Here is a 288,358-nt window from a genome sequence, read left to right as displayed (position 1 = left end):
TTCAGCTATCTGTGAGCTGGCTGGAGGAAGTGCCTGTGTGGTAGCAGCTGAAGAAATACCAAGAACACAGCGTGGTGTTTAGTTGGGGCCAGAGACCATGGATCAGTGTGTGGTCGATCTGTATCCTATATCCTGATTAGTAGCTTCATGGTGTATCCAGACAACCATCAGAAATCTGAGCATCTTCCTGGATTCCTATTCCTCATGCCCCTGGTATTGATGGATGATATTGTGGCATTGGATTGGATGGATGGATAATTCCCATCCCGTCAGGTATCAAGCCCTGGTGCTCCCAAACTTCTGGAGAGCCCTTGAGGCAGCCTCATTCTCTTCACCTCCACTGCCTCTGTCCTTGTTGAGGTCTTCATGCCTTTTTAACTAGAATACTGTGCCTTGAAACTGGCCATCCTACCTCCCATCTCATATTGTTTTCATTAGTTATCTATTGTAAGGTAACAAATCATTTCAAAACGCAGCAGCTTAGAACAACAGGCATTTATGATCGCACAGTCTCTGAGGGTCCGTAATCTGGCTTTGGCTTAGTGGAGAAGAGTAATTTAGCTGGGTGACTCTGTTTCTCATGAGGTTGCAGTCAAGCAGCTGGCTGGAGCTGCAGCCTCTGAACTCTTGACTAGGGCTAAAGGATCTATTTTGATATTCATTCACGTGGCAAATAGCAAGAGGTTTCATTTCTTTGCCACTGGGCCTTTCCGTAGGGCTGGTTGTGACATGGCAGCCAGCTTTCTCTAGAGTGAGTAAGGCAGAGGGTGGGGGCTGAGGGACAAAGATTGACCAAGATGGAAGAGGCAGTCTTTAGAGCCTAGTCTTGGAGATGACATATCATCTCTTCTATTGGTCACACAGACCAATCCTGGCGCACAGTTGGAGGAGAACCAGAGAAGGCTGCGAAGGCCGGCGGTGGGGGGGCGGGGGCGGTGCATTTGGTACCATTTTGGAGGTCCCTTTAACCCATCTTTTTCATGATTTGCCCTTGCCCTTTGGATCCAGTCCAGACTCCTTATCACAGCACTTAGGGCTCTTCATGCCTGAGCCCTGGTGAAAATGTCCCCCTGAATTTATTCATTCAGAAACAACATGGCCGGGATTGCTGGCTCACGCCTGTAATCCCAGCACTTTCGGATGCCAAGGCAGGAGGATTGCTTGAGACCAGGAGTTTGAGACCAGCCTGGACAACACAGCGAGACCCTGTCTTTACAAAAGTTTAAAAAAGTAGCCAGGTGGCCCATGCCTGTAGTCCCAGCTACTCTGGAGACCACAGTGGGAGGATAGCAGGAGCCCAGGAGTTCAAGGCTGCAGTGAGCTATGATTGCGACATTGCCCTCCAGCCTGGCGACAGAGTGAGACTGTCTCTAAAAAAAAAAAAAAAAACAGAAACTCAACAAATGTTTTTTGAATATGACCATATTTTAGACACTGGAAACAAAATAGATTAAAATCTTCCTTCTTGGGGGTTTTGCAATCTCACGAGGGAACGCAGGAAACACAATAAACAAATACATACATGATATATTTATGAAACCCCTTCTCTACTAAAAAATACAAAAAACTAGCCGGGCGTGGTGGCGGGTGCCTGTAGTCCCAGCTACTCAGGAGGCTGAGGCAGGAGAATGGCGTAAACCTGGGAGGCGGAGCTTGCAGTGAGCTGAGATCCGGCAACTGCACTCCAGCCTGGGCGACAGAGCGAGACTCTGTCTCAAAAAAAAAAAAAAAAAAAAGTATATAATATAGTAGACATTAACATTCTTGGCCATCAGAAAATGATAATTACCATCTAGGGAAAAATAGATTGGGATAAGAAGGATCAGGGTGTTCTTGGGTAGAAGTCTTACTGGCAATATTTTTTTTTTAAGATAGAGTCTTGCTCTGTTGCTCAAGCTGGAGTACAGTGGCACAATCTTGGCTCACTGCAACCTCTGTCTCCTGGGTTCAAGCAATTCTCCTGCCTCAGCCTCCCGAGTAGCTGGGACTACAGGCATGTGCCACCACGCCTGGCTAATTTTTTGTATTTTTTTAGTAGAGACAGGGTTTCACCGTGTTTGCCAGGATAGTCTCGATCTCCTGACCTTGTGATCTGCCCGCCTTGGCCTTCCAAAGTCATGGGATTACAGGCGTGAGCCACTGCGCCCAGCTTGGTTTGCAATTTTTAAAGACAGGATAGGCCACTAAGTGGGAGACAGTTAAATACAAATTGGAAGTGGTGAGGGCATGTGCCATATGGATGTCTGGGAAAGAAGCTCTGCAAAGGCCCTGAGGTGGGTGTGTGTCTGGTGAGTTCACAGACCAGCCAGGAGGTCAGCGTGGCTGGAGTGAAGTGAATGATGGGCAGAGTAACAGGGTGTGAGGTCAGAGCAGTTGTGGTGAGGGGAATATCAGGTTCAGGGACCTTAAAGGTCATGGGGGAGTCTGAGTGAAGTGCAGAGAACAGTCATGATCTGACTTCACCTTTGTAGAGGCCCATTCTGATGCTATGCATCAGCTAAGGGGTCAGAGATTAAAGCAGAGTACCCTGTTAGGAGGTTATTGCAAGAATCCAGGTGAGACAGGGCAGTGGTTTGGATCAGATGGTTGGCCAAGGAGGCCTGAGAAAGGAAATGGTACCCTGGTACTGCAATTATTACCAAAAATCCTATTTCTTTTCAAAGTGGTGCTACTTTCTGATGGCATAGGGTGGCTCCGATGTTACTGAATATCACACCGTAAGAAGATCCATTTGGCTAGTACTGATTGATCAATAAAGGATTCTTTATACCTTAGGGTTAAATTGCTTGTTAGTTAAAACTTCTGTAGCTAAAGGCTCCTTCTTTGGAAAACATTAGTTATTTGAGGGCCTGAAATTGCACAATCAGTTTTTAACATCCCCTGTCCCTTCAAACGAGAGAGAAATAAAAAGGTAGTTACTTGTGTATGCAGTTGTGGTACCTGGTGTTAGAAGCTGCTTGGGGGAGGCCATGAGTGTTGATCATAACTCACTGGCTTTGTAATTAAACTCTCTTTTTATTAAAGCTGAAATTCTTAAAGGCCTCTGCCTGTGTGGGACTGGAAATTATTTATCATAGGAATTGTCTGCTTTGCTATAAAAATGTTGATATGTTATTCTGTTCATGAGATCTAGACACTGTTTTTAAAAAAATGTCTCTAGCTGTAGATGTGCAGACGTCATATGAACTTTCTTACTAATGTCAAATTTATTGAGCTCTGTGTGTGTGTGAGAGACTAATGTCTCAACCTTTCTTTTAAAATTTTTACTTGTTACAATGTTAGCTGTGGCCTTGTAAAAAATAAAATAAAATAAAATGTTTACGTATCTGAAGCACCCAGTGGGTGTTTCAAACTCACAAGAGTGGTTGGGGATCAAAAAAAAGTATACAAGATAACATATCCCTTTCCCAAGTCCAGTTCATTTCATTCTGTGTCCCTGGTACTCATGTGAAGGCAGCAGCCATCAGTTAAATAAACAAGCATTTCTACTGATGGTAGCAGCCTTAGTATGTTTACATCCACCATGTTACTCTCTATGAGGGACTTTTGCTGATGGAGCCTTAGTTGAGATTATCTAGAGAGATTTCTCTTCTGTGTGGAGCCAATTACCATGTAACACATACGAAACTGCAACAAACAGGCATTGAAATATATTAACAAAGATCTATTTTAAATAAAAGGATGGGAAATGGTGGACAATGTCCTTGTTACTGATGCCTTTCTCACAATTTTTTTTTTACCACCACTTTAATTAGAGTGTTTAATATGGATGGATGCAAGTCCATCACGTTTGTTTTGTATTTGTTCCAGCTTCTTTGTTTCTTTCTTCCTCATTTCTTGCCTTCTTTTGGGTAAATTGAACATTTCTTAATATTCCATTTTATCTCTTCTATTGAGTTTTTAGCTATAAACACTCACTGTGTGTGTGTTCAAATGGTTGCTCTAGACATTACAATATGCATCTTTAACTTATTACAGGCCACCTTCAAATAATAATATGTTACTTCTTTACCATTACTGTAGATAGTTAATTTTACACATGATCACAAGGGAAAAAAATCAATACTATACCTGTGATATTTATGTGAAGATTAGCTGTATTCAGATTTGCATTTTACAATCAATGTGGGTGCACAGCTCTCCTCTGCCTAATCACAGAATTGATTATGCAATTCACAGACATTTGTGTGGTTGTTGGTTGCCCGCTTACCTGAGTATTTCATTTCTTCAGAGATAATTACTCTTTTGTTTTTCTCTTTTGAAATAACTAGTGCAAATTACGAAGAAGAAAATGAGAAATGTTAAGGAGAAATCTTTTCTTTTTTTAAAGGGAAGTTGAATCAGGGCTGGTGAAGTAGCAGCCACGGTTCAATGGCCCTTTTTACAATGAAGGTGATGAGAGATTTTTACGTTTAAGTCACAGGTACCATTTTATTGAGATTTGAGTTGACTTAACTCATAGTCTGAGAATGTGAATGGATTTGAGAGGTTCAGCTTATGGGTTGACTTCCCTTGGCATAGATCTGTGTGTCTTCTGCAAATAAATCCCGTCTTGCCGTCCTACATGACACATGTGCTATGTCCTATTTAGTCCCTGTGTGTCTATCACAGAAGTCAATGTTGTATGGATCGGGGGCATAGGTGACTTCTGGCCCAGTGTCATGTAGCTAACTGATTAGTGCATATTAGTAATCAAAGGTGAATCTTAATGAATCCACTATTTTATTTGGATATATTGAATGCTCTCTTTGCAGACCGGTCCTCTATGGAAACCAGTTCTCTTGAGTACCAAAGGAACAAATTAAAAAAAACAACAAACATTTGGTACCTATACAAATACCATGGTGAAATACTGCCCTTGCTCATAAAAGGCTTGTTTGGAACCTCATGTTGAATCTTGTCAAATTCCATTTATTATCATTTTACAACGCACAGGAGTTCATGTTACATATCACAGTGTGTGCATTTCATTTTCAAAGTTGCATTTTAGTGGCCTGTCATATCTTATGGGAGGTTAGACATGAGTAGTTATTTTAGCTGATTAGCAGAATTAAAGGTAGGAAAAGCTGTAATTGGGATGACTAAGAAAGGAAAGAAGGGTATGCCGTATGATTCAGAACTGACTTTTAAAGCACTTTTGCCTGTTTAACACATGTACACATTCAGGGTCCTAATGTCATCTGATTACTGTTTTGCTTTTAACTGGCTACCTGGTATAGTTGCTTTCCAGGTTCTTATCAGGAAATACAATCTCACACTCACTGCCATTAATACCTTTCAAAAGCTCTGCAGAGAGAAACAATATTTATGGAGGATTGCCTGAAGTATTTGTTGTCCATCCATTTTTTAGATAAGTCATCATCAACCTGTTGTCTTATAGACCCCTGGGAGAATGTGGAGTTATTGCCAGGTCGTCTGCAAATTCTCTACTGAAGGTATTATTATTTCTGTCATAGTTATCTTTAAGGACACAACAGTGACATTGAATATTTTGTTTAAGGGAACAGAGTCTTTTCCAACACCCAGGTCTTTACTTAAAAGGAGAAAATCATGTGATAAATGCATCAATAATGGGATCTGGAACGGGAGTTGCCAGGCTTTGAATTTAACTACTTGTGCTTTGAGCCTCACTTTAGCATCATAGGACCATGGAACATTAAGTGCTGGAAAGGACCCCATGGGGTCTGTTAGGCCACTGATGGCACGTCTGCATTGTGAGTGCGGGCAGTGTGGTATTGCCTACTGGCGGTGGTGCATTTTCTGGGATGCTCAAAGCTGTTATTTGTAGTTGACAATAGTGATGGCAAAAACATTTGCTTTAAGCATCGATTTTTACAACATCAGTAAGGAAAGTAATTTTGTTATTTTATTTTGCTTTGTGTTTTGAGATGGGGCCTCACTCTGTCGCCCGTGCTGGGGCTCACTTCCTCCTGTTCAGTGTCACTCACATTGGGTCCTGATGATCATCATTGCCACCAGCTAATCTAGAATTCAAGATCTTAGAATCCAAGATTGGATTATTGTTCTGTCTTCCAGCTATTCATCCTGTCTCCAGATTCTTTCCTCACTAGTCCACTCTATACTCATCTTCCAGAATAATCTTCTTTCTGTTTTTCTTTCTTGCTTTTTTTTTTTTTTGAGACGTAATTTCACTCTTCTTGCCCAGGCTGGAGTACAATAGCATGATCTCGGCTCACCGCAACCTCCGCCTCCTGGGTTCAAGCAATTCCCCTGCCTCAGCCTCCCATGTAGCTGGGATTACAGGCATGCACCACCATGCCCAGCTAAGAATACTCTTCTCAAACACATCTTTGTATGTGTTCTTTCCCATCTTGCCATCCCCTATATGGGATAAATTCAATACCAAGATATCTGTTTTTTACCGTTTTCAAAATTGCACACTGACCTTTCCACTTTATCCCTACATGTGTGCCTTCCAACTCATTCCCCTGTTTTGAAGAACTCACCTTTTCGTTATTGGTTGTTGAATATGCCAATTGCATTTCAGATGCTTAGGCTTTGCAAACGCCATTGCCCTGACATAAATTTTTTACTCCACGTGACTGCTTACTTGCAACCTGTTCTTTCTGTATGAATCATGTCAAATTCTAAATACTCCAAAAACCATTGTTGAAATGAAACTTTCTCCTCTGAACACTTGTACCATTTTTAGGCATGTATCATCTTATAGTCTTATATATTTCCACTCTCACATCTAGGTCAGTATGTGCCATGGTGCCCTAATGAAAGCCTTAACTTCTCGGGGCCAGGGATCGTAGATATTTGGCAAATATTTCTTGCTGACGACCAGAGCGTGATGTACTTTAGAGTGGGGCACTCCCTGATGGAGTTGTGTTATTTGACCAATTAGTTTCAATACATTTCTTTCCCTTACTGTTTATTTCTTCATCCTTAGCTTCCCTTTGTAATGGATGGAAATATGAGGCTTCTTTGCACATTGCCCTTTGTATCAGTCTACTTGGGCTGCCCTAACAAGATACCATGGACTGGGTGGCTTAAACAACAGACATTTATTTTCTCACAGTTCCAGAGGCTGGAAGTCCAAGGTCAGGGTGTTGATGGAGTTGGTATCTGGTAAGGGCTCTCTTTCTGGCTTGCAGACAGCTGCCTTCTCACTCTGTCCTCACATGGCCTTTCTTCTGTATTTGTGAAGACAGAGAAGTCCCTGGTGTCTCTCCCTCAATTTTTGTTGTTGTTGTTCATTTTTTCCTGTTTTTTTTTTTTTCTCTCTCTCAGCAGAATCAACTTCCTCTTCTTATAAGGACACCCATCCTATCAACTTAGGCCCACTCTTTTGACCACATTTAAACCTAATTACCTCCTTAAAGTCCCTGTCTCCAAATACAGTCACACTGGAGGCTAGGGCTTCAACATACGAATTTTAGGGGGGTATAACTTAGTCCATAACACCTTTAAAATTGAGTTTGTATTTTTTCAAAATAGCATCTTATTTCCCTTTGATTATCAAATGATACTGTATCTTCCTCTCTTCTACCCTCGAAACATAAACGAAACAACTGAGTGAATTTATTATTAAAATCAAGAACAGAAAGGCCCTGGTTGTGGGGGCAGCTGCTGTGCACCAGTAGCAGCAGGGAGGCAGTCACATGGTGGTTTGGAGCACAGGTCTCCAAGCCGCACTGCTGTGGTTTCAACCTGACTCTGCCATTTGGCAGCTGTGTGACTTGGAGCATGTTACTTAACCTCTCTTTGTTTCTGTTTCCTTATGTCCAAAATGGGAATGATAACAATGGTTCTACCTCATAGGAAAGTGTTGAGTGTTGTAGGGGAGATTAAATGAGTTAATATGTGTAAAGCCCCTGCAACATTAGCTATTGTTATATTTACCTTAGGTCTCTCCTCATTTTAAATGCCTGTAGAAGTATGTGTGTGTCTCTATAGCACCCCAGTCAGGCAAGCAATAGTAAGGGAACACCAATGAATGCTTGCGTTGACTCAAGGGTATCATATAGCTTTCAAAAAAGAGCCAGTCTAAATCAATAGAAGCCCTATGAAGAGGATTCTGGCCAAGGTCACACAGGCTTTGCCTGCCACGTGTGCCCAATTCCCCTAAGTTCAACAACTGTTTATTTATAACTAACATGAAAGATTATGGCCAGTGCAAAAAAAAAAAAAAAAAAAAGGTACGTACAGTTATTGCTGTGAGCACAAAAGAGGGGCTCTTGGGCTTAGGTTGAAGGTGCTGGTGGCATCTGGAAGGACTTTCTGGAAGTGGTGGTGTCTGAGTTAAAGTTTGAAGAATGAGTAGAAACTGGGATTAAAGTATCCATTACCAATAATATGCTGAGTTGGTACTGTTTTCAGAAAAAAATTCAACAGTAAAAAATTCAACAGTATTTTTTTGCAGTGAAAATTCTTATATTAGAATTAGCAGCTGTTTAGAAGTAGGCAGCAGAAGATCCCAGCCAAAATAGCAGACACCATGACTTTAAAAATATTCCTAATTTTGGCCGGGCATGGTGGCTCACGCATGTAACCCCAGTACTTTGGGAGGCCGAGGTGGGCGGATCATGAGGTCAGGAGTTTGAGACCAGCCTGGCCAATATGGTGAAACCCTGTCTCTACTAAAAATACAAAAATTAGCCAGGCGTGGTGATGCGTGCCTGTAATCCCAGCTACTTGGGAGGCTGAGACAGAAGAATTGCTTGAACTCGGGAGGTGGAGATTGCAGTGAGCCGTGATCGTGCCACTGAACTCAACCCTGGGCAACAGAGCAAGACTCCATCTCAAAAAAAAAAAATCCTAATTTTAAAATTGATTTATTAAAAATGAGTCAAAATCCTATTTTTACAGGATAAACAGGAGAAAGTAATCCATTATTTAGTTGGTAATTTTAGATGTCATCCAACTATGAATTTCATTTATTCATTCCATGAATATTTTTGGCTACCTACTGTGTGCCAAGGGACTGAGGATAGAGTGGGGACTGCATCAGACTTGTGGTCTTTGCCTTCATGAGTGTACGGGAACTAGAGGAACACAGATTAAAAAAAAAAGTATGACAGGAGAAGCAGAGGACATAACAGGAGAAGGTCCTGGAAGCCTTCAAAACATAATAAAAATGACTCATAATTCTGTTGCTCTAACTGCACTTAATTTCTTCTCTATCTCTTCTTTTTTGCATTTTTTTCATCTTTGCATGCTCACTTTTTTTTTTTTTTTTTTTTTGAGACGGAGTCTCGCAGTCGCCCAGGCTGGAGTGCAGTGGCCGGATCTCAGCTCACTGCAAGCTCCGCCTCCCGGGTTTACGCCATTCTCCTGCCTCAGCCTCCCGAGTAGCTGGGACTACAGGCGCCTGCCAACTCGCCCGGCTAGTTTTTTGTATTTTTTAGTAGAGACGGGGTTTCGCCGTGTTAGCCAGGATGGTCTCGATCTCCTGACCTCGCGATCCACCCGTCTCGGCCCCCCAAAGTGCTGGGATTACAGGCTTGAGCCACCGCGCCCGGCCGCATGCTCACTTTTTACACTCTTCCAGTAATGGTGTAAGGCTTCCTTGGCATTCATTACCGTGGTTTCATTACCATGGCTAAATAAATCCCAGCTGTTACTCACCCTGGAGCATGTTACAGAATTGCCAGAGCGAGAAGCATCTCCATTGTACATCAATTTTCAGTGGTGGCTCTTATTTGTGACTTTGAATTTGGGGCTTACATTTGATACCATTGTTTGTTGCCTCTGTTCACAGCGACTACATAATTGCCACTTATCTCCCCAAGCTGGCAGTGGCCTTGGCATCTCATTTTGCCTCAGATTCAATTGCTTTGGAGCATGACCGTCTGTGATCATTTAAATTATTGTTCAGCAAATAATCCCTCCTATCCCCTCCCACCACAGGCAGTGTATACTTCTCTGTCTTGTTGACTTTGGACTTGGCCATGTGACTTGCCTTGGCCAAAAGACTGATAGCAGATGTACCATAAGCTGATGCCATAAATGTGCTTGCACATTGCTCTTGGATCTTGGGCTCTGGGGATCCAACCTGGGAAGCGATTGTCCCAGGTAGCCATTGGTCTAGGGAGGTTAAGAGACATATGGAACAGGTCTATACTCAACCTATACGCAAGTCCAGCTGATCTTATCCAGAGTGGAGTCACTTAGGGGACCTCAACTCAGTCAGTGTTTTGCTGTAGAACACTGAGTTTGGACAGTTTGTTCTGCAGCGCTGTGGTGGCAAGAGCTGACTAAATTCAGTATCTCTTTGATGTCCCTCTCCAGGGCACCTCTCAGTGAATTTTGTATATACCATAAGGTCTGCGTATTAACACTATATTTTAAATGAGTCTAACCATTTTTATATTATGTAGTACTATGAATTTATTCAACAATCATCATTTTAAACCTTCACTAGAGACAGGCACCATGGAAACAAGAGAGATGAAGAGTACAGCCCCTGATCTCTTGGACTTTAAAGTCCAGTAAGGGAGATGGGCGTATGTGACCACAAACATAAATACATAATTACAAAGTGAGATCAATCCCCTGAACACAGTTCTGTAAGTGCATTAACAAGGAAACCTGACCTAGACTAGGGAGTCTGAAAGTTTGCTATGGAAATCTATGGGACTAAGTTCCATATTTATCCATATGGATGAGGAATAATACTAATATTAGTAACAACAATTAAAAAATATCTTAGTTGTTGCTAGATGCTGCTCTAAGTGTTTTAAAAATATTGACTTGATTAGTCCTCAGAACTCCTTTGTTACTGGCAATTAGTCCAGCAAAGAGCAAGGGTGGTGTCTGAGGCTACATCCTGGGCCTGAAGAAACCACAAAAGGAAAGACCTTGGAATATGTGGGACCTCTGCACATTTGGGGCACTGAAAGATACTCAGTGTTGCTGAAGGCAGAGAGCCTGAGGGAGAAGATGAAATGGTGAGGATGGCAGGGTTAGCCTTGGAGAGCCTTTGTTTGCCTTAGCAAGGATTTTGATCTTCCTCAGAACAAGGAGAGACCACGGCAGGGTTTTAAGTAGGACTCGGAATAAGTGGTGTGATAAGATTAACATTTAGTACAGATAGTTTAGGCTGCTCATTGGAGAATGAATCAGAGAAACTCAAGGAGGGATGAAGGGAGATCAGTAAAGGGGATCTTGCAATAAACCAGCTGTGAAATAATGATACTTACATTAGGGTGATGGACATGGAAATGAAGACAAGACAAATTTGAGTGGTATTAGGAGATGACATTTGCAAATTTAATTATCATCATCACCATCATCATCATTATTCTCACTCTGTTGCCCAGGCTGGAGTGCAGTGATGTGATCATAGCTCACGTAGTCTAAAACTCCTGAGCTCAAGTGATCCTTCCACCTCAGCCTCCTGAGTAGTTCAGACTACAAGTGCATGCCACTGTACCCAGCTAATTTTTAGTTTATTCTATTTATTTATTTTTTGTAGAGACAGGGTCTCACTCTGTTGACCAGGCTGGTCTCAAACTCCTGGCTTCAAGTGATCCTATTGCCTTGGCCTCGCAATGTCCTGGGATTACAAGCGTGAGCCATTGTGCCCAGCCAGAGTTTAATTATTTACTAGAAAGTCTCAGTATTATTTGTTAGATTCTCTGTTGAATGTCAACATTTTACACATATCTGTGTAATCTCCATGTTAGACTTCCCATGGGAGGCATAGAGCTTGGAGAAAGAAGTGGTTTTCTGGTTGCTCTTCAGAGGATGGAGAGGAGACCTGCCTGCAGTGAAGGTTGATGCTGGTGGTGTTGAAGGTAGTGAATCTCTGACTGGAGAGAACATGTTCTGTGTTTGCCCCTAGTGGTCACCACTTGGAAATGATATAAACCAGACATACAGAAGTGCATAACATTTCCACAATTCAGTATTGAACGCTCCATCTGTGTTTTATTTTTTTGAGATAGAGTCTCGTGCTGTCACCCAGGCTGGAGTGCAAAGGCTCAATCTCGGCTCACTGTAACCTCTGCCTCCCGGGTTCATGCGATTCTCCTGCTTCAGCCTCCCAAGTAGCTGACATTATAGACGCCCGCCACCATGCTCAGCTAATTTTTGTATTTTTAGTAGAGATGGGGGTTTCATCATGTTGCCCAGGCTGGTCTCAAACTCCTGACCTCAAATGATCCACCTGCCTTGGCCTCTCAAAGTGCTGGGATTACAGGTGTGAGCCACCGTACCTAGTCTGTTCTTGAAATATTATCATTTTAGATTTTGGTGAAGGAATCAAAGGCTTAAGTGAAGAATACTGAATAATCTTGAAGGATGTTTTCAGTGCTGAGGCTTTCCACAGTGATTTAGGATGGACTTCATGTTGCTTTTCCAAGGTTTGGGAGGGTATTCAGCTTTTCTCTGGGAGCTAAGTGTTTGTCTACTTCATGTTCCCTAGTCTTAAAAGTGTTCTTACCTGAGTGTAAGCGCTAAACCTAAAATAAATGCAAATTTAAGGGCATTTAACTCCATTCTGTTTGCCTTCTCCATCTAAAAGGAAATCTGATTTTGGATTAAAAGGCATTTTGGAATATATTAGAATATTTTAGGTGATAAATAGGTTATGAATAGCTTGCTTCTGGTAGGTTTTTCCTGAGCATTTAAAAATTGAACTTCCAAGTAGAGTTATTTGATTATAATTCCGAGATACCAATACCATGTCATATAAAACCTTTAATACAAAGCTTTCTAAGAAAAAAATGGGAATATACCTAATATACTAGGCATTTTGTATCAAAAACATAGTTTTAATACTGAAATATGATATTTGTTCTATAAATATATGAGCATTATGTATGTATTAGTTTCCTGTTTCTATGACAACACATTCTTGCACGTTCGGTGGCTTAAAACTAATACACATTTGTTCTTTTACAGTTCTGGAGGTCGTAAGTCTGAAGTCAGTTTCCCTGGGCCCAGATCAAGGTGTCGGCAGGGCTGCACTGGCTCCGGAGGCTAAGGAGAAGCATCCATTTCTTACCTTTTCCAGCTTCTAGACCCACATTCCTTGCATTCCCTGGTGCTGTCCCCGTTCTCCATCGTCAAAGCCAGCAGCATGGCACCCATTCTCTCTGACTCCACTTCCGCTGACTGGCATCCCACAGCTTTCTTCTCTTCTGTGTCAAATCTCCTGCCACCTCTCTCTTATAAGGACACTTGGGTTGCAGTTAGGTCCCAGTGAGATTATCCTGGATCATCTTCCCACTTCAAGATCCCTAATCACATCTGCTAACTGTATTCCACGATGAATGGCAACACTCACACGTTCCAGGGATTGGGACAGGATGCTTTTGCAGGCCATTACACAGCCTGCCGCAAGGTCTGAAGGCAGTGCTGTCCGATTCCATTGGCTAGTTTATGACTCTGTGCACCGAGGCAGACTCGACAACTAGATAGCTTTTTATGAAAATATGGTAACATGCACATAAGATTTCCTATTTTTACTGTTTTTAGGTGTAAATTCAGTGGCATTAAGTGCTTTCACATTGTTGTGTAACCATCACCACCATCCACCTCCACAACTTTCTCACCATCTCAGACTGACACTCTGTACCGATTAAACAGCCATTCTCTGTTCTCCCCTCCCCCAGCCGCTGGCAACCACCATTCTACTTTCTGTTTCCATGAATTTGCCTATTCTAGGTACTACATATATGAGGAATCATACAGTATTTAGCCTCTTGTAGACACATTTTTAAAAGATTTTTTTGAACTTTGTTCCTTAGTCTTAGAAGTGTTCTTACCTGAGTGTAGGTGTTAAACCGAAAATCTATATGTAGATCTATACTACAAATATTCTCAAATCATTTCATCTGTGACATGCCTGTGGGTCAGGGCAACATCTAATGTAAAAGTTAGATGCAACTGAAAAGAGCCACCATTCCTGCCTATTGGAATTTCCAAGGATAGGCAGGGTGTGGTGGCTCATGTCTGTAATCCCAGCACTTTGGGAGGCCGAGGCAGGCAGATTACCTGAGGTCAGGAGTTCGAGACCAGCCTGGCCAACATGGTGAAACCCCCGTTTCTACTAAAAATACAAAAATTAGTCAAGTGTGGTGGCATGTGTCTGTAGTCCCAGCTACATGGGAGGCTGAGGCAAGAGAATCGCTTGAATCCAGGAGGTGGAGGTTGCAGTGAGCAGAGATCGTGCCACTGCATTCCAGCCTGGGTGACATAGCAAGACTCCGTCTAAAAAAAAAAAAAAGAATTTCCAAGGATAATTTCTAGAATCCACAGGAGGCCCTGACTTTTATTATACCAAAAAACAGAAGGAATGTCAAAATTTCCTTTCCTTTTATTTTATTGTTTGAGAGTCTCACTCTGTCACCCAGGCTGGAGTGCAGTGGTGTGATATTGGCTCACTGCTACCTCCACCTCCTGCGTTCAAGTGATTCTCCTGCCTCAGCCTACCAGTAGCTGGGATTACAGGCACTCACAGCCATTCCTAGCTAATTTTCATATTTCTAGTTAAAGCTAGGGTTTCGTCATGTTGGCCAGGCTGGTCTCGAACTCCTGACCTCAAATGATTCACCCACCTCGGCCTCCCAAAATGTTGGGATTACAGGCATGAGCCAACATGCCAGGCCCAAATTTCCTTTTAAAGACAGGATTGATGACAATGGCAAATACTATTTGTGAAAACATTCCCAGGTTTCCCGTAATCTACTTTTGCTTTCTCTGTTAAAAGAATTGGATGAGGATGGGATTGGCCTACAGCACAGGTGCAAAACAAGTAGCTCCAAAATAAACACAAACTATCTCAGTATTCCTCACACTCAGTAGAAGTGTGGAATAATGATGTAAGCATAGGTGATAATGAAAACTCTTGATGACTGTTTATCTGGTGAAAGGAGAGATAGGCAAAATTTCTTCACCTTTTGACTACACGATTTACACAATTAGAGAGAACACGTTCCATCTTCCCTCACCAATAAAAAGTTATTAGTGGTGAATTTGTTGAACTAGAATGTCACATTGTAGGTTATTTAAAAATAAAAAGTGGGTATCAATAGATTGATTGGCTGCTCATCCATTCATTGATTCTTTTATCACACATGTATTGAGAGTCCACTCTGCCAGGCTTTCTGTTCTAGCTCTGAGGATTCAGCAGTAGAGAGACAGGCAAGGTCATGGCCCTCATGGAGCTTACATCCTTTTAAGGTAGAGAAAGATAGGTAAATAAGTAGGCAATAATTGAACATATTATGCCAGACTGAGATAACAGTAGTGAAGGAAGTAGGGTAGAATACCAGGAACCGTGTGGGTTGAGAGGTGAGGGATTCTATTATAAAAAAAACAGTCCCACATCATCCAAAGGAACCAGCCAAACATGAGGAGAAACAGCAACCCCAATGGCCACGAAATGGGAGGAGCTTGGTGTGTTGGAAGAACCAGGCCAGTGTGTCTGGAGCAGTGAGAAAAGAGTGGAATAAGACAAGTTGGAGAGGTTGGCTGCAGTCAGATCCATCTATTCATCTGTCCATCTGCCTATATTTAGCCCCTGTCCATTTATTTATCTACTCCCCCCATCAAAAATCATTTGGGACAACTTATAAAAATACACAAGATAAAATAGACAAATGAGAGAAGGGGAGGCCAACTGGAAAAATAAAGTTCGGAGAAGATTAACATGTAAACACATGTCATGATACCTGCAGTTATGAAAAGTAGTCTGAAAAGTCAGTTCTGAGTTTCTCAGCGGTCAAAACCAACGAAAAATGCCATCAGATATGTGATTCATAGTGTTCATGAGATAAAAATAAATTATTTTCTTAGAAGAAACATTTCACCCCATCCTGAGAGTTGAGAGAAACTTCTTTATGGCATCCGTGGTGGTTCTGTATTGTGTCAGCTTGGCTCAGTGGAACCACTGTTCCCAGGACCCCCTTCCCTCTGTGGCTCTGGGCAGAATTGGCTGAAAGAGGAAATGGTGGAAGATTGAGAAGGCAGAAGTGAATCAACAGCAATTTTCTGCAGGTTAGCAGAGATAGATGTAGTTGAGGAAGAGACACAGAGATGCCAGTAGGTTCCAACTTATTTTTGCTCTCCTCTCTCTCTGCATCTGGCTCTTCGTGCCTGAAGACAAGAGCAAACCCACCTTACTACCAGGTGCAGCAGCAACAGCCTTCGGTAGTGTCTCCATGCCAGCCTCTAGCATCTAGATGTTCCCAGCTTTCTACAGGGCCCTGTAAGCTCCCACTCTCCCCCTCTGCCAGTGTCACAGGAGGGTCGGTTAGTGACACATCCCTGATCTTTCAACCTCCTGCCTCCCTCAACCGTGTCATGTCCAAATCCTATAATAGATCCCTCAATCTATGATGCTTATCATGGTTCTGCTTCCCATTTCAAACCCTGGCTGAGACGTGGTCTCATGAGGGGACATTGCGTGGTGTGGTGAAAGTCACCCCACAATGTCCCCACGGTAAACATAAAATAGCTGTGAATTTCTCTTAGAGAGCTGAGGACACGAGCAAAAGTGGATTGTCTGCCAGGCTGAAGAGACCCCAAGGTGAACAGAAAAGGATGGAAGCTGCTATCTGGCCTGCCAGCCTTTCTCATATTCCTTTAGGACTACCTACCATGACAGTTCCGAGCTCAGCCGCAGGCAGCCATCAGGTACTTATAAAGTAGCTGTCATGACTAGGGAACTGAATTTTAAATTTTAATTAAGTTTAAATGTAAAAACTGATAACTTGAGTCTGTTATTGAAAAACCTTTAGGTATGGTTCAGAACAACTTGGGTATATTTGCAACTTGCAATTTTATGAAACCTAAATCATCTGGGTGCGGTGGCTCATGCCTGTAATCCCAGCACTCGGGGAGGCCGAGGCAGATGGATCACTTGAGGTCGGGAGTTCAAGACCAGTCTAGGCAACATGGTGAAACCCCATCTCCACCAAAAAATAAAAAAAATAGAAAGGCATAGTGGTGTGTGCCTGTATTCTCAGCTACTCAGGAGGCTGAGGCAGGAGAATTGCTTGAACCCGGGAGGCAGAGGTTGCAGTGAGCTGAGATCATGCCATTGCACTCCAGCCTGGGCAACAGAGTAAGACTCTGTCTCAAAAAAGAAAAGAAAAGAAAAAGAAAGAAACTTAAATTGATATCAACTATTTCTGATGAAAAAGTTGAGATGGCCTGTGAGTGTAAAATAAATTCTGTATTTTGAAAACTTTGCATGAAAAAATATTATAAAATATCTAATTCATAATTTTGTATATACATATTTTTAATTAAATATATTGGTAAAAATTCAAGTTTCTTTTTACCTTTTTACAAGAAAACTTATATTATGTATGTGGCTGGCATTGTATTTCTACCAGACAGAGCTACTGAGGAACTCAAGGCACCCTGGGTGAGACGATTCGTTATTTGTACATCTTTCTGTCATCCGTGGGGACTGACTCACCTCCTGAAAATATGGCTGGAATGAGTCTGACACTGTAAAGAGGTACTGTAACTATGGGCTATCCAGTTTGGGTCAGACCTTATCTGCACACCATGGGTAATATTTTTGCTGAACCTGAGACATGAGTGAGAGACAAAAATACAAGCTAATAGACACATTCACAATGGAGGCAAAAAAAAAAAAAAAAGAAAAAAAAGAAAAAGAAAAAGAAAAAAGATATCTCACATTTTTTTTTCCTAGGAAAATTTTTTTGGGGAATTGAAATCTCTCTATTCATTGCTATTTGAGAGTGATCAGGCCTCTATGGGGACATCTCAAAATTCTGGTATAAAAAGCCCTTCTTTGTTGAAAAGGAGACAGAGGACATTTTTATAATTGCTGACGTTAAGTAAGCACAAATTATACGCAAATAGAATTCCTTCGGGTATGTAATATTGAGTCTAGAGTTGAAATAGCTTTGGTAATGTGGCTACATTAATTGGTGCTTGTGAGGGACAAACTGAGGTACTTTTGGATAAGAACACAGCTGATGTGACTTCTAAAACTTTCTGCATTCATCAACAGACTTTTCTGGTCCATTAGGCCCAGGTCCCGGCAGGGTGGTTGGAGGAGGGGCTTAGGGGAACCATCCTGATCATTGATTGCTCTGATTTTTTACCATACTTACCTGTGAGCTCTTTTTTTTTTTTCTTTTTGGGACGGACTCTTGCTCTGTGGCCCAGGCTGGAGTGCAGTAGCCTGATCTTGGCTCACTGCAATCTCTACTTTCCAGGTTCATGTGATTCTCCTGCCTCAGCCTCCCAAGTAGCTGGGATTACAGGTGCCCACCACCACGCCCGGCTAAGTTTTATATTTTTAGCGGAGATGGAGTTTCACCATGTTGGCTAGGCTGGTCTTGAATGCGTGACCTCATGATCTGCCCGCCTCGGCCTCCCAAAGTGCTGGGAGCCATCACACTTGACTTCTCCTCTTTCTTCTCAATTATCTGTGCGAGTGTACCTATAAAGGCATTGCACACTCCTAAGGAGTTAGGGGGTGGCAGGGCTGGCTTGGGTCTTGGCTCTTAACTGTAGATAATTTGTAATTTTGTGTTTTCTGTAAGAGGAGAGAAGGGTACTATGAAGTCTGGTTCTGTGTCTGACCCAAACCGGATGGCCCATAGTTACGGGATAGGAACGAGTGAGGAGGGGTGGGTGGTCAGGGGGTCTGTTCTGCCTGGGTTTCTAGCATTGTCACTGGGAGAGCAATCAATGATCAGAAAAGCACCACCCTTCTCTTCTATGTGAGCCAAAATTAATATAAGCCAAAGGAAAAATTTAGAGAAAAGGAAATTATAACACTTAGGAATAGTCTAGGTGTTCCCTGACATCATTAATCATTTATTTGGCTTCCTTACGGTTCTTCTCACTTTAAAAAAACAAGTGAGTGAGAGTGAACAAGGAATTGGCCATCGGGGTTGAAGGAAGAGCCACTTATGATGAATGGTGGCTCCTTGTGGAAAGTGCTTTATGTTACAATCTTAAACTTATTTCACTGAGGATTTCAAGCAAAAAATACACCCTTTATCGATGTTCTTCAGCCTCTTTTGCTTCTTTATTCACCTGGCTCCTTGGGGGTAACAGAGGTCACTCTGGGAAATAGATTATTGACTTGTACTAAAATGTTACTACCAGAAATGGTAAGGCTGGGTCAATTCTAGTGAATGCTGGTCACTTGGAAGAGTTTTAACAAACACAAAATGTAAACTTTGTGAGTGTAGTCCCCTAGGTGATTAATCAACAATCAGTTTGGCAAAGGAATTGTTTTCTTCAATTCATTGTATTTACCTGCAAGTCATGATATCCTCTTCTCTTTCTTCCCAATTATGGGTGTGAGTCTACTTATAAAGGGCATTACACACCCCTAAGGAGTTAGGGGGCTGGCAGGGCTGCCTTGGGTATTGGCTCTTAACTGTAGATAATTTGCAGTTTTGTGTTTTCTGTAAGAGGAGGAAGGGGAACTATGAAGTCTGGCTCTGTGGCACTGCCTCCTGAATGGCACTGCTCATTCTGCTCGGGGCAGATTTAAACTGTGCTTACACCTCTTGTAGCCTTGCTTAGAATTAGCGTGGAGTGGTTTCTGAAATACAGTGTGTGCACTGCGGGCATACAAGAGGAAAATGTTAGAATTTCCTTTTCTATTTTTATCTCATTCCCCTTTATCTATTTTTATTTTTTTTAAGCAAATGTTTTATGCTGTACCTAATCTAGTAGAGTACAGGTCCACAATCCCTTATCCACAATCCCAGTGTTTAAAAAGCTCTGAAAATCTGAAGTTATTTTGTAATTCATTTGGCCATTCAGCCTGAACTGACCTGAACTGAAGTGTGGCAATAGTCTTTATTTAATGCAATTGGTAGGAATAATTAGAATAATCATGCATTTCTTTGTAGAACTCTTAATGTGTTTCATTATGTGACGCTGCCCTGGATCCCCACTGGGGTGTTACATAATGTGTGGTATTTGCACCCTATTATCTTGCTAAAATTGGGAAAATCTGAAGCATATTTTGTTCTAAGGATTTTGGGTAATTATTGTGGACATGCAGTTGAATATAACTTATAGATGAAAAAATAGACATATGCTGTGGATGCAAGCTCAAGGGTTTTTTGTTTGTTTGTTTGTTTTTTACTAACATGGCATGTGAATCTTGGAGCTCACTGCACCAGACCACGGTGACTCTGACATTAACCTCATCAGGACCCAGGTCTCCTAACTCATCCAACAGGCCAGGCCAGGCAGTGACTCTTCCTGCGCGCTCTTTGCTTACCCACCTTGGTTAAAGACGGGTGGAAGAAGGACAGATGTGAGGTGCAAACCAAAGACAAAAAGAATAAAAGGTTCTATGTATCTTTGTCAGAAGAGTCTCATGGACTAGAGCCTGATAAGACATTTCTTAGGATGGGGAACTCATGGCTGAATTCTAGAAATTAAGATTTATTTTCTGCCCATGTAAAATATTGTGATACTTTTGGACAATTAATGGAAGCAATTGTTTATATTTTGAATGAGAGAGAGAAAGAGACAGAGAGTGAGAGAACAAGAATATAGGTTTGTAAATTATGAATTATAAATTAGAAATTTCCAGTATCTTAACTCTCATGATGTAATGATGAAATCATAGTAACAAGAGGAATCAAATGATTTAAAGCACTGTGAACAATTGGTACAGTATCTCAAAAATGTTTTTGTTTTTGTTTTTGTTTTTGTTTTGAGACAGAGTCTTGCTCTGTCACTCAGGCTGGAGTGCAGGGGCGCCATTTCGGCTCACTGCAAGCTCTGCCTCCCGGGTTCACACCATTCTCCTGCCTCAGCCTCCCAAGTAGCTGGGACTACAAGCGTCTGCCACCACGCCTGGCTAATTTTTTTTTTTTGTTTTGTTTTTAGTAGAGACGGGATTTCACCGTGTTAGCCAGGATGGTCTCGATCTCCTGACCTCATGATCTTACTGCGTTAGCCTCCCACAGTGCTGGGATTACAGGGGTGAGCCACCGTGCCCGGTCTCAAAAGTGTTTTTAAGGAGACTTCGTCAGTTTTTTCATAAGTCATCAGAATGTTTATTTTGTATTCAGTGCCTAACAAAAGAAACTTGGTACAATGCTGAAGGATTTTGCCTACAAACTTTTGCATTTGCCCTTGTGGCCAGGATGCAAAATCCTTTCTGCTTAGGGGCTTGGACATTTGTCATGGTATTTACTCCATAGTAGCAGAATGCCTAGTGTAGTGTTTGCTCCTGGAGTTTTTTGGTTGACTCTGGGGACACCGAGTGTCACTCTGACTCCAGTAAGTAATGCCAATGGCACAGGTAGATGGATCTGACAGGCCTGAGGACTAACAGAATCTCAGCCGCCCTTCTCCAATGAAGGCTATACATCAGCACTTGGAATCTGCTGGAGCTGAAGAGGGTGACAAGGGAATAACATCCCTTTCTCTTCTATCGACAGGGGTAATAACTCCTCACTCCCTAGGGACAGATTGTGAAAGCCAATAGCCAGGAGCTGTGAAGCAGGGAGGGTAGAAGAATTGAAAATTAAAGAGGGAGTGGAAATTTTGCGTAAGGCTTTAGTGAGATGGAATAAACCATCAAACGTCAATCTTTTAATTGCCTTGTTGTTGACACAGGGGTTTGCAAATGTTCCTTTTGATTGCTTATTTTAAACTGATTGTTAAAAGTCATGTATATTACATAAAGGTGGGTTTATGCTTTATTGTGTATGTTTTACTAGTGAATGTTATAATATCCTGATATTTAATATCTAAATTTCTTCAAGTCATCGTTTTAAAGTCCTTATTGACAATATATTTTAAAATATCTTTCTGAAGTAAGATGCACCAAATGCATTAGACTGCTTAATTATTTAATCTGATGTCTTTATTTCCTCTTGCATACCTGTGTGTTTATTACAGCTGAACATGAGGGTATTCGGTGTATGCATATTACATACAGTATTTCCTGAAGGTTAATAAGAATTTCTATTTTCAAGTAACCATCACAATGACTTAAGTGCCCTGTAGACATCAGTCTTCTGGTGGCAACCAATAGCAAACAGATAGTCCTTAAGGTCTGTAGTGCTAAGGAGAGTTTCACATTCATGGCACCACAAGAATAAGTGAGTTTCAGGACCCAAATGTTGCTTTGAATTAAGTGTGGTGCAAAGAAAAATTTGACTTTTTAGAATATCATACTGTTTGGAAACAGATGCCTTTGGATGCCGCCTGCTTTACAGGAAACACACTTATTTAGTTTTTAAACTAGGACTGGTGTTTAGTTAAATCTCCTGCGGACTCAGTTCACTGAAGGTGACAGAAGTACTCACTCGAGCTCAATGAGAAGTCGACGCGACTGTAAATTTTTCAGGCAGCGACAGGAGATCTTGTTATAGGAGTCAGAACGGGGGTCAGGGCAGAGCCTGTTGATGATTGAGGAAAAGAGAAGTAAATTCATTCTGCTTCAGGCACTTTGTCAAGTGCCAGTAGCTTACCATTGAGAGCTAGTCACCCGTTCTAGTCTTACAGCCCTAGAGGTCACTCATTTGATATAAATCATAGCACTGCATAGGTGCGGCAACCTATTGCCACTCGGGATGAAATAAAAAAGAGGAATGCTGCTTTCAGAATGGAAATGACTACGAATATCCCACCACATGTTGCTGTTTAATGCAATATGTGGTTAGATATTGATCTCCCGAATCAAGTCATTAAAATGTGCAGTTTTTGTTTATTGGAATGAAGAAATTAAATGGTTCAGTTATGCCAGACCTTACCTTTTCTGATGAAAACTATTGATTTCTTGCCACAGCTTTATAAGCGACAATGTTTTTGATTACTCTTGACAAACCTCCTTGGAGTGTTAATTAAAATCGTACCAGATGAGCAGGTGTGGGAGATCATTAGATCGCCCGGATCACACATCTCCACTTCATATTCTGCAGCCTTGCATAATGAATAGGGCACAAGAGGGGAAAAACAATATCTTCATCAGCAGAATTAGCATCTTCACTTTTTAAAAAACTAGGTGACATTCCATGTTATAGTACAGATGCTGTTGAATCGTTGGCCCATTCCTACCACTACATTTGATCAAAATTTCCTTTTTATGTTTTGCTTTAATTTTTTAAAGTATCTAATGAGTTGCTGTTGTTGGTTCTGAGGTAGAAAATATTTAAACACTTATTTATACAGATAATTGAGGAATCAAATAAAGCTCTTTCATTTCTTATGCAGATGAAGTCATGAATATTAATGTGGTTCATTTAACACTTAAAAAAATCCCCTCAGTAAGATAGCCTAGATGTGATTTTTAAAAATCTTTTACCACTTATTTTTGGGATCTGTATAAAATATGATTATATAGAAATATGCTCTCTTGAAGACTGCAGTCTGTTGATTTATAATAGAACTTTTTTTTGTGGCTATTAAAAGATTGTTACATTTGAAAAATCAAAAATACTTAAATGATAATTTATAAAATCAGAAGCAATTGATATTCAGTTTTTGAGAAATGAATAATCTTTACATTGATGCCATTTATTATGGAAGATGATTTAATTATTACTTCATTAATACGGGCATTGAAATGAACTTTTTTTTTGTTTTTGTATAATGCAAAGAATTTAGATAATTGGAATTAGATTTAAAATCCTCTCTGAACTGGTGTCTATAGATAGCAAGACAGCTTGTATTTCTCAGATTCATAGGACCTGAAGAGAACTTTAAGAGGTCATCTAATCCAATCCCCTGCTGCCAAAGTGGCTGTTTAAAAATGCACTATTTTTCATTAGTCTGGAATTTTTAAAAGGATTAATGAATTTATAAATGTATTATTTACAGTGTTCTGATCATGTACGTCTAACTGGAGCTGTTAGATGTTGAAATAATAAGTTGTATGTGTGTGTTTTAAAATATTGACTTCTAGCAGAATGATTTATGGTTTACAAAGTGTTTTTCCATTTATATTCTTTCATTTGATTAATAACCAAGTTTTACATCTCAGGAAATGTCTTATAATTTTTTAAATGAAACTCTGGCTCAGTTTACCCAACTGACTTAGAAATATTTATATAATCAAATTATTTGATGTTACATTGTTGTTTCATAGCTGCTGTTATGGATAGCTCTAGAAAGCATAAAGAAACCCTAAATTGTTATTTCTGTCTTATAGGTGAAGGTTATTTATGTTTTGTAGGTGAAATATAAAGTTCAGATAAAGCTTCAATCCAATTTTTTTTTTTTTTTTTTGAGACGGAGTCTTGCTCTGTCGCCCAGGCTGGAGTGCAGTGGCCGGATCTCAGCTCACTGCAAGCTTCGCCTCCCGGGTTTAGGCCATTCTCCTGCCTCAGCCTCCGGAGCAGCTGGCACTACAGGCACCCGCCACCTCGCCCGGCTAGTTTTTTGTATTTTTTAGTAGAGACGGGGTTTCACAGTGTTAGCCAGGATGGTCTCGATCTCCTGACCTCGTGATCCGCCCGCCTCGGCCTCCCAAAGTGCTGGGATTACAGGCTTGAGCCACCGCGCCTGGCCTCAATCCAATTTTTTAGTACTAAAATCTCATTTACTATTTCTAACAAGTCCCACAAATAGTAATTGTGCTCTACCAACCACTTAAGCAAAATATTACAAATAATATACATATAATTTTGTAGAATCTCAGAATTCTAATCTTAGAAACTATGTGTCCTTTGTATTTCTGCATAACAAGCCACCACAAAACATAGCAGTCTGTAAGAAAGAAATTGTTTATTTTGCTCATGAATCTTCAGCTTGGAGCTTATCTCTGCCCCATGTGGCATTGGTGGGTCAGCTGACTTGGGGCTAGAGAATTCGTTTTCAAGATGGCTCACTTTGATGGTTGGTGAGTTGGTGCTGAATGTCATCTAGGAACCAAACCAGAGCTGGGGCCAGGGACTTTCCATGTGGGCCTATCTCTGAGGCAGCTTACATCGCCTCCCAGCCTGATGGCCGGATTCCAACAGAACAAAGCAAAAGTACATGGCATTTAAAAAAATACAGCCTTAGAAGGTGCATAGCGTCATTCTCACTATATTGTTGGCTGAGGTCATCGTAAATGTCTTCTCAGGTTCAAAGAAAGGGGGCACAGACCCCAGCACTTGAAGAGAGGAGCACCAAGATCAGAGAGTCAGACAGAAGAGCTTCTGGAATGGGAGATGTTATGGCCGTGTTTTGAAGACACAATTTGCCACAGAAACTATTTGTTCACTCCTTTCATATTACATATATTATCTTGGATATGGCTTAATTTGAGAGAAGTAAAAGTAAATAAAAAAACATGATTCTAATAATTCAACTATAGTTATTCTTTAAAACTATATGCTTTAAGTTGTGTTTTATTTTCAGAGAAAAGGCATAAAGATAGGTCGTTTTAAATAAGTTTTGAGTATAAAAACACTTTGAAATCTACTATGTTAGCTACAATGGGCAATAAAGACTATGAATTTTTTAAAAAATCATAATAATTATTTAATCCACATCTACTTCACCATCCTTTGGAAAATCAGTTAAGTTCTAATGAAAATTTCTGTTTCAGAAAATTTTAACTATTTGGTCACTTGTGATTGTTGTTGTTGTTCATTGTTATATTAGAAACTCATCGTGTTTTTTTTGTTGTGACAATTGTGTTTGATGTTTGCTAAGACTCAAGATTGCTGCATCGTAGAATTACAGATGCAGAACCCTTATGGGTTTTTTCATTCATTCAGTGAACATTTATTGTGCTTCTATGATGTACTGTTCTAGGCACTTCAAAAGTTATCCTGAGAGTGGTGTACAATACATGCAATGATACACATATATATTTTATTTACCAGATGTAATAGAGAATACACTTCCAGTAATCCTCTCTGTTCTCTTTTTCTTTTGAACTATCGAATAGGGTTTTTTGCTTAATTTGTAATCATGAAAAAGTTAGCAGAGAAACGCAATCTTTAGAGACTCTTGGAAAACTTATCTTGCTCTTGATACGTAATTAATCCATAAATGGAACTAAGAATCTTTGGTATAATTTGTTCAATACAACATAGAGATCTCTCTCAAAAATAACTTATTTATCTGTTTATTAATGTATCTTAAAAATATATGGTCATAGATCCTTATTTGCCTATATAATGACTTTACATAATTAAATTTTCAGTAGATTTTTGTCTAGTGACCAATTTTGTTCAACAACCATTTGTTGAAACATTTCACTGTAGTAGGCATCTTTGCATGCACTATCTCGTTTAATCCTTAGATGAAACCTATGATGGAATATTAGTATCCCCATTTCATAGATTAGTCTATCTGGTTCTCAACATTTCCCCTTTTCCTACAGGCTTTTCCTTACCTGTTTTGTGCCACCTAAGATAAAGAAGGAAAGGGTGACGATTGTGGTACTTGTTAGAACCACATATTATCTATATCATGTGCCCAGAGTTAAATCATGTGCCCAGAGTTGTATCAATCATAGATTTCACCTATACATAAAATTTCTGCCCTTCATTTCGACTTTTCATTCAGATCTGGCAGGACACCAAACACAAGAGGTGTCGTTATGTTTCCAGCATGAACAAGAATCTGAGATCAAGTTGTTAAGATACAGATTGAGCATTCTGAATCTGAAAACCTGAAATTCAAAATCCTCCAAAATCCGAAACTTTTTGAGCACTGACCTGATTGTTGCAACTAGGAAATTTCACACCTGACCTCATGTGATAGGATGCAATCAAAACTTTGTTTTATGCACAAAAGTATTAAAAACATTGTATAAAATTGCCTTCAGGCTATCTGTATAAAGTGTATGTGAAACATAAATGAAGTGTGTGTTTAGACTTGGGTCCCATCCCCAAGATATCTCATTATGTATGTGAAATATTCCAAAATCCAAAAGAATCTGAAATCCTAAACACCTCTGGTCCCAAATATTTCACATAAGGGATACTCGAATTGGACATTACCTAGTTTCTATGTTTTCTGTAGCGAAGTAAAATGCATTTATTAAATCATTTTTAAATGATGTACTAAAGAAAAGAAGCCAGGAATATATTTGTTTCTCAAGTGATCCCAGCTCCATCATGCCTCATCTGTGTTTCACCAGGCAGCAGCAACAGCAGTGGATTCGAAGAGCTCCAGAAGTGCAAATTTAGCATTTCGCAGATGTTCTAATAAAGGCAAACTGGCTGGTAAGTGAGTCAGGGCAGATTTTTAAGCCCTTTCTTTGCTCTGCAGGGCACCAACTGTGCTTGTGTAATCTTTATACAAAGTAATGTTGATCTGTTTCGTTCTCTGTCTTTTTTGCAGTGGCATTTTTCACTTGAATGATTCTGCTTCATGCAACATCAGGATGAGCACGTGGAGGCTGCTTTGCGTTAGAAAGTAAACATACGTATGCACAATTGCACACCACACAGTGGTTTGTGTGGGTGGAGGAGAATGTGCTTTTAAGGAATAATCTCTCCTCTTCAGAAAACCAACCGCTTTATATGTTTATTGGCCAGATTTTCTTTGGTGGTGTTTTAATGGCTTGTTTGTCAGACATGTCGCATATTAAACTAGCAAAGCCTGGATTCTCTTAGGATCCAAGGTCCTCTTTATTCTCTCCTCCATATTGGAAATCATTCCTGTCAGCTCGTGCTCTCCAAGCTGCCTGGAAGAACTTTGGCATAGTTTTCCTAACCTTTCAAACAGTAAAAGCAAAACTCTCCTTTGATAAAAAAGCCGGAGGACTTTGGCATGTAGCCATAAAGGATGCAGGCGACTCGGCTGCGATCTGACAGAATAATCCACAAAACACTGAAAAGTTCTCGTTAAGGTCCCCAGAGTGGGCTGAGGCACTTTGCTTGTACTTAACATATATCAACTGTCACCCGGCGGCAGTCAGTGTTGAACTGAACACAATGGAACATCCAGATGGTCTAAACAAAGCGAACAAATGTTCACTGCTATTAAAAGCTGTTTACATCAACTTCCAGGATTTCATGTAGTGAAGTTTATATTGTGTCACTACTGAGGTGCTTAGCTCTGTCTGCATCGAAGACCGGCCTTTTGAAAACTCCTGTTGCTTGTATGCTCATGCTCTCAGCACCTAGTGGAAAGCAAAGTTGAATAATAAATCAGGAAATTGCATAATGTCAAATAGTCATGCAATTTCAGACATTTTAAATGATTTGCCCCCATTCTGTTATATTGGTTGTCTATTGCAGCCTCAGCTCCAGACCCAATAAACACAAAGCAGACCCTCTTCTCTGATGGGGGTGTGTCATGGATGGATGGATAGATGGGTGACCGCTATCTGCCTCTGCAGACAGGGCCTCCGAGTCTTGTTGGCTCCGCACTGGGGATGTTTATGCAGTAATGGTTTTGTTTTCTTCCTCCAAGATGCGGCGATATCAGGTCCTGTCTTATTGGGGATTAATATACATGAGTGATAAACCCACACTTGTTCTGTCTTCTTCCTTTGACCTCTTTATGGCATCTCTTTTACAAATTCCAGACACACTGCCTACATTGTTAAAGATTTGTTGTTGCCATTAATAACAATACTCATATAAAAGGTGTCCAGCTTATTTATTGTTAAAGAAAAATCTACAAAAACTGTCACTCTTTATTAATCACTACCAATTCCTCTTGGCATAACATAGCTAAACAAATAAGTAAATACTAAAAGAATACTATTTATTAATTTGCTCTACAATTCATAGTATAACAAAATAGAAAAGACCCTCATACATGCAAGTTCATTACTTAATTAAAATAATTATTTTCTATATAAACATCATTTTAACTCAATTTTATATTACATTTGTGTTAAATTTTACATACATGGCTGGACGCGGTGGCTCACGCCTGTAATCCCAGCACTTTGGGAGGCCGAGGTGGGCGGATCACAAGGTCAGGAGATCGAGACCATCCTGGTGAACACGGTGAAACCCCGTCTCTACTAAAAATACAAAATTTAGCTGGGCGTGGTGGCGCGTGCCTGTAGTCCCAGCTACTCGGGAGGCTGAGGCAGGAGAATGGCGTGAACCCGGGAGGCGGAGCTTGCAGTGAGCTGAGATGGCGCCACTGCACTCCAGCCTGGGCGACAGAGCGAGACTCCATCTCAAAAAAAAAAAAAAAATTTTACACACACACCCCAAAATAATTGTATATCATTTGTTGTGTCATTTTGGTTGCTACCATACTTTTTTGTTACCAAGAAGACTTTTTAAAGAGAGGAGATCTCGTAAATGATTAAACTCAAATGTTTAAGAAAATTTGATTTATCGGCCTTATTTTCTCCAAAAATGAACTTTTGTTTTAAGTTAAGATCAAGTTGGATATTGAATGATGTCATATGCCATGACACAGAGCTGAATTTTAGTGATGATATGTATGTCCTCAAAGAAAGATTGATGTGGGCCTTATGAGCCCAGTAAAAGTGGGTTGATCTCTACTGCATGGGGAAACTTCTGTCTTCACAGTTGTTTTGGGAAATGGGATCATTTCAATACATTTGGTAAGGAACAGGTTTGGATCTATATTTTTTATAGGGTTATAAGCCTTCTTCCTTGCATAATTACATGAGATTCAAAGTTACAGATCCTTTGCTTAAGTTTAGAGAAAAATACATTGTCTATAAAAAGCCAACCTAGTATAGTAGGCTGCATGTATACAATGATACTAATACACAAGGAACAGCACAGCCCTCTCTAAGAAGCTTTTAAGAGTTGGGAACTTTTTGCTGACAGTAATTTTGTTAAATACTGTGTCAAGAGGCAACATGAAAGCTACGAAAACATCATGTGCACCTCTATAATTTGGATTAGGGAGATACTTTTATTGGTTGTTGGTATGTGTGGTATTTTTCACAGATGTCTCAGAGCAATTGGATAGGATTTTGGAAATATGGACTGTACAGATGTGAAAATAAAATGCAACAAAACAAGAGCTTCAGCTTTTGCCAGGGGTCAAGCACTATGCCCACTTCAGACGAGCCATTCCAAGCCTGTCTGTCAGTCCCAACGCAAGCTGCTCCATTTCCTGTTTATGCCTGTGCAGAGTTCCATATCCGGGCGAGCTTGCCTTCAGCGGCAGGTTTTTCCGCACACCCCAGGAGAGCTCTTCCTTAAAATGGCTCATTATTTATCATCTAAGTAAGCCATTGGAATTTTGTTAATTCCTGTTTTACTTAGCACATGTAAAATGCTATCATTATCTAGGAGAAGATAATGTTAACTTAAAATTGTTACCCAGAGTACTAATTAAGTGACCTTTGCAAAACAAATCTGGTCAGGGAGTCTATGAAGTAGAGAAGATGGATGCCAAGTTTATTGCCTTCCAGGCTTTGGTTATATAACCTAGGGGTAACAGCAATTAAAACCTGGCTAGTTATTTGACGAAATGCTAACACTTTATCTTTAGTAAATTGCTTAAAATGTAGAAATCTCTTTGGCTTTGGCCAAATATTGAATTAGCTGAAATTTACCTGGCATCCTCCTCATTCATCTCCTCTCTTTCTAACTCATAGGTATCCAGGTTCTTCATTACTTCTGTCCCATCAACACGGGGGAGAGATTAAGATAAACTAGTTCACACCCCGGTGTAAACGACGCTTGGCTTAATAGCCCTTCCTAGAGATATTTGTATTTTAAAAGAAGACAAAAGTCTAAGCTAAGAAAATAAAATTCTCAAATTTTAGGCTTTAGCTGGCTTGGTAGGAGAGGTATTTCTGAGGGTAAGTAGAAACTTCCTAGCATCCCCTGTATATCAGTCCCCCTGTAGATCAGCCCCTGAAACGAATCCTTAAAGCCAGATCTATATTGTATTGCCTTCCATTCATTAGACGGTATGGCAAACTTAACCAAAAAATCAGATTTAGAATTTAGTACTTGTTTATGTAGTGAGAAGCTACACACTTGAGGTTTCTGCTTTTTCCTCCCCTGAAAATCTTCTGATAACCTAATTTCTTATTTATTTATTTATTGAATTTTTTTAGAGATGAGGTTTCCCTATGCTGCCCAGGTTAACTTGAACTCCTCGCCTCAAGCAGTCCTTCTGCGTAGCTGGAACTAGTAGAGGGCACCACCTCACCTGGCTTATTTCTTAATTCTGTCTCAACAGAAGGAATACCATGTTTGCCTGTTTTTTTTTTTTTGTTTTGTTTTTTTTTTTTTTTTTTAAAACCTTAACCATTTATTGAAATACAATTTTTAAAGGTCAAATTAAGTTATTGAATTGTCATTTTTTTGCCTGTTTTTTTCTTATTCTTTCTAAAACAGACTACTTCTTTTCAAACATTTTTTGAATTACGTAAAATCATTTTTATGATTTTATGTTACATTTTTAAAAAACTTTTATTGACTCTTTAAAAAAAGTACCACAAGAAGCTGAAGTATCACCCCAGTTTCTAACTTTTCTCTTTTCACTGACTCCTGTGAGCCAGCCATGGGTGTTTTGGGCAACATGTGCCATTCAAAATTTTGGGGAATGAAAAAGTATGAAGTGTGTAAAATATTTGCTGATAGGCTATTATTGAAAAGCAGACCAAAATGAACATTCTGATTGAAGATTATTGCTTATTAATGATTTTGATTCTATGACATTTGCAATATTTATTTATAGCTTCTGCCTTAATTATTACACTAAGAAACATTTCTGCTTTGTGGTAATTGATGGAGAAATCTTTCAACACGTTGCACTCTGATTTATAAAAGAGCACAAGATTAAAGTTGGGAAGATTGTATTAATCTGACACTAGGTCTCCCTGTAACATACCTGATATATGGTGCGATCACAGTAAACATGTAATAAAAAGTCAAGGGAGTATATCCCAATACAGTTGGAAAAAAAAAAAAAACACAAAGATTTAGTGGCTTTGCAAAGAATTAAAAATGCAATATTTATCTTTTTTCTCTTTCTTTCTTAATTTCTTGTTTGTTTGTTTTACTTTGCCTTTTTCCACACATTCTAACACTTATTTTATTAGGGCTGAAACACATCCAAGTCCAAATATAAGATTTGATGGAATTAAAAAGCTTGTAGCTAGAATATTATGGTACCTGTTTTTACTGGGCCTTGAGAATGTATTTAGTAATCAAAGGTCTGTAAGGGGTCTTCTAGTTCTAATACTGTATAATTTGGCCACTTCCCCCAAGTTACTTCCCCGCTCATCTGTAGACCTTTTTTCTGACAGTCCTTATTGTACCAACGTTGCCCCATTATCTACAGCTCAGAACTATTTACATTTAGAATACTGGGCAATATTGCTTACCTACTCTCTGTTTTTTTCAAAAAAAATTATTCATGAATTGTCATGATTCTGTGTTGTATGGCTAATTGATTAGAAGGCAGTAAAAATTCAGTATCTCAATGAGTACTCCACAATCAGCCATACTTACAGTTTCATAAAAATAGCGTACGAGACTCTGTTGGCCATGAATGACTAAACACTGAAATCTTTCGAGCATCACACTCATGTTGCGTGACGCATCAGCACACATGTTTTATCTATCATGAAAAGGGCATCCCATTTAAGGCTTTTCCCCATGGTAATCAAGGTTAAAGTCAGAGAAAAATTGTATTCCCTTCAGAGGGTACATCAAGATGAGCTGAATAGTTTCAGAAGACTGGCCTACTGGGCCAATTCCTTTTTATGATAATATCATTTTAACTAAATTTGACTTTCCCAACTCACTGCCAAGACGTTTGTTGACTCTTTTTTTTTTTTTTTTTTGAGAAAGCCTTTATTTCTAGTAACTTCAGCATGGAGGCAGGAGTATAATAAATATTTCTGTTATTATTACAATTTCCTTTTTCAATTGCTTGTTAAAAAGATTATTATAAGATTTATTTGGTTCATCGCTCACAGTTTCAACAGATTTTTAGTATTTTAAAACCATTGTAATCAATTCATTCTTTTAAATGTTAGAAACTGTAAAATAAGTTATAGTGTTCACAGGACAATTCATAGAAATGGCCGATTCTCCTAATTTTGCTTCTGACACTTCACACTTCTTGTCCTTTGGAAAGCCATGAACATTCGTTCAGTCCATGAATAGTTATTTAGACCTATTATGTGTCATTCACTGGGGACACAGTGCACAGTGGAGTAAGTCACAGTTTGGGAGCCTAATGTTTAATTAGGGGAGGCAACAACATCCACATTACAGTGTGAAGTGCAGAGTAGCAAGTAGGTGCTAGGTGCTGGCTTTTAGAGCAGGTTGAGTAGCCCTAATCAGAAAATCCCAAGTCTGAGACACTCCAGAACTATTTGATCTCCAACATGATCCTCAAAGGAAATGCTCATTGGAGTATAATGAAAACATTCCAGGGGCTGGGCGCGGTGGCTCACTCCTGTAATCCCAGCACTTTGGGTGGCCGAGGTGGGCAGGTCACCTGAGGTCAGGAGTTCGAGACCAGCCTGGCTAACCTGCCGAAACCCTGTCTCTTCTAAAAGTACAAAAATTAGCCAGGTGTGGTGGTGGGTGCCTGTAATCCCAGCTACTTGGGAGGATAAGGAAGGAGAATCGCTTGAACCCAGGAGGCGGAGTTTGTAGTGAACTGAGATGGCACCACTGCACGCCAACCTGGATGACAGAGTAAGACTCTGGTCTCAAAAAAAAAAAAAAAAAGATCCTGAAATCAGAATTCTGAAGCACTTCTGATCCCAGGCATTTCAGGTAAGGATTACTCAGCCTGTACCTGGAAGAATCGGGGAGGAAGTGAAACCTGATTGAGTCAGTAAAAATTAGTCATGTGAGTGTGCACAATATGGAATAAAATTTTCTGGCAGAAGGAGCAGCCTGTACAAAAGCAAGAAGGTAGAGTGCAATGTAAAGAACTAACTATGGTGCATGTGGGAGAAGAGGGAGAAAGGGCTTCAGTCAGCAAGTCAGGGCTTTAATTGTGAAGCCTCTTTCAGCAAAATAAGGAGCCCCTGAAGGATTTTAGGTGATCAAGTGATGTGATTAGAGAGAGGAAGGTTGGTAGTTAAGAATTAAACCATGTGGGTTCGAATCCTATCCCTGCCTATCACGCTAAATACTTTTGTTTTCCTACTTGTATACAGGGTATAACACTGACTCAAAGGGCTGGTGTGTGGATTAAATGACTTAATACATGTAAAATAGTTTAATAGTGCCTGACACACACGTTCAAGAATTCTGTTGTTATTGTTATAACTCTGGATTGGATGGCGAGAAGCTAGGGTGGGAAAATGGACTACCCTTTTGTATTAATCCAGGGGAGAAACGATGAGGATATTACTAAGGCAACGGCAGTGAGGATGGGAAGAGATGTTAACGATGGATTAGTGATGTAGAAGGCACAAGCAGCAGGATCTAGTGATCCACTGGACGTGGTGGGGGCTGGCAGGGAGAAGATCTACTGCAAGAGAGGAAGGGGTCGCAGCTGGCGCCTAGGATTCTGGCTAGGGTTTCTGGGTGGGTGGTGGTGTTAATCGACTGAGATCAAGAATGTAGGAGCGGGAGCAGGTTTTTGAAGAAAGATACTGAGCTCAGTTTCTCTTTGACGTGTTGGTGCTTTGTCACTTAGTATCTGGTATAAGGGATTGAAGCTTAGGAAAAAGGTTCTTGCTGGAGATGTAAATTTGAACTCATCAGCTGTAGGTGGCAATTGAAGCCCTGTGCATCAGTCAGAGTACTTTGGATCACAAGTAATTGCAGAAATACAACTCAAAAAACAGAAGAGATTTATCAACTCAGAAAAATTAAAGGGCCCAGAGGTAAGGTAGTGGACAGTCTTATTTCACTGGGGGCTCCAGCCTTGCTTTTCTAATGTCCTCTTGCCTCCGCATGCCTTCTCTGTGTTGCCTTCTCCTCTGGCTGGGGGCTGATCGTTCCATTAACTCTAAGCCTCATCCATGGGTGCATTCAACAACGCCCCACAGAAAAGAGACCATATTTTGCAATGTCTCTCTTAAAAGAACAAAGCATAGAAGGCTTTTCCAGGACACTGGCTACGGGTCCCATGCCTATTTCTGAATCAATTCCCTGGATCACCAGATCATTGCAGTTCCTGAATCCATCACTGGCAAAGAAGACAAATTAGCCTAACACCAGACCCACCTTCCAAGCTCTGGGTGGGCCCACTGTTCTAGGTACATGAGGGAGAGACAAATGGTTGAATGAGAACTGGCATTGTGTCAGGAAAAGGAACAAGATAGCTAACTCACAAGGCACACCACACTGTGGAAGTGGATGAGTTTCCCAAAGACACGGTGAAGCATGAGAAGAAAAGAAGGGCTAAGACTGAATCCATAAAAGAGTCAAGCTTCAGGGGTGTTTGGAGAAAGAATCTTGGGTCATTTGGAAAACACACCTTAACTTTTGTTTGACTCTGGTTATCAAGCAGGGTTATCTTGCATACTACAGAGTGGGTTGAGAAAATTCACACAGGGGCTGGGTGAGGTGGCTTATGTTCATAATCCTAGCACTTTGGGAGGCTGAAGCGGGAGGATTTCTTGAGCCCAGGAGTTGGAGACCAGCCTGGGCAACATAGGGAGTCCGCTTTTCTATGGAAAATTAAAAAAATTAGCTGGGTGTGGTGGCACATACCTGTGGTCCCATCTACATGGGAGGCTGAGGTGGGAGGATTCCTTGAGCCCAGGAGTTTGAGGCTCCAGTGAGCCACTGTACTCTAGCATGGGTGACAAAGCAAAATCCTGTCTCAGAAAAAAAAAAAAAAGAAGAAGAAGAAGAAAGAAAGAAAAGAAAAGTAACATAAGAAATAGGTCATTGAGAAGAAAGGGTATTATTGAGTACAGCGAATCATGATAACTGCTAGGAAATCTTGTTAGGTCGTGTGCTAGTATATGAGTAATAACTGCATTTATTGAACTTATGTGTTTATAATATTAGTAATACCTGCATTTATTGACCTCTCTTTGCTAGGTTTGATGTCAAGTCCTTATTTAGTCTTTCCAGTAACCTTTGTGAATTTTGAACTCTTAGGAACACCATCATTTACAAGTGACAAGACTAAGACTCACAGATTAAGTAGGTAGCTCAAGGCCTCATACTTGGTAGATGGCAGAGGAGGTCTTGAGCCCAGGTCTGACTGCCACCACCATGTGTTCCTAAGCACTGCTCTTCTGCATTTTTGTAGGAGGAAATTAGCTCGATATTTAGGATCTGCTGTGTCTTCCTAACTCTCTCATCTCCTTAGAGTCTTTGCCTTGGTCACCTGTAGGGTCTTTACGTTGATGCTTAGATGTTGGTGGAGTTTCTAGGCATTCTGCTTCTTCCTCTGATAGGTCACTACAGTTCTTAAAGTCAAAGGGGAGGCAGAGACTATTGGCAAAGGAAAGATCGTGTGTGGGTTTCAGAGTTCCTTGCCATTTGTTATATTTTCAATCTGTACTGAAACCAAACTGAAGTCTCCAAATCCCAGGATTCGAGAGGGAGGCATTTTTGCAAGGAGTGTGTGATTCCCTATGTTTGCCAAGAATTTTATGTGGAAAACCAAAAACCCATGGCCTGGTGTATACAGAGCTTTCAGGAAATGGCAGCTATAGGCCCATGACTGAGAAGTTTGGCTTCCCACAAAAGCTAGGCCTTGCCCTGAATGTGACTGATACTGATGGAGTTTCAGAAGGATTGCAGTGGAGAGGAGTGTATGGTCAGAATTACATTTTTTAGCCAGATCATCAGAGTTTATTATGCATTTATATGGCCAAGAAGGGGGGCAGAAAGAACAGTTGGGAAGCAATTTGTGATAGTGTAGGAGAGATTTTGGGGGCTATTGTGTTGATTGTCAAGATGGAATCGGTGATCAGGAGTAGGGTGGGGAGAGAGGGTACAGATTCATGCAACATTTGGAAGGTAAGAGGATTCTAGGCTGGCTTTCAGATTTCTGGCCCAAGTTACCAGGGGAATGGCGGTAATAACACTGAACTATCCGTAGAGAGATGCTGAGGAGACGACGCCGAGGTCAGGTTTGGACAAACTGAGTGTGAGGAACCCATAGGGCAGCCACATGTAGGGGTCCGGGCGGAGGTGGTCTCATGCACGGATCCTGGGCTCAGGGGAGCAGGTGAAAACCAGTGCTGTGCGGAGTATTTGCCATTCAGTGAATCTGGGCAGGATGAGAAGCTGGGCCTCTAAAACTAGTTCTTGACTCAGTTATTGAATTGACCTGAATTTTCTGTTTAAAAATTTCTGGAAGCCAATCCAGTACCATTCAGAGAGGAAGCAGAGGAAGAGAAGCGTTTACGTTGTTGACAGGCAAAGTGATAAGAGACAGCCTGCCATTTCTTCTTTAAAAATGCGAACGTTCAAAAAAGCCCTCCAGAGGAAGTGGTGGGTGAGGTGGGGAGGTATGTGTCTGAGCTCCTCAGCATGGCATGTCCCTTAGGCTCCAGGACAGTTTCTTTCTCTTCTTGAAGCAGATCAGCAGGTCTCTCTCTTTTTCTCAAGTGACTCAGCTGTCTCGGCATGTCGGCTTCCTGAGTTCTCTGTGGTTCAGAGAATAATGCGTTATGCTGGGGAGAGCCCAGGAGCACATTAAAGAAAGACAGAAGATTAAAAACTGGCTGTTTTTGTTTTCCCTTCAGGCCCATTTTTACAAGGTTGCGATTCTTTAAAATGCTATATTTTAGAAAAATAAAATAATTTCCTACGTACTGGAGCCTAGCTTGTAAATAAGTACCTCTTCTCCAGATTTGGGGATACATAGACTTTTCCACTCACACCGACAACTGTGTGAGGAAGAGCTTTGTGAGATGATGGAACTCCATTGATTTTTCATAAAAGTTTAATAAGATGAGACAGGTCAAAAGCTTTATAAAGTTTGCTATAAATTGTAGTGAGGAATTGAGCAAGATGTAATTGGATAAGAAAATGTAAATGAAACTTGTACAAGTGTGGCAGAGTTGATGGAGAATAATGAGAACAAGGCCCCTCTTGACCATCTCAGTCGTATTTTTCTAAGCAGGTATCTGACCCTTAAGTGCAGGAGCTTTGACTCCAGTCAGCCCGTTATCACTGATGGGTTAATATATTGTTACCCATGGGTTTTTTGAATGTCATTGAAATTCATCAGATACAGTTTATGGGTGCAGATCAGATAGGACAGTCAGTGTGCTTGTTTCTGACTCAATTTTCAGGTCGTGCTTGTGGTGATGCTGTCCAATGCCATGTTAAAGAATAGTGTAAATGCTCTTTTGTTAACCAGCGGCTGCTCAATTTCCAGTACCTGTAATTGATGTAGTATTGATTTCCTTTAGATTCTCTGAATAAATGCAAATATGTTTCATTTTTATATGTACTATTTCTTTTTTAAATGATTGCTATGCTTTTCACTTTCATAATGTATCTTTTTAAGATTTTAAAAAGTCTATTTTCTTGCAATGGCATTGAGAGTGACATCAATCCTAGCATTCCTTTTTTTCTTCTTATTAAAAAGTGATGCTGCTCTCTTTAAAGATTGTTGGATGGTGTCTGTCATTGATTTAAATTGTATTGCTCAACAGTGTACACTGTACCTAATCAATGTCTTTATAATCAATTTAACATGAATTGTCATGCACCAACTAATGATATTTCTTACACACACAAACTAATGATATTTCTTACAACTGTGTTTCTGAGGAGGTATGAAAAAGACTTGTTAGAGCCAATTCCATGTGAATTTGTTTGCCATACTCTTTCTTGATTGTTACATAAACTTTCTCTTTCCTTTGTTGGTGAAATTTAGGATATCGTAATATGGATGATTTCAGAATCTGTTCTCTGATCTGTAAAAAGCAGCTAGTTCATATTCTAGTTTAAGAGACCCAGACTTAAGTGAGACTGAGAGGGAAAAATGACTCAGGCAAAAACATTTTCAAATAGCAGCCTTATAATTTAGGCTACCAGTAAATTACTAGGAAGTTGTGCAACTGCTATTTAATGGACATGAACTAATTATAGCCCAAGAGTGGTGAGTCTCATCCTGCGGATATACAATATAATTCCTTTTAGAGAAGCAATAACATATTGTTCATAACATGCCATATTAGCTTATATACCCAAAATTTCAAAGAGATTTCTCCAAAAGGGGTATGGCAAAGAATTAGCATGTAGCAATCTGAGCTTTGGACTTTGAACTATTCGTCGGTAGCTCTTTTGTAAATGGGTTCACGTAACTAAAAGTTCCGAGCCACAGTTCTCTAGTCTCCAATATTTGTATCTCTATAACAACCACTTTTATTAATAAATGACAGCAATAATTACAATAGTCACCAATGATTAAGCCTTTTCCCTTTGCTAAGGGCCTGATACACCTTGGTTCACTTAGCCCTGCCAGTAACCATGAAAGAGTATTATTCCATTGTTTTATAACCCGATGGAAAAAATAGTAGCTCTGAGAGGTTAAGGAACTTGCCCAAGTTCACACAGTAAGTGGAGGAGTCTGGATTCAAACCCAGGTCAGTCCACGCAATATCACTCATTTCAGCCTGGGATGGGTAATTGTACCATTACCAGTTCGGGGGTGTGACAGTGACTTTTCCTGTGCCTTGTAACTTTCAAGGGTTTTGGATGATTTCGGAGGGATAGAGAAAGGTTTCCTCTGAAGCTCCAAAAGTAATGTGCTCTGTAATCTTGATAAAAGATTGTCCTCAGAGCAGGAGTTTCATGCCATTGTGTCTCCTGGGTGCTGCTCTAGGTCTTGAACCTGCGGACAGGTTCCAAGAGGAGAAAGGTTTCTAATGTCTCCCTAGTGGAAGGCGTATGTGTCCAGCTATTGCGTTTATGTCTCACAAAATCCAGAAAATACGTAGGAGTACAAATTTCTGAACCTGTTGGTTGATTTGAGATATTCTGGTAAAACTCAAGTCCTTTTGGCTCTTCTAAGAACTCAACTTCTCATCGTTCTTCTTGTTAAGAGACTTGTCCATTCTAGACATCAGTCCTTTGCAGGAATTGAGATTCTTTTTTGCTGCTTTGGGTAGACCCTCAGTTCTTTATGTGCTCAGGTACAGGTAGAAGATCCTTTCTCCAAGGAGTGCTCCCCTTCTACACCAGGTCAGCTCCTCAGCCATCACCTGGACAGCTGCTGAATGTCCCCTAGAGTTTATTCCTTCTTTTCAGGGTGTAACGGCCTTAGTATACACCAGGGTGACTTGGATGTAAAAGAATGCAAAGTGAATAATGTTATTATCAATAGCTATCATGTAAACCTAGTGGTTTTTCTAGCTGATTTTTAAGCATGTCCGGAATTTTTCATGACTTTATTTATTTATTATTTTTATTTTTGTAGAAATGGGGTCTTGCTTCACGGTCCTGGTTGGTCTCAAACTCCTGCACTGAAGTGATCCTCCTGCCTTGGCCTCTCAGACTGCTGGGATTATAGGCAAGAGCCACTACACCTGGTCTCATGATTTTTTTTTTTTTTTCTTTGAGACAGGATGTTACTCTGTCACCCAGACTGGAGTGCAGTGGCATAGTCAGAGCTTACTGCAGTCTTGAACTTGGGCTCAGGCAAATCTCCCACCTCAGCCTCCAAGTAGTTGGGACTATGGGCGCATGCCACCACACCTGGGGGATTTTTTTTTTTTTGTATTTTTAATAGAGATGAGGTTCCTCCATGTTGCCCCCAATGGTCTCAAACTCCTGAGCTCAAGTGATCCATCTGCCTCGGCCTCCCACAGTGCTGGGTCATGATTTTAATTGTTTACATTTTTAAATATTTTAATCCTTCATTCATTCATTCATCTGTTCAGCATCTACTATGTGCCAATGAAGGTTTAGGCTCTGCGGACATGGCTGTGAATAAGAGAAGCCTCCACCCTCATTGAGCCAACATTCTAATGATGGTGGAGTGACACAATAAATGTAGAAATAAAGATCAGGTAGTAATATGAGCCATGCAGAGAAGTGTGACAGGCGAAACAACACCCAATGCTTAGGAAGCGCATTTAGACTGAAAGGCCAGGCGAGGCCTCACTGACCTTTAAGCTGAGATGTGAATGGCAAGAAACATCCAGCCATATGAAGACCTGGAGGTTGAAATTTTAGGCAAGAAAGAGCCATGTCTCTCTTTTTCTTTTTTTTCCCTGAGATGGAGTCTTGCCCTGTCGCCCAGGCTGGAGTGCAGTGGCATGATCTTGGTTCACTGCAATCTCTGCCTCCCAGGTTCAAGAGATTCTTCTGCCTCAGCCTCCCGAGTAGCTGGGACTACAGGTGCGTGCGACCACGCCTGGCTAATTTTTGTATTTTTCTTAGGTACAGGGTTTTATCGTATTGTCCAGGCTGGTCTCGAACTCCTGATCTCAGGTGATCTGCCCGCCTTGGCCTCCCAAAGTGCTGGGATGACAGGCGTGAGCCTCTGCACCGGCCACCCATGTCTCTTTAAGGAATGGAGAGAAGATGGGGAAATGGAACATGCTGGATGACAGGGAGCAGAATTTAATAGAGGTTCAGCTATTTGTGTAGGAAAAATTCCCCACTCCTTTAATTGTATGTACCAAAAATGTAGTACATCATGGTCACTTATTCCACAAAAATGCAGTGAGTGTGTCTGCTATGTGCCAAGCACTGTTAAGTGCTGAGTGTATAATGGTAAGAAAGATAGAGTCCCTGTCCCCAAGAAACCTCAGTCTTGGAAGGGGGCTTGAGAAGGAAGCAGACATTTACAATGAAGGGTGACAGATGGTATGATAAGGAAAAGTGCAGAGGGCTGTAGGAAAAGCATCTACCCTCGTCAAGTGCTGGGCTATCGAGAGAGACTTCCTGGGGTAAGCAAAGCCTAATCTGAGACTTGAGGTACAAGTAATAATTGGCCAGGCAAAGGATGGAAAGAGAGTATTTTGGTGAGGAATCACCTAAGCCAGAGTCAGGATTCGAATGAGAACAGAACTTATTTTGGGGATTGCATAGTGCAGTGTGAATGGAGCAAAGTGGGTGGGTTTTACAAGATGTGTTAATTGCACTTAATAATGTAATACATGGATTTTTTTTTTAATCTTTTTGAGGCAGAGCCTCACTCAGTCAGCCAGCTGGAGTGCAGTGGCATCCTCTCAGCTCACTGCAACCTCCACCTCCTGGGTTCAAGCGACTCTGGTGCCTCAGCCTCTTGAGTAGCTGGGACTGCAGGCATGTGCCACCATGCCTTGTTAATTTTTGTATTTTTAGTAGAGACAAGGTTTCACCATGTTGGCCAGGCTGGTCTCAAACTCCTGACCTCAAGTGATCTTGGCCTCCCAAAGTCCCAGGATTATAGGCATGAGCCACCGTGCCCAGCCCATGAATCCATTTTTAAATTCCAGAAACAGTGTGACATCATAAGAGATTACAGAGCTTAAAAGGAGGAAAGAAATTTAAAATATTTGTAGTTTTCATAGCAAAACTTTTACTCTGGGGTAATTCTTGTATCCTAGTGACAGTTCTATAGGCTCAAATTTTCTTCATGATAGAAGTCAATGTTCAGAAAGGAGAGTCTTCTTCAGCTTCTTGCTCGATCCTGGCATTTACTTTTGTAATACATCCCAGGTAAATCATGTGTCACTTGTTTTCAGTAACTGATACAAGCACTTTTATAAACAAGTTATCTTGGTAACAAAGGATATAGCACCAGCAGGAAGGAAGGTCAAGAAGAGACGAGGGTAACTGGGGAAACATATAATGCCTGACCACGTTTTTTTTTTTCCTGGGGAGAAGTGTTTTGCCTCAGAAAAGTGTCACGTGAGCATCACTTTGTTTCATTTAATGTATGCGCTGATGCTGAGATTTCGGAAGTACAGAGGTCTATTGTTTGTATCTGCCTGACACACACAATCATTGGAAAGTGAAAAAGGAAAGGAATCTGTTCATTGTATGGGAAGCAAAAATGCAACATCCTGACCCTGACGGGAAACTCAATTTTCGTGTTGTTCTCTCAAGCATTTGAGTGTGTTGGAATACTCCAAGGGCTGAAGGCACACATTCGGTGTGGTGAATGGAATTAGGTTTAGTGAAACTGATTCATTGTGCAGTCTTGCTAGATTGAAAAACCATGGTATTTAGTCTTCTGTTAATATATGCAATACATTAAGAGAGTAGCTGGCAGATCCTTTTTGAAAATGTCGTCTCACAAGGACATGTTTTACAAATTTAAAGATGAATGCTTTGCAATGAATATGCCTTTTCTTATATCATGAAAATTCAGTTGACTCTGAGTGATTATCTGAATGGTTTGCAGGAAAAGTTGGAATTAAGGTAGAGTCCTCTGTTGATGAGTGTGAACTTGTGTTTACTAGAAGTAATTATTAGTTTATGTGTGTACAAAAGGACAAGTCTCCTTAGGAGACTGCATATAGAAATATCTGTTTTCTAATAAGAGTTCCAGGCCGGGCACGGTGGCTCATGCCTGTAATCCTAGCACTATGGGAGGCCGAGACGGGCGGATCATGAGGTCAGGAGATCGAGACCATCCTGGCTAACATGGTGAAACCCCATCTCTACTAAAAATACAGAAAAAATTAGCCAGGTGTGGTGGCGAGCTCCTGTAGTCCCAGCTACTCAGGAGGCTGAGGCAGGAGAATGGCGTGAACCCGGCAATCGGAGCTTGCAGTGAGCCGAGATCGCGCCACTGCACTCCAGCCTGGGCGACTAAGCGAGAGTCCGTCTCAAAAAAAAAAAAAAAAAAAAGAGTTCCAGAAAAATCTACTGGTTTCTAATTTTCTATGAAGAGTCCAGACAAACATTACCAAGTATTTTGTAGTCTTTATTTTAGTGTGTATTTTAAACTATTATTTATGGAAGATAAAACTACAGTTTTGTATATATCTCAATATATCTAACTATAACTACATATATCTGACTATATAAAAAAGTGGTATGGTACCAATTCAACTTAGAACTTTAGAAAGAAATGATCATAATAGAATGATGAAAAGAAGAGCCAGAAGTTCTGGGACACACACTTTTTCTTTTGCACTCTCTGATTTCAGGGACTTATGTCAAAGCTTCCTTCATTTGTACAGATAAACAACATAGTCAGATGGTCCATAAAGTCTGGACCCAGGCAAAAATACAGGACGGCATTAGGAACATCTTCAGTCCTTACTAAGAATTGTATTATATGATTTGTTTCCTGACTTTATGAACAGCCTGTATTAAACAGCTGCTTTGTGAAGGTGCTTTGCAAGGGAAGCACACAGCGTGCTGCAGGCCTGCTCCTCCAACCCAAAGGCTGTGCCTTCACCCGCTCCCGCCACTCTTCTCCCTGCCCGGGGCAGGTGCATGTGCCCTTTCCAAAGTTTCTGAAGTTGAAATTATCAGGCAAATACATCTTAGGAAGGGAAAATGATAATACAAAGTAACAGATGATGAAAACGAAGGGACAGTCAACTATAGGGGATCAGAGGCAGGGGGAAGTCATCACAGGCTTGGGGGAGTCAGGAAGGCTTCCTGGAGAAGGTGGGACTTAGACTGAGCATTTTGGGCCAAGTGCAGATGATGAGGCTGGGATCTACCCTTCTCTGCCTCTGCCTTTCTGGGCAGAGAAAAATGTACGCTCCTGTTTGATCGCCACTGAATGTAATTTGTGAACTTCTCTAAAGGTGCTCCAGGAATCGCAAGTGCTACCCAGCACTTCCTGTGCCTCATTTGTAAAATCAGGGATCGAGTCTAATCTCAGAGGCCCCTTGTAGCTCTGTGGTTAATTGTGATTTATAAGCAGCAAGGCTTCCTGCCTCTGGTTACCTTCAAGAACAAAAACCATTTGACACATTTTTTCTTCAGTCTCATCTTATTGCAAACCTCACATTTCTGATGTGAAGATCTTTGTCATTCTTCCCTTTTCCAGGGCGAATCTTCTTGTCCCTTCCCCGGGCCTTTTCTTTATCTGCTGATTGAGACTAAACTGATCATTTAGCACATGGCAGGAAGCCGTGGGTGCTGAATCATCATTTCTCGCCTAATCTATTCTCATGCAGCTGGCTCCCTTGCAGTCCTTCAGCCTAGATGAAGAGAGAAAAGAGGGTGAGAGAATTCAATTCCCAAGTCAGGCACTCGAAATGAGAAAAGGCTTTCCTGCCTGAGAGGTGTTCAGAGGAATCTGGGATGACAGATTTGAGCCAAAGCTGTGAAAAGAATGAACGACACTATGATAGAGAAATCGGGGTGTTGCAGAGTGGTTGATGGGGCGCTTCTAAATTTCACAACGTGAAAAACACTGACAGTATAAAGCTATGTCTTAGAAATTTCAGAAGTAGACTCTCACCTCTGTCTAGAACTGCATTACCCCTCCCTAAATAACACGAATTCTGAATTTTCTGAAGAATTAAACCTTTCTTTTTCTTTTTTTTCTTTTTGAGACAAGGTCTCACTCTGTCACCCAGGCTGGAGTGCAGTGGTGCAATCTTGGCTCACTGCAGCCTCGACCTCCTCAGGTGATTCTCCCACCTTAGGCTCCCAAGTAGCTGGGACTATAGGCAAGTGCCACCATGCCTGGCTAATTTTTGTATTTTTTGTAGAGATGAGGTTTTGCTATGGTGCCCAGACTGGAGAATTAAATTTTAAAAGTTGAATCCAAGGGAGTGTGAGTATTAGACTATTAGGGCCTTCTGAAGAAGGCTTGCTTTGGGGTCAGATCTCTGGCCCCAATGTCTTGTTCTCCCATTTTGTGTGTGTGTGTGTGTGTTTGTGTGTGCACGCGCGCACACAGGAAGCATGTGATTGCTCTTCAAACCATTTTCAAGTGAGTGGAACTCTTGTTAGACAGTCAGGATTTGTCATGAGAATATGGACTAAAACATTTTCCTGTTTTTATTGATACTGATACTGTTGCAATTGGTGCAACCCCACTAATCTAATTTCTTGGTCAATTTTCATTGTGCTAAAAATAGTGAATGCTCAAGGCTGTCAAACATGGAAGATTTGAGAATTTGAGATTTAGGTCTATCTCTAAATCCGTCTTACATATTGGAAATCTCTCAGAGAGGGCATACAATGTTACATACAACACACACACACACACACACACACACACACACACACACACTGATATGCCAACAAGGAGAAGTTAGAGATACAGGGGATTCAGACATCTTATTATACAAAAAATCAAACTCGCCCAAGAGTTTCTTGAAGGACATTTTGGCCTGGACAGTGTAGAATCCTTTGGAAAGGTGGGTAGAAAATGCTCAAGCTACCATTGGAAAAACAACTGCTTTATAAATGGGCAGCTGTAACATTCAATTGGAGATCCCTGGGACACTTATAGAATCATAAATTCAGTAGCAATATTACTTTTAGGAGATTTGGATAAAGTAGTTTAAAATGAACTTAGGAGCCAGGTACGTAGTAGACAGCGGGAGGAGGATGACCAAGGAAGCATCTCGATGCTTACTTATCAGGAGGCCTTGCATCCTCCTATTTCATTTGAACACATATTTTATTGTGGAAACTTTAAAAAAAATTATATTTACTGAGAATAAGTTTTAAAAATACAAAACTTATCTTGATCTTTCTAGCTGTTGCTATGGTTTTCAGTAATACATCATTAAAGCTGTGGCACTCCAATGATGTATTAAAGTAATATATCATAACAATGCCATGGCTTTGATGATATATTAATGTAATACATCGTTAAGGCGCCATTGGCCTCATGATGTATTACTCAAAACACTACCAATTGGTTAGATCAACACACAGAGACCTGTGTGTTAGGAACAGAAGAATGGTAAATGATTTTGGTCCAAAACACAATTGAACTTCTTAGAGATGTCTCACCCACAAAAGCAGTTCTGTTGAGATTGGATGGGCTTCAAAGGCTTGCTCAAGAATGGCGGAGTTGAATCGCAGTGAAGGGCAACAAAGACATCTGCTCTGACTATATTAGAAACCTGTGCCTGGGGCCAAGTTTTCACACGGGGGAAGAAGAACATGCCTATGTTTTACCTAGCAACAAACAATGTGGTTTACTTGCATGATTTCATTAAATCCCCACTGAAATACTATAAACCAACTCGATTTTAGAGATCAGGAAGCTGAGGTGCCGAGAAGTAAAGTGAGGTCTCATAGCTGATAAGTAGTGGAGCCAGGACTTGAGTCTGTGTCTGCCTAACTGTAGAGCTGGGTTGGATGAGGTCATTCTAATTTTGTGCCCTCAATTTAGAAAATTATTTTTTCTATCTTTAAAGAAAAACTTGGGAGTGAGCTGGCTTCCTGTCTTCCCCCATACCCTCCCTCATCCTCCATCCTCTTGTGTATACAATACGCAGAGAAGGTACTTAGAAAAGTAGATCTGGGAAAACATAGGCAATGCTAGACAGGTATTTGGCAGTGGTTTTTGTGTTTTTCTCAGGGTCCTACGAAATGCCTCAACTGTGGTTTAGGGAGGAGTGGCCTCTGGTAGGCGGGGCTCTGCTGGTGACCAAAAGCATACCTTTGCCCCAAGCTCCCCTATTGTTCAATAGAAAGGCCTCCTCCCTAGCTTCCTGGCTTCCACTCTTGCTCCCACTACAAATCCATCCTTTACACAGTAGCCAGAGTGATTACTTAAAAATGTAAAATGTCATGTCATCATTTTTTCCTAGTTCTTTTCAGAAACTTCCCACTGCACTTTGAATAAAATCCAAACTCGTTACCCTGGCCTCCGAAGCCTAGACTTTCTTGTGGGGCTTCACTGGTCTTTCTGCTCCTTGAACAGGCTCGTTGCTGTTGCACAAATCAACGGACTTTTGCACTAATCTGTTAAATTGGCCAGCTTTGTATGGTGCTTCTTTCTTGTCACTAAGGTGCCACTGAAATGCCACCTTTTCAGAGAGGCTGTCCCAGATAACTTGTTCACTCTTCACCACATTCCCTGTTGTTCCCATCTTCTCACTTCCTAATATTTGATAGTTTACTTATCTGTTTATTGTCTTTCTCCTGCAACCACCAGTGGAAAGCTTGGACCCTGCCCCTCTTGTTCCTGGCTGTATCCCCAGGGCCTACCGCAGCCTGCTACATAGGAAGGGCTCAACGAAGATGACTAAAACCAGAGACTCTATGTTTATTGTGTGATTGACCATAGTGGAGATAACCAGTGGGTGAGAAGATTCAAACATGAGGTGTTACAGAGCTAAACAAAAATGAGATAGAAAATAATACAAAAGGAGTCTGAAAAAGACATTTGACACATCTGTATAAAATAAGAAATGGGCCCCCTCCACAGGAATTAGAAGAGACTGAGAACTGAACTAGGATTTAGTGAATGCCGAAGCAGACTTTGCAGGGCTCCTTCCCTGCATGGCCCATTCTGAGCCTCCAGGGGAAGGGTGTGTATGTGTCACATGGTTGTATGTGATTACAGTGAGAAATTTGGTGAGAAATTTTACCCATACCACTCCACTCTCATACTTCTTCTCATGTTGGGTGATATTGGGATAGCTGTGGGTATTTTGTACCCATAACCATCACGGGCATTTTGTATTTGTACTTTTATACATTTTTCTTTTCTTTTTTTTTTTTTTGAGGCGGAGTCTCGCTCTGTCGCCCGGACTGGAGTGCAGTGGCCAGATCTCAGCTCACTGCAAGCTCCGCCTCCCGGGTTTATGCCATTCTCCTGCCTCAGCCTCCCGAGTAGCTGGGACTACAGGCGCCCGCCACCTCGCCCGGCTAGTTTTTGTATTTTTAGTAGAGACGGGGTTTCACCGTGTTAGCCAGGATGGTCTCGATCTCCTGACCTCGTGATCCGCCCGTCTCGGCCTCCCAAAGTGCTGGGATTACAGGCTTGAGCCACCGCGCCCGGCCCTGTACTTTTATACATTTTTCTTAAACAAGATCCCAGAATTATACTAGTTTCAGGGCCCCCCAATTTAGATCCATTCCTGGTTGAAAGTACGTTATGGAAAGTTTAGAATGGGAAAAAGGAATATGGTTGCTAACATTTTGATCAACCTATATGGTAGAAATTTAATTAATTTTAAGTAACCATTTCATTTTACAGTGAAAAGGAATTATAGCTTATGATTTATTATAACTATATCTTGCCAGAGAAAAAGCTCAAAGCCTGGAAAATATTGGGAGGTTTCTAGAACTTTCTTCCCCTTTATAACTCATATGTTCTTTGCCTTATTTTCTGGGGGGCTTGTAAAGCAATTGACTTTTTAATCTTGGATAAATTAACTCACATTAAGATGTTATTGATTTAGTGTTTCCCTTCCCAGAGGAATTTGTGGTTAGGGAATACTCGAGGGATGACAATGGAGTACGAGTAATTTAGGGCAACTTGGTACTTAGAGGCAAGAAACATTTAGACAGTCCTCAAATTAAGATAAGTCCTGACTGAACTGGCCCTTAATTACTAAATGAACTAATTAAGGCAATATATGGTGACTGTCTTCCCTATGCTAACTGTTGGGGATTCAATGGTGACCTAAATCAGAAGCCGCCCTGTTCTCATGGAGTATCCAGTATAAACTACCATCCCCACCCCCACACCTCCCCAAGACAAAAACCAAAAACTGTGTGACATAGACCTAGGCCGAGCTTGGGAGGCAGAGCCCAGGCAGGACTTTATTGGACAGTGATCTGGGCCAGGCACCTTTGTGCAGGGCACAAACCCAGTAGGGTTGGCTCTGCCTACAGCCAACTGTGGGAGACACAAAAATCAGATAATTGCTCATTCAGCCAAAGCTTGGAGGGAAAGGTATAGGGTCCCTACTAGTTTATGACCGAGATCCTTTCCTGGACAAGGGCATCAGCAAAGGGGTCCCTGAGAGGCTGCCTGTGGCACGGAGATTTGGGAGATCAGGATGAGAGTCTGAGGCGAGTTCAAGGGGAGGATGTGGTTTAGAGGTGATACCTGGGGGGTATACCAGACAGAGGGAATAGCATGTGCAAAGGCTCAGAGGTGGGAGGGAGCACGACAAACTTGGGGGACTTCCAGAAAGCCTGTAGAGCTGGAGGGCACAGAGAGAACACGGAGGCTGGGGGAGAAGGCAGGGCCACAGCGTGCAGTCCTGAGGCCCTACTCAAGACTTTGGGCTTCATCTGAGGAGCAAGGGAATATTTTTTGAAGGAATGGTGACATTCAGCAGACATCAAAAAGATATATCTGGGCCGGGCGCAGTGGCTCATGTCTGTAATCTCCGCACTTTGGGAGGCCGAGATGGAAGGATTGCTTGAGGCCAGGAGTTTGAGACCAGCCTGGTCAACGTAGCAAGAACCCGTTTCTAAAAAAATAAAAATAAAAAAAATTTAAAAAAGACGTTTCTGGCTTCAGTGTGGACATGTGGGGCAGAGGTTGTGGGGAGACTAGTGGGAGGCTCTTACTGTATCATGGTTTGGGTGAGAACACTGGCTTGGACCAGGGCAGTAACACAGGCAACCCCTTCAGCTTTTTGTGGTTACCTGTCACGGTCATTATGTGTATCCTGGACTCTTTTTGCAAACTAAACAAATCAATAAGACCTCAAATCATGAAGTCTTCAGTACTATTTTCTTTTTTTGCTTGAGTTTTAAAGTATTTCTTCATATTTCAGATATAAGTTCACTCAATCCATCTCACTACAAAAAACTCATTTTTTCCTGATCGTCTTTTCACAAGCCTCTTTGATCTATACTTACAGCATTCTAGTTTGTCATAGAAACTCTCTTTTTATTATTTACATTAAGTAAATATTTCTATCTTCAGATGTATTAGTCGTATAGTAAAATATAGCAAATTACTCCAAAACTTAGTACTTTAAAATAACAGTGAACATGCATGATATACAATTCTGTGGGTTAGGAACACAAATGGTTCTGGCTCCAGTTCTTTCAAAGTGATGTTGGTTGGGCGCTGTGACTCATGCCTGTAATCCCAGCACTTTGGGAGGCCAAGGCGGGCGGATCACCTGAGGTCAAGAGTTTGAGACCAGCCTGGTCAACATGGCAAAATCCCGTCTCTACTAAAATTACAAAAATGAGCTGGGTGTGGTGGCAGACGCCTGTAATCCCAGCCACTTGGGAGGCTGAGGCAGGAGAATCACTTGAACCCTGGAGGTGGAGGTTATAGTGAGCTGAGATCGCGCCACTGCACTCCAGCCTGGGAGACAGAGTGAGACTCCATCTCAAAAAAAAAAAAAAAAAAAGGTGATGTCAAGTACAGTTGAGGCCACTGACATCCACAGATGTGAGGGTCAGCTTCCAAGTAGCTCGCTCACATGTTTGGCCATTCAGTGCTGGCTGTTGGCAAGAGGCCTCAGCTTCCTGTCCTGTGGACCCCTTATTTGTGTGTCCTCATGACATGGCACCTAGCTCCCCAGAGTGAGTGGCCCAAGAGAGAGTAAGGGAGAAGCTGCAATGTCTTTTCTTTTATGATCTGGCCTTGGAAGTCACACTCCATCATGTGTACGATACCCTATTGGTGATGCAGGCCAGCCCTACACAATGTGGGAAGAGACTATGGACTACTTGGAACATGAGTACCCGGAGGCAAGAATCCCTGGGGGCCATCTTGAAGGCCAGCCACCATAAAAGGTGAGACACAAAATAATACATCTTCATATGCACATGGACAGATATCAAAGACCAATTAGACAGCGTATCTTTCCTAATCTTAGGAATTACATTTCAATTTCCGAATTGTATATAAGGTACTCAATTTAGAAATAAATTAGTATTACAATTAGCACCATTTATAGTACTACAATTAGTATTATAAATTTAGTACTATAAAGTACTAAGTTCAGTACCAAAAGGTCATGTTTCATGTGTCATTCACAATTGCTAAAAGATGTAAAGAAACAGCTTGACTTTCCAGTGTAAAACAATGTGAAGTTACAAAATTCTAGTGTGCAAAAATAAACCTATCTGGCTGTAATTAATAATGAATATCAATTACCTATAATTAAACAATATACATAATTAGAATTAATTTTGGCAAATCATAGTGGACGAATATTGTTTGTACTTTTTGTGAGACCTATTTAAGACTTTAGAGATTGAGGTAGGGAAAAAAAGTTGTACGGTCCCTGAAGAGATTAGCATAAACCCATAAAAAATAGAAATAACATACCCACAAACATTTTCCAAATTTGTTTTTAAATTTAAAAGGCACAATACAGTAGTAAAAGAATGATATCTCATGGTTTGTTGCTGAATGGATTGCACAGCCAATAGGTGCCAGTTCAAAAGAGGAAGGGATCCCTGCAGGCAGGTGGGCAATGAGCTCCTATGGAAGCGATAGACTCTGAGCTGTGTCTCACAAGGCTGAAGAGAAGTCATCAATCAGTCAATCCAAGAATTTATTTAATCACCTGTTATTCTCAAACATCAAGTTAGATGGGTATAAAATGATTCTTCCCTTCAAGGTGCTTTCAGTTCAGTAGTGACGTAAATAAAAAAGAGAAGGCTTTCTGGGCAAATGGAGTAGTATGAGCTGCAGCACAGCAGAATGGGGGCTTCATGAGTGATGAGGGAGAATCAGGTAGTGAATTGACAAGGGACTTCGAGATTTTTTCTGCAGATGCTGAGGAATCACTTACATAATATGATCAATATATACTCTTTTTATAATATATATACACACACACTCTTTATATATATATATGCATACACACATACTCTTTTAAGTGCTCTCACCAGGTGGTGACCTGCTGACCATGATGCTAACATATATTATGTGTTGAGGAGAGTAACATGAATAAATACAGGTCTGCTTGATTCCATGTATTCAGATGAGGGGCTGTTCAGGTAGAGGTGATGGTGTGCAGGGTGAACCTAAGTAAGGAAGAACTGACAGCACAGAGGGCAGGCGCAACACTGCAAGTGAGGGAAGGAGGAGTGGATTCAAGAAACTATATGCAGAGCAGAACTGAGAAAAGCATACCTTTGAGCTAAATAGCATTAACAAAATAATTCCCAAATCTTGATCCTGAAAACAGGATCAAGGCTCACTTGCCAGTGGCTTTGCCTTGTAGGCCACCATGGCCAACATTTCATCATTATTCTTGGGTTCAATGTTTTCTCCAGCCATCACTGAGAATACACAACTGGAATCCACTGGGCTGCCACCAAGGCCAGGCTTAGCCTTGTGTAAGTATCATGGAGAGTTATGGACTGAATGTTTGTGTCCCCACTCCAATTTCTTTTTTGAAATATTACCCCTAATGTGATAGTATTACGATGTGGGGCCTTTGGGAGGTAGTTTAAGTCATGAGGGTACAGCTTTCACGACTGGGATTAGTACCCTTATAAAAGAAATCCCAGAGAGCTCTCTAGCCGCTTACCACCATATGAGGATACAATGAGAAGATGGCTTTCTGCAACCTGGAAGATGGCCCTCCCAGAACCCTACCATGAGGGCACCCTGATCTCAAGTTTTCAGCCTCCAGAACTGTGAGAAATAAATTGTTGTTATTCATAAGTCACTCAATCTGTGGTACTTTGTTACAGCAGCCTGAATGGACTAAGGCGTGGAGCCATAGGAACAGCTGAGTGAAATGTACCAGTGGTATTTTCCTCTTGGGTTCTCCAATTCTCTTTTGTGTCTGCCTTTGATTTTATTGATACCGAAAGATGGAACACTGAAAAGCGAAGCCTACAGCCTTTTTGGTCCCCAGGAGTCCTGCAAGTCTTGACAGCCAGACACAGTCAAGGCTGCTGTTACATACTATATCTGCTGTGGGTCACCGCCAATCTGTCCTGCAGTGAAGGGATGAGAGGCATGTCCAGAACTAACAGATGCCTCTTTACCGTACACTGCGCACACTACACCCACTTGTAACGTGTCTTGTTGTAACTGTCACTTTCTGTTTCAGGTCTTGTTGGATAAATCTGAGTCTGTAGTAGATGTGGCAAGAAAGTGTGATGTCAACTTAGGGTGGGCCCCAGGTAGAGCCCCCAAATCTCCCAAGATTTATGGACAGTTTGAGGAGGCGGCTAGCAGTGAACTTTCACAGTGAGAGAGTGAGCGGGTGCAGGGTGCCCAGAGCCAGCACTGACCCTGGGCTTGATGAATTAACGTGATGAGCAGTGTGTCACTGAGCTCCTGGTCACTAAGTAGGGCGTGTGGTGGTGACATCTGTGAGGAGATAAATGGGAACATCTTTCAATGAGGGATGAGGGTTCCTCCTGCCAGTCATGTTTCTGGGATGGTTGTGTTTGCAAATGGGTTAGAAATTCACATTTGAGGCTGGGTGTAGTGGCTCACGCCTGTAATTCCAGCACCTCTGGGAGGCCAAGGTGAGTGGATTACTTGAGGCCAGGAGTTCAAGACTAGCCTGACCAACACGGTGAAACCCCATCTCTACTAAAAATACAAAAATTAGCCAGGTGGGCCGGGCGCGGTGGCTCAAGCCTGTAATCCCAGCACTTTGGGAGGCCGAGACGGGCGGATCACGAGGTCAGGAGATCGAGACCATCCTGGCTAACATGGTGAACCCCGTCTCTACTAAAAAATACAAAAAACTAGCCGGGCGACATGGCGGGCGCCTGTAGTCCCAGCTGCTTGGGAGGCTGAGGCAGGAGAATGGCGTAAACCCAGGAGGCGGAGCTTGCAGTGAGCTGAGACCCGCCACTGCACTCCAGCCTGGGCGGCAGAGCGAGACTCCGTCTCAAAAAAAAAAAAAAAAAAAAAAAAAAAAAAAAAAAAAATTAGCCAGGTGTGGTGGTGGTTGCCTGTAATCCCAGCTACTCAAAAGGCTGAGGTGGGAGGATCACTTGAACCCGGGAGGAGGAGGCTGCAGTGAGCTGAGATTGCACCACTGCACTCCAGCCTGAGTGACAGAGTGAGACTCCATCTCCAAAAAAGAAAAAAAATTCACATATGAGTGATAAGTAGTGAATATGCTGTTTCAGATGCAATGGACTGATGTGCACCTTGGTTACTGAATTTCCCTGTGACATACAGCAGTTTCTCAGGTAGTAAGAGACTATTTAGTGGGTGTTGATCACTGAAACAGGGTCAGGATTTGTACACCTGGCACTGCAGTTATCTTATGGCTACAAGAAGATGTTGAACAGCTATTACAATTATGAACCAGGAACTTTCAGAGAATAGGCCATTTTCAATTTTTTCTATTTCTAACATATTTTAAATTGCTAATGTTGTTTAAGAATTTGGTAACAAACTAGAAAGAAATCAAGAATGAGAGAAATAAAGAAAAAATAAATGGGGCTGCTCACTTAAAGGTTTCTTCTGTCCTTATAATTCTCGCCTTATTATAGTAATTTATAAATATACAGACATCAAGCATTAGAGTAGCAGGTTTGAGTAAGGCTTTGTGTGTTCTGCTGCAGAGGGCTGAGCTTGGTCCTTCAAGTTTTGCAAGAAGAGCTGAGGCTTAGGAATCTATGCTCTGCATTATCTATTCCAAAGTTTTAATATCTGCAAAGACCCAAAATGTAAGAAAAAAATGAGCACAAAAAGTATTCATGTCTTGCATATATTTAAGACATATTTGTGTCTTACGCAGAGACAATGTTAGGATATTGAAAATTAGAATGATTGCCCCATGCAACAAACATTTCAAGGAGTTTCTGCTCTCTGCTTGACCCTGTACTAGGACTGGGTGGGAGCATAAGGAAACCACAAGCAAAATGATGAAAAATATTTATGGTAAGTGCTGCTGCTTGGGAGTCCACACTGTTGGGCAAAGGCTTAAAAAGGCACCATGGGCACTGCTAGCTGTAGAAGAAATTACTAAGGTGTTTACATTTATAGAGACTCTTGGATGAAATTAATAGAATAATTCAAACTAGTTCAAGGAAAAATGAGAATTTAGCTCATGTAAAGTTTAAGATAACAGAAAAGCAATTAAGAAGGCTTCTTCATGGCTGGATCCAGGTGCTCTGTGTCCACAGGAATCTGTCTCTTATCACATAAGCTCTGCTTTCCTCTGTTTTGCTTTATTTTCAGGAAAATCTCCACCCAGTGGTGGCAACAATGGTCAAAGCATTTCCAGACATTTGTTCTAGTACTCCTGCACTTAGAGGAAAGGGGAAAGCCTTGGTCCAAGAGCACTAGCTGAAGTACTGGAGGATGTTCTTATTGGTCATGCTTGAGCCAATGCCCCTCCTTGAAGCCACTGTGATAGTACTTTGGTGCCCTGGCCAGCCCAAGGTCAAGGCCCACTTTTGGAACTGGAGGTCAAGGTCCAATTCCCAACCTGAAACATGGACTGAGGGGTGGAAGAAAAGCAGTTACAGAAAGGAAAATGGGTCTTGTTACCAAAAGAAAGGGAAAGGAATACTGGGAAGGGAAAACATAAAAGGTGTGCACCAGAAGGGAGGTCTTAGTGTGTTTTCTGTTGCTGTAACAGAATGCCTGAGACTAGGTAATTTATAAAGGAAAGTTTACTGAGCTCATAGTTCTAGAGGCTGTAAAGTCCAAGAGCACAGCATTAGCATACCACATGGCAGAAAGGAAGAAGTCAGAGCCAAAACATAGGGAGCACCTCACTGTATAACAACGTGCTCTTGAGATAACTAATCCAGTCCTGAAAGAGAGTGAGAGCTCACTTACTCTCATGAGAAATAATGCATTCCATGAAGAGTAGCAGTAATTCCTCTTAATGACCTAATCACCTCTTAAAGTCCCTACCTTTCCAACTGCCACACTGGGGACCACATTTCCAGCACATGAATTCTGAGGGACATGCTCAACTCACAGTGGTGCTTGTGTTCACAGAGTCCCATCATCTCCTGTATGCCACACTGGCAGCCAGGGTTCAGACTGGCCTTAGGGCCCACATCCCCCACCAAGGCATCAGAGTGCATGTGGTCATTCTGCAACACTTCCCCGCTACCATTTCTCAAGGCTGTTTCATGTTTTCAGTAGGTCTTTTAAAAATTACAAATGTAAATGATCATGGGAAAAAAATTCAAATAGAAAGTAAAATAATATAAAACGAGAAAGAAAAGATGTCTCCCCCATCCTCTAACCACCAGTCCCAAGTCTTTAACACGACCAAAATGGTATATAGTTCTAGAAAATTTCTCTTTGAAAATAATCATCCATCCATCCATCCATCCATCCATCGATCCTCCTGCTTCAGCCCCCTTAGTAGCTGGGATTACAGACACGTGCCACCATACTCCGCTAATTTTTGTGTTTTTAGTAGAGACAGGGTTTCACCATGTTGACTAGGCTGGTCTCAAACTCCTGACCTCTGGTAATCCACCAGCTTCCGGCTCCCAAAGTGCTGGGTTTGCAGGCATGAGCCACCACACCTGGCCCTTTTCTTTTTTTCTTTCTTTCTTTTTTTTTTTTTTTTTGACTTGCCTCACATTGTATTACACAAAATAGATTTCAGTCACGTTGCACATTCATTCTCGCTATAAATCTGGCTTAAAAAAATTCCTAGGGATTCAGTGTTGTCGATGTCATGATTTTCCTTTTATTGGCATCATGCCTCTATTGTATTCAGAGTCCTCTCAAAGGACAAAGGCAGATGTGGCTGCCTTGGGTCAGCTGCACCCAGTGTGCTCCCAGCCTGCCCGCTGGAGGCACAGCTCCCATTATCATCTGGACTGCGACTGCTATGGATGGTCAAAGCAGCAGCATGTCATCGCCTTCACCAGCCCTTCTCCAGCAGCACAACCAGTCCTCCTAGCTATTCCTCTGGGGACCAGCCATCATGGCGACGTGGTGGCAATGTCCCCAGGCAGCTGACCATCCTGGGCTTCTCTTTGGGCAGGCCTGGCCAGGGCCTTAGGGGAATCTCTGTGTCTATGGTATAAATTTGAATGAGATCAGACACAATATTATCAATGATTGGCTTGGTAAGGTCGTCACTAAATACCTGCCACCACGGCTTCTCAGCCTCGACCTCGGCGGGCACTTCACTCCATAGACCTGCAGGGCCAGGTAGAGCACCGCCAAGGCGATGTGCTGGGCCTGGAAGCCGAGGCACAGCCCCCGGTGGTAGCTGTCCCGCAGCAGGGCCCAGACAGTGATGGCAACGGGGGTCCGCTGCCAGCCTGTGGCGGTTCAGCCAGTTCCTGAGGGAAACCAGGTAGTGGAGCAGGTACCTGTGTGGATGTTGGAAGACCTGGAAGAGCATACTTCTCAGTATGAGAAGCTCACACTGCACAATGCTGTCCTGGAGCTCCCAGAAGCGGGAGTCCAATTCCAGGGGCTCACCGCTTGGGTTGAAGTACCTGTTGGACACATTGATGATGTCACGAGTCCGCAGGCGCTGCTCTTTCACTTTGCCGGCCAAGTAAATGGAAGACATGGCAATCAGGTAAGGGTCATAGGCGTCCAGGTTGGTCTCGCAGAAAAACTTACGGTAAATGGTGAAAGCAGTGGCAATGGGAATGGACCGCATCCCTAAGTTGACACCTGCCTCCACGATGAACCTCGCCACGCGGAAGTGCACCCTGGCTTCCGGCGCCGGCCGCGCCTCGGGGCCTTGCGCTGCGGCGCCCCCTTTGCAGTCCTCCCAGCCTTCCATGAGGCTCCGCGGCTGCGGCGGAAGGAGAGGCGGTCAGCTGCGCAGATTGGCCCTTTTCTTCCTTTCTTTCGTTCTTTTGTTTTTTTCTTTTTTTTTAACAAGTTGTATCATATTATGCATATTGCTCTCCAACATAAGTTTTCACTTAATAATATTCTTGACATCTTTTCCTATCAGCACACAAAATTTAAAAACAGGCAAACAAACAAAAAACAAACAGCTGCATAATATCCCATAAAATGGGCCAGGCACAGTGGCTCACCCCTGTAATCCCAGTACTTTGGGAGGCCAAGGCGGGCGGATCACGAGGTCAGGAGATCTAGACCATCCTGGCTAACATGGGGAAACCCCGTCTCTACTAAAAATACGAAAAATTAGCCGGGGATGGTGGCGGGAGCCTATAGTCCCAGCTACTCGGGTGGCTGAGGCGGGGGAATGGCGTGAACCCAGTAGGCACAGCTTGCAGTGAGCTGAGATCGCGCCACTGCACGACGTGGCGGTGCATGCTCTAATCCCAGCTACTCAGGAGGCTGAGACACAAAAATCCCTTGAATTTGGGAGGCAGAGGTTACAATGAGCCGAGATTGCGCCACTGCACTCCAGCCTGGGTAACAGAGCGAAACTCTGTCTCAAAAAAAAAAAAAAAAAATCATAAAATGGATGTACTATAATTTATTTAACCATTTTTCTGTTAATGAGCATTTATGTTATATTCATGGTTGTTTTTCAGACAATTCTGTCCTGTCAATTTAGTTTATGGATATACTTGCAAAAACACACTAAGCTATGTGTACAGGAATATAACCATCAGTCCCAAGTCTTTAACATGACCAAAATGATATAAAGTTGTAGACAATTTCTCTTTGAAAATGTACAGGAAGGTACACACAGCTTAGTGTGTCTTTGCAAGTATATCCATAAGCTAAATTCCCAGAAGTGAAATTGTGTGTTCAAGGATATGTTGCCGTCATGCGCTACATAACAATGTTTTGGTCAATGACAATCCTCATATACAACGGTGATCCCACAAGATGATAATGGAGCTAAAAATATTCCTATTGCTGGGTGAAGTCACAGCCTTCATAATGCCATAGCCCATGATAGACTCACACAAATCTAATATGAAAAAATAAACAAACTACCATGAGCATCTTTCTGAAAAGAGTGATTCCTCCTTAAGAACAGCCTCAGATTGGTCCTTCAGGAGGCATCCAGAAGAAGACATTGTTATCGTGGAAGACGACACAGCTCCGTGTGTGTTCCTGCCCGCTGAAATTCATCTAGAAGGATAAGATATCAAGGTGGAAGACGGTGATATTGATGATCCTCACTCTGTAGGAATAGGCTAATGTGTGTGTTGGTGTATTCATTTTTAAACAAAAAATTTGGCCAGGCATGGTGGCTCACGCCTGTAATCTCAGCACTTCTGGAGGCCGAGGCAGGAGGGTCGCTTGAGGACAGCAGCTCAAGACCAGCCTGGTCAACAAAGTGAGACTCTGTCTTTACAAATTTTTTTTTTTTTAAATCAAGCAGGCATGGTGGCTCATGACTGTAGTCCCAGCTACTTGGGAGGCTGAGGTGAGCGGACTGCTTGAGCCTTGGAGGTTGAGGTTACAGTGAGCCTTGATTGTGCCACTTGCATTCCAGCCTGGATGACAGAGCAGACCCTGTAGCTAAAACAAAACAAAAAAACAAAACAACAAAAAGTTTAAAAAGTAAAAAATAATTAAAATTTCTAAAAACAGAAAAAAGTATATAAGATAAAGATATAGTGAAAGAAAATATTTTTGTATAGCTGTATAATGTGTTTGTGTTTTAAGCTAAATGTCATTACAAAGTCAAATGTTTGAAAAAAGTAAAATTTATAAAGTAAAAAAGTGATAGTAAGCTAAGGTTAATTTATTATTAAAGAACATTTAAAAAATTTAGTGTAACCTAAGTATACAGTGTTTATAAAATGTACAGCAGTGTACAGTAATGTCCTAGGCCTTCACATTGACTCACCACTCACTCATTGACTCACCCAGAGCAACTTCCAGTCCTGCAAGCTCCACTCCTGGTAAGTGCCCTATACTATACAGATATACCATTTTTAATTTTTTTAATTTTTTAAATTTAGATGGAGTCTCACTCTGCCACCCAGGCTGGAGTGCAGTGGCACGACCTTGGCTCACTGCCACCTCCGCCTCCTGGATTCAAGCGATTCTTCTGCCTCAGCCTCCTGAGTAGCTGGGATTGCAGGCACCTGCCACCACACTCAGCTAATTTTTTTTTGTATTTTTGGTAGAGACAGGGTTTCACCATGTTGGCCAGACTAGTCTTGAACTCCTGACCTCAGGTGATCCACCCGTCTTGGCCTCCCAAAGTGCCGGTATTACAGGCGTGAGCCACCGCGCCCGCCTGGCCTCCATTTTTAATCTTTTACACTGTATTTTTTATTGTATGTTTTCTATTTTTAGATATACAAATAATTGCCTGCAATATTAGTACAGTAACATGCTGCACAGGTCTGTAGCCTAAGAGTAATAGGTTATACAATACAGCCTATATGTATATAATATATAGTAAGCTGTATCATTTAGGCTTAAGTACACTATGATGTTCACACAATGATGAAATCACACAAGGATGTATCTCTCAGACATATCTTAGTTGTTATGTGAGTGTGATTGTGTTTTAACTTTGGATACATATTAACAAGTTGACCTTTGAGAAGACCACCAATTTCCGTTCATATAAACAGCATTAAAAGTACCAATTTCCCCACACTCAGTCACCACTGGATATCTTTAAACTTTACATTGTTGCTAACCTGATAGGTGAAAATGGTATTTCATTGTTTTTATTTGCATTTTAAAGTTACAAATGAAGTTGAGCTCCTTTTAATACGTCTGGTCTGTTTTGATTTCATTTTTGGTGAACTTAAAATCTGTTCTTTCTCCACATTACAATATTAGCATTTGGATGACTAAATTATGCATTTTGCCCGTTAGAGTTCATTTAATCCTGGTCATGAAATATATTTGTAGATTTACCAGTGGTTGAATCCCAGAACAGTAGAGCTCTAGATACACTTGAGATGATCCCATGATACATTCTCATTTTCAGATGAAAAAACTGGGGTGTCTCGGGAAGCAAAATTAGCTGTCCAAGGTCACACAATTAGAGGCTGGGCCAATACCAGAATGTGCACTGCCTGAGGTATTATGTAAGTCTTTTACTCTGCTGTTTACTAAAGCGAGAGGTTTGTCTTGGAAATTTAAGCCACTCATCTTAATCTATTAGCATCCCAAGGAGCTACTTATAACTGTAACCGCGGACCCAATGAGCCAACTTCTCATCCAATGTTTCACTTAATGGTGTAGTTTATTACAGTTCAGCAGTCCCAGAGACTGGACGTCTGTGCCACGTGTTAAACTCCTCTTCAACGGCTGCAGTAAAACTTTCCGTTTTACTGGCAGTGCCCAGTTCAGGGAATGGGAGTTTCTTATGCTCAGTCAACAAGACCTCAGGACAAATCAAGCAAGAAAAATCAGTAGTCTCATCTCTGCCATTACTTACAGTTTTTATGGATTGTTTAATATAATGAAAGAGTCACAGGGAAGACATTCAGTACCTCCATATTACATTCTCATACTTTCAAAGAGCTTTTTCAAATTCCTCATGAACTGATACCCATTTAATTTCAGTCTTGGAATTAGGGTTTTATCTTTCTGACACTCCTTACGGGGCCCTTAAACAATTACTAAAATCCACATTAGTCATTAGGGAACTTTGAAGATGAGAATTGCTCTGTCACAGGCTTTAATCCAGGGAGCCCTAAGTGCAGGGGTCCCAGCCTTCACTGTCTCTACACTATCACCTTGGCTTTTTTTCCCTATGGGAACAGTAAGACTTTATTACGCTTATAATTTGGATACATCCATGTCTTCTCAAAATTTAGTTTTTAAGAAAATATTTAAGGAATATCTAACTGTTTTTTCTTGTTGTTGTTGTTGTTGCTGTTTTGAGACAGGGTCTCTCCCTCCCAGGTGGAGTACAGTGGTGCTGTCACAGCTCACTGCAACCTCGACCTTTCTGGGCTCAAGTGATCCTCCCACCTCAGCCCCCCAAATAGCTGGGACTACAGGCATGTGCCACCATGCCTGGCTAATTTTTGTATATTTTTTAGAGACAGGGTCTCACTGTGTTACTCAGACTGGTCTCAAACTCCAGGACTCAAGCAATCCTCCCACCTTGCCTCCCAATGTGTTGGGATTATAGGTGTAAGCCACCGCACCAGGCTCAACTATAAAGTTATAGTTTGATAGAACTTCCCAATTGATGGAAAAGACATAAGATTTTGAAGAGAAGAATCGAGATAAACAAAAATAACTGGCAATTTAAGAGTTAAGCTACATGTTGCCACATCATCCATGTTAGGAAACCAAAAAAAAAAAAAACCCAAATAGATTAATAAAAATGAAAAATAGGTTTAAATATTAAAATAGGGGATATGTATCTTCTAAGCACTGTAATTAATAGAAAATGCTTTAGTACATGGTCTTTATTTTTTTTCTTTTTCAACCAAGTATATGCAGCTAACTGCAGTTCAGTTGTGAATCTATTTTGAAGGACCTAAGCGCACTATTTCTGTTTTCCGAGAGAGTTTTAAGAAAATTTCCCCCGCTTTTTCATTTGCAGGTTATGTTCAGTGAATTATTAGAATGCTGAACATTCTGTCCTTACTACTCAAAAGTTCCTGACTTCTGGGTAGGCAAAGGGAAGCATAATGGATCCAAGGGAAATTCTTCCAGCCCTATTTTACTGGCCTTCTCTTCAAGTACATCATAAGAAATTGTGTTTAAATAAATTGGATTTGTACTTTCAATTTCAGCTAAATGCAGTTTGGAATTGGCTTATTAGATTACTCGTGAAAATGTTCTGGCTTTCGGAAGTTAACTTTCTGTGAAAATAATAGCAAAAAATGGGTTATGTTAACTATGTGTTTGGGGAGAACTGATTTCTAACACAGAGGCTCAGGGAGGATGGAGCAAGGGGGTGCACACCACTGTCCTAGGGTGCTGCTTTTGACTGGGGTAGAGCAGCACAGAGCCGACCTGGGAGTAGTGGGAATGCAGAATGTTTTGGCCTAAGACAATGCTTAGTCAAGGTGCTGACAGGGTTGGTTTCCTTCTGAGGCCTCTCTCTTTGGATTGCAGATGGCTGCCTTCTTGCTGCTGCTTCATATGGTCAGCCCTCTGTGCGTGCACATCCTTCATGTCTTTCGTGTGTTCAAATTTCATCTTATAGGAACACCAGTCAGCATGAACTAGGGCCTGCCAAATGACCTTATTTAACCTAAACTACCTCTGTAAAGCCCCTAGCTCCAAATAAAGTCATATTCTGAGGTTTTGGAGGTTAGGGCTTCAGCATGCGAGTCTTGGGGTGACATAATTCAGCCCTTAACAACAGTAAAAGTGATTTTACATGGTGTGTGTCTGACTTCAAAGCCTGTGGTCTTAACAACATTGTAGTCACTACTTGCATGTATGTAAAGCTACTAAGGAGGTTGAAGGAAAGGGAATTTAAGCACATCTTTAATCATCAAGAAAGTCTTAGGCTGGGCGCAGTGGCTCATGCCTGTAATCCCAGCACTTTGGGAGGCTGAGATGGGCAGATCACCTGAGGTCAGGAGTTTGAGACCAGCCTGGCCAACATGGCAAAACCCCGTCTCTATTAAAAATACAAAAACTAGGCGGGTGAGGTGGCACATGCTTGTAATCCCAGCTACTTGGGAGGCTAAGGCAGGAGAATCGCTTGAACGCGGGTGGTGGAGGTTGCAGTCATCCAAGACCATGCCATTGTACTCCAGCCTGGGCAACAAGAGTGAAACTCCATCTCAGAAAAACAGAAAGGTTTAGCAAAGGAGCTGTACATGTGAGTAGAGCTTTGAAGAGTGGACACGCTTTTTTTCCATTTAAATTGTAGTTGTTTAAAAACTTAATACAAATTTTTCTTTTTTTAAAAAACTTTTTAACACTTTTTCTTTTTACCACACTTTGTCTAAAACAAGGAAGAATTTTTCTTACTATAAATGTAAATGTGTTCTTTGTATAAAAATTAGAGAATTAGATAATAAAATGAAAAAAGACACTCAGAATTGTGCCACCAAGAGAAATCTCCTTTTAACAACTTGGTGTATATCTTTTAAAATCCAGTTTTCTTTATTTCAGATAGATTGATGGGTAGATAGATGAAAAAAGCAATAAAGAAGAAGCAGGATTCTACCATTGTACTCACATATTCATTTTTGTTTTTTGGGTTTTTTTACTCAATGTAACATGATGGAAATAGACCACGGATTTTGAGGGGTGGAGAGGGCAGAGATATTTTTGGCAGAGGATTAGTTTGCACAGGACCATGGACACAGAAAGATTGTAAGGTCTGACTCAGGAGGAGTGGTGCAATTTGGGCTGGCATTTAGGATGAAGGGCCATAAATTCTAGACCACTGACTTGGTTAGTTTAATGCCCTACAAAACATGAGCCACATTTGTAGGGTTTTAAACTGTCCGAGTTAGGGGTCTAGAATTTATTTGGTAGAAAAGATGAAACATAAAACTATTTTTGAACTTTCTAAAGCTCTGCTCTTTGTATAAAAATTAAAGAATTAGAAAATAATTTAGGGTTACTTTGTGGTAGAATGCCTAGTGGATAGGAATGTGACGAGATTCAAGGGTTAAGAGCTTGCTAGAGAACTATTGTTTAGGGGAGAGGAATCAGGAATAAAAACTAGGTAGAGACAGTAGGAAGACAAATGAGTCACAGACAAGGAAGAATTCACAGAGTAACTGGGTAACTGACTCATATGTATGATGGGGAAGGGCAAAATCCAAGATGGGCAAGGGCAACAAATGACAGGCCAGCAAACGCTGTGGGGAGGTTGGAGGAAGAGTTGACCCCTGGTGTAATAGGATAAGGTGTTGTCTTTGAGAGGTCAGTGACACATCCAGAGAAGAGGTGTCTGTCAGGCCATCACAAATATGAGTGTGTGGTAAAATGGCACATGTCTCTCAATTATCCATAAAAAGCCTCTCAAAGCCAATGGTGGACAATCTACCAAAACCTTCAGTCCAGATCTTTGATTTTTGTTTCACTTTCTAAGAGACTGCCTCTTACAGTGTGTCCATGCCACCCATCCAATTCACTTGACCCCAGCGAACCCAATAACTGGTCATGTTTAACTGAAATCTACATTCACACTTGGTTCTGGACTATAATTTCATTTTCAGATCCCTTTTTAGGAATAAATAGATCATTTTGTTCTTCTTGAAAGTAGTGAAGCAACTAAATCCCAATTACTTACCTAATGAGAAAGAAATATTATTTGAGCAAAAAGAGAGTGTGTTAACTTGCTGGCCTTGCGTTAAGCACCAGACGGTCCACTTTCTGGAATGATCATGTCTATCTCTTACTCTCTCTATCATAACACCCCTCAGCCAACTTTCTGCTTATAAAAATGGCATGAAATCTTATCTCAAGCCATTAAAAAGATTTCATACTATAAACCCAATGTTTAATGAACCATTGTGAGATTTGAGATTATACTGGTGTCAACCAGGAAGATGTCATTAACTCTTTAAAGCCTTAGGGTCTGAACTAGCAAATGACAAGCTGTAAAATGCTTCCACCATATCTCTGGAAAAAGATTCTCAAGGCCTTGTTTCCAGAAACACTGGCTGTGTGCAGCCAGTCCATTTACAGATTTGGCCACTGAATCTAAAGACTGAGTTATGCTTTCTGTGGATTCTTAAGACTCAACCTCATATACAAAAGTTTTCTTGAATCTGTTTTTATGTTTTCCAGTGATCACTGCTCTCTAGTTTAATTCAATCCTCTTAACTCTTCTTGACCTTGACTACTGCAATAGCAATAGCTTAACTGGCGTCTCTGCCTCTAGTCTCAGCCCACTTCATTCCATCCTCCATACTGCTGCCAGCATGATCTTTCTAAAACACAGCTCTCAACATGTCCCTTCCCTACTCAAAATCTTTAAAGACTCATGTTGCTTGTAGAGGAGAATGCACATTTGTTAGCATACCAAAGCAAAACTTTCCGTGTCTTTAGTTACCTTTCCAACCTCGCCTCCCCTACTCCCTTGTGGTTTTTCACACTTGTCATTCCTCCATGCCTTTGTGCACACTGATTTCTGGGTCGGTGATGCCTTCTGCTTGGTGAACTTTTCATTCTTCAAAGTCCAGCTTGCATGTCGTTTCTGTGAATCTTTTTGTTTCCTCTTCCTCTCCCTCTCTGTGTTGGCTGAATGAATTCCTCTTTCATCCATGTTCCATTAGCTCTTTATTTACCTTATAGTAATACACCTCATGTTGTGTTGTATGGTTAGCTATTTACATGTCTTTTTCTCTGGCTAAGCTCTGAGTTCCTCAGGGGCAGGAACTACATTATGTTTACCCCTTCACCTTTGATTTCACCTTTGATTTCATTTCCTGTTCGGAGACTTAAAGTAAGAGTTGTTAGAAAAGGCAGGAGGATCATATCTTACGTAAACCTCAATCTGTAGTTTGAAGTTTGTTAGTTACAAGGCAAACTGAATGAAAGGGTTAAGAGTTCTGCTTAACAGCAAGCACACATATTTATAATTATCATCTTTCTATAAAACTGAGATTTTTTAAAGAATATTTAGAAAATGGGATATAATCTGAATTTTTTTCTCAACTTAATTCCAAAATCCCCTCTCCAACAGTTCATTTAAAAATGTTATTATATTTTTAAAATGAAGATAAAATTTTATTGTGTACATTTAAGTTATACAATATAATGTTATAAGATACAGGAAGATAGTAAAATGGCTACTGTAGTGAAGCAAATTAGCATATCCCTCATCTCACGGTTACCTATTTTTTTGTGACAAGAGCAGATAAAATATAGTCATTTAGTAAACTTTTAATACAATATAATGTTATAAGATACAGGAAGATAGTAAAATGGCTACTGTAGTGAAGCAAATTAGCATATCCCTCATCTCACGGTTACCTATTTTTTTGTGACAAGAGCAGATAAAATATAGTCATTTAGTAAACTTTTAATACAATATAATGTTATCATCCATAGTCCTCATGTTGTACATTAGATTTCTAGACCTACATATCCTACACTGTACTGTTTTGTATCCTTTAACTTACATTTCCCCCATTTCCTCCTTCTCCCTCCCCATCACCCCAGTTAACCACTGTTTTATTATCTGTTTTTGTGTACTTAACATTTAAAAAATGATTTCACATATAAGTGAGATTATGCAGTATTTTTCCTTCTGTGTCTGGTTTATTTCACTTAGCATAATGTTTTCCAAGTTCACACACTTGGCAAATGGCAGGATCTCCTTTTTAAAGACTGAATAATATTCCATCATAGATATGTAATATATATATTACATAAATATACACACATATTACACATATACCCCACAGTTTCTTATTCATTCATCCATTGATGGACATTTCACCTGTTTCCATATTTTGGCCTCTGTGAATATAGTTGCAATGAACATGGGAGTGCAGGTACCTTGACATGGTGGTGATTTCATTTCCTTTGGGAATACACCCTGAAGTAGGATTGCTGGGTCATATGGCACTTTCTATTTGTACTTTCTTTAGGAATCCATACCATTTTCCACCATTTCCACCAATGACTACACTAGTCTACATTCCCACCAACCCCATGCAAGGGTCCCTTTTCTCCACACCCTTGCCAACACTTGTTACCTGTTGTCTTTTTGATAATAGCCATCCCAACACATGTGAGCCCACCCTTCCTTTTAACTGTCATTTTAAACGTAGCACAGTGGTTGGGTGCGGTGGTTCATGCCTATATTCCCAGCACTTTGGGAGGCCGAGGCGGGCAGATCACCTGAGGTTAAGAGTTCAAGATTAGCCTGGCCAATATGGTGAAACCTCATCTCTACTAAAAATACAAAAATTGGCTCAGTGTGGTGGCAGGTGCCTGTAGTACCAGCTACTTGGGGTGCTGAGGCAAGAGAATCTCTTGAACCTGGGAGATGGAGGTTGCAGTGAGCTAAGATCGTGTATCATTGCACTCCAGACTAGGCGACAGAACAAAGTAATTTAGTCTTTTGTCAAAGATTGAGAATTTTGATCATATATATTAAGAATCTTTAAAATGTTTCTACATTTTGGTGTAATCTAAGGAATCAACTTAAACATGGGAAAATATTTTTTTTCAAATACACAAAAAGTTTGAGCTTAGGTCTTGTGGCAGGCATGGAGGTGCCACATGAGAGAACCTGGTGAGGGAAGTGAGTTGGCCGGCAGCCTCCAGCTCCTGCACCTTTGGAATCCAGCACAACATTCACGCCAAGGCCACAAGGATGCTCATAGCCATCAACTTGGCTGAGACTTTCTCAGAGCAGTTTGCTGCTCTTTGTATCCAGCCGTCCTTCCTCCCTTCTTTCCTTTCCCAAGCATCAGACCTTCATCATGCTCAAAGGCTCTCTTGGTTTATGCCAGCTCCCTCTCCTTCATCCTTAACAGAAGTTTTCCCTGTTAATTCTCCTGTACTTCTAAATCCATCTTGGCCTCCACTTCCCAGAGGATGTGAACTAGCAGGCCTATAGGATGAATAGGATTTACAAAGGCGAAGAGGGGAGTCTGAGAAGTCCACGAAGAGTGGAGCACATGATAACCTCGAGGGACTGAGAGATGCCAGTGTGTTGAAGCGGAGTGAGTGGAGGGAGGGCAGGATGTGAATCAAGCTGGAAGGGGAGGCAGGGCCACACCCACAGGCAAGGATTTTTCACTTTATTCTGTCAGAAAAATCCATTAAGGATGTTCATTAGAGATGATCAGACTTGCATTTTGAAAAGATTATTTGGGCACCCATGTAACAAAGGCGCCAGTTTGAGAGGCCAATGCAGTAGTCTAAGTCAGAGTGAATGGTAGCCTAGACTAGGTTGTTGGTGGGGAGATGAAGCTATTTAGTTATATTTGAGAGATATTTATGAAATCAAATCCATGAGATTTGGCGATGAGTCAGAAATAAGGGGATGAGAGAGAGGAAGCTTAAAGGCTTCCATGTTTGGGCTTTCATAGCTTGATAGGTGGATGTGCCATACGCTGAACTTGGGAACCCTTGAAAAGAACTGGGAATAGAGGGAAGACTATGCCCATTGAATCTGAACAAACTGTATTTGAGGTGTTCAAAAGGTAACATTCAAGAAAGGAGTCAAGTAGGCATTTGGTGTTGGACCAGGACTGGTGAACAAAACATGCGCCTGCAAACATAATTGCAGTTTTTGCCATTGAAAGTAATGGCAAAAGCCACAATTATGTTTGCACCAACCTAATACACCTGTAGATCATTGGCGCTGCTGCAGAAGCTTGTGATCCAGGAGCCAGAGTCTTTTTTCCTGAGAGCTGGGGAGTGACTGAGAAGCTGGTAGAGGACAGCAGCTCCTCTGCAAGCAGGTGCATGGCAGGAGTGAAGAACTAGCCCTGGAGGAATAGGTGTTTGTCCTTGATGTCTTTTGTGGCTTGGCAAAAGGATGAATAAGTAAAGGTCTGAAAGTGACCATGAGGAACAGACACTCACACACACACATGCACACACGCACACACACCCCAAAAGATTTATTTTAAGGAATTGCTCATGCACTTGGAACTGGCAAATCCAAAATGTGTAGGGTAGGCCAACAAGCTCAGGCAGGAGTTGACATGACAGTCTTGAGGCAGAATTTCTTATTTTTCTGGGAAACCTCCATTTTTGCTGTTAAGGCCTTCCAGCTGATTTGATGAGGCCCACCCACATGATTGAGGGTAATTTCTTTACATGAAGTCAATTGATTGTAGATGTTTACCACATCTACAAAATACCTTCACAGAAACACTTAGATCAATGTTACTAAGTACCTGGACACTACAGCCTAGCCAAATTGACACATGAAACTAACCAACACAGGAACTGTGGTGGCTCTGGGGAAGTGGAACTCTTGACCTCAAGGTTCCAGTGAAGGCCAGTGGGAGGGGAGAACATTCTGCTAAGTTTGAGGACTCAGGGAGTGTGCCAGGTAAGGATTAACAGTTCCAGAAAGCCTAGTGCACTGTGAACTCAGTTCTCAGGATCTGTGAACTCACTGAAAACTGAAGTCTAGGGAAGGAAAAGGGGTCGCAGTGGAACCTCCATTCCAAGCCATCACAATGGCTATGGAGAGAAAAGTGTGTCCAGGCTCCCCACTTCATCTTCATGCCTGCAAGGCGGACTGAAGTCCAGCCTGCCTTATCTGAAGTCTGGCCTGTCTTCAGGGGATTCTTCTCTGGACATAGTGAAATGAAGAGTTCCCTGACCCCCCTTGAAGGACATGCAACAGGGGTGTGGCTCACTGTTCAGTTTCTCTGCGCGCTCTAACCCCTTAGAGGAGAGGGAGCATGCAGATGGGCAGGTGCAGGAACCGGGGAGAGCGCTTTTTGGACTCCGGCCCCACAGTAGTGTCTAGAAGTGGATCGCTGTGACTCCTGAAGCCCTAGTGGGCATGATCCAGTGCTCTTTTAGCTCTGCTGGCCACAGATGGCTTAAGTGGTAACCAACTCAGTGGCCTCTTGGTACCCAGGTTCTTGTCCAGCATCCAGAAAGAATCAGGTCACACATGGACTTGAAGGATGGTGAATGCAGGGGTTTTACTGAGTGGTGGAGGTGGCTTTCAGTGGGATGGATGGGGAGCTGGAAAGGAGATGGAATGGAAAGATACTCTTCCCCTGAAATTTGGCCGTCCAGCGGCTGATTTCCTCTCTGACTGTCCCCAGCAGAACTCCTCTCAACGTTCAGATGCTCCTTCCCTTCTCTCCTCTCAGTTGCACTGTCTTGCCACTCTTTTGCTCTTCTGGTCATCTGCCCGTCTGCTTGTCTGCCCATGGAGCCTGGGGTTTGGGATTTATATGGGTACAGGAAAGGGGGATGTGGCAGGAGAAAAGGCAACTTCTGGGTGCAAAACAGGAATGCCTGTTCCCATTTAGGGCCATGGGTTTCCACGTTTGAGGGTGTGGCCTTTGCTGAGGAACCGCCCTCTTCTACCCAGTATTTCCATGTCTCCTGTCTGTATCAACAGTGCCCCATGCCATGCCATCCCCCATCTACTACTGCCCTCATCATGTCTATTAGGCTGGACTCATAATTCTGCCATGCTGATTTTTTAGCACAGACGGCTGTGTTTTTATATGGCATTCTAAATTGTTTATTAACTATTGCCAACTATGCTATGATTCAGAAAGGAAATGGCTTTCAGGAGTGTGGAAGCCAATCAGTCTAGGCAGGAATTGCCACATGTGGGAATACAGAAGTAAAATTTGCCAATACTTTTGGTGGTAAAAATGTTTATACTTGAAAAGCACAAACTTGCTTAGAAGGAATGAAGGTTTGCTCTATAATTTCTCAAGAACTAAATGTCACACAGAGTGGGGAATAAAAAAAGTCTATTAACATGATGGATTTGGTGCAAATTTCTTGTCTTTAAACCCCAACTTTAAATTTTTATTATTTATTTATTTATTTGTTTATTTTTAGAGACAGGGTCCAAGCTGGTCTCGAACTCCTGAGCTCAAGTAATCCTCCTACCTCAGCCTCCTGAGTACCAGTTTTCTTCTCTGTAAAATGGGTGGGGAATCACTCCTGCCTGGATTATTCTAGATTATTCTCCAGAATAGATCAAATTAACTGATAAAATCAATCCATTAGAAGAGTTTAAAATACTAGGCAAATGGGAGCAATGGTTGTTATTACAACGGTTGTTGCTACTCTTATTATTATCCTCCTTATTTTCATAGAATCAAAATGCAATTTGGAATTTTAATGTGACCTCAACACATGGGAAAACAGAATGCGTGGAGCAGTGCTTGGATCTTTCCATATTAAAAATCGCTTATCATTGATTTAGACGTCTGATTTTTTAAATCAGTCTAACGTTTATTTAGATTTTTCTCTCTACAGTTTGATTTTCACCCTGTTGGATTAAAGCCCAGGGTGGCCAGGCTTTTTGACTCGAGGACCACACAGTGGTTTCTGATTGAGCCTCTGGGCCTCCCTGTCCCAAGGCTGCTCCTGTCTGCTGTGGACAAATTGCACTGCCTCAGGATATTGACCATTTGCCTGCCGATTCTTTTTTTTCTCTCTTGGTTCAGGAGGCAGAATTTGTCTATCGCTTCCAATTTGGAGGCAAATTTCAGTCTTGGAATTATTAACCCTCATCTAAATTCATTACACTGAAAGTTCACAGGAAGTCAAACAGTGACATAAGTGTTAATATGGTTTCACTGGCCCCACAGTTACCCGGGCTGCTTGCAATCTTTAGCTGATGCTGCAGGCTCTTAGTGCTTAGAGCAAACCATGCATCCACCCGCCCTAGCACCTGCTTATACACAATGTCTCAACATAGCAGTATGAAGAGCAGGCAGGAAGTTATCATTTGCATCATGCTTGATTTGATTTATCCATTGGAATTTGTGATGTTTTTAGGGCAGAGATTGTATTGAATTTTACTCTTAAAGCTTTACAAAGCAAATTAATTGTGTTGGGTTAAACATTTTTGTCTTTATAGAATAAACCTTTTCTCCTCAAGCACTAGTAGATGACTATTTGGAAATCACTGATATGTTAATTCCATACCAGGTACTGGATGTACTATTCATACAAGCAAGGTCATTTAAGCTGCTTACTTGTTTTAAAATGTGTATGTTTCATCTCGCGAGTTAGATACAAGCCTCTGGTGTTTCAATAGTTCTTAGAGTATCTGCCCCTCTCCTTTACCCCCTTATCCTAGATTGTGGCCAGAGTGGCCTTTCTAAGATACAAACCTGATTCTCTTCTGGAAGAAAATAGTTCAGGGTTGCTTCACCACCTTCAGGCGCCTCCAGCCTCTCAGTCCTCCTTGCTGCCCACCCTCTGCCTCATTTTCCACCCTCCCCCCAGGCACTTGCCTTCCAGTCTTGCTGAACAACCTGCAATTACAGAGGGATTTATGAGCTATCAGAGCTGCAGCTCTCTACATAGGAACACCTTTCCCTTCCGTGGCCTCTTCCTCCTGTGTTTCAAGGCACAACTCACATGCCAGTTTTTCAGGATGGTCTTTCTAGTTACGTGCCTCATCCTGCCCCACCCTTTCTTTGGTCCCCAAGAGCCTATCTATCCTGGCACCCATGGCTGCTATAATTGCTTTTTAATGACGTTTCTCCCCCAGAGGGAGAAAGTCCAGCATCTATCACACTTTGTGACTCTTAACAGGTACTCAATAAATATTCCTTGAATAAGTGATTCTTAACTATTTACTAAACTTTTTCATAAAAAAAAGTCTCTTCTTAGCCTTCACTTATACGTCTGCTTGTTAAAGCGTAGTTTGAGAACCAGCAGCATCAGCATCACCTGGGAGCTTGTGAAAAATGCAGAATATTGGCCCCACCCCAGACCTGCTCATCAGAATCTGCATCTTAATAAGGTCTGCAGGTGATCTATGCCCACCTTCAGGTTTGAAAAGCACCACTATAAGTAACTAAAAAGAATGCAATTTTATTTCACTTAAAATAATTTAACCAGGCACAGTGGCTCACGCCTGTAATCCCAGCGCTTTGGGAGGCCAAAGCTGGTAGATCACTTGAGGTCAGGAGTTCGAGACCAGCCTGGCTAACATGGTGAAATCCCATCTGTACTAAAAATACAAAAATTTGCCAGGCATGGTGGCGGGCACTTATAGTCCCAGCTACTCGGGACACTGAGGCAGGAGAATGGCTTGAACCTGGGAGGCAGATGTTGCAGTGAGCTGAGATCGCACCATTGCACTCCAGCCTGGGCGTCGCAGCAATACTCCATCTCAAAAATAATAATAATAATAAAAATAAAATAAATAAAATAAAATAATTTAGTCATTCTCTTTTTTTTTTTTAATATAGATTCTCATTCCATTGCCAATGCCCCATGCCATTGTAGAGTGGCACGGTCTCTGCTCACTGCAACTTGTGCCTCCCGAGTTGAAGCAGTTCTCCTGTCTCAGTCTCCCAGGTGGCTAGGATTACAGGTGCTCACCACCACGACCAACTAATTTTTGTATTTTTAGTAGAGATGGGGTTTAGGCCATGTTGGCCAGACTGGTCTCGAAGTCCTGGCCTCAAGTGATCTGCCTGCCTCGGCCTCCCAAAGTGCTGGGATTACAGGCATGAGCCACAGCGACCTACCTAGTCATTCAATTTTTAATGGCTTTTCTGAATATTAACGTATTCTAAGGCATTTTTAAAAGTTTATTAAAACTCTAGTATGCTAATTTTAGGAGTAATTTGTAATGAAAAATACAAATTGTCATTTACATTTGATACTACTGCAGATACAGGAAACCTTGCTCATAAGAGGGACATAAAGACCATGAGGATGAGTGAAGTATGCCTAATAACAAAATTCCCAGAATTTCCAGGATCTCCAGAATTTCCTCATAGAAGGAGGGGCGTAGGGAAGGCCACGGTTAGAAGAGCAGGCTGAACAATTGGCCTTGAAGTTATATCTATATGACAAGCATGCATTTTTGCTTAGATTATGTTACCAAGTTCATATACAATTTTTCTAAACATGAATTTATCCACATCTTATATAGAAACGAGCAAATGTCAATTGCCCATAACAAAGAATGAGTTAACTTCCTCACCTCTTTTACTGTGAAACTCTACATCCAATTCATTAGCAGATCCTCTAGGCATTACCTTTGGAATGTACTCAGAATGTGACTACTTTTTTCCGTTTTTCTCATGATCACTCTACCCCAAGCCACCTTTATCTCTTGCCTGAATTATTACACTAGCTTCCTCTTGTTTTCCTCCTTCCACCCGACTTCCCAACAGTCTCTTCCCCACTCAGTTGCCAGATCATGCCCTCCTCTGCCCAAAACCATCCAATGGCTTCCTCTCTTACACTGAGGACACTGAGGCCTTTGCTGAGGACTACAAAGTGTTCCATGGTCTGGCCTCCGACCCCCTCCAACTTTATCCTCTTCTTTCCCCTTGTTTTCCTTCTTTCCTTCCTTCCTTCCTTCCTTCCTTTTTTTGAGATGGAGTCTTTCTTTGTCACCCAGGCTGGAGTGCAGTGGTACGATCTCGGCTTACTGTAACTTTTGCCTCCTGGGTTCAAGTGATTCTCCTGCTTCAGCCTCCGGGAGTAGCTGGGATTACAGGCGCCCTCCACCACACCCAGCTAATTATTGTATTTTTAATAGAGACGGGGTTTCACCATGTTGGGCAGGCTGATCTTGAACTCCTGACCTCAGGTGATCTGCCCTCCTTGGCCTCCCAAAGTGCCGAGATTACAGGCATGAGCCACTGCGCCTGGCCTGCCTTGCTGTCTTTTACTTTTGTGCTTGCACACAGGCTTCCTGGACGTTTCTCAAGCCTGACCAGCAATGCTTCTGCCTCAAGGCCTTTGCATGGATTCATTCCACTGCCAGAAAGCGTTCCAGGTATCCTAATGGCCTATTCCCTCCTTCTTCAGGTTTCCCTAAAATGGCAGAGAGTCCTTCCCTGGTCTCCTGCCACCCCTTTCACCAACCCCTCCTCTGTCACTTTTTATCTCTTTATCCTGCTTTATGTTTTATCATGGCAGTTATCACCTGATACAGTACTTAGTTATTTTACCTATTTTTGTATCTCTCCACTAAAATTCAAACTCCGTAAAGTAGGGGATTTGTCTTATTCACTGTTTTATCCCCAGTGCCCAGAACAGCCTTGCATATAGTAATTGCTTAATAAATATTGGTTGTACAAAGCCATGAACGACAGCACAGAGGGTCGGTGTTGAGAGGGTGTCACTGATGAAGATTAGTGGAGGATGGCTCAAGTCCATTGTCACTACATCAGATGTTACCTACAAGTGTTCAATTCTTTCTTTGTAAACCTGAATACCGGAGTTGCTAATAAATTGCAATATTGTCAGGTTAACAGATCTTTCTCTCCTTATCAATGTCATATAATAGAAGACTATATGTTAGAGGCAAAGACAAAGAAAGAAAAGGTCTTCAATAATCCCTAGTGCTTAGTCTCTGTATGTCCTATAGTCCTTGTTTATTCTCTTTCCTGCCTAGTTTATCTTTTTATTTTATTTTGTTTTTATTTTATTTTATTTTTGAGATGGAGTCTCACTCTTGTCGCCTAGGCTGAAGTGCAGTGGCACGATCTTGGCTCACTGCAACCTCCGCCTCCCGAGTTCAAGCGATTCTCCTGCCTCAGCCTTCCCAGTAGCTGGGATTACAGGTGCCTGCCACCATGCCTGGCAAAGTTTTGTACTTTTAGTAGAGTTGGGGGTTTCACCATGTTGGCCAGGCTGGTCTCGAACTCCTGACCTCAGGTGATCCACCCGCCTTGGCCTCCCAAAGTGCTGGGATTACAGGTGTGAGCCACTGTGCCCAGCCCAGTTTATCTTCTTAAACAGTCTGTGCCACTTTGAATGGATAGGATATTTGTTTTTTTTTTTTTTTTTTTTTTGAGACGGAGTCTTGCTCTGCCACCCAGGCTGGAGTGCAGTGGCCGGATCTCAGCTCACTGCAAGCTCCGCCTCCCGGGTTTACGCCATTCTCCTGTCTCAGCCTCTGGAGTAGCTGGGACTACAGGCGCCCGCCACCTCGCCCGGCTAGTTTTTTGTATTTTTAGTAGAGACGGGGTTTCACTGTGTTAGCCAGGATGGTCTCGATCTCCTGACCTCGTGATCCGCCCGTCTCGGCCTCCCAAAGTGCTGGGATTACAGGCTTGAGCCACCGCGCCCGGCCAGGATATTTGTTTTAAATTGAAGGTTGTTAAAGTGACCCAACTATAGTCTCAAACTATTAGCCTACACCAAAGATCAGCAAACTTTTTCTATAAAAGGTCAGATTGAAAATATTTCAGGCTTTCCAGGCAACATGTAGTTTTTGTGGTGACAACACTGTCATTGCACTAGAAAAGGAGACATAGGCACTACTTAAGCATATAGGTGTGGTTTTGTTACAAAAGTTTACAAAAACAGGTCTGCTGGAGTTGGTACATGGGCCATGGTTTGCTGATCCCTGGCCTAAACCAAAGTCATACATTTCTAGACTGTGAACACTTGTGGGTATGACAGTGTCTAACATGTATGCTAGGTACAAAGAAATATCTGTCGAATAAGGAAATAAATAGACACAACCTAAGAAATCCATTGGTAATTTTAGATACTGTTAGTCATGGTTGGAATGGTTGGTGCCATGATCCTGCCATGGCCTGAGCATTCAGGCTTCCGGAACGTGGCTGTGAAGAACCCGTAGCCAGGGAAATAGTGCTTCATCTCACCACTCTTAAGACACATTTTTCACCATTTACCTTCCTTCAAGTCAGGATATATCGTGTATCTTTCAATGATACCAGAAGCACGTTTCCTTTTCAGTGGTGCAGAAGATAATGGTGTGTCTCACAATTGTTGGTATCTTAGATTTGAAGAAATAAGGTATTTCTGGTCACTTGGATTTTCAGATTAACAAGTGACCAAACAAAATGTCCAACTAAGAAAGAACTATGTTGCCTGTGATGTAATAATTGCCAGGGCTGATGAAGGTAATAGTGTCTGGATCCAGGTGCAAAGGCTCTTGCTTACTCTATCTTTCAAGCAATATAGACTTTCATGGTGAATGGATAGACAATGAAAAGGAGGTTTCCATGTTTTGGACCTTAGTGGTTTTCAGAGTTATTTTTCAAGTCATATCTTCTTTATCCTAGATAATCAAGAATTTACTGGCCCAGAAATTATCAGTGAAAGTATAATTTTAAATGATTGCGTTATCTTTTAAAGTAGTTATAAGAAAGATAAAGAGGAAGATTTCAATACAAATCAGATCTTTTCATGGTGACAGAGACCATTAATACTGCTTTTCAAATTGTTTGCTTTCAAATATACATTGAAACAGGATAAAGGGGGCGCGGCGCGGTGGCTCAAGACTATAATCCCAGCACTTTGGGAGGCCGAGACGGGCGGATCACGAGGTCAGGAGATTGAGACCATCCTGGCCAACACGGTGAAACCCCATCTCTACTAAAAACTACAAAAAAAACCCCAAAAAAACTAACAACCTTCAATTTAAAACAAATATCCTGGCCGGGCGCGGTGGCTCAAGCCTGTAATCCCAGCACTTTGGGAGGCCGAGACGGGCGGATCACGAGGTCAGGAGATTGAGACCATCCTGGCCAACACGGTGAAACCCCATCTCTACTAAAAACTACAAAAAAAACCCCAAAAAAACTAGCCGGGCGAGGTGGCGGCGCCTGTAGTCCCAGCTACCTGGGAGGCTGAGGCAGGAGAATGGTGTGAACCCGGGAGGCGGAGCTTGCAGTGAGCTGAGATCTGGCCACTGCACTCCAGCCTGGGTGACAGAGCGAGACTCCGTCTCAAAAAATAAAAATAAAAATAAAAAATAAAACAGGATAAAAGCAATTAACTATTTGATTTAATCTGAGAAATGTTTTTTGAGCACCTGTTATGAGTAAGTATCGAGTTAAAAGAAGCTAAAGTTGGGAGCAGGTTTCGGATCCCTGGTAGAGAGCCTGGCTCCCCAAAACTTCATGATGGAAGAAACAGGGGACGCTCAGTAGACTTCTAATGCCCTTTTAATTCTTCCCATGCGCTGACACATGATACTACTGAGATGTGCATCTTATTTATGCTAGATTTGTGACGTATTTTGTAAGCTTGGCTCTCTCTCTCTCTCTCTCTCTCTCTCTAAAAGCAAAGCAATTCTTAGAAAATAAGGAGGGAGAATGCAGGGGTGAGAGAGGGAAGGATTACTGCTTTTGGGCATCTGGGCCAGGTCTTAATTTCCTGGCCGTAGATGGGTAACTGCCTGTTTACTTTCCTCTGACTAAGAAGAGTAGATACCTGAAATTGTCTAAGCGAAGACATAGGGTAGGATTTGGTAACCTGGGATGGGCAGGGTGCTTGATTTGGGGGCATAATAACCTGATTTCAGGATGGCTGGCAACACAGTGGAGGGCAGGGGAAGAGGACAGCCTTACCTGTTGCCTCTCCTTCCTCTTACCCTCCATCCCTGGGAGCCTTATGGTTTCTCTGGGGTGTTCCCAGATATACAAGTGGCAGATACCCCTCCTCCGTGTTTACAAAGCCACTGCCACTCCCATCTGCCACACTCCCAACCAACGGCTGAAGGAGGCCTTGACCATCTGAGCTGCTGAGGTCACAACCCACATCCCACCCCCATGTAGGCACTGATGGGATGGATGACTAGAGCTGTTTTCCATTCCCAAACACCTGATGGATGGACAGAAGGAAGGGCACGTGGCTTTATTCTGTTTGGAGAACTCAAAAGCAAACAGATTACTAATAACAGGTATTTTACTAACCGATAACAAAATTAGTAGATTTTGACTTTCCCTATTCCTATGTAATCGCAATGAGTTGTGTTCAAACATATAAAAAACGTTTGTAGTCCCACGTTCCCCTGAAGTCTCTTTCTTTTTTTATTTTTATTTTTATTTATTTATTTTTTGAGACGGAGTTTTGCTCTTGTTGCCCAGGCTGGAGTGCAATGGCACGATCTCAGCTCACTGTAACCTCTGCCTCCCGGGTGCAAGTGATTCTCCTGCCTTAGCCTCCTGAGTAGCTGGGATTACAGGTGCCCACCACCACACCCAGCTCATTTTTGTATTTTTAGTAGAGGCAGGGTTTCATCATGTTGGCCAGGATGGTCTCAAACTCCTGAACTCAGGTGTTCTTCCCACCTTGGCCTCCCAAAGTGCTGGGATTAGCAGCCTCATCTTTTTTTTTTTTAAGCCCTATATGCTTTCAGCTCATCTTTTTACCCCTTCCAGGCCCTTGTCTTCTAGTATCTTCTTTTCCCTATCTGTGGATTGCCCTTGGGTTTCTGGTTCCCACTTCTCATCTCCCAGCAGTCACCTGTTACTCAGTCTTTTGTGCCTTTGTCAGCAGCGTCCACATTTAAATCTTGTACCTTCTGTAAAATTCTCTTTGCTAATAACACTTCAGGCACAAATATGGCTGGATAAAGAGGCTGCATGTTAGTGTTGAAGACAAATAAGCTCCTCATTTGAGTTTCTTTTATATTAAAATGAAACAAAGCAAAAAAAAAAAAAACAGAAAAAGAGCACTAAAAACAGAAACCACTGTCATGCTACTTTTACTTTTTGCTTAGTTATGCCAAGATGATTATTTTTAAAGACGTGAAATAAACCCATGATAATGGTGTGTTTTATTGCCTTTTCTTTTATTGAGGTTGAGAAAAGGGAGGTTCTTCCCAAAATTCAGATGATGAAACAAAAAGGGAGAGGTGGGGTTTAACAATCCATCTCTTGCATGGTTTGTTTCCTAGATTCTGCATTAATCCATCACATGCCTGCAATCCTCGCACTTTGGGAGGCTGAGGTGGGAGGATCTCTTGAGCACAGGAGTTTGAGACCAGCCTGGGCAACATAGGGAGACCCTGTCTCTACAGAAAACAAAACAAAACAAAACAAAACATTAGCTGTGCATGGTGGTGCACACCTGTGGTCTCATCTACTCAGGAGGCTAAGGTGGGAGAATTACTTGAGCCTGGGAGGTCAAGGCTGCAGTGAGCCATGATCCTGCTATTGCACTCCAGTCTGGGCAACAGAGCAAGACCTTGTCTCAATTACAAAAAAAGAGAGAGAGAGAGAGAGACAGATGAGAGGCCATCTCTCTCTCCCCAGGTGGTTGTGCCACTTTAAGACTTCTTTAAGGGAAGTAGAGAGGATGAGGGAGCACTGACCAGGCATTGCCCAAGGAGCTTGGCTGGAATCCAGGCCACACAATAGTTGCAGGAACATTTGACACTCAAATAACACAAGGCCACAAGGCAAGAGCAGAGGCGAAATAAAACCTGTTACAGCAACACTCAGGGGGAATGTAACACGTGTTTCCACACTTATTTATAGAAGCTTGTTCCACCTCTACGGCAGAGACCTTTTGGCAGTCTTAATTTATTTCTGGGGAAAATCTTTGGAACAAAATTGTTTTAAACAATCAGTACCTTACTAACTGCACTGATGGCAAAGGAATGTGAGCAGAAATGATCAACACAACATGTTTTCTCTTCATAACATGATTGCTTTGTATTTGCATAGTCTCTAATAATTAATGTAGAGATAATATGGCTCAAGTGATTTTGTGATAAAATAAACAGGGAAACCACTAATCAAACCAAGGTGTAAAAATTAGTATAGTTCTTATAGTTGCAGCATAGTCAGGGCTAATAAGTGGTGGTTATGCCAATGTTTCCCGTTGAGGTGGTATAGAAAATAAAGGTCACCACCTCAAAATTCTCATTTATGTAAGACTCAGAGAATGTCTGTGTTGTTGATACTCCCACGGCACTGAGCAGCTGACCCTTGTTTTAAATGTCTGTGGTTATAACTGCGCTTGTCTAGGCTCTTGTTAAGGTCAATAAAATTTCTAGTTATTTGGTGTCGCAGTTATTAGAAACGTATCTGTCACTATTGCTTCTTTTCTTTTTAATTTGTTATTATTATTTTTTCGAGACAGAGTCTCACTCTGTTGCCCAGGCTGGAGTGCTGTGATGTGATCTCGGCTCACTGCAACCTCCGTCTCCTGGGTTCAAGTGATTCTCCTGCCTCAGTCTCCCAAATATCTGGGATTACAGGCATGTGCCACCACACCCGGCTAATTTTTGTGTTTTTAGTAGAGACGGGGTTTTGCCATGTTGGCCAGGCTGGTCTCGAACTCCTGACCTCAGGTGATCTGCCCACCTCGGCCTCCCAAAGTTCTGGGATTACAGGTGTGAACCACCTTGCCCAGCCTGCTTCTTTTTGGTCCTAAAGAAAATGCTCAGTTGTTGGAGTGAATGTTGACCCTACAGGATACCTTGGTATGTGCTTTCAGGAAGACACTGTAGCTAAGTTGTTCAGGTTCCCAACTCCTGAGGTTTAGAATCAGAACGTTTTTGAACCGTCACTCTGTCACTTTCTAGCTGCAGAACTTTGAACAAGTTATGTACCTCTGGAAGTTTCAGTTTTCATAGTCACAAGAAGGGGTTGTTATGAGGATTAAATGAAATCATGTTTGCAGAGTAAGGTAAATGCTAAGCTTTGGAAATAAAAAGAAAGCCCAATATGTAGTGGCTTAAATAAGAGAGCAGTTTATTTGTCTCTCACCTGAGGCTGGCCTGTGGGCACTACCAGGCCATTCAGGGATCCAGGTTACACAGCCCTCTTGTTGTTCTTCAATCACTGGTCTTCTTGGATTGCTGTCTGCATCTCGGGTCCGGCCAGGGAAAGGGCTAGGAGCCAAAGACTAAGGAAAGTGACTCGTTTTTACCAATGGAGAAGACTAAGAAGGTATGCTTGTCACTTCAGCTCACATCCCATTGCTGCAGACCCATCTTACTCACTTGGTCATGCCTCGCTGTAAAGGAAGCTGGAAAACGTAGTCTTCAGCTGGGCTGCCGTGTGTCCGGGAAAAAAGAGAGGATACATTTTGGGGAGATAACTGTCTGTCATAGCATATAGCACTCAAAACTCAGCACATAGTGCTTGAACATAGATGCTATTATTTTCATGAATTCTCTCTAGTATGTGTTCTTTGGGTATATTTCCTCAATTAGATCATTGCCTGGAACAATTAATATTTCTTGGATATGGAATAAATTGTTTTTATTCTATTAATTAATAAAAGTAAAATTAATACAAATATTAAGTCATTTTTATGGATGTTCTGGGTTTCTCCAGTGCAACTTTTTCTTTTCTTTCTTTCTTTTTTTTTTTTTTTTTTTGAGACGGAGTCTCACTCTGTTGCCCAGGCTGGAGTGCAGTGGCTGGATCTCAGCTCACTGCAAGCTCTGCCTCCCCGGGTTTATGCCATTCTCCTGCCTCAGCCTCCCAAGTAGCTGGGACTACAGGCACCTGCCACCTCGCCCGGCTAGTTTTTTGTATTTTTTAGTAGAGACGGGGTTTCACCGTGTTAGCCAGGATGGTCTTGATCTCCTGACCTCGTGATCCGCCCATCTCGGCCTCCCAAAGTGCTAGGATTACAGGCTTGAACCACCGTGCCCGGCCTTCTTTCTTTCTTTCTTTCTTTTTTTAGAAGGAGTCTTGCACTGTTGCCTAGGCTGAAGTGCAGTGGTGCTGTCTCGGCTCCCTATAACCTCTGCCTGCTGGGTTCAAGCAATTCTCCTGTGTCAGCCTTCGCAGTAGCTGGGACTACAGGTGCATACCACCATGCCCGGCTAATTTTTGTATTTTTAGTATAGGCAAGGTTTCACCATATTGGTCAAGCTGGTCTCGAACTTCTGACCCTAGGTAATCCACCTGCCTCAGCCTCCCAAAGTGCTGGGATTACAGGCATAAGCCACTGCACCCAGCCCAGTACAACTTTTTCAACTGGTTCTCTTTCATCAGATGGTGGGGTGAGCTGTGAGGAAGGGCTGGGAGGACAAGTACAAGCAATGTTCCTAGGTGACATCGTCTAACCAGAGAATGTTTTTGATCCTCACACAGAGGAGGTATATGCATGTGGGAACCAGCACCTTGACCATGAGCTTCTTCCCACTACGTACCAGATGCTGGAGAAGCAGAGGCAAAGAGAGAAATGCAATTTTTCCAAAAGGTAGACACATTTTCGGAATGCTAACTCTTGCCTGTTTGTAAGCATGAATCGGTCTAACATGTTTGGCAGGCTGTGATTTTTCTCCTGCATCATAAATAAATACCAAAACAAGCTTCATAAATTTCTCTCTTATATACTTAGGTCTCTGGAGTTGGCTGGATTTCTCCTCTCAGTATCTCGCCATTCTAGCAGACTCTAACAGCACAAACAAATCTTCCCTGCAGGGAGAAGTGAGGAAAGAGGTCCTTCCTGAAGGTGTAGACCCGTCTGTTTGGTTGGCCCTGCTGGAATCTTGGACTGTAAGTTCTGGAGGGTCATTAAAGATTACCCAGCCAGCCATTCCATGTAGGAGTCACATCCCCAAAACTGTTGTCAGGTCCAGCCTTCGGTGGAGCAGTTCCTAGGAGGTCACCAGCCTGTAATATAGTTAGTTCCATTTTTGGACAGCTTTGACCATGAAGCTTTTTTTTTTTTCCCACATTGTGTCAAAATCTTCCTCTTTATAATGTTTACCTACCTTACTACTACGGGTTTCTACTCTCTGAGCCACAGAGCACAGTTCTAATCCCCTTTGCAGCTCTTTCTTCTGATGTTGTGTAATGATGCTAAACGCCTCATATGAATGGCGTGATGCCACTTTCACTGCCTAGTTCTTGGATGAACAACACACGTAGAGTGGGAGCTGACGTGTGTCACACATGTGAATCACCTCTGAAGCAAACATAAAGTACGTTTGTGTTACAGGGTGGCATAGAAGAGCGTATTGGATGGGTACTGGATTATCCCAGTCTGGGCCTGATGAAGATGCACGTGGTCAAGTCAAGGAGACCACTGCGGGGCAATGTGGTCCACAACTAGGGAAACTTTGATTCTTTTGTGGACATCATGTGCTGTGCCTGCTCTATGCCAGGCACTGGGCCAGTGGTTTATAAATGACCGAGTCACTGCCCTTGTCCTTTCGCTCACAGTTTAGAGGAGCCACCCTGGGAAACAAACACAATGAAACCAGAGCATAATGAGCATCAGAGGTCTGGGAGCCCCAGAGATAGGGGTGTGCTGGATGGGGAGGGGCAGCCTCCTTGCCTTGGCTTCTCTAAGCCTGGTTTTTGTTGGCTAGACCATTGGAGAACAGTGAACAGGAAGGAGCAGGCTGTGTTCATAGTGTGGTTGATGCATGAGTGGGCCTGGACAGGAGGCTGGAAAGGCAGGTGGAGGCTGGGAAGGAAGGCATAGGCTGTACCAGGAAAGATCTGGATGCCACGGTGAGAGTTGCCTTTTTCCTGAAGATACCAGGCATTGGAGGACTGTAAGCAAGAGAATGACATGATCAGCTCTGGGTTAGGGAGATGGGTCTGGGTGCTCTATGGAGTGAGGTTTGGAGTACGTTCAGATTGATAGCAGATCAGCCCGGAGTCTACTGCATAATTCCAGGCAAGAAATGCCAAAGGTCTGCTCTAAATCTGCAGGGAAGGAAGGGGGAGACTGACAGGGGAGAAAAATAGGAAAAGTAACTGGTGGGGCTTGGATACTGAGGCCACGTGGGAGGAAGGAGAGGTGAGGAAGAACAGCCTGTGATGGCTTCTACACAGGAGATGCCCATGGTGGTAGGGGAGCTGGAGGGACTTCAATTCCTGTCACGAAAGTACTGAGAGGCCCCAGCCCAGGCACAGCTCCCTGGGCTGGGCTTCTCCCTCTGAGGGGTAGGGTGCCCAAGCCCACTGAGGACAGGGGGATGCTGCTGGGTCCACTGAGACCAGAGAGTGGGCGTGCTCTGCAAAGTGAGAAGCACGAATCAGAGTCCACATGTTGTCTCCTTGGAAGGACGACTCCTGCCTCCCCTTGGCTCTAACATGATCCTAAGAATAGTCTGGGATCTGATCTAGTGTCTATGGAGCCTGGACCAGGATCCCCAGTGCCTCCTGGGGTCGACTCAGGTCTGATCTGTGCTCACATCAGCTCAGGAAGGGCATGGAGACTCCAGTGCTTTCAAGCCTCCTCCCTTCTTGATAGTTTAGTTTCAAACTCACTCAAGGGAATACTCAGCAATTAGTCTAATTTCATCCCCCTTTGCCCCTTTCTCTCTTTTCCAGCAACACACGTACAACGTTTCTTAGATTGGTTCTTAGCTTTTCTACAAACAAAACCACAATCACAGTCTGTTAGTCACCGAATTATTAATTCCTAACTTAACATAAAACAAATGCCTACGTGAAACAGTAATAAAGCATTGCAAGAATATTTATTTTGAGTGACTAAACTATACACTTCCTGTTCAGTGTTAAGGAAAATTGGTCTTTATTATTCCAGGGAAATGTCAAAATCACTAAGTATTGTAGCATTTTGACCTGTATTATGTTGAACAAACTTTCCACATGTTTCTCATAAAAATATACATCAGAGATGGCTTCAAACTGAACGTCAAACTTAGTTAAAAGTACAAACCTCTTCAAAGCTATTTTGAATATCACATATAACAATCAAATCCACATCAGCATAGGCCAGTTTTTCTTAGAGGCTGCCTCATGCTGATGGATTTAGCATCGCAGTGAGTGGAAGGGAGGCCTCTGCACTCATCAGAAAGAGCCCTGCCAATTGCCAGGTTGGGCTTTGGAGAAACGCTCTCTCCACCAATTTTTTTTTTTAAAGTATATAACTGCTTATAAAAACATTTAAAAAAATCCATATGCCTTATCTTGCTTGACACTGTGTGATGGTCACCTGGGTGTATACATATGTAAATATTTATCAAATTCTATACTCTCCTGTATGGTAATTATAGTTCATTTAAATATGAATATATATTTTCATATTTCATGGAATGTCAGCAAGAATCATTTAAAAAGTTCTTTCTAGTTAGAGGTTGAAAAGGGGGATGTATTTTGTAGGCTGCTATTTAGTTGCTTAAAAATCTTAGTTTTGGCCGGGGACAGTGGCTCAGGCATGTCATCCCAGCACTTTGGGAGGCCAAGGCGGAAGGATCACTTGAGCCCAGGAGTTCGAGACCAACCTGGGCAATATAAGAAGATCTCATCTCTACAAAAAAATAAAAAATTAGCTGAGTATGGTGGCGCATGCCTATGGTTCCAGCTACTTGGGAGGTGGAGGTAGGAGAATTGCTTGAGCTCTGGAGGCAGAGGTTGTTGAACTGAGATGGTGCCACTGCACTCCAGCCTGGGCGAAAATAAAAATAATAGTAAGTTTAAGTTTCATACTCACTAGACTCTAAGTGAAGTATTTTGGGTTGGACTCCATGGTATCTTTTTGTAGGATCCTAAGAAAAATTGGCATCTGCTTGGGAAAGAATGAGCACTTCCTGCTTATCTTGGCCAGGGTAGGGATGGGAAGGGTGGAGTGTGAAGTGGGAGGCTGGACCATAATGTTTCCTAAACATTGTTAAGTGTTTTGTGGCTCTTATGCTATTTTGTAATAGAGGTTTTATTAATTTTGAAAATGGATTTCGTAGTTATTTCGTTGCCTTAAACATCTGCAAAGCCACAATGGTACTGAAGGAGGCTAATTTCTAGAACATGGGCATCTTACTTTTTAGGATTAACATCCATAAAGTATAAACGCTTTTATGTTTGGGTTATTGATAGATATCTATATACTTTGAGGTGACCTAATGTCTGATTTTCTCCAATATCTTTGCCTCTTTTTTTTTTTTTTTGACGGAGTTTCGCTCTTACTGCCCAGGCTGGAGTGCAATGGCGCAATCTCAGCTCACCACAACCTCTGCGTTCCTGGTTCTAGCGATTCTCCTGCCTCAGCCTCCTGAATAACTGAAACTACAGGCATGTGCCACCACGCCCAGCTAATTTTGTATTTTGAGGAGAGACGGGATTTCTCCATGTTGGTCAGGCTGGTCTTGAACTCCTGACCTCAGGTGATCCGCCTGCCTCAGCCTCCCAAAGTGCTGGGATTGCTGACGTGAGCCATTGCGCCCGGCCTATCTTTGCCTTTTAAAGCAAATCTGAAGTGTCCTCCTGGTCTAGAGACAGAATGGTATAGTGTTTAAGAGTGTTGATTCTGGAGTCAAACTGCCTAGGTTCAAATTCTCCCTCCTCCTCTGACTAGTGTTTCGAATAGTTTTGTGCAGGGGGCTTTAAGATGAGAATAATACCTCCTGGATCTGTTCTGAAGACCCAGTGAATTAATAAAGCACTTGGGAAAGTTATCAGGGCACCATAAGCTCTACAAAAAAGTGAGAGGCTATTAAGATTTTTCTGCTCATTGATTATAACAATATAAAATACTTTGTTTCATGTGTAGAGATGATGTGCAGATTGAATTTAAAGCTTCAGGTATCCACGGAAGGACAGTCAACCACTCTAGAAGATATCTAGAGGGAAAAGTATCTATTCCTGTGGGATTCTTTTGATTTCACTCCCAGTCAAGTCTCTTACTTAGAAGCCTTAGTTGGCTGGGCGCGGTGGCTAACGCCTGTAATCCCAGCACTTTAGGAGGCTGAGGCGGGCGGATTACGAGGTCAGGAGATCGAGACCATTCTGGCTAACACAGTGAAACCCTGTCTCTACTAAAGAATACAAAAAATTAGCCAGGCGTAGTGGCGGGCGCCTATAGTCCCAGCTACTCGGGAGGCTGAGGCAGGAGAATGGCGTGAACCGGGGAGGGGGAGCTTGCAGTGAGCCGAGATTGCGACGATGCACTCCAGCCTGGGCAACAGAGCAAGACTCCGTCTCAAAAAAAAAGAAGCTTTAGTATCCAATAGAATGAGGACAACATAAAAACTTTAAAAAATTATCAGGCTGGGCATATCAATATTTATTGAAATACTGAAAAAAAATTCCATTTTGTTGAGAAATTCCTGGCAAGAACTGACATGACAATATGTATTTGATTGATACAGTAAGAAAACATCAACAAGTAACCGACTTCACACTCTAAACACTGCATGGATTCAAGTCCAAGGCAGCTGCAGATCTGTGATACAAATAATCAGACATTACGGATTGTCTGTTTACAAACATAGAGCAACTATAATAAACCAAGTTAAGCCAACAACCTTTATATTTGAGTCTGCTGTTACCGGTAAATCCTGTAATTGATAAGGCAGTTGCTAAGTAAATGTCAGGTTACAAATCGGCTAACAATCAACACTAGAGAAACTTCACTTGTCAACCTTGGGTGAACAGACGCTGGCTGTGATGCTTTCTTGCTTACCAGCTCCTGTCGTTGGTGTGATCAGCAGTGTGGATGTAACCCGCTGTGTTGCCCATCTTTCTAATCGTTCTCGTGATTTAATCTACCAGGTTAACAACATACCAATAAGTGACATTTTTTAGGTTTGATTTTCAGTGGGGAGTACTGTATCTTTAAAATAAGAGAACATAGACTTTAAGAGTCAATGTAGCCAGGCGTGCTGGCGTGCACCCCTAGTCCCAGCTACTGGGGAGGTTGAAAGTGGGAGGAATGCTTGAGTCCAGGAGTTCGAGGCCAGCCTGGCCAGCATATGAGATCAAGATCTTGCCTCTTAAAATACAAAATAAAATAAAATAAAAATCAACATATTTGGTTTTTTGGCAATGTTAAAGACCCTCCAAATAGTCAAATCTTATAATTGTCTCCACCCACAGTACATATGCATGATAGGACCGTTTCATTAACTGTTGACAACACCATTCCTCTCCATGTATCTTCTAGCCAACTTGTTTTTCAGCTGGAGAGGGCAATGATGCTGCTGTTCTCTGTAATGCTTTGGATATGCGCTCTGATCGGTGATTTTGCATTGTCCTTTGAGCCATGAAGATGACACGGGTGACTGAGACTATGCATGAGCCAATGCCCAGCTTACCTAATGTGTACCCTTCATGTGGATGAGTATTAGAGGTGATTAATAAAAGTAATAAAATAATCCTCTTTGTACGCACAGAAGTAATAACTAATATCCTTGGTATACAACTTACAATGCTTGGAAAGGAAAACCAGGTAAGACTCCACCTTGTTAAGTTTACTTGAAAACCAGAGGAAGCTACAAGTCATATAATTTACAATAGATATTAAATAAACTACAGTAGGAATGATGAAGATTTACAGACATTTAATGAAGTGAATGATTTTAATTCATTAAGACTCTTCTATGTCCCTGAACTAAGTTCCACTAACTTGAAGACATGCTACAGTAAACACATGTATTTGGTTTCTTCAGTCTTGGCTATATCTTATACAAAGTTGAAACCAAGGAACAATAAATTAGCATCATAATTGTCTACAGTTGAAACTATGATATACAATATAAATACACTATTCAAAAGCCAGAAACATTTATGAAAAAATTAAGGGACTAGGAGATACTTTTATTTTTTACAGTTTCTACAAGTGATTGTGCCGCCGATAATCTCAAAAAAATTAAAGTCTAAATGAGATTCCCGTTTTTGATTTTAGTGTCTCACGACATAGAATAATTAAGTACTGTTAAAAATAATTACCAATCAGAAAAATAACATTAAGGAAATAACTGCTTTTGCTATTTTGTTATATCACAGATCCCCCTGCCCCTCAGGACCTAAAGAATGTAAACACTGTATCTTATTTGACTTTAAAGTATTAATACTTTATTTTAAACAAATGTTGATCCACATCTGCACAGCTACCTTTTAAAATTGTGAAATAAGGCAAGACTTTCATACCTGTGGCATCGCATGTTAATAATACTGATAATAGTCATTTGAAGAATTTGCGATTCTTTGTCCTCTGATATTTGTTCTACAGCAGACTTTGGTCTATGACTTAGAAAGGTCAGTATCACTCTCTTCCTTTCCCCTTTGGAGAAGATTTGAATTACTTTAATATCTTTCCAGGCCACGTGTAAAAATCACCATTTCCATCCCAAGTTTTGAGGATGTTCAATTGCGGCAAGAATGAACCTTGAGTCAATACATCACCTCATCCTTTCCTTTCTCTGCATAGATTAACATGTGTCAATTTTGTTTCCAAAGACTTAGAACTGTGACTATTTGACATCCTAGCAAAATATGTTTAATGTTTTATTTTTAAATGAACTACAAACTTGGATGATGAAAAAGACTGACGTATCCTAACAAGACTTCCTGCCAGAAATTTTTTATGAAATCCAACAACGCCAAAGCCACATTTCAGCAACAGTAGCAGAAATAAGGTCTAAGTTACTTTAGCTATGGAGCATTTGCTTTGAAAGTTTGTAGTCATTTCCCTTAATATTAATTAACATTTATATAAGATAGAAGAGAGATACTGCCTGCATTTTCTTCACATCATGAACACGTGACAAAACAAACCTCAGAACATATTTAAAATGGCAAGCTAACATATTAATAGAATTTCCTATTAGCTGTTTGCAGGTCTAAGACACAGACACTCAAAATTAGACTGTTCATGATTTGGTGGAGCTACTACTGGGTGTGGCTGAACATAGGTCCTTAGTACAGATTCGGTGACCACAGGGCAGAGGTGCTGGGGCCATCAAAGGAAGAGGGAGGGGCTATTGTAGGTACAGTTGATGCATTCTTGAGAATTGTTTCAGTTCAGCTTTACCATGGAGGAATCCTGTAAGCTCAAATCCCCCGCTGTATCAGCCTAATTAATAAGATTAGTTCCTAAATTTCTTCACAGCGGAGGTCAGTTTAAATATACAAGAATTGTTCTGTCCGTTTTTATTCTGACGGTGTTGGTATCCATCTGTGAGTTCAATCCACTCCATTACAATGTCTTTTCTATGGAATCCTCTGGGGATGTGAAGCCTTTGATTCACAGTTTGCAATACAAATACCCTGATACATCATTTATTTGCTATTAAGTATTTGATTATTATGCCTTTTTAAATTCAATATCTTTAAAGCAAGTTTTTAATTAGTGTTGCTTGGAGCAGTTCAGAGTACTTTTTTTCTTCCTGTTCTTCTTCCCTCTCCCCACTCCCCCAATCTCTTTTTGTTTTGAAAGCAGAGCTCCTAGGGGTTGTAACTTATGCTCTTTTTGCATGCAACATTTCAATGAGAAGGTTATTATAGGGCACATCCCCGTTCAGGTGCTTGTAATAGAGGTATTCTTCAGCCTGCATGCTGATGGCCCGGATTTCGGGTAGTCGAAGAAGTAGCTGTCCAAATTTCTCTGTCTGCTGCGGGTAGTTACACATTGTGTAGTCCAGCAGGGCGGCATTGACTTGCTCCTGGACACCTTCTACCAGCTGGAAGTTTTCAAGGTTTTTGACATCTGCATTAAAAAAAAAAAAAAAAGCAACATTTCAATAGCATTTTAATTCCTGTTTACTAAAGTAGTGTCTTCAATTAATGGATGTATTTTCCTTTTGACATAAAGCATACTTTACGTGCTGCTGAATAACCCCACTCACCAAGCTTCCTGGGAAAAGGATCACAAAAGAGCTTTAGAAGAATGTCTTGTTGAAATTCTGCATATACCTCAAATCAATTAGACACCAATGGATTTTGAGCAAGGTCAACTCTTTTCATATCTTACAAAAGGAAAGGTTTGAGGATTCCTAAAGTAGAGGGATCTTAATATATTGCCAGCAAATGAGTCCCTGGAGAAAGACCTATCTTAACCCAGTATATTACACAATTCATATAATTCTGTATTAATTTTTCTGACCCAAGGTGAAATCTGTGTCCAGGGTATGATGTAGTTAATTCTAATAAAAAGTGACAGGATTCTTGTTTCTGTTTGACATTTTCTAAATGATTCTGAAAGTCTTTGACTTGTCTAGCCTATGCTAATGAACCATCTGGTACACTCCAGTGACTGCCAACGGAATATTCGCTACTGGGAACTCTCTAAAATATATATCTTGGTGACTAATGATCTTTATCAAATGAAAGCCTTGTCCTTTAGGCAGAACACAAGCCAGGATGGTCGGTGCCCTTTAACCTGCATGTGGTTTCTAAAGTCTGATACTTTGTGTTTCTTTTTTTCTTCTAGTCACTCATGTAGAGAAGATGAGCGAAGGCATTTCATTCTGCCTAACTCCTGATGACTATGCAGTTGTTTTTAGACATCTGCCCTAAAGGTCCTTATAAATACTGAATAAGAGAGAAAGCCAGAATAAAAAGACAGACTGACATACAAACACACACACAGACAATAGGCAAGGGAAAATGGTATGCTGGAATTTCTCTTCTGGGGTTGATTTATGTTAACAGTATGACTTTTATACGATGTGTACATAGAAGCCTCTGGAAAAAATAGACAAATACATGTGTGTGTTTACATACATCCATGCTCACTAAGTAAACAGATGCAGCCACCCTGTTATTAATTTTATTTTCTAATTGGATAAAAATAAGTAAGAAAGAGATTCAGAAGAAAACCACACAGTACTATGACTAAAAGGATAAAGGTATTAAACTCAGTTAAAGCAACTCATACCCACTATACTGTTTTTGGCATTATATGCTGTTGAACTTAACCTACATATGTGTACATGTCCATCTTGTTATTTCTAAATGGCTTTACACTAGGCTGTCATACATTCGCTGTTGAAGTGTGTTCAGGACGATTTCAGTGTTTACATTTGGGCCATAGCTTTGCTTTAAACATGCTTCCCCTTTCAATCCCCAAGTCTCTGACCCAAATTAAAAACAGTGAGGAATTAGTACTGAAATAGCTATGTCGAGAGTTGGTACCACATCTCTTTCAAAGCGAGATGGGAGACTCAAACATATTTGATTATTCATTAATGAGTTTTACAGACAGATAAATACTACAGATAAGGAGCTCTGTGTCTTCTGGTGGCTTTTAAATTGGCAACCACATTGGTGTGCTCTGGACATTTTACACATGTGGCACTTTACAGTTAGTAAAGCATTTTCCACCTGTCTTATTTAATATATTTTAAAAATGATTTTAAGTTACTTAAAAATATTTGTAAATACGACTGTGTATCCAGAGTCATACTTGGTTCAAAATTACATAATATAAACAATCAGAAATACCTTCAATATGTTGTACCTTGGTACATAAAAGAAAAATCTACATTTGTCTTGCATTATAGTGATTAAAACATGATTATTAAAACAATTTGAAATGGAATATTATTTTACGCTATAGTGAAAAATACTCTCACCAGCAAGCAAAGCCATTAGCAGTCACAGAGATTAATAGAGAGGATGTGGAAATTTGCATAGAATTAATATAAAATGTAAGAAAATGAAGAATAGCCTTTTTTTCGAAATTTGCATGAAACTTTCCTTTTTTGATAAAAGCATTTTTTGAGAAGTAGTTTTAATATTCTGTGATAAACTATGCTGCTCTGTTAAGGAAAAAAAAGGCAAGGAAACTACCAACAAACATAAAACAAAGACTAGATCATAAGTTTTGGTTTCTCCATTTACTATTAAAGAATGATAATTTAGAGTCTTCAGCTCAGCATTTGATGGTTAATTTCTTTCTTTTTTTCTTTCTTTTCTTTTTTTTTGTTGAGACAAAGTCTTGCTCTGTTGCCTAGGCTGTAGTACAGTGGTACATCTCAGCTCACTGTAACCTCCACCTCCTGGGTTCAAGCAATTCTCCTGCCTCAGCCTCCCGAGTAGCTGGGATTACAGACTTGTGCCACCATGCCCAGTTGATTTTTGTATTTTTAGTAGAGACCAGTTTCACCATGTTGACTAGGGTGGTCTCAAACTCCTGACTTCCAGTGATCCACCCACCTTGGCCTCCCAAAGTGCTGGGATTACAGGCGTGAGCTACTGCGTCCAGCCTTGATGGTTAATTTCTGTGAATACTGGTTCATACTAACACCCTTTTCCCTCAAAAGTTTGGAAATACATGCAATTTTCCTTCTGGCAGGAAAATATATAGGTTTCTCATACTTGGGCTAAATATACTATTTTTTGCTAAAGCTTATCAGAATTGAATCCACATGCCTGAATTAATTATCCCATTAAGCTATTTTGATGAATGTTATCATGAAATAATAAAATGTATGCTGCTAATTGTCCCAAAGATTCTTACTTGCTGAATGTCATTTTGTTTTTACATCTATGCACGTGGCAATGATCCTGAAGAAGTTCTGATTGAATTCCTCTCATTTACTGACCATGCTGTTCCAGGATCATTGCTCTGCTGCCTGCCTCGGTGCTGGCTTCTGTCTATTTAATCATCCATTTCCCTATGCAGACTGTAAGCTCCTGGGGATAAGGGATATGCTTTAGTCCAGCCATCCTCAGGGAATATACCAGTAACTCTTTGCTTCACATTCTTGTTGTATTTGTCCAAGATTGATACAATTGTGAATTTACCTGTTAAATTATTTCACAAGCCAATTTCCTTTATTTTTCTAACTAGAAACTAATTTTCAAAAATTTGGCGTATATGTAATGGATCTCTCCCTGAAATAAAATACCATACTTTACTTGTAATCGTGTTTTCTATTCAAAAAGTTCTCTGATGAATCCTTTTGTGATCTGAATAATCAAGTTCTAATTTACGTGTTTTGCAAATGAGGATTTTCACTGGTCAGTTTTGTGGTAAGGGAAACCTGCCTATGTTCTCATTTGGATTGGAATCGGTCCCTGCGACGCTGTGGACTGGACCTGACAGACAGGTAGACCCTGGATTTTCCACTATAATCGAGGTAGTTCACAGACAGTTCACAAGGACCTAAAAGCAATGGAAAATATTAAGTGCCAAAATACAAATGATACCACCTCCCAAAAGACCTAGAATTTTCACTCGTTTATGTGGTTCACTCATATTTACTTTTTAGGAAGAGTTTAGAAACTTAAGTGTGTTTCCTCAGTACTCATGGAATTAGTTTTGATGAAAATGCATGGCTTTTCATAAAAATTAAAACATGAATCCCATTAAAATAGAAATTTAAATTCTCAGGACTTGGGGATGGAAAGGGGAAGCATGTTTAATGCAAAGCTATGGCCCAGATGTAAACACTGAAATCGTCCTGATTTCCATTTTCTCTGTAACGTCCCTCCAATAAAAATCAAGCCCTATTCCATATTAAGTAATGAATAGTAGCTGCAGCTTGGGAATCTGAACTCATCAGGGGTCTCTAACAACAGAAATATACAAGTGAATTGATATTAAATTATATGAAAAAAACAAAATCTAGACAAATGATTACACGTTCTGGAGTTCCCAGAAATATATGTTTTTGAAATTTGCTGTTTGGTTCTCATATTAAATAGCATGTCCCGCATCTGGATTTTAGCAAAAGACCCCCAAGCTGGAGGAAAAGAGATTGATATGAGATCAAAATTCCCATCAGTTTTTCTGTGGCATTTTAGGCTGGATTGCAAAGGCTCCTGCATTTGGCACTCCGTGTGTTCCTTTGAAATTTATACAAGCTTCATTTTCATACAATTTAAAAACGCCAGTTAATAAACCCTATCATTACAAATTCTGAGTTGGAAATAGTATGTAAACAGATAGAGGCATCCCCAACCCTTTCTCTATAGCCTTTAAATTTTGATGACTGGCAAGAGCATTTTGTGCTTCTCCTCTTAGTATCAATCTCTTATCATCTATTCTACTTTATTCACTCAGGGACTAATTACCAACTTTTTATATGAAGCAGCATTACGATAAGCTCACAGTGGGGTGCTCAGATTTTTTTCCATCCTTATTGGAAAGTAAACCCTTAGGTCTTCTTGAATATATTACAGTGCTGACTTTTCAGTCATACACAACATTCAGGCTCTCTGAAGAGGACGATACTCATCTCTGCCTCCCTGGTAGCTGCCATAATGGTGCAGTCTATAAACCTTGTCATTCAACGCACTTTTTCAGAAATGGGTCCTCTGCTGAGCCAGGGGGCTGGGGGCTGTGAGGCTCACATGGAGTGTGTTGGCTTTTGCCAACAACACACTAATTATATTTGTTAATTTTTCACAAGTGGGAAAAAAATTCCTTAGTCTTTTTTGTCTTTGTAAAGATTTTAATTTTTTTTAATTACTAATATTATTGTCTGATTTTTTTTTTATAAATAGGGACAGAGTCTCGTTCTGCCACCCAGGCAGGAATGCAGTGGTGACATCATAACTCACTGTAGCCTTGAACTCCTGGGCTCGAGTGATCCTTCGGCCTCAGCTACTCCTGGTCCCAGTAACTGGGAATATCTTGGATTAATTACAGGTGCGAGCTGGCTTATCTAATCTTTTAAAGGACATAAAGGTGGAAAAAGAGGTACCATTTTGCACATAGAAAATACTTATTTTCTTTGAGGTCTTTAGAGAGATGACAATCTATAAACTGCTGCACGATTTGCCCTCAGAAGGGCCTTTCCTCTAGAAAAGGAGAAAGAAAATAGATTTTCTGTAAGGAGCTAACGTTCAAAATTATTTTTTAAAGGGCCAAATTTGGGTAATCTGTATAACTAATTTTGTAAGAACTTCTGGAAGTTGGAGAACATGTTAGTTCTTTTCATAAGAACAAAGTTCACGTTTAAAAAGAAATCAGGGCTGTTTAGGGATTGGGGAGGGGAGGGCAGGATAATTTTGGTGCTGACACCTAAACTTAGGTTCTATCTCCAGTTTCCAGCAAAATCCAAAACTCAAGGTTTTAAATTCATTCCCATAAGTCCCTTAGAATAATATAGGTGTGTACACACACACACACACACACACACACACACACACACTAACCCAAGAGTTATTTTTACCAACTAGAACATACAATTTTATGCTTTCATGGGCAAATTAATAAGAAAATGCAGCCCTTGGCAGGAGCTATCTACAAAAATGGAGGATCGCTTCAGCCCAGGAGTTCTAGACCAGCCTAGGCACCACAGCAAGACTCCTGTCTCCCCAAAAATTAGAAATAAAAAGTTGGCTGGACATGGTGGTGTTTGCCTGTAGTCTCAGCTACTTGAGAGGCTGAAGTAGGAGCATCACTTGAGCCAGGAGCTCAAGGTTGCAGTAGGCTATAACTGTGCCACTGCACTCCAGCCTGGGCAACAGAGTGAGACCCTGTCTCTTAAAAAAAAAAAAAGTGGATATAAAGTGTATATACTATGTATGTACACAGAAATAACAAGCCCTCACAACTGATTGGTGCTTTGTAGTTTACAAAACATTCTTAACATGCTTTATTTATTATTTTATATCTTCGTGTATACACAATGTATACACATTCATTCATTCATTCATTCAGTCTGTCAGTCAGTCTTACAGCTCTGGTCTGGGTGCTGGAGATATGGAAATAAAGGCATAGTCTCTGTATACAGTAGCTCAATTAATGTGATACAGATAGCAGTGCCCTCACAGGATGGGCGGCTAACACAGAGTTCAAGAGAAAAGAGGGGTCTCTGGGGGAGGTGACACCTGAGGAGTTTTGAAAGATGAGTTAGAATGAGCTGAGCAACACATGGAAGAGAACGCATATCCTAGCAGACAGTGGCCTATATCTCTCTTTCCTAGAGAAGGAAAGAACAGAGAGGTCTTTGGTACAGTTAAACAGCTCAGCCTTTGTGGCGAAGGACTAGGTGGGCCAGATGAAGATGGGCCATAAGGTTTAAGACTGTGAAGACCATTGCATGTCAGATGGTCTGGATTTTGTTGTGAAAGCAAGGCAAAAACGCTGAATGGTTTTAGGAAACAGGGAAATGGTCAGCTTTGTGATTTAAAAAAAAGCATTCTGCCAGAAGTGTGTAGAAGGGACTAGTGTGTGCAGGAGGGTGAGGGGAGAGCGGGCTCATGGAGGGAGACAGCCAGGAGGCTGCTGCAGGAACACAGAAGAGAGATATGGCAGCCAAGGAGGTGGGGAGGGACTTGAAAGGCATCAAGATAGTTGATGTAACAGGCTTTGTTGGCCTTGGGTTAATAAAAAGTAGGAGAGACAGAGAGAATGAGTGAGGGTCCTGGATGGCTTCCAGGTGTCTGTTAAGGGAGGAAGGTGGTGGCCATCACCAAGGCAAGAGGAGCAGCAAATTCGAGAAGCAATAGTTAAGGAGTCTTGGTATGGCCATGTTGAATTTAAGGAGCACATGGAATATTGGGTGAAGATGTCCAGGAAATGGCCAGACATAAAGGTCCAGACTTCAAGAGAAAGGCTGGAGTTGGGGTATAGATTTGGGACTTATCAGTGTACAACTGATGGGTGATGGGTGAAATCCCAGGAGTTAGTAAGAATGTGTAGAAAACAACTGGCCTAGGAGTGGGATTCAGGAGAAGCTAAATTGTGAAGGATTCTATCCTAGAAGGTGTTATAGGTATTAATGAAATTAAGAATCAGAGGGATTAAATGGCTTTCCCAAGATCTCAAAGTTAGTAAGAATGAGGGAGGAAATAACATTTACCAAACACCAATTAATGTGACAAGTGTCTTTAACATATTTAAGCCTCTTAAGAATCTTATGGGGAAGTTATTATTAATACAAATTTCCCGATGAAAAAACAGAGGCTTAGAGGGGTTGAGAAACTCATCTAGGATTTTAATGCTAGTAAGAAGATCTTGAATTTATGACCAGGCCCGTCTCACTCTAAAGTCCTTGTATCCTCTACCACAAGACTTCTCTCTGGCGGAGCAGGAATCTGAGCCCTGCAGGGCTCATTATTTTAAAGTCCTGGAGTTTTTTTTCCCCTTATTGTGTCAATGCCTGCAAGTTTCTGTCACTTGCTGGAGCTGGAGAATGGGACGTGCTGGTTAGTCAAATAGTTCCATTTCTAAAGGATCTCATGATATGCGAATGAATGGTTTTCAGATAATTTGAATGAAATAATGTACATTTGACATTTATATTGGCATGTAACACAACTTAATGTTTGAGATTTTGAAGGAAATTTAACATCTTAAATGCTACAAATCAATATTGTAAATAATAGTCTCACGATGGAGACTGAGCACAGTCTAGTGTCATGGGGCACCTTTGTGAGGACTTCTCTGGACAAGCCCCACCCCAACCCCTTCCAATTGTATTGTACAGGTGCCAAGGCTAAGAAATAAGAATTTCTCCACTTTTGCCTTTTTTTGTATACATGGTTTAGAAAAAAGGTCCCACGTGGTGGTGTACACCTGTAATCCCCGCTACTCGGGAGGCTGAGGCAGGAGAATCACTTGAATCCAGGAGGCAGAGGTTGCAGTGAGCCGAGATTGTGCCATTACACTCCAGCTTGGGTGACAAGAATGAGACTCTGTCTTTAAAAAAAAAAAAAAAAAATTGCTCTAAAAAAATAAAGTTTGCCAGGTGCAGTGGCTCACGCCCGTAATCCTAGCACTTTGAGAGGCTGAGGTGGGTGAATCACTTGAGGTCAGGTGTTTAAGACCAGCCTGGCCAACATGTGGAAACTCTATCTCTTCTAAAAATATAAAAATTAGCCGGGCATGGTGGCATGCACCTGTAATCCCAGCTACTCAGGAGGCTGAGGCAGGAGAATCACTTGAACACAGGAGGCGGAGGTTGCAGTGAGTTGAGATCGTGCTACTGTATACGTGCCATACAGATCATACTCAAGCCTCGGCAACAGAGTGAGACTCTGTCTCAAAAAAAAAAAAAAAAGTCTATTAAAATCTATGGAAAAGTGGTTAAGATGGTAAATTTTACATTTTGCAGATTTTACTATAATTAATTTTTTAAATGTAGTGTATATTTCAGTTTTTAAACATAGTGTAGTGAATACCTATGAATCCACTACTCATCAGGAAAACCAGACATGGTCAGCACTTTCAGGCTATCTGTGTGTTCCTCCCAAGAACGAATTCCTGATGCCCCAGAGGTGATCGTAATCCAGAATTCTGTATTTCCTCTAGGCTGTTCTTGCACTGCTATAAAGAAATACCTAAGACTGGGTAATTTATAAAGAACAGAGGTTTAATTCGTTCATGAACCTGCGGGTATTACAGGAAGCATGGTGTTGGCATCTGCTCAGCTTCTGGGGATGTCTCAAGAAGATTAAAATCATGGTGGAGGGGGACCACGGGGCAGGCATATCACATGGTGAAAGCAGGAGCCAGAGAGAGAGAGAATGTAGGGAGGTGATACACGTTTCTAAATTTACCAGATCTGGCAAGAACTCACCATCACTGCGACGACACCAGGCCCCGAGAGACCTGGTGTTTTGGGTCATGACCCCATGGTCCAAATGCATCCTACCAGGCCCCACCTCCAGCATCGGGGATTACACTTCAACATGAGATTTGGGCAGGGACAAAGATCCAAACAATATCACCTATTTTCTTATATCCCTAAATGATGTATTCTTATTTTTGCTTGTTCATGACTGACCTTACATTATGCATACATTTGTCTAATTTTATTTTATTTATTTTTATTTTTTTTTGAGATAGAGTCTCGTTCTGTCACCCTAGGCTGGAGTGCAGTAGTGCGATCTTGGCTCACTGCCAGCTCTGCCTCCTGGGTTCACGCCATTCTCCTGCCTCGGCCTCCCGAGTAGCTGGGACTAAAGGTGCCCGCCACCACACCCGGCTAATTTTTTGTATTTTTAGTAGAGACGGGGTTTCACCATGTTAGCCAGGATGGTCTCGATCTCCTGACTTCGTGATCTGCCCGCCTCGGCCTCCCAAAGTGCTAGGATTACAGGCGTGAGCCATGGGGCCCGGCCCATTTGTCTAATTTTAAAAACTGCCAAGCTGGGTGCAGTGGCTCATGCTTGTAATCCCAGCACTTTGGCAGGCCAAGGTTGGAGGACCTCTTGAACCCACGAGTTCAAGGCCAGCCTGGCCAACATGGCAAAACCCTGTCTCTACAAAAATTAGTGAGTGTGGTGGTCTGTGTCTACAGTTCAGCTACTTGGGACGCTGAGGTGGGAGAATCACTTGACCCCAGGAAGTTGTGACTGCAATGAAGCAAGATAGTGCCACTGCACTCCAGCCTGGGAAATAGAGTAAGATCTTGTCTCCAAAATGAAAACAAAACAAAACAAAACCAAAATTGCCCGTCACCCCCACTAGAATGAAAGCCGTGTACGCAGAAACTTGCTCTTATGTGCAGCTGTATTCCTAGTGCCTGGCCAGTGCTCAGCACAGAGGAGATCCTCAGGAAATACGAGAATAAACTTTCTATTTAAATTCTTGCCCTAAACTAAAATCTTTCCTTCCTTCCTTCCTTCCTTCCTTCCTTCCTTCCTTCATTCCTTCCTTCCCTCCCTCCCTCCCTCTTTCTTCCTTTCTTCCCTCCTTCCTTCCTTCCTTCCTTCTTCCTTCCTTTCTTTCTTTCTTTCTTTCTTTCTTTCTTCTTTCTTTCTTTCTTTCTTCTTTCTTTCTTTCTTCTTTCTTTCTTTCTTTCTTTCTTTCTTTCTTCTTTCTTTCTTTTCTCTCTCTCTCTTTCTTTGTTTCTTTTTTTGGCTTTGACATGCTGCTATTCTTCCATATCAAATTCATGGCTGACTTTATTTTTATTTTGTATAGAATTGTTTTATAACAGCAAGTGAAACGCACAAACTCCATTATAAATTGTGCTTTCTCAGGAAATGGATTCAAAGAGGACTTTTTGGCTGGGTCATTTGGCTTGCAGTGCCAAGCCTGCTGGTTTTTCTCAAATTATTTAGACTTTTCCATGTGTCGAACATTTTATTTCAGTGTGTTCAATGCTTTCACCAGCTCACTCAGTGACCCATGTGGAAGATTGCAGAATATAACTTTATTTGGTTCTATACATATGACTGTTTATTAGATATCTCTACCTGATAGCTAGGGGGCATCTCAAACTCACAGTGTCTAAAATGTAGCTCAGTCTGTCCGGTTTTCTAAACCTGCTCCTTCTGCTTTTCTTATACCAGTGATTGGACTAAGAATCCATCCTGTTACCCAATATCTACCTGGGATTTCAAGCCCGAGACCCAGATTCATTCATGACTCCTCCCTCTCCTCTTCGTTTCCAATCCATTCATCACCAAGTTGCTGCCTCTGCTTTCTAATTGCGTCTTGCATCTGTCCTTTATTCTCCATTGCTGCAACCGTAACTCACCTCTGTTACTTATAACTGATTCCTCCAATGTTGTCCCCTCCTCCAAATGCATTTTCCTCACAACAGCATGAATGATAACTTTAAATGTGAATCCAATTATGTCCTCCAGTACCCTCTGCTTAAAATCATTCAGTGGCCCCCCACTACCCTGGGTTAAAGATTAAAGACATTTATCTGGCCTGTTTATCCCATTTTATTTCACCCCACCCACCAACTTCTTTCAGTTTCTTGAATGTGCCTGGGCCACTGCCTTGAACTTTCTTCCCCTAACCTTTATTTGGATAATTTTGACTAATCTCCTGGGCCTCAGCACAGACATTATTACGTCCAGGAAGCCTCCCTGAAGTCCTCTCTGCTGTGATTCTACAGCACATTCTACTTGCCCATCATGCAGGGCCCTGGGTATTACATGGTTATTTTACTGTCAATTGTGAGGACAGGGATATGTCTGTCTTGTTAATTATAACCTTTCCCAGGCCTAGCATAACATTTGGACAAAGGAAGAGCTCAGTTCACATTTGTTGAATAAGAGAATCCTTTTTCTCACTTATTTCACACGCCAGTCTCCCCTGTTGTTTGTACGTGGAACATCTTCCACATATTTGCAATCGCATCTTCCTGGGCAAGCTTTTCTGGATTCTCTGGTCACTGGTTTATGCCTTGCCTCTCCTGCTAGATTGCATTCTCTCAGAAGGCAGAGATTCTGACTTATGTTTCTTATTTCCCACACCTCACAGGTACAGCACCACACACACAAAAGACAACCAATGCATTTATTATTGAACTGGCTCATTTGTATTCAGTGCCCATTGAATACAAAGCACAAGCAAATTAATTCAATAAAAATATATTGAGCACTTTCTATGTGTCAATACCCCCAGCTATTAGACTCTTCAGCAATTTTAAAGTTCTTCACTGTGTTAAATTCCTAACCAATTTCAAATATAACAAAACTCTTTTACTAAAATGTATGTCTAGAAAAGGTGTAATTTGATTCAAAATTGAAGTAATTGAGTTCAATGAGTAGAAGGAAAACATTTGATATGTTTGGTGCTGTGAAGTGGTATCTGAGCATTTTCGGGAAACCTGTATTTTGGGGCTGTGTGCTGTGTTAGGGACCACATCACGGTGTGGAGCACCTCCATTTTCCCTCTGTATACACATTTGCAATTTGCTTTCTAGAATTCTTAGGGATAAAAATGAAAACAGAATGCTATACTAAAGGAGTTTATGAAACAGACTGTATATTATATCAACTTCTGCATATCAGATGATAGTGAAAACTACATTAAAATACATGGAAAATCAAAGAAAAATGAGGACTCTGGGTGGAAATTGATGGGATATTCTGAGCCAGGAAACAGAATTTAAAGGGATATAGGATGAGGCAATTTCCTAGTTTGCCCCTAAATCTCAAATAAAGTTGTATTTAAAATAGATTTAACAATAAAGACAAATACATACAGTGTTTGATAAAATAGGTAGCACGCAGCATTCCAAGCCTGAGACACAATTGCAGCTGCCTTGGCTAGTCTTGGGGGTCTTAGTCCTTATCCTGCTATAAAGACCATCTGTTCCCAAAGTGTAGGAAATATCCACATTCATAAAGAGCAGCCCTCCCTCAGAGAAAAACTCTTTGCTACATTTTTTTTTTTTTGTACTCACGTCCTGAAACAGTTTTTGAGCCATAACTTTGTATTTGATTTCCATTCAGAAACTTTGGTGGTTTTTGCAAAGTTTTATTCTCTTAGAATAAGATATGAGGTTCAGTTTGTTCAGGTGGCAAGTCAAGACTATGAATAAACCAACGTTATATGAAAGAGAATTAAACAGGCAGATCCAAGTGGGGATATATTAAGCCAAATTTAAGCTCCAGTTGTTGAATTTAGCCCATACTAGATGCCTGGTTTGCCTCAGGATAAATTCAGCTTTCTAGCTAATCGAATGAGGAAAACTGCCTCAGGTATGATAAAATTTACAAGAGAGCGCTGTGGAACAGTTCTTGTTAAAAATATTAGCTTAAAGGCATTCTTATCGTCTTTGGGATGAAGACTGTATTTGCATTAATTATTTGATTTCAAACTTTTATGAACTTGGATCAAATATTAGCTTAGCCAATTAAAATATTATTTTGTGTGAGTGAGGCTAAGAGCCCGATTCAGCTCAACTTTCTCAGCTTTGGTAGTGCTTGACATGTTTCTTACTGACTTTTGGAGAGATTATTTCAAAGAGAATTTTTTAAAAGGTAAATCTGAGAATATAAGTGTGCATTTAGTGGGCAAGGTGCTATCTTCAGAATAAACTGTTGACTAGAAACACTTCTCCATGTTAGAGCATTAGTCTAGAAGACAAAAGACGTAGTCTTCTAGATATTTCTACTCACACAATCAATACTCCTTCATAATTCAGCATTTTAAAGAAATCCTCTTCGTGTAAACTATTCATGATACTCCATGGACACAGTGCAGATGGGATTGCCAGGAGCAGCTTCCTGTTTCTAGGTTTTGTTCCCTGCAGAAGGCAGGCTAGAGCCCGTTGTTTTCTATCCCCTAGATTTTAAGAGGGTAGTAAGGGATACCAGCTCACGCAGAAAAGGGACATGGATGATAGTGAGGAGGGTGCCATGGGGAAAATAAGTTTACATGAAACTAAAGAGCAGCAGAACACTCTTTTAAAAAAATCTTCTCAGACCGGGTGTGGTGGCTCACACCTGTAATCCCAGCACTTTGGGAGGCTGAGGTGGGAGAATCACCTGAGGTCAGGAATTTGAGACCAGCTTGGACAACATGGTGAAACCCTGTCTCTACTAAAAATACAAAAATTAGCCGGGTACTGGTGGCTCACACCTGTAATTCCAGCTACTTGGTAGGCTGGGGCATGAGAATTGCTTAAACCTGGGAGGCGGAGGTTGCAGTGAGCCGAGATCACACCACTGCACTCTAGCCTAGAGGACAGAGCGAGACTCTTTGTCTCAAAAATAATAATAGCAATAACAACAATAGCAAATAATTTAAAAAATCTTTTCAAAATGAAAATGTTGAATGAAAGCATTCAATAATCTCTACAAAATAACCAGTTTATTTGGTATAATGTGTATTACTCAGATCTCAATGCCAGCAGTTGACTGGGCAGGAAACTTTATAAAACATTTGCTTGAACTTAGTACTCAAGCACCAAGGCAAAGTTATGATAGGATTATCTGGTGCCAGAAAGACACAGGTGAGGTCTCTACTGTCACGTTGTGTGCTCACCAAACCCCAGTATCCCTGGGCGATGTGGCCCTGGGTGACATCTTTGCAATGAGTTGGCTTCATACCTCCTGTGGAGGGGTAGGATTAGATGTGAATGAAAGGAAACATCTGGAGAACCTCTGCTTCCCTGGGCCTCAATTCTCATCTTGTTAATTTAAATAGAAATTGGAAACCAAGACATGACTATAATATATTTGTTGTTTGAAAGAATAAGTATTCATGATTTTAAAAGCATCAAATACATGGCCAGATACAGTGAGTGGCTCACACCCGTAATCCCAGCACTTTGGAAAGCTGAGGCAGGAGGATTGCTTGAGGCCAGGAGCTGGAGACCAGTCTGATATAGTGAGATACCATTTTGACAAAAAATTTAAAAATTAAAAAAAAAAATTAGCTGGGTGTGGTGTCATGCAGCTTCTCAGGAGTCTGAGGCAGGGGGACTGCTTGAGCCCAGGAGTTTGAGGCTGCAATGAACTATGATCGGGCCATTCTAGCCTGGGTGGCAGATACCCTGTCCCTATTAGAAAAAAAAAAGAATCAAACATATTAAGGTCAGGTCAATACCAGAATGCAAAATAGGATAGGGAATTTTGCCTTCCTAACAGCAAGAAATATACTAGATGGCAGCACCATGATGTTCTACAGTGTTGGTTGATGGTTCACTAATTAAGACTTGGCAACTTGAACTCTATGCTACTTCAGAAACTGTATTTGGGTTTATTTTGGATAAGAAGTTTGAAGAATGCCTTTCTGTGGAGGTTGCAGCGAGCCGAGATCATGCCACTGCACCTTAACCTGGGTGACATAGTGAGACTCGGTCTCAAAAAAGAATGCCTTCCTGTTTCAGCCTTTGAGTACACAACTGATGAAAAATAAATTCTATCTAAAGTCAGCAACAGAAACAGAAATTCAAGGAATGAAGAGTATTATTAATGTAGCATCAATTTTAACATCCAATTTTTAAATGTTGAAGACATTTTAGAGGTATTTTATAAAATGTAAGCTTATTGTGGATTGTAATTTCTGAGAATAATACTTTATATTTATGTCATTCTTTGAGTTTTTATCAAACCGCTTGCATCTACTTTATCTCACTTCAACCAACAACTTTGGCAGGTCTGGTACTATCCTTTCTGAGACAGACACACAAAATAGATTAATCAGATTGGAAAAAAACTAGGTATTTTAATATCATATCTGACGCGCCCAACTCCTTTTTAATTGTGCCCCACTGTGTTAACCATGTTATTTTAGATAAAGCATTAGACTGAGGTTACTAAAATTGCATTTCTTTAAGTACATATAAAGTCAGCTTTTTGTTGCCAAGTTGAAATGTTCTGAATTAGTGAAGTTTATTGTACTTGGTACATTCTGTTTCTATTTGTGCTAAAAGTAATACATCACAATCAGTAAAATTCTTGCAATTTTATGCCCATATGAGAACTGTTACTATCTACATTCACTCGAAATATCCAAGTTTTTATTAGTTTGTAGAGTCAAATTAAAGCTACTCTTTAAGAGCTGACATACTTGTTACTTATTATTACATCATTTCCCTTAGCCTATTAAAATTCTGCTTAGTAAGATCGGAGGTTGAAATGAAGGGGGGAAAATCATGCAATGGATCAACATTGATTCTGAATTATTTGCTTGAAAAATGAAAAGAGAGGGTCTTTGGAGTTGAGAACTATAAGGGAAGGGAAACTAGTTACCTAACAAGATCATTAAAGCCAAATACTTATCCATTTTTGGACAAAACAAATTAATAATTCATTCAATTGCTCAGGGATATGTATTTGTATATGAAAGACAGAAAATCCATATTTCCAATTTGTTTTGTATTTGTGTAACCATGTGGCAGAGAAAATAACAAGAAAGATTATTCTAAGAACTTTTGAAGCTTGAAACATTTTGCAAAATAAGCTATCACATTTTTTTTTTTCAGTGTAATGATAGATTTTGCTAAGACAGTGATAGTAGTGATATTAAGGTATCTTATATCTGATGATATTGGTTTTGTAAGTGCTATGCTCAGTTCTAAGGCTTGCATAGAAGGAAACTAAGAATGTGTGGTCACCATTCCCTTTCACACCCATAAATCATTAATTCAAGTGTGGAAAATTGTTTGGTATTTTGCAGTTTAACTGTAGTCAACTCCTCATTATTTAGGGAAATTACTGATACTTGCATTTCCACAGCTCCGAAGAATAAAAAATAAAGTGATTTGAAATCTGTGAATACCGCACTGGCCATAAGACCTTGAAATTAGTAAATTACTCTAAGTCTCAGTTTCCTCATCTTTTAAATGTGTTCTAATAGGAATTACCACAAGGTAGAATAGTGCCTGGCTCATAAAGTACCATCTGTTTCATCTTCTTTCAATGATGACTTAGTTGAACAAGAAATATCTCTTCTACCTTCTAAGTCCACCCAATGCTATTCCAAAGGAAAGGTCAGATATGATTTATCCCAAGCCTAATGTATCAGTCAGCTTACACAGAAAGTGGCTCTGCTAAGACGTCGGCAATACAGGTGCTCCGACTTACGATGGGGTTATGTCCCAATAAGTCCATCATAAGTTGAAAATATTATCACAAATTCATTTAATACACCTAACCTTCTGAACATCATAGCTTAGCCTAGCCTGCCTTAAATGTGCTCAGAACACTTACATTAGCCCACAGATGGACAAAATCATCTAACAAAAGGCTTATTTTATAATAAAGTGTTGAGTATCTCATGTAATTTATTGAATACTGTACTGAAACTAAAAAACAGAACAGGCCAGGCGTGGTGGCTCATGCCTGTAATCCCAACACTTTGGGGAGGCCAAGGTGGGTGGATCATGAGGTCAGGAGTTCAGGACCAGCCTGGCCAAGATGGTGAAATCCCTGTCTTTACTAAAAATACAAAAATTAGCCGGGCGTGGTGGCGGGCACCTGTAATCCCAGATACTTGGGAGGCTGAGGCAGGAGAATTGGTTAAACCCGGGAGGGAGAGGTTGCAGTGAGCAGAGATCGCGCCACTGCATTCCAGCCTGGGTGACAGAGCGAGAATCTGTCTCAAAAAAAACCAGAATGGTTGTATGGGTACTTGAAGTATGGTTTCTACCGGATGTGGATTGCTTTGCTCCATTGTAAAGTCAAAAAGTCGTTTCGGTAGTCATAATATTCTGAGTTGCTCTGACCTCTCCCCTGAGGGAGGATGCAGGTTTGTGGATGTTCCTACAACTCTGGGTGCCACTCCTATGCCCCCTACAGAAGCCCTCTGGGGAGTTTACCCTGTAGAACTATTACTGTCTTATGGGGATTTTCAAAACTAAAGTGTTAAGGTTGTAAAACAAAACCCCAGACTCTTCACATGAGCCCTATGGTGGCTCAGTAAATATACCCTCAGCAAGTTCAGGGGCAGCCCAGGACCACTCTTAGTTCTCTAAGTTTCAGTTGGTAATAAAGCTTTCATCTTGGGAAGTAGTGGATTTAAATAACTGTTGAAAATTTGATCTTTGGGCTGGGCACGGTGGCTCACCTCTGTAATCCCAGCATTTGGGGAGACTGAGCAGGTGGATCACTTGAGGTCAGGAGTTTGAGACCAGCCTGGCCAACATGATGAAACTCCGTCTCTACTAAAAATACAAAAATTAGCTGGACGTGGTGGCTGGCACCTGTAATCCCAACTACTTGGGAGGCTGAGGCAGGAGAATCGCTTGAACCCAAAAGGTGGAGGTTGCAGTGAGCCAAGATCGCACCACTGTACTCCAGCCTGCGTGACAGAGTGAGACTGTCTCCAAAAAAAAATAAATTCATTTTTGTATTCTCTGTGGATTCAGCATTGTCCCCTTAATCCTCCATTAACAGAAGGAAATCGGGAATAGCTTTGTAAGTTCCAAAATAGTGAAATACATCACAAATAGCAAACTGGTAGTCGATCTGGCAGCAGCCAAAGCCAATGATGGTTTTACAACATCTCACTTCTACATGAGGCTTTTTCAAAATTTTAAAGCAAACACTTATTTAAGGCATTAGACACATCCCTAAAAACCGATTCTTGAAACGCCTGTCTTTCTCCAAGTCTACTGTATAATTATTAAGTGACAACTCTATCTTTTGAGCTTCACTTTAAACTTTATAAATGTGCCATTTGGATGTAGAAAGGTTTTTTAAAGAAAAAATGCATAAATCTTAGATTGTGTGAACAGAACAACTGTTTATCTGATGTGATTATTATGGGTTGCATCAAAACATTTAATGCTATCTCAGTATTATTAATCTTAATCCCTCTTCTGCATTAGTTGGTGGTGGACGTGGGATAAGAGCCTAGTACTTACTCTCACTGTCCAGATGACCTTAAGAAGTCCACTGGATTCTAAAGTTTTGCCCTCACAAGCTGCACTTCCACCCGCCTGAAGCTTTATTGAATCTTCGTCCCGGAGTTGTGAACATAGATATTCCTAAATCTCAGTTCCACCCCTCCCTGGAGGCTGGAATGTGTAGCAACTTTGATGGGTAGGTAAAATAAAAGGATCTTTTTAAGCTTCTGAGAGAGCTTCCAGTCACTAAGGCATGTGCCAGAAGAGGAGACATGTGGGTACGTAGCATTCAACATGAACTGGGCATTAGTGTGTGAACAAGCAGCTTGCTGACTTGTCCATCATCATCATCATCTCTTAGAAGACCCTTCCTAAATGTTTTGCTGAAACTCTCATAATGCCTTCTTTTTAAAAATTTACTTATTTATTTATTTTTAGAGATGGGGGAGGGTCTCACTATGTTGCCCAGGTCAGATTCAAACTCCTGGCCTCAGGTGTTCCTCCCACCTCAGCCTCTGTAGTAGCTGGGGCCACAGGCATGTGCCACTGCGTCTGGCTCTCCACAGCTCCTTTAATGACCAGTTTATCTACTTGCAAGGGGTGGACAGTGGTGGGACCACCAGAGACCACCACCATCTCTCTTGTACTTAAGTATCACCCCATTGCTCTCTGGTGACTCACAAGGGCTGGTGATTATTCTTATCAATTGAATCCAATGCACAGCCACAGGTTCCCTCCCACGCTGCAAGACTTTGCCTGTTTTTGGACTAGAGGCAGTTAAGAGAGGATGTCAAATGTGAGCCCAGCTATCAGTGAGTAGGAAGTCTAGCACAGGAAATAACACCATCTGTGAGGCTGGCAATAGCACACTGCCACATAAGTACTCTTAATCATGCTTACACACACACAACTTCAGGACTGCTGAAACAAACTTGAAAGGTATATATATTGAGGAGCTGGAGGAAGCAAGAGCAGACAAGGAACCCCTGTGGAAGGAAAGATACTTCTGGAAATAATGTGGTGAAAGTAAAAAATATATTTGTAAAACAAAAATATCCAAAATCATTTTTCTTACCATAATTTGCATAAATAACACAGCAATTTAAGAATGCAACTGGATCACAGAATAACATTTATGTCAGTACAATTCTAGAATCCTTTTTATGACAAATGAACTTATTTTGTTTTTTTCTTTATTAGAAAGAAAATTCAAATCTTACATGATTAGGGAAGGAAATAATTATAATCGTAATTGTCTTTGTTTTCATCTGTGTTTGATTTTCTATCTACTTCTCTTTCCTTTTCTTTTCCCTCCATCCCTCTATCTCCCTCTCCATCCCTTTCCTTCTTCCTTTCATTTTTTTCTTACTTAAAGTAAGAAACAAAGTAAGTACTTGCTCATACATTATTGTCTCATTCTTAGTACATTTTCAATTCTTGTTTAAAATGCAATCTTTCACTATACCTGTTTTAAAAAACGTATTAAACACCTACTGGATGTATAGATGTCTAACCAGCAACCTCTGGCAGGTAGCCATAAAGTTGATGGCATAATTACTGTCATTCTGGATTTCCCCATTATTTTGACCCTACAGGGCTTGGAACAGCTGGGTTGGAAAGCCCCTACTGTGCATAATATCCTGTTCTGGGTTTTCTGCCAGAGCTCGTACCCTCTGTTGACTGCACATCACAGCAGTGCAGGGATGCTGCGACATTCTCAGAGTGAACATTCTCCTATGTGGCTCAGGGGAAGCACCAGCTTATTTGGTATTAGGGTTCAGTATGTCATGGAAGGATTTTTTTTTTCACTATGTAAAAAAAAGCACGTGGAAAGAATATACTTTTAACAGGAGCATGAGTGCTACCTTGAGGAAGTGTTAGCTGAATTCACAGAGAATCTGTAATCATCCAAATGCTATTCCACTCTACTTAGACTTCCATTTATTGTAAGGACAACTACTCTAAAGTAGGCTTTAGATAAGTGCTACTGCATATAAGTAACATGCAAAACACCAGCCAGGAAAGCAGCAAAAGGAATAAATGAAAGCAAGAATGTAATTAAGATTGGCAATGCATGAATTATTTTCACTGTTTTAATTGTCAGAGACACTGGCAAATAGAAAGGCTAACCTTGCAGATGTCATTGCTACCTGGTTTACTGGGGAAAAGAGGATCTTCCTCTTGGGCTGTGGTGCAGGAGAGAGCCTGTTGCTAGTTTCTCAGCATCCTCTGATGAAACCAGCAAAGACTAATTAATCTTTTCACAGTCCTTGCAGAGAAAACCTTTTGGAGCATTAAACTCTCAATGTAGTGACCATAGCTGAATGGCAGTTCATTCTGTTGTTAGAATGTCAAAGGCAAACACAAAATTCTCACATAATTTTTGGGTGCATAGAAACACGAAATGGAAAAAAAAAAATCCACAAAAGTTGCGAAAACTATGAAAGAAAATGGGATATTTGAAAATTTTATCATTTAAATATTCCTCCCTCCCCCCTAAAACAAAACAGACCCCCAAAAATCAAAGTACTTGTTCAAATTCATCAGTATTTTAAAATGGTATTTTGGGGAAGCTGACCTGGTACTCAGGGTTTTAGTTTGTTTCCTGTTTGTTACTGTAATATTTCAAAACACATTTTTGTAGTTTCTTAACATTCTTATATGAACATAAAAATTATCAGGCACAAGTTTTTGCCTTCTTGCTAAATATATTATCTCTAAAGATAAAAAATAACTGGAATTTGGACTTGGATCATAATAGTAACATATGAAAATGCTTTATGTAGATCACGACTATCAGAAAGTAATGAACTAATTACTTAAATATATAGATCTGAATACATTCATTGCACATGTTAAGATTGGGAATTCCATGGGATTTATTATTGTACATGGTTCAGATTCAGGACTTGTTAGGATTTGCTTTGGAAATCTCCACTTTATGTTGCCCAAATTGATGCTGAAATACTAGAGAACTTCTGAGGCCTTGAGAGTTCCCCCCAGACTATCAGGGCACACATTCTCTTTTTCAACATTCTCAATTTACATGCACTAATTGGTAGCTAATGTGCTCCCAAAGGCAAATAAAGGTATTTGTTGCTTTAAAATCCTAAGTCTTTTCCTTTTTCCAACGTGTGCTTGGAAAGAGAATAAAACTTTACATATGTATGTCTGGGACTCTTGGATCTGATTAAGACTCTGGCGATATTACCCTATATTCACACAGTTCCTAGGGTCCTCATTGCTTGGCTGGGTGTTGAGCACATGACTATTGTAGCACACACTTTAGCCAGTGGTGACTTTCTGCTTACGGAGTCAATCTAGTAAATACTAATTTAGTACCTGCTCCCACTATCCTGATGACCTTAAGAAGACAAATGTAAAAGAAAACCAGAAACAAAAACCACGTGGGAATCACGTTAAATACCTTTATATTCATTCTGGAAATGCTGTGCTCATTTTGAAACATGATAATGCCTCCTGTCCATGCCCTTTGAGAGATTTTATAGGGTCTCTGTGCTTCCATGTAGAATATGACACTATTTAAAATTTTTTCTATAGTTGATTTTTCTAATGCAGTCTAGGAAAAAAACAGTTGAGTGTTGTGCACCTTCCTCGGTGAGCATCTAACAAGGTGTGCTCTTGCAGCAAGGGGCTCTTTGCTTGATGTACACAGTAATGAAAGCTCGCTATTGATTTTTCTGTAGCTGCTTGTAACTATTATAGTTGATACATCAATAGAAAAGGAAAGCACAATGTTTCACAGGTGGCAGAAAATCAGAGAATACATGATGCTCTGACAGTAAATCATGGCATAATCTTAAGAATTGATAGATGCTTCCTGCTAACTTGAAACCCATGGCTTTCTCTAAAAAGACAGTCCTATAATCGCCCGGTATGTCCTAACAGACTGACTGCCCAGAATGATGCTAAAGGACACAAGACAATGTTTCATCTTCTAAAGAAGGCTTTTTTTCTCCCTTCCAGTGGGATGAGTGGAGGTCATTTCAGCTAGATGGTTTGCAGTCAGGGGGACCATTTTCCTCCCTGCTCCACCTTTCTAGAATTGAAGTGCCTTACACTCCAAGAAAGCTCAGAGAGCAGGTTATTTCTGAGAACAGCAAACAACAGGGAGGAAAAACAAACAAATGAACCAATGAAAAAAATCAACTAGCTTTAATTCTTAACTCCCACGGGTCCTGGAATGAAACAGAGCACTCCTGTGGAACCTGGGCATTGCTAGTGAAGTGGTGACTAGGCTGAAAGGACTTGCATTCCAGCGGTTTCTGACTTCTAAGAGTACCCAGAGTCCTATGACTCACGAGTGATGTTCTTCTTATGTGATTAGAGACACGGTTGGAAAATGCCTGGGGCATTAGAAAGACCTGCATTCTGCCTTTCCAGAGACTTTTTAGAAATCTTAAATCAATAATGAAGACTTCTAAACTGGTGTGATATCTTATGATCTCTCTTTTCTCTCTCCCAAGCCTCTACTCATCTCCACTGAATATTTTTTTGACATTTAAATACACAGGGTTAGCTCTATAACAATTACACCTACACTGAACTTCTAGCGTTTAAGCCATTTTACAAGCACCTCATAATTAGCCCATTAATTACTGGAGCTTTGAGCATTGTTTGACGCTCTTCCCCATCAAATGTATGAATTATTTAACAAGAAGCTCTAATTCTAAGTGGTACTGATAATCATCCAGAGTCTTACTGTTACAGCATAGAGGCATTAAATATAGATAGTTACTAGAGTTCAAGATTATTTTTGTCTTTATACCAGGTTGATGCCATAAAAACAAGTTAGTGATGGATAAACTGGTTTACCTATTAACTCCTTGAATGAATAGTACAATTTCATATTTCCTCCACTAAGTGTCTACCAAGGATGACACAAGATTGTTTAGGTTCATCAGTTTTAATTTGATTTTGGTTTCCTTTTATGTGTCATTCTGAAGATTTTATGAATTGACATAACAAAACAAGAAGCATAGGAGAGAGTGCTTCTTCAAATTGCTCCACCTGGCTTTTAAGCAATTAATGTTTATCCATCCATCCATCTATCCATCCATCCATCCATCCATCCATCCATTGTATGCTACTTGAACGCCTATTGCAAAGCTTTGGAGTTATACACTTTATAAAAGTGATATAAACTCTGGTACGAATGACTTGGATATTATCATTACTGCATGGAGGTAACTACAAAATGCCATAGGGGAGTCAAGCAAATGTCTTCAAAGAAGCAACATTTAGTGAGACCCTAAGCGATGAATAGTAATCCATATATAGAAATATTGGTTAAATAATTATAGGCAGGGATACCTATTGTATGGTTAGTCTTGTGCTAAGTACAGTTGGGATATAAAAGCAATGCAGGATGAGTTCCCTGTTGATGAGGAGCCCACCATATGTGCACTCCCGGCATTGTGATGCACACACACTGCTGGCGTATGGTTTTCTGAGTGTGTGCTATTACCTCCTACAATTGGCCTCAGGTGCTACTGCTGACAGCTGTCAGGTTCCTTTATGCATGAGCCTTTCCTTGATCTTACCCTAATTTGCCGTGTGTTGAGGGGAACACGTGGATGTGACAACATAGCTGTGGGTTGCTTGCAAGTACTAGTGAGTCAGTGACCAACAGGCTAATGTAATGGGTCACAATCAGAATAAAAAAGAGGCTGTGAGCCTCAGTAGCAGTCAAGTAATCCCAGGACCCAGGAAGGGCAAGGCATAACTATACTGCAGCCAGTGCTGAAGATACACAGTGAATCAAAGCCAACTGTTGTGGGAAACACCTTTGGCCACACATCAGTTATTGCAACCCACACTCATCAGCCATGGTCACTCTTTTGAATTATGTGTGCCAATAAACAGCAACAAGAAGTGCAAAGTAGACCCTGTCTAAAAGTGTACTGCATGCGGCCGGGCGAGGTGGCTCATGTGTGTAATCCCAGCACTTTGGGAGGCCGAGGCAGATGGATCACCTGAGGTCAGGAGTTGGAGACCAGTCTGGCCAACGTGGTGAAACCCTGTCTCTACTAAAATACAAAAATTAGCTAGGCATGGTGGCAGGCGCCTGTAATCCCAGCTACTCTGGAGGCTGAGGCAGAGAATCGCTTGAACCCGAGTCGTTGGTTGTTGCGAGTCGAGATTGCGCCACTGCGCTCCATCGTGGAAACAGAGCGAGACTTGGTTTCAAAAAAAAAAAAGTGTACTGCATGCCAAAGACTGGGCTAGGAGCTGGAGACAAAAAGATGAAGAAGAAAAAACCTTCACCCTTATGAAGACAGAAAATGCTCATAGGATCCTTCATGTTTCCATTTGTCTGGAGGTCAGTTTTTAAATCTCATTTGTGTAGATTATTTAGCTACTAAAATATATTAAAAGAGAAAATCATCCACATAGAAATATTTTAGTGAATTTGAAGTTTACCAGGGAGATTTTTATTTAAAAGTTTTTTTTCCCCTCAAATTTGTGCTTCACTTAACTTCTTTATTTTTGACTAATTTTCCCCTACATATCCTTATATATGTATCCTCTCTGACTCCCTGGCCTGGGGAAAGCCTCCAGACTTAACTGCAAGTCTTATCTAGAGTTTGAGTTTGTGAGATTACTGGGGGAAAAGTGGGCGAGTTGCTGGCAGGCGACCTCCAGGAGGAGGCTGCCTGGGGCTGGTGTCTTCTCCTAGCTGCTGCTTCCAGTGGGCCTGGGCCCAGGACTGGACTCCTGCTGGTAGCCCCTGAGTGCCTCCCTGCCAGGCCATGGAGTAGACCCTAACTGCGTGTCTTCCTGGCCAAGAAAAGCCTATGCCCAAGAACAGGAGAGCCATGGCCACCCTCCAAGGGAATGCTGTGGCCAGCTTCCTTTGGATGCTGCTGCCCTGGAGTGGGGGCCACGGCTGCCAGGCCCAGTGGACAGGTTGCAAAAGTGTCCACTACAATCTGGTCTTCCTCTTGGACACCTCCTCTAGCGTGGGCAAGGAGGATTTTGAGAAGGTGCAGCAGTGGGTGGCCAACCAGGTGGATACCTTTGAGGTGGGCCCCGACTGCATGGGGGTAGTGCGTTCCTTTGACCTGCCCAACGTGGCCTTCGTACTGGGCATTTTGGGCTCGCGGGAGGAGGTCAAGGCGGCCACCTGGTGCATCGCCTACCACCGGCAACACCAACACCGGCGATGCGCTGCACCACATCACAGCCCGCAGCTTCTCCCTGCGCGCCAGCCACTGCCCCCGGGACTGTGCCTACAAGCAGGTGGCCATACTGCTCACGGATGGCCCCAGCCAGGACCTGGTGCTGGACGCCACAGGGCTGCCCACCACGCCGGCATCCGCATCTTCACCGTGGACATGGGAGAGGCGTTCAAGGAGGAGCTGGAGGAGATCGCTTCGGAGCCCAAGTCCACCCATGTCTTCCACGTGTCCGACTTAAACGCCATCGACAAGATACAGGGCAAGCTGTGGCGCTGCCTGTGTGAAAATGTGCTCTGTCGTAGCGTTCGTGTAGAGGAGATCGCTTTAAGCACACCAATGCAGGAGCCAAGGAAATCACAGGAACAGCAAAAGCAGCAGACATTTTAATAATGAAGAAACAGATCAAATCAGCCCTTGCCTCAAAGAGCTCTCCGTATACAGGAGGAGGCAACCCCGTAAACAGATAAGCTGCCTGCATCTCGCCCAGATCCATACAGACTCCTGAGAGGAACTAAGGTGGCCTGGGGGAGTCGGCAAACCTCCATGTAGGCCGACCTTTGCTGGGTTAGGAGAGGAGTGCACAGTAAGCGCCTGGCACAGCAGGTGCAGCCAATGAACCTGGGCCATTGCTAAGGTCTCCTGACACCACGTGGTCCAGCGGCCTCGCTGGCTTCAGCGAGGTGCCCCCTCTACTTTTTGCATGAAACAATTGCTTGTTTATCTCACAGTACCTTGCATCACAGCCCACTTTTTTCGGAAACATTTTTTATTTTCCTTCCCAGTCCTTATTTATTTTGGGCAATTTATCTTTTCTTTTGGTGCCCTTTGCTGCCACCCAGTTAATTCCTTGTTGTTCCAAGTTTTGTTGTGTTCAACTCTTTGTTTTTATTCACTGAAACCAATAAAAGTGGAACCAGAAAAAAAAAGGATACAAGGATAAGGATACAAACGTAAGGATACATTTTCCCTTCTGTATCCTTATGTGTCCTTACAAGGGAATATAAGTCATATTATGTAATTTTTTGATAAGTAAATTGTTATGTAAATTTTTGATAAGTAAAAACTTATTTAGCCTTTGCAACTTTATTGCAGACAAATGTGTAATTTCCAAATAAATTTTTGAAAGTACTAAAAATATTTGGGGTAATTTGTTTATTAATTTTGACTTCCAGTCCCAGTTTGAGAACCATAGGTCTGGAAACCATGATTCCCAGAGAGCTAGAGAAAGGGCCTAACCTAGTAATTTGCTATTTAATAATTATTTCTGGTTTAATTTTATTTAATGTTTAAAATGCACAAAGACCTTTTTTATCACTTGAAAAGATTTTAAATATGTCTTAAGTTGCTGTACAAAAGCTCCAGTACTTTCTAGGGCAGAGATAAAGAATTCCAGGTGGTTTCCATGGTACCTACTGATGGCTATTTATACAGCCTGTTAAAATCACAGCTGTATCTCGTTAAAAAAACCGACCATCCTGTGTTGGCCTCCACAGAAAATTTCTGACAGTGGTCACAGCTAAATAAGTAGAGCAACAGAATCCACTGAGTAGGGATATAGGAAGTGAAACTTCAACCATTGGCTTTGATTGACTGTGTATCGTCAGCACTGGCTACAGTATAGTTATGCCTTGCACTTCCTAGGTCCTGGGATTACTTGACTGCTGTCAAGGCTAACAGCCTCTTTTTCATTCTGATTGTGACCCATTACATTAGTCTGTTGGCCACTGACTCACTAGTACTTGGAAGCAACCCACAGCTATGTTGTCACATCCACGTGTTCCCCTCAACACACAGCAAACTGGGGTAAGATCAAGGAAAGGCCCATTATTTCTTCTTTATATTTGGAGTGCTGTAGACAGATCAGATTCACCTAGAATCTGAGGCCAATTGTAGCAGGTAGATGAATTTCTTTATCTACCAATGCAAAACTCACAGGTGAATTTCTGCAAGTGAATGGCAAATTAGGAACTCAAGAATCTCATGGTTGATATTTAGTAACCTTGTTAATACTTACTAATCTTGTATCTTGTACTTAGTAGTCTTTAATATTTAGGAATCCTATAATTTTATTTCATTCATATTTTATTTTACGCTTTATTAAAGGGAAGATATTATATATGAGGTATCTTCAACACATTTTTGATAAGTAAAATTTTTGAAGAGTAAAATTATATTTGGTAATGAATCTTTAGTAAAGCTTATATCCATTTGTCTGGTACCCTTCTCTCCTATCTGTGTACAGCATTCTTCTAATATATTAATTTTTCCTTATGTTCAGGCATAAACTGACTGCCCTTCTTGCAGTTACTTTCATTATTAGGGACATAAAAGTATCAAGGCACCTAGAAACCTGCAACATGATAGCCTACAGGTGTGGTGGCATGCACCTGTAGTCCCAGCTACTCAGGAGGCTGAGGCTGATTGCTTGAGCTCAGGGGTTCAGAGCTGCAGTGAGCTATGGCCATTGCCACTGTACTCCAGCCTGGACAACAGAGCAAGACCCTGCCTTTAAAAAATAATCAAACAAACCTGCAACATAAGAACCTAGTGTAACCAGACCTTCTAATTTTTCAGAAAGAACCTAGAATTCATATTTTATGTGGATCTCTTGATTTTAAATGTTGGGTCACCTTTAAAACACACACACACACACACACACACACACACACACAAATTTTATCAACAGACTACCAGTTTATGACATTTACCTAGGTATTTTTCACACAGGAATTGGTGAACCACCTGCTTCATACTCATCTGAGAAACTGTTAAAAAAAAATTGCCATTACTCTGGAAATCCCAGTTTGGTAGTTCTAATTTTTTTTTTTTTTTTTGAGACAAATTCTTGCTCCATCACCTAGGCTGGAGTGCAGTGGGTCGATCTCAGCTCACTGCAACCTCTGCCTCCCGGGTTCAGGCGATTCTCCTGCCTCAGCCTCCCGAATGGCTGGGACTACAGACACGCGCCACCATGCCTGGCTAATTTTTGTGTTTTTAGTAGAGACCGGGTTTCACCATGTTGATCGGGTTGGTCTTGAACTCCTGACCTTGTGATCCGCCTGCCTCAGCCTCCCAAAGTGCTGGGATTACAGGTGTGAGCCACCACACCCGGCCAGTTCTGAATGTTTTTAAGCCACTTCCTTCCACCCCTAGGTGATTCTGATGAGCAAAGAGGTTTAAAGACTAGGAGTGCTAGAGAATCATATAAAGAGGTGGTTAAAATGCAGATTGCTGGGCCCTGTCTTTAGCAATTCCTATTTAGTAGGTCTCAGAGAGGTCTTAGGAATCTGCTAGTTTCATAAGGACCTGGGTAAGACTCACTCACTCATGCTCAATTTCCTCATCTGTTAAAACAAGCAAATTTCACCTCATATCATAATTGGTGAAGGAATTAAATGAGATAACAATGTATCTAAAAAGGCCTTGGACAGCATCTAGTACATAAGAGTTTCTTAATAAACAGTATCTTCAATATAAGACTATGTTTAGTGTTTGAGACTGGGTAAGATGTTTTAAAATGGTATTTTAATCATGGCAAATGTAATAAAAATTGGAAGCAATGTAATGGGTTAATAGTAGAGGGAAATTCTTTCCCAAATGGCAGATTTGGTAGGGTCTTTCCATGGAGGAAGAGTTAGTCTGAGCTTGAAAGACTGGGGGTTGTTTCAAATGGCATTTCAAGAAGACAGGCAGAACACGAAGTAGCCCCAAGGTAGTAAGACATAGCATAGGCTCCAGGAAGATAAAATTGTTCAGTTTCCTGGGCAACAGTGTGCTGACATGGGCAAGGAGAACAGTGAGACATAAACTTGGAAAGGCAGACTGGAGACCCACGGCACAGGGCTTTAGGAAATCCTGGCCTTGAGTGTTGTTCTGTATACATGTGTGAGTGTGTGTGTGTGTGTGTGTGAGAGAGAGAGAGAACAGTGGTGGGATGGTGATGGCGGTGGTGGTTGTTGGTGGTGGGAGGATTGAAACATTTCAGGCTCTTTGGAAACAGAAGAGTTTTGCTGTGCTTCTAGTCAAAATATTGCAGTGAATTCTCATTTTGGTGCACCTTTTCTGTTACAAACATATCGATGATAGAAAAATACAAAGGGAGAGAAAATGACATAGCTGGGCTCAAACAATGTCAATATCTCTGTCAGAAACACAGTAGAAACACAGAGCAGTGGCCAGGACTTACATGGTGAACAGTAGCCGGGCCCGCACCTGTAATCCCACCTTGGGAGGCCGAGGTGGGTGGATCATGAGGTCAAGAGTTCAAGACTAGCCTGACCAACATGGTGAAACCCCGTCTCTACTAAAAATACAAAAATTAGCCAGGCCTCATGGTGTGTGCCTGTAATCCCAGCTACTCGGGAGGCTAAGACAGGAGAATTGCTTGAACCCAGGAGGTGGAGGTTGCAGGAGCCGAGATCACGCCATTGCACTCCAGCCTGGGCAACAGAGTGAGACTCTGTCTCAAAAACAAACAAACAAAATGGTGAACAACAGCTGGAGTCCAGTTAACAGTAGCTGCAGTCCAGATTCTGAAGGGTGTTGGGGCTTAAAGTGTGGCAACCATGCACGTGGCAACCAGAGCTGGGTCTTGCTTAAAGAAAAGCATGGCACAGGACTGGGTCAGGAGTTCCACACTTCCACTCCTCTTGTAAAAGGAGGCTAATAGGAGGAAAAAAAGAAGGAAAAAAAAAATAGTACTCCTAATTTACTGCCCAAGCTATAGATTTGGTAAGCTGTGGAACTAGGCAAGGTAGCAGGGCAAAAATATATCCCTAGACTGGGAGCTAAAGCAGGGTCCCTACTGCCTCTGTGACTGGATCTAAAGTATCTTCAATATGACCACAGTGCAGAAGCCTAAATATCGTATAGGACCTGCCTCTGGACTCAGGATCTCACAGAGTCAGACAGAAGCTAAGACAGAAGTGCTAAATACGGAGGAGTGAGCACAATGTGGGTAGCACAGCAAACATAAGACAAGAGAAAGAGACAGAAACAAGAGCAGCCACCAAAAGTCTTACTCAAAGTGAGTCTGCAACTAATAATGTGAAAAACCACACACGCACACACATACTTTTTACGTATAGCATATACAGCAAGATATATATTGCTAAGGAAAAAGTCAGCAAAAATAAAACATCAACTCATTCCAGAAGAAATTATTTCTATGGAAGAATCTGACAAAAACCTCAAAATCAGTTTGCTTGAGGTGTTTAAGAGAGAATAGAGGTATTATTCATTAAAAAGAAAGATATCAGCACCATAAGACAAGGCAAGAAGAAAAAAATTTTAATAAACAAATAAATTAATTAAAAAGGAAAAAGAAGAAAAATTTTAAAAGATACGTAATGAAACAACAGAGACCAAATTTAAACATTAATGGGAAAATGGGTCTATTAGAAATCTTTAAAGCAAGCCAGACATGGTGGCAGGCACTTGCAGTCCCAGCTATGTGGGAGGCTGAGGTGGGAGGATTGCTTGAGCCCAGAAGTTTGAGGCTGTAGTGAGCCATGATCGTGCCATAGCATTCTAGGCTGGGTGACAGAGTGAGACGCTGTCTCTAAAAATAATAATGATAATAATAATTATTTTTTAAAAAAAGAAGTCTTTGGGCTGGGCGCGGTGGCTCACACCTATAATCCCAGCACTTTGGGAGGCCAGGGCGGGTGGATCATGATGTCAGGGGTTCGAGACCAACCTGGTCAAGATGGTGAAACCCCATCTCTATAAAAATACAAAAATTAGCTGGGTGTGGTGGCAGGCACCTGTAATATCAGCTACTCAGGAGGCTGAGGCAGGAGAATCACTTGAACCCGGGAGGCAGAGGTTGCAGTGAGCCGAGATCATGTCACTGCACTCTAGCCTGGGTGACAGAGCAAGGCTCCGACTTAAAAAAAAAAAAAAAAAAGAAAGAAAGAAAAAAGAAGAAGCCTTTAAAACAAAAAACAAGTATTCAAATACAAACTAAGTTAATGGGATATGTGCTAAACTGGATATAGTTGAAGAGGGAATTATGCAAAACACAGCACAGTGAGATAAAAGGGGGAAAAAGGCTTAAAAACTAGAAGACATAGTAGACCATGAGGCTCCAACATATGCCTGACAGGAGTCAGCAGAGAGATTCGCATAGATGCAACATATGAAAAGAGAATAGCAGAATTCTTCAGTTCCCTCTAATTGGATGTGCACTTCCAGTATACTTAGACCCCTTGGAGTAAAATTATATAAGACATTGGCAATAAAGAAAAACCTTTAAAACTATCAAAAAGAAAAGACAGTAGACTTCCAAAAGACTTCCCAAGTGTTAAGAGAATATATTGTCAATTTCAAGTTTTATATTCACCTAAACTATCATCCAAGAAGTAGCCAAATTTAAAACATTTCATACATACAAAAACTATGATGGCTTATTAGTAAATGGATCAAACTCACCTCTTAAAAAGTAGATTATAGACATATGTTTGCCATATGACCCAACAAATGCATTCTTGGGCATTTATCCAAGAGAAATGAAAACGTATATTTACATAAAAAACCCATACATGATATTCATAGCAGCTTTATTTGTAGTACCCCCAAACTGAATGGACACAACTCAAATGTCTTTCAATAAGTGAAGGGTTAAGCAAACTGTGGTACATCCATACCAAAGAACACTACACAATCATAAAAATGAACAAACTACTGATACACTTATGGATGAATCTTAGGGGAATATTGCTGAGTGAAAGACGCCAATTCCAAAAGGTTACACACTATATACTTATATAACATTCTTGAAATATCAAAATTACAGAGATGGAGAAGAGATTAGTGATTGTCAGGTGTTAAGAATGGAGGGAGGGGTGGGTGCTATAAAAGGGCCAGCACGAAGGAACCTTGTGGTGATGAAAAATTCTGTATCTTGATTATGCTGGTAGTAACACAAACCTACATGTGATAAAACTGCCAGAACCCACCCCCTAACCCACACACACACACACAAATGAGTGCACATAAAACTGGTGAAATATGCAAACTGAATAACTAGGTAAACTCTACAGACTACACCAATGTCATTTCCTGGTTTTGTTTGTTTGTTTAGAGATGGCGTTATTTCTTGTTGCCCAGGCTGGAGTGCAATGGCACCATCTCAGCTCACTGCAACCTCCGCCTCCCCAGTTCAAGCAATTCTCCTGCCTCAGCCAAGTAGCTGGGATTACAAGCATGTGCCACCATGCCCAGCTAATTTTTGTATTTTTAGTAAAGACAGGGTGTCTCCATGTTGGTCAGGCTGGTCTCGAACTCCTGACCTCAGGTGATCCACGCACCTCGGCCTCTCAAAGGGCTGGGACTATAGGTGTGAGTCACTGTGCCCCGCCTTTCCTGGTTTTTATATTGAGGATAGTTATATGAGATGTTGCCACTGGAGAAATTGGATGAAGGGTACTTGGGACTCCCCTATATGTATTTTAACATCCAACTTCCTGTAGATCTAAAATGATCTCAAATTTAGAAGTTAAAAGGGATTGTAGGCTAGATTAAAGAAAAGCAAAATAAAATATAGTCATCTGCTGCTTACAGGAAAACCACCTGAAACACAAGAAACACAAGAAACCCCACTAAATCAACTGAACAGGAGAAAACAAGGAGAATGGGGAAAAAGATGTCAATCTTAATTTTAAAAAGCTGATAAAACATTCTTAATATCAGACAAAGCAGATTTAAAAGATCAAACCATTAAAGAAAAATAAGTGGCGAGGTGTGGTGGTGCTCGCCTGTGATCCCAGCACTTTGGGAGGCCAAGGTGGGAGGATCACTTGAGCTCAGGAGTTCGAGACCAGCCTGGGCAACAGAGTGAGACCTTGTCTCTATAAAAAAAGAAGAAAGAAAGAAAATAAGCACACGATAATAATAAAAGAAATAATCTACATAGACGATATAACAAATTTATCAATAATGATGTAAAGAAATAAATATTGATACCTAAAATAGAGACTGTGTCATATATGCCATATTTATAAAAATTAACTAAATATCACATCAAAAGAAAGTTTCAGTAATATGCATAACCTCATAGTGAAATTATCTTATAATCCAAAAATGAAAAGATAATCAAAACCTCCATTTGTTTGGAAATTTTAAAACCCATTGTGAAATAAATCTCGATTATAATCGAGATCACAAAATATTTAGCACTGGACATAGGGCTACCAGATAGGGCTACTGGTGTGTACCTCACAACTCTTAGGGATGCATTTGTATATACTATAGTGTGAGTGGTGCCCCCTAGAGTTCTGTAGAGTGACTTGCATAACCCCAAAGCAGCTTCGAATGTCAGTCTCCCACATCAAAACTTCCTCAGATACAACTATGGCTGTGCCAAGAGGCAACTTTCTAATACTAAATTCTTTCATTAAACGAGAAACAAAACAAAACAAAAAACGAAAGAACAACGAAAATGTATGACTGAAAATTAGGTGAACAAAATCTTCAATTGAAGAAGCTAGAACCAGAACAATAAAATAACAAAAGATAAAGAGGAGAATTTGTTGAAATAAAAGGCAAAGAAAAAAAAGCTGTTGGATCTCTCTCCAAGACCAACAGCTTCTTCTCTTTTTCTATAAGAAGGTTACTAAAATAGACAACACTTTTCATATCAAGCCATTAGACTTTAGAATGATTCACATAAAAGTCTGAAATAAGGCAAGAGTACCTGTTATCACACCTTCAAGTCAATATTGTCTAACCAACAAAATAAGATCAGAAATGGAATCCAGAAAAGCAAAAGATAAATCTGTATTTATTTTCAGACTATGAATGTCTACACAGAAGGTTGAAGATAAACTACAGAAAAGGCATTTCAAATAATAAGGGCATTTAGTAGGTTTGTTAAATAAAAATGTGATTTAAAAATATCCAGTCACATGGATATTAACTACAGAAAAGGTCTGCATTGTAAAAACCAACTCTATAAAACAGCTAGAATAAATTAGTAACAAATGATGTGCAATACCTCTGTGGAGAAAATTGTATGACTTTATTGAAGGGCATCAGAGTACACCTGACTAAAGGAAAGATAAACTATGTTCATGAATGGGAGAGTCTCAGTTCTCCCAAGAAAATTATTTTTCTTCAAATTAACCTCTAAATACAATGCAATTTTACTCAAGACCCCACTGGGTTCTTTGTGGAGCAACAGCAAGCCAAACCTAAAATTCATGCGGAAAAGCAAAAGCCTAAGACTAATTAAGACTATTTCGAAATAAAAAGTGGAGGGACTACTCAAGCAGATATCAAGATTTATTATAAAAATGCTTAAAATATGTGAGGTCAGCACTGAGATAATCAAATAGGCCAAAGGAACAAAGTAGAAAGTCCAGAAAGAGACCCACACAATATACAGATCTTGAATACCTCAGAGAGGTGGCATTAAAAACGGTGGGAAAGACAAGCGATTCAATAAGCAGTGTTTAGACAACTGACTACTCTTAAGAAAAATAAAATAAAATAAAAACTAGATCTCCCCCTCACACCAGACACAAAATTAAATTCTGGACATTAAAGATTCGTATAAGAAAAGCAATGCTTTAATATACTTGGAAAAAAACTAAAGGAGAATGTACTTTAACACCTCTAAAGTTGGGAAGGAGTTCTTAAAAAAATTTAAAAAGCAAAAGTTATATGGAAAAATATTCATAAACAGGTACTTCAAAGAAACAGATAGATGTTCAATATCACTGGTAATTAGAAATACAAATTAAAACAATAATGACACCAACTGTATTATGGTGCTGCTGATGATACGGAAAAATAGGAGCTCTCATTTACTACGCCTAGAAATGTAATTTGGCACAGTTTCTTTGGAGAACACTGACAATTTCCAGAGTTGCAAGTGATTGTCCAACAGTATAGTGATTGTCCAACAATATATTACAGGAAGACATGGAGAAAAATGTTCTTTTAACATTGTTTGTAATAAATATCCACCAATTGGAGAATGAATCAATAAACCATGGGGTACATTATATAATGAAATACCATGGATCAGTGAAAATCAAAATAGAATCTAAAATACATAAGTTGGAGGCAAAATGGCACATTAAGCTGTATTTAAATCCTAAAAACCCTATTCTTTTGTAAGATAAGAATAAGTTTCTTAGCTACCTCTTTGAGAAAGGAATTTCCTTGAAGTTATAATTAGAAATGATACTGTTACAGTATCATGGACCCCAATCCCTTTTGATATGGGCTGTCCTGGACAAATGCCAGCACATGTGGTTATCCAATTTGTCCCATAATTTCTTGTAGCAAGTAACAACAATAACCTTTTAAAAAAAATTTAGAAGAAATTGCTAATTACTAAACTCTATCCTGACTGTATCAGAAACATACTAAGAAACTCACGATGACACTTTTTATTCTTAAAATACTTAAAAACATACACAAATTGATGTTTTAGTCTTCATTCCTTCTTTTACTCTATTGAGTTTGACGCTGGCAATATTAGGAAAGGGAGAATCTGCTAATAATCTAGGCTAATAATCTGGTAATAATTTTCAATCAATTATCAAATTATGTTCCCAGTAAATATTTGTAAGAGGATAGGAATTAGACAGCAGATGTTTCTTTACATTAAAAATAAAACCTGGGCCACGTGTGGTGGCTCACGCCTGTAATCCCAGCACTTTGGGAGGCCAAGGTGGGCAGATCATTTCAGGTCAGGAGTTCGAGACCAGCTTGGCCAACATGGTGAAACCTCACCTCTACCAAAAACATTTAAAAAAAAATTAGCCAGGTGTGGTGGTGCACATCTGTAATATCAGCTATTTGGGAGGCTGAGGCAGGAGAATTGCCTGAACCTGGGAGACGGAGGTTGCAGTGAGCTGAGATCATGCCACTGTACTCCAGCCTGGGTAACAGAGCAAGACTGTGTCTCAAAAATAAACAAATAAATAAAACTAAAAATAAATAAATAAATAAATAAATAAAATCTGGCCAGGCACAGTGGCTCATGCCTGTAATCCCAGCACTTTGGGTGGCTGAGGCTGGAGGACTGCTTGAGCCAGGGAGGTTGAGACTGCAGTGAGCCATGATCGTGCCACTGCATTCCAGCCTGGGTAACAGAGTGAGGCTCTGTCTCAAAAAAAGAGGAAAGAAAATCTGCTTAGAGTCAGTAGGCCAGCATAAAGGATTAAATACCCTATAATTTCAGCATTGCTTCTGACCGTGGTGATAAAAGCCGTGATAATTCTTGAAACCGATCAATAGAAAGCAGCTCTGACTGAAACCATGGCATGTTGATGAGGGAGGGATTATTAAGCATTTAAGAAGGTAGGATTGTTACTCAGCCCTTGTACTTTCAAGTAAGATTAAGATCTAGAAGAATCAGATTTAGAATGGGTCATCTTCATCATAAATGACAAGCACTTGTATAGTGCCTTCTGGTCTACATACTTAATCAATGAACCAAAAAAGTAGCCGTGAATAGTGGAGAAAATCTAGACTTTGATGTCTGAAGTATGCAAATCTCAGTTCTACTACTTACTGTCTGAGTAATTTTGTATAGTTGTTTGACTTCTCTGATCTCAGGGAAAGACAATAAAACAGGAATGGCAAATGATACTTTCATCAAAGGCTTGCTTATGAAGATTAGAAACAACAGGTATAATGTACTCTGTTCATACAGGACAATAAGATGTAGCTATTATAATTGAACATACTAACTGAGTATTGTTTTTTAATATGAACTGTATTCCAGGCATGATGTGAAGTGAAATCCATATCTGTGCTCTTTGTTGTGTGTGTTCAAATTGCCTGAACCCAGGAAGCGGAGGTTGCGGTGAGCAGAGATTGCACCACTGCACTCCAGCCTGGGTGACAGAGTGAGATTCCGTCTCAAAAGAAAAAAAAAAAGTTTGCTAGCATAGGCATTCCCCAGAGGGCAGGTGTGAGCCCAGCCATTCCACTTTGTCATCATCTAGGGCCTGCACCAACCTAGAAAGAGGACTCATTGTTTATTATTAGACTTTGGCTTGATTTTGGGATTTATGATAGATCAATTAAAGTGAAGTGGCTTGAGTTTTCTAACTCTGACATATTTCAAAACATCAAGAATAATAATGATGCCTTTGGTTAGTGGATCAAAGATTTTAAACTATGGCTTGGTACTGAATTAATGTATCAGTTATTGCTGACATGAGAAAGATCTTTTTCATAGAATCTGTATACCAAAGATTGTATCTGAGAAGAGGCATTTCCCAATAAGCAGCCTTCATGTCTATGACTTTCACAGATGTTTTGAGTAATAATCACTTATTAGCACTATGTGCCAGGCATTATGGTAAATTCTTCCTAATAATTATTGCATGTAACCGTCACAATGATGCTTCAGGTAGATCATTATTATTTCAAGTTTACAGATGGAAGAAAGTGAGGTGATATACATTCCTAAGGATAGAACAGAACAAGAATCTGAATTCAAGTTTGCAGTCTTTACCACTAGGCCATATCACCTCAACAGTAAGAAACTTGTCATGAATGCCTCCCTTTTTCCTCATTCATGCATTCTCCTTCTCCTTTTCCTCCTCCTCCTCCTCCTCCTCCTCCTCCTCCTCCTTCTTCTTCCTTTTTTTTTGAGACAAAGTTTTGCTCTGTTGCTCAGGCTGGAGTGCAGGGGTGCAATCTTGGCTCACCACAACCTCCACCTCCCAGGTTCAAGTGATTCTCCTGTCTCAGCCTCCCGAGTAGCTGGGATTACAGGCACACGCCACCACACCCAGCTAATTTTTATATTTTTAGTACAGATAGGGTTTCACCACGTTGGCCAGGCTGGTCTCAAACTCCCGACCTCAGGTGATCCACCTGCCTTGGCCTCCCAAAGTGCTGGGATTACAGGCGTGAGCCGCCAAGCCTCATGCTTTATTATTTCAGGCCCAAGTCAAAAGACTTCCTTGCCTGTGAGTGACGACAACAGATCTGGAATCAGTGGCCCTGGCTTGGAGCATGTGCTCTCTCAGATGCCTAGCTGAGTGGTCATGAGCACGTTAGCCACGCTCTCTGAGTCCAGTCACATTTTGTATTATAAAATCACTAAACTGGCCGGGCGCGGTGGCTCACGCCTGTAATCCCAGCACTTTGGGAGGCTGAGGCGGGCGGATCACGAGGTCAGGAGATCGAGACCATCCTGGCTAACACGGTGAAACCCCGTCTCTACTAAAAAAAAAAAAAAAATAAATAAATAAATAAATCACTAAACTTTCAGTGTTGTGTTATATGTAAAGGATAATGTTTTTTTTTTTTTTTTTTTTTTTGAGGCGGAGTCTCGCTCTGTCGCCCGACTGGAGTGCAGTGGCCGATCTCAGCTCACTGCAAGCTCCGCCTCCCGGGTTTACGCCATTCTCCTGCCTCAGCCTCCCGAGTAGCTGGGACTACAGGCGCCCGCCACCTCACCCGCTATTTTTGTATTTTTAGTAAGACGGGGTTTCACCGTGTTAGCCAGGATGGTCTCGATCTCCTGACCTCGTGATCCGCCCGTCTCGGCCTCCCAAAGTGCTGGGATTACAGGCTTGAGCCAACGCGCCCGGCCAAGGATAATGTTATAAAGAGAGGGTACTTTGTAAATAAAATGTTCTCTACAGAAAACAGAATGGCGGCTGCAGAGGCTGAGCAGTGGGTGAATTGGGGATTTACTGTTTCATAAGCACAGTTTTAATCTTGGAAGACAGGAAGTTCTAGAGACAAATGGTGGTAACAGTTGCAATGTGTGTGGACTTAATGCCACTAAACTGCATACTTAAAAATTGTTAAAATGGTAAATTTTGTGTTATGTAGATTTTATCACAATTTTAAAAATTAAAAATTTAAAAAATCTGCACTTAAAAAAATTCCTACATAGATGTTAGTAATATTGATACTACTACAATAATTGTTTTCTCTTAGGATAAATAGTACAGAGAAAGGATTATTTCAGGTGTGCTATCAGTTCTTATATATACAGTCATGTGTTGCTTAATAACAAGGACACATTCTGCGAAGCGCACCGATAGGTGATTTCGTTGCGCGACCATCATAGAGTGTACTTACACAAACTTACTACACACCCAGGATATGTGGTAAAGCCTGTTGCTCCCAGGTTACAAACCTATATGGCATGTCACTGTACTGAATATCGAAGGCAGTTGTAACACAGTGAGTATTTGTGCATCTAAACATAGAAAAAAGATACAGTAAAAATACAGTCTACAAGATAAAAAATAGCACACCTGTATGGAACACTTATCATGTGTGGAGCCTGCAGGACTGGAAGTTGGTCTGGGTGAGTCAGTGAGTGAGTGAGTGGTAGGTGAGTGGGAAGGTAGAGGACATTCCTGTAGACGACTACAGACTTCATACACAGTGTACACACAGGCTACATTAAATTTCTTTCTTCAGTAATAAATTAACTATAGCTTACCGTACCTTTGTTACTTTATAAACTTTTCAATTTCTTTAAGTTTTTTGACTCTTTTGTAATAACACAGCTTAAAACACAAATACCTTGTACAGCTGTATGAAAATTTTCTTTGTGTGCTTATTCAATAAGCTTTTTTCTATTTTTAAGTTTATTTATTTACTTTTTGAACTTTTTTTGTTAAAGATGAAGACACAAACACACACATTAGCCTCTAAGCCTATACAAGGTCAGGATCATCAATATCACTGTCTTCTACCTCCATATCTTGTCCCATTGGAAGGTCTTCAGGGGCAATAACACACATAGAGCTGTCACCTCCTATAACAATGCCTTCTTCTGGATACCTCCAGAGGGACCTGCCTGAGACTACTTTATAGTAAGTTTTCTTTTATATACATAGGTACAAAGAATATGCTCTAAAATAACTTCAAAGTGTATAGTAGAGTAAATACTAGGCAACAGGAATTTTTCACCTCCATTATAGTCTTCTATCATATATATGACCATATATATATACAGTCCATCAGTGACCAAAACATCATTATGTAAAGCATGACTATATAACCAAGATAGGACAAAATGAATATGATCATTCCTGCTGAGGGATAAGGCAGAATTATCCAATTTGAGTGCAGCATAGCCACTCAGGACACACTGACCTTTATGGATGGCACAGAGCCCCATGTACCTAGAGTGAAGTGGAGAGAGCGTGAGTGACTGTAGGAGAGATTTTGCCCTCCAAAGTTCAGGGTAACCAGCATGCAGCATGCACAACTGAGTCCTAAGGTAGCAAAAGACAATGTACATTCCCCACGTTTCTGGGAAATCACTTTTATACTTCACAATGAAAATTTTAGATTTAGTTGAAAAGGATGGCCAAGAAATAGGAAGGTCTAATTTTGAAACAAATGTAAAAGCACTATTTCTGTAATATGGAAATCCATATCTGTGCTCTCTTCCTGTGTGTGGAGTTCAAAAATTTCAGTTGAAATCCTGACTCTACATGACTGTGTACAAGTCACTCAACCTCCATTAGCCTAAATTTTCTTACTCAGAAATAAGACATGTTTGTACTCAGCAACAACATAGGTTCTTTTCCATGTTGATGTTCTGGGACTCAGTTCCTCCAGGGCTGAGGCCACATTGGTGCTGTCCACAATGTGGGTAACTTGGGATGTGGGTGTTAGGGACAGTGCCCCTTGCTAAGGCTCCTGGAGGTGATCCCACGCCGTTTCCCAACTCCTTTCAGAGGAGTTGAACAGAGTGGTTGACATAGTTAAAGCAGCGAGAAGCATCAACCAAGAGTGCATGGCATTCTTACTTGATTTTTCTTGCTGGTTATTCGTAGCTTGCCTGGCCAATATGTCTCTGAAAAATCATCTCCTTTCAGAGGAGTTGGGAAACTGAAGAGGCATGAAGTCTCTGATTGCTGTGAGATTTATGTAACATGAGGGTTGACAAAGGCTTTCTGATTGATAAAATATAATCAAGGAGAATAATGTGTGTGTAACATGCGTTAGTTTAGTGAAAACAAGGAACAGAAAGAAAGACAAGAGATGCATGCAGCATTGCTGACAGCATGGCATGTTTTGGACTCTTTGCTTGGTGTACCACGCCTTATTCAGAACAGTGTCCTGGGGATCCAAAGTGCAGCTCTGTATCATAGGAGTTTCCTTCTCTTTGGAAAGACTATATATTGCCAGTTTTGGCTGGGCACATTGGCTCACGCCTGTAATTCCAGCACTTTGGGAGGCCGAGGCGGGCAGATCACTTGAGGTCAGGAGTTCAAGACCAGCCTGGCCAACATGGTGAAATCCTGTCTCTACTAAAAATACAAAAATTAGCCAGGGGTGGTGGCGGGCACCTGTAATCCTAGCTACTCAGAAGGCTTAGGCAGGAGAATTGCTCAAATCCAGGAGGTGGAGGTTGCGGTGAGCCAAAATCGCACCACTGTACTCCAGCCTGGGTGACAGAGTAAGACTCCGCCTCAAAAAAAAAAAAAAAAAAAAAAAAAAAGGACTCTAAGTTGTCATTTCATAGCTTGCCTAGTACAATGGTTCTGCATAGTGGCCACTCAATATAGTTTGTGTGATTTAATGTTTCAATACCGATGAGAGGCCTTTCACTTCTATTTGTTCTTGTCTCCTGGCTTTGGATTGGTCTGTTTGAAATTTAACCTTCTTAACCAAACACAGCCACAACTCGAGGTAAGACTCGTCAGATTTTTATCAGTAAACTAGAAAGAAGATCTAATGCAAGACTCAGATGTGAGTCACTGATTTGGTCCACTGTAGAACAGACCTGAGGCCCTGGGGTGTCCAGAGTCCACTAGAGTGCAGCATCTGGGCTGACCACATTAACCAACTACCCTCTTCTGAGCCAGTACTAAGATAGCCACTCTATTCTGAGATTTGAACAGAGTGGTTGACACAGTTAAAGCAGCGAGAAACATCAACCAAGAGCACATGGCATTCTTACTTGATTTTTCTTGCTCGTTCTAGCTTGCCTGGCCAATATGTCTCTGAAAAATCATCTTATTAAATAGCAGTAGTTAGCAAAATGACAATATTAGCATTAACAGCTAAACTATGACAAATATTTTTAGGCATAAGGTATTCAGAAATATGCTTAAATAAATGCTATTTAGGCAATTATAGTCTTGTGCCAGCAAATAACAAATGATAATCACTTCTTCCATGGCTGTAAGTACGTATTGATTAAGCTCAAACTTAGAACTCCAAAATGAATTATATCTGGTCATTGCTAAACTGCTTTGCTCACTGGAAGAAAAAAAAAATCCACAACACCTATTATACTGCATTTAATTAAGACAAGCATCAACTTTATGTGCCATTATTTGCTTCTGCCAAATCTCTATGGTGTAAATATTGAACAGTGGCATCTTTTGAATGCTAATCAATCCTTTCTGAATTTCAAATGATTACATAAATTTTAGGAAATGCTTATTTGCCAGCATTACCCTCAGCTGCATATATATCAGCAAGGCATTAGTATGAAGATATGCACAGTTATTTGACAAGTGTCTAGTGGGTGTTTTTCTAAATTACAATATCACATATGAAAAGGTAAAAACTGAGAGTGAATGCTAATTGTAAGAAGAACCTGGGATATTTCTTTTGCTTATCTGACTTCATAAAGAACAATTTAACCAATGCTCTTGGGTAAAGATGTGAGGTAAATGTTCTGCTTCACCAGGCTTTGCAGTTCAGCCAGTGGCAGTGTGTGTGTGGGTGAGTGTGTAATCATATTTAGAAGAAGCCAGCAATAAAGCAAATATTGTGACCAGCTTCAGGAAGAAGAATTGCCACATAACAGGAAGATTAGGTTTTGCTATTTCAAAACCAACTTTTATGCAGCTACCAAGTAAAAAGAATTTTACGACATTTAGACTATCATGCTTATTTCAGAATGAATAGGCATAAATTTTGATGCAAATTGGAAATTTTTTACTAGTTTTCCACCCTTCTGAAGCTCTTACAGCACTTCCAGCGATGAGGTAGTCAAATAAAGGATAAGAACAGGCACTCCTATTTCATTTTCTAGAATAGCTGTAGATTTGCCATATAGCAAATGGTACACTTGGTACTGTCACCTTCTGACTTATAGTGAATGAATCATTCCTCTTGCTTTAGGCGCTGCAAACACAATTTAAATCAGTAATCAAATTTCTCTGTTGGATTTTTTTTCTCTCCTTCTCCTTTTTCTTCCTAGTTAGTTCCTGCAAGCAGACCTCTGTTGGATTTGTAAGCTTCTTTTATTAACTGGATGTAATGTTGCAAAAAAGCAAAATAGGGATTCATTTTTCCCTTTGTTTCGGTTGCTTTACTTATTAATAGATTTGTGCTCTTTTTTTCATCTCCCACACAATAGGAACACCTAGTTTGGTGACAGAAAAACAACACAACACAACACAAACTCAACAAGTTGCTGTCCATCTTCTAGAGCTAGAAGTGGACAAAAAAGTACTCTCTTTTTGTAAGCCCTTTGAATTCTCTTCTCCAAAACTGTGTCTACAATATTTCCAGGCTTTTCCAGAAGTACTGAGGGAAGCGAGCACTCAAACTCCAATGGTTCCCCCATACACTTCCTTTCTGGGGGGTTCATCGCTTAGGAAAGGTGAAATGCAGGCATCCTGAGCACAGCACAGGTCAGAACAACTTTTCTTTTTCAAAAAGACAACCCCACAATGGCCAATCATCAGGTGATCCTGCAAAACTGTTTTCTCTCCACAGGAAGTGGCAGAAAAACCCCTTCATGATTTACACCACAATGTCACACTGACATCAGGACTCCGATTAGCTAATGGAACTGCAGTTAAAGCAACCCGTTTACACCCTCCACTGCACAATTAGAACATCCTTGCCAGGGGTAGCAAACAACTGAGCAGTTACGGTGAAGAGGCTATGCACGGTGAAGTCTCTTCCTTTTATAGGACAGCACACGCCAACCTTGCTGGTAGATTCAGAATAGTACTTCCTATCGAACCTCTTTTAATGAAAAATAGACAAGCAGAAAGAGGTTCTGATTGAAGTGCCGTGGTTTTTTGGGCTATGTTAACACAGGAGCCTTTTGTATGCCTCACTTAATGGCTGAATGTTTGCTATTCCTACAAATCTCTGTTGTCTGTTAAGTGAGATGTGAGATCAATAGTTGCTCTGCAATTCTTTGCTTACTTACAAAGCCTTCATTTTCAAATGAAGTGTGTGTGTATGTATGTGTGTGTGTGTGTGTGTATGTATATATACACAGAGAGAGAGAGAGAGTCTCAAAAGTGATGAGACAGAGTTCCCGTATATGATGGCTTGTGCTGGAGTTGTAAGCTCTGTGCAGAGGTCCTGACTGGGCTTGGGGATATGGGGCTAGTCTCCCTATTTGCATTTTGCCTTACCAACCACTCTATGGGGAGCTTTGACAGCAAACCTCTGCCAGGTTCTGATATTGAGTGCCAGAGGACAAATGGCATACACTTAAGGGAAAAGAAGCATTAGATCTTTCTTTAAATGTCAAAGCAGAAGAAATAACGGACAAAATTCAAATAAGAAAAAAATTCCTATTCCAGAAACTAAAGACAATCGGAAAACTAACCACTGCAAATAAATTTCCCTACCTAAAAAACTTTTACCACATCTTTCAGCTAATAAGCATTTTATTTACTATTAACAATGTCAGTGTCGGCCGGGCGCGGTGCCTCAAGCCTGTAATCCCAGCACTTTGGGAGGCCGAGACGGGCGGATCACGAGGTCAGGAGATCGAGAACATCCTGGCGAACACGGTGAAACCCCGTCTCTACTAAAAAAATACAAAAAACTAGCCGGGCCAGGTGGCGGGCGCCTGTAATCCCAGCTACTCAGGAGGCTGAGGCAGGAGAATGGCGTGAACCTGGGAGGCGGAGCTTGCAGTGAGCTGAGATCCGGCCACTGCACTCCAGCCTGGGCGACAGAGCGAGACTCCGTCTCAAAAAAAAAAAAACAATGTCAGTGTCATATCGCAAGAGCAGAGTTATGGTTGAACCCTTCAGGAAAGCAGATGGCTGTACTTGAAAACACAATGTACAGACTTACTACACTCCTCTCTGCCTGCCCACCACCCCCACTCCACCCTGCCCTGCCCCAAGGAGTTTGTCCACCTAAGCCTTAGAGATGCAATTGGCTACTTTAGGATTGTTAATGCCAGTGACTGCCAGAGGGGAAAAGAACGACTATTCGTTTTGTTACTATTTTTCCTTTTACCATCACAAGCAGTTAAAATACATCCTAAAATAGACATATATGTAATGAAAGCTATGATCATTTAGCTTTCCTAATGTCTAGTGAATGGTCCAAAGAAAATGTCACACCTAAGAGGTGATAATCAGCTACAAGGAGGAAGTCTTTAAGAAAGAGGTAACGAAGCTGTGAGGCAAATGTGTTCTGGGAGTTCGCTGGAACTCTGAAACCCAGAGTTCACGTAGCGAAAAACAAAACTTACAATATCCAGCTGATCCTTGCACAACACAGGTTTGAACTGTGTGGGTCCACATCGCATGCAGACTTTTTTCAGCCAAACACAGATGAGAACACAGTATTCACAGATACAAAACCTGCCTATACGGAGGACCAATGTTTTGTAAGCTCGGGTTCTGCAGGGCCCACTGCGGGACTTGAGTGTGTGCAGATTTTAGTATACACAGGGGTCCTGGAACTGATTCCCTGCGTATACTGAGGGATGATGGTATTTAGAAACTGAGTGAGTTAAGAGCTACATAATTACTTAGCATATTCAATAAAAACTGGAAATTCAGGTAAAGTATTTCCCTGCTTTTACCAATAGACATTGCTTTTCTTTTTGTCGACATTCTTCAGATGACTGTCTCAATTTCTTCTATCATTTTGCCTTAATAAATAAATAAATAGTGTCTTAGTAAGTACAGTCCTCCCTTGGTATACAAGAGGGGTCAGTTCCAGGGCACCTGCCTATACTTAAATCTGCAAATACTCAAGTCCTGCCATCTACCCCGTGAAACCTTCAGATCTGAAAAGTCAGCACTCTGTACATGTGGATTTTGCATCCCATGGATACTGTACTTTGTTTTGTCTTGTTTTTTTGAGACAGAGTCTGTCTCTGAAGCCCAGGCTGGAGTGCAATGGCACAATCTCAGCTCACTGCAAACTCCGCCTCCTGGGTTCAAACGATTCTCCTGCCTCAGCCTCCAAAATAGCTGGGATTACAGGCACCCGCCACCACGCCTGGCTAATTTTTGTATTTTTAGTAGAGACGAGGTTTCACCATGTTGGCCAGGCTGGTTTCAAACTCTTGACCTCAGGTGATCCACTCGCCTTGGCCTCTCAAAGTGTTAGGATTACAGGTGTGAGCCACTGCACCCAGCCTTTTGGATATTGTATTTTGGACTTGTATTTGTACACAGAACCTGCAGATACAGAGGGCTGACTGTATTTATTGAAAAAAAAAAATTCGAACAGAAGTGGATCCACACAGTTCAAACCTGTGTCTTCAAAGGTCTTCTTTACATAGTATTTTTAATATGCTGATTGATGAGATCAAACGTCTCAAAAGAGGAAAGCAGGCTGAATCAGAGAAAGTACTGATTGGCATTTGGTGTTATTAGTTCTAGACCTGGATCTGAGCCTAAAATGTTGGATAAATCATCTAGTTTTGTTTTTTTAATGACAAAACTGGAGGGGAATGCTCTCTTAGGTCTCTTCATTCTGTAAGAGAGAAGCTAAGTGATTTATTCACCTGAGAACATTTTATTATTAACATTGCCGAAGAAAAGCATTATCACCACTTCCTTCTATGGCTCATTTTGGTGTTTGACACTCTTAGTGTTACAACTTCAAATAGAACCTAAATGCTGATCATCAGTAATTAATTTCATTTATTATTTTATTTGCAAAGAAGAGGGACTCGGTTTAGTCTCTATATTACTTATACTAATCCCCTTCATAGGCTGGGCACAGTGGCTCATGTATGTAATCCCAGCACTTTGGGAGGCTTAGGCAGGCAGATCACTTGAGGTCAGGAGTTCGAGACCAGCCTAGACAACATAGCGAGATTCCGTCTGTACTAAAAATTAAAAACAAAAAACAAAAAACAAAAATCCCCTTCATAATGTGAAGACTTATCTCACTACTTTCTAAAGGGGAAAAGAAGATGACAAATCCTCTAATAGCTATCCATAGAGTCTATGTTCTAGCCTCTCTTTCTTCAAATTTTGTGCTTGCATTTTTTTAACTAATTCTTTTCAATTCCCATTTTTTTTTTCTTTTTAATCTAGAAGTTGGGAGGAAAGGCATTCTTTCATTCATGAATGTAATAAATATTTATTAAAAGCCTATATGCCAGGGAGTACATGAGGAGTAAAACATACACTGTGTTCATGGACCTTACAGTTTATTAAGTTGACAGATAAAAGACCTTTGCTTCACTAAGAAAACAAGAACATTTCACTTAGCACATACAAAATAAAAGAATAAAAAAAGAAAAGAAAACCAGAACAACCATAGAGCCCTGCCCCCCACTTTGTTTAGGGTCAGACTTGTATAGTTTAAAGGAGCCACAACAAAGAGAAAAGTGTTCTGCTCTGCCTTAGAAATACTGTTTTTTTCCTTCCAAATTATGATTTTAAAGGCTTTTCAAGGGAGGGCCAGATGTTGTGACTCATGGCTGCAATCCCAGCACTTTGAGAGGCCAAGGAGGGAGGATTGCTTGAGGTCAGGAGTTCGAGACCAGCTTGGGCAACATAGTGAGACACTGTCTCTATAAAAAAATTTAAAAATTAGCCAGGCAATGGGTGTGACCTGTAGCCCCAGCTACTCAGGAGGCTGAGGCGAGAGGATCATTTGAGCCTAGGAGTTAGAAGCTGCAGAAAGTTATGATCATGCCACTACACTCCAGTCTGGGCAACAGAGCAGGAACCTGTCTCTAAAATTAAGAAGAATAAATAATAAAATAAAGTTATTTCAAGCCCTGAAGGTCTTACCCATCCATTTTGAAAATCCCTTTCAACTTGTGTTCAAGTCACATTGTTTATTAATAAGCAATACTGTTTATTCCGAGACATTATAATCATTGCTTAGATGACCTTTTATATTTAAGACAATGTTCTTAATTTTTTTAAGATAAAGAAATCATGATTAGACACTACAGAATGCCTGAACTGAACCTGTGGGTGAAACAAGCAACTCTTCAACGAGTTTTGTTCTTGAATTATGCCTGTTGCTTCTCTGCAGATGAGGATCAGGTGACAGGTTGGTGAGGCCATTCAGCAGGTGGTAGGTTTTTCTGTCTGGGCCAGTTGAGTCATTCCCTGAGGCAACCACAACCCATCTTCCTTGGGGTGTTTGTCTCCATGAGGACAAAACTTACCTGGGATGTGTTATGGTATAATCAAATGTCACATTCAAAATTTGGAAATTTAGTATGAAGCAAAGAGCTATCATGATGAACAAATATAATATTTTCTCCATTCATTTTGCCGGAAACAGGATTCTATCAATGCCAAGAAAGAATTGTACAATATTGTCTTAACTACTATTACTTAACATGGGCTGAAAGCCTATCATCTTGCATTTGCTTGGAACAGAAATGCATTTGCCACCTGGTTTTAGCCAGTAATATTCTTTCTAATCTTTTTTCACGTTAGCTTTCCCAAAGAGCTTATAGATAAACATCTCCTCTCATAAACTGGGAGAATGCAAACTGATAACAGAAATAATTTAATTTTGAGGAGATATTTATTAGAGAGTTCTCTGGAAAAACTGGTCTCAGAAAAATAACCCGTATTTGAATATGGCTTTTAGTTAAACTATCTCCTATTACCTATCACGAGTTGCTTTGGTAAAGGCTTTGCTTTAAGTTTCAAACTATTTGTTTATTTTTATTTTTTAATTTTCTAAGACAGGATCTTAATCTGTCACCCAGGCTAGAGTACAGTAGTATGATCTTGGCTCCCTGCAGCCTTGATGCCTCCAGGCTCCAGTGATCCTCCCACGTCATCCTCCCAAGTGGCTGAAACCACAGGTGTCTGCCACCACACCTGGCTAATTATTTTGCAGAGATGGGGTCTCACTATGTTTCCCAGGCTGGTCTCAAACCCCTGGGGCTCAATCATTTCTCTCACCTTGGCCTCCAAAGTGCTGAGATTACAGGTGTGAGCCACTATACCTGGCCCATTTATTAAACATTTTGTAAGTCCCTACTATGTACCAAGCAATGTGCTAGAAATGTAACGAAAACATTACAACTAACAACAGAGACTGGGCATACAGAATGGGCATACAGAATGTATTATGTTATACACAGAGAAATGTGCTGAGAGGGCATTTTTTACTTCCTTTCCTGACCAATTTACCAACTGATGTGTGCTCATGGATACAATCCAAGGAGGGAAACGTAAGATAGTAAACTAGAAGGACTTGAGTCCACTGTACTTTTCTTTTGAGTCCTGTCACAAGCCTTTTGTGTCATCAGTAATAAACTTTAGTGGAGAATGATGACTTTTAGATTAGAAAGTGAATGACTGCTATCGGGACCCGCTTTGAATCAACTGATCAGTTACTGTTCCTGCAGGTATTTCTATTCCAGCTAGACATCCAGAAACCCCAAACACACCCTAGACTTTTCCCTCTCAACTCTGCCACATCCTGTGGCTTGAAACCTATAACTGGTTTATATCCATCTCAGTCTAACCACATGGAGTATTAAAACCACCTCTAGGCCAGGCTTGGTGGCTCACGCCTGTAATCCCAGCACTTTGAGAGGCCAAGGCAGGTGAATCACCTGAGGTCAGGAGTTCGAGACCAGCCTGGCCAACATGGAGAAACCCTGTCTCTATTAAAAATACAAAAAAATTAGCTGAGTGTGGTGGCAGGCACCTACAATCCCAGCTAATCAGGAGGCTGAGACAGGAGAATCGCTTGAACCCGGGAGGCGGAGGTTGTGGTGAACTGAGATCACGCCATTGCACTCCAGCCTGGGCTCCAAGAGTGAAACTCTGTTTCAAAAAAAGAAAAACAAACAAACAAACAAACAAAAAACACCTCTAAAAATAATAAAATAAAAAAAAATCGCAGCATGCCAGGAATAAAAGAAAAACAAAAATTAAGTAAAATAAAAATAAAACCTCTGAATACAGGATTTCTAGCACTATTCTCGGTCCAGTCCACTTTCCATGCTGCTACTAGAAACTTAAGTTACTCACTGCATCCCCGTCCCCTTAAGAACACTGCTATACTTCCTAATTGTTTAGAGAATGAAAACCATGGCACCTCCTTCTTCTTGCCACTACAGCCCCAGTGCCTACTTCAGTGCCGGACACACAGTAAGCACTCAGTGAGTATGTGTTGAATGCATCTGAGGCTTTCACGTCCATATCCAGGCTCCTGTCTATGTCTCCAGCCACATCTGCTGCTTCCCTCAAACCATATCCATCAACGAACAGTTCAGCAAACTCATTTTGCTCTCTCTTGCCTTTAAGCTTTCACACTGGCCGTGCTTTTAGCTTGGAATGCTGCACCTGCTTGGGACCACACCCCACCTTCTCTCACCAAATCTATCTGGAAAACACTGTTCCATCTCTCACAAGAGAATACTGCTGCAGTCATCTCTCAACACAGCCCCCGGCCTCTGACCAGTCCACAAAATCTTCATTTATCTCCAGGACCAAAGAGTCTCAAGGCTGGGCTGAGATAAAAACAGCAGGCTTCAGACTCAGGGGACTCAAGGCTCAGGAGGAAGGTCTGGGACAGCAGATACCGGCTTAGGACTTGGCCTTAACTTTCAAGAGTGACTCTGGTATGATTTCACCCTTAATCACAGGTAAAACCAGCACTTGGGGCTAGCTGAGGCACCTAAAGTTAATTATCTATACACCTCAATAAAGGTGAAATTTAAAAATTGATTAGTCACTGTTTCTATAGAGTAAAAAGTTTTTCCACTCATAAATGAGAAACTACTTGAATTTTACTGCCGGTTATTTTTCTCCTGCTTCTCTAAAAAAATAGACTCTCGGCCAGAATTCTATTTACCTCTGATCTGAAAGCCATGCTTTCCTTTCTTCCTTAAGCAACAAATAGACATGGATTTAATGGACATTTAGGTCAGCTATTCACTGGTGCACTGGGCTCCTGAAACAATCCAAGTGCTCATTAAACAACAGAGTGTGTGACTAAAGTTCTGGTAAATACATGGCCCAGTTGTTCAGGAAGATATTTTTGAGGTTCAAAGGTTGAAAGCATCTCAGATCTATCCCAACCCCCTACCCACAGTGTTAGCAGAGAATATAATAATTTTGGAAAATGATGAAGGAAAGATAAAAGTGCTGAAAACTAAAGATGGCTCATGGTTAACATGTACATCTTCAAATGTAATACATTTCTTCAACTAATTTAAAATACCATTGAAGTGAGATGACCCTCTCTAAATATTTTAACACTAAGATGCTATAAGATTTCTTACACATATATTACCACATTTTCCACTTAATTACTGATCAAATGTACTAGTTTAAAAGGCTAAGATCTTACCATAAACCAGAATAATTTGTGCGATTACAGCAAGCAGGCCTATGCTTGCTATCTTCCTTTTTAACATTCTAAACACTGTTCTCGGGTAAAAGATGCAGACTTAACTTGAACAGAACTTTCCTTTTTATTGTGGTTAATATAGAAACCACACAGGATCTAGTCTTGGCATTGTAAACCTTTGAATGTTACATCTATGAAATTCTGTTGTCCATTTAAATTTTCAGTAACATTTCTCTTTGCTATATTTATCACATTTTCCAAAATATGAAAATGCTCTTTTTATTTTAAATGTTGACTATACATGAAAAATTAACTCTGGTTCTATTACTTCAAACTACCCCTTTATTAGCAACAGTTGTGCAGTCCTGTCAGGAAGAATTTTAAAAATAAAGTACCAAATTTGGAGAGTAGACACATCTGTTTTACTTTGCAGTTTTTTTATTGTTTCACTCCTTAGAATATGAATTCACAACTATCTTATAACTGAAGACTAAAGAAAAAACATATGTTGGTGAATCTGATTTCTGCATTTTTTTCATTCAAGGGAAGTTGCCTCCCTCAGCTGTCTGCCAATAAGTAATAAATGGACTTGGCAAAAAGTTTATTTAAGTTGGCTTTATTAAGCCAACAAAATACAGAAATCAAGTAAGGGACAAGCAGGAAAATCTGTTCCTTTGAAGTCAATAAAAATCCATCTCCTTAATCCTTTTTTTATTCCAAGCAGTGGTGATTTTTCTCAACTGACTCACTGAGAACCTTGATTTAGCTAATCTGTCTTGCTTAGTTATCTTTCTTTTCCAAAGCTTTCCTAAAGAAGCATCCTTTCCCCTTGACAACTGTCATCTTTTATACTTGCATAGTGGTGCATCTGGTTATAAACATTCTCCAGTTAATCCCGATAGAGATTTAAATACAGGTTTTTAATTACAATTCATATTTTAGAAGAATAAAAACAGAAGTAAGTAGCAAGTTGAAACAACAGGCACATAGGAATTATCAATGGGAGAAAGATGGCTAAAATTTGATACCATACATCTTTCCTAAGCTGTCCGTTTTAAACCTTTGTCATAGCTTTATTTGGTTATTGCTTATCTGTACATTATGTAAGAAAAACAGGACTCATTTGAATGAGTCAATTGAATAACTCATTTTTCCATTCCCCAACCTATCCACTGAAGGGCTATGCATCCTGCAGAAACATATATGAAAATATATTCATGTTTGAAGATTTCATAATTTGAAAGGAAGGGCATTATATTGATAGAACAAAAACATACATGGACCACAAGATATTTGAACTTCAGCATCATTTAGCAATCACTGGTTGAGCACAGCATGAGAAAAGGATTTCTTACCTAAACTAAAGAGCACCAAGAATTTCAGACACACAAACTCTCGTTGATCAAACTGGAGAGAACGAAGTTTTGCCACTAGCTCCTGTGCATGACTCATGAGGTTGTTGAGGGTGGCCCCGGCTTGTGATGCTACTATAGAATAGTCCACCTGCAACACAGAATCACAGTTTTAAGGACTATCAGAATCAGCAATACATATTTCACCTGAGATTGTTAAGAACTATGGGTAAAATCAGATTGCAATACAGGTTTTTTAAATAGAATAGAGATGGGGGGGGGTCTCACTAGTTGACCAGACTGGCCTTGAACTCCTGAGTTGAAGTGATCCTCTGGCCTCAGCCTCCCAAAGTGCTGGGATTGCAGGCCTAAGCCACCACGTGCCTGGCCACAATACAGACTGGTAACAGAAGAGATTTTCCCCATGAAAGTAGTTTGAGACACATTCCATGATTCTAATATGCATCAGAATTATTATGTCTGATAAATATAATCACTTTTGATAAGCTTTGTAGGAAACAGGTTTTGACTACCTAAATTTTTCAAGTATATATGCCTTCTTTATATTATAAAATTACATCACCACAGAAGATAAAAAATTTAACTCTCATGCATAAGGTGAAAGAAAAACATACTGTCCATGAAAAGAGAATCCAGACGAGTGTTCTATACAATATTAGCTAGCGCATGAGGAAAATAAAGGCAGATACGTTTTCACTTATGAGACTACATTTTAAAGTAATCATGGTTCAAGATTGCATGTTTGTGGATGATGAAAGAATCCCATTTAAATTATTCTTTATAGAGCAGCAGAAGTGTTCATTTAAAAATTTAAAATAAATACAAATCAATTATTCTTTAGTTTTCTGTTTCCTAAAAAGCATGACATAAAACTGCTATTCTCAGATGATTACATTAGATTACATCAGATTAATGTGTTTCTAAACACAGCAATAATTTTATTTAGGAGAATAATTCCGTTGTCTGGAAGCAAAAAAAGAAAAGGCTTATTTTCCTTTTCATTAAAAAAAAAGGTAGGGGCTGAGCATGGTGGCTCTTACATACGAAGCACTCTGGGAGGCTGAAGTAGGCTGATCACTTGAGGCCAGGAGTTCGAGGCCAGCCTGGCCAATGTGGTGAAACCCCATCTCTACTAAAAATACAAAAATTAGCTGGGCGTGGTGGCATGTGCCTGTAATCCCAGCTACTGGGGAGGCTGAGGCAGGAGAATTACTTGAACCTGGGAGGCAGAGGTTGTAGTGAGCCGAGGTCGTGCCATTGCACTCCAGCCTGGGTGAAGAAGCGAGAATCCATCTCAAAAAAAAAAAAAAAAAAAAAAGTGCTGCTAGCCTCCAATCTTAGATTATTCATGGGGACATAAGAAGTTCAAATTATAATAAGTTAAGATGTTGGGAAGACTGTCAGTGATAGCACTGACTTTGCTGCTGCGATTACAGCGTAATGGGAAAGCCCAGTTGGTACCTGACGCTCCCATCCTTTTTTTACTGGAGAGCTCTCAGGCAACCAGGTACTCTTTTAGGTGCATTTAATATTTGCAGCAGCAGCAAATTTGTCTGGGAGGCAAGTCCTCATCTGCCACTCACCCAGAGCAGACTGTATTAAATTTTTATATTTATTGACATTTCATTACCATAATTGACTGCACTTGCTTCTCTAGGAGAAGGCACAGGGCTGCCTCCTAAGCAGGAGAACTAGTCCCTTGAGTAGAATTTGCAATTAAAAACAAGGCAGAATGGATTTTTTTTTATTGTGTAAATATGATGAGTTGAATTTTCAGCTTTAACTAGAGAATACTGGGTGTACAGAAACCCTTTTCAAGAGTGAGAAAAATTATGAGTCAGTAGAAAGATGACCCCCAAAGGTGTCAATCAGTTTATATATAGAGTCAACTATGCATGAAAAAGCCACAGTTAATGTGTGTTAGAGGAAAGCTCTTGCATCATGTACAGCACTGTCTACCTGCTTTAGCCAGGTGCTGGCATCTACGCACTACATTTAAACATCAAGTGTTGTAAGAACTCCTGTGGTTTCTGTTTCAGAGTGTGTGAAAGAAGGGTCAGTACCAGGGCAACCTGAACCCTGAACTGGAAGGAGGCAGGACAAGCTGTTGAACTCTGCGGAGCACGTTGGGATTATTTGCAGAGCACACGAAGTGACGTCTCAACTATCATTTTACCAGTTCTCTTACAGAGGAACTTTCTACTTCAAGGAAAGTCCTTACTTTAAAAAGGTGCCTATGCTATAAATTCTTTAAAAACTGCACATAGTCAACTACTTCAGATAATAATAATACAAATTTTCCTGAGACTAATGGGATAGATGAGTGAATGAGAGCAGCAAGGCCTGATGGTACAGCAGTGGTGGCAAGAGCCTGAGACTAGGTATGAGACCTAAGTCAATGCTGCCTCTTACATACGAAGAGCCTTGGGCAAGTACGTATAAATCTCCATCCCTTGGTGTCCTCATCTTTAAATAAATCACTTAACTAAGGTGATGATAATAAGGTACCTCTCACTTCTGTGATTATCAAGAAATAATCATAGATGGGACAAGACTATCAATTTAAGCTTGGAATCAATGGAATAAATTGCAGCTGTAGCTTAAAATACACAAAGTATATTGTAGTAAATATCACTAGTTAAGATCTGGGCGTGGTGGTTCACTCCTGTAATCCCAGTGCTTCGGGAGGCCGAGGTGGGTGGATCACCTGAGGTTAAGACTTCAAGACCAGCCTGGCCAACATGGTGAAACCCTATCTGTACTAAAAATACAGAAATTAGCTGGGCATGGTGGTACACACCTGTAATCCCAGCTACTCAGGAGGCTGAGGCAGGAAAAACGCTTGAACCCGGGAGGCAGAGGTTGCAGTGAGCTGAGAATGCACCACTGCACTCCAGCCTGGTCGACAGAGTGAGACTCTATCTCAAAAAAAAAAAAAAAAAGAAAAGAAAAAGAAAAAAAGGCGAGGTGTGGTGGCTCACGCCTGTAATCCCAGCACTCCGGGAGGCCGAGGTGGGTAGATCACCTGAAGTCGGGAGTTTGAGACCAGCCTGGCCAACATGGAGAAACCCTGTCTCTATTAAAAATACAAAAATTAGCCAGGCGTGGTGGCAGGTGCCTGTAATCCCAGCTACTTGGGAGGCTGAGGCAGGAGAATCGTTTGAACCCAGGAGGCAGAGGTTGCAGTGAGCCAAGATTCTGCCACTGCACTCCAGTCTAGGGGACAAGAGCTAGACTTCTCTCAAAAGAAAAAAAAAGGAAAAAAAGAAAAGAAAAGAAAAAAATCACTAGTTAAGGCCTGAACCAGGAAGACCATACTAACATGAAACACAAATATGTTGGTATTAATTTTCCATTATTAAGATGGAGTTAATTAAATATTGATGTATGTAGTTCTAACAGGTGTATAATAATAAGTTCAAATACTAGAATTTCATACTTGAAAATGTAGTACACTATAATGGAAAGTAATCTAATTTGTTTCGTAGGGTTATATATTTAGTGAGAGACTGTTAGTGAGGTGGACCTCAAAAAATCAATTGGTTTACCAACAACTTTATAGCTATACATTTATTTACATGCTAATCTGAAAGCTCAAACATGCTTATTAAATGAGGGCTTAGACAACATTTCTTTCAAGGATAATTTATCAAATTGCACAGCTCCTAAGAAGGATGGGTGATTTATTTTTGAAACAACATAGAGATCTGCAACTTTCTTACATTTTATTACAAACATAATTATATTTTCATTGTTGAATGCAAAGTTTGTGCTCATTTCAGGAGCAGCTGGTCTTATCTTTTATGTACTTAGTAAAATTAATTTATTGCTTTCTTACATGTAACCTTTGTGTCATTAAATTCAAGGGAGGTATTGAAAAAATACTCTAAACTGATGTCCCCTTTGGATAAATTTCACTCATCATGAAAATAGAAACAGTTTTAGCTAAGTTGCTTTTAATTCTAATCACTGAAATTTTGATGACTTGTATAAGATGCCTGTCATTTTAATATGATACACAATGATAGAAGATAATAAGCTGCCAGTAGACCTTTCCCTTAGGATGATGTTACAGTGGCTGTTAATTAGCAACAATATGCAAATACTAAAACCTGACCCTACTTCAAAGTACATTATTATTTTATACATACATAGATATATGTGTGCATATATGCGTGTATAGTTTTTAAAATATTGGATAGGAAAGAATTCTTTTCATAACTATAAGTTGTGACTATATAGAATATTTGAAGTGCTTAATATTATTGATAATTATAATTTCCTTTTTGCTTAATAAGGCTATTTAATATACATTTATGTAGATGCCTGATTCAAAGACACAATTAAAACATAATAGCTAACTTATAGGGTTAAGTGAAACACTGAATCCTCATTTCAGTATACAATGTACTGGTGTCCTGGGCTGCTTTTTGCAGTGGGGCTATTTTAGTTTCTCTAGTTCTCAATGAACTATGAACAGATTCAATTCTGCAAACATTTATTGAGCAAACTTGTGAGCCACTGGGCTTAAGAGAAAGGCTGTGCTATTTTATTTATTTTTCTTCTCTTTTCAAGCTCCAAGGAGCAGTTTCCTGAATAGTCACTCATTTTTTTAAAATCCAGGCTAGTCTTATTCTTTTTCCTCTGCTATGACAAATTCACCACATTATTTACAGTGAGCTGTATTTAGTAAGAAAAAGCCAGAAGATTGGGCTATGGAGCACCTGGGGTCTTGCATTCCTCTGTTTGTCCAAAAGGTCACTATAAAGCAATGTGTAGACATGACACACATGCTTTCAAGGGGATACAAAATCACTGTCTGGCATTCCCTTCGTGTTGGGACTTCATTCCTGATGTTGTGGACCAAGGCACATTTAATATTCCTATTTGCCAATCTCAAAATAGTCAGTATAAACATTTTCATTTGTTCCAGAAGTAATCATTTTCTCAATAGGGCAGTTGAGAAAATACTATAAGTAAACCTGGAAATCTATAATGAGTGAATTATATTTCTTCTGGCTGAGGCTGAAAATGGTGGCGAGTTTAAAGTTTCATCCAGTGATTGCTTGTCACTGTTCCTCTGACCTAGAAGGATTTTAAGCAATGGTGTCTTCCTCAACTGGCAAAGGAGAGTACAATCAAATATCCTCACTTTAGGGGTAAGGCACTTCCTTATAGAAGCTGAATCATCTGGACAGCTTTGAACACCCATCTTATTCTCTTTGCACTTCCTCCTCTGAAATTTCCCCGCACTTTCTCTGACCCTGTGTAATGGGGCTTACCTGTGAAAGTATACAGTGAAAAGCACTATGCAAAGGGCAGTCATTACAGTCATTAATTAGGTGGGTGAATTATGCCCCTTATCACTATTGGCTGCAGAGCTGTGTCTAATGTTTCTCCCCTTACATCTTTGATTTCCCTTCATTTATCAGGTGATCAGAAGCATTTGTTTTAACTAAATTAAAAAATGTATTTATCTCCTACAGGTGAGTACCAAGCTGCCTTTACGGGAATTTTGTATGCTGTATTGAGGTAATACCATTTACTTTTTTTCCTGTGATATCAACAACATGGCCTTAATACAGTGCTTCATGGAAACATACTTCTAGCAGTGTTTGAAAGTTCACATTCCACACAAATCCATGATAGCAGGTCAATATGTCTCTGGGGCAGGCAAGTTATTTTATTTAGAAAAATGAGAAAAATCCTCTTTTAAGATATATGTTTTCCCCCAAAGATTGGGAGAGAATTCAACAAAAAGTTGATTCAAGCGGTGGCATTATGAGTGATTTTTTTCTTAGTTTTAGTTTTTTCTTAATATTAAAATAATTTTATAACACTAAGCAACAATCACATTAAAATTGCTTGTGAATAACTTAAATTTACTGTAACAATGTGCTTACAATGCCATATAGAAAATTCCCTCCAAAAACAAACTACTAACTAAACCACAAAAAAAGTCTATGCATTTAGTCTCAACAAAAAAGGAAATGAATTTGTTTTGCTTGGAATTTCCGTAGAGTCTGTCATGCACTGGAATTACACATGAAGACCAAATTAAATGCCGGCGTGAAGGCAAGCTCTGCAGCAACTGTGAGTTATCCAGATAAACAGTATGGCATGTTGGTAAAGAACACAAACTCTGGTACCAGTCGGCTTCGATCTGACCATCTGTTCTACCACTTAATAGATGCGTCTTGACCTTGAATCAACCACTTCATCTCTCTTTGCCTTGGTTCCTCATCTGCCAAAGTGGGATAATAGTCCTTTCTTCATGGGGTTGTTGACTCCATAAATGTCACCCTTGCACTGGCCTAGTTTTGATGACTTCTAATTTTTATGTCAGCATTTCACAGAATACTTCCTGTAATTCCTACTGCAATTGTCTCTGGTAGACACCATCATAGTTGCCACTGGACAGGCGAGGACACTGAATCTCAAAAGGTAAAGCAACTTGCTAAAGACGACGTAGCCAGGAAGTTTTGGAATGGAGACACGAAAACAGGTTGTTCCAATTCTAGATTACACTGTATGTGTGAATTTTACACACACACACCAGAGAGCACATAGTCTGCACCAGCAAAGAAAATATACTCTCACCACAGCTCAATCGTTACTGGATTATAAACATAACAGGAAGCAGTTCTTCCTTTTCTTTTTTTGCTTCCTTCAACTACTTTCCTATCATATATATGTGTATGTATGTATATATGCAGATATATATGCGCGTGTGTGTGTATATATATATCTCCTAGCTTCCCACCTCTTTTCTTTTATATTTTTTATTTTTTTTGAGATGGAGTCTCACTCTGTCGCCAAGGCTGGAGTGCAGTGACACAATCTTGGCTCACTGAAGCCTCTGCCTCCCAGATTCAAGCGATTCTCCTGCCTCAGCCTCTCAAGTAGCTGGGACCACAGGTGCATGCCACCATGCCTGGCTAATTTTTTTGTATTTTTAGTGGATTTCACCATGCTGGCCAGGCTGGTCTCGAACTCCTGACCTCAAATGACCCCCCCGCCTCAGCCTCCCAAAGCACTGGGATCACAGGCGTGAGCCACTGTGCCTGGCCTCTTTTCTTTTTTATAAATCATCTTTTCTTCTAGTATGTAGCTTTATTTACTCTTAATATATTCCTTTCCTTCCATTCATCATTGTTTTAACTACCTTCTTAATATTGGTGTACACTAAGTAATGTATTCTTGTTGTAGCAAAAATTTAATTTTCCCATCTTTACACTCAGAGAAGTATTTATAATTCTCAAAAAAATTATACTTAATTTGTTTTAATCAAGCAACCAGGGGAGAGATACAATAGTTCCCATTTAGTTCTATCAGGTAATATTTATCGTGTGCCTAACATATTCAGCTTTGTGCTAGGTACCGTGAGGATATAAAAGAAGTACATGTATATGACCCTGCTTTAAGATATCTATCTAATTCTGGCCGGGCGCGGTGGCTCAAGCCTGTAATCCCAGCACTTTGGGAGGCCAAGATGGGTGGATCACGAGGTCAGGAGATCGAGACCATCCTGGCTAACACGGTGAAACCCCGTCTCTACTAAAAATACTAAAAGATATCTATCTAATTCTGATAGAGAGGTTATAGGCTTTTGAAGTCTTCCTTTGTAGCACTTTTGCTTCCATCCTATGAAATGCAAGAGGCACAGAGATAAATTCAAAACATTTTGTCTAGATATTCCACAAAATAAAATAAAGATGTCTACCATAATTGCCATAAATGAGAATGTCTGATTACAATTAATCATTACTAGGGTAGTCACTGGACTGGATGAAAAAAGTGAAGGGAGGGGTTCAGACAGACCTGTGGCACACTTTAAAGGGTGGGGAGGGGAGCTGGAAGAATCCAGGCTGCAGGAAACATATAAGGAAATGACTATTTCTCTACCACTGAGTTCCTCATTCAGTTCTGATGACAAAACACAAAGCACCAGTAATTGATCCAAAAAACTATAATACCATCCATTCCTTGATTGTTCTTGGTTTTGAAAATCAGACAGCAAGAAATGCACTTTTCTCTACTTTTTAAATAGTAATTACCCTCACCCACGGGCAGCACTTAAGGCAAAATGAAATGTGAATTAAGAAGTATTTCCAAAGAGCAGGAATGGAAGGGCTTTCAGAAAAAGAACGGCACAACCCATTTCATTTCTGAAACTCAGAAGGAAATGAAATCAAATTAATTTGTGAGCCCAGTCTTGTACTTCCAGTGCAGCTCCTAACTGGGTGAAGGTGGGAGGCACACCCAATGACTAGAGTCTGAAAATCGGTACATTTCCTCCAAAGACTTGGGTCCCAGAATGAAAATGCCAAACAAAAATTTGAAAGCACAGAAAGTCAAACCCATTGAGACTTTATTTTCTCCTCTACAAAGCTTTTCTCCTGAGAGGTGCATTTAGCAAGGACCAGATAGTGATGGAGATGCTTGAATTGACCCAATTTGCAAAAACTCTGAAAGAGTGCTTGCTTTTAATTTGATTGGGAAATTTTGATTTATTAATAATACAGCAAATGATGTGGAGACAGCCCTTCATTTCCAAATAGCACTGCTGTGGTTTCACAGCACATAAACATTTATGGCTGGACGTAAAAGATCATGGTGCCTGAGTACTGAAGTCACCATTGCTGAACAAAGCAGTGGTGCCCTGAATAGGTATGACCCAAAGGATTGAAAGAATCACTGTGTTCCACACATTTATTTAAATAGCACATCAGCTGTAGAATGGAAGGTGAGAAACTGGAGAGACTTGCCTAAATTCCGGTAAAGTTGCATGTAGGTTCATTAAGTAGACTCTCTCTGAAGACATTCACAAAGCTGTCTCTCCTCCTTTAAGACTTTGCTCAAATGTTACATTTTCAAGAAAGCCAAACCAACCATTCCTATTTCACAGTGCAACATATGGTCACACTGCAACACACGTCTATGGATGAGTGTTGATTTTCCTTTCATTGGTTCTTTCTTTTTTGTTTTTTTCCTTTTATTCAATAGCACTTTGACTTTTAACATATTACAGGCTTGTTTCTTAGGATTATGTTTAATATCAGCTCCTTCCTGCTACAACATTAAGTTCCATGAGGGCAGGAACCTTTTTATTTTGTTCACTAATATATACCAAAGCCCCGGAAAAGTAACTAGCACAGAGTTGGATGTTCAATAAATATTTGTTGATCGAACAAATATCTGTTCAGAAAGGTGGAGGACCTAACAGTAATTTTTTTCTTTCTATCTTTCATTTGAATGACTGGATCCTGAAAACTGAAATTTCTCTCCCTCTCATTTGCCTTTATACCAACTGTTTCAATTATTCGTGACATCCAAATCCATCTCGTTCACTAATATTGTTCCAAAATAGTTAGGACTTCACAAGTTATAAGGTTTTAAAATAGCCGACAAACAAGTGTCGTAGGTTAAAACAGAAGCTCGAGGAAAAAAAAACCCTGGGTACTAATCATTACGTTTGATTTACCAGTTCTTCGGACCCTTATAAGCAGGACTTTCAGTCCCAGCAGACTGGAAGCAGCAGAATGTTCATGATTATGTTTGCTTTTACAAGTTTAACTATAATCATCGGAGCAGGAACAGAGTGCACCAAGTCATCTTTTCTAAATTATTGGCAGCCAATCTCTCCCTTTCAAAGCACAAGAGTGCTTCTGACCTAGTTAAACTCCGGCCATTCTGAACATGCTTAATAAAAAGACGCTTTTTTTTTTTTTTTTTTTTTTCCGGTCTCTACACTTACTTGTTGCCCAGTAACCAGGAAGATGGATCCTTCCTTTCCATGTACTACTTGTCGGTAAATGTGGTCGAGGATTAAGAGCTCACTCCAGCAGTTCTGAAGCAGCTTCATTTGGTCATCAACCTGCAAAAGAAATAGAAAAAGACAAATAAACAAAAAAACACAAAATATGACACTGTTATTCACTCCTTTTTTTGTTTTTGTGTAGTTTTCAACATAAGAGGACTACCTATAAATAAGAAAGTCTCCACCCATGGCCACTGAAGCACAGGTGCTCAGAATTCATATCACTGTTCCTGAAAGTCATGATTTTCATTTGGACAAATTTTTTTTTAGGACACACATAGGTACTTAAGCTAAGTATTTATAATCAATGAACTGCTAGGAAAATGCACTCCATTAAATTGGTCTACCTAACATTAATAGAGTTATTAGAGTTAGGTCCAGGTGCCTCAGGTTGTCCTGAGTAGGCCCCATCAGAATGACCCCAGATTGCCTATGCTTATGTATCTAAAAATGAATACAGTACATTAAAGTGAAGCTGAAATAGTATATAGATATTAGCAAACTGCCAAGCCAAGAATTCATATAAAAGAAAATTAGCATTACAGCCCATTTGACTTTTGGAGCCAAAGACACACTGCCCATTTTGTAACCAGTGTTAACTGAAAGTCCAATTGTGCTGGACTGAAGAGAACACTCACCAAGCATGATGTCGGTGCTAACTGGAACTTCTTTTATAATTTGGACAATTTTCCCACCAACTCTCTAAACTTCAGTTTTCTGATCTGAATAACGGGCCCAAGAACAGCAAGTATCTTCCTGACAAGGTTGCTATGAGGATTACAGTGAAAAGTGCTACATTATAACAGGGATCTTACGGGTGTTTCACCTTCCCCTCCAGGGAACTGCATTCTTCAATGACAAATGCACATCTGTCTCATGTCCAGTCCTCATATTTAAATATGGACAGCATATTTATCCATTTCTATAGCTATTTGTATCAGTTTACTTTTTGTTTTGTGATGTTTACCAGACAAAAACCTTGGTGTACCCAAATGTGATGGCCATGTTTAGATACACACTACACATTATTTAAAAAGTAACTGACATTTATATGTTGTTTAATATTTTTAAGAGCTTTTGTGTATTTTAGATTTGACTTGCAAAACATGCCTTTGAAGTTAGGAGAATATCCATTTTTTCAGATGAGAAAACAGGGGTGTCAGAGAGGTTCAGGGGTATGTCTAAAGACTTGTTGGCCAGGCACAATGGCTTATGCCTGTAATCCTAGCACTTTGGGAGGCTGAGGCCAGCAGATGACTGAGGTCAGGAATTTGAGACCAGCCTGGCCAACATGGCGAAACCCTGGCTCTACTAAAAATACAAAAATTAGCTGGGGGTCGTTGTGCACACCTGTAATCCCAGCTGCTTGGGAGGCTGAGGCAGGAGAATCACTTGAATCCGGCAGGCAGAGATTGCAGTGAGCAGAGATCATGCCACTGCACTCCAGCCTGGGTGACAGAGCAAGACTCCATCTCAAAATAAGAATTCTCTTTCTCCCTCTCACAATCTAGGCTGTCTCCAAATTATATCAAGAGGCTCTAGAATTTTATAAAACAAATACATTTAATTTACTTTATCAAATTCATTTTTATGTGGCCATTCCATAAGACTCTCAACAGCTGTCACTGATATATTAGTAGTGATGAGAGTTTCTGGCTAACTTTGTTTCCACAATTTCAGGACATAGTAAGCTCAAGATAGCACCAAACGTAGAGCAAAAACAAGGATTTGAGGCACAATTCCACACTTTCTAGCTATGAGAGCTTGGGGCAGGTCTTCTGAAGATGCAATGAGATAATGGATGGGAAAGCCCTTTGTGAAGTGTAAAGCAATACACAAAGGCAGAAATAACTAACAGAAGGCTCCCAACTGGAGGACCATGTAAGTGCTATTTAGAAGAGAAAAAGAAATTACTTACAGAAATCGAAGTATAATCAAGCTCTGTGATCAGTAAAAGGCATCCCTGAGCATATCTCCATCAGAAATGTTTCAAACCAGTAAGTATGTTCTAACCAAAACAGTTACATTCATTAAGTAAATAGCTATTGTTGAGAGCCAATTCTTTGATGGTTATAAGTGCCAGGCCCTAGCAGATAACCGTGGACAAGACAAATGCAGTCACTGCCTTTTTGAAAATGACTCTGGTGCGGGAGAATGTTCACCCAAACGGTATTTAGTGGTTTAGTTGACAGTGAGAGTTCATATTTTTCTTTAAAGGAAAGTCTCCAGAATGTCATGTGGTATTACAAGCCAGGCGGTGGGCAGCAGCTTATGCAGATCTGCCCAAATGTTCTCTGCCAACAGCTGACCCAAGGAGCTGTGGCCTAACGTCCTAGCAATTTGCATGTCATTGCATGCAGAGCAGATTCCAGGAAGTGATCCCCTCGGGTGCTAAGGAGTGATTTCAAAGCCAGGTGCACTTTGCTCTCTCTGGGTTTTATTGTATTCTCATACACTATCAGCATCTTATTTCAGATTTATTAGTCTATGATGGTAATTTGGTTTTGTTATGTTGTTCTTCTGTGATGTGAAGTATTAGTTATTTATTTAGCACTTATTTCAGGGAAGCCCAAAATACTTTATTTTGAAATTGGCTTTCTAGAAACAATTACCATACATGTTAATGTTGCATCGAATTTCCAAGTGGGTGGGGGACTATAGAATCCCCAAAGTCTATTTATGGACACCTAAAAAGGATTCCAGCTTAAGAACCTATTTATACAACAAGAAAATTTATTATTCCCATTTTGCATGTAGAAAAATGTTAGTACTGAGACTATCTGCTGGCCATGAACAAAAGGAGAAAAGGTGAGTGAAAATTAAGAGAAGTATGTCAGCCAAGTGTGGTGGCTCACACCCATAATCCCAACACTTTGTGAGGCCGAGGTGGGAGGATCACTTGAGTACAGGAGTTCAAGACCAGCCTGGGCAGCATAGGGAGATTACAAAAAATGTAAAAATCAGCCAAGTGTGGTGGCACACACCTGCTACTCTGGAGCTGAGGTGGGAGGACTGCTTGAGCCCAGGAGGTTGAGGCTGAAGTAAGGCATGACTGTGCCACTGCATTCCAGGCTGGATGACAGAGCAAGACCCTGACACACACACACACACACACACACACACACACACACTCTCACACACAGAAGTATGTCTTCTAGAGCCATCTCATCAAGGGGTCTTCCTCTTCATTTGCATTTGATGGTTCCTGTCCTTCATATATAGCTTGACAGAAATAGTTACGGTAACAAGACCTTGCCAGAATTAAGGCATACTAAAATTTAAGACAACAATCTGAGGCCGGGTACCATGGCTCGTGCCTGTAGTCCCAGCACTTTGGGAGGCCTAGGTGGGCGGATCCCTTGAAGCCAGGAGTTCGAGACCAGTCTGGCTAACATGGTGAAACCCTATCTCTTAAAAAATTAGCCAGGTCTGGTGGCAGACACCTGTAATCCCAGCTACTTGGGAGGCTGAGAAGGAAGAATTGCTTGAACCCAGGAGGCGGAGGTTGCAGTGAGCCGAAATCATGCCACTGCACTTCAGCCTGTTGAGACAGAACAAGACTGTCTCAAAACCAACAAAAAACAGTCTGATTTTTCCTAGCTTTCTTTTCTTTTAGGATGCTGAGGACACACTTCAAAATCTGCATATCCCCTGTTCCTCTGCTTCTCTAAAAATTGCAGGAATAGGTAAAATTGAGCCTGTCTGTTACCTGTAATTAGTATTTCATTTTTGTTTTATATTCTGTGCTGTTCCATTATCCTGTCTTCCTTTGTGTCTAACAGGGCATCTTCTATAATCTCCCTGCTTTCACAAAGTATTATGATTGTTTGCTTATTTTTCTGCCTTCCTTGAGGGCAGGGACAGATTCTGAAGCTACAGCTCCCAAGTGCCTTCCTTGGTGTCTGGCAGAAAAAAAAGCCACTTAATAAATGCTTGCTAAATGAAGGAACAAATGATTGAATTACTTTTACTTCTGCAGTTTTCTGTGTATCTTGTGAACCTAGCCCACAGCATAAGCAAACAACTCTTTCATTGTTTGTAGAATTAATGACAATCTTTACAGGGCAGTGACTACCTCAGCAACTTGTATTTGACCCCTCTCACACGTGCCCTGCAGGTCTGCACCCACAGCTGGCCATTGGTAAAGACTTGACTGATTGTAATTTTAACACCCAACCCCCCACCCGAGCAATTGATTCCTTGTTTTAATACTCTCCGAGGAGGTTTTCTGTGCCAACATTCCATTTCATTATTTTCCATAATTGATTATGTGATATCTTATATTATCTTGAAATTGGTGAGTGTGCAGCTTCATGGTGCTTTGGATAACATAGTTTTTATCAGCTCTATGAATAAAAAAATAGGGTAAATATGATGGCTGACTTGTTCCCTTGTTCTCAACAATTGAGCAATGTTGGCAATTCTGAAGATTTTTTTTTATTTTTTAAGAAAAACAGAGTTATGGGGGTGTGGGTAGAAGAAGGAAGGGGAGAAAAATAATCTAATTCTTTTAAGCAAATTCTCCAGGTATTAATGCTGTCAATAAACAATTCAGAGTGGCATCTAGGGGGTTCTGGGAAGACCAATGAAGTGTAAGTTCCACATTATATAGCAAAACCTCTCACTAGTGGTTAGCAATACCACCTCATATAATCTTGTCTTATCAGCTATAATAAAAGGACTTATCTCAGAAACCTAGTTACTCATCAGAGAAAGTATTTATATTGATATTATAGATGAGAGTATAAAGGAATACAAGTCCCATATTGTTATGAAGCACAACTTCCCACAACCCAGAAAGTTAATCATTAGAAACTTGTGGGTTTTCTTAAGAAGAGTGAATCAGTCCGTGGCCAGGCGCGGTGGCTCACACTTGTAATCCCAGCACTGTGGGAGTCTGAGGCAGGCGGATCACAAGGTCAGGAGTTAGAGACCAGCCTGGCCAACATAGTGAAACCCCATCTCTACTAAAAATACAAAAAATTAGATGGGCATGGTGGCAGGCGCCTGTAATCCCAGCTATTTAGGAGGCTGAGGCAGGAGAATCACTGGAACCCAAGAGGCAGAGGCTGCAATGAGCCGAGATGGCACCACTGTACTCTAGCCTGGACCACAGAACAACACTCTGTCTCAAAAAAAAAAGAAAAGAAAAAAAAAGAAAAAGAAAAAGAGTGAATCTGGCCAACAATTAGAAGAAAAATGTGTAGATCTTTGTCAAGCCCACATTTAGCCTGTCAAAACCTTTTTGTGACCTCCTCCCATTTGCCTTTTAATAGTCTAGCAAGTGAGCTGTTATTTACTTTCCTTATTGCAAAGGCTTTTTAAAATTGATGTCATGGATTCTTGACATCTTGGGCTCAAGTGATTCTCCCATCTCAGCCTCTTGAGTAGCTAGGACCACCGGAACTCACCACCATGCCTGGCCAATTTTTTTTCTTGTTTGTAGAGACGAGGTCTCACTCTGTTGCCCAGCCTGGTTTCAAACTCCTGGACTCAAGGTATCCTCTTGCCTTGGTGTCCCAAAGTGCTGGGACTATGGGTATGAGCCACAGAGCCTGGCCAGTGATTAAACTTTAAAAAAGAGATTTTTAAAGAAAACATTCTACAATATGGACTGGTAGTTTTGTTTGTTTGTTTGTTTGTTGTTTTTGAGACAGAGTCTTGCTCTGTTGCCCCGGCTGGAGTACTGTGGCATTATCTCTGCTCACTGCAAGCTCCGCCTCCCGGGTTCACGCCATCCTCCTGCCTCAGCCTCTCAAGTAGCTGAGACTACAGGCGCCCGCCACCATGCCCAGATAAATGTTTATATTTTTAGTAAAGACGGGGTTTCACCGTGTTAGCCAGAATGGTCTCGATCTCCTGACCTCGTGATCCACTGGCCTCAGCCTCCCAAAGTGCTGCGATTACAGGCATGAGCCACCGCACCCGGCCATGGACTGGTAGTTTTAAGTAGACATGAACTAATTTCTTATTCCTGATAATTAATTTTGATGTGTCAGGTCTTGTGTTAGAAACTTGAGGGAAAACAGATTATTGAAATACAATCCCTGCCCCACACTCCAATGAGAGGAGACAGAAGTGTGAATCCACAATTTTTTTTTTTTTTTTTTTTTTTTGAGACGGAGTCTTGCTCTGTCGCCCAGGCTGGAGTGCAGTGGTGCAATCTCGGCTCACTGCAAGCTTCGCCTCCCGGGCCCACGCCATTCTCCTGCCTCAGCCTCCCGAGTGGCTGGGCCCACAGGCGCCCGCCACCGCGCCTGGCTAATTTTTTGTATTTTTAGTAGAGATGGGGTTTCACCGTGTTAGCCAGGATGGTCTCGATCTCCTGACCTTGTGATCCACCCGCCTCAGCCTCCCAAAGTGCTGGGCGAATCCACTATTATAATGCCGTATGCACAAGAAAAACAGGAGTAGTTTATACCATTCCATTTCTTGGGAAGGCTTCCTGGGGGTCAGGAGAAGGATGTTCTGAAGCAGGTTTTAACTTGTAGAATCACTTTTCTTTTTCTTTCTTTCTCAGTGTTTCCTGTTAGAATGCTCTTGGAACAAAGTATAATGTAGGAAAAAAAAATGAGGCTGGGTGAGGTGGCCCACATGCCTGTATTCCAATACTTTGGGAGGCTGAGGTAGGATCACTTGCATCCAAGAATTCAAGACCAACCTGGGCAACATAGTAAGATCCCATCTCTACAAAAAAATAAAATAAAAAGTTAGCCAGGCATAGTGGCACACGCATGTGGTTCAAGCTACTCAGGAGGCTGAGGCTGGAGGATCACTTGAGCCCAGTAGGTAAAGGTGGCAGTAAGCCATGACTATGCCACTGCACTCAGCCTGAGCAACAGAGCAAAACTCTGTCTCTAAAAAGAAAAAAAGGCCAGGCATGGTGGCTCACGCCTGTAATCCCAGCATTTTGGAAGGCCGAGGCGGGTAGACGACTTGAGGGCAGGAATTCAAGACCAGCCTGGCCAACATGGTGAAATTCCATCTCTACTAAAAATATAAAAATTAGCCAGACATGGTGGCATGTGCCTGCAATTCCAGCTACTCAGGAGGCTGAAACAGGAGAATCACTTGAATTCAGAAGGTGGAGGTTGCAGTGAGCCGAGATGGTGGCACTGCACTCCAGCCTGGGCGACAGAGTGAGACTCTGTCTCAAAAAAACAGGAAAGGAAAGAAAATGATTTTGAAGATGCTTCAGAATCATTACAAATTAAGTCCAGCTATTATTCCTTCTTTTTTTCTTTCTGACAAAAACAAAAACAAAAAAATCCCTAAAGATGAATTTCCATCTTTTTGTAACAATGATGACATTTATAGAAGTTTGTTCTGAAGACAGGAGAGAAAAATTAAAACCCAAACCAATCAAAATCAACTTAACATATCTTAATGAGAACCTGCTCTGGGCAGGACAGACACACAATTGCATTAATCCTTTACTGTTTTCATAAAAAACACTGATGATTATCTGCAACCTCTATAATAAACTGCTACAAAGTCCAAGAAAAAATGATTTCACATTAACAATGATTAAACAAGCACTAAAAACACTATTGTACAAGAGAACAAGAGCCAGTAAAATGCTCTAGTCAATTGTTGCAATAGTTAATAGATTTATAACCAGAAGTTCTTCCCTGCCCAGAGATAACTGGGGGTGATTCCAATGTGCTTTCTAATTGTGCTGCTGCTGTTCCATAATACAAAGTCCTATCTATCAACACTTCCTCGGATAACTGAGCTCTTCTGGCCCCTTTCTATGTTTCTCCAATGGAGCAACAAAGAACCTCCCCCTAACCTCCTTTTGCCAGATCTGGACTCAGGAGGAAATCAGGAGGCCAAGGGGTTTAACTTCCTATCTGCCTCTTTTCTATTCCCACCAAACCCCAGTTCTCATTCATTTCATCTCCCATCTATGTCACGCCCAATAGGCCCGCAGAGTCTGAACCTACACAGTCTCCATACTTCTCCCTCTTGGTCTGTTTTATTATATTACAGTTACTACAACTATCTCTTTTGGTCACACTGTTCCTTTGGACAATCACCTATTCCAAATTCCCTAGACTTCTCTTCGAAAATCTTCACCAAACCAGATCTCCCTAATCAGTGTATGCTGGGAATAGATTATCCATGTGCCTACTTCTCCTCCAGCCTAGGTTGGCCTGTGGCAGCCAGAAACTGGGGGCAGTTGCCTCTGACTGCAAGCAACCGCTTTTTTGATACCGCTGTGACATGTAAACATCATTTTTAAAAATGTGAGCCATATAATGAAAAAGATGGAGAGCTTTTCTTTAAATGTCCTTTCTCATGTCAACTTCAGCTATTATTACATCCTAGTTCTTTGGTAAGCATTGTCTGTTTACTGTAGGTATCTTGCTTATGACTTGTTACTTCTACTACCACTACTGGGAAACCCTTACATGGTACTCTCAGGCACTGTCCTAAAAGCTTTACAGGCTGGGCACAGTGGTTCACGCCTGTAATCCCAGCATTTTGGGAGTCCAAAGCGGGTGGATCACCTGAGGTCAGGCATTTGAGACCAGCCTGGCCAACATGGTGAAACCCCCTCTCTACCAAAAATACAAAAAAGTAGCCGGGCATGGCAGCATGCACCTGTAATCCCAGCTACTCAGGAGGCTGAGGCAGGAGAATCGCTTGTACCTGGGAGGCAGAGGTTGCAGTGAGCCGAGACCACTCCATTGCACTCCAGCCTGGGTGACAGAGTGAGACTCCAACTCAAAAAACAGAAAGAAAGAAAAGAAAGAAGAAAGAAAGAAAGAAAGAAAGAGAGAGAGAGAGAGAGAGAAGGAAGGAAGGAAGGAAGGAAGGAAGGAAGGAGGAAGGAAGGAAGGAAGAAGGAAGGAAGGAAGGAAGGAAGGAAAGAGAGAGAGAGAGAGAGAAAGGAAGGCAGGCAGGCAGGCGAGCTTTACATGCATGAACCATTTAATCTTCACAACAGCTCAATGAAGCAGAACTTATTATATTCCTCATTTTACCAATGAGGAAACTGAGGGAGAAAGGTTAAGTAACTTGCCAAATGTAACACAGCAAATAAGCAGCAGAGCCAATATTTGAAGAGTTCATCGTCCTAGCAACAAGACAATATAGCATTATACCTTACCTAAAATATCCATCAATGCATTGAGAAACCATTCGAAAATCCGCCTCCTTCAGGAAGTCTTCCCTGATCAACTCCATCCCATACTATCATTCCTACATTCATGTAACCTTCTGTAATATGTTAACCTGCATTAATCAATTTGGGTTGTGCAAAATTCTTAGAGTAAGGGGTTCAAAACTTGCGAACTTCTTTGAGTAAGGGGTCCAAAAATATGCACTCAAAACTTGAGTGCATATAGACTGAAAATTAAATTGTACACAGTAAGCTTTCATTGTCTTGGGGGCCAGATTTTTGGAACTTCATAAATTGGGAACGGGAGTAAAGGGAAGGTAGGGGTGGTGGTTAGTGGCTGTCATTCAGCTGACATCCTTAATCTCCAGGGAAGCAGGGCCTCCTTGGTCCTGCCCAATGTTCACATGTTTACGTGTAAAGTGAACGAGTAGAGCAGCAGTTGGGAAATGAACACGATAACTGTCAGCAGAAGGGGAAGACAGGAAACAAAACAGGCTGGTCCTCTACTTCTTGAATAGCTCAATCCAGAGTCACTCAGTACAGGAAGTCAGAGGCCTAGACTTCAGGAACCCCTAAAGGAACCAGTCTGTAACCCAGGGACCCACAGTGAGCATTCGCAACCATGACAAGTCATCAGGAACAGGCATATCAAATCCTCTGTTTAAGAAGTCATGGAATGGTGCGATTTGTATTACAGAATCTTTATCAAAAATTTTTAAAATTATTTCAAAGTGCAATGTTTCCAAAGTTAAGTTTCATTTATCCAGAACATCCATCCGCATGGTATACATGGTATACCTAGTCTCCAGGGATGTTAAATGTAACATTACATTATATAAAGATACGCTAGTGTCACTTATTAAATGTCAGTTTTTTCATTTATATAACTGAGAGATAATTACATAAGTGAGAGGCATCTTTGAGGTTTACAGTATTGTATGTAAACGTTAAACAGCACTGTGAAGAAACATATAATCACCAGGACATATAATGTAATTTAGTCTGATTCTTTTGGTTAGAATTACAGTTACCTTCTCAAAATGTGTCAAACCAAAGGACAAAGTTTGGCCAGCTTTTATTCTTCCTCTTAACCACGTTTCAAAAAGCTTCTTGTTGAAATATCAATTAATTACAAACTAATGATAAGTTCATCATATCTGGGGACTCAGGAATTTTGTCACCGCAGTCCTGGTAGACTTTTCTGTTTCTTAAGTTTCCATATATAGCCACATATAATTTATACGATCTGATTAAGGTGAGCACTAATGTGGTTTATGGAATCAATCACATTCCATTGCTTCAAAGTCAAAGCATGTACCCAAGTTTAGAGGAGGAAAAGGAGGTCTCTGCCATTCCTGGGTTAGCTTTCTCATACTTCCCTTAAGAGTTGTGCTCAACATGATGATTCAGCTAGTGTGGTAGGGTGACTCATGAAGCTGCAAAGTAAAGAACATAGGAATTCATGTATTGACAAACTTCATAGCCAACCTAGTCCCTGATTTTTTGACACTGTTATGAAAAAGGATGATTTGTACAAGGGCATGCCTAACCTAGGAATCACTTACCTTCTCAGATTGTGGATATTCCCCAATCAACAATAAATCAAACAACATATATTAGTGCTGGGGACTCTCAAGACTTGAATGAATGTAACACCTAGTTGTTATCCTCAAGGAACTTATAAATGAATTGGACCAACAAGACATAGCCCTGCAAAATACTTAGTGCATCAGGAAGCATACAAAGTATTACACTCTGTGGAACCAATAATTCAACAGTAAATATCTATATGTATACATATATAGATACAGATAATGTCACATCCTTAAGAAAAGATTTAGAAGCAGTTTACATGTGAGATGAAATAAACTCACATATAAGATGAATGGGATAGCCGGGCGCGGTGGCTCAAGCCTGTAATCCCAGCACTTTGGGAGGCCGAGACGGGCGGATCACGAGGTCAGGAGATCGAGACCATCCTGGCTAACCCGGTGAAACCCCGTCTCTACTAAAAATACAAAAAACTAGCCGGGCAAGGTGGCGGGCGCCTGTAGTCCCAGCTACTCGGGAGGCTGAGGCAGGAGAATGGCGTAAACCCGGGAGGCGGAGCTTGCAGTGAGCTGAGATCCGGCCACTGCACTCCAGTCCGGGCGACAGAGCGAGACTCCGCCTCAAAAAAAAAAAAAAAAAAAAAAAAAGATGAATGGGATAAACGAAGACATGAGGATAAAGGGAAATAAAGGCAGGAAACTAAGTCAAAGCCAAGGATCAGGATGAGCCCCAAAATAAGCTCTGGAAGGGTTGTTTCAGTCGTTGGAAATGAGCCACAATTTGGTTCCTTGTAGCCAGAGCACCATTACTGACATGATTTATATTTGTACATGAGATAACAATCAAAGCAGTTATTTGCAAAACAGCTTCTCTTACTACTAGACTCCTGAGCAAAATTTGTGGGTTTTTCCAAGAGAGGGAGTTCCAGATTATGTAAATGGGGCTCTAACAATATCCCCACAGTAGATACTATATTCAGCCTCATAGAGAGTGTTCCTTTGAATGCCCTCAGTGTATGCTGATGGCAATGTGAAGAAGAGCCAAGATAATTTGATCCTAGAGCTCAACTTTCTAATGGTCTGCTTTATGACAAAGATAAACCAAGACAATACAGAAATGGAGAGAATGCATATATTTTAGGCTCCATTATAGCAGATGCCAGGGCTGTTAAACACTATAAGGAAATGCATAGCTTTGGAGCTCAGAGACCTGGATACCCATCTTGGTATTCTCACTAACCAAGTAACTTTGGGCAAAGAACTAAAACTTAACAGACACCGTATTAAAAACACCAGATAGCAGACATCCTGTTAAAAATACTTAAACTCGGCCGGGCACGGTGGCTCAAGCCTGTAATCCCAGCACTTTGGGAGGCCGAGACGGGCGGATCACGAGGTCAGAAGATCGAGACCATCCTGGCTAACAGGGTGAAACCCCATCTCTACTAAAAAATACAAAAAACTAGCCGGGCGTGGTGGCGGGCGCCTGTAGTCCCAGCTACTCGGGAGGCTGAGGCAGGAGAATGGCGTGAACCCGGGAGGCGGAGCTTGCAGTGAGCTGAGATCCGGCCACTGCACTCCAGCCTGGGCGACGGAGTAAGACTCTGCCTCAAAAAAAAAAAAAAAAAAAAAAAAAAACTTAAACTGAAATCCAAATAAATAAATAAAGGCAAAATATGGAAGGTACTAAATGAATTACGAAGGAAAATATTTCAGGTGATGCAAAAGTTTCATGAACTAGAAAAGAAATATTTTAAAGTAGATTAATAAGAAATATTTTCCAGTGCCTTCTCTTTCTGGGTATTGTTTTCCTTTATGACCACTACCTGTTTCCTGTTCTCCAGTTTAGAAATCTCTTATGTATAATTAAAGTAATGTTCTCACATGTCTAACCTGGTAGATAATATTCAAATAATGACAACAGAATCCTTCTCAGCTTGATATGTTTTCTTTTGGGTTGCTTGGAATGTCAAGAAAGCAGTTGTGAATATGATGGTCATTTTTCTAATAGCATAATGAGGTTCCGTTTGGAATTCTCGTTTTCCAGACACCACCTTAAAGGCAACAATGCCACCAGCCACAAAAGAATTCCAAGTGTGGCCAGGCGTGGTCGCTCACGCCTGTAATCCCAGCACTTTGGGAGGCCGAGGTGAGTGGATCATGAGGTCAGGAGATCAAGAGCATCCTGGCTAACACAGTGAAACTCCATCTCTACTAAAAATACAAACATTAGCCGGGTGTGGTGGCGGGCGCCTGTAGTCCCAGCTATTCGGGAGGTTGAGGCAGGAGAATTGCTTGAACCTGGGAGGCGGAGGTTGCAGATAGTCAAGAGAGCTCCAATGCACTCCAGCCCGGTCGACAGAGCAAGATTCCATCTCAAAAAATAAAGTAAAATAAAATAAAATAAAAGAATTCCAGGTGTGCAGCAGACCCATCATCTGGATATCAGTGATTATGGCATAAATTAAGGAAGATTTTGGTTGCCCTCCAGCTTGTAAAATAGATGCACAATTAAGGTCTTTGGCATAGTAGGGTTAAGAAGAAAGGGAGAAGGTGAGGGATATTCCAGAGGGCATGCTCTGTGGCTCCCTTGAGATCATTTAATGCAAATTCTTCCTTTATAGATTGCTTTACAAAGCCAGGAAAAAAAAAAAAGAAAGCTTATAGAGGCTAAAATGTCCTTGGGTCCTTTTTGGCTGGCTGCTTCCATCAGGCAGTTGGCCAAAGAAAGGTGAAAAGAGGCCGGGCGCGGTGGCTCAAGCCTGTAATCCCAGCACTTTGGGAGGCCGAGACGGGCGGATCACGAGGTCAGGAGATCGAGACCATCCTGGCGAACACTGTGAAACCCCGTCTCTACTAAAAAAATACAAAAAAAAAAAAAAAAACTAGCCGGGCGAGGTGGCGGGCATCTGTAGTCCCAGCTACTCGGGAGGCTGAGGCAGGAGAATGGCGTGAACCCGGGAGGCGGAGCTTGCAGTGAGCTGAGATCCGGCCACTGCACTCCAGCCCCGGCGACAGAGCAAGACTCCGTCTCAAAAAAAAAAAAAAAAAAGAAAGGTGAAAAGAATTTGAGTGGCCTAAATATTACTCACCAAAAGTACAACCAAAATTAGGGCAGAGGTAAAGGAGAGTCCCTAAGGACTGTTCAGTGATGGGAATTCTCTGGGTACAAAGGTTCCTAGGAGAATTCCTCTGCTCAGTCCCCCAGGGATAAGAAGAGGACTTGTCCCTTCACACAATTTAAATTTCCCCTTAATGTCACCGTGCTAAGTGTACAGTCAGTCTATGCCTTCAGAGATTCCCAGAAATGGATTAATAGAAAATAGTAGCAATTAAAGATGGAGCTCCAACAGTTGAAGTTTGGCCCTAAACTACAGAAAGGTTAAGTCTAGGTAAACAACACAATTTTTGCTTTGTTAAAAATTTCTTAATAGTGTAGAATGGGAAATATTTATGCCAGTGCCCTAAACATAGCATGCTAACAGTAATAGGTCCTCTCTAATTTTCTGTCTTTGACACTGTGAATGGTCCCCCCTTTCATTACCTGGACTGGGGACACCCCCCTCCTGTTACATGCTGAATCACACCCTGGTACTAGGCTCACAGCATATGCTTAAGTAATATTTGCTGAATCAATGCTGAAAGTATCTGATAGCTACATTTTGTTAAACTACATCATTTTACAGAGGAGGAAACTCAGGCTAGGTGGGCTGTGGTTCATAGAAGGCTACTTAGGTGCCAGAAACAGGATGGGAATCCAGGTGTTCTGAATCCAAGCCCAGTGCTCTTTCACTGTGCCTCTTTCATAGAAGAATAAAGAACAATCTTCTTATTTTTTTCTGTAAGTTATTTTTTAAAAATATAATATTGCCCAGTTTCTTTCCTGCAAGGAAATACATTAATGGTAATTTGATTTCTCTATTTCAAATGTAAATAAATTTGTGATTTGGGAAATGAAGTCCTTTGGAAGTTTACAAAATACAAAACCATAGATACCAAATGATAAAACCTTGGAATTATCTGGACATAAAATCTACATAGATGCTCCTTCCGATTTGGGGGAAAGACAGAGAAAGTGATTCTGGATGGGAGATGAACTGAGGCCTAACATTTATTCTGAGAAGACTCATGGGTGAAGTTGTCAGTGGCCCCTCTTATAATTGCTTACAGCTCGGCAGGGTGGAGTATAGGCACCCGCCCCCACTAGATAGCTTAAATCTTGAAAGGACGGACACTGATATCATGGAAACACCATTCACAATATTGTAAGGCACAAGTTTTGACCAATATTTTAGTTTCCCTGTCCTGGCCGGTTAAACAGGGGAAAACATTCTACACAAGCTGCAAGGTAATGATTTTTAAATCAGAATCACATTAGCTAAATTTTTAGCAAAACCACACCTAGCTCTTTTGCACTGTCTGAAGAGGGTGTGTCTTATGGCATATTGCCTATTACCTCTACTTTCATATTCTTCTCATTCTAGATTAAAGGAGAAGAATATGCAGGCTATGATACTGTACTGCCTCTCCCATTCCCACGCGACATACACACCCCCTACACACTCTCTTCCTACATCAGCATTGCCCTGTTGAATCTGTCCCCATGAGGCAAGGACTCTGTAGGTCAGTCCCAAGACATCCCTTTATGTCTTCCATATTTCTAGATAGACTTTCCTTTACTCACTGTTAGTAATCTCTACAACTATTGGGTTTATATATTAATATAATGATGAAAGATAGCACATCAAGATCTGTAAGAAATTATGCACAGCACAGCCATCCTGATATACAAAATGTAAGTACCCCAAAAGTGGCTGAGAAGTGAAAGACAAAGTACTGAATTTATTTTGCCCAATTATTCTCATCATAAAATCAGAGAAATACTCTTTGTATTAAAGGAATGCATTTCTAACAGAGGTGAGTGACGAACGGAGTTCTTTTTTCTCCCTTGTAAGAAGGGAGAAAGAGAACTGTATCCCTTCGCATTGCCTTTGGATTTCACACAATGGGAATAATATTCTGGAGAGGAGGAGTGGCAATAAAAAGAAAAAAAGAAGAAATAATATTCTGACAAAGGTTTATTTAAAAAAAAGAAATAATACCCAATTTAAGTGGTTGATCCCGTGTGTGTTTTATTTGAAATATGAATCACACAGAAAATGGGTTTGATATTTATAGAAAGAAATCGTTTACATTTTCCATGAGCATGCACTGTTCTGTGAGGGAAAGCATTTTTCAGAGAAAGAAGAATTGTGTTTCTAGAGGTATTCTCATGGCTTCTCACACACATGCTTACCCATGCATGCAGGTCATGCTTTGCTTAATGACGGGGACATGTTCTGAGAAATGCATCATTAGGTGATTTCATCCTTGTGTGAACAGCAGAGAGTGAACGTACACAAACCTAGATGGTAGCGCCTACTATGTACCTAGGCTATATGGAACAGTCTATCGCTCCTGGGCTACAAACCTGTACAGCATGTTACTGTGCTACAGTACAATACTTACAATGGTAAGTATTTGTGTAACTAGAAAATGGCCAGTAAAAATACATTATTCTAATATGTTGGGACCACCATCATATATGTAGTCCATCATTTATGAAACATCATTATGCTGTGCACAATGAACTGATGTTTGGTTGTTCAATGACATGCTGCTTCTACAGAGTGAGTGAGTTGGTTGACTGTTTTGCTGGAGTGGGCTGGTTGATTCATGTCAAACAAGAAGGTAATTCAGCCAACTCATTAAATCACTTAATTTTTTAATTGAACTGACCAACAGTTTCTGGCTTGTGTAGCTAGATACAGGCCTAGAGAAGGGTTGTTACCACATATCAGTCATACATACATACCACAGTCTGTTTTCCATAGCTGATCATACAACTCATACCCTGCTGTGTTTGAGTGTCAGGAAGGCAGCACAGGCCGGGCACGGTGGCTCATGCCTGTAATCTCAGCGCTTTGGGAGGCTGACATAGGTAGATCACCTGAGGTCAGGAGTTCAAGGCCAGCCTGGCCAACATGGTGAAACCCCATCTCTATTAAAAATACAAAAATTAGTCAGGCATGGTGGCACACACCTGTAGTCCTAGCTACTCAGAAGGCTGAGACAGGAGAATCACTTGAACCCCAGAGGTAGAGGTAGCCGTGAGCTGAGATCGTGCCACTGCACTCCAGCGTGGGCGACAGAGTGAGACTCCACCTCAAAAACAAACAAACAAACAAACAAACAAAATAAAGCAACATTGTGGTATGGGCGCAGATTGATAATCAGAATAACAAAAATGTAGCAACATGAGAATAAATTTTCAAAGTCTGTCACATGTCCTTGTCTTAATGATGTTGGCCATTACACACAAGTTAGAGAACCAAAGCATTTCCAGGCCCATCTACTAGTACTTTTCCTATTATTTCTTTATGTCCCATTAGTACTTTTCACTGCCACCAAATTTTTAAAAAAATATTACTTGCTGGCCGGGCATGGTGGCTCACACCCGTAATTCCGGCACTTTGGGAGGCTGAGGCAAGCAGATCATAAGGTCAGGAGATAGAGACCATCCTGGCTAATATGGTGAAACCCCGTCTCTACTAAAAATACAAAAAATTAGCCGGGTGTGGTAGCCGGCACCTGTAGTCCTGGCTACTCAGGAAGTTGAGGCAGGAGAATGGCGTGAACTCGGGAGGTGGAGCTTGCAGTGAGTCGAGATGGCACCACTGCACTCCAGGCTGGACCAGAGTGCGAGACTCCGTCTCAAAAAAAAAAAAAAAAATTACTTGATGATAGTTAAGGACCTTTATTTAGAAGACACCGAATAGTAATCATAACCCACTCGTAGGAGAGAATATCTAACAACATTCACCAATGGACATCCAGCCAGGTGCTCAAGGTCAGGTGAATTTGTGCAGCATTGTTCTATATTTGTTCCCTGAAGTCTCATGCCATTTTATCTGAAGTACCTATGCATTTCTCACTAGGCTTGAACACAACAGTTCAAATTGAGGGCTCTGGGCAACTCATTGCTATTTCAATTACTCAAAAAGCTCAGCCAGGCATGATGGCACATGCCTATAGTCCCACCTACTCAGGAGGCTGATGTAGGAGGGTTGATTGAGGATAGGAGTTTGAGGATGCAACGAGCTATGAGCACACTACTGTACTCCAGCCTGGGCAACACAGTGAGATCCTTTTTTTTTTCTTTTTATTAAAAAGGAGGTTAGACAGAGCCTGACTGAAGGGTAAACTACACCCTCTTCCTCATTGTGACCATCTGCCTTCACAAAGGCTGGGGACAGAATTATATCCTAAGATTTGGAATCTTATAAATATGTCCAGTCTTCTTGTTATATTTAACATATTCCTTTATGTTCTTTTCTGTCTATGAGAACTCTAGAAGAACACTACTTTTTCTGAAAGTTATTTTGGTGCCTGGTGTCTAAAAAGGCTATTTTTTTCATCTGAAGAACAGTCATATTTTGACATTCAAAGTGGCATTTAATAGATGTATATTTTAGAAATACCCATCCAGGCTGGGCATGGTGGCTCACACCTGTAATCCCAGCACTTTCGGAGGCTGAAAAAGAATGGATTGCTTGAGTCCAGGAGTTCAAGACCAGCCTGGGCAACATGGCGAAATTCCATTTCTACTAAAAACACAAAAATTAGGCAGGTGTGATGGCCCACACCTGTAACCCCAGCTACTCTGGAGGCTGAGGCACAAGACTCACTTAAATCCCTTGCTTAAAGGTTGCAGTGAACAGAGATCGTGTCACTGCACTCCAGCATGGGCAACAGATCAAGACTCCGTCTCCAAAAACAAAAAACAATTTTTTTTTTTTGAGACAGCATCTCACTCTTTGCCCAGGCTGGAGTGCAGTGGCACAATCTTGGCTCACTGCAACCTCCACCTCCTCGGTTCAAGTGATTCTCCTGCCTCAACCTCCTGAGTAGCTGGGACTACAGGCATGCACCACAACGCCCGGGTAATTTTTGTATTTTTAGTAGAGATGGAGTTTCACCATATTGGCCAGGCTGGTCTCGAACTCCTAACCTCGTGATCCGCCCGTCTTGGCCTCCCAAAGTGCCGGGATTACAGGTGTGAGCCACAGTGCCCAGCCAAGAAATTTTTAAAAATTTAGAAATACCCAGCCAGAGAATGAGGTTAATTAAATTTTGCGAAAGTTTGGGCTAGGTGCTTGCCTCAGACTCAAGCTTCAAACTCTTCCTCAAGGCAAAATTTGATTTTAAATCTAGGAAAAGGAAGTCTAGGAGGAGTCCATAGACTACAAAGTCACCTGCTCATGTACATAGCATTGTGCATAGATTGGAAGAGATTCAAGGATGAACAGGAAACACTTTTCAATGAGCTTGTAACCAAGCATAACGAAAATACCGAGTCTTGGGGGCTTTGGAGGCTGCTGTTTTCTCAATATTCAGTTTCTCTGTAAAATCGTGTTTGCAAGTTAGAAGGAATCTGAGTCTGCTTTTGTCCAGTTTGCATCTGCAGTCTATACATCTTTTTTTTTTTTTTTTTTTTTTTTTGAGGCGGAGTCTGGCTCTGTCGCCCAGGCTGGAGTGCAGTGGAGCAATCTCGGCTCACTGCAAGCTCCGCCTCCCGGGTTCACGCCATTCTCCTGCCTCAGCCTCCCAAGTAGCTGGGACTACAGGCGCCCGCCACCTCGCCCGGCTAGTTTTTTGTATTTTTTAGTAGAGACGGGGTTTCATCATGTTAGCCAGGATGGTCTCGATCTCCTGACCTCGTGATCCGCCCGTCTCGGCCTCCCAAAGTGCTGGGATTACAGGCTTGAGCCACCGCGCCCGGCCACATCTTTTAAATATTGGAAATATTTGGCCTGTTGGCTTGTTTCTACCTCATTTCTAGAATTATTTTGGCCCATTTCTTCAAGGAATTAGTACCCACGTATGTGTTTTATGAGCTGGATTCACCAAGCCCTACTTCCTCGGTGTTCCTGCAATTAAATGACTACATATACACATCAATAGCATTGAGTATCGACAAAAAGGAACATAGGGGAGACTCCTGAGTCCTGAAGATTGCACTGAGCAGTATCTTTTCATTAACAAATGACCTACGTTGGCCAGGTGCAGTGGCTCATGCCTGTAATCCCAGCACTTTGGGAGGCCGAGGTGGGGTGGATCACGAGGTCAGGTGTTCAAGACCAGACTGACCAACATGGTGAAATCTCTAAAAATACAAGGGAGTCTAATTGTACTAAAAATACAAAATACAAAACTTAGCTGGACATGGTGGTGCATGCCTACAATCCCAGCTACTCAGGAGGCTGAGGCAGGAGAATCGCTTGAACTTGGGAGGCGGAGGTTGCAATGAGCCAAGATGGTGCCACTGCACTCCAGCCTGGGTGACAGAGCGAGACTCCGTCTCAAAAAAAAAAAAAAAAGTAATGACCTGTCTTTTAGTAATATCAATGTTACACTTTAAAGCAAGTCATCTGCCCGTATTCAGATAAATGTAACCCATACTTTTGAGCACACATGATTCATAAAAACTACAGAAGAAAAAGAATAAACACATGGTAGAAAAGCAACTTACTTGTTTTTTGTTTTTGTTTTTGTTTTTGTTTTTTTTTGAGACGGAGTCTCGCTCTGTCGCCCAGGCTGGAGCGCAGTGGCCAGATCTCAGCTCACTGCAAGCTCCGCCCCCCGGGTTTACGCCATTCTCCTGCCTCAGCCTCCAGAGTAGCTGGGACTACAGGCGCCCGCCACCTCGCCGGCTAGTTTTTTTGTATTTTTTACTAGAGACGGGGTTTCACCGTATTAGCCAGGATGGTCTCCATCTCCTGACCTCGTGATCCGCCCGTCTCGGCCTCCCAAAGTGCTGGGATTACAGGCTTGAGCCACCGCGCTCGGCGAAACTTACTTGTTTTAAAACCTTTTTTTTCTGACTAACTGGTATACCAGCACGAGAACCTAACACCAGAAACCAAAAGGGCCACCCAAATGAGGATGTAAAAACATCCACCTTTCGCCCTGGATGGCACCCCAGATAGAATTCTCAGGCCCAGAAAGCTATCTATCTGTCTCCATTCACACGTGAGCTAACCAGTTCATGGAGGGAAGCGCCAATGAGCTATCAGATCAATATGGTGAAGTATGGAGATTGATTTCATCGCAGAGTAAGTGCATTAACGAGCTCCTCTGTGTGACCTTTGCCTAGTGGTATAAATTAGACTCCACCGCAGACCACATACTTAAATGGGATCCTTCAGTATTTGCTTGCTTTTAATAAGCACACTGCAGACAGACCTCAAAGATGACTACAAAAACTTGTAGTGCATCTTTTTACACAGGGGAGGAGGTCTTGCAGAGTTACTATATTATGTCTGAAATTATGGACAAGATAGCATAAACGCAAACTTTCAAGGTAAAGCATATTCTTTTAAGAAGCAGGCTTTTTGTTTGTTTTTTACTAAAGGTGTTGAATATGTGTCTATGCAGGAAACCTTACTAATGGCTTCACTTAATTCTCCAAAAAAAGTTCAGGGAGATACAACTGTGCTCAAGATCCATGTTTCTCAAACTTGAACACACTTAGAGTTCACATAGGGGTCCTGTTAAAATACAGTGATCCAGCAGGTCTGGGGACTGTGATTCTACATGTCTAACAAGCTGACTAATGAAACCAGTGCTGGTGGTTCATGTACCACACTTTGAATAAAAAGCTCTAGAAAATTCTGGCAAACGAATGCTCCCCACTCCACATGTACACATCAGTCCCACACACACTCACACACCAAAATGTTAGACACAGGAATATGGGATGAGAACAATAACTAAGATGGCAAAGGGGGCCAGGCGCAGTGGCTCACGCCTGTAATCCCAGCACTTCGGGAGGCTGAGGCAGGTGGATCATGAGGTCAGGAGATTGAGACCATCCTGGCCAAAATGGCGAAACCCCGTCTGTATTAAAAATACAAAAACTAGCTGGGCATGGTGGTGTGTACCTGTAGTCCCAGCTACTCAGGAGGCTGAGGCAGGAGAATCACTTGAACCCGGGAGGTGGAGGTTGCAGTGAGCAGAGATCGCTCCACTGCACTCCAGCCTGGGTGACAGAGACTCCGTCTCAAAATAAATAAATAAATAAATAAGATGGCAAAGGGTAAGGAAGTGCAAAATCAGACAGGTCTGGTGTAGAAACAGGCTCCACCAGTGGCCAGCAGATCAGTGTGAACTCGGGCAAATAACTGAACCCCCTGAGCTTTAGTTTATTCTGGCTGCAGTCAAATTCTAATTAATATTGACCCTCTCCACTCCCGTTGTTGTACATGTTAATTGAGCTAATACATGAATAGAACTTAAGGCTTGAGCTCAATAAATAGTAGTCACTGTTAGAGAGCATCACTCTTCTATAAAAGTCAGATCTAATCACTAACCCCCTAGCTTGATCAAATATTACAAAGCAAATAATAATGTGATGCAAATACTGGAGTTGCTGCAAGTTAAAGCAACAACTCCAGTCTTTTATTTGGACATGGTCTCCCATTAATTCTTAATTGTCTTGGGGCCAAGCAGAAAGAGACCATAGCTGCTGGGGAGACCCAGAGGGATATTGATCTTGAAGAATGAATGCAGTGGCACCTACTTTAAAAAAGCAAGTCAATGTGGTCAAGGCTCAGGATGGCACCAGAACACAGGTTAAGACAATGCTGAAGTTCTGGAAATTTTCATCGCACTCCAGGGTGATTTATTGTGTACATGAGTGTGAGTGTGTGCTAGGGAGGGGGCAGAGGCTGACACGCAGGGAAACCTGTGTCTGTTTGTCAGTTACCTAGAGACATCTGTGCTGCCCTCAAACTGGCCCTGGTCTCGCCGATGCCCCCTACCTCCAGGAGTACAGCCTCACAACCACTGGGAGAGAAATCCCAGGACACTGAGAGGGGTTTTTGTTCTCCTGGATGTCCCTGACTTTAGTTACTGATTTGAAAATTCAAGGTTAGAAAATGTATTCATTTGGCATCAATCTGTAACCCTAATGAAAGAGTAGACACCCACAGGAGTGATAATATTTAAATCAGTGGCTTCACAAGTATGGTCCAGGGAGTGAAGAAGTTACAACTATTTTTCCAATTACTCCAAGATGTTATTTGCCCTTTTCACCCTCCATTTCTCAGGAGTGTGCAGAGACTACGAGACGTAATGACATCATCACTCTGGTGACAAATGGAATGTGTACTTGTGGATGCTTGATTTGTAACCATTTCTCTGTTTTTAACTCCTAATGCATTAATATTAATAGTTAAAACTCATATAAACTAAAGGTCTCCATAGTCCTCATTTTCAGAAGTGCAAAGGGTCCTGAGACCAAAAGGTGTGGGAACCACTGCTTTAAATCAACACAAATCATTTGCATTATATCATAAATGAATTTCTGACAGGTTGAAAATTTAGTGTTGTAACTACTAAATTCAAAACTCTGTGCTAGAGTTTGTGGGAGGAAATGGTGACAAGAAAGAGGTTGGAAATAGTTGAGGGTGTAGACATATAACTAACACAAACCAGGCTAGGAGAAAGTGTGCAATTGCCATCATCATACATCCCATCCCAGATTTTGCCAGATAGTCCCCACTTCAAATAGTCCCCATTTCAAATAGGTCCAGACCTACATTTAGACTAGTCAAATCAATGGCTTTGGGTTTGGCAGGTGGGATGAGATGGAAAGGAAGACAGTGATGATGAGATAAGTGGTCGAGGAATTCTGACTTTTTCTGCATATGCAACAGAAAGCTGTAAGTGATATGATCAAACCAGACAATCCAGGATAATAAGTGCAGAGAATGTGTTGTTTGAGAGTGCAAGAAAGAAACAGGGCCAGGTGCAGTGACTCACACCTGTAATCCCAGCACTTTGGGAGGCCGAGGAGGATGGATCCCTTGAGCCCAGGAGTTCAAGACCAGCCTGGGCAACATGGTGAAACCCCATCTCTACTAAAAATACAAGAAGTAGCTGGGCATGGTGGCACGTGCCTATAGTCCCAGCTACTCGGGAGGCTGAGGCAAGAGAGTAGCTTGAACCTGGGGGTGGAGGCTGCAGTGAGCTGAGATGGTGCCACTGCACTCCAGCCTGGGTGATAGAGTGAGATTCCTTCTCAAAAGAAAGAAAGAAAGTTGTACAAAGTTGCAGGCCAGGTGTGGTGGCTCATTCTTGTAATCCCAGCACTTTGGGAGGCTGAGACAGATCACCTGAGGCCAGGAGTTCGAGACCAGTCTGCCCAACATGGTGAAACCCACTCTACCCAGGAGGCTGTAACATGAGAATCTCTTGAACCCAGGAGGTGGAGGTTGCAGTGAGCCAAGATGGTGCCACTGCACTCCAGTCTGGGTGACAGTGCAAGACTCTGTCTCAAAAAAAAAAAAAAAAAGAACTAAATGTGCAGAACTAAATGTGGCTTCTCGGAGGTGATGATCATTTATGTCTCAGCAAGCAATTCACAATGGTGCTTCGGAGTTTGTGAGAGAAGGTATGGCATAATTGTGTTTGTGGGAGAAATTACTAAGAACGTGTGGATGAGAAGGTAAGGAAACAGGAGGAAACTAGAAAAAAATTCATTTAAGGTTGGGTACAGGGAGAGGAGCTAGTGAAGAAACCTAGCAAGGTGTACTCAGAGAGGAGTACTGAGTAGTGACCAAAAAGTCTGTGCCAGAAGGAATTTCAAGGATGGCCAAGGATGAAAATAGGGAGAGAGGATGAGGGCTGAGAAGATGTGGCTAAGGTCCTTGATGATGTTTAAGATTCATAAGAGGCGTTTCCCATGGAGAAGCGCAAGTGCAGCAGCTTGCTGCCTGGCTTTAGCACTGCAGTCCTACAGTGTGGGCTGTGGTAATACCAAAAACAGGAGGTGGAGCAAAGGGCAAAGCTGTCATGATGAGAAAAGGTGGGACCGTGACAGACAGGGAGACCCAGGTAATGCAGTGTTCTGTATTATTTTCAGGAGGGGAGCTTTGCACATACACATGGACTGAGGAGGCCAGTGGAAGAGGAAAGATTTAAATAACAAGGGGCTGGGCAGTCGGGTGTAGTGGCTCACGCCTGTAATCCCAGCACTTTGGGAGGCTGAGGTGGGCAGATCACCTGAGGTCGGGAGTTCAAGACCAGCCTGATCAACATGGAGAAACCCCGTCTCTACTAAAAATACAAAATTAACTGGGCATGGTGGCGCATGCCTGTAATCCCGGCTACTCAGAAGGCTGAGGCAGGATAATCACTTGAACCTGGGAGGCAGAGGTTGTGGTGAGCCAAGATCGCGCCATTGCACTCCAGCCTGGGCAACAAGGGCAAAACTCCGTTTCAATAAATAAAACAAAAACAAAAACAAAACAAGGAGCTGGGCACCATGGCTCATGCCTCTAATGCCAACACTTTGGGAGGCCAAGGCGGGAGGACTGCTTGAGGCTAGGAGTTCAAGACCAGCCGGGGCCACACGTGAGACTCCATCTCTAATTACAATAAGCAAACAAAATTAAAATGTTAGCAAGGGGCCGGGCATGGTGGCTCACGCTTGTAATCCCAGCATTTTGGGAGGCCCAGGTGGGTGGATCACCTGAGATCAGGAGTTCAAGACTAGCCTGGCCAACATGGTAAAACTCCGTCTCTACAAAAATACAAAAATTAGCTGAGCATGATGGTGGGTGCCTGTAATCCCAGCTACTCAGGAGGCTGAGGCAGGAGAATTGCTTGAACCCGGGAGGCAGAGGTTGCAGTGATCCGAGATCACACCATTGTCTTCAGCCTGGGAGACAGAGGGAGACTCCATCTCAAAAAATATATAAAAATAAAAATAAAACAATAAAATGTTAGCAAGGGATGAAACAACAGATAAAAGGGAAATAAAGTGGATGGAGAGTACAAGTAGGAGAATTACAAAAGAAGGGATCCAACAAACTCCATGAGGAAAGATGGCTTTTGAACTGAAAGGACAAACTTAAACCTTTCTTGAGAATAAGCTTTAAGAGGAAGGGTGTGTGCGTGTGTGTGTTGGTGAAGAAGGGTGTATGTGTTCAAGGGAGAGGGACATTTGTGGGTGTATGAATATTGGAAAAGGAAGAGTATGCATGTGGCTGCAACAAGGCAGATAAAAGGCCAAAGCTGAAAAGCAGAAACCACCTGAATAAAGCCCCTTCAGCTACTTTAGAAACTAAAATTTGTTTACCTGATATTGTCCCCAATGTTTTATTTTTATTTTTGAGGAGTCTCACTATGTATCCCAGGCTGGAGTGCAGTGGCACAATCTCGGCTCATGGCAACCTCCACCTCCCAGGTTCAAGTGATTCTCCTGCCTCAGCCTCCTGAGTAGCTGGGATTACAGGCATGCGCCACCATGCCCAGCTAATTTTTGTATTTTTAGTAGAGAAGGGGTTTCACCGTGTAGGTCAGGCTGGTCTCGAACTCCCTACCTCAGTTAATCCACCTGCCTTGGCCTCCCAAAGTGCTGGAATTAGAGGCGTGAGCCATCTTGCCCGGCGTTGTGCCCAATTTTAACCCAGGTCAGGACTGCAGAGATAAAGAGGACTCACATTTGTTGAGATTTTGCTCTCCTTAGGGAATTTCTATCACTGCACTCAACATATTGTAGTGTAATTAGCTGAGCCTTTTATTTCTAAAAAAAGTTTCCGGAAGCGTATAATCCTAGCACTTTGGGAGGCCGAGGTGGGCGGATCACCTGAGGCTGGGAGTTTGAGACCAGCCTGAGCAACATGGAGAAACCTCATCTCTACTAAAAATACAAAATTAGCTGGGTGTGGTGGCGCATACCTGTAATCCCAGCTACTGGGGAAGCTGAGACAGGAGAATCGCTTGAACCCAGGAGGCAGAGGTTGTAGTGAGCCGAGACTGTGCCATTGCACTCCAGCCTGGGCGACAAGAGCAAAACTCCGTCTCAAAAAAAAAAAAAGTTTCTGGAATTCATTCTCTCCCCATCCTCTTACCTCTCCATTAATAACACACTTAATTGTTTGGCATAAATAAGGCTTATTTGACATAGTAAAGAAAGGAAAGCAGAAAGTCTTAACAACAGTAAGAGAATCATATTGGATTCTTGCAGTTCGTCACATTTTTTTCCACCCTAACTCGAACCAGTGTTTCAGCATCTTTTATCACATAGTTAGCCTGATAATCTCCAAACGACTCGTGAGTAAAAACACCACCCCCATCTCTCCACCCTCTATTCTAGGATGGACAGAGGTGACTATGGACCAAGCAGCTCTTACATTAGACCCAAGGGAAATGAGCGCTACATAGACTTAAAAAAATGGTCTCCTAGAATCCTATGTAAGTATAGAGATATCAAATGTACATAGGTCAACACATTTATTAGTTTGGACAATGAATTGTTTTGGTCTTTTGCAGATATTTCTTTATATTGAGTTTCTGAAATGTAATTCTCATTTTGGAAATGCTGAGATACTTGTTCAGGAACAGCATTCTAACACATTCCCCACAAAAATCGCATTGGGACTCAGTTTTGTACATGTGTACCCCCCTCTTTAAGGGTAGAGACCCTTTCTTTCTTTCTTCCTTTCTTTCTTTTTCTTTCTTTCTCTTTTTTCTTTTTTTTTTTTTTGAGATAGGGCTTCATTCTGTTGTGCTCTAGACACCATCTCTAATCCATCTCTGTGTATCCAGATATTCTAGCACACTGCACTCTATAAATATTTAATTTTTAGATACCACATAAGTTATATGTTATCTGTATTTTATAGAAAAGGACAGTGAAGCTACATGCTGAGCTTATGGGAAGCAAGTGGAAGGGGATTTGAAGCCAAGTGTGACTCTAAGGCCTGCCCAATTTCCACATCAGGAGGCCTCTATGATGATAAGAGGGAAGTAACTATACAGCCAGTGCCTTGTGCCAAGCCCAAGTATTTGTTGAATGAATCAAATACAGCACCAGGGGCTTTTAAGCATCAATAAAGGAAGGAGGAAATTGACTTTTCTTGAATATATACTATCTACCAAGGACTTAATTTGTGTTAAGTCATTTAATCCCCAGTAAAATGCTTGAATGAGGTAATGCCATGTTTTACAGATGAGGACACTGAGCCTGAAACGAGCCAAGTAAATAATCCACAAGTAAAAAAGGGTACATACGTGTCACTTCTGATCCTTCTCCTCCTATCTCCACTAGGCAGAAGCATTAGTGCCCCACTGGCAGTAACCCACTCTGGAGCCTCCTGGGGGTAGAGCCCAGGATACTTCTGCCTGTCTCTCATCTTCAAGTTTCAATAAGTCATTTAATCTGGAACAATCAGATCTGGTACAAATGGCTCACAATGCAGCACTAAGATGGAGTTCTGAATGTATTAGATTGTAGCAGATTTCAACCATAGCATTATTTAGTGGCTGGAAAACCTGATCCTCCTTTGGTAAGTGTGTTTGTTTTCCTGTTACATTTTGTATTTATGGATACAGTACGCTTTGATACCACATTTTTGTTATGCCAGAAATGTTTACTGTTCTTGTATTATCGAATCAATGAATTAGGGAGAGGTTACTACAAAGGGATTAATGCATTTTTAATGAAAATGCATGATAAAACTTGTTATTCATTACGAACAATGGCAGATCTATGAGATTTACATGGGTAAGAGCTTTGTGAGTTTATCTGAAAGCATACATAATGGGTTTCATTTAGCTGTAACATGGAAAAAAATATTCTTAGAGATTCTAGTAAGTGTTAAAATCCATTGTTTATTCAGGTGATTTCCACCCTTCTCTGTGATCAGTTCACCTACATAAAGTTACTAACTATAAACTTACCTTTAAAAAATTGTTTTTCACTAAATCATTATTGTTCTTTTTCTCCCTTGATTCCAGCTTCAGAAAGGAATACTATTAAGATAATCCCTGAGCATATGTGGGAAATGTACTTGAACTCACCATATGCTGGTTGGGAAAACTGGTACGGTCTCCTGAAGGCTTAAACGGAAGGAGAGTAGAAACATTCCATTGCTAAGATTAGGCTAGTTTGCCAGATTATAAGTACTTTTTAATTACATGAGTGCAATTTTCTTAAATAAATGCTCATAATCACTAAAATAGATACACAATAAATATGATCCTCAAAAGCAGGGATTTTGTCTATGTTCTTCATGTTGAATCTCTAAGTCCTATAATGTTACCTGGCACACAACTAACACTTGATAAGTATTTACTGAATGAAAGAAGGAATCTTAATATATCTGACCAACCCTATGGTATTTAAACTGTACTTTATTATTATTATTTTGAGATGGAGTTTCGCTCTTGTTGCCCAGGCTGGAATGCAATGGCACAATCTCAGCTCACCGCCAACTTCCGCCTCCTAGGTTTGAGCAATTCTCCGGCCTCAGCCTCGCAAGTAGCAGGGATTACAGGCATGCACCACCACACCCGGCTAATTTTGTATTTTTAGTAGAGACGGGGTTTCTCCATGTTGGTCACGCTGGTCTCGAACTCCTGACCTCAGGTGATCCACCTACCTGCCTCAGCCTCCCAAAGTGTTGAGATTACAGGCATGAGCCACTGCACCTGGCAATACTGTACATTATTACTTCACTGTATAAATGTAAGGCAATCTGGAGAGATCATATTGCTTAGTAGGTCTTTATGATACACACATGATGAAGCCTTTCATTATCTAATGATAATTAAGAGGCTGTACAGGAATCCACAAAATGCACAAAAATTCTTACCGTCTAACCATTTGAAATGGTTTTTAAAATGCACACATATATGTAATGTACGGATTACTTATTACTTGTGTGATAAAAAATTTAGAGGCAACATCAAACAAGCATTGTATTGAAAATTACTTGGACAGCAGATGACATTTGTTACTTAAGAAAAGGCAGTTGGAGTTAACTTTTTAGGATGAAATGAATTGATTTAAATTTCAGAAATAAGTAAACTGAGTATTATAAATTTTTCTTTAAATTATTTTTCTTATTCCTTGCCTACCACATTTGTAGGTAAACCCAGAAAAATAAAATTGCTTATACAATAATGACAGTGAGGTAGCAAAACTGCTTTACATTGTTGATAGTTTGATATCTGTAACCCATTGTCTTGCTTAACCTTACTATTAGAAATCTGAGTTCTGAAAAACTTACGTAGAAAAACTGTGACATTTTTATCTTTAAATAAAGATAAATCTTATGATTTTTTAAAAATCAGAATTTCAGCCCCAAATCTTCTACACTGAAAAACTCAGAGACATATAGTCTTAGTTTTTTAGGGCATATGTTGGAAGGGTCATCTTAGTTCCAGAAAAAAAATTAAATGGTTTTCAGGTAGGTTGCATGCCTTTTTAGATTAAAAATAGTAATAAATATGTAAGACCTTTGTAGATTCACAGCAGGTGTTTTGAGGGCTTTACATTGAAAAGCTGACAACTAATTATAAAAGCCTGACTGGACTAATCAATTATTCAGATCAACATTAGATGTCTATTATATACAGGAACATGGGAATTATATCTCCCTTAATTAATATACTAAAATCATGAGTTTAAAATATTCTAATGTGAAATTTGAAGACATGTAAGTCTTAATACTAAGACACATTCCAAATAATAAGTATTTGTAATTTTTTGCCTCTCATTCAAGAATGAAATTCCTATTGACCTTAGTCACACAAAAGACATTTTTTTCAGTTTGACTCATATGTTTGTAATTTGTTTTATATTCTTAAAATGACAAACGTGAACCAAATAATTGATATAGAGTACTCTGTACAAAGGCACTAATGGCCAGATGATGCAAAACACCTAATGTGACACTCTTCTCATAACAGCAGCAACAAAATATATTTTTTGTTCTTCAAGGAACTTTTAGAATTGTATTCAAAAATGATAGTTTTTATAATGTAAACCTATTCATCTTTTAAATAGTGCATCTGTTTTATCCAGGTCTGTTTTAAGCATCTTTCCCCTAATCAGGAGATTTTTCTAGAGTAATGAAAACAAAAATTTGCTCTTACAAATAAGCTTTTGGGAAGCAGTTGCCTGTCAAATAGATACTGCTTCTTCCCTCCAATGAGAATGCTCTCTCTGGCATTTGGGGTTGGTTGGGGTGTGGGGCAGGGGAGGGGGGTGTATAGCAAGTTCTTAAATAGATTCAAACCATAGGAAAACCAGAAATAGATGCAACCAGACACCTGCTGACAAACAGTGACAAATCCCACTGACACTGCAGTGACCCCCTGTTAGCTGAGATTTAATTAAGGGGCATAATTAAGTCAGTGGAACAGAACACTAATGAGTGTTTTTTTTTTTATATGGGTAATTACACGTAAAAACACAAAGTGTTATGGAGACCTAAATATATCATTAAAATGAACGGTATAGAATAACAAACAAAGTGCTAAGTATGCCTCTTCTATTGCTGTCTAAAAAAAAAAGGTAGACTATGTTTCAGGTTGAATAATACTCAGGCAAGTTTATGCTGGCCTCATGCTGGGAACATTTGTTATTCTAATTTTGCAACAATAAGCGACTATGTGTATTGAGATCCTGTTTTCAATGCAGATTCCATTGGCTTTGAAGTCTTTCTGCATTTAGCATTTTGTCCAACTGCAAATGAGCAATTAAGAGGCTGTTTGCAAGTATTTGGCTTCCTATGGATCAGCTTATGGAGGTGTCCATCTGAGCTGGGAGACTTTGACAGATGTGGAAGACAGGCGGGCATTATTTACTAGTTCAGAATGAGCTTTCATTTTAACCAGTTATGTGGTATGCTTTGATTTGATCTTTGCTTTACGCATTGATATAACCCACAGGACTGTGGTCTACTGACTGGGAAATACCACAGAAGAAGGGAAATAGGACTGAAATAAAGTTGGTAACTTTTCAAACATGAAAATTAGATCACAAGCTGAAATGATGAAAACAACTACGTTTTATTCTGTGATTGAAAAGCATGCCTGTGTGGTTTGGGACCTGCCCTTCTGTTGGGAGTATTTTAGCTATGGTACCCTCAGCTGGTGGACTGAGGTCTTTGGCAGGCTTTTATCCATTTATCCAAGCAACAAGTGGAAAAACAGATTCTTTTGACGGCTAATGCTCCTCATTCAACTCAATGTAATTAGTGATTCTGAATCTTTCCTCTAAGAAAGTTATGAAATTTCTTCTTGCAGGTACTAAACATGCTTCTCCAGTCTTCTTGCTTCTGGTCTAACCTCTACTTTGCAATATTCCAGAGGAAAAGAAAAGGACATCTGTGTAATCATTATTAACAGGGGCCAATGGCCAGATGCTGCATGTTCCTACTGAGGGCAATATGAATAGGGATTGTGATAAGAATCCCTTGTAAATATATGTGAAAAGTATTTGTAATTTGTTGCCTCTTATCCAAGAATGAAATTCTTATTGATACTCATATATTATCTGATCATTTGTCCAATATTAACTTCTTGTAGTTAAATGCCAATGTATCTGTGATGATAATGGAAAGTTTCTCCAGGTGAAGAATTTGTTTTTGACAAAGCTATTTAAGATAAAATGCTCACAAATAGGATTTTGATATTTCATACAGTGCTGTGAGAATTCACCAAACACAAGGGTAATGGAACACAAAAGAGCTGGAAAGAAAACTCGCCTTTTGTTTAGATAGTGAGTTTACAGAGCTCATTTTTCCTTAATGCTTGCCATAAAATAAGCATTATCTCTCTCACAAAGCTAGTATCACAATTACCAGGAGCTATAAAATCGAAGATTATATATATATATATATATATATATATATATATATCCAGAGTTAATAATTAAATTTCAAAATACTATAAATCAAAGCATAATAGAATCCAAATATTTTCATGAATATTAAGTCTATGAACATTAAGAGGCTGAGGCAAAGTGATTTTTGCAGTCTTAGACTCTATAGTACAACTTTTGAGAGGCCACACTAGGTTAATTCAAGTGACTGGTTCCATTAATCTAGTGACCAGTTCTATTCAATTGTAACATTTGAGCCATTAGACATATTTCTTGGTAGCATTGCCTGATGGTTCTTGTTAGGCAAATTAATCATGGATCTCTGTGTAAAGCACCTTTTTCCAGCTGTCTGTTCTCCTTCTTTCTCCAAAACACCTCAAACTTTTTGGAAATAATAAAGAAAAATAGAGTAAGCCATTTGCTAAAAGCCTGGGGAGTGCAAAACAGTAATAAAGTAAAAAGCTGTTTGATAGTATCTAGCTTTTATGTAATCAACTTTTTGAAACCCAAATGACTATATTTTGGACGGAGCCCATCTTCCCAAAATGACACATATGTTTGATTCCCAACATCCCTTTCACCATTTTTTTTTTTTTTTAACAAGGCCACCCTTATCAAGTTATGTATGAATGAACAGAAGTGTCTTTCATTCCCCACTTGCCTCACGGTTCAAAAGGAACTACTAAAATAGCAGCAACAAAAATCCAACAGCCTGCCAGCGGGCTTGTACCGGTCCCACTCCTAAAGGCATGCAAAAGGTTGGAGAGCTCAGCAAAATTTTTATGTACGGGAGCAGGCCCAAGGAAAACTCACACGCCATAACCAATTGTGGACAGAGGATCATCTATCAGCAGACAAATGCAGGAACTCCAGAATGTCTCTCCTCAAATGAAATAATATATCTTTGAAAGCCAATGCCCGTTTTAGGCCCGAGGCCCATATATCAAGCCTGAGAGGCTTGTGGAATCGCTCCAGGGCCATTAACCTTCCACCTGTTTCCCCTTGTCCTTCAGGATGAGACCCTGCCCTTGATTTTACTCCCTTCCCCTGTTCATCTTCCGACAGAGTGTAAATGTAAAGCAGCGGGCCTGTGAAATAATTCAAAGGCAATGGACCAGGGGCATGGTTACAAATCTCTGCCACTGGCACTGTGACTTATGCAGGCAGTTTGTCACACATGAGCCAGGTGACCTCAGTGACATAACAGAGAAAAATATCGCCAGAGATCAAAGATGGGATTCGGAGCGCTCTAAGTAACTCTGCTCCATAGAGTGAGCAGGTTATACAGTATCCAAGGATTTCCCCTTATATCAATAACATTTGTTCTGGCGGAACAGAAAAGGTAGCCCAGAGACTCTCTAATTGAAATCATTTCTGTCAAGTGGAATTGGGGCCATTTCTGTAACATGAGAATTAGAATTTCTGTTTTCTTGATCATGCCTTATAGTTGCTATGAATGCCAAGAATAGGCAACATAAATCCATCTAATTCAGCTTTAATACAGAAAAATTAATAGAATTTGAAAAACATAAAAGTGAGTCCATGAAGAATTTGTCAGTCTGAGTACTTAAAAGCTATTATTGTAAAGGTAAAAGGAAAGTTTTACTATCGCTTATAAATTTGCTAGGTCAAAGTGGTTAAGTAAAATTTTTGAGGCTTACACTACTCATTAAAATGAATTTTACATGTTTATTATGTATTATGTGTAACATTAAAGGTAGTAAATAAAGGATCTTATGAGATCACATACATGAAGTTACTTTAAAAAAAAGTCCAAGACATTCTCCAGATCATATTAGAACTTAGGAAAATGTAGAATGACCCATGAATGGTTAAAAAAAATAGAGGGGTATATTGGAAGAAAATTAATAGTTGAAATAGTCTTAATTATGAATGAGAATTAATTTCTAGTTTGTATTTTTACTTAAAGTATGACTTTTGTCAGTTTTTTTGTGCATTCAAATATTCTCTGTTGGGTCTAGAAAATGAACAAGACCTTAACATAATCCTCCCTAGACCCACTGTCTTTTCCGTAGCATTAAATTTTGAAATTTTCATAAATTAAAGTAACAACAATCAGTCTTGATTCACTGGTTGAGAGAGGCAAATGCACCTTAGTTCATTCCTTTCCTGTTCTAAAGCAAGGTAGCTGGGATGTAAGTAACTTCCCTTGAGATGCTGTACGTACACACACGAGTGTCTCTTTCCAAGTGCTGTTGCAGTCTTTAGTGGACCAACACATGTGTTTTTGCCTTCTCCATGAGTGTTGATACCAATGCCAAATTTCTAACGTGGATATGTGGGAAAATAAATACAATCAACTTTGTTTAATAATCAGAAAGTTCTGATGCCCACGTGTGGAGCAATTTGAAATCCTTGCTTGAATCTTCACAGAAATGTGAGGATACTAACTTTCTTTAACTAGCTTCGTTACCTGGGACCATCACTACGCTTCAACGGGTCCAGGAAGCCCTGGGATTGCATGCAAAATTTTCTGTTTTATGCATTTTTCTGGAAAAATTAGTACAAGCTATCATCAGATACTCAAAGAATGTTAACAGTGACTGCTAGAGAACAGGATTCAAAGCCCTAAACTAGAATCAAAAACTGTAAGAGCCTTAAAGGTCATCCAGACTGATGTACCATCTTGCAAATGAGAAAAAGCAGTCTGAGGAAGAGGGTGTCACACAACTATTAAGTTGATGCAAAATTAATTGCGGGTTTGTTTGTGTTTTTGTTTCTGTTTGAGACCAAATCTTGCTCTGTCACCCAGGCTGGAGTGCAGTGGCACAATCTCGGCTCACTGCAACCTCCGCCTCCCAGGTTCAAGTGATTCTCCTGCCTCAGCCTCCAGAGTAGCTGGGATTGATTACAGGCACGCACCACCATGGCTGGCTAATTTTTGTATTTTTAGTAGAGACGAGGCTTCACTATTTTGGCCAGGCTGGTCTTGAACTCCTAACCTTAGGTGATCCACCTGCCTTGGCCTCCCAATGTACTGGGATTACAGGCTGGAGCCACTCAGCCCAACCTAATTGTGGTTTTAATGTCAAAAACCACAATTAATTTTGCAGTAACCTAATACAATTTATTAAACAATACCTAGTGAAAATGAGTTACTGAAACTGCAGAATTTGCTTCTTCAGGACCTCTTCCTCTACAAGTATACCAATCTTTCCTTTGGCTGTTGTTTAAAAGTCAGATTTTGTTGTATGTCCCCTAAAATAATTTTTCTGTGATGCCAAAACCTAATTATGAGAAACACATATATTTTTAAAGGAACATAAAACATTTTATAATTCTGGCCTTAGGCATCTGTTGGTATGAATAAATGTTTAAAAGACTTTCATTTGTAGATTAAAATTTGTGTTTTATAAAAACAGCACTAAAGTAGTAGACATTATGCCCTAAATGCTTGTTAGGATTTTTTTCTTGAAAAAGGATAGTTTGTATACGTGTCACATGACATGGTCCGCCTAACTTTTAAGTAGCTTTGTTGTATCAAATTCATGTAAGTATGTTTTAAACTTCTCTAAAATTAATATTTAATTTATACAAATTAACCCATTATCTCTAACAGTGAGTGAATTAGTGGATGTTCCTTTGTAATATTTATGAAAACCTCAAACCAAGATCATGCAATGCCACCTATTACCAAAAAGTATGTTTCTACTTAATGTTTATTTTGAATTCTCCATACCTCCAAATTATTAACTAAAATGCTAAGCAAGTCATGCTATTCATTTAAATGTCTACTCTGTACCTACTCAATAGTAAAAACACTAAATCTGAAAAGATATCAACTGCTTTTGAATTCTCAAATCAAGTAAGGCATTTAATATTCTCAGTAAGCTACCTAAATTAGTCACTCCTTTTAGAAGTACAGGACAAAAAAATGAAAAAGATACTATAATAGTAAGTTAAACTAAAATTTTTAATCCACTAATGCTCTGCGATTTAAAACAAATAAGATACGGTTAGCCTGCAGAGAAGAAAAAAAAAAAAAATTCCTGGGCATGAATCACTGCTTACATTCTTTTCCATCCACAAACAATTTCATTTGGGAAAGTTGCCACATAGTATCGACAGTGACAACAAATGGCATTGTCTGGTGAACATCTGTTTCCGACTCCCACACTGATACTGCAGGCTGGGTACTTAGGACTTAGTTGGTCTTCACAAGTTGCTGAGCCACAAAGGAACTGGAAATCACTGGTACGTTGAGGTTTTATTATTGGAACACAGGAAAACTTTATCATCATGCTGGGAAGTTCTGTATCTTTTGAAATATTGGAACCGGGGTTATGTTAGCACATTAAACCATGCGGAAGACTACTTCTGAAGAAAGGGGAGGAAAAAAACTGTTTCTTGTCTATTATGTCCTTGGGTTGAGGTTCCCACTCAATCTTCATATAACTTCCTCACCCACCCTCAACCGAAAATTGTTTTGTTTTAAAAGATGTTATTGAGTTTAGCTTCTTGTTAAAATCGAGAGAATAGAATACCAAAGGAATTCTAAGCAAAACATGATAAATAAACACTATTGTTTTTTAACAAAAAAAAAAAAAAAAGAAACCAGAAGAGCTTTTGTATACACTTTTATTTTTTCTAAATTCACACTACCTTGCTTCACATTTTCTGAAAGCCTGGTGATATAAGGCTCATAAAGACTCTTGACTAGGACATCCTCACCTCAGCCCACAGTGTTAAAAGGAGGAGGGCAAAGAGCTGCCGGGAGAAAAGCCAGTATGAGTGGGTAAGTGGAGAGGTGGCGACAAGACACAGATGTGTGACTTTGGCCTTTGCTGCTCAACTTGTGCTACAAGGGTAATGGTTTATGCACGTCTTTCAAGAACCCTTCAAGTGCACACAACAGATTACTACTACTCTGTTTTACACCTCTTCTCTGCGTGGCACTTAGTTTTAACGAAAGTCTAATTCTAAACTATTTGCATGCTCCAAATTAATTTGCATATTGCTGAAGCAAAAAGGCCTCCTTTTTTTGCAAAGTGGCTTTCCTTTTTCCACTTATATTTAAATGGAAATGTTCAGTGGGATATGCAGTCAATGTCTGACTTATGTATATTTGGTAAATGGTTCATTCTAAAAAATATATATTGGAACATATTATATAAAACACTGTTTACTTCATTTGGCATCACACAAAATAGGCACTCAAAAAAATATTTGTAAAAAAAAAAAAAAAAAATTTGTTAAAGAGATCACCAAATGAAGTTACCACAGAGCTGTCTGGCTGAAGATAGGACAATAATAAATTCCTACAGGAGAGAAATAATTCTAAGACTTATTTTTCCTAGAGGATGATCTTTCACCAGAATACACATATAGTTTATAAACAAGTAATATATGTTTTTAAAAAGAATTATTACTAACTACCATTATCTTCATAATTTTACAGGCTGTAAACCCCTAAAAATGTAACTATTTAAAAAATAATCATTCAGTCTATCATGACTATTTATGGGAAAATATATCCATATTTGGAGAAGTTTTTTTTTTGTTTGAATTCCAGTCCATAGTCATAAAAAAAAAAATCAAAGTGTCTGAGATTTGTGTTTCTCATGTTTTTTTTCTTTTCTTTCTTTCTTTTTTTTTTTTTTTTTTTTGAGACGGAGTCTCTCTCTGTCACCCAGGCTGGAGTGCAGTGGTGCCATCTCGGCTCTCTGCAAGCTCCGCCTCCCGGGTTCACACCATTCTCCTGCCTCAAGTAGCTGGGACTACAGGCTCCTGCCACCATGCCCAGCTAATTTTTTGTATTTTTAGTAGAGACACGGTTTCACCGTGTTAGCCAGGATGGTCTCGATCTCCTGACCTCGTGACCCGCCTGCCTCGGCCTCCCAAAGTACTGGGATTACAGGCGTGAGCCACCGCGCCTGGTCCCTTTTTCTTTTCTGTTTTCTTTCTTCCTTTCTTCCTTCCTTCCTTTCTTTCGTTTTTTTTTTTTTTTTCTTTTCTTTTAGATTAAAGTCAGCGTCTTGCTATGTTGGTCTTGAATCCTCCCACCTCAGCCTCCCAAAGTGCTAAGATTTCAGGTGTGAGCCACTGTACCTGGCCTCTCCCACTTTTAATTACAGTCTTATAATCAGTTCTCAAATAACTGCACTCATAATTAGTTATCAAAAAGAAAAAAACATTAACAAACAGGTTATCAAAAATTAGAACTAGATCTGTAATATTCATGACCATGAATCATTTCATTCCTAATAGCCTATTTATATTGTTTTTTATGCTTTTTAGCATACTTTTATTATGTCACTGATTCCTCATGAGGCCCAAGTTTAGCCATTTTCATCCAAATCAGTCTCGAAGAAAAATTCAAGAGGAATTCTTTAAGATTGAATTGACTCAAATGGCACCATCTCTGCAAAGTTTTCCCTGGTGCCCCCTCCACAGACAGAAAAGCTCTGCTCTGTGTTCTTGTAACAGCTATTATCTCCATTATACACCCATTGTCAATTCTAATTACAAATTCAAAACTGTCTCCCAGCAGTGCGAGGCCACTGTGCAAAGACTGGGTATCTTAACTGACTTCGTATCCCTACTGCTTAGCAATGTGCCTGGCAAATTGAGGCTCTCCATATATGTTTGCTATATTAATTAATCAAGAAACTGTGGCTCAGAGAAGATGTGTGTGTGAGTTGTGTATATCAGTGGGGCCTACGTATCTGTGATTCTGTATCTTCTACATCCATGGGTTCAACCATGGATCAAAAGGATTTGGGGGAAAAAATTGTGTCTGTACTAAACATGTACAGACTTTTTTTTGTCATTACTCCCTAAATAATACAGTATAATAACTACTTATACCCTATTAGGTATTATAATTTTAAGATGATTTAAAGTACATGGGAGGTTATATGTAAATACTGTGCCATTTTTATACCAGAGACTTGAACATTCTCAGATGTTAATATCTGTAGAAGGTCCTGGAACCAATCCCCCACAGATACCAAGGGACAACAGTATGTATATATATATGTGTAAATGCTTTGACGAAAGTCATAGAGCACATTAGTGGCTCAGATGAAACTGAAACCTGACTTTTGGTTCAGGGCTGTTCACGATAAACTACTTCTTCCAGTTTCAACCATGTTAACCGATCCTCTGTAGATGCAAACTAACAGTAACCAAATAAGTTAACAAGAAGGCAGGCAATCAATGCTGATTTTCGTAAGGAAGTAAAGATAAAATTCTTCATCACATCTTGTGTCACCTAGAGGAAACATCAGCCTGCCAATTTTACAAACATGCCGGTAAAAGAATTTCCTTGGCAAATTGACAGCATGGAAATGTCCTTTCTAAAAATCAATTAACCCTCTAAATTCATGGGCTTGCTAGAAACATTTCCTATGCCATGGAATACAAGGCTTATGGAGATGCTCTTCCCCTTTCTATTTGTGGACATCTTCTTTTGTTCATACTTGCTAATAATAGTAGCAGAGATGGAGGTGCTATTTATAGTCCTGAAAGCAGCATGACTCTGTGCACACTTTATTCATTTATACTTCCTGTGTTTATTGTAACCTTACCTTTTTAGTAATTAAAAGCGTTCATCCAAGATTTTATTTAGCAACAAATCAGTTGTAAATAGCTTTTCTTTTAATACATGAAAGCCTATATATAGGCTCATTCAAATATTTTACTCCCACTTCCTTATTAACTAAAAACAGATTTCAATGGTGGGTAGGGGTATAAAGCTGTGTTTTCTTTCCAAGTTTTATACAAGATCTAATTATTTGGCCTTCAGGTGTTTTGATTAAAAGAGTGTCACATTATGAGGTAAACCGTGCATTCTCAAATCATTCAAATTTTGTCTTAGATACCGAAGCAAAATTGCTATTATAGCCAACTCACCATGAATTTATTAATCCACAGACTATAACTTTAAATTTATCTGATTGCTATATAATATGGTTAGAATATATAGTAGTTAAAAACGTTTCCTCTGCTCCATAAAAAATTGCTTGTTGGACTACAAGTTCTCTAAAAATGGTCCTAGCACCTAGGAGTTCCCTTTGAAACCAGTAGGGTTTTCCAGTATTAGAAGTACCCAAAAACAGAAAAATTAATATTCCTAGATTTACTCCTGGTATTCCTTTACCTTGATTTATATAAATGAGTTAGGCCCCACCCTTTTATAAGCAATTCCTTGTGAAGATAATCGTACCAAACATGAATCAATTTCCTCACTAAATCTAAGACAACAAAAGTGCATATTTTGTCAGCTTCAACCAGTATTCCATATCTATCATGTTCTTTATCACACAATATAGATTGTTTTCATCAGAAAGTGAAGCTCAAGGTAGTTTGTGTGCATCTATTTTAAAACTGATCAATTTTTAAGACTTTCAGGAAAAAAAATCTGCCAAATATCATAATTGGTTCTGTCTCTGAGCAGAGAAATACTGAGTAACACAAGCAGTGCTGGATCCTGTGGTCCCACTGAATATCAGCTCTGCTCTTCATCACAACCTCAAAATCCACTAGAATTGAGACAATTAGGTTTTTAATCTAAAATATCCTAGTTAGAGAAATAATCAGCAGTTAATTAGAGCATTCAATCTCAAAAGATCTCTTTTAATAAACGTATTTTTTGCTCTTCTGCTCTAAACCTGATCAAACCAAAACATTCAGCAAAAGTGGGAGCAATTACGTAAACATTTTTATTCTGTCATTCTCAATATGGGACAATTTAACTTCTAGATTTGCCTTATACTCAAGTGTAATGAAACAACAGATTTTGGGCACTGTTGTTGTTTTAAGTGCCATTTCAATGTGTTTTTACCTAGGGTTTTGTTTCAATAAAGTTGATGCTACATAAACACCTCTTAGCTCAGAAACCATTGTGAAACATTACAGTTGTGCAGCAGAGTGTTTTCAGGTCTAAACTAATTATTAATGTGTTAGCTATTTTTCTCTAACTCCTAAGGTGAAATGAGACAGGGCTGGAAGCTGTGGGAAAACCTAGAGAAAAAGCATATGAAATAATATTTTGTGGATATTAATTCCTCTCTCTGAAAGTGGTCTGGTACATTTGATTTAGAAATCAAAGAACATTAATCAAAATAGTCCTGTAAATGATTTGACCTAATCTCAAATTCTTGTTAGGCAGCCATCTGGGTGAATAATTTAAAACTAAAGAAATCAATTGCTCTAAAAAGGATGTCTTGTAAAAGGATATATATATATATATACACACATATATATATGGAAAAATAGGTAGTTTTGCGCCCATTTCAAAAGATAAATTCATTTTTACTCTCTCTTATAAAGTATTGCCAACATGTTTCTAATATTCCCTACAGATTCTTTCAGAATTCTCCCTTTTACCTGAGAGCCTGCACACACAGACTGAAACTCTGCTATGCATCCCAACTGCTCAGGTACATACACAGGCAACTTAAACTAGCTCTAAATCAGGTTGTGTATATATTTGGTGGTGGGGGGAATGGAGGCTGGAACGGATTTTTGATTAAATGTTATTATGTAGTAACAGTGCGTGTTTTTTTTTTTTTTTTTTTGAGACAGAGTTTCACGCTGTCACCTAGGCTGGAGTGCCGTGGTGCTATCTCAGTTTACTGTAGCCTGGACCTCCTCAGCTCAAGCGATCATCCTGCCTCAGCCTCCCAAGTAACTAAGACCTCAGATGCATGTAACTACAGCTGGCTAATTGTTACATTTTTTGTAGAGACACGGTCACTATGCTGAGACGCCTTGTCTTAGGCTCAGGTGATCCTCCTGATTTGACATCTCAAAGTGCTGGGATTACAGGTGTGAGCCACGGCACCTGACTGATCATTTCCTTTAAAATATATATTCTTGACTTGTAGATGATTTAAAAATAAAAATCATCAGACACTGCAGAATATGACTGGCTCATAAGATTTGCTAGGCTACCTTCTCTGTGTGCCTGAACTATTTCTCAAACCAAAAGACTGAGAAAGCCCACGTCCACAGCAAATGCAAAAAGGGGCTCTGCCATCCATTCATTTAACTAACATATACTGACAGCTTATTATGAACAGGAAAGTAGATGCCTGGGAAAAAATTACCTAAAACCAACTGTGTACAAAACTACTACCCTGTACAATTTATATCAGTCAAACTACCTCACAAATGAAAAGTACTTAAGAATGTCACTTTATTTTTCAGGGAAAATTAGAAGCGAATAAAGATGACTGAAAACAAACTTTCCCTTAGCCTTCTAAATTTATGTTGAACTTCGAGCTCTGGAGAGCAAACTTTTCATAAAAATATCTCTAATATGCCATTTTAAAGCCAACTAGAGTTCATCTTAGAGATAACTATTCATGGACACATGTGTAATATTGAGACATAATTAGAGATTATGTTTTCCAATGTTCCTCCTAATTAGTCACTTAAGAATTCTAATCTTTTTACTTTGACATGAAGGGCAAGACTGGGTAAATAAGATCAAATAGGAAATGTAAGATAATTTAGTAGTTTTTAATGGGATTCCTTTTACAAATAGAAAAATTAAGTTTCTGCAGTATGAGGACCTCCAAAACCTTTATGACATACTTTATAATATTACCATAGGAAACCCCACATTTTCCTAATTAGATAACAGTAAAACTTGTATCTATATGCAATACTATTGCTATTGTAGAATCTGAATTGTTTGGCCGAGTGTGGTGGCTCATGCCTGTAATACTTACACTTTGGGAGGCTGAGGTGGGTGGATCATTTGAGGTTTGAGACTGACCTTACCAATATGGTGAAACCCCATCTCTACTAAAAATACAAAAATTAGCCAAGCGTGGCAGCACGTGCCTGTAATCCGTGCTATTTGGGACGCTGAGGCAGGAAATTGCTTAACTCGGGAGGCAGAGGTTGCAGTGAGCTGAGATTGTGCCATTGCACTCCAGCCTGGGTGACAACAGCAAAACTCTGTCTCAAAAGAAAAAAAAAAAAAAGAATATGAATTGTTCACAAATTCTTCATCAGAACTGAAAGAGAACTTACAGCATTTTCCATTTAAAGTTGTTTGATATACATATTAGAAATTTCTTAGGGTAAGGAGAGTGAAATTGGGACTATGCCTGGTATCAGCCAGTCTAGGTGAGCTTAGGAGAAGGTGGAATGCTTAAGGCCGAATAACCAGACAGTATCTAATGAGGCTATAAATGTTGAACTTAGCTCAGAGAAAAATTAATTCTTTAGTCTCCAGGCATGACTTTCTTTATAGTCCCTGGGTCAATGAGAAATTATTTTGAGAAAGAAAAACTCACTACAGATGTCTGGGGTTAATATTTATTTTCAGTCAATTTGGGTAGTACAGACTTAAATCCTATTTTATCAAATTTTAAAATATCCTCATCCGTGTAGGTTTCTATCTTTATTTCTACCTCCTCCTAGCCTAAATGATATTCTACACAAGAAATACCTTAGCAGAACTGCAAAAAGGAAGCAGATTTACCTGAAACTAATGAGCTTCAACTTCAGCAGCCTTTACTTGCACAGAAAATTCCACGGCTTTTTGAGGGACTCAAGCAATGTGTATGCTCCAGGTCTAATGTTTTTGTAAAATTTGCAAAAGAAAGAGATTATTGTGGTCTTTTTCACTGAGAGCTTCCTAAATTGTATAAAATTCAGGGTCCACAAAGCTGGGATTAATCTCTGCTGCAAGTGACCACTGACTCGGGCTAATAAGTAAACTGGCAAGAAGCCTTTTCATCTTCAAAGATGTCAGACAAAATATTATCAATTTTTTTTTTTTTCAAATGACTAGAAGTAAATTAAGTAAGGTTCGAAGTAGTGGGAAACTAAGTCCTGTTGGAATATTGGGAGACTGAAGAATTATAATAGATGAAACACTCATTGCTATTAGCAGGGTTATTGATTCTGATATGTATGACATATTTATGCTCATCTGTAATTTTGTAGATAAATCCCTGGATTTGTTTTCTAATCCAAACCCTGACACTGCTCTGCCCCAGGAGGAGAGAAGCCTTGGAAAGACTATAGCTTGGATTCTTGTGCTACTACAGAAATGAAAGTTGAAAGAGTTCTTTAAAAAGCAACAAAGATCATTAAAGAATTGAAGATAAAGCTTACAAAAAATATTTAAAATAACCAGCAACTTTACCCTCATAAAAAGGACAACAGAGGAAAACAAATTGGGTCTATGCCAAGGCACTGATACAAACATCAGATGAAATTCATCTATAGGTTTCATACTGAAGGAGAAAAATACCTTTAAAGGTAACATTTCACACTTTAAATACAAGAAATCCAGTTTCCTAAGCTCAGAGCCAACCTCAGAATCAAGAACGCCAAGGGAGGAAGCACTAAATGTTCTCAGCCGTTATTTCTCTGCATATGTAGCCAACTGAATTTGCACACTGGTGTCTGCATAGGCGCTTAGTCTTTTTTGTGCAGTTTTAAACATTTATTTTAGGTTCGGGGGTACATGTGAAGGTTTGTTACCAAGGTGAATTCGTGTCATGAGGGTCTGTTGTACAGATTATTTTATCACCCAGGTGTTAGGTCCAGCACCCAGTAGTTATCTTTTCTGCTCTCTCCCTCCTCCCACCCTCCGGCCCCAAGCAGACTCCACTGTCTGTTGTTCCCTTCTTTGTGTTCGTGAGTTCTCATCATTTAGCTCCCACTTTTTTTTTTTTTGAGACAGAGTTTTGTTCTTGTTGCCCAGGCGGGAGTGCAATGGCATGATCTTGGCTCACTGCAACCTGCACCTCCCAGGTTCAAGCAATTCTCCTGCCTCAGCCTCCTGAGTAGTTGGGATTACAGGCACCCGCCACCACGCCGGGCTAATTTTGTATTTTTAGTAGAGATGGGGTTTCTCCATGTTGGTTAGGCTGGTCTCGAACTCCTGACCTCAGGTGATCCACCCATGTCGGCCTCCCAAAGTGCTGGGATTACAGGTGTGAGCCAATGCGCCCAGCCAGCTCCCACTTATAAGTGATAATATGCAGTATTTGGTTTTCTGTTCCTGCATTCATTTGCTAAGGATAATGGCCTCCAGCCCCATCCATGTTCCTGCAAAAGACATTATCTTGCTCTTTTTTATGGCTACATAGATAGGTGATCAGTCTTAGACCCCTCTGTCTTAAATACTGAAATAAATTTAGATTCCCTAATGTCTAAAGTTTTTAGGTTTTCACATAGCTGCAATTCAGCAAGTCATGATGTAAAGGGTTATGATGAAGCAAGGGGTAGCCACGTGTTCCATCTCTACTGACAGGCCCACAGGGAATGACACGTGGTGCAGAAGGAAGGATTTAAGTTGTACATAAAAGAACGTCTTGACTACTGCCAAACTTTAAAATAGATGGCAGGGGCCAGGTGTGGTGGCTCATGCCTGTAATCCTGAGGCTGAGGCGGGCGGATCACTGGAGGTCAGAAGTTCGAGACCAGCCTGACCAACATGGTGAAACCCTGTCTCTACTAAAAATACAAAAATTAGCTGGGCATGGTGATGGGTGCCTGTAATCCCAGCTACTCGGGAGGCTGAGGCAGGAGGATCACTTGAGCTCAGGAGGCAGAGGTTGCAGTGAGCCAAGATCATGCCATTGCACTCCAGCCTAGGTGACAGAGTGAGATTCCCTATCAAAATAATAATAATAATAATAATAATAAATTAATTAAATAGATGGCAGAGAATGTGTAGAGAATCCCCACCCCTGAGAAATCTTTGGGAAGAGCTTGAATTTATATCTCCATGGAGTGGTTTAGCTGTGCCTTCTGAAATAAAAATAAGAATTAGAATAAATGAATAGTTCCCAAAGGTGACGTCTGAGAACTGGCTCTGGCACCTGAATCTATCTGTTTAGGGAAATTTTAGAACATGTGCATGATTTTTCCCTAGATTTTCCCCTAGATGGTCTGGTTCCCCTTCTCCACAATGGCTCCCAAAGGCTTAAGCCAAAAACCTGAGTCCACCTGCCTCATCTTCTCTCAAAGTCCTTTTGGCAAATTCTGTCAGCTTTACCTCAACATATATCCTGGGTCCCCCCCATCTCCATTCTCATGCCCTGATCTAAGCCACCATCTTTCCATCTCTCCCCTGGGCTTGACACATACTGCATATTTAATTAACATATGTTGAATTAATAAATATATGAATGGATGAACAATTCATCAGGTCTGGGGTGGAACTTGGGAATATGTAATTTTAAAAAGCTAGTGTCGAATCACTTTAGGCACACTGGGCTAGATTGCCCCCTCAATGTGTGCATATACTGGAAGGATGATTTGGTATCATTAAAATAATAACTATGAAATAATCCGCAATAAATCAGTTCTAGGTTAAAAAGAAAAACTTGGCTGGGCATGGTGGCTCACGCCTGTAATCCCAACACTTTGGGAGGCCGAAGCAGTGGATCACCTGAGGTCAGGAGTTCGAGATCAGCCTGGCTAACATGGTGAAATCCCTTCTCTACCAGAAATACAAAAGTTAACTGGGTGTGGTGGTGCACACCTATAGTCCCAGCTACTCAGGAAGCTGAGACTAGAGAATCGCTTGAACCCAGGCAGAGGTTGCAGTGAGTCAAGATTGCACCACTGTACTCCAGCCTGGGGGACAGAGTGAGACTCTGTCTCAAAAAAATAAATAAAAATTGAAATTAAAAAAGAAAGAGAAAACTTTCTGGTCAAAAAGAATGTTATACTGAAGAAATCTGAAGGCTGGGCATGGTGGCTCATGCCTGTAACCCCAACACTTTGGGAGGCTGAGGCAGAAGAATTGCTTGAGCCTAGGAGTTTGAGACTAGCCTGGGCAACATAGCTAGGCCCCATATCTACAATAAATAAATACATAATTTTTAAAACATTACATTTGTTTAAATTAAATATGAAACAAGGACCAGGACCTCAAATACATACATGTCATCAATAACCTAAATTTATCTAGAGGAAAAAGTTCTGTTGGAGACAGTGACAAAAATAACTAAGCACATAAAAGATACCAACTCCTTTAGTACGAGTTTAGATAGTAAATTAAAAACAAAACAATATCGAAATGCACTTTCAGCTAAATGCTGGCAATTAAGGGAAATCCTATACCAGGACTGAAATCATGACATTATGTGGCAGGCATATGTCCCTGGTACATTTTCAATCCTTCTGGCCCCCAATGCTTAAGTTTTTCGAGTGGCTCCCCTTTGCCTTGAATAAAATCCATATGAGAACTGTATGTATAAATGACCTGCTCACCTGTCCAGCTTTACCTCTTGCCCCTTCCCTACCTTTGACCTTCCAGCCATAGGAATTACTTGAAGTTTCCAAGAAGTACAATGCCAATGCCTCTTTTTTTAACATGAGCTGTTCTTTCCTAGTGATGCTTCCCTGAACCCTCCCTTACTCCCGCCTTGTTGTCTATAAGAATTAAGTTATACTTTCCAGTTCAAACATAATCTTAAACATAGCTGGGGTTATTTGTGTGCTGTCATAACCAAGTATTTGCATAAGATTTCATGGTCAGAGTTTGCCATTGTGTTTAGTGCTGCATCAATGTCAGGAGGGGTTCTACTTTAATTGAGAAAACTGCCATGGAGACTTGTAAAGTGAAGACAGCTTCCGTCTATTTTTTTTTTTTTTTTGAGATGGAGTCTCGCTCTGTCCCCCAGGCTGGAGTGCAATGGGTGATCTTGGTTCACTGTAACCTCCACCTCCCAGGTTCAAGCAATTCTCCTGCCTCAGACTCCTGAGTAGCTGGGATTACAGGCATGAGCCACCACACCCAGCTAGGTCCTGTATTTTTAGTAGAGACGGGGTTTTGCCATATTGGCCAGGCTGCTCTTGAACTCCTGACCTCAGGTGATCCTCCTGCCTCGGCTTCCCAAAGTGCTGGGATTACAGCACTTGATTCTGTTATATCTCCAGCAATTTAGCATAGGGACTGACACACAACACAAATTTGATAAATGTTTGATGAATGTGTGAGTGAATAAATGAATATGTGAATAAAATCTGACTCTGGCCTGATCCTAGGTCAGGACTACCCATTTATGGCTGAAATGTTTTAGGGGCAACTTTGAGAGTGTGATTCAACAATAAAGAAAAATACTACACCCCAGTAAAATGTAGGTGTAATGTGTTTTGATCCTTTCAAAAGCTAAAAATCTCAGTTGGACCCTTCCAAATATGACTGAAATGAAGTTATGTTTACTAGATTGTAACACTTCATTGATAAAATCATAAAAGCAATTCTCAATGGTCAAATAAAACTCCTTCAATAACACTCATTAGCAGGAATACCAACAGATGAGTGCAATATAGTAATGCTTTTAGGCCAGGCATGGTGGCTCACACCTGTAATTACAGCACTTTGGGAGTAGTGGGTGGATCACAAGGTCAGGAGTTCGAGACCAGCCTGACCAAATGGTGAAACCCCATCTCTACTAGAAATACAAAAATTAGGCCAGGTATGGTGGCTCACATCTGTAATCCCAGAACTTTGGGAGGCCGAGGCAGGCGGATCATGAGGTCAGGAGCTGAGACCAGCCTGACCAACATGGTAAAACATAGTTTACACTAAAAAAAACAAAAATTAGCTGGGCATGGTGGCATGCACCTGTAATCTCAGCTACTCAGGAGGCTGAGGCAGGAGAATTGCTTGAACACGGGAGGCAGGGGTTGCAGTGAGCCAAGATCGTGACACTGCACTCCAGCCTGGGTGACAGAATGAGACTCCATCAAAAAAAAAAAAAAAGTGAACCAGGGCCATTGTTTACACTGCAGATATCTGATGTTACTTGAACTGAGTGTTAATAGCAATATTGCTGTTATTGCACTCAGGTGTCTTCCCCCAACCTTAATTTACGTGCCAAACAGATCCATAATTTTTTTTCTCCAAAGCTGGAACAAGAATCAATTAAAGTACATAATAATGTGTTAACTAGCTAATACAGCAGTTAACATTAAGGGGCATTTCAAGCCTCTGAGTTTTTAGCAGTAGAGCTTTTCTTTCATTTGCTCTGTAAGATCTATAATTGAAAGAATACCATGAGAGATGCCTTTCATCAGCTCCGCGAGTTACATTTCCTGCTTTGATAACTGTACAAGGAAAATCTAAGGCACTTCAAGCTCCCCAATTACGTTTGATTAGCTAGTCAAAATAATATAACAGCTTTTCATCACCCAAAGGAAAACTTTTGAAGAATTCTATTGCCAACACTTCTGCACAAACACTAATCTATATCATTATTTTATAAGGGGAAATGTAATATTTAGTAAGTTTTTAAAAAATTAGGCAACAAGTAAAGCCTCTTATTCATCACAACTTTAGATCAAAAAGGCACACGACTGTGAGGATAAGATATGTGGTAAAGAAGCATTTGCAGCAGTTTCAGAGTCCACAGGATACAGTGATCAAAACGAAACAACAGTCCTTAGAATGAGCCAACATTTCAGAGAATGTGTGTGAAAACAGGATATGTACTCAAAACACTGTGATACACACAGACACAGATACAGATACACACACACACACACACACACACACACACACACACACAATCTGCCAGGGAGAATTATTTGGGACCCCGAACTTGTGCATGCAGGTAACTGTTTTCTAGCAAATGAATATGAGTGTGCCTATATGAAAATAAGGAACACTAAGAAGTCATTTAAAACATTATTCTGATAATTTTCAGGTTATTGACTCTATCTACAGAATGTTGCTTACAAGTAAAGCAAAGATGTCTACATATTGCCTTTACCATTGATAAATCTGTATCTGTCCTTTGAGTCTTGAGCACATTAATTCAACATGTATGAAGTGTCTACCACGGGTCATTCCCATAAAAATGTTTTTAATTTAAATGAAATAATTATCCTGCTCTCTCAGGTAAAACATGCTATAAACAGCATGTAGACATGTGATAGTCAATTCATAGGAGGTGGTTCTGTCGTAGAATTTAATAATGAACACTACTAGACCTCTGATGAAAGGCCAGTTACATCCATGCTCCCAAAATGAAAGACAGAGACCAGGACCTTAAGATCTCAGGTTGCATTTCACCTTTGCGAGGTTCTTATTGCACAATAAATGATAGAATTTAGACCTATTGGCCAATTACTCCATCTGTCACGTAAAGAAATGGTATTCTTACAGAATTAGAAGCTGGATCAAGTTTGGTTGTAAAGTTAATCCCGGGTTGGGTGCGGTGGCTCACGCAGGTAATCCCAGCACTTTGGGAGGAGGTGGGCAGATCACCTGAGGTCAGGAGTTCAAGACCAGCCCGACCAATATGGAGAAACCTTGTGTCTACTAAAAATACAAAATTAGCCAGGTGTGGTGGCACATGCCTATAATCCCAGCTACTTTGGAGGTTGAAGCAGGAGAATCGCTTGAACCCAGGAGGTAAAGGTTGCAGTGAGCTGAGATCACACCATTATACTCCAGCCTGGGCAACAAGAGCAAAACCCTGTCTCCAAAACAAAAAAAAAAGGTTAATCCCAAATGATGTGCACTCTGAGTGACACTGACATTTCCAAATATTCAAAATAATGTAGTTTTCTGTTAGTTGTCTGAGAGAAATGATAAGACAACATTTCAACAAGTCCTGGGTACTTCAGACTTATTATTTATTTATTTATTTTTATATTTATTTTTATTTTTATTTTTTTTTGAGATGGAGTCTTGCTCTGTCGCCCAGGCTGGAGTGCAGTGGCCGGATCTCAGCTCACTGCAAGCTCCGCCTCCTGGGTTTACGCCATTCTCCTGCCTCAGCCTCCGGAGTAGCTGGGACTACAGGCGACCGCCACCTCGCCCGGCTAGTTTTTTGTATTTTTTAGTAGAGACGGGGTTTCACTGTGTTAGCCAGGATAGTCTCGATCTCCTGACCTCGTGATCCGCCCGTCTCGGCCTCCCAAAGTGCTGGGATTACAGGCTTGAGCCACCGCGCCCGGCTTATTTATTTATTTATTTTTTGAAACAGAGTTTCACTCTGTCAGCCAGGCTAGAGCATAGTGGCACAATCTTGGCTAACTGCAACCTCCGCCTCCTGGGTTCAAGCAATTCTCCTGCCTCAGCCTCCTGAGTAGCTGGGATTATGGTGCCCGCCAACATGCCAGGCTAATTTTTGTATTTTTTTTAAGTAGAGACGGGGTTTCACCATCTTGGTGAGGCTGGTCTCGAACTCCTGACCTCGTGATCCACCTGCCTCGGCCTCCCAAAGTGTTGGGATTACAGGCATGAGCCACCGCACCCGGCCCAGACTTAATTCTTCTTGTCAAAGCTTTTGGCTGTTCCTTCCCAGGACATAATACTTGAAGAATTCATGGAATTGGTCCAGGTAGGTCAAGAACATAGCATGTGAAAATTATTTCCAAGGAGGAAGTTAAAGGTGAGGAAGACACTGGTGACCATCTGTGGGACTGGTGGAGACATGGTTAAAAGACTGAAGTTGAACAGCCTTGTCATGGACAGAAACCCTTACACCTATTTAAAAAGCAGGGATTTTCAAGTTGCTTTTGCATTGACTTCATGCATAGTCACCTTGCTAAGCCTGCAGTCCCAGTATTCTCTCCTGCCCATACCCATCCAAGCTGAGCAGCTACTCCCTCTGCACCCACCCTTGGAAAATGGCACTGTGTGGAAGTCACCTGCCACAGTGGAAGGACAGATATAAATCCTATTATCATTAACTGCAGCCCATCTCTGGGGTCTATTTAACCATTTCTCTTGACTCTTCCACCCATTCTCAGACTTGTAGGGAATGAGTTGCCTTCCACGCTCAACCACATTTCACCTGAAGGGCAAATGCAGATACAGCTGACGACAAAGTAATGCCTAAGGGTGCTTCTTGAGGTATAAGAAGGAAAGGAAAAAAAGTTAATTAAGAAAAGAAAAAAGCAAATTGGGACAGAAGAAAAGTGGACAAGAAGGAGAGAAGAGAAGATAAAGAAAATGATGTACAAGGTTAGTGTCCCCCATGGAGCCAGCCAGGGTGCCCATGCCACTGGCTGCCTGATTTTAGCCTACTATATGAGAGGACACAGGTGTACAGGGGAGTTAGGTTTTAAGTATCAGACATTCAAGAAATACCTAGCTGCTAGGTTAGGTGATGTGGTTTATGTCATTTTTGTTGTTCTTGGCTGTGGGTGGTTTTCTTGGGTTAGAGCTTAATGTCTTTAGCATGAAGAAGAGTTTAAATGGCCAATTTCCATGGAGCCATTCTGCAAATAGATGTTGAACTCCCAAAGATTTTTATGATCTACTTCCCAAGGTATAGAAGAATAAGTCAGAGCAAAATCATTCTTTATTTATCCTGGAAAATAAAAAAGATCTATTTTACCTTATAGGTTCAGAGGGCAAAGTCCTTCAAAAGTGTGTTGAGGGATGTCACATACAAGTCGTGTTTTCTGTGTGTGGTTTTTTTTTTTTTAACCCATTCTGTGACTTTGTATGACAGTGTGCTGAGAAGGTGCCGGGGGCGCAGGCTCAGTGGGCTCTACCTCCCCCACACTGAGGAAGTAACACTGGCAGCCTTTCCATAAGATCTGTGAGCAATCTGTGTGCCTGCTGGGTAAGCATAACTACTGGAATAAGCAGGGACCCTAATTATTCTCAGCAAACAAGCATGTGGCTACTTCTAGGCAGACAAGCTGACAAAATTGCTTCTACCGATTGTTCAGTAGGAACCAGTGCTGAGCACCGAGAGGTTGGAGGAGGTAAGGTAAGCCTACCCAGGTATTCACAAGCTGGGGAGGACCACAACGCTACTGCATACCTGACTGCCTCATTCTGTGCCCCTCCAATTACATATAGCCTGATTTTGCAAAAGGAGGCTTAAGTTTCTGCAACCAACAGCAAGACCCTGTTCCTGTTCTGATGGGGACATATTGAATTATTTTGTCTTCAGTTTCCCACGATGGTCTCCTTTTTTTTTTTTTTTTTTTTCAAGACAAAGTCACACTCTGCCACCCAGGCTGGAGTGCAGTAGTGCGATCTCGGCTCACTGCAATCTCCGCCTCCTGAGGTCAAGTGATTCTCCTGCCTCAGCCTCCCAGGTAGCTGGGATTACAGGCAAGCGTCACCACACCTGGCTAATTTTCATATTTTTTGTAGAGAAGGGGTTTCACCATGTTGGCCAGGCTGGTCTCGAACTCCTGACCTCATGTGATCCTCCCACCTCGGCCTCCTAAAGTGCTGGGATCACAGGCATGAGCCACCACGCTTGGCTAGGCCACCTCTAGTTAAAAAAAACAAAAACAAAAACAACCCGGGGCCAGCGCGGTGGTTCATGCTTATAATCCCAGCACTTTGGGAGGCCGAGGCAGGTGGATCACCTGAGGTCAAGAGTTGAAGACCAGCCTGGCCAATGTGGTGAAACCCCGTCTCTACTAAAAATACAAAAATTAGACGGGCATGGAGGCGTGTGCCTGTAATCTCAGCAACTTGGGAGGTTGATGCAGGAGAATCGCTTGAACCTGGGAGGCAGAGGTTGCAGTGAGCCGAGATCACGACACTGCACTCCTGCCTGGGCAACAGAGTAAGACTCTGTCTCAAAAACAACAACAAAAACGAAACAAAAAACCAGCATAACAAATGTATGTATCTTTGGGTAAACTTATGAAAAACCACTCTCTTCAGGAAAAAATAATAAAGTCCTTTAAGACCTGTTGGAATATGATACAGAGGTGAGCATATTGATAAATGGCAATTATCAATTATAAAGTATTTTATACATCCTGCTCTTTCAGGTAAAACATCCTGTAAACAGGCATTTAGACATGTGATAGTCAATTCATAGGAGATGGTTCTGTTGTAGGCTTTAAAAAGCAACACTATTGAACCATTGATGAAAGGCCAGTTACCTCCATGCTCCCAAAATGAAAGACAGAGACCAGGACCAAAAATATGTATATGGAAGTTCTTTGTAAACAGTCAAGTACTTTACTGAAAGTACAATTTGGCTGAGCACGGTGGCTCACACCTGTAATCCCAGCACTTTGGGAGGCCAAGACGGATGGATCATCTGAGGTCAGGAGTTTGAGACCAGCCTGGCCAACATAGTGAAACATTGTTTCTACTGATAACACAAAAATTAGCCTGGTGCAGTGGCACACACCTGTAATCCCAGCTACTTGGGAGGCTGAGGCAGGAGAATTGGTTGAACGCAGGAGAATTGCTTGAACCCAGGAGGCAGAGGTTGCAGTGAGCCAAGATCACGCCATTGCACTCCAGCCCAGGTGACAAGAGTGAAACTCCATCTCAAAAAAAGAAAAAAAAGAAAAAAGAAAGTACAATTACGGCCAGGTGCAGTGGCTCATGCCCGAAATTCCAGCACTTTGGGAGGCCGATGCAGGCAGATCACCCTGAGGTCAGGGGTTCAAGACCAGCCTGGCCAACATGGCGAAATCCCATCTCTACTAAAAATACAAAAATTAAATGGGCGTGGTAGTGCCTGCCTGTAATCCCAGCTACTCAGGAGACTGAGGCAGGCGAATCACTTGAACGCAGGAGGCGGAGGTTGCCATGAGCCAAGATCATGCCACTGCACTCCAGCCTGGGCGACAGAGTGAGACCCTGTCTCAAAAAAAAAAAAAAAAAAAAAAAAGAATGATTTAACAAACTTTTACTAATAAATTAACTTGACATCGCTGTGGGTCATAATGACTGATGGATGTATCCTCTACAGAGAACATGTTATATGAGAGCCATGGTCTTTTACTCCCACACTGACCAAATGACCATACATTGTGCTCACATCATAGGACTGTCCTAAAGATCAAACTAGAAAATGGCCTGGAAGCATCTAGCACTAGAGCAGGTACTTAGTGGGTGCCCAAGAAAAGTTACTTCTCTTCTCCTTTACCATACGACCTTGAGCAGAGCAAGGAAAATGCTCACATCTGTACCATTTTCTAACAGGCCTTAAAGGACTTATATTACTGAAGAGAATGGTTTTTCATAAATTGACCCAAAGATACGTAAATTCATTATGTTTTCTTTTGTATAATTAGAGAAGGTCATCATAGGAAACTGAATACAAAATAATTCAGCACATCCTCATCAGAATAGGAACAAGCGCTTGCTCTTGGCTGCCGAGGCTTAAGCCTCAGTTTGCAAAACCAGGCTATATCGAATTCGAGGGGCACAGAAGGAGGCAGTCAGGTGTGCAGTAGCAGTGTGGTCCTACTCTCACTGTTCAGATTCAGACACCTGACGATGGTCAAGCTAGTTAAACATGGATTTCTTGGGTGTGCCTCGCTATTCTCATGTTCTCCCCATGGTTCCAGTAGATAACATACAGATTAATATGAACAGGAAGCTCATAAGGCATGTGAACAAGCAGACCCAGTGTGAAGTTACGATCATCACTACTCTCTCACCAAATATCCCGGCGCCCCAAGGAGGATATGTTTCCATGGAAACTATTAGTGCTCAACTATGCTGAAACCAAGCTTCAGGGAGCTTCAACTGAGTCTACAGTTTGTAAACGTATACTCAACAAATAAAGCAAATTTACTTCTTTTTAAAAGTAACAAAAACAGCTCTAAGGACAAAAACAGATCAGGATTGGCAGGGACTGGGATGGGGAGAGGAGTTTATTACAAAAGGACACGGGGTAATTTTAAAGTGTGAAAGAGTTGTTCTATTACTTGTACATTAAAAACAGTAAATTTTAGGAAAAGTAAATTTTATCTTAGTAGAAGTAACTAGTGCATGGGAGTTTTGAGGTGACTGGTGTACTTTCAAGATACCCTGGTAAGGCCAGGCGCGGTGGCTCAAGCCTGTAATCCTAGCACTTTGGGAGGCGGAGATGGGCGGATCACGAGGTCAGGAGATGGAGACCATCCTGGCTAACACGGTGAAAACCCCGTCTCTACTAAAAATACAAAAAACTAGCCGGGCGAGGTGGCGGGCGCCTGTAGTCCCAGCTACTCGGGAGGCTGAGGCAAGAGAATGGCGTAAACCCAGGAGGCGGAGCTTGCAGTGAGCTGAGATCCGGCCACTGCACTCCAGCCCCGGGCGATAGAGCAAGACTCCGTCTCAAAAAAAAAAAAAAAGCTACCCTGGTAAAGAACAATACACATCCCCATAGTAAACGAGCATGTTCCACTGCCCCACGACAGGCATTGACTGAGAAGAGCTGATTCTTCCAGTGAACTGTGACAAGAAGAAAGCTCAGAAGAAAGCAAGAAGAAAGATAATGGCTTTCTGAGTCTACAACAGACACATGCAATATACCTATATAAGCAAGAAAGGCTGAAATAACATAAATTCTCATCCAACACTATCAGCCACACCAAAGCCTTCTGTTTCAGGTCTGCTTGGAAGAAGATATAAAAGCAGATGCCTAACACCTTAAGAAACCTTAGAGACCATGTATCAAACCTGCTGATTCCAACATTCTCTCCAAATTCACAAAGACAGAACACTTTTTTTTTTTTGAGACGGAGTCTCGCTCTGTCGCCCACGCTGGAGTGCAGTGACCTGATCTCGGCTCACTGTAAGCTCCACCTCCCAGGTTCATGCCATTCTCCTGCCTCAGCCTCCTGAGTAGCTGGGACTACAGGCGCCCGCCACCACGCCCGGCTAATTTTTTGTATTTTTAGCAGAGATGGGATTTCACCGTGTTAGCCAGAATGATCTTGATCTCCTGACCTTGTGATCCACCCACCTCGGCCTCCCAAAGTGCTAGGATTACAGGCGTGAGCCACCGCGCCCAGCCAACACTTTCATATCTACTTTCAGCCGAAGAAAAACCAGTTTTATCATTTCCTTGTAAACCTATGCAGGTTCAATTTATTTCATTCTGGCAACTTTGTGATGAGTATGGGAACTGGCAATTGATGGTTTAATGTGCCTTGAGATCAAATTTTGATTGGAAAATATTCATTGAAAAATTTGACTAGAAAACAAACTTTAATGTTTATTTTCTTTGTGTCATCCTTGTGCTTCCCAGATTAGCTACTTTGCATCCAGAGAAGTGAAAACAAAGGTAAGCAAAGTGGCTATCACTCTATGACATCACATGTCAACGAGGAGTGCTGGTGTTGGACCCATGATTCCCGACCACAACTCTCAGGAGAAGGCAAAGGAGAGTCACATGGCAAGTAAATGTGGTAGACACCGAGCAGGATCCTCTCTCTCAGTTTCTCTATCTCTCCCATAGAAAAGTAGGGCTGGTCGGGCACAATGGTTCATGCCTGTAAACTTTGGGATGCTGAGGCGGGTGGATCACCTGAGGTCAGGTGTTCGAGACCACCCTGACCAACATGGAGAAACCCCATCTCTCCTAAAAAATACAAAAATAAGCCAGGTGTGGTGCCGGGCGCTATAATCCCAGCTACTCCGGAGGCTGAGGCAGGAGAATCACTTGAACCTGGGAGGCAGAGGTTGCAGTGAGCTGAGATCGCACCATTGCACTCTAGCCTGGGCAACAAGAGTGAAACTCCGTCTCAAAAAAAAAAAAAGTAAGGCTGCCAAGTACAGTGGGTTACGCCTATAATTCCAGCGCTTTGGGAGGCTGAGGTGAGATTATCACCTGAACCCAGGAGTTCCAGACCAGTCTGGGCAACATCACAAGACCCCATCTCTACAAAAAATAAAAAATTAGCTAGCGTGGTTGCACGCATCTGTGGTCCCAGCTATTTGGGAAGCTAAAGTGGGAAGATGAGTGAGGCCCCAACACAAGGTCAAGGCTGCAGTGAGCTATGATCATGCCACCGCACTCCAGCCTGGGCAAAAGAGAGACACTCTGTCTTAAAAAAAAAAAAAAAAAAAGTAGAGCTAAGTAAATTTACAAAAGAATATAGCTTAAAATTGGGGCAGAGTCAATAATGTCTAAGATTACAGGCCTGTATTGGGAAAGGTAACTGTGATTTAGGAAAAAGGATCTAGAAGGTTAAAAATAAATAAATAACGCTGCTCAAATAGCTTCCATAATGGGCTAGAGAAAAAAGGAGGTTTGCTCCTCCCTTGTGCCCTCGCTTTAGATAAAGCTACACTTAAAAACTGACTTCAGCATGGCTGCTAAATTCCTTTGGCACAAACTCCCTGAGTCTCTGAGACCTATTTTCCACAGAAATGCTAGTTGGGAGTTTCAGTCGGGATTAATTTAGATTTTTTAAAATATGTACATGTATCAGAATCATTCATCGAGGGGAAGTTCTGATATATCCATTCCCAGAATTCTCTTAAGACATCTGGTCTCATTAGAAGATCAAATAGATCCTCCAGATTCATTAGCTGTTTAACAAAGTGGGAATTATTTTCTCACTGCTCTTGTGTTTGTGAGATATTCAAGACACAGGTGGAAAAAAATAACTGAAAAAGAAGTCAATCTTCTTGACTCACAAGGACAGCTCTTTCAGCAGAATACAAAACTCTGGAATTAGCTCTTAATTTCTAAAAACACAAGGAAACAGCCAAGAGCATAGGTCATTTAACAGATTTGGTTTAAAGATCAGAAAATTTTATAATTAGTGGTTCACCTATCACCCGGTTACAATCCTGTATTCTCTTTTTTTTTTATGGACAGTTTCATGAATTCGTGTGTCATCTTTGTGCAGGGGGTCATGCTAATCTCTATAACTTTCCAATTTTATTGTATGTGCCACCAAAGTGAGCACCCTGCATTCGCTTTCTGCTATCTCAACAAGCATACATAACAAGAAACCCATACTGAACCTGCCCAGCCTCTGGTAGAGCACAGGATATAATCGTGTTTGGGCGCTTTAACTGCAGAGCACAGCCCATATGCTGTCACTGAACCAGATCCAGGAGAGTCAACTATCCACAGAGGGTAAGGCACTAGAGAATGCTTCAGAAACTCTTTCAAGGCCCAGAAGTGCTGAATCCACTGTACTGAATGATACCCCAGGGGCCTGAAAGAATTATCGTAGCTTTTTTAAGTGTCTCATTCCCTCCCAGGGGGTCATCTGGACTCAGGGAAAATCTGTCTCACTGATTATTAGTGATTTGGTAATTGGATGGTAGTGATGGACTTCTGATAACCTCGAGATTTGCTTTAGCTTCACTGGCAAAGGACTGTTTTTTTTTTGGAGTCAAAGGTTACACTGTCTATTTGTGTGTGTGTGTGTGCGTGTGCGCTGTGGGGGATGAGGGAATGCACACAAGAGGACTGCTTCTTTGAACCTGAATCTACCAGTCCCAGTTCTGCCATTCAGTAGCTGTATAATCCTAGGCAGATTACATTCCCTTCTGCCTCAGTTTCTTCATATGTAAAAAGAGGTGGGGTCAAATGACCTCAATCATCTCTTCTAGTTCTGAAAAACCTTGTGATTTCTAGGCAATAAGTATCTTTTGATGCACATCTGTTGTTGCAAAAGCTACAAGTTTCAGAGTATTAATTTCATCTTTCTCAAGCCATTATTTTGGATGAAGACCAGAACTGTCCTTTTTAAGTGTGTTAAAAAAACAGAGCAGCTCACTTATATGTGTCCTCTACCCTTTTCCCTTTCATCTTCCAGCTCTGAAATTCCATGGTTTCTATGAGAGTTGCGAAGTTGTAATTTCCTCTTTTTCATTCCAATATTTTGAATGAAAACCAGAATATCTTTTTTTACACCTTGTAGATGTATAGAAAAACAAAACAACCCACCAAATTTCCTGGCCCTACTGTTCCCTTAACTAGCAAACAAATGAAATCTGTATTCTCTTTTTTTCCTACATGGTAGAATATAACTTGTCCTGAGAGAGTGAGCAAGAGGTCATTTCAAAATTGCCTAATTAGGAGCAAATATGTGACTTTTCATCTTTGGGTTTTAGAGGTATAAAAAAACTGTCCAATAAGTATATCACTTGATAGGCAATTTGCTGTGAAGTTACCAAGAAAAGGACAGATATTTAATGAATAAGACAGGCACAATGGCTCCTGTCTGTAATCCCAGCACTTTGGGAGGCCAAGGCAGGATTGCTCGAGCCCAGGAGTTTGAGACTAGCCTGGGCAACATAGTGAGACCCCTGTCTCTACAAAAATAATTAAAATCAAATTGAATAAAAAAGAGCATTTATCTTCCTAAATGGTATTTTAAAATTACAACCTTTACAGAAAGATAGGGTGGGGACTCAGACTGTGGGTTTCAAGGTCATGCCAGGAGGAAGAGACCTTTTTTTCAGAGTTATTATCCTTAATCATAGCAGGTAGGCAATGCCAATGGATGGCCAATAAAACCTCCTCTAGAGCAGCATGATTTCCTGCAGGTCATGCCTCATTAATGGGCCGTGAAATCAATTTAGTGAGTCGTGACCAGAATTTTGTAAAAAACAAAAAATAAATTAGACTAAAGTAGAATAGATAGAAAATATCAGAGTGCATCACTTGTAGGTTATGTACTATCTGGTGAAACTTTGGTTTAGTTGTGTGTATGTGTCTGTGTGTTTGTGCGTCTCTGTGTGTGTGCCCGTGTGATGTGTTTGGTACGCTATGTCCCACCCACCGTAAAATACATTTCCTACTGCGTGTCACAGTTAAAAAATTTGAAAGCCACAGCCCTAGAAATGACTCAATGCTGGCTTCAAATGAGTTGGTTTGCTTTCTGACAAAGTAAATTTATAAACGAAAAGAAAAGGAATTCTTCCAAATGTCAATAGTCACCTCCCACCTTTCTACTGAAACTATCCTTAAGTTTTTCTGAATGCTACTCTTTGTTCACTGAAAAATACTTGAATCACTCCTGTTTAATGTAAGCCGAAGGCAAACTGTGAAATGGGTCAAAATTATCTTTCTTTTCTGGGAGCATCTCCCACCCCTTGTAGATGACCCTCATGTTTGTACTTTTTTCCTTTTTCCTTTTTCATAATTTATGAAAGACTGATAAATGCATTAAACAACACCATAATTGATTGAAAATGCTTTTATATGCCCTATTCTCAAAGATATTTATATTTTAGCCAAATATTTAACCTCGTGCTATATAAAAAAGCTCACTGTAAAATTTATCTGCAGAGGAGGGAAGAGAGAGGAATAGTGGAAAAAGCAAATTTTCCCAGCCTTCTTAATGCCTTACCTGCCCATAGCTATATTTACTTCATAATGTTTCCTTTTTACATGAAAGTAATATGCATTATTTCTTTCCTTGTTGATTTGTAAAATATATTTTTTCTCTGCAGTTGTCTTTATTTTTAAAAATAATTATTTATGAAACTGTTTTATTATAAACTCTGAGAGGAAACATGTTTTATTCAATGTTATATTTACCTTATACCCAACTTACCACTTGGCCAATTTTAGGTCCTTAATTAGTACTGATTAAAAACTTAATTATAATACAATCATACTACTCTATAACACATGTAATAGTTTTTGCCAATGTTAAACTAAGAGACTACAATTGCATGTTTTTGATCCTGAATATAAAAATTATGTAGATTCTGCACATTTTTCATAAAACAGCAATGATAATATCAATTTAAAACAACACCACTTATTGAGTATGTAGTATATGCCAGACTCCCATACTGGGTACTTAATCTACATATTCTCATTTTCCTTTGAAAACCTCCTCAATATAAGCACTGTTACATCTGTGCTCCCAATACTCCTCCACAAACACCACATATGCAAGTTACACATGAGAAAAACCAAGGCTCAGAGAGTGTAACAACCTGCCTATGAAGACATCATTATTAAGGGGTTAAGATAGAGTTCAGATCAAGTTCATTTGATTGTAAAAAGTCTGTGTTTTCCTCATTTTTATATTACCTAACCTTTCAATGGTATCTAAAATTATCATTTAGATTTTCATTTTCAAATACTTTACCTGTTCTATGAAGGACACAGTTTTGAATGTAAGAATATCAGGAAAGTGTTGGCGTGGTTTGTTTTTTCATGAAAAATGTTCTGATGATCATAAAGTGGTTACAGACACTAACACATACTCGGAAAATATCTGGCCTAATTGTGCTAACGCAGTGCGTTCTGCTTGCCCTTTGCAGCCTGAGGTATCCTTCAGCCATTTTTAAGTATAGCAATAAAGGACATGGGAATAAAGAGCTGGATGTGTCCACAGTCTTAACAGCGTGCTGATGGAATTTTATCAACTTATTTAGGTCTGTTCAGGTGACTTTTTTGCTTCCATGTACAAAGAACAGTGCTTAATGTAGACTGCTATGAAGGCATTATTTTCCACTTGCATGGCTTCCACATTCCCCAGACCATCTACTTACACAGACGATATTTAACAGTAACTCTTAAAATTAAAAGTCGGCTTTGCATTTTCTTTCTCTCAGAAATTTTACAATCAATCTCCTGTCCTAGGTAATCACAAGCTACAGATATTTAGCAGCCACATCTCTCCCTGTGACAGCAAAATGAAGAAATTGATTTTGTGACAAAATATACTTGGAAATCAAATCCAAGACTCACTTTTAAAATAGGAATGAAACCACTGACTACCAAATGTGTTTTGGTAGCCACTCTTAGATTCCAAACTTCTAAATAACTTTCCCACATTAATTCATACTTAAGTTTCAGGAAATAAAATAATTATGAATTTAAACATAGATGCCTATACAAACAAGTACTATGTTTACAATGTACCAGTCCACTAAAATCAACAAGACATAGATTATGAGAACTACAACCCAAGCCAAGTGAACTAGAACTCACCATTTGCCCATTCCCCATCCAATGACAGTAAACATCCTATTGGAATCTGCTCCGAAAACAAAGGCTTTACCAACCTAATGTCAAGGTAAACAGTAGTAAATACCTACTTGATACTACTAACCAGTGGTATCATTTTCATTCCTTAGAGTCTAAACACTACTAAATGTTGGCATTTTTTCCTTTGAAAGAAACCTTCAAGATGACACCATTATAACATAGCTCTTTACTTGGTAATTTTCAAGAAAAATCATTTACCAGGTGCTATTTCACATTGACTTGAAATGTTTTAAGCCACAAACCATCTGAATTAAAAGGAATACAGATATTCTGCTATTTAGAAAAAAAAGCCCGAGTTTCCTATACTTTATGTTAAATGCCACCCCTCTAAATTAAGAGCTACACAGAATCAAAGCCCCATAAAGTTAAGCTGCCATAGTCCTGAAGTCAAGGTAATAAAATTACGTCTACTCTGTAAATCATACAAAGTAGAAAATTAAGGAAAACGTATTTTCAGCACCAAGAATGTATTAATTAGGAACATAGGTCTCTCTTAAAAGGGGTACTGTACGTTGTAATAGCTGGTAGCATACCTTAAGTTCTCTGAAGAAGATACTACTCCTGGCCCACTCGACAATGGAGAAGAGAGTTTGATCTGCCATTTTGCACATAAGCCCAAAGGTGCTCAGCTTTTCGTGCTTGCTTCGGTTAGCCTGCTCTTGCTGCAAATAAGCCATGATTTTAGCCTGGACTTGAGGCTCATCTGGCTCACACTTCAAAAGTTCCAGTATCAGATGTGGAATGCTTGCTGGAGAGCTGGTCTGGTAACTATCCATATACGAATAGCCCATTATGGACTCGGGTGAGCTGGTATAGGGGTCTGGGTACTCAGACTTGATGGCCCGGCTAGGAAAGTGGCCATATGTTTGGTAACCTTGCAGGCTGCCGTGAGGGGGCATTGTCATGCTAATGGGGGATGTTACAAAGGGACTTCTGTCGTAGTCTGTAGGAGGCAAGGCAGCATGGTTCAGAGGTAGGCCTTTGGAGGCAGAATGGATGTTTTGAATTGCAGAGGAAATGGTCAGGTCAGAGGGCATAGCTTGGATCACCTGAGACATGGCCTCCAGCTTGAGTCCATTGGCTCGGATGAGGGCTTTTTTCTGTTGCTTCAGGGCCCTGTCTCTCTTGTACATTGGCCCAAACTTATTCCTTCCTCCACGCATTCGGTCGGCCCTTACAGCTGTTGGGGGCAGGGTGGGGGGAAGGAAGGAAAGGTATAAATAAGGTGCAAATTATTAGCATTCTTCAGATATTTAGAAATGTAAATCGACAAGAAGTGGTATGTGTGTGGTTGTTTTCGTTACAATAGCCCACAAAGATTTCCCAAAAAACTATGTCCTCTTTATTTATGAATTCCTTCCTCCAAGTGTGTGTTGTCATCAAAAAAATATTTTGGCTACGTAGGGACATATTAACCCTTTTGTGGACTGAGGAGAGTTCATAATTTTTGTTAGACATAGAAATATTTCACATAGGCCTGGTGCAGTGGCTCACACCTGTAATCCCTGCACTTTGGGAGGCCAAGGCGGGTGGATCACCTGAGGTCAGGAGTTCAAGACCAGCCCGGCCAACATGATGAAACCCAGTCTCTACTAAAAATGCAAAAAATTAGCCAGGCGTGGTAGTGGGTGCCTGTAATCCCAGCTATTCAGGAGGCTGAGACAGGAGAATCGCTTGAACCTAGGAGGTGGAGGTTGTAGTGAGCCAAGATCACACCAATGCACTCCAGCCTGGGCAACAAGAGCGAAACTCCTGTCTCAAAAAAAAAAAAAAGAAAGAAAAAGAAAATAAATATTTCACATTGCTAAGAAAGAGTATCAGTTGTTCTACTAAAAGTATATGCTTTTATTATGCCAGTTCCTTATGGAAACCCAAACTGCTTTGGGGTTTTCTTTTGCGGGGGTGTGGAATTGAGTTACCCATTTTTGGATTAAATTGTGAATACTTTCCCACAAGATACCTTCCTCCCTGAAAGCCATTTTGGCTACCTTGTTGCAATTACAAAAGAGTTGGGGACATGTTCTTCTTGGAAAATCATTTTCACCTGGACTTGATGAGCCCACATCAGATGACGACCAGTTATTGCTTTTAATTTAAGTAGAATTGGACATAATTAAAACAAACTCATTTCAGAAGCTGTCAAGACAGTCTTGTGCCACAGTGGTGTGTGGAGTCTGCGGCCATGACGAATAAGTTAGTTAGCAGTTCCCTCTAAGTCCACAGTGGCCAATGGCAATTAGACAGAAACTAGAGACCTTTGATAGCTTGTGACATATTGAACTTCCTGGAGGTTAAGTTTTTCAGCTTTTTATCTTAGGATTAGTATCACATTAAAAATTTATTGTGAATTCTAGGTATACAGAATATTGCACAAGGTTATAAACAGTTTTTCATCTGGATGATAATTTATTGAATATTCAATTGTTTCATATCACTCCTAAGGAAGCATGAGCATGTACCACAAGTGATTTACAATTATGAAAGCTTAATTTAAAAAAAAGAAAGAAAGTTTATTTAAGGTAAAGAAATGTAGCCTTATTATTTTTGTTGAAAAGGAATTAAATGACATGCAAAATCACAACATTTACTTATCTTCTGAGTCTCTTAGTGTAGTAAGCATCTACCACAATATTTTGCTATTTGGGAAATAATAGTGATTGATAATAAGAAAATTAATAAGCATCAATTATTTCCTTTCACGATCTCTTAAAAATGATACTGATATTAACAGTCCTCATAATAACCAAAGTGGCTATCTCTATTCAGAAGAAGTGTGTTAGCTATTCAGCAGATTTATATGATTTTTTTTTTTAGTATTTCTATCAAGTATGAGTCCCATATAACAGAAAAGTTCCAAATAAAAATAGCCTGTGCCTCATTGATCAAATAAAATGCACTCTTGTATCTAGCACCATCGGTGATATGTATCCCTTGTTATTGCTTTATTTGCAGTATATTTAATCCATGAAAAGCCAGTAGGTCAGAGGCTAGAAAGCAGCAACATACCATAGTAGTACATGAACTACAAATTATTTACAGCAGTCACATATTAACTTTACTGCCTGCCAATCTGTACATTGTAGTATAGGGTCTGCCCTTTTGACAAAGTTCAAGTGTGGTTTTTGAGGAGCCACTTTCTTGTTCTTGTCAAATCTTTGCTAATGATTTAATAGTTCATTATTTTTCATGTTTCCTGATTCTCAATTTTTTATTTTGCAGCCTCAGTCATTATCTTTTAAAAAAATACATTTCTACACTACCAAAAATATCCTACATGAGAAACTCCTTTTCACCATTAAAGGCTTTAACTCTTGCTTAAGAATCATGAAATTAGTAGTTACCACTTATGACAAGCACACCTATTTTAAAAAGGATTGAAATCAAACTTTTCCTAGGGTATCTTGATTTAAAAACTTAAAGGGTATTTTATTTGTAATAGTTTTACAAATTATTCTTGTTTTAAGTTGGATTGTTTTAGTCTTATTTTCATAACCTGATCTTTTTTCCTTTTTTGTGTCAAATGAATCTACTCCCCAAACTAAAAAAAAGGGGGGTGGGGGGGAAGATAACTAATATTTTAAATTTTCTTCCTAGTAGATGTCAACATGATTAAATGAGACTCAGACTATTCTGCAGATGAAACAGAGAAAGATCTTACAGTATTGTCAGTAGTGTTAAAATGCTGGGAAAATAATGTTACCATGCTATAAGTACAATGTTGTTTTAAAGTCCATGTCCTTGGAGAGTTTTAATAGGCAGTAGTCTTTAGAAGAATCTTACCTTCTAGCTTCATTCCAACACTTAGACATTTTTGAAAACGACAGTAAGGACAACGCTTTCTCTGTGTTTTGTCAATTTGGCAGTTCTGGTTTTCTATACATGTGTACCTTTTATTATTTTGGACTGTTCGCTTAAAAAATCCCTATAAGACAGAGAAAATAGTGAGACGTATTATAAATCTAACATCCGTCTTTTCCATTGTTTCATTTTAAGAAAATCACCAGTAAATCCTTTCATTGCACTGTTTGAGCCCTTATGTGGTTCTGTGGTTTATTTTACATTTCAGCAACATCAACCTTTCCAAACTGTGCCAGGCCAGGGTGGAGATTTTTCTGGTATCAGTTATATTCTTGAAGAATTAAGTCAAATCTTGGGGAGATTTGGCTACACACCATTTCATCCCAACAGTCAGAAAAAATACAATCTATATTGATAATTTAAAAAAAAAATCTGTTTTCCTATTATCCCACATGTTCCAGATAGAGGTACTCATAAAGTTCTGGCATTGTTTTTAAGTAGTCTGATATAATTTCAGTGATAAACCATTGAAAAATGCCAGTGGAAAAAACTGATTAGCAAAACACCTCAGATTTTTTTTTTTTTTTTTAACAAATGTCAACACTGGATAGTTAAAAGCAAAAGGATTTAAAGAGTAAAATGGGAAAATGCTCATAATTCCACTGGAATACATTCAAATATGGGGACTATTTTTAAAAAGGCAAAACTAATGGAAAGAAAAAGCATGTATCACAGATAGCTGAATTGTAGCACACAGGGTATGTGTTTTCCTTATATTTTATATAAAAGAGTTAATCAAAAATAAAATGTGTAGCTTTATAATATAATAAGGGCTTTACCAGGATAGTATTCATATTTAACCTACTCACCACAAAGAGAAACATTCTTACTTTGTTATAGAGAATGGAGGGATTTTCCTGGTGGTGGTTTAAGTAATTGTACTAAGTTTTCCACTTAAAAACAAAAACAAACAAACAAACAAAAAACTTTGAAAAATAGTGAATACTGAATTTACTGGGAATATATTAAAAAGTTCTGAGATAAATTCTTCAAGTATAATTTATATTAACAATATAGCATATTTTACATATTAAAATCCATGTATTTAAATAGGTTATACAATATATTTATAAAAAGTATTAGATTAAAAACTAAAATCTGATTTCTTGGTCTTTATGATATAAATTTCAAAAAATCCTTAAAATTATTTTGGAATAAATCAAGATGAAATCACACAGTTGGGAATTTAGGCTTTTATGTCTGTGGATAAAAAATGTTTAGACTTGTAGCACAGAAATACTCTGAAGTTAAAATGTATTTGGGAAATACTTTGTCATATTCCCTCTCAAGAACAACGCTGCTTTAAATATATATAAGTCAAGCAAAATCAATATTTAGGACTGTTAGAAATGGAAGTCTTTCTACAGCTATATCACTTTACTACAATAAAGTATTTTAGAACCATGAGACTGGCAAAGTTTCCTAAACAGCATAAATTTCTTTGCCTTTTGAACTAAATCAGACACACACTTTTAAGAATCATCTCCCTAAGACTCTCTTTCTCCCTCTTTGTCATTTTTAGTTGAGTCTTTAACAAGGGAGCCTAAATTTAGCTTAAAAGAAGTAATCCACTGGTTTATTTTGGTGTTGGACATTATATTTTTCAGGAAGCAATGTGTGAGCAAACCTTGCAGCTTTCACAGGTGAGGAGCCCATAATGGTACCCAGATACTTTATCTCCACACACAGGACAAAGCTCTTCCAGATCTTCATCATAGGAGTAATTCACCATTTTAAATTGAGACACTGAAACAAAAAGAGAAATGTATACACATATTCAGTTAATTTACATGTAGGTGTTAATCCCGCAACAGAAAGCATTTTTGGTGATTGCTGGGCAAATATCACATGGTAAAATATAAAATATAAATTAAAAACAATTTTTAGCAAGGTCTTACTGAACTATTTTTACAAGTAAAACATCTTTTGTCATCAATGAGCATGCACCTTATATAATTCCATGTGCCACAAACAATTCCAACTTCTTCTGTTAACATTTTAAACTGACCACTTTTAAACACAAGTCTCATAACTCCACAAAGCAACAAATAGAGAAGTGAATTGCATAAAGTAACAGTTTCGAATTTCTTTTAAATCCCTATGAAGTTAAGTTCCAAAATGTCACCTTCGCCTAAGGTAGAGAAACAAGCGCAGGCTTTATTCCCTCCCTGTTGAAGAGGTTTGCTGCAAGTGCACCTTGCTTACAGAGACAGCAGCGCCAATTTGCAAACTCTGTCCGACAGAGAAACTGAAGCCCCAGAAACCCGCTTCTCAGGAGTAGCCCACTTGAACTAAACAACCTGAGGCTCTCAACGTTCAGATCTGTTAGAATAATAGAAACATTCAGTTCCGTATTGACAGTACTTTTCTATTCTGGATACTTTCATCTCCTCACGTTTGAAAATTTGTGAAAATAAAAGGAAGGAAATAGAAAATAGAGGACGCCCGTATGGGGAAAAATACCAGAAGAGTAACAGGCACACGGGAGGGTTTTGGTTTCAAAGTATTGAAGCCCTGTAATGAACCTCACATGTTTCCGATCATCATAGCAAAATATAAACACCTCGAGATCGCCCTGTTAAAGTTAGACAGAAATCAGGCCGCGACGACGCGCGGCGCGGCTCACTGCCGGGATCGGGTAACAGCCTTGCTCCAGACGCAGACCCGCGAAGGCGTCTTCGCAGCTGAAAAGATGACAAACTATGCACAGGAAGGGCAGTGACCAGGAGACCCCAGGAAGTGCCTGATCCGGTATTTCCCGGAGACTCCACATCCACACAGGTCAAGTATGTGAGCGCGGGGCGCGGGTGGGCGGGCACCCGCAGGTCTGCGCAGCCGGGACCGTGCCCGCATTCCCCTGGGCACTCTTCGGCCAAACCCGTGGACGCACCAGGCTCTCGCCCAGGCTCTACCTCCTACTACCCAACGGCGCACAAACACGAAGCCGAGTTTGTTTTAAGTTAATCAGTGGCGTTTGCAGGGGGTGGGGCAGGTGGGGGATGGGAAACCCACGGCCGGACAGAAGTTTCCTCTGATTTGTTTACCAAAAAGGAAAGAGAAATAGCCCCCACCCCATCGCCAAAGTCCTCGGCCACAGTATCGCCGCAGTGATGACTTATTCTTTTGAAAATAAAGGTTTTTTTTCTCTTTGGTTCCCGAGCGCTTCGGTCGGAAAGGGCCGTCGAGGGGGTCACTTGCAGCACTGCGGCTGAGGACTGCGCGCAGACCCGCGGAGTTGACGCGTCTCTTCCTGGGACACAGAGTCCTAGGGTGGCGCTTACAGGGGAGTGAGTTAACCAGTTTGGGAAAATTTCGAGAAAAGAGGCTCCAGAGGAGGCAGGACCCTGCTTTGGTGAAATACTAATAAAGGGATGCTAGGCGCGGTCGTCCCAGCGGTACCAGCCTGAATCCCAGCCCCAAGAGACCCCCGCCTAGGGTTTTAGGAACCTGGGGGTTTGGGAAGGGCCGAGGGTTCAGAAATTCCTTTATAGCCCCTAGACATTGATAGCTCTCCTAATAATCGCGATGACAGTCTTGAGGCATGTTTTAGGAATAAGGCGAAAAGCGCACTTTCCCAAGTGTGATCTTTTCTACCTCCCCTTCCCCCCACAAAGTAAACTCTAACTTTACACCAAAGGGGCACAGATAGGTAACTGCTTTCAGAGGGACTCCGTGTCTACCTCGGGGACCCGACATCGAAAAAAAGACCGAGGCATGAGGTAGAGACCCTCTTGAAAAAACCCAAAGACAGAGGCCGAGTAGGGAGACGCTGCTGTGTGAGGCCTGGGCACCTTTCAGGATTTCCCAGGTGCCCTGGTGCAGCCGACGTAGGCGTTTGGGGAAGCGAACCCATCGGGGCAAAGAAGCGCCCACACTCTTCCCCAGTTTCGGTCTAGAGAAAGAACCGACGGCGGTGCCTTGGAAAGCTAGGGCCTCAGAGAGGAGCACAAAGTTCCCTCAAAGTTGGGCGCACTGCACTGTCCCGGGGCTAAGTAGTGAATCGTCTTTCTGGGCTCCCCCACGAGTCGTACTACGGAGGCGTCCCAGGTGGGAAACAGAGCAAGCAAGAAAATGGGGACCCCATCCCCAGGGACTCCTCCCAACAGGCAGGCCTCTAGTCTCCGACGACGCCTTGCCCCGCGCGTCCCATGCTGATTTCGAACCATAAGCTGAGGGAGTGGCGACTTCTGAGCCCAGGCACCAAAGAAAAACTACTTCTCTGGTTTGGGGGCAGTAGGTAGTGTGTATAGAAGACCCCTCTCGAACTTTCCAAAGAAAACGTTACCAATAACATTTCTCTCTCCGCTCTCAAAATAAGCCTCTGGTTTCTCCCGCCAGAACAAGAAGCAGAAACTTTTCTTTTGGAGCCAAGAATCGTGCCGGCCTCACCCAGCGACCCCAAGGGTAGGCGCTCTCCGGAGCTGCCGGCTGAGGCCCCCAGCTCAGCCTCCCGGCGACACTTCCCGGATGCCTCACACTAAGCTAGAATTCCAGGTGCCCAGAAGAAAGCCTGCTTTGGACCAGCCGGGTTCCCATAGCAGCCAGACCCACAGGTCAGCCTCTGGGGCCTCAGCTCCGGGGAACTCTCACAGCCCTACCTAGAGGCTTGGAGAGACCCCAGGATGACCGACGGGGTAACGGATCACACCCGCACGGCGCACGCCCTCCAGCTACGTATTTTCCCCTCCGCGGTAGGGCGACGACATGCCCGGGCGCGCCGCCCACTCAGCACCGCAGAGTGCGCAGCCCTGAACTCTGCTCTCAACACCTCCCAGCCCTTTCAAGTTCGCGCAAGGGGATGGCAGGAAGCGTTCCGGGATCACAGGCCCGCCGGCCCGTACATCCTGCACCCTGGAAGGGGCGAGGATGGAAGAGCACCGGTGACTTTTCCTAGCATTGTTCCCTCCCGGGCCCAGAGCAAATGAGATAAACTTCTGAAGGGCTTAATACAAGCCAGATCTAGAGTTGCTATTTTGGAATGCGGAGAAAATATAGCCAGCGGGATTTGTTTTTTGTTGGCAATCAAGAGCTGGGAAAACGAATGGGACTTCCATATTTTCAGATTTCAGATTTTAAAAGGGGGCAATAAACGAACCACTGCCCGCCCCCCCACCCCCACCCCCAACTCACTCAGCACTATGCGTACAGGGGATGGGGTTGGGGTAACTTGTTCCCTTCATTTCTGTTAGCAGTTTTGAATTGTCCAAAGCCGAGCTGGCTACGGGTGTCCGCCTGGGCTTTTGGGGTGGTCACATGCATTCTAATACCGCTAAGAAAATCCTTTCGGGGGTCACCTCTTTCTGTAGTTGACTCTCCTAGACTGGGTCGCCTCCCTCCACACAAGAGTACTGGTTGAAGTACAGCTCAAACCAATTCCAAAGACGGAGAACCTGTTCGGGCGTCCAGTGAGCCGTTCCATTTCTTAGAATGATCTTACTATTCTAAAGTACCTTTAGCCTGAAGCTGCCCTGCTTGGGTTGCCATAGAGCTGGAAGCCTCTCTTTCCTTAATTAGAAGCGGCCAATTAGACGTTGCTTGGACAAACCTGTGCCCCACATTGTTCAAGAGCCATAAACTTTTATGCCTGCACCTGGGGAGGGGGCTTGACTCCCGCGCCTGCGAGCGCCCAGCGGGGCTACTGCCGCGCCCGCGCGGGGCTGGAGGCTGAAGCCTGCAGGGCGAGCCCGGGGGTGGGGAAGCCGCGGGAGCCGGAGCGCCGCGCGGCGCCTCCTTACCTTGCATGTTTTCCGGCATCTGGCCCTGTTCCCCATGCGATCGAGCCAGTCCCAGGGCTTCCGTCTCCACTTTGGGCAGCATGACAAGGCGACCGCGGGCGGGGACGGGGGATCCGTGTCGGTCCGGAAGCCCAGCACCTGGACACGGGCAGCACAGATTCAACTCCCGCGAAAAGAAGGAAGGCGCGACCGGGGTGCCCGCTCACCCAACCCTCTCGCCTCGCCAGAGCGTGCCTCCGCCTCCTCGGGGCTGCCAGGCAGGACCTCTGAGCCCTGTCCAGTCTCACAGCTCCCGAGCCGCCCCCGAGCTGCGAGGAGGAGGTCGGGGTTAAGAAAGGAGGAGAGGAAGACAGCTTCCCGGCACTCTGGTTCGGCTCCGCAAGGGCGCAGGCGGCGGCGGTGGCGAGGACGCAGCTGCCCGGGGCGCGGAGCGGTGAACCGCCGAGCTCCCGGCGGGCAGCGGAGGCGACCGCGGGGCTGCTATTGCCGCCTCGGTTGTGCCGCTGCCACTGCTCCCGGACGGCTCGGGCGACTCCTTCCCCTCCCTCCACCGCCCTCTGGCTCAGGATCGGCAGGGGTCTCTCTCCTCTTTCTCTCGCCTCCCTTCTCTCTCCCCTCCTCTCCGCCCCTTCCCCCTATCTCTCTCTGCCTCCCTCTCGCTCACTATCGCCAAGTGTGGAGTTGTGAAGTTCCAACCTCCCTCTCCTGCCTGGTCCACTCCCCGCGCGGGTCCGAGAACGGCCCTTCCCAGCCCCGAGGGTGAGGGTGCTGGGAAGGACGGGGGGAAGACGAGGGGGAGAAGGAGGTAAGTGAGGCCAGGGGTGGGGGAAAGGCTGGATTGAGGGGTGAAGACAGTGAATGGGGACGCGGGTTCCGGACTCAGGTCGGACCCTAGCCGCCAGCCAATAAGGATGAGGCTCAGGCTCCAGTCCCCCGGCCTGCCCCAACCTCTTCACCCCGCCTCGCCCCCTCCCACCCCACCCTGGCCTGGGGCGGGGGGGGGGGATGTAAATGCAGCCGGGTCTTACAGCTAGTCAGAAGCGACCTCTGTCTGAGCGTGGCGGCGAAGGAGAAGCAGCCAGAGCGGCAATTTCCTCGAACTGAGGGGAAGCGAGAAGGGATGGGGGCGCGTGTGGGCGTGTGCCCTAGCTAGTGTGTCGGATGAGGAGATGAAGGGGAGTTAAACGCCCATTTAAACCACTGAAAAGAAAATTCAGCTGACCGTTCTTACGTGCAGAGTTGGTCGGCGGTCAAGAGTCCTCCAGCTTCAACTCCCCAGGGCACTGAGACCCTGGAGAGGCGACACGTGGACCCCGGCGGCCTGAAGGAGCCGAGGGTCTCGGCTCAATGAGAGGCGGGCCACAAGCCAAGAGCTCACTCATTAGAATTAGAGGAAGGGGCAGCCACTCCTATTTCCCCAGCCTGCGCCCTAGTCCCTTCGCTCACTTTTAAAAGACCCTGGACTGGAGCCCAAGATCATCTAAGCGACAGACTTTCCAGTTTTAGTGACCTGTGTTTCCACACAGAATACGAGGATCAGTCCAGGCTGTACTTTTTCATTCTGTTGTCTGATGGGACCATCCACTTGAGGCCGAGGCCCAGCATTTAAAAAATGTTTTGAAGAACCATCTGTTAGGCAAGCTCTTCGACCACCAGCCCAGCCGCATTTTCAAAGTTTTCAGATCTCCTCCCAACAAGATGAAAAACATTCTTTCCAGCCTCCTGACTGCATGCGAAATGCCTCATATTCAGGGTCTGCTGTGCAACGAAGTAATTATCAGAGTCCACCCACAAGGGGGTGAATTTGAATCTCAAAAGATCTAAGTTTATTCTATTTGAATGGTATAGAGATTACACATTGAAACTGCTCAGTCCGGTATTTGGTGAATTGGAAATTATTTCAATCTTTGCAGTGCATAATTTATATAAAACGGGTTGTTTATTACCCACTGACACCTGGCAATTCAGGTACTACTGACTCTCTTAACTGATTTGTCATTTTGCTCTTCAGTATATATTCAGGATCAAAGTTATTTAGGCTTCAGCTTTAGTAGCAACTTCAGGTTTCATGGAAACATTTAAACTTACGAAGGCCTGTCCATTCGTTTGTATGGAGAAGTGGGCTGAAGTTGCCAAAAGCTCCAATTTTCATGATAGTATCAAGTATCCCTGTCACCACATTTCAGTATTCCTGGTTGTTTTAAATATCACTGAGAACTAAGAAAATAAAGAAAGGGAGTCAGTTTCAGGGCTTATTGCAGTGGTTGCCCTGCTTTGCTCCTGAACTTTGAAAATCAGTTTATTTCAAAGCCTTAATTAAGAAGAACTTCCTCCCACAGCAGTTCGAAGAATTTATGGGGACACTTATGATACAGCACCTTTCCCAGATCCTAGCCTGGCAAGCATGCAGGACTCTAGACCCTTGGTCCTGAGAGGAAGCCTCCAACCCTGTGTGTGATGGTGATTTCACCTCTGCTTGGTGAAGCAGGGGGAAGTTAGGAGAATTGAAAGAAGTTGAAAAAGGGTCTGATAGGACCTTGAAATTGTAGTGTATCAAGAAACCCTGCCTTGATTTGAGGCTGAGACTGAGGCTGAGGCTGATCTAGTGAGGCAAGCTTTGTGACCATGCTCATAACACCAGCTGCCAGGGCCAGAAGGGACTTGCTTAGGCCACACTAGCGACTTTTCGGTCCATGCCAGTGTACCCTCCCACCACATCCCCGAAAGATGGAGAGTGGTGGTGGCAAAAGGCCAGCTGGCACTCATTTATCTCTCAGCAGGTAGACTTTCCAGGAAAGAAAAATCCTCACAAAATGGGAGGGGTGCGGGAGGGAATAGTGGCTGGGGAAGGGGTTTTAAAAATCCATGCTTTAAAAAAATTCACGGAGGAACTTATATCAAAGCCCTTTCCTTTGCTTTGAAAGTCTAGTCCAGGCCGACACCTAGCAGCGAACTGGAGGGGGCATGAAAGAGCAGAAAGTCTCAAGCGAGAGAAAACGGCCTTTCCTAAAAACCAAGTGAACTCCTAGCTCAGAAGCCTAAGCCCTCGGCGTTCCAGGCCTCCACCCCGACAATGGGAAAAGCTCCCTGGGGACAACCCTATTTCAGATCCCCTGGAAGGATGTCAAGATCCCCTCCAGCAGTGGACGAGGCAAGGAATGTTCCACAGGAATTGATTCTTGTCAGAGACCTAAGGGCACACAAACCTTCCTCAGGTCCCTCCGCTAGGGATTTAAGGAAGCAGCGGGGTCTCCATCCTGGAGGCAGATGCAGAGGAAGGGGCGGCAGCACCAGGCTTCCAGCGTCAAGCTCATTACTGCTCTCCAAGTGCACTCTTTCTTAGCCCTCAGAACTCCCTCCTCCTTCCGAGCACTCACTCTGGTCCTTTGACCCTTCAGTTCTGCTGGGTGAGGGACTCCTATTGAAGCCGGGGACCCGCTAGCTCAGTGACCTTGGATGGGCCTGGGCGTCCCCCAGAAAGCCCTCTCCGAAAGGAAGTTGTGGGAGGAAGAACCCGAGTTCGCGGAGTCTAAGATGGGTTACTTGGGAATGGTTCTGGGTTCCCGAGGCCGCAGTGTGAAGAAAGCCAAGTGGCTGCTGGAAGGGAAAGCAGTTGAGATGTCAGTAGGTGGAACGGGGTCTGTGTGGTCTAAACGCCAACGCCAGCGGTGGTCTGGACCGACCCATAAATGCACCTATCGCGGGCGGACAGACGCATCTCATCCTCCGTCAGGGACATCTTAGCAACTGCCACTCTACCTCTTAGTGGAAGCACATTTAGAAACCCACCCGGTACTTGCCGCTGCGGGAATTGTAACTGGTGGTGGAGACCAGAGATTAGAACCCGGGAGGTCCGGGAGTGGGTGGTGGGCCCTGGGGACAGCTCTGCTCAACTACCTTGTGCGTTCTCAATTTCTTTGCACTCCCTCTGCCAACTTCTGGCAAACTTCTCTCCTTTCCCCCCACCTCCCCTCCACCTCCTTCTTTCCGACCAGACTGGTCTCCAGGGCTCGCCCTTCCCGATTCTGACTTTGTCTTAAGTGTTGATTGACGGTTGCAATTACGAAGGATGATGGCTCGGGGAGGCTCCCGCAGCCTTGATGAGCCCGAGAAGCGCAGTCCTAGCATATTTTATCCACGCTCGGCGTTACGAGGCCGTGCGCGCCCCATTCACCCAGCTGGCTGGAGCTGAGGAGGTCTCGCACTCCCCACTCGCGAGGATACAACTGCCTGCCCTCCTCCCCGCCTCCTCCTTCCCTTGGTTCAGCACCGCATTTCGGAGCGCGAGCTGGGAGCAATCAGCTCGACCTGACCTGGTAAGTGTTGGTCGGCCACCGCGCGCTTGACCCGTGCGGGCTACAAAGGAAAAAAAAAATCAGGATTTTCAGGAGCGGTTCTGGTTTCCTGGGCTCGCAAAAGGTGTGGCAGACACACCTTTCCCGCGCGCCTGGGTAGATGACCCACCCAAACTCGTACAAAACTTGCAAAACCTTCCTCCTTGGAAACAATTTCTCTCGTCTACTCTTCCATTCCCACTTTTTGGTGCTTTTTAAGAAACCAGGACAATTACTTTTTTCGTCCCAGATATCTACTTTTTAGACCCCAGAATAAGTCTAGATTTTTTTCAGGTCTCCATTACTAGGCCGGGATAGCCGAGGGGGAAGAGGAGCAAGTTTATCAGCCTACGGAAACTCCAGGTCTGCCTAATTTTTCCGCCCCTCCCAGCCGAAAAGCCCATCAGAAGTCGCTTTTGCCTTTCTCTGAAAAGTTTAGCCAGAACTCCGGTTTCATTCCTGGGCTCAGAGGGCTGGGCTACCCGCCCACGCCCGTAGGCTCCACCCGCCCTCATCCTGAGCGGTTTGTATTAAAAAGAGACGCGTTAAATTTCAGTACAGCCAAAGGAATTACCAGGGAGCGTCGTGTTGACCGAAGCTTTAAAAAAGCAAACGTGAATAGGTGAGTAGTCGTGCCTCGTTAAAAAAAAAAAAAAAAGCCTTTCTGCTGCACGTGTAAATAACTACTTAAGACATCAACATCAGCCCCTAAAGCAGGAGGATGGCGATTGATTAACAATCACTATGAGAATATCTTGATCTGGCGTGGCGCGGTTTTTATCGCGGAGGAAAACGAAAGCCAAAGCAATTATCTGGGTCATCCAACCTACCCCACCCACCCCCCAGGCAACCTCCCACCCTTGCCCCAAAGGAAAGGAGGCGTTTTTGGAGAGTTTGGCCTGGATATCGGAATCTACGGCTCTTTGTATGAAAAGAGTTCACTGAAGAACCTTTTCACTTATTTTCTTTGCAGCATGTTGTCCCAACCCAGGGGTCCTGGCGCGCCCCGCCAGGGTACCGTCGATTCCCTTAGAAGAGTGTAACAGGGAGATCCGGTCTTGAGAAAAGAGCGGGGCAGGGGAAATAATCTCAGGTAGGTGGTCCAGTCTAATCTATATCTTCCTCTCTGTAATTGAAATGGAAATTTGAGCCAGCTCCAGTTCAAAACTATTGAGACTCCATCCATTGGAACCAATCCTGTCTAGCCTCGGGGCCAACAGAACGACGATCCTGGCCACAAAGCACCTTGTGAAACTAGCTAAACACGTGAAGTTGCCTCCTTTACACCTTCTCCTCTGCCTCAACCTGGGTCAGGAACAAAATCCTTAGCATGAGATTATTCTAGGCTGCCATTTAAATGTATCCGGCGATACTGGAAACTTCTTGATGGAAGGGGTAACGTCCTGCATTGCTTCAGAATTCCTCGGCTTTTGCAGCGAGGGGATGAATCCAACCAAACTTCTTCCTTCAGAAAAGTCCCTGCCTGAGCTACGAGCTTTTGACTCTTAAGGTCAAAGAGTGCAGGGACCGCAGGGTGCGGGGTCCAGCAATTTGGGTCTCACTTGGTCAACAAAGAAAATGGGAATTTGGAAAGGCAAGACTTAACAGTGGTACTGTCACACTCAAGCATGGGGTGTGGAACTAGGGAAAGTGTTATGGTCTGGGCAGTTACAGAGGTTGCACAATTAGAAGGGGGTGGGCTCTTCCAACATGGAGATAACTTTTGCGATTAAGAGATGGCATACAGTGTGTGCCAAGTCTTGAGAGAACTTCACTTGTTTTCTCCTGAGTTTCTTGTCTGGAAATTGGGAAGTTGATTCCAGGACCAAGCAGTGGATTCCGACCAATTTTCTTTCCATTCCTGTAGAGGCCGCTGGAGCAGGTGGAGCTTGCAGGGGGCCGGGAAGCAGAGGCTGCAGGCATCCAAACCCTGAGCAAGTAATCCAGCACTTACCATGAAAAATGCTACCATGGGTGTGGGACTAGCCTATCTCACTGCAGGAGGCACAGCTGGGTTTGTCAAAAGTGCTTTTTTTTTTTTTAATTGACACCTAAATTGTCTTTCCCTATCCCCTTCTTTCATGGGACAACAGTATGTTTGTTTATGCTATCTAATTCAGTCACTCAATTTGAGTGATTTCCCTGCCCTCCTCATACGCACTGACTCTATAACAAGTACATGCTCTGAATTTCCTCTCAGTTCCTTCTCACCGTCTGTTGGTAGCCCTGGGAGTTGCTACCATACACCACAAATTCACAAGCTAAACTTCATTCAAACTCCAGAGATCCTCTCCAGGAAACTCCAGAGTAGGGGGCCAGAAGTGCCTTCATCCCACCCCACTCAAACCTCAGTCCTCCCAGATGCGATTTTCACTCTGCTCTCCATACACTACTCCCTATGCCACCCTTCTGAATTCTAGAAGGATCCAAATCTGATTTCTACTGTAGAATGGAAAGGAAGATTAAAAAGCCACTTATAAATGTGTTTCTTAAGCTCGAAATGTCTCTTGGAGGAAAGTCTGCATAGACCAACATTGTATTAAATCATAATTCCTTTATATCAAAAAGAACAAGTAGTTACTACCTTGGAGAAAGAGTATGTATTTCAGAATATTTCTTGGGTTCTTTTTACAGTTCATTGTCTTGACAAGCTGAGTAAATTACTTGACCTCTGATTCCATTCTTTAAATCAGTAAAATTGGGTTAACAAAGTAAGCTTTATAGTTAAATGAGACAGTGCCAGGAAAGAAATATACTATGCTGGAGACATATATATATATATACACACACACACACACACACACACATACACATACACACATATATCTCAGTTCCCCTTTGTCTTGCTTTCCCCTTAGCTTCACTCAAACTCATCATTCTGTAAGAAAACTCAAAAGGGAATCACTAACCATTCTAGGACCACCTTCCATTGGGATGTGCTTGTTAACTTGATTGTCTTGCAGGACTTGACAAAGTCCTTGGGGACAATTACATTATCACCAGATAAAACTGCTCATGTAAGTGCTCATGGTCATTTGCATTCAGGTTATTTGGTGTTTAAAAGTTAAACTCCAAATATCTTTTCTTACTTAGCAACCACACAAAAACATACATAACAGCTTCCCAAAAGACTAAAGAAGAGGCAACTTTTATCAACTGGCCTGGTCAGTTTTAGTTCACACGGTTTTCTCAAGCTTGATCTCTCAAGATCATATTGGTCATATTTCAACTCTTCCCCAGGGCCTCCCTAGAGCACAATGCCCTCCAAACTCCTGAAGTTCCTTGAAGCCAACTGGATTTATCTGAGAAGTCTCTTCCAATAAGGTGAAGCGTGAGGAAGTGCAACTCAAAGAACTAGCTTTATCCTAAGGTAGACTCTAGACCTGTAGAGTGAAGTTGTCTTGCCTGCCTAGTACATCCCTGGGGGTGGGAATTGGGTTGGGCCTGTAGGTGGAAGTCTGACAACTTGCCCTTCTCTAGCTCAGTTCATGTTCAAGGCTGAATCCAAGATAATCCTAGACATTGTGTCTGGTGGAGGGGTCAAGTAAAGGAGAGAAGCATTAACAAGCCTCTATTCTCCGTTCATCTATAGATCTCTCTTGGTTTATTAGAAGAGGTGTTAAAGATGCTGGGTGCAGTGGCTCACGCCTGTAATCCCAGCACTTTGAGAGGCCGAGGCGGGTGGATCACCTGAGGTCAGGAGTTCCAGACCAGCCTGGATAACATGGTGAAACCCCATTTCTACTAAAAATACAAAAAATTAGCCAGGTGTGGTGGCATGCACCTGTAATCCCAGCTGCTCGGGAGGCTGAAGCAGGAGAATCGCTTGAATCCCAGGAGGCTGAGGTTGCAGTGAGCCAAGATCATGTCATTGTTGTCATTGTTGTCCAGCTTGGGCAACAAGAGTGAAACTCTGCCTCAATAAAAAAAAAAAGGAAAAGGGATTTCCTTTTTTTTTTTTTTTTGAGATAGGGTCTCACTTTGTTGCCCAGGCTGGAGTTCAAGGCATAATCACAGCATCCTCGACCTCCCTGGCTCAAGTGATCTTCCCACTTCCACCCCCCAAGCCCTAGTCACTGGGACTACAGACACATGCCACCACACCCACACACAGCTAATTTTTTTTTTTTTTTTTGTAGAGACTGGTTCTCACTATGTTGCCTAGGCTGGTCTCGATCTCCTGGGCTCAAGTGATCCTCCAGCCTCAGTCTCCCAAAGTGTCGGGATTACCAGTTTGAGACACTGTGCCTGGCCTAAGAACTCTTTTAACTCTGGTCACAACCTGTGGATCCAGGCCAGAAAAGAGGAATCTGAGAAGGGCTGTTTTGGAGATGGGCTGGGGCATGGAAAGAAGGGAGGCTCTGGAGTTTAGCTTCCTAGAAGAAACTGGCAGCCTAAGCCCCAGCTGTGAGAATCAGAACATGGGCTTGGGTGGTTAGCACTCTAAATAAAGCTGGCTGGAGGTTAGGGTGACATAATGGCTATCACACTTTCCACTGATGACATCTACTTTCAGAGATCCTTATGGGCGCAGAGCTTGGTGGAGGTTATCACTGAAATAAAATCAGACTCAGAGTGTTCAGGGGACCAGATAGCAAGCCTCACATTACAGACTCAATACAGTATTTGCACTGTGTATCATGTACCCCTAAGTAGGCAGACATAACCTTCTGTGGATAATATGCAATATTATATTGAATGCATAAAATATTCTGCAAATGCAGTTAATTTGAGGAATTATGGAAATTTAATATGAATCAAAGCATAATATTGGGCACATTGTGGGAGTTGTCAATAAATACTTGTTTCATGTATAACATATTTCCTACCACACAGATAAGGCTCTTTTCTTGATATAGGTAAGTATAAAAAGCCTCTAAAGTTAGTACTGCATATTATTCAATAGAATCATCCCATCTGGGAGAAAGCAGAAAACCGAGACCAGAAACCAAGAGTCTGGCCAGCGTCCCAGAGTTAGTTAACTTTAAGGGAGCAATCTAGTTATAACCTGAGTGTGGTGCTTTTACACTACATTGAATGATTATCTTGCAGGTAGGCAGAAGGAACAACTTTATCTCAATTCTGCTTTTCTATACAAGCACAGACATCATACAAAACTTTCATGTAACCATCAGTGTGCATAAAAGCGAGACTCCGTCTCAAAAAAAAAAAAAAAAAAGATGTAGTCCCTAGTTAAAAGCCATGGAGACAGCTTTTTAAATAAAACGAGGCCCATTTCCTAGTACAACACAACTGAATTAAATGTAGAATTGTAAACCCTGACTGATGTCTACATACACCGTGCTCAGTTTTGTGAACGACTCAACACAACCCAACTTGCAATTTGCCATCTGAAAGCTACTCTCGAGACCCTCAGTCACTCTCTACAGCTGCACCCGTGAGTTCTTCCCAGTGGGGCTGCCCTGGGCAAATCAGAAAGACCCATTCAAAGAGCATCTCTCCTTCAGGAATGGGGTCAGGCCCTTCAATCCAACAGTTCAGTCTGATGGCTCCTCACCGCCCTCTCTTCCTCTCCCTCAGCCCTTTAGATGGCTCTGTCCAGCCATTCCCCCTGGAAACGACCCCTCCTGGAGGATACGAGGTTAAACAGATGATCTCTCGGTGCCAAAGTCGCCTCGGGGTCACTAAGATGTTGCAGATGCGGACACCTCACAACCACCTGCGGGGCTGCAATACCAGAGGGCGGAGGGGGTGTGCTTGAGTTGGGAAGGGGCGGGTGGCTGCGAAAAAGATCCTGAAAGAAGTCTCTTTTACCGGAAACTGGAATTTTGTTATCCCGGAATCCGGCGCCCGGAAGTGCCTGCACAGGTTTGGGATGTTGGGGTAGGCTCTCTGAGGCCAGGGGAGAGCCTTCTTCGGTACTTTTCTTGAGGCTTAGTCCCCAGCAGCCTCTCATGGGCTGGACCGACAGTCCTCCGGTTCCCAGCCCTCTGCGGTGGGACGGATTCCAGAGCTGCAGGTGTTCTCTGTTTACGCTCAGCGTGTACCCGCCTGGGTTCCTTGCGATGTGGTTGCGGGTGCGGTCGGTGGAAATACAGTTCTTCCCGGGTTGCAGAGAGAAGTGCAACAGCGTCTCCTTCCCCTACCTTACCCTCTTTAATTCACCCATGGGGTCTGGGGGAGACAGCGGGGGATCGGCGTGTGTGGTCTCCCGACCCAGCTCAACTCTATTTTGGCAGCGGCCAGTTGGGGCTGCGCGCAGCAGGAGCCCAAGACCGCCCGCGCGGGCGCGAGCCCCCGTGCGCGCGTCCCCCGTGCGCGCTCAGTCCGCCTCTCCGGCCCGAGCGCGCTCTAGCTGCGGCCCTCGACGCGGAGCCCGAGCTGCGCGGAGCTGCCGGGAAGGACTCCTCGCCTGCACACCGCGGCGGTTCTGCCAGACGAAAAAGATGCGAAATCGTTTTGTGCTTCTCTCTCATCTTTCTTGTGCCTGTATTTTCTGTGTTATCTGCAGAACAATTGATTGTGTGTTACACCCTGCTTGCCTTCCCCGTGTTTTCTTTTTCGTAAGTATAGAACATTTTTGGTAAACATTTCCTCAAGTGATATACTTTAGGGTGTAGTTGGCCCATAAAAAAAAGCAATCACTGCATTCTGTGGAGTCAGCTGACTCGGAAGGAAAAAAGAGAAAAAACTCAAGCCTTGATTTTCTTTCTTGTTACAACGGAGCTGAGACTCAGAGCTCATGACAGGCCCCTGCAAATTCGGAGGGAAATTCCAGTCCGAAAGCCTAGGAAAATGCTACCAGAAAAGACACAGGTCCTTCAAAAACCGGAGAAAGGCAAAAGGGCATGACTTCCAACAGACAATTACAGACCACTGAGAATCACTTCCCTTTAGTCCTTTTAGGGTTAATTGAATGTAGTCTTGCTATAAAATTCACAAGTTCGTAACTCTATTTTTTAAATGAAAAGTAGCTTTATTTACTTATTTGTTTGAAAAAACAAAATATACTAATTGTTGCCAAAAAAACAGTAGCTCTTAACTTCAAATCCTTTACTAGTGATGGTCTAGTTTTTTGGGTTTTATTTTTTTGGGGGGGGGCGCATGACTTTCATTCCCCAAGAAAATAAAATGAAAATTTTTTACAGTATAAGCAGAGAATGAGACACCATACTCTTGTGTGGGTTGAAAAGTAACAAATACTTGACAGCTATCTGTTAAAGTTTGATCAGTGATCACTCAATGTGATTAACTTGTTTCAAATTGTTCAAATTTTAGCTTATTCTTTCTGATTAAACATTATCGGAAAATATTAAAGTTGAAATTGTTAAATTATAAATTATATTTTCTGGCTGTTTAGGCTAATAGAATGACACCAGTAAACACTAGATATAATGAATAATATCCATATGTTGAAATATCCATTTGGTTTTTTTGAACTGCAAGAAAGATAAATGTGCGATACACATACATGGGCTTGTTATGTGCTTTTAATAAACATAATAGGAAAAGCCATGACTTAAAATGCAAACTCCATCAACGAGATTAAATTATATGTATGTACTAGCAGAATAAATAGAGGATCAATAGAGCAACTCCTACTTACCAATAGGTGTAAGTCCGTGCTTTAAAGACTCTTGTAAATCCCCAGTATCCGAATTAGAAGACATTCTTAGTGAAATGATAGGCAGTTCTTTGGCCTAAAGCAGAAATCATTGAGCAAAACAAAAGTGCAGCTTGTCAAATTTCGTGGCCTTGGGAAGGACTCATCAGACTACGGTAACCCTTAGTGAAAGTTAAGAAAAAGCAAAGGAAAAAAAAAATCCGGAATTCATAAAGTTACAAGCAAGTCTTTCTCTGGACTCTGTACTTTTTCCAACATTAGTGACCTGCTGTAAACCATGTATCCAGTTTCATGATGATTTCTAATCAGAAGAGTGGAAACTTTTGATAGGCTTTGACTCATCACATGACTCTATGCAGGTTGATAAGAGGACCCTGTTATAAAGTGACAGCAAAAGAGATAAGAATTCTTGCCAGATAATGGCAAAGAAATGATTAACTCAGAAGTGGAGAGGTGCTGTGCAGCGCAGAGAGTGGAAAGTTGTAAAACTGAGAGGTCAGAAGATCAGACTTAGTGGATAAAACTACAAACCAGCTAACTAACTTAGTCTAACTAAACTTTGGCTTGTGACATACCCCTTGATGTCGTCACCTCTTTGCATAGAGGAGGACGAACATAGCTCTTCTAACCTCTGTAAATACATTTTAGATGACAACATTGGCAGACATTAATTCTTTAAGTGATGACTACAAATGTGATAGACACTCTGAAACACTACAGGTAGCATTTCCAAGCTTATGGTCATTTATTTATTCATGTTGTGGTCAACCAACTTTTTTATCGGGCCTATTCATTAGATGAGGAGTTAACCTTAGCTTGTTTCTACATTGGTCATATGGCTGAAACACAGTCTATCTCTTTATCCCCAAAAAGTAAAACTTATGCTTTGAGATTAATGCTGGCAAACTGATGAATATGTAATACATTTTTCATAATTATAAAGTTATTATTCTTAGGCCGAGCATGGTAACTCACACCTGTAATCCCAGCACTTTGGGAAGCCAAGGCAGGCAGATCACCTGAGGTCAGGAGTTCGAGACCAGCCTGGCCAACATGGTGAAACCCCATCTCTACTAAAAATGCAAAAATTAGCCAGGCGTGGTGGTGCAGCCCTGTAATCCCAGCTACTTGGGAGGCTGAGGCGGGAGAATTGCTTGAACCTGGGAGGCAGAGGTTGCAGCGATCTGAGATCATGCCACTGCACTCCAGCCTGGGCAAGAGAGTGAGACTCTGTCTTCAAAAACAATAATAACAACAAAAAAACAAAAAATAATTTTTGTTTTTGAGACAGGGTCTCACTCTATCACCCAGGCTGGAGTGCAGTGGCATGAACTCAGCTCACTGCAGCCTCCGCCTCCCGGGTTCAAGCAATTCTCCTGCCTCAGCCTCCCAAGTAGCTGAGATAACAGGGGTGCACCACCATGCCCGGCTAATTTTTGCATTTTTAGTAGGGACAGGTTTTCACCAGGTTGGCCAGTCTAGTCTCAAACTTTTGACCTCAGATGATCTACCCGGCCTCCCAAAGTACTGGAATTATGGGCATGAGCCACTGCACCCAGCCAAAATCCCCAATTTTAATATTGACACTCCTTTTAAACTAAGTAAATGCAGGTTGTGTGTATGTGTACAGATAATTTTTAACTCAGTATATAAACATTTGTTGTAACAAAACTTCATATATCATTTGATGGATTTAGTAGTCTTTGTCTAAAGATTCACATTACAGAATTTATGGTCTATTTATTTATTTAGAGATGGGATCTCACCCTGTAGCCCAGGCTGGAATGGAGTGGTATAGTCATAGCTCACCACAACCTCAGAATCCTGGACTTAAGCAATCCTCCTGCTTCAGCCTCCTGAATTAGGACTACAGGTGTGTCTCACCACACCTGGCTGATTTTTAAAATTTTTTGTAGAGACAGTGTGTTGCTGTATTGCCCAGACTGGTCTCCTGGGCTCAAGCAATCCTCCTGCCTCAGCCTCCTAAAGTGCTGGGATTACAGGTGTGAGTTACCTGTAAACCAGAACAGTTCTTTTTTTTCCTTTTTCTTTTTTTTTTTTTTTTTTTTTGAGACAGAATCTTGCTCCATTGCCCAGGCTGGAGTACAGTGGCATAATCTTGGCTCACTGCAACCTCTGCCTCCTGGGTTCAAGTGATCTTCCTGCCTCAGTCTCTCTAGTAGCTGGGATTACAGGTACATGCCACCATGCCCGGCTGATTTTTGTATTTTTAGTAGAGACGGAGTTTCGCTACATTGGCCAGGCTGGTCTCGAACTCCTGACCTCGGGTGATTCATCCGCCTCAGCCTCCCAAATTGCTGGGATTACAGGTGTGAGCCACCACACCTGGCCCTTTTTTTTTTCCTTTGTTTTTTATTCAGATTACTGTTAGATATTTCCCTTCTTGCTTCACTTCATGTCAGTTGAAATGTTGAAATATAGCATCTGAAAGTGCTCTCCACTACCTTTCAGCTGTGCTGCTGGCTCTGAACCTTGCCCAAGATCAACTTGCCTTAATGAGGTTTGGGTGGCTTGGGGTATGGGTGACCCCTGAAGTCAGAATCAGAAGTGGCCACAGCCATGACTTGTGGTCCTCTGAGTATAAGAAATGTCCCCAGTTGTATATCCTCACAGCCTCATGAAAGTAAGATTTTGTTGAGTAGACCTGCTCATGGAAGGTGGGTAGTTTCCAAGTGGCACTGGTACACACCAAGTGAAATAACTGGTAATCCTGGCTGTCAGCGGAGCCAGGTCAACATGCTGATATGCATGCTGTTTTTCCTTTGAACTTTAAGTTCTTTTTTTTTTTTTTTTGAGACGGAGTCTCGCTCTGTCGCCCAGGCTGGAGTGCAGTGGCCGGATCTCAGCTCACTGCAAGCTCCGCCTCCCAGGTTTATGCCATTCTCCTGCCTCAGCCTCCTGAGTAGCTGGGACTACAGGCACCCGCCACCTCGCCCGGCTAGTTTTTTATATTTTTTAGTAGAGATGGGGTTTCACCGTGTTAGCCAGGATGGTCTCGATCTCCTGACCTCGTGATCCACCCGTCTCGGCCTCCCAAAGTGCTGGGATTACAGGCTTGAGCCACCGCGCCCGGCCTGAACTTTAAGTTCTTATGTACACATAAACAATCCATCCTACTTTTCATTAACACCATGTTAGATATTATTTTCTGAGATCGATATTTTTCTTTTAAAGAAAAAAAAAAAATCATACAGTGGATTTTAAAATATTGTTATTGAAACCAGTGATTTCTTCTTTGATTTTAGATGGAAACCCAGAAAGGACCTTCCTTCCTTCCTTCCTCCCTCCTCCTCCTCCCTCCTTCCCTTCCTTCCCTTCCTTTCCTTCCTTCCCTTCCTTCCCTTCCTTTCCTTCCTTTCCTTCCTTTCCTTGTTTCCTTGTTTCGCTTTTCTTTCTTCTTTCTTTCTTGACAGGGTCTCACTCTGTCACCTAGACTGGAGTGTAGTGACACGATCTCGGGTCATGGCAACCTCCACCTCCTGGGTTCAAGCGATCCTCCTGCCTCAGTCCCCCTAGTAGCTGGGATTACAGGTACATGTCACCATGCCCAGCTAATTTTTGTATTTTTAGTAAAGATGGGGTTTCACCATGTTGGTCAGGATGGTCTCAAACTCCTGACCTCAGGTGATCCACCCGCCCCGACCTCCAAAGTGCTGGGATTACAAATGTGAGCCACTACACCCAGCTAATTTTTTGTATTTTTTTTTTTTTTTTTTTTTTTTTTTGAGACGGAGTCTCGTTCTGTCGCCCAGGCTGGAGTGCAGTGGCACGATCTCGGCTCACTGCAAGCTCCGCCTCCGGGCTCATGCCATTCTCCTGCCTCAGCCTCCTGAGTAGCTGGGACTACAGGTGCCCGCCACGGCGCCCGGCTAATTTTTTGTATTTTTAGTAGAGACGGGGTTTCACCATGGTCTCGATCTCCTGACCTTGTGATCCGCCCGTCTCGGCCTCCCAAAGTGCTGGGATTACAGGCGTGAGCCACCACGCCCGGCCTAATTTTTGTATTTTTTTTAGGGACAGTGTATCACCATATTGCCCAGGTTGCTCTCAAACTCCTGGGCTCAAGCGATCCTCCTGCCTCAGCCTTCCAAGTATATGGAACATATATTTCTATGGATGTATTTTGCATCTGTAACTGCTTTGAAATATGTAGGTCTTCTTTTACACTTGCCAAAGTGTTGGATACATATTTCTTGAGGCCTTTCATATCATTCAGTCCATAAAATTACATTGTCCGTCAGATCCTCTCAATGCACTGGTTATAGCTCTAACTGTTTTCCTGAGGAAACCACTCAGTTTTGGTTGCTGAATGCAGCCTATATAAGCACAAATTATGAGATCATGGTAAGAATGAAGGCAGGGTAGCAGGGTGGTTAAGAGCCTAGGATTTGAGGTCAGAAAGCTCAGGGCTTCCATTTGTGCTTTGCCCCCTTCTCAGTGGCAAAGTAATGCTTGGCTTTTTTTAAGCCTTGAATTCCTCATAAGTAAAAATGACAAAAATGATGAAATCCAGTAGTTTTTGTGGTAAGATGTAAATGAGAAATAAAGTACTCAGTGTCATGTCAGAGAAAGAAAGCACTCAACGTGTCAAAAGTGAATATGGAGGCCGGGCGCAGTGGCTTACACCTGTAATCCCAGCACTTTGGGAGGTCGAGGCAGGTGGATCACTTGACGTCAGGAGTTCAAGACCAACCTGGCCAACATGGTGAAACCCTGTCTCTACTAAAAATACAAAAAATTAACCGGGCAAAGTGGTGCACGCCTGTAATCCCAGCTACTCTGGAGGTTGAGGCAGGAGAATTGCTTGAACCCAGGAGATGGAGGTTGCAATGAGCCAAGTTCATGCCACTGCACTCCAGTCTGGGTGACAGAGTGATACTCCATCTCAAAAAAAACAAAAAACAAAAAACAAAAAAAAGGTGATTATGGGCTATGTGACTTGGGATCTTAAGTGAAAGACACATCTTCCTTAGTGGAATTTTAGAAGACATACTAAAGTTTCTGTTTTTGGGTTTTGTTTCTGACACCAATTCTATCTTAGTCACATACATTATTAGAGACCTTATAGAAGACCTCATAGGATTCATATAATTAAACAGCACCATAAAGTGATTTGTGGCTGGGCATGGTGGCTTAACACCTGAAATCCTAGCATTTTGAAAGGCTGAAGCAAGAGGATCACTTGAAGGCACGGGTTTGAGACCAGCCTGGGCAATATAATGACACTTCATCTCTTAAATAATAAATGAAATAATGATAAATAATAAGGAATAAGGAATAAATAAGTATTTATTAATAATAATAAATACAGGCCAGGCGTGGTGGCTCACACCTGTAATCCCAGAACTTTGGGAGGCCGAGGCGGGTGGATCACGAGGTCAGGAGATCAAGACCATCCTGGCTAACATGGTGAAACCCCGTCTCTACTAAAAATACAAAAAAATTAGCCAGGCTTGGTGGTGGGCGCCTCTAGTCCCAGCTACTCGGGAGGCTGAGGCAGGAGAATGGCATGAACCTGGGAGGCAGAGCTTGCAGTGAGCCGAGATTGCACCACTGCACTCCAGCCTGGGCAATAGAGCGAGACTCTGTCTCAAAAATAAATAAATAAATAAAAATAATAATAATAATAAATATAAATAGTAAAGTGATTTACTTTTCTTCTTGTCCTTTCTGTATATGGTTAACAAAGCATGTAATAGCACAAAGATTGAATTTCATGCTATACTGTCTGCCTCTAATCAGACATAATTGTTTTTAAGAATGTACAAAAAATTGGGAATGGTAGTATCACCAGCTTGCCTAATAACTCCTAACAGAATCTTTAAAAGATACTATTTGCGATTTGTCACTCTCTTGCTTTCCTATAAAACTCACTGGCTTGTTGAGGAAACATTATATTAATAAGTTACTTTGGTCCTTTGAAGCTTATCCATCAGGCTGATTGAATAGAAATAGGTACTCAGTACTTTGTGAGAAATGAACATATTTTTCTGAAAGTGAGGCTAGGGTAATGTTCACATGTGGTACAAATAACAGATGCTTGGAACTCAGCCTCAGTGACAGTTAACAAGCAATTTATGTTCTGGCCATGCTGTGGGGAGGACAAAAAACAAATCACACCCTGAATTTTTGTATTTATTTTTTCTCAATCAAGGTATCATCTGACCCTTTCCATTTGGCAAGTGTGGGCATTTTCCATTACAACATTCTGTTTTAAGCACCTTCACTACCTCACTCGATACCACAACATAGAATACTTATAATGACTCATGTTTACAATAAAATGTTTATAATGATAAAAAATATTTCCTAACAGATTTCAGAAACGATTTGTAAATTATTGACAGATAACTAATGACTCTAAGGCATCTTTGCCAAAATCCAAAAAGTATTCAACAATGTCACCTGAACCCATATTGCATGAAGATGTTAAAGTTTAGTTAATGAATTACAGTCACTGTAAACTTCCTGACAACACTATTCCAAGACATTATGACATATCTATTAGGAATTGATATTCCTACAAAATTGGATTTATCATGAACCTCTTGCATGAGCAAACTGGAAAGGCCCTTTCAGTATGTTTATAATATGGATTTATTAAGAAAAAACACCTTAAAATTTTCATCATTCAAATAGACTGATTGCATCAGATCTGGGGGAGTTTTTAACAGAAGGCTTATAAATACTGAACCAGTTAGTTACTTCCAAACCATTGCTTAATAGTGCATTTTTGCTTGTACTCTTTGCTAACAAAGGCATTTGTCGCTGATTTTGTATAGAATCTGAGCTAGGGTTGGCACTTTTTTTTTTAATCAACTTTCTTAATAATCCTCTCCTCTGCCAAATTATGTAAGATGATGGAATGGTACATTTTGGAAAGGAGTGACTAAGTAAAGATTTCTCCTCATTCTTTTAAATAACTGTGAGAAATGTGGCACCTGGTGGAAAAGATAAGTGACTTTTACACAATACTATTATGGCCAGGTAAATATTACTCACTTTTTGTAACACTGATAATTAAACAGAGCCTTAGTCAATCTTTTGGCAATTGAAATATTTAAGACTTTACTCTCCTGTAGGCTTGTGCTGAGTTCCCCACGTTTATCACAATCTATGATCTGTGTCTGATGGCTCATAGTTTATATCTCTATTTAGAGTAAAAGAAATAAACTCAGTAGCATTTTGTTTCAATTTAAGGCCTTTAAAGACATTTAAGCAAACAACTAAGTGATCTCAATTGTTTTTAAAAGAGGAAACTGTAGCATATCCAAAGTGATTTCCCTAGGAATCACAGCATAATTATTATTAAAACACGAAGCTACAAAATAGATCTCAGGCATTCCTTTTTTTTTTTTTTGAGACAGAGTCTTGTTCTGTTGTCCAGGCTGCAGTGCAGTGGCACAATCTTGGCTCACTGCAACCTCCACCTCCTGGGTTCAAGCCATTCTCCTGCCTTAGTCTCCCAAATAGCTGGGACTACAGTCACATGTCACCACACCTGGCTAATTTTTGTATTTTTAGTGGAGATAGGGTTTTGCCATGTTGGCCAAGCTGGTCTCAAACTCCTGACCTCAGGTTATCCACCTGCCTTGGCCTCCCAAAGTGCTGGGATTACAGGCATGAGCCACCACACCCAGCCATCTCAGGCATTCTTAATTCATGAAATTGAGTGTTATGTGTTACCTAACAGTCTGGCAGACTACATACATAAAACAATCATTCAAATAATAGATTTTCCTCTAGACTGAAATATTTTATGTGGGTGAAACTTACATGGAGCTATATAACTCAATTTCGATTTATGTTTCAGTTATTTTAATGAACTTTTTTTTTTTTTGCCCTCTCAGTCTTTTGTGAAATAAGAAAATACAAATAATATTATTTGTAATAAAAAATAAAAATAAAGTATTTGGGCGTGGTGGCTCACACCTGTAATCCCAGCACTTTGGGAGGCTTAGGCAGGAGAATCACTTGAGCCCATGAGTTCAAGACCAGCCTGAACAACATAATAAGACCTCATCGCTACGAAAAATAAACAAAGTTAGCTATATGGTGGCACACACCTGTAGATCTGTGATTAGTCAACATATCAATCTACTAACTGTAATAGGATAATAGCATAAATGCATATATGTTATATGTTCTATTATATTTGAGAAAGAGAGGATAAAACCAAAATGGAAAGAGTTAATTGGCTGGGCGTGTTGGCTCACACCTGTTATCCCAGCACTTTGGGAGGCTGAGGACGGCGGATCACGTGAGGTCAGGAGTTTGAGACCAGCCTGGCCAACATGGTGAAACCCTGTCTCTACTAAAAATACAAAAATTAACCAGTATGGTGGCATGCACCTGTAATCCCAGACATTTGGGAGGCTGAGGCACGAGAACTGCTTAAACACAGGAGGCAGATGTGGCCACTGCACTCCAGCCTGGGTGACAAAGCTTCTCATAAAAAAAAAAAAAAAGAAAAAGAAAGAGTTAATTAAAAGACCCTGAGGATACTTTAAAAGATCACTTTGTACTATATGAATTTGTAAAAACAAAAAGAGTTTTAAAAAGATAGGCTCACTTTCTACCTTTTTTATTTCCATGAATCTGACAACTTACACCCTCAGGCATTATTTTGGTACTAAATATTAGCATTTTAGATTTTCCTGATCCGTTTGCATTTTTCAGAAGGCCATGACCTATCCACTTTTTCTATATTTACCTAATAATTAAAAAAAAAAAAAAAAGATGCTTATGTGGTGGCTCACACCTGTAATCCCAGCACTTTGGGAGGCCAAGGTGGGCAGATCATGTGAGTTGGGAGTTTGAGACCAGCCTGACCAACATGGAGAAACCCCATCTCTACTAAAAATACAAAATTAGCCAGGCATGGTGGCACATGCCTGTATTCCCAGCTACTCGGAAGGCTGAGGCAGGAGAATCGCTTGAACCCGGCAGAGGTTGCAGTGATCCAAGATCGTGCCATTGCACTCCAGCCTGGGAAACAAGAGTGAAACTCTGTCTCAAAAAAAAAAAAAAAAAAAAAAAAAATTGTGCCTTTTTGCTTTAAGATCATTTAGTATAATCTCAAGCTTTAAGATCATACAAAATCATCCTAAAACTTTATTTTACTTATATTAATATTAGGATACATTAGAATTGGAGCAGCTGTGTTATTAGAAATGTGATTTTTGACTACATTTTCAAGCCTTCTTTACATCTATACACTCACATATTATTTCTACACTTTCACTTTTTTATCTTCATTTTTTCTTTTTGCCTTTTTTAAAAATAGAGATGGGGGTCTCACTGTGTTGCCCAGGTTGGTCTCAAACTCCTGGCCTCAAGTGATCCTCCCATCTCAGCCTCCCAAAGGGCTAAATTATAGGCATGAGCCACTGTGCCTGGCCATTTCTACACTTATTCAGCACATAATTATGCTAGACACTCTCAAGTGCTTTACATGCATTCTATCACTTAGTTTTTAAAAATATTTTATTTACCTCTATTTTATACATGAAAAAAATTAATGCTTGAAAATTTTAAGTAATTTGACCAATGCTACACAGATGGTATATGATTGATAGAGCTGGACTCAAATCCATGCCTGATTTCAATGCTATTATACTACTTGAAATGCTATTATAATGCTTGACAAATTATTTTGTGAATGTAATGATACATATGCCTGGCACATGACAGCCAATACATTTGCTACCAATATTAATATTGCTGGTATACACCAGAGAAATTCAAAGAACTGTAAACAGAGTTGGTAATGCATTGTGTCCTTATATGTGTCTTTTAGTAAACATATGCATAATGCCCCAAATGAAACTCATTCCTTTTCTTTTTCTTTTTTCTTTTTGAGACGGGATCTCCCTCTTGTTGTCCAGGCTGGAGTGCAGTGGCACGATTTCAGCTCACAGCAACCTCTGCCTCCCAGGTTCAAATGATTCTCCTGCCTCAGCCTCCCGAGTAAGTAGGATTACAGGCTCCCGCCACCACACCTGGCTAATTTTTTGTATTTTTAGTAGAGATAGGGTTTCACCATGTTGGGCAGGCTGGTCTTGAACTTTTGACCTCAGGTGGTCCACCTGCCTTGGCCTCCCAAAGTGCTGGGATTACAGGTGTGAGCCACCGTGCCTGGCCAGATATTTTTCATTTTGAATGCTGCTTAAAAAAAAAAAAAAAAAAAGAATGATAGACCAAGCACATTGCCTCATGTCTGTAACCTTAGCACTTTGGGAGGCTGAGGTGGGAGGATCACTTGAGCTCAGGAGTTCGAGGCTACAGTGAGCTACAGTGAGTACAGTGATTATGCTACTGTACTCCAGCCTGGGGGACATTGAGACCTTGTGTTGGAACAACAAAAGAGTGACATATCAGAATTCATAGTCTAGAAGGAAAAAAAGTGAAGTATTCATGGGAAGAATTTATTGTTGCATGAGCAATCAAGGCAACTATATGAGTGAAAGAATCAAGCAAAAAAGGAGAAAATAAAGTATAAACATATGATCACCTTTGTGCATTTATATAAAAGTCTGTATGCAAAAAAAAGAGAGATTAAAACAATTTAGTGGACAAGCAAAAGGAAAGATATATGAATCACCTGTAATCCTGACATTCTGAGATCATGTTTTAAAGTATTTTCTTCGGCCGGGCGCGGTGGCTCAAGCCTGTAATCCCAGCACTTTGGGAGGCCGAGACGGGCAGATCACGAGGTCAGGAGATCGAGACCATCCTGGCTAACACGGTGAAACCCCGTCTCTACTAAAAATACAAAAAACTAGCCAGGCGAGGTGGCGGTGCCTGTAGTCCCAGCTACTCGGGAGGCTGAGGCAGGAGAATGGCTTGAACCCGGGAGGCGGAGCTTGCAGTGAGCTGAGATCTGGCCACTGCACTCCAGCCTGGGCGACAGAGCGAGACTCCGTCTCAAAAAAAAATAAAAATAAAATAAAAATAAAGTATTTTCTTCTAGTAGATATCTATGTATTTAAATATTGGCTGGTCCTGTAATTCCAGCACTTTGGGAGGCCAAAGCAGGACGACCACTTGAACCCAGAAGTTCAAGAGCAGCCTGGACAGCAAAATGAGACCCCATCTCTACAAAAAATAAAAAAATTAACCAGGCGTGATGGCATGAATGTGTGGTCCAGTTAGGCAGGGGCCTGAGCCTGGGAGGTCGGGGCTGCAGTGAGCCCTGTTCCCTCCACTGCATTCTAGCCTAGGAGACAGAGTGAGACGTTGTCTCAAAACAAAAAACAAAAGTAAAACCCCAAGTTAAATATAGGCAAAATTGTAACATATTGTGTATATTGTTTTATATCCCACTGTTTAAAACAGTTACCATGACTGGGCTGGATGGCTCATATCTCTAATCCTAGCACTTTGGGAAGCTGAGGCAGGAGGATCACTTGAGCCCAGAAGTCTGATACCAGCCTGGGCAACATAGAGAGAGCTCCTCTCTATTAAAGAAATTTTAGGCTGAGCACGCTGACTTACACTTGTAATCCCAGTACTTTGGGAGGCCAAGGCTGGCAGATCATTTGAGATCAGGAGTTTGAGACCAGACTAGCCAACATGGTGAAACCCTGTCTCTACTAAAAATACAAAACTTAGCCAGTAGTGGTGGCACACACCTGTAGTCCCAGCTACTTGGGAGGCTGAGGTTGGGAAAATTGCTTGAGCCCAGGAGTTCGAGGCTGTAGTGAGCTATGATTGTGCTACTGCACCCTAGTCTAGGTGACAGAATGAGACTCCGTCTCAGGAAAAAAAAAAAAAAAAAAAGAAAAAAGAAAAAAAGGGACAAGAAAAACAGAGAGTTGTAAAGTTAAATTATTTTCCCAAAGTCCACTGGCCAGGAGGGACTCGGGCTGAGATTCGTGGGTCTATCTAATCCTAGAGCTTGAGTGCTCATCACTCTGCAGTACTGTCTTCTTTATTGACCTAGGACCAGATATGGCTTCAGGGTTTGTCAAATAAGGTCAGTGTGTCCTGTCACTCACCATGGTAAATTACATAGCCAGCTTGTCTGCTAGTCTTTTCTCCTTTTATAGTTTGGCAGATGGTTATTGACATTCTTGTAGTACTATACGGTGATCTCAGACAAATCCTGTAGTAGGAAACCAAATCAAAAAGGTCAGAATGTCCTCTGAGAGACAGTAGAAAGAGCCTGGTTTCTGTGTACCAAGCTAAAGGTATGAAGTGGTCATGCTCTTTTTCCTCCGCAGTTGTGAGGCTTAGACTGTCTGAGAGTTACATCCGTAACTCTCTTTGCTTCGAGTCATCAGTGAACAGAAAATTGAGGACAATCAGTAGACACAGGGGACAAGGAGTGGGATGTTCTATAATAAATGGTGGAAAGGAAGTACAATGTCCATTAAACAGGCAGATGATATTAACCAGGTACACGACAACGCTGAAACCTATTTTATTTTTAAATACGAGATGTGAATCCTGAAACTCCAACAGTTGAGAAGCTAAAAGTTAAAATGCATGAGAATATATTTTGTACAATCCCAAATTTATAGGCTTGAAGAGAACCACAACCTAGAGTGCCAGGAGCAAACAAACTACTTTAAATACACAGGCTTTTTATTTTTTTTTTCTTTAGAGGCAAGATCTCACTTTGTCACCCAGGCTTGTGTGCAGTAGCGTGATCACAGCTCACTGCAGCCTCAAATTCCTGGCCTCAAGCAATCCTCCTGCTTCAGCCTCCCAAGTAGCTGAGACTACAAGCAAGCAACTGACACATCTGGCTAATTTTTTTATTTTTGTAGAGATGGGGCAGTCTCACTATGTTGCCCAGGCTGGTCTCAAACCCCTGGCCTCAAGTTATCCTCTTGCCTTGGCCTCCCAAATTTCTGGGATTACAGGTGAGAGCCCCTGCACCTGGCCAATGTGCACTTTTTAACTGAGATGCCCAAGCTTTCTAATCACAGTTCTAGTAAAATGGCCATGAAGAGTCCATTTTGGTAGGGGAATTAGAGCAGAATGACAAATAACTGCACATTCTTGCTGGCCCGGATTCTGCATTTATTTGTTCTGATATGATGAAGTTTTGAAATTTTTATAAAGTGGCTGACCAACTGGAGGGAGGTTTAAGGAATGCTTTCCCTTTAGTTAGTTCATTAAAAGTAAACACAGTTTTGCGTTCTTTCCTAAATCCAGTCTCAGTACTGTGGTTAGTTAGGCTTGTCTGCAGCTAATCATTGTATCAGAGATTTGGGGTGTCAGTTGATGGGCTAATGATTTGAACAACTGACATTGAATTTCTTTTCATAGTAACACCTAAGGTAAGCTCCATACCTTTATGATTAGGATGGATGCCAGATTTGACTTCTGATTTGGCTATCTGATGAACTAGGGGCATTTAACAAAAAAATTAATGTGACTTTGGTCTACACCATCTTTGGATAAAGTCCTCAGTTTTGTTTTCAGTACAGCACTAAATACTCTTTACACAGTTTATTGAGAGACTATTTTTAAAAATCAGCCTTTATGTAAGACAAGGATAGGTTATTCTTTCTTTCTTTTTTTTGAGATGGAGTTTTGCTCTTGTCACTCAGGCTGGAGTACAATGGTGTGACCTCCACCTTCCGGGTTCAAGCAATTCTCCTGCCTCAGCCTCCTGAGTAGCTGGGATTACAGGTGCCTGCCACCACGCCTGGCTAGTTTTTGTATTTTTAGTAGAGATAGGGGTTTCACCATGTTGGCCAGGCTGGTTTCGAACTCCTGACCTTAGATAATCCGCCCACTTTGGCCTCCCAAAGTTCTGGGATTACAGGTGTGAGCCACTGTGCCTGGCTAGGTTATTCCTTCTCTCTTTCTTCCCTCCCTCCTTCCCTCTCTCTCCCCTCCCTCCTTTCCTCTCTCTCTTCCTCTCTTTCTCTCTTTCTCTCTTTCTCTCTTTCTCTCTTTCTCTCTTCTCTCTTTCTCTCTCTCTCTTCTCTCTTTCTCTCTTTCTTCTTTCCTTTCTTTTTGATGGAGTCTCACTCTGTCACCCAGGCTGGAGTGCAGTGGCATAATCATAGCCCACTACAGCCTTGAACTCCTGAGCTCAAGCAATCCTCTCACCTCAACCTCTGAAGCAGCTGGGATTACAGGTGCGTGCCATCACACCCGGCTACTTTTTGCATTTTTAGTAGAGACGGGGTTTCACTATGTTGGCCAGGCTGGTGGTGAACTCCCGATCTCAAATGATCCACCTACCTCAGCCTCCCAAAGTGCTGAGATTACAGGTGTGAGCCACCTTGCCTGGATAGGTTATTTTTTCTTTTTCTTTTTTTTGAAACGGAGTCTCGCTCTGTTGCCCAGGCTGGAGTGCAGTGGCGCGATCTTGGCTCACTGCAAGCTCAACCTCCTGGGTTCACACCATTCTCCTGCCTCAGCCTCCGAGTAGCTGGGACTACAGGCACCCACCACCACGCCCGGCTAATTTTTTGTATTTTCAGTAGAGACGGGGTTTCACCGTGTTAGCCAGGATGGTCTCAATCTCCTGACCTCGTGATCCACCTGCCTCAGCCTCCCAAAGTGCTGGGATTACAGGCGTGAGCCACTGCGCCTGGATGACAGGTTATTTTTTCAATTAAAACAATAGATTAAGTGCTCGCTTCAGCAGCACATATACCAAAACTGAAACAATACAGAGAAGATTAGCATGGCTTCTGCGCAAGGATGACATACAACTTCATGAAGCGTTCCATATTTTAAAAATTAACACAAACAAAACACACACACACACACACACACACACAACCCCTATAGATTAAAATAGATCCTGAATCCAGCAGGTGTGGTGGCACACACCCATAATCCCATTACTCCCGGGGGCTGGAGCAGGCAGATTGCTTGAGCTCAGGAATTCCAGACCAGCCTGGGCAACATGATGAAACCCTTTCTCTTTATTTGTTAAAAATGTTTAATTTAAAATGTATATTTAAAATTAAAAAATATATATATCCTGAATCCATCATTAAGCAGCTCATGTTCTATCTCTGTCTTACTCTGCAGGCATATCATTAGGTTATTTTCCTCTTGAAGACATTTCTTTTGGTTTTCTTTTTTCTTTCTGAGACAGGGCCTCACTCCTATTGCCCAGTTTGGAGTGCAGTGGTGCAATCTTGCCTTGACCTCCTGAGTTCATGTAATCCTCCTACCTCAGCCTGCCTAGTAGCTGGGCTACAGGCGCGCTGTGTCTGACTAATTTTTGTATTTTTCTGTAGAGACAGAGTTTCACCATGTCCCCCAGGCTGGTGTTGATCTCTTGAGCTCAAACGATCTGCCTGCCTCTGCCTCCCAAAGTGCTGCGATTATCCTCATGAGCCACTCTGCTCAGTTGCCCTTGGTTTTCTTAAGTCTCAAGTAACAGAAAGCCCAGACAACTGTCTTCGACAATAAGAAAAATATACTCTCCCTCACCCAATAAGAGGTTCAAAGGTGGGGCAGCCCCAGTGCTGCTTAATCCATGGCTCAGTGACCTCATTAGGGCCCCATTTCTTTCTATCACTGTCATTGTCAACGTGTTGACTTATCCTGTGACAGCTTTTGTTGTTGTGGGGTGGCTGCAGCAATTCTAGGAATCACATTGGAATAACAACAACAACAAAAACAATGTCCAATGCAAGAAATTAGGGTATTCTGTTTACTCTTTCTTTTATCTCTCTCTTCTCTCTCTATTTCTCTCTCTCTTTTCTTTTTTTTTTTTTGAGATGGAGTCTCGCTCTGTCGCCCAGGCTGAAGTACAGTGGCCGGATCTCAGCTCACTGCAAGCTCCGCCTCCTGGGTTTACGCCATTCTCCTGCCTCAGCCTCCTGAGTAGCTGGGACTACAGGCGCCCGCCACCTCGCCCAGCTAGTTTTTTGTATTTTTTTTTTTTAAATGCAGGGTTTCACCGTGTTAGCCAGGATGGTCTTGATCTCCTGACCTCGTGATCTGCCTGTCTCGGCCTCCCAAAGTGCTGAGATTACAGGCTTGAGCCACTGCACCCGGCTCTTTCTTTCTTTCGTAGACAGAGCCTTGCTCTGTCACCAGGCTGGAGTGCACTGGCACAATCTCGGCTCACTGCAACCTCCTCTTCCCAGGGTCAAGCGATTCCCCTGTCTCATCCTCCTGAGTAGCTGGGTCTACAGGCATGCACCACCATGCCCGGCTAATTTTTTGTATTGTAGTAGAGACTGGGTTTCACCATGTTGGCCAGGATGGTCTTGATCTCCTGACCTCGCGATCCACTCACCTTGGCCTCCCAAAGTGCTGGGATTACAGGCATAAGCCCCTGCACCAGACCCTCTTTTTTCATTCCAGAAAAGAAATACTCCAAATAAACCCCCTGGAAGTTTCCTCTTTTTATTTTTTTGATGGAGTCTCGCTCTGTCACCCTAGAGTGCAGTGGCGCAATCTCGGCTTACTGCAACCTCTGCCTCCCAGGTTCAAGCGATTTTCCTGCCTCAGATTCCCATGTAGCTGGGATTACAGGTGCCTGCCACCATGCCTGGTTGATTTTTTTTTTTGTATTTTTAGTAGAGTTGGGGTTTCACCATGTTGGCCAGGCTGGTTTCAAACTCCTGGCCTCAAGTGATCCACCTGCCTTGGCCTCCCAATGTGTTAGGATTACAGCGGTGAGCCACCATGTCCAGCCAGGTTCCTCTCTCTGTCATTAATGAGATACTAGTCACATGCTCACCCCATAAACCAGTCACTGGGAACGGGAATGGAATGGCCATTAGAATATTCAGGATTTATCTCTGAGCTGAGCTCACTATAGGGTTACTTTTCTTTTTCTTTTCCTTTTTTTTTTTGAGACGGAGTCTTGCTTTGTTGCCTAGGCTGGAGTGCAGTGGTGCAATCTTGGCTCACTGCAGCCTCTGCCTCCCGGGTTCAAGATGTTCTCCTGTCTCAGCCTCGTGAGTAGCTGGGACTACAGGCACACACCACTATGCCTAGATAATTTTTGTATTTTTAGTAGAGGGGTTAGACCATATTGGTCAGGCTGGTCTCGAACTGCTGACCTCAGATGATCCACCCGCCTCAGCCTCCCAAGGTGTTGGGATTACAGGCGTGAGCCACCACACCTGGCCTTATAGGGTTACTTTTCTAGAGAGGAAAAATTGGGTGTCTGTTGGCAAGGAAGAAAGAGAATAGGTTGGGGTAAGCAATCAATACTGTGTGCCATGTCCCTTAAATGTTTTTCTTTTGCCCTCGGTAACACCTATGACATTTTAGCAATCATTAATTTCACGTAAGTAGGCAGGACAGAGTTTGCAGAGTTGGAATGGGACAGTCTGTTTGTGGAGGACTTAATATCCTGAGGCAGAAAGGAGGCTCACATGCAATGAGGCAAGAGAAATGTACGTGGATCATTTAGCTTGAGTTCAAACCTATCAACAAACCACCATTTCTTAACCAACTGTGTTAAGATATGATGTACAACAGGTGAAAGCCCTGGTAACCAGAAATAAATCTGAATCCATACAAAAAGCTTAGAAAGCCTGTATTTCCCCAGGATTTTATGCCAGCAATACAGAAGCTGTAAAAATTGCCACCAACTGACCAGGGCACCTTAATGACCTGGGCAGTCATTATCATAATGCACGGAGAGATTGCAGAAAGAAAACAAAATTGGTCTCTGGGTATGGTGGCTCATGCCTATAATCCTAGCACTTTGGGAAGTCAAGGCAGGAAGATCACTTGAGTGCAGGAGTTTGCGACCAGCCTGGGCAATGTAACAAGATTCTGTCTCTACAAAGAAAAGAAGAAAAATTAGCCAGGTGTAGTGGCAATCGCCTGTGGTTCCAGCTACTTGGGAGGTTGAGGTGGGAGGATGGCTTGAGCCTGGGAGATGGAGGCACAGTGAGCTGTGACTGGACCACTGTACTCTGCGTGTGTGACAGTATGAGACCTTGTCTCAAAAACAAAAATAAAAACAAAAAAAGAAAGAGAAAAGAAAATTGAGCTTGTCAGAACTTTCACAGAGAACTGGCAGAAGGTAAAATAAAAATGTATGTCGTCCTCATATATAGATATTATCTCATTTGAAAATTCCACTCCTGTCTTTTATCTAATAATAATAGTAAACATTGGCCGGGCTCGGTGGCTCACGCCTGTAATCCCAGCACTTTGGGAGGCCGAGGCAGGTGGATCACGAGGTCAGGAGATCGAGACCATCCTGGCCAACATGGTGAAACCCTGTCTCTATTAAAAATAGAAAAATTAGCTGGGCGTGGTGGCGTGCGCCTGTAGTCACAGTTACTCAGGAGGCTGAGACAGCAGAATCACTTGAACCCAGGAGGCCGAGGTTGCAATGAGTCGAGATCGCACCATTGCACACCAGCCTGGGTGACAGAGGGAGACTCTGTCTCAAAAAAAAAAAAAGGCAAACATTTAAATAGGAATTACTGGGGACCTGACCCTGTCCTACACACTTTATATTAACTAACTTGTTCAACAACCCTGTAAGGTACTACTATTATCACTCCCATTTTAAAAATGAAAGAAGAACTGAGGAACAGCCAGGCATGGTGGCTCATGCCTATAATCCCAGCACTTTGGGAGGCCAAGGTGTGCAGATCACTTGAGGTCAGGAGTTCAAGACCAGCCTGGCCAACATTGTGAAACCCCATCTCTACTAAGAATACAAAAATTAGCCGAGTGTGGTGGTGCGTGCCTGTGGTCCCAGCTATTCCGGAGGCTGAGGCATGAGAATCGCTTGAACCCAGGAGACAGAGACTGCAGTGAGCTGAGATCATGCCACTAAACTCCAGCCTAGGCAACAGAGCAAGACTCTGTCTAAAAAAAAAGAAAAAAACTGAGGCACAGAGAGATTGTGAAGAGATTGTAAGTGGAAGAAACAGAGACTCCATTATTTATTTTTGCCCCTAGCCACTCTTCCCTATGGCTTCTTTTAGGAAGCTCGAGCCTGTCAAAGATGCCACTTTGATAAGCTTTTGCCTTAACAAGTTATTTCACTTAACTCTAGTAAAGAATGTTATACTATATGAGCATGTTAAATAATTCTTTGACCATTAGTTTTCTTACTAGTTTTTTTAATGATTGTTTTGTGTTTAACAACATTCTCTAAGTTTAAATAGAAAATTCAAGCAAGACTTTAGTTAACACCACTGACAAAGAGCTAGAAATCATACATTGTTCATTTGTGTGTGTGTGTGTGCGTTACAAGGGGACCTTCTACTGTGACAATAAATAATCTTAGAGGCAATGATAATTATATTTGAATGTGCAAGTCACTGTTTTTTTAGAATACCCTTAAACACATAATTAGGTCTTTTATTCTTAGATTCTAAAAATGTTTAATTAGAAAAGGTCTGTTCATCAATGGATGAATGGATAAACAAAATACGGCCTATATACACAATACAATATTATCCAGCCATTAAAAAGAGTGAAGTTGGTCGGGCGTGGTGGCTCATGCTTGTAATCCCAGCACTTTGGGAGACTGAGGTGGGCAGATCATCTGAGGTCAGGAGTTCAAGACCAGCCTGGCCAACATGGAGAAACCTTGTCTCTACTAAAACTACAAAAATTAGCCAGGTGTAGTGGTGGGCACCTGTAATTCCAGCTACTTGGGAGGCTGAGGCAGGAGAATTGCTTGAACCCAGGAGACAGGGTTGCAGTGAGCTGAAATCATACCGCTGCACTCCAGCATGGGTGACAGAGCGAGACTTCATCTCAAAAAAAAAAAAAAAAAAAAAAGAGTGAAGTTGTGTTATTTGCAGCAACATGGATGGAACTGGAGGTCATTATATTAAGTGAAATACGGCAGGCATAGAGAGACAAGTATCTCATGTTCTCACTCATACGAGGGAGCTAAAAAGTAGATCTTATAAAGATAGAGAGTAGACTGGTGGTTACCAGAGGCTGGGAAGGGTAACAGGGAGAGGGGGATAAACAGAGGTCGATTAATGGGTACAAATACACACTTAAAAGAAATAAGACCTGGTGTTCTATAGATCAGTAGAGTAACTACAGTTAACGTTAATTGACTGCACATTAAGTTTGTTTTTGTTTCTGTTTGAGACAGGGTCTCCCTCTGTCACGCAGGCTGCAGTCCAGTGGCACAGTTAGGCCTCACTGCAACCTCAACTTCCTGCACTCAAGCAATTTTCCAGCCTCAGCTTCCCAAGTAGCTGGGACTACAGGTGTGCACCACCAAGCCTGGCTAATTTCTGTATTTTTTGTAGAGAAGGGGTTTCACCATGTTGTCCAAGCTGGTCTCAAACTCCTGGGCTCAAGTGATCTGCCCTCCTTGGTCTCTCAAAGTGCTGGGATAACAGGGGTGAGCCATCACACCCGGCCAGGATAGAATAATTAAAATAGCTAGAAGATAATAACTTGAATGCTCCTAGTATAAAGCAAAAATAAATATTTAAGGTGATGAATATCCCAGTTATCCTGGTTTGATGGTGTAAATGTATCAAGTTATCCCATGTACTCCAAAATATGTGTCTCTAATATGTATCAGTTAAAAAGTAGTGCTCGGGCCAGTTGTGGTGGCTCACGCCTGTAATCTCAGCACTTTAGGAGGCCAAGGAGAGTGAATCATTTGAAGTCAGGAGTTCAAGACCAGCCTGGTCAACATCGTGAAACCCCATCTCTACTAAAAATACAAAAATTAGCCAGGTGTGGTGGTGCACACCTGTAATCCCAGCTACTCGGAGGCTGAGGCATGAGAATCGCTTGAACCCAGGAGACAGAGACTGCAGTGAGCTGAGATCATGCCACTAAACTCCAGCCTAGGCAACAGAGCAAGACTCTGTCTAAAAAAAAGAAAAAAACTGAGGCACAGAGAGATTGTGAAGAGATTGTAAGTGGAAGAAACAGAGACTCCATTATTTATTTTTGCCCCTAGCCACTCTTCCCTATGGCTTCTTTTAGGAAGCTCGAGCCTGTCAAAGATGCCACTTTGATAAGCTTTTGCCTTAACAAGTTATTTCACTTAACTCTAGTAAAGAATGTTATACTATATGAGCATGTTAAATAATTCTTTGACCATTAGTTTTCTTACTAGTTTTTTTAATGATTGTTTTGTGTTTAACAACATTCTCTAAGTTTAAATAGAAAATTCAAGCAAGACTTTAGTTAACACCACTGACAAAGAGCTAGAAATCATACATTGTTCATTTGTGTGTGTGTGTGTGCGTTACAAGGGGACCTTCTACTGTGACAATAATAATCTTAGAGGCAATGATAATTATATTTGAATGTGCAAGTCACTGTTTTTTTAGAATACCTTAAACACATAATTAGGTCTTTTATTCTTAGATTCTAAAAATGTTTAATTAGAAAAGGTCTGTTCATCAATGGATGAATGGATAAACAAAATACGGCCTATATACACAATACAATATTATCCAGCCATTAAAAGAGTGAAGTTGGTCGGGCGTGGTGGCTCATGCTTGTAATCCCAGCACTTTGGGAGACTGAGGTGGGCAGATCATCTGAGGTCAGGAGTTCAAGACCAGCCTGGCCAACATGGAGAACCTTGTCTCTACTAAAACTACAAAAATTAGCCAGGTGTAGTGGTGGGCACCTGTAATTCCAGCTACTTGGGAGGCTGAGGCAGGAGAATTGCTTGAACCCAGGAGGCAGGGTTGCAGTGAGCTGAAATCATACCGCTGCACTCCAGCATGGGTGACAGAGCGAGACTTCATCTCAAAAAAAAAAAAAAAAAAAAAGAGTGAAGTTGTGTTATTTGCAGCAACATGGATGGAACTGGAGGTCATTATATTAAGTGAAATACGGCAGGCATAGAGAGACAAATATCTCATGTTCTCACTCATACGAGGGAGCTAAAAAGTAGATCTTATAAAGATAGAGAGTAGACTGGTGGTTACCAGAGGCTGGGAAGGGTAACAGGGAGAGGGGGATAAACAGAGGTCGATTAATGGGTACAAATACACACTTAAAAGAAATAAGACCTGGTGTTCTATAGATCAGTAGAGTAACTACAGTTAACGTTAATTGACTGCACATTGAAGTTTGTTTTTGTTTCTGTTTGAGACAGGGTCTCCCTCTGTCACGCAGGCTGCAGTCCAGTGGCACAGTTAGGCCTCACCGCAACCTCAACTTCCTGCACTCAAGCAATTTTCCAGCCTCAGCTTCCCAAGTAGCTGGGACTACAGGTGTGCACCACCAAGCCTGGCTAATTTCTGTATTTTTTGTAGAGAAGGGGTTTCACCATGTTGTCCAAGCTGGTCTCAAACTCCTGGGCTCAAGTGATCTGCCCTCCTTGGTCTCTCAAAGTGCTGGGATAACAGGGGTGAGCCATCACACCCGGCCAGGATAGAATAATTAAAATAGCTAGAAGATAATAACTTGAATGCTCCTAGTATAAAGCAAAAATAAATATTTAAGGTGATGAATATCCCAGTTATCCTGGTTTGATGGTGTAAATGTATCAAGTTATCCCATGTACTCCAAAATATGTGTCTCTAATATGTATCAGTTAAAAAGTAGTGCTCGGGCCAGTTGTGGTGGCTCACGCCTGTAATCTCAGCACTTTAGGAGGCCAAGGAGAGTGAATCATTTGAAGTCAGGAGTTCAAGACCAGCCTGGTCAACATCGTGAAACCCCATCTCTACTAAAAATACAAAAATTAGCCAGGTGTGGTGGTGCACACCTGTAATCCCAGCTACTCGGGAGGCTGAGGCATGAGAATCACTTAAACTCGGGAGGTGGAGGTTGCAATGAGCCAAGATCCCACCACTGCACTCCAGCCTGGGTGGTAAAGTGAGACTCTGTCTCAGAAAAAAAAAAAAGTTCTCATACACTAAAAGCTAGAACAATACAGAGCAGATTAGCATGGCCCCTGTGCAAGGATGCCACGCAAATTTGTGAGGTGTCCCGTATTTATTAAAAAATTTTAAATATGTATTTTTAAAAATTAAAAAAAAAAATAGGTAGAGAGCAGTGGCTCACACCTGTAATTCTACCACCTTGGGAGGTTGAGGCAGGAGGATCGCTTAAAGCCAGGATTTTGAGATCCGCCTGCGTAATATAAAGACAACCCATTTCTAAAAAATATTTTTTTAAATTAGCCAGATGTGGTGGCACATGCCTGTAGGATCAGCTACTCAGGAGACTGAGGCAGGAGGATTGCTTGAGCCCAGGAGTTTGAGGCTGCAGTGAGCTGTAATTGTGCCACTGCACTCCATCCTGGGTGACAGAGCGAGATCCTATCTCAAACAAACAAAAAAAAAGATAAATAAATAAAATGACTGTCAAATTGAAAAACTAAATAAATAAAATACCCCCCAAAACACACAAAAGGTCAACCTCCATTTTTAAGTGACTTAGCAATACAATGGAGCTATGGCATGAGACTCATGGCAGCTATTCCAAAAACTGGAAATAATTCAGATAATCTTTTGCAAATGTAATTAAATACATACTTTGCTTTATTTGATGGATTTGTTTTTAAAAAGTTAGATGTAAGCCAAATTTATCAAAATAAAAACACCCTATTTACTGTTCAATGCAAGCTTGCATTCCTTGTGTAAAATGGAAAATCCTTCTGCAGTGTTGATATCTACTTTTCAATTGATTTGTCTTAAAGTTTGCAACTTTGAATCCTTTCTCCTCTTTTCTTCTCTCATTTTCTATCCCTCTCCAACTTTGCTTTGTGTGTTCGCTCACTTACTTGAACAAAGTGCATATACAAATAAGTTACCTAAGATTGACTGCCATAAATCTGAAGCCTTTGGGCCATATTTTAAAAATTATTAGGTTGGGTGCGGTGGCTCATGCCTGTAATCCCAGCAATTTGGGAGGCGGTGGTGAGTGGATCACCTGAGGTCAGGAGTTCAAGACCAGCCTGGGGAATATGGTGAAAACCCGTCTTTACTAAAAATACCAAAATTAGCTGGGCACGATGGGGCGTCCCTGTAATCCCAGCTATTCGGGAGACTGAGGCAGGAGAATTCCTTGAGCCTGGGAGGCAGAGGTTGCAGTGAGCCGAGATTGCACCGCTGCACTCCAGCCTGGGCAACAGAGCCAGACTTCGTCTCAAAAAAAAAAAAAAAATTCTTAAACTGCAACAAAAGCAACTCTGCAGTCACATCTTACTTCCTTGCTCCCAGGATATTCGGTCCCCACTGTGTCTGTTATCCAGAGTATCTAGCTGGACTCCCAGCAACTGCAGAAAATTTTAGCATTAGGCTGATTTTTGTTTTTTAAGTCCATCATCCACTATCCAGTACTACTACAGTCAAATGAATAGACATTTACTGAGAACCTACTGTGTCCTTCCAGAGTTGTCCTAGGTTTTGTGGGAGACACAAAGAATCAGAATGACAGAGCGGTGGGACTTTGGAGCTGAAAGGGTCATCACAGTTTTAGTTTAGCTTGCTTGATTTAGAGTTAAAGAACCTGGTAGCCAGAGCGGTGTAGGGCCTCACTGAAAAGCCCACATGCAGTCACAGAGCCAGGAGTGGAGCCTGCAGCTCTGGACTCTCAGATGGTTATTTATTACCTGATTACAGGAACAAACTTAGGCGTTTGCTTCATGGCATGCACTATGTAAGGCACTGGAGGTTCAGAAATAAATAAAAGCCTTCCGGGAGAAAGGTAAGAACTTTCCTTCCTGGGGAAAATAGGAGGCAAGTGAAATCAGTGCAGTGGGTTTTTTTTTTTATTATTGTTGTTGTTTTATTGTTTTTATTTTTATTTTTATTTTTTGAAGTGGAGCCTGGCTGTGTCGCCCATGCTGGAGTGCAGTGGTGCGATCTTGGCTCACTGCAACCTCCACCTCCCAGGTTCAAGTGATTCTTCCACCTCAGCCTCCCGAGTAGCTGGGATTACAGGCATGCACCACCATGCCTGGCTAATATTTGTATTTTTAGTAGAGAGGAGATTTCACCATGCTGGCCAGGCTGGTCTCCAACTCCTGACCTCGTGATCTGCCTGCCTTGGCCTCCCAAAGTGCTGGGATTACAAGGGTGAGCCACTGCGCCAGGCGCACCCAGCCTGAAGTTATATTTTCTATAGAAAGTACCTATCCATTAATTATTTGATCAATGAAGCCATGTGAGATGTGTCTAAGTGTAAAAGTGGAAGGCAAAAGGCAACCAGTCTGCAGGAAATGCTTGCACATGTGAAATGACTTAGGAGACTAAAATTATTTTCCTAAAGAGTGGGTTTCAAAATAGTTTCATAACAAATGAGGTGTTTTGTCTGTATCTTATCTGACATCAGTAAAAGCATTATCAAAAGTTGGCCCAATTTAGGGATTCAAAGTACTTTGTACCTCATTTTAAGCCTCAGTTGGATAGCTGTCATTGTTCTAGAAGACGGTTGGACAATGTTTTATTTTTTTGAGACAGGGTCTCACTCTGTTGCCCAGGCTGGAGTGCAATGGCACCATCTTGTCTCACTGCAACTTCCACCTCCCGGTTTCAAGTGATCCTCCCACCTCAGCCTCCCAAGCAGCTGGGACTACAGACATATGCCACCATGCCTGGCTAATTTTCATATTTTTAGTAGAGACAGCATTTCGCCATGTTGCCCAGGCTGGTCTTGAACTGTTGGCCTCAAGTGATCCACCTGCCTAGGCCTCCCAAAGTGCTAGAATTACAGGTGTGAGCCACCGTACCACACTAAGTTGGACAATTTTGAATTGCTACAATGATCTGTGTTAGTCCTAAAGTCACTAAGAGGCACAAGAGAGCTATCGTGCTGACAACTTTTAAAGTTTTATGGTAATTGCTATTATGTTAACACTTTCAAAATACTTCATTACATATAATGTGCTTCAAGTGAAACTTCTTTAAAAAATACAGTGTTTAAAATCATTTCTAAACCAAGTTCTATCTAGTCTCTTATTTGAATTTGCAATAAATTGGCAAGTTGAAAGTAAACTTCATTTGTTTTTTTTTGTTTTTTTTTGAGACGGAGTCTGGCTCTGCCACCCAGGCTGGAGTGCAGTGGCTGGATCTCAGCTCACTGCAAGCCCCGCCTCCTGGGTTTACGCCATTCTCCTGCCTCAGCCTCCCAAGTAGCTGGGACTACTGGCGCCCGCCTCGTCGCCCGGGTAGTTTTTTGTAGTTTTTAGTAGAGACGGGGTTTCACCGTATTAGCCAGGATGGTCTCGATCTCCTGACCTCGTGATCCGCCCGTCTCGGCCTCCCAAAGTGCTGGGATTACAGGCTTGAGCCACCGCGCCCAGCCAACTTCATTTGTTATACCCAGAGACTGAGAAATAGAATTCAAAAGCTTGTTTGAATTCTTTTCATGATGAAATTTTTTCCTCTATTCTACTTCAATTACCTCATGTATAACTGATTGCAATTATAAATCTGCCTTATCAGATCTCTGAAAGGGATGATAGAGAAAAATGATTCTAAAGCCCTTTATGGAATATTTAATACTTTTCTACATCCAACATAAAATGTATTATGCTTTATAACTTTAGAGAATTTTTCTATATAGCTCTTGTAATCTACATTAAATATTTTCCTCTTCTTGGCTTACCTTAAGATCTGTCTCTATGGCTAGCACATGCCCCCCCACACGTGTGTGTTAAAAACACTTAATATACTCTCTTGGAATTTTGCAATTTTATCATTTTGAAAAATAGCTAGTGTTTAATTTTTATCATTGTTTTTCTTTTCTATTTTTATTTTGGGAATGAAGATCTTACCTAATGTTGCTCTGGATGACTTGATTTGGATTATGTATATTTTACACATTTTCTACTGAGATGTTTTCTAGGGAGCCTGAAGAATATCCTTTAGATTGCCAAGATTTCAAAACTTCCCTTCCATTTGCTTACACTCCTCATTGTACTATGCAGAAAAGACAAATATTATTACCTCCACTTAATGAATAGAAAAACTCAGGTGTGAGGGGTGATGTTGTAAAAGTCAGAGTAACGAGTCAACAACAGAGCTGAGATTGAGTGGGTGATGATCCCACAAGAGAATGGCCATGCTCAGCTATCTCTGCCCCGCCATCTGGGTAGGTCTCTCCAAAGGCAGTGGCCTCCCAGAGAAGACTTGCCTCACCACACTGCAGGAAAAGCCCGTACACTGAAATTGATTTGGCTGAGTTTTTACACTGGCTTAATGTTAAGAGTTTGGTTATTTCTTGCCATTTCATCTCAAAACCAGCAGATGTAAATTCTCCCCTAATGGCTTTCAAAGAGCAAACAACTCCCATCAAATCTTTCATGCCAAAACTGTCACATTAAAACAAAATTATCTTGCACCAACAACACATTTAAACAGCTCAACGTTTCTCTTAGTGGAAACATGTTTGCATCTCTGCCTCGAATCTTCTAAAATCTTGTTCAAGATATTGCTGAGTATCAGGCTTTTGGGAAAGTTCACTATGATTTGTTAAAGAGAACTTCATAGTCCCAGAGTCCCCACATCATTTTATCAGGAGATTTGCAAGGTTTTCCATTTAGTTGCACCAGGTTTAAGATTTCTCCTTTTTCTTTTTCTATTAAGAAAAACCGGCCGGGCGCGGTGGCTGGCCGGGCGCGGTGGCTCAAGCCTGTAATCCCAGCACTTTGGGAGGCCGAGACGGGTGGATCACGAGGTCAGGAGATCGAGACCATCCTGGTCTACACGGTGAAACCCCGTCTCTACTAAAAATACAAAAACTAGCCGGGCGAGTTGGCGGGCGCCTGTAGTCCCAGCTACTCGGGAGGCTGAGGCAGGAGAATGGCGTAAACCCGGGAGGCGGAGCTTGCAGTGAGCCGAGATCGCGCCACTGCACTCCAGCCTGGCCACAGAGCGAGACTCCGTCTCAAAAAAAAAAAAAAAAAGAAAAACCACAGAAAAGAGAAGACCATTGTGCCTTCCCTATGTCTTCAGGACCTGAATGAGTCTTTTGCATTTGGGACTGGCTAACAAGACCCATTTTCTCCCTGAGATGTGGCCAAGTTGGTCCCAATTTTTATTGCCTGTCCAGAAGAGAAAAAGAAAGTCCATCACATGGCACATCCAGCTGCCTATGGTTTTTTCTTCCCTCCCTCCTTTCCTTCCTTCCTTCTTTCTTTTCTTTTCTTCCCTTCTTTTCCTTGAGACTCTGTTGCCCAGGCCAGAGTGCAGTGGCGAGATCGTGGCTCACTGCATACAGCCTTGATCTCCTGGGCTCAATGAATCCTCCCACCTCTGCCTCCTGAGTAGCTGGGACTAGAGGTGTGTGCCACCATGACCGGCTAGTTTTTGCACTTTTTTTTATAGAGACGAGGTTTTACCATGTTGCCCAGGCTAGTCTCAAACTCCTGGGCTCAACTGACTCTCCCATTTCAGCCTCCCAAAGTCCTAGGATTACAAGCATGAGCCACTGCTCCCAGCCTGCCTGTGTTTCAATCTCTACAGTATCTTGATTTTGACTTGGGTAGTCAAAAAACGGACAGATAAAACATCCAGATTTTTTTTTTTTTTTTTTTTTTTTTTTTTTTGAGACGGAGTCCGCTCTGTCGCCCAAGCTGGAGTGCAGTGGCCGGATCTCAGCTCACTGCAAGCTCCGCCTTCCGGGTTCACGCCATTCTCCTGCCTCAGCCTCCCGAGTAGCTGGGACTACAGGCGCCCGCCACCTCGCCCGGCTAGTTTTTTGTACTTTTTAGTAGAGACGGGGTTTCACCGTGTTAGTCAGGATGGTCTCGATCTCCTGACCTTGTGATCCGCCCACCTCGGCCTCCCAAAGTGCTGGGATTACAGGCTTGAGCCACCGCGCCCGGCCAACATCCAGAATTTTTAAGCCACTGGGGAATAACCATTGTGCATAAAAAGAAAAACCCTAGCATTTTAGAAAAATGGGCATAGGGCTGGCTGGATGTGGTGGCTCATGTCTACAATCCCAGGAATTTGCAAGGCCAAGGTGGCTGGATCACTTGAGGCTAGGAGTTTGAGAACAGCCTGACCAACATGAGGAAACCCCATCTCTACTAAAAATACATAAATTAGCTGGGTGAGATAGTGCACGGCTGTAATTCCAGCTACTCGGGAGGCTGAGGCACAAGGATCGCTTAAACCTGGGAAGGGAAGCTGCAGTGAGCCAAGACTGTGCCACTGTACTGCAGCCTAGGTGACAGAGGGCATGGTGGCTCATGCCTGTAATCCCAGCACTTTGGGAGGCTGAGGTGGGCGGATCACGAGATCAAAAGATCGAGACCATCCTGGCCAACATGGTGAAACCCTGTCTCTACTGAAAATACAAAAATTAGCTGGGTGTGGTGGTGCATGCCTGTAGTCCCAGGTACTCGGGAGACTAAGGCAGGAGAATCACTTGAACCCCAGGAGGCAGAGGTTGCAGTGAGCTGAGATCGCCCACTGCACTCTAGCCTGGTGACAGAGTGAGATTCCATCTCAATAAATAAATAAATAAATAAATAATAATAAAAAAAGGTATAGTAGTATAAAATTTTTTTAAGATCAAAGCATTCCTGTAACTTTGGAAGCAGAAAAATGTATTAGGCATAATTAAAATTGCTCATAAAATTATTATTTCTGATTTATTTTAAAATGAAAGGCTAGACAGTATGATCCAGGACAAAAAAAGAATCCTTAATTGCTTTAATCTCTCTACTATTCTCTTATATTTTTGACAAAATATCAATAGCTCCCTGCACCTTCCTCCTCCATGTTTCTGGGTTTGTTTATTTATTTATTTATTTATTATTTTTTGAGACGGAGTTTCGCTCTTGTTGTCCAGGCTGGTGTGCAATGGCGCGATCTCGGGGCACTACAACCTCCGCCTCCCGGGTTCAAGCAATTCTCCTGCCTCAGCTTCCCCAGTAGCTGGAATTACAGGCGCCTGCCACCACACCCAGCTTTTTTTTTTTTTTTTTTTGAGACAGAGTTTTGCTCTTGTTGCCCAGGCTGGAGTGCAACGGCAGAAATCTCGGCTCGCCGCAACCTCCGCCTCCTAGGTTCAAGTGATTCTCCCGCTTCAGCCTTCCAAGTACCTGGGATTACAGGCATACACTACCACTCCAGGCTAATTTTGTATTTTCAGTAGAGACGGGGTTTCTCCATGTTGTTAAGGCTTGTCTGGAACTCCCGACCTCAGATGATTCGCCTGCCTTGGCCTCCCAAAGTGCTGGGATTACAGGCGTGAGCCACCACGCCCAGCCATAATTTTTTGTATTTTTAGTACAGACGGTGTTTCACTATATTGGCCAGGGGAACCACCAGCCTCAGCCTCCCAAAGTGCTGGGATTACAGGCATGAGTCACCGTGCCTGGCTTGATTATTATTATTTTTTGAGACAGAGTCTCTCTCTGTCGCCTAGGCTAGAGTGTAGTGGTGAGATCTCAGATCACTGCAACATCTGCCTCCCAGGTTCAAGTGATTCTCCCGCCTCAGCCTCCTGAGTAGCTGGGATTACAAGCGTGTACCACCATTCCCAGCTAATTTGAGTTCTTTCTCATAGACTTTTACACCACACCACTAATCTGGGGATCTCAGTTTTCTCAAGTTATGAAAGTTGTTTTTTGTGGGTTTTTTTTTTTTTTTTTAAGACAGAGTTTCGCTCTTGTTGCCCATACTGGAGTACCATGCCATCTCGGCTCACCGCAACCTCTGCCTCCTGGGTTCAAGTGATTCTCCTGCCTCAGCCTCCTGAGTAACTGGGATTACAGGCATGCGCCACCATGCCCAGCTAATTTTGTATTTTTAGTAGAGACGGGATTTCTACATGTTGGTCAGGCTGGTCTCAAATTACCGACCTCAGGTGATCCACCCTCCTTGGCCTCCCAAAGTTCTGGAATTACAGGAGTGAGCCACCGCACCTAGCCAGTTTTTATTTTTTATTTTTTATTTTTTATTATTATTATTTTTAATGATAGCATTTGGAAGCCTTGTGATATTTTCGTGTCAAAAGTAAGCAAGAGAGAGAAAGTGAAATCCAAAAAAAGTAGGTGTTCAATTTATTAGAACTGATAACCAAGCTGTTGATATTTAAGTATTTATTCTTTGATATTGTTCATATTATCGAGTAATTTGTGTTTTGTTTTTACTTTTTTTTGATACAGTCTCACTCTGTTGCCCAGGCTGGAGTGCAGTGGTGTGATCTTGGCTCACTGCAACCACCGCCTCCCAGGTTCAAGCAATTCTCCTGCCTCAGCCTCCCAAGTAGCTGGGATTACAGGCACCCGCCACCATACCAGGCTTATTTTTTTGTATTTTAGTAGAGACAGGGTTTAGCCCTGTACCCTGTCTAAGTTGGTCAGGCTGGTCTTGAACTCCTGACCTCAGGTGATCTGTCTGCATCGGCCTTGCTAAGTGCTGGGATTACAGGTATAAGCCACTGTGCCTGGCCCAAGTACTTTATAATTTGTGCAAGATGCTGCAAGCAAAATGGAAACCAAGATGCAACCGTGCCACTGGAGCATCATTGAGAGCATTATTCTCACCTGACCATCAATCCTTATAGTTTATCACCGCCACAAAGTGTCACAGTAAGAATCTCTGTGTTTGAAGTAATATTTTTTTTTTTGAATGGAGTCTCACTCTTTTGCCTGGCCTTATTTATTTGATTTTGGGACAGGGTCTTGTTCTGTCGCCCAGGTTGGAGTGCAGTGGTGTGATCTTGGCTCACTGCAGCCTCAACCTCCCAGCTCAAGCAATCCTCCCACCTTAGCCTCCAGAGCACTTGGGACTACAAGCGTGCACCATCACATCCAGGTAATTTTTGTATTTTTTGTTCACATGGGGTCTCACTGTGTTGCTCAGGCTGGTCTTGAACTTCTGGGATCAAGCTATCCTCCCACCTTGGCTTCCCAAAGTGCTGAGATTACGGGCTCAAACCATCACGCCTGACCCTGATGCTGTAATTTTATTTCCCAAATTAATATTACATCTAAAGTCACTCAATACCAACCATTTGGATTCTCTAAAGCCCGTTGGTAATACAATGGGTGGCTTGTATCAGCATATTGTTGTCTCCCACATAACCATGAAGGGTTCCCTTGCTCTTCCCTTCCTCAGCACCACATCCAGTGTGTGTCATACAAGAGGTGCTCAGTAATTGTGCATTCGATGAACAGCTTGAAGGCTGGGCTGGTTTAGACACAGCTAGTCAGAGCATAAGCTGAGTGACCAGTCTACTATATTTAAAAATATAACTTGCATCTAGTCCTATGAACATATCCGTATCTAAATGTTTGTTACATTGATTCTTGTTTTTTTGTTTGTTTGTTTTTGAGGCGGAGTCTTGCTCTGTCACCCAGGCTGAAATGCAGTTGTTTGATCTTGGCTTACTGCGACCTCCGCCTCCCAGGCTCAAGTGATTCTTGTTCCTCCGCCTCTGAAGTAGCTGAGATTACAAGCATGTGCCACCACACCTGGCTAATTTTTGTATTTTTAGTACAGATGAGGTTTTATCATGCTGACTAGGCTGGTCTCAAGCTCCTGGCCTCAAGTGACCTGCCCACCTAGACTTCCCAAAGTGCTAGAATTACAGGCATGCACCACGACGCCTGGCCTATACTGTTTCTTTAAATGTGAATGATCCCCTTTGATTAATGGTTAATTGAAAAAAAATAAAAATTTAAAATATGATTTAAAATTTAAAATATGATTAAAATGAGTAAACTTGAGAGGATTTAATCTCTTTTAAAATATATAGCCGGGCACAGTTGTGTGAGTGCATAGTGCCAGTTACTCAGGAAACTGAGGCAGGGTGATCACTTGAGGGCAGGAGTTTGAGACCAGACTGGACGACATAGTGGGACCCAATCTCTCAAAGCAATTTTTTTTTTTTGAGACAGAGTCTTGCTCTGTTGCCCAGGTTGGAGTGCAGTGGCACAGTCTCGACTCACTGCAACCTCTGCTGCCCGGGTTCAAATGATTCTCCTGCCCCAGCCTCCCGAGTAGCTGGGATTACTGGTGTCCACCACCACGCTCTGCTTCTTGTATTTTTGTGGAGACAGGGTTTCACCATGCTGGCCAGGTTAGTCTCCAGCTCCTGACCTCATGTGATCCACCCACCTCGGCCTCCCAAAGTGCTGGGATTACAGGAGTGAGCCACCGCACCTGACCTCTATAAAACAATTTTTAAAATTAGCTGAGAGTGGTGGTGTGCACCTGTAGTCCCAGCTACTGAGGAGGCTGAGGTGGGAGGATTGTTTGAGCCCAGGAGTTTGAAGCTACAGTGAGCTATGATTATACCTGTGAATAACCATGTACTCTAGCCTGAGCAACATAGCAAGACCCTGTCTCTAAAAAAATATTTTTCTGCCAGGCACAGTGGTTCATGCCTATAATCCTAGCACTTTGGGAGGTCGAGGTGGGTGGATTACCTGAGGTTGGAAGTTCAAGACCAGCCTGGCCGACATAGTGAAATCCTGTCTCTACAAAGAACACAAAAAATTAGCCAGGTACAGTGGCACGTGTCTATGATCCCAGCTACTCTGGAGGCTGAGACAGGAGACTCGCTTGAAACAGGGAGGCAGAGGTTGTGGTGAGCTGAGATCACGCCACTGCACTCCAGCCTGGGCTACAGAGTGAGACTTAGTCTCAAAAAAAAAAAAAAAAAAAAAATCAAATGACTAAATAAATGTGGAAGTGTGTTGCTGGGGGCACAGGAGGTGGGTCTTGTTTTATTCTCCCTAAGTCTACCCATCCTTGGGATAATTTACATTTCTGGATCTCAAACAGCTGAACCTGTGGGAGGAAGGACGAGAATCTTGAATGTAACTCTGACTTTTGCCCGTAAGAAAGGTGGTCCTGGGGAGTTGAATCAAGAAAGCTTTTGCTTCAACTTCCAGTCTTAATTTGGGGCAAGGTTTAGAAGCTAGTGGCTTAATGAGAGCTGAGCTGTCTGCCAGATTCTCCCCTTAAAAAAAAAATCAATCAGACACATTGTTTGCCCCTTTGGGCTTGACAGACATGTTGTAATAAGGTCCTGAACTGTTCACTACCTCTTTATGTACTTTCTGTCTAAAGGCTTGTTACTATTGTGACCTATATTCATGGAACCACAAACAATGGGTTTAACCATTAACTTTCAAACCGCCTTTAAATGAATTCTTTTATAAGATGAGAATTATATAGGCTTCCACTGGTTGCTCAGAAGAAACAGAAAAGGGCTCAGTTGAACTCGGTTATTAAGGAACTGGGAGTTGATGGTTAGGATGCCCCTAGACCAAGCAGATAATTTGCCTTGACCTGACTATGTCAGATAACACTGTTTAGTTGACATTCCGGTGTCCCTGAAAAACATAATGCATTCCTAAGTTGGTTTGGCTGAAAATAAAGTTGAACTGTGGCAATCCCTTGTACTCATTGAGGAAAATCCCCCGATCTATCTCGATATTTAGTGTCTATTAAGGCATCATTTGATGTTAGGTATCTATTTCCAGGACACTTCCTGGAGGTCCTTGAGAAAGTTACAAGCTGTAAAGGACACATTATTTTCTCAAGTGATAGGCAGGACTAAAAAGAGTAACTGAAACCCTGCCCACTTAGATTCATAATTACTTTGGTGAATTTTCTCTTCCATTTTTTTAATTGAGTGACAATCAGAAAAAAAAAGTAGCTTTCTAGTAAGCTCTACAATCTAGATAATGTCTGAGTGCTTAATTAATTTTAAAAAGATTTAATGTAAAATCAAAGGATTATTTCACTGGAGTAGTGAACTGATTCTTATTTGGATTACTTTATGAAATGCTATCAGTCGGCTGGGCGAGGTGGCTCATGCCTGTACTTTGGGAGGCCAAGGTGGGTGTCGCCTCGCAGCACTTCGGGAGGCCAAGGTGGGCGGATCACTTGAGGTCAGGAGTTTGAGACCAGCCTGGCCAACATGGTGAAACCCTGTCTCTACTAAAAATACAAAAATTACCTGGAAATTGCTTGAACCCAGGAGACGGAGGTTGCAGTGAGCCGAGATCACGTCACTGCACTCCAGCCTGGGCAACAGCGTGAGACTTCTCTCAAAAAAAAAAAAGAAAGAAATGCTGTCAATAACATAGTAGCCTATTTGGGGTCTTTCATAGTTACTAATTTTTACTTTTTCATGGAGTTTAATTTCCACATCCTGTTTTGAATCACTTGAACTCATAGCATAGTGTTATTTTTTTCTTTAACGTTAGAAAAGCCTTTTTCTGTCTTTCTAATACATTAATTATTTTTCAGTGTCTATCTATAGGCTGGCTTAACCTACTGAGCTCAGTCTTCGGATCAAGAAATAGAAACACAGTGAGACTAAGTGATAGGTTCGGCACCATCTAGAAGTTAGCAAAAGCCACAGTCTCTTGGTTCCAATCCTGACTTTACTCTCTGAGTCATGAGGCTTTTCCCCAGTAATTGTTTTTAGAGCCAAATCTCTGATTCACAAATATATGATCTGCTTTTGATTAAATTATTTAATATATACTTCATTACTATTTTGTCAACCTGATTGTGCCTCTCATCTAGCAATTAATTATACAATGTGCTATTTTGATATTCTTTTGTATTGTTATTTATTCTTGCACATTTAAAATTGAATTTCTTAAGAAAGCCTCTGCTATTTGTGAATTTCAGGAGAAAAGGGTCCACGGCTTGTAATTCTGTGCAGCCTCTCAAATGCAGAGCATCTCATACACAGTTGTGCTGAAATTTGAATTGATCTCATTTGTAGTTTGGGAAAACCTGGGTTTTTTGTTTGTTTTGTTTTTTCAGACAAGGTCTCAGTTTTTCACCCAGGCTGGAGTGCAGTGGCGAGATCACGGCTCACTGCAGCCTTGACTTCCTCAGCTCAAGTGATCCTCCCACCTCAGCCCTCTGAGTAGCTGAAACCATAGGCTGCACCATCATGCTCAGCTAATTTTTAATTTTTTTGTAGAGATGGGGTGTCACCATGTTGCCTAGGCTGGCCTTGAAGTCCTGGGCTCAAGTGATCCTCTTGCCTGAGCCTCCCAAAGTGCTGGGATTACAGGCATGAGCCATTACACCCAGCCAAAATTGGTATGATTTTAAGTGAAAAATTTACAGCAGATGAATTAATTCACCTGATTGTCTTAAACACTTCAGGGTGGATTTCATGTTTAGGAGTAGAAAATAAAAATGAAAGCCAGGTGTGGTGGCTTACGCCTTTAATCCCAGCACTTTGGGAGGCCTAGCTGAGCAGATCACGAGGTCAGGAGATAGAGACCATCCTGGCCAACATGGTAAAACCCCATCTCTACCAAAAATACGAAAATTAGCCGGGCGTGGTGGTGTGTGCCTATAATCCCAGCTACTCAGGAGGCTGAGGCAGGAGAATTGCTTGAACCAGGGAGTCGGAGGTTGCAGTGAGTTGAGATCGCGCCACTGCACTCCAGCCTGGTGACAGAGCAAGACTCTATCTCCAAAAAGAAGAAAAGAAAAATGAAAGAGAAGGAAAAATATCTAGAAACCTGATTCATGGCCGGGCGCGGTGGCTCAAGCCTGTAATCCCAGCACTTTGGGAGGCCGAGACGGGCGGATCACGAGGTCAGGAGATCGAGACCATCCTGGCTAACACGGTGAAACCCCGTCTCTACTAAAAAAAATACAAAAAATTAGCCGGGCGAGATGGCGGGCGCCTGTAGTCCCAGCTACTCGGGAGGCTGAGGCGAGAGAATGGCGTAAACCCGGGAGGCGGAGCTTGCAGTGAGCTGAGATCCGGCCACTGCACTCCAGCCTGGGCGACAGAGCGAGACTCCGTCTCAACAAAAAAAAAAAAAAAAAAAAAAAAAAGAAACCTGATTCATTTGGCAAGTTTTCCGGTTATTACTATATGAAGTTGAGCAGTTACAGTAGTAAAGGGTGTGCTATGAACTGCTGCCTTCAACTTTGCTTCGGTTAAGCTTCCCATACATGGAATTTCCATCCCCAACTGAAATGACTATATGTTTGCTACTTAAACATTTAGTTCATTTTGTCTTTTTCCTGCTGTATCTGCTGGAGGGACTATGGGATGAGAAATGGAATCAGAATCTCCTCCTTTGGGTCATTTACTGCTATAGGTTGAGCATCTGTAATCCAAAAATAAAAAATCCAAAATACTCCAAAATCCAAAACTTTGTAAGTAAATGCCAACTTGACACTCAAAAGAAATGCTCATTGGAACATTTTGGATTTCAGATTTTCAGATTAGAAATGCTTAACTAGTAAGTATGTAATGCAAATATTCCAAAATCTGAAAAAAATCCAAAATTTGAAACAATTCTGGTCCCAAGTATATCAGGTAAGAGCTACTCAACACATAGCAGCAAAAACCTTGTTACTAATAAAAAATACAAGGCTGGATGGGGTGGTTCATGCCTGTAATCCCAACACTTTGGGAGGCTGAGGCAGGCAGATCACTTGAGCCCAGGAGTTCAAGACCAGCCTGGGCAACATGATGAAACCCCATCTTTACAGAAAATACAGAAATTAATTGACCATGGTGGTGCATGTCTGTGGTCCCAGCAACTCAGAAGGCTGAGGTGGCAGGATTGCTTGAGCTCGGGAGGTTGAGGCTGCAGTGAGCCATGATCGAACCACTGTACTCCAGCCTGAGTGACAGAGTGAGACCCTATCTCAAGACAACAAAAACAAATGAAAAACCCATACCACATTCTGGAAAGACCTGACTTCCTCTCATCACATGGCTTTGTCTATCTTAGGGCTGACCCTAAGGGAATATATCATAGCTAAAAATTCTGTCCTAAACAAAATTCAGAGGATATTGAGGGTAGGTCAAGCTTTATCTCTGCTTTCAGCTTCCTCTGTTCCCTATTCTCTCTCAAATGTTGTGCTTTTCAGAATGGGAAACTCTGACCTTGGAACCAGACTGCCTGATTACTAGCTGTGTGGTCTCAGGTAAATTCCTTAGCATCTCTGAGCTTCTGTTTCCTTATGTGTAAAATGACACAATAGCAATAAAGGTGGAGTATTCTTTATCTGAAATGCTTGGAACCAGAAGTGTTTCAGATTTTGGATTTTTAAAAAAGTTTTGGAATATTTGCATATATATATAAAATGAAAGATCTTGGGGAAAAGATCAAAGTCTAAACACAAAGTGTAGTTATGTTTCATATACACCTTATACACATAGCCTGAAAGTAATTTTATAAAATATTTTAAATAATTGTTTTCATTAAAGTTTTGTCTGTGTTTTGACTACAACCTCATCACATGAGGTTAGTTGTAGAATTTTCCATTTGTAGCATGACATCGGCACTCAAAAAGTTTCAAATTTGGTCAGGCATAGTGGCTCATGCCTGTAATCCCAGCACTTTGGGAGACCAATGCGGGCGGATCACTTGAAGTCAGGAATTTGAGACCAGCCTGGCCAACATAGTGAAACCCCATCTGTACTAAAAATAAGAAAACTAGGCTGGACGCGGTGGCTCACGCCTGTAATTCCAGCACTTTGTGAGGCCACTGCATGCAGGTCACCTGAGGTCAAGAATTCGAGACCAGCCTGGCCAACATGGAGAAACCCCGTCTCTACTAAAAATACAAAATAACCGGGAGTGGTGGTGCATGCCTATAATCCCAGCTACTCGGGAGGCTGAGGCAGGAAAATTGCTTGAACCTGGGAGGTGGAGGTTGTAGTGAGACAAGATCTCACCATTGTACTCCAGCCTGGGCAGCAAGAACGAAACTCCATCTCAAAAAAAAAAATTTTGCTAGGCATGGTGGCGGCATCTGTAATCCCAGCTAGCTACTTGGGAGATTGAGGCAGGAGAATTGCTTGAATCCAGGAGGCAGAGGTTGCAGTGAGCTGAAATCCCACCATTGCACTTCAGCCTGGGTGACAGGAGCAACACTCTTGTCTCAAAAAAAAAAAAAAAAGTTTCAAATTTGGGTGCATTTTGGATTTTTGGATTAGGGGTGCTCTAGCTGTACTTACCTTACAAGAGTATTGTGAAGCTGTGAAAATTACTTGATTTAACACTTGTATAACTATGTCTGGCATAGAACAATGATCAAGAAACATTCACTCTCATAGTCATCAGTAATAATAACAATATTATAAAGAGTACTCTGACTTGGTCGGCCATCCCCGGCAGTCTGTACCCAGTGTAAATCTGCCTTCATAGCTTTGCCTACAGACTAAAATCATAATGACAACTCATGTGTTGTACCCTTGACTTTTAAAGAGTGGGAATTATTCTTTAATTCCTGAAACAGGCATTGTGGTAGATGTGTGAGGAAATGTCTAGGTTTTCCTGCATCTCTTGACTATAAAGTCACTTTTCTGACTGGGCATGGTGGCTCATGCCTGTAATTCCAGCACTTTGAGAGGCCAAGAGGGGGCGGGTGGATCACAAGTTCAGGAGTTCGAGACCAGCCTGGCCAACATGGTGAAACCCCAACTCTACTAAAAATACAGAAATTAACTGGTCATAGTGGTGGGTGCCTGTAATCCCAGCTACTCCGGAGGCTGAGGCAGGAGAATTACTTGAACCCGGGAGGCAGAGGTTGCAGAGACCAAGATCGTGCCGCCATTACACTACAGCCTGGGCAACAAGAGTGAAACTCAGTCTCAATAAATAAATAAATAAATAAAGTCACTTTTTATTACCTTGATGCTAACTAGGCAACTAAGGAACTGTATTTCAGTGATGCATCAATTAATGTTAGCAGATAAATACTTCAAAACATGTTTTTTCACAGGGCACTATGGCTCATGCTTGCAGTCCTAGCACTCTGGGAGGCCAAGGTGGAAAGATTGCTTGAGCCCAGGAGTTTGAGACCAGCCTGGGCAAGAATGAGATCCTGTCTGTACAAACAATTTTTTAAAAGGCCGGTCATGGTGGCTCATGCTTGTAATCCAACACTGTTGGAGACTGAGGTGGGCAGATCACTTAAGGTCAGGAGTTCGAGACCAGCCTGACCAAGATGGTGAAACCCCATCTCTACTAAAAATACAAAAATTAGTCAGGCGTGGTGGCAGGAGCCTGTAGTCCCAGCTATTCAGGAGGCTGAACCAGGAGAATTGCTTGAACCCAGGAGGCAGAGATTATAGTGAGCTGAGATCATGCCATGCACTGCAGCTTGGGCAACAGAGTAAGATGCTGTCTCCAAAAAAAAATTAGGCATAGCGGTCCATGACTGTAGTCCTGGCTACTCCAGAGGCTGATGGGAGGATTGCTTGAGCCAGGAGGTTGAGGCTGCAGTGAGCCATGATTGCGCTACTACACTCCAGCCTGGTCAACAGTGTGAAACCCTGTCTCTGAAAAAAATTTTTTTTCTTTTTATAAACAGATTTTTTTTCTTTTTTAATAGAGAAGGAATCTCACTATTTTGGCCAGGTTGGTCTTAAACTCCCAGCCTCAAGTAATCCTCCCAACTTGGCCTTCCAAATTGCTAGAATTATAGGCATAAGCCAGCATGCCCAGCTATAAATTTTTTTTTTTTTTTTTTTGAGATGGAGTTTCACTCTCATTGCCCAGGCTGGAGTGCAATGGCACAATCTCAGCTCACTACAACCTCTGCCTCCCGGGTTCAAGCAATTCTCCTGCCTCAGCCTCCCAAGTAGCTGGGATTACAGGCATGTGCCACCACCCAGGGTAATTTTGTATTTTTAGTAGAGATGGGGTTTCTCCATGTTGGTCAGGCTGGTCTTGAACTCCTGACCTCAGGTGATCCACCCGCCTCGGCCTCCCAAAGTGCTGGGATTACAGGTGTGAACCACTGCGCCCAGCCAATAATTTTTTTTTTTTTTTTTTTAAAGAACCAGTTGATCCCATAAGCATTCTGTAGAGTGTCTCCTGTGTTTCTTCTTTTTCTTTTTTTTTTGTGACAGAGCAAGACTCTGGAGTGCAATGGCACAATCTCAGCTCACTGCAACCTCTGCCTCCCGAGTTCAAGCGATTATCCTGGCTCAGCCTCCCGAGTAGCTGGGATTACAGGCACACACCACCAGGCCCAGCTAATTTTTGTATTTTTAGTAGAGACAGAGTTTTGCCATGTTGGCCAGGCTGGTCTCGAACTCCTGACCTCAGGTGATCCGCCTCCTTGGCCACCCAAAGTGCAGGGATTACAGGTGGGAGCCACTGTGCCTGGCCTCCTGTGTGTTTATCACTGTGCCTAGTGCTGTGACTAATGGATATGACAGATGAGTCCTACCTTTTGTGTTTTTTTCTTTTGAGACAGGGCCTCACTCTGTCACCCAGGCTGGAGTGCAGTGGCACAATCATGGTTCAGTGCAGCCTCAACCCCCCAAGGCTCAAGTGATCCTCCCATTTCAGCTTCCTGCGTAGTAGGGACCACAGGCGCGTGCCATTGTGTTCAGCTAATTTTTTCAAAAATAATTTTTTAGGGCCAGGCATAGTGGCTCATGCCTGTAATCCCAGCACTTTTGGAGGCCGAGCCAGGCGGATCACCTGAGGTCAGGAGTTCGAGAGAAGCCTGATCACCATAGAGAAACCCTGTCTCTACTAAAAATACAAAATTAGCCGGGCATGGTGGCACGTGCCTGTAATCCCAGCTACTTGGGAGGCTGAGGCAGGAGAATCGCTTGAACCTGGGAGGCGGAGGTTGCAGTGAGCCGAGATCGCGCCACTGCACTCCAGCCTGGGCAACAAGAGTGAAACTCCATCTGAAAATAAATAAATAAATATAAATTAAAAAATAAAAATAATTTTTTGTAGAGACAGGGTCTCCCTATGTTGCCCAAGCTGGTCTCAAACTCCTGGGCTCAAGGGATCCACCTGTCTTGTCCTCCCAAAGTGCTAAAATCACAGATGTGAGCCATTGTGCCCAGCCAGTGAGGTTGTTTTAATATGTATTTGTTTAATAAAGATAATTTTTTTAGTTCTGGAGATGAGAAGCTCAAGTATGAAAAGATAACAAGTACTCAATCTAGCAATGAATAAGAATTCTTTAAATGTGTACTGTCCAGTAAGATGGCCATTAGCTATTTAAATTTAAAGTAGGGCAGGGCGGGCCTAGTGGCTCAGGCCTATAATCCCGGCACTTTAGGAGGCCAAGTAGAGGATCACTTGAGGCCAGGAATTGGAGACCAGCCCAGGCAACAAAGCGAGACCCCCATCTCTACAAAAATAAAGAATAAAAAGTTAGCTAGCAATGATGGTATGTGCCTATAGTCCCAGCTACCTGGAAGGCTGAGGCAGGAGGATCACTTAAGTCCAGAAATTGAGGCTGCAGTGAGCCGTGATCGCACCACTGTACTCCATCCAGCCTAGTTGATAGAGCAACATCCTGTCTCAAAAATAAATAAATAGGCTGGGTGCAGTGGCTTATGCCTGTAATCCCAGCACTTTGGGAGGCCAAGGTGGGTGGATCACGAGGTCAAGAGGTCAAGACCATTCTGGCCAACATGGTGAAATCCCATCTCTACTAAAAATACAAAAATTAGCTGGGTGTGGTGGGGGGCGCCTGTAGTTTCAACTACTTGGGAGGCTGAGGCAGAACAATTGCTTGAACTCGGGAGGCGAAGGTTGCAGTGAGCTAAGATCGAGCCACTGCACTTCAGCCTGGTGACAGAGTGAGACTTTGTCTCAAAAAAAAAAAAAAGGGCAGGGCCTTGCTATGTTGCCCAGACGAGCTTGCAGTGAATATTTATAAGCACAATCATAACACACTGCAGCCTTAAACTCTTTTTTGTTGTTGTTGTTGTTTTTTTTTTGTTTTGAGATGGAGTCTCACTCTGTTGCCTAGACTAGAGTGCAGTATCAGGATCTTGGCTCACTACAACCTCAGTCTCCCGGGTTCATACAATTTTTCTGCCTCAACCTCCCAAGAGCTGAGACTACAGGCACCCCCCCCACCACGCCCAGCTAATTTTTGTATTTTTAGTAGAGATGGGGTTTCACCATATTGGTCAGGCTGGTCTTGAACTCCTGACCTCAGGTGTTCTGTCCACCTCAGCCCCCCAAAGTGCTGGGACTGCAGGCATGAGCCACCTGTAATCCTTAAACTACAGCTACAGCCTTAAACTCTTGAGCTCAAGTGAGGCTCCTGTCTCAGCCTCCTCAATAGCTAACTCTCATTTATTACTCTTTTTAAATTTCATTTTATTTTATCTTGAGACAGGGTCTGTCTTTGTTGTCCAGGCTTGAGTGCAGTGGTGAGATCTCAGCTTACTGCAACCTCTGCCTCTCAGGCTCAAGCCATCCTCCCACGTCAGCCTCCGGAGTCGCTGGGACTATAGGCAAATGCCACCAAAACCCAGCTAATTTTTGTATTTTCTGTAGAGACAAGGTTTTTCCATGTTGCCCAGGATGGTCTCAAACTCCTGAGCTCAAATGATCCACCCACTTGGGCTTCCCAAAGTGCTGGTATTACAGGCATGAGCCACCACGTCTGGTCATTTGTTATTTTTTTTATTTTTATTTTTTCTGAGATGGAGTCTCAAAGCCTGATGCCTGCCACCACACCCGGCTAATTTTTTGTATTTTTAGTAGAGACAGGGTTTCACCATGTTGGCCAGGCTGGTTTCAAACTCCTGACCTCAAGTGATCCACCTGCCTTGGCCTCCCAAAGTGGACATTTGTTATTCTTAAACATTAAGATGAGATATTGATAACACTCTTTTTTGAGATTTATCTGATTTTCCTCTAATCTTGAACTTTTTATTATCTAGAAATTTAAATAATTATTTGATCTCATTTTCTGTCATTTACATTTTCTTCTATTCCATCAGCTCTAAGGAACTTATTATTATTTCCAAATATGTGCTTAGGTTTCTGCTATTTTTATTTATTTATTTAAGACAGAGTCTCACTCTGTTGCCCAGGCTGGAGTGCAGTGGCATCACCTCGGTTCACTGCAACCTTTGCCTCCGGGGTTGAAGCAATTCTTCTGCCTCAGCCTCCCAAGTAACTGGGACTACAGGCGCCCGCCACTATGTCTGGCTAATTTTTGTATTTTTTTTTCTGTTTTTTTTTTTTTTTTTTTGAGACTGAGTCTCACTCTGTCGCCCAGGCTGGAGTGCAGTGGTAGGATATCGGCTCACTGCAAGCTCCGCCTCCCGGTTCCCGCTATTCTCCTGCCTCAGCCTCTCCAGTAGCTGGGACTACAGGTGCCAACCACCACGCCCAGCTAATTTTTGTATTTTTAGTAGAGACCGGGTTTCACCGTGGTCTGGATCTCCTGACCTCGTGATTCGCTCGCCTTGGCCTCCCAAAGTGCTGGGATTACAGGCATGAGCCACCGCTCCCAGCCTAATTTTATATTTTTAGTAGAGACAGGGTTTCACCATGTTGGCCAGGCTGGTTTCAAACTCCTGACCTCAAGTGATCCACCTGCCTTGGCCTCCCAAAGTGGACATTTGTTATTCTTAAACATTAAGATGAGATATTGATAACACTCTTTTTTGAGATTTATCTGATTTTCCTCTAATCTTGAACTTTTTATTATCTAGAAATTTAAATAATTTATTTGATCTCATTTTCTGTCATTTACATTTTCTTCTATTCCATCAGCTCTAAGGAACTTATTATTATTTCCAAATATGTGCTTAGGTTTCTGCTATTTTTATTTATTTATTTAAGACAGAGTCTCACTCTGTTGCCCAGGCTGGAGTGCAGTGGCATCACCTCGGTTCACTGCAACCTTTGCCTCCGGGGTTGAAGCAATTCTTCTGCCTCAGCCTCCCAAGTAACTGGGACTACAGGCGCCCGCCACTATGTCTGGCTAATTTTTGTATTTTTTTTTCTGTTTTTTTTTTTTTTTTTTTTGAGACTGAGTCTCACTCTGTCGCCCAGGCTGGAGTGCAGTGGTAGGATATCGGCTCACTGCAAGCTCCGCCTCCCGGGTTCCCGCTATTCTCCTGCCTCAGCCTCTCCAGTAGCTGGGACTACAGGTGCCAACCACCACGCCCAGCTAATTTTTTGTATTTTTAGTAGAGACCGGGTTTCACCGTGGTCTGGATCTCCTGACCTCGTGATTCGCTCGCCTTGGCCTCCCAAAGTGCTGGGATTACAGGCATGAGCCACCGCTCCCAGCCTAATTTTATATTTTTAGTAGAGACAGAGTGTCACTATGTTGGTCAGACTGGTCTCAAACTCCTGACCTCAGGTGATCTGCCCACCTTGTCCTTCCAAAGTGCTGGGATTACAGGTTTGAGCCACTGTTCCCAGCTTGGTTTTCTGCTAATTTTTAAGGATTTAAAACTATTTTAAGTATCCTGTTTTGGTGTCTGACATTTTGTAGTAAGATAAATCGTTGTCTTTTCTCCTACCCGCCGAGTTATCTAGTTATCTTAATGCCATTTAAAGATAATTGCCCTTTTTCTTTTTTTAAAAAGCAAGCACCTTTATTGATTTATTTATTTGAGACAGGGTTTCACTCTGTTGCCCAGGCTGGAGTGCAGTGGTGCGATCTTGGCTCACTGCAACCTCTGCCCCCCTGGGCTCAAGCAATTCTCTTGCCTCAGCCTCCCAAGTAGCTGGGATTACAGGCACCTGCCAATCACACACAGCTAATTTTTGTATTTTTAGTAGAGGGGATTTTGCCGTGTTGACCAAGCTGTTCTCGAACTCTTTACCTCAAGTGATCTGCCTGCCTCGTCTTGCCAAAGTGCGGGGATTACAGGCATGAGCCACTGTACCTGGCCGGTAATTCTTATTTTTAGTGAAAACCCTAGGAAGTAAGTGATTTTAATTATCTATTAGATGTGGGGCCCAGGACAAAGGATAAAGCTGTAGAGGTAATATCAGACTTTTTTAGTACAGCCAGGAGGCACAGCTGGGCCAGGTAAGATCTTATATGTCCCCAGGTCTTATCACGGCCATGTGTTTAGAGCATGTGCCACATTCGGCCCAGGATGGCTTTGAATGTGGCCCAACACAAATTCATAAACTTTCTTAAAATTTTATGAAATTGTTCTGCAATTTTTTTTTTTTTTAGCTCATCACCTATCGTTAGTGTTAGTGTATTTTATGTGAGGCTCAAGACAATTCTTCTTCCAGTGTGGCCCAGGGAAGCCAAAAGATTGGACACCCCTGGTTTAGAGCCTAAAATCTAATGGCTCTAAAATATAAGTTCATAAGGAAGCCAAACAATTATTAGAAACATTACAGAAGTCATAGTTTATGGCCTTAAAATATTCAGTAGAGCTAGTACTTGACCTATCTGACTAATAAAGAGACTAAATGTTTAAATTAAGTTTTGAAAATTTTAAAAATTTTATTAATAACTTAAAAATTATATTTACTGACGATTATTAAAGTTGTCGATGAAAAGAGTCAAACTCTGTAAAATATTTGAAGGGATTTTAATATATTTGAAGAGATTTATTCTAAGCCAAATATGAGCGACAATGGCCCACGACACAGCCCTCAGGAGATCCTGAGAACATGTGCCCCAGTCTTCCTTTTTCTATTGTTTTATGACGATTTATTTTTCAAACACTACCTTCTGTTAAGCAACTGTTATATTCAGTAATGAACTGTGATTTAGACATTTCTTTGAGGTCATTAGAACCAGTGGTGTCCAGGAATTTTCACTGTCTTGAAAGAGTCTAGCTTTAACAGCGAAGCTTGGCATCCTTATTCTCTGTCACAAGGTAATTGTGGGTAGTGCACAGGAGTTTAGTTTTACTTGAAAGCTATAAATCTTATCTTAGTAAATAAAATAAAACTGGCTAATGATCACCAACCATATTTTCTTTTCTTCTAAGGAATGGGCTTGAAAAAGAAGAGGGGGTTTCTCACAACTGCACTAAAACAGCTTTTAAGCAGAAAGTGGTCTTAGTCAACCAAGACAGGTTCTCCTCATTAAACAAACACCTTCGTCAATTGAATCCTTTTATGTTACAATTGTTTCCACATCTATAGAGCTCCATGAGAGATTATACCAAAAATATGTTTGTGGCATGTTGCGGTGGCTCACGCCTGTAATCCCAGCACTTTGGGAGGCCAAGGTGGGCAGATCACTTGAGGCCAGGAGTTCGAGACTGGCCTGGCCAACATGATGATACTCTGTCTGTACTAAAAATACAAAATAATTAGCAGGGTGTGGTGGCGGGTGCCTGTAATCCCAGCTACTCAGGAGGGTGATGCAGGAAAATCACTTGAACCCGGGAGGTGGGGTTGCTGAGATTGTGCCACTGCACTCCAGTCTATGCAACAAGAGCGAAACTCCATCTAAAATATATATATATATAGTTGTTGTTTGTACAAAAATAGTGTAAAATAGTGTAAAAGTACTTTATTTTCTAGAACAACGAAGAGTTGGCTTTCATTCAAGCATGTCAGGACGGGTTGGTGTCAGAGGAAATTTGCCCTAGTGCTGATCGTTTGTCCTCTATGTACAGTTCCAATAATCATTTGTAGGACATGGTAAAGCAGCTGGATGTATTGTTGAGGGGGGCCTAGCCTGGATAGCTGTAGATCATTTAATCACCTAGTGAAGGTAGAATTAGTGTGTTTAGATCTTAGTTGGGAAGCTTTGTTGGGAGATAAGTCTGGATTAGCCATAGTGAATTGATGTGATCCAGGTTTTTGGCTCTGTTTGAGTTCAGCTGAAGCATAAAGGGATGGTCTTCATGGTTTCCTGAGGTTATCTACTTTTTTTTTCTTTTTTTTAAGAGATGGGGGTCTCGCTATGTTCCCCAGGCTGTACTTGAACTCCTGGGCTCACTCAGTTCTCCTACTTCAGCAACCTGAGGAGCTGGGAGGACAGGTATACACCACTGCACTCATCCAGCTTACTTACTTTTTTTTTTTTTTTTTTTTTTTTAAGAGATGGGGGTCTCGCTATGTTCCCCAGGCTGTACTTGAACTCCTGGGCTCACTCAGTTCTCCTACTTCAGCAACCTGAGGAGCTGGGAGGACAGGTATACACCACTGCACTCATCCAGCTTACTTACTTTTTTTTTTCTTTCTTTCTTTTTTTTTTTTTTTTTTTTGAGACAGTTTTGCTCTGTCGCCCAGGCTGGAGTGCAGTGGTGCAATCTCAGCTCACTGCAACCTCTGCCTCCTGTGTTCAAGTGATTCTCCTGCCTCAGCCTCCCAATTAGCTGGGATTACAGGTGCCTGCCACTATGCCTGGCTAATTTTTTTGTATTTTTAGTAGAGATGGGGTCTTACCATGTTGGCCAGGCTGGTCTTAGACTCCCAGACTCAAGTGATCCACCTGCCTCAGCCTCCCAACATGCTGGGATTACAGGCATGAGCCACTGCGCCCAGCCACTTTCCTACTTTTCTTATAGTGGAAATACCATAGACTCAGGTAGATGCCCTTTAGTCAAAAGTGCCAGGAATTTAGTGAGCTACATCTCTTTTTTTTTTTTTTTTTTTTTTGAGACGGAGTCTCGCTCTGTCGCCCAGGCTGGAGTGCAGTGGCCGGATCTCAGCTCACTGCAAGCTCCGCCTCCCGGGTTCACGCCATTCTCCTGCCTCAGCCTCCGAGTAGCTGGGACTACAGGCGCCCGCCACCTCGCCCGGCTAGTTTTTTATATTTTTTAGTAGAGACGGGGTTTCACAGTGTTAGCCAGGATGGTCTCGATCTCCTGACCTCATGATCCGCCCGCCTCGGCCTCCCAAAGTGCTGGGATTACAGGCTTGAGCCACCGCGCCCGGCCGTGAGCTACATCTCTTTGCATGAAACTGTGACTTCCTTTGAGAAGAGAACAGAGCCCCTGTGTTTTAGATGTTTACAATTCAGCTGGAGAGACAAGACTTACACATATGA

General features: G+C 41.5%; 1 protein-coding gene, 1 long non-coding RNA gene, 3 other non-coding genes and 1 pseudogene across 9 annotated transcripts; 3 read left to right on the top strand and 3 right to left on the bottom strand.

Annotated features, from left to right (window-relative positions):
* Window positions 1–14,482: 14,482 nt before the first annotated feature.
* LOC117075570 lies at window positions 14,483–28,759 on the top strand. Of its 2 annotated transcripts, XR_004434055.1 has the most exons (4): window positions 14,483–16,611; window positions 17,316–17,443; window positions 27,029–27,113; window positions 27,232–28,759. It is a non-coding gene; the product is annotated as an uncharacterized LOC117075570 (long non-coding RNA). The 2 variants fall into 2 exon arrangements; XR_004434056.1 differs by lacking the exon at window positions 17,316–17,443.
* A 28,291-nt stretch (window positions 28,760–57,050) lies between these two features.
* On the bottom strand, window positions 57,051–58,261 carry LOC117074068 (annotated as a pseudogene). The gene has a single exon (XR_004433511.1). The product of XR_004433511.1 is annotated as a cyclin-Q-like (transcript).
* Window positions 58,262–88,660: 30,399 nt separating this feature from the next.
* On the bottom strand, window positions 88,661–240,071 carry NR5A2 (nuclear receptor subfamily 5 group A member 2). Of its 3 annotated transcripts, none has more exons than XM_033197043.1 (8): window positions 239,763–240,071; window positions 227,862–227,999; window positions 223,754–223,872; window positions 222,049–222,190; window positions 218,802–219,448; window positions 155,161–155,280; window positions 145,386–145,533; window positions 88,661–92,112 (listed from the first exon to the last, which is right to left on the bottom strand). In XM_033197043.1, the coding sequence occupies exons 1-8, from the start codon at window positions 239,824–239,826 to the stop codon at window positions 91,865–91,867; spliced, it is 1,626 nt and encodes a 541-aa protein (XP_033052934.1). In that variant the 5' UTR covers window positions 239,827–240,071; the 3' UTR covers window positions 88,661–91,864. The 3 variants fall into 3 exon arrangements, with proteins under 3 accessions (XP_033052934.1, XP_033052937.1, XP_033052935.1); XM_033197046.1 differs by lacking the exon at window positions 239,763–240,071 and adding an exon at window positions 228,558–228,796; XM_033197044.1 differs by lacking the exon at window positions 227,862–227,999 and having other exon boundaries at window positions 239,763–240,060.
* On the bottom strand, window positions 214,106–214,210 carry LOC117076998. Its single transcript, XR_004434600.1, has one exon. It is a non-coding gene; the product is annotated as a U6 spliceosomal RNA (small nuclear RNA).
* Window positions 240,072–254,399: 14,328 nt separating the features above from the next.
* On the top strand, window positions 254,400–254,506 carry LOC117076947. Its single transcript, XR_004434557.1, has one exon. It is a non-coding gene; the product is annotated as a U6 spliceosomal RNA (small nuclear RNA).
* Window positions 254,507–262,554: 8,048 nt separating this feature from the next.
* On the top strand, window positions 262,555–262,662 carry LOC117076977. Its single transcript, XR_004434584.1, has one exon. It is a non-coding gene; the product is annotated as a U6 spliceosomal RNA (small nuclear RNA).
* The last annotated feature ends 25,696 nt before the right edge of the window (window positions 262,663–288,358 follow it).

The sequence above is a fragment of the Trachypithecus francoisi genome, unplaced genomic scaffold (assembly GCF_009764315.1).
Source record: "Trachypithecus francoisi isolate TF-2019V2 unplaced genomic scaffold, Tfra_2.0 Lachesis_group5, whole genome shotgun sequence".
NCBI classification, from domain to species: Eukaryota; Metazoa; Chordata; class Mammalia; order Primates; family Cercopithecidae; genus Trachypithecus; species Trachypithecus francoisi.
The sequence above is the reverse complement of the archived record's forward strand: the minus strand, read 5'-3'. Positions and strand labels throughout refer to the sequence as shown.

Bases quoted from the DNA above. Each gene is read 5' to 3' on its own strand.
- NR5A2 (XM_033197043.1), bottom strand. From the start codon at position 239,826: ATGTCTTCTAATTCGGATACTGGGGATTTACAAGAGTCTTTAAAGCAC. The intron at 228,000-239,762 runs GTAAGTAGGAGT...GCCCGTGTCCAG, and splicing joins GCACGGACTTACACCTATTG to GTGCTGGGCTTCCGGACCGA. The intron at 223,873-227,861 runs GTAAGGAGGCGC...TTTTTGTTTCAG, and splicing joins GATGCCGGAAAACATGCAAG to TGTCTCAATTTAAAATGGTG.